This window comes from Pantherophis guttatus, chromosome 1 (assembly GCF_059756535.1).
Source record: "Pantherophis guttatus breed Tessera chromosome 1, ASM5975653v1, whole genome shotgun sequence".
Taxonomy (NCBI): Eukaryota; Metazoa; Chordata; class Lepidosauria; order Squamata; family Colubridae; genus Pantherophis; species Pantherophis guttatus.
In genome coordinates this window covers 83,584,981-83,873,338 of record NC_142063.1, presented here as the reverse complement: position 1 = coordinate 83,873,338, position 288,358 = coordinate 83,584,981, and the positions used below count along the sequence as shown (strand labels likewise).

Here is a 288,358-nt window from a genome sequence, read left to right as displayed (position 1 = left end):
TAGGTAGGACTTTCTCATAGTTGAATAGGAATTGGACAGAAAGCGTGAGTCTTCTCAGTGATTCCTTCCGAACTTTAGAGTTTCTTGATGAAAGAGGGAAGATTAGTTTTTTTTTTTTTTTTCTAAAAGTCAATTTTCAGCAGGGAGACTTTTTTTTTTTTTAACTCAGGCAAGATTATATATGTGCTATATATCCTATTTTGTGGTGAAGTTTGGTGAGTGCTGTTTTATTAAGGCATTCTAATTGATATTTTTAAAGAAATGTTTTAAAGGGAGGCCACTTTTATTTAGCTGTTTTGAGTTCCTTTATTTGGCAGAAGGTGATGCTAATTAAATTTTGGCAAGCATATACCCACATGTGTATTTTATCTTTCATCTTCTTTTGCCTCTTCTTGCTTTCAGAGGCTCTTCAAGGGCAGCCAAAGAGTCCATTTGGGAGGTGACTAAATCATGAGTGATTGTGAGCAAAGATCTGGGTCTAGGAACCAGCACAATTGGTGTACAACAAGAAACTATCCAAATTCCAAAGGCCTTCCTTAGCCATGGTTGCTATCTTTTCCCTGGAACAGGAGCTATGAGTCAAGTATACTCTGTCCCTTAAGGCCAAAGGAATGGCCTTAAGGGACAGAGTCGCTACTAAGACAACAGTCAGATAAAAGAAACCTAACTCCAGGGCAAAGCTGTAATCTGAAAAGAAACACCTCGGATAATAGCTCTTGCTATAAGATATTGATATAAGATGGAGGAAGCATATTCAGAAGCAAGATTCTATTACTGCATCCTTGAAATAGAAGTAATTTGGGTTGCATGATTTTGATTTTGCAGTATGGTCTACCTTGAAGGGTTAATAGTCCAAGATGACTCCAACTTACACATCTGGGATAACGCAACCACACCCAGAACTAAATATGAAAATCCCCAGAACTGGAAATCCTCTTTTGCACATCAATTACCTGTCTATATCTGTGCTTCCTTTATTTTTTTAAAAGTTCTTGAGAAAGTTGCCCTTTGACAATTGGGCTTTCATCTATATCAGTCAGGATCTTGGGCAGGCTACTTAAGTGAGATGGCATTTTTAAAAATTCTGAGTTGGATTCTGGTGGTCATTTGGCCATCTGAAAGGTTGCAATCTTTGCTCATCATGACTGGTTGCTGTTGTTTTTCTTAATTCTCATTCTTTTGTACAGTTTATTTCAATCTGGGATTTTCCCTTTGTGTTGCATGTTCCTCTGTTATTTATCCTTTATTATTCTCTCCTTGGGTGCTATAATTGATGATCAGGGATTTCAGTATTATTGTTATATTAGTTTTTCAGTTTTTTCTGGATCTTGATGACAATGCGCAGTCACCTGTGACAGAAAATCTTATTAGTATTGAATGTTGTCCCACTGCATTAAGACTTTGCACCTAATTATTGATTCTACAGGTAGGAGTGCTAATTTCTACTTAATGAATATTTGTAGGTTCCAGAGGGAATCATTTGTGACAGAGAAGACAGCAGCGTGATTGGTATGTGCTTTGGTTGTCTGATGCCTAAATTATTGTAATAGTCTGCTGGCAGCTGTTAAATTCTGCCCCATGATCTTAGTCCAATGCTCTTTGATCAGTTCCAGAACTTCCATGTTACAGGTAGTCCTCGATTTACAGCAGTTCATTTAGTGACCATTCAAAGTTACAACAGGATTGAATTCCTCTTGACTATGCCTTCTTTTGGTTTCTCTTTCCAAGTTACAGGCCTTTAGGGACATAGCATTAGGATTCTGGGATATCTCTGTGAAAATGTGATAGTTTGAAACAGGGGTTAAAAGACCTTTTAATTTGATCAACGGGTTAGAGTGCGGTCTGGTTGTTTTACCTTTCTATTATTTAGCTGAAAGTTTCAGGTTAGTACTTGCTTAAAATTAAATCTCTCTCTCTCCCCCACTCCCATCCCTCCCTTTCCCTCTCCCTCTCCCTCTCCCCATCCTCTCTCTCCTATCCCTCCCTCTCCCTCTCCCTCTTCCCCCCTCTCTCCCTCTGCCTCTCTCCCTCCCTCCCTCTCTCCCTCCCGCCCCTCTCTCACACACAGTTACACACACATGTATTCTAGGCTATTATTTAAAATGTATACAATAGCTGTATTGGTTGTTTTGGTGTTAATATATATTTGCTAGGTTCTGAGTTAATTTAATTGGCTTGATTTATAATTATTGTGCTGTTGGAATTTTTGTTTTATTTTGTATTATGCCTTCAGAAGGCCATGTTAATTACAACCACTATTGTTGGCTCCCATAATCTAATATTTTCAGTGTACATGTATAACAGCATTAGCCAAATGGATGAATTTATTTTGCTTTTACAATATGTCTTTGTAAAGTTCCATAAAAAATAGGAGTGGAATGTGCAGTGTTGAGACAGACTTGGACTGTGTTTACTCTGAAACATAGTTAATGTTAGCCATGGCTTATTAAAATATGCCAAAATGACAGTACCAAATACATCTCCATTATTGCTTCAGACATGTAGTGGTTCCATTTGATGATTATTTGAGCCTCTTTGCTCAAGTAATACATGTAATCAAACTAGACTACCTTGTTCAAACAACTTTCAGTTAATATTACCCTATAATATTAATTTTCTTTTCATCATTAGTATTTACCATTAAGCAACATTGCAATAATATCTTTACTCTGTTGCAACTTAGAAAAGATTGATATACCTTTAACATTTTATGTAGAATAAGAATAAACATAGTAGCACCCTTCGGCTCCATATTCCCCTTTTCGCCTTTTTCCCCCCAATTAAGTTAAGCAGTCTTGTATCTAAGAGCGATGGTAGATAAGATGAGTGGACCTAAGAGACAGAGGAATGCTTTTGAGAGGAATTTTATCTTTTATATGTTTTAAATTTTTCATTGATAGAATCCCTCTGGTATTAAATTGTGACTCACTCTGAAGCATTCACCGCAGAACCCATGGTGAAATCTGAACCAGTTTGCTACCGGTTCGCTGGCTGCACATGCGTGCTGTGCACCAAATGCACGTTGTGTGTGCATGCATAGTGTGCATCAAACGCACACTGCACGCGCTCACATACATGACACGCACCAAAAGGAGGCTTGGGAAGGTAAGTAGAACAGCTGGAGGGATCAACTGAGCCGCGCGATTTAGCTTCGCTAGAAAGTAGGATTTCCTACTTTCTAACAAACCTAAACCACGCAGCACAGCTTATTGCCCCCCCCCCTCGCATGGTTTAACCGCACGGCACAACTGATCATTGGAAATACCGGTTCAGAGGAACCAGTAGCTTTTTTTTAACTACTGGTTCGACCAAACTGGTTGCTTTTATTTTACTACCAGTTTGCCCAAACAGGTAGTTTTTATCACTACCAGTTTGCCTGAACTGGAGCGAATCGGTAGCATTTCACCCCTGCACAGAACTATATATCTGCAATGTTTAGACAGGTTTTAAAATCATGCAAATTATACCTTTCCTCCTAGTGAGAATAAAAAGACCAAATTCTTGATTTGTGTTTGGAGATGTTAGCAAATGCAGTGCAGTTTATTGTTTATCCCAAGAATTAAAGCTTCTTGTTAGTGTTAGCGACTGGAGAATGCAACCAGTGATATTTCAGGTCAACAACAATATCAGATACTTAATACCAAGTAGAAGGCTTGCAATATTTCAGTGTTAAAATCTTGGCAGTACCAGAGCTGAAAAACTTTCAACTGTTTCCTGAATGGGAAGCATCAATATGGATGAGACCAGAGGTGGTATTCAGCCGGTTTGGAGTAATTCGGGCAAACCAGGAGCTCTGATGATCAGTTGGCCCTGCCGACTCCGCCTATCCTGTCCTTTATTTCCTGCTTTGTAGCTCATCTCAATTGTACAGCACAGCTGATTCCCCCCCCCCCCCACTGTTCTACTTACCATTGCTGACTTGGAAGGTAAGCAGCGGAGCTTCTAAATGCTCCATTTTTAGTGTTGTGCACAAGTGCCTTAGGTGTGCATACAAATTGCGTGCACCCCAAACCGGTTGTTAAACCAGCAGCATTCCACTGGTGAATGAGACATGTGGGAAGATGTTTTGTTTGCAAGTGTCTCTCATATATTATGCACTTTCACTTCAGCCAGTCACCCTTCTTCAAATATTGCACACAATCACAACTCCCCAAATAGAGGAATAATCTTTCTAGGTGTCGAAAGAGAACACAGTTTTGTACCCAAAGACTGCTGGGCTACTTGGAAAAAGTGCAAAGAAGAGCAACTAAGATGATTAAAGACCTGGAGACTAAAACATATGAAGAATGGTTGCAGGATTTGGGTTTAGCTAGTCTAGAGAAAAGAAGGGGACATGATAGCAGTATTCCAGTATTTGAGAGGCTGCCACAAAGAGGAGGGGGGTCAATTTATTTTCCAAAGCACCAGACAGCAGGACAAGAAACAATGGATGGAAACTAATCAAGGAGACAATCAACCCGGAATTAAGGAGAGATTTCCTAACAGTGAGAACAATTAACCAGTGGAACAGGTTTGCCTTCAGAGGTTGAGGGTGCTTCATCATTGGAGGCTTTTAAGAAAAGACTGCACAGTATAGGATCTCCTGCTTGAGCAAGGGGCTGGACTAGAAGACCTCCAAGATCCTTTCAAGCTCTATTCTAATTCTGGTTCTATCACTCTGTCATTTCTCTCATTTGTGAGGCTATCCAGCAGCAATCTGATTTCACATTTCAGCCTCTGGATTTTAAGAGGATAGGCATTAGGGAACCTTTATTCGTGTGATGCCTCATGGAAAGAGTTGGATATCTATTTATTTAAAACTGTTATGTTGTCACCCATCTTGAAACCAAATTCACAACCAAAGGATAATTGCAAACCTGACATCACAGCCAAATTTTCCAATACAGCCTGCAACACTTTGTTCCCATTCCAGCCTCATTTCTTCCCAACACTTAAGGGAAAAGCCAGGTTTTCAGTGTTTTGTAGAAGATTAAAAGGATAGGGTGCTGGCCTATCTCAGGGGGAAGGATGTTCATAGGGCAAGGTCTACCACAGAAAGAGAGTGCCTACCCTATCAGATGTGGTGGGATGGGCAGATAACTACCCCCCCCCCCGGGAGAGGGGTCCTGCAAATAATCTGGTTCCTTTCCATGTAGGTGACGACCAACCAAACTTGCAAGGAAGAATAATAATGATATAATTGAGGTGGGCTGTGAAATGGCCTCCTGTGTTTTAAATTGTTGCAAGCAGCAGAGATTTAAGACATGATCCAGTCAATAAAACATACTTAGGGTAGCAATGCTATGGTAGGACATGCTTCAGCTGTGTAATGTCTGCCTTCTAGGAAGCATAAAAAGTTCAGCAGACATGCCAGGAGAATATTGATGACTTGTTCTTCTTAGTCAAATGAAAAAGCACCTGGAAATAAATATCTTTCTAATTAAAGCTTGTTTGGTATAGCTGGTAATCTAAGAGGGTAGGAGATTTGGACTTTGGAATCCTTTTTCTGCCACGATGCAGAAATTCTTGAACTAATTTCTTTACTACAATTCAGCCTACTTCAGATAAGTTATCAGGAAAATAAAATGGTAGATAGGAACAACGAGAGAGAGAGAACTATCCTGCCTAAAAAGTCAAGATTGTAGTCCAGACTGAAAATTGAGATGATAGTCCCAATTAAAGCCCTGCCCTCTTGATCACAGGATTGTGAACATTTTCTTTACTTTTTTTGGCACATCCCCTTCCCTGTAGACACCCTTGAAGTTCTGAGAAGATGGGATTGTTTGTGAAAATTGTTCACTGCCTAAGTCACTTGTTAAGATGAGTGACCTTACAAATCGAATGAATGAAATAATAAAGTAATCAATTATGTACAGAACAAACAACTCATGACGGTGACATTAAAAGCTGCTTCTGAGTAATTTCATTTTAATATTTATTTGAGGATTAAACTGTCTGAACCGAAAGTGAAGGAATGGGGTTATTATTTCTTTTCTTTTTTCATTCTCCTGACAGGTCCATTTTGAGGAATGGCAAAAAAGGGCAAGTTTTAATTCCCTTTGTTTTATTGTACCAAAATACTCATTCTTACTAAAACAAAAGTTATGACATCTACTTATTTCAACCCCTTATTCCCATAACTGTGATAATCCTTCTACTCCTAAAGATTAAATTGCTTGCACTCAGGTAAAGTATCAAGCTTAATCAGCCCTGTCCTTGGCTGCGCTCCAGGCTGAAGTTACATTTAGCCAACATTTAGCTACCTTAGGTTTGGCTGGATTTGCTGTTGGCTGGCGTTTTAGTATTTTCAGCCACATTTCTCTCACATAATTGCAAGACTCTCCTTCCACAGTTTTGAAGTAGTCTTAAGAATGACTGAATTTCACATAAAGAGGGTAGAGATTAAGAGACATTTGCAGAGCACATCTAAGGGAGAAAGAGGTTGAAGGTTTAGGATGTCAGCTTTAAAATAATAAGATGAACTGCAAAAGTACAAAAAATGGGAATCGTTTTAAAGCAGTAAGTTCTGCTTTTGCCTCTATTAATAGAGAAACATGGAAGAATTAAACAAGCAAAGCATTTCCAAGCACATAAAAGGTGCTCTTAAGAAAAGGTTCCTGATTAATTTCTATATTTTGCTATTAGTGAAAATTCTGGACCAAGGCATAAAGCAAGTAACAAACATTTAAATGCTTCTGCCATTTTATCTAATTGAAATGCTTTGAACTTGGGTTAACTTCTTTAGAAATGCTCCAATTGCCAGGTGAAATTTCTAACTCAGATTCATAAATTTTCTTTATTTCTTCCAATGGCATTTTTTTTTCCAGTGGACCCATTCTTCAGAAGGCAAGACCTCCTTCTTCTAGCTCTCTTCAATCTTGTACTGAAGCAATTTCCATCACAATCATCTGCTCCTTACAGTATATGCAGCTGGGGAATAAGACACGAAGCTACCCTTTCTTTTTAATGTCACAGCAAACATTACGATTCAGCATATGCCACTCTGTTGGTGAATATGTGCTCTTCAGAGGCCAATGATCGTCTAGCCGTCTGTATCATCTTGTCACATCTTGCACTGTGGTTAAAAGGATTGACATCCTGGATTCAGATAGACAACATGCCTAACAGTAGAAAAGTCTCCCTTGTTTGTCTCATTGTACCTGGTCTGATTTTCTACTTTTATTTCTCTTGCTTTAACAAGGTCACCACTCAATACAGTATTGGCTTGATTAACTAACATGGGTCAAATGTTGGCACTGTTGCTTAGTGGATAACTGAGCACTTTGTCCAGGTGAAACACAAATGAAACTCTTCCAGTTAGGGGTTCTTTGGAAATGAGGAAGACCTTTATCAGAAATAGGTTCTGGAAATGCCTCTTGATGGCAGCTGCTGGATAAGATGAGAGGGAAGGTGTTATGGCATTCATCTCTTGCTGTGGACTTCTCATGAAATGGAACCAAAATGCAAGACAATTGAGCACTTTGGCCCAGCAAGATTAAGTAGGAAATTGAACTTATGAAACTGACCAACGTATGGGCCATACAGACCAATCAAGGTATTTAGAGCCAGATTTACTTGCTTCTGAAGTTGATATAACTCTACCTTCAATAGGTTCCTAGGGCGATTTACCCTAGGATAAACCAATGGTACAATATAAAACAAATTTAAAAGTAGAACATTAAAATTCAACATAATAGGTGTCGAATGTAAAAACAGATACCAACCAAGGTAAAACATGGCTTGCACTGAAATCAAATCTCATAAGAATCCTTTTTTTTTAAAAAAAATCAACATTTGGGTTGCCATAACCAAATACTACTTTTTAAAGGTCCACTTGCAGTCAGCCGAGAATTTATCATCACTAAAACCTAACTATATTTTACCTCCTAGGAAGCATTTGCCAACTAGGAGGGGCATGTATCTAATGAACAGGTGGCTGAACTAACAGTCTTAAGGTGTATATCAGGTTCCTCAGGCCCAAACTCCTCCCAGCCCCAACTCCTAACATGGCAGGACTTCACTTCAGGTACTTGGTACAGGTGCATCTTCACCTGTACCAAGCCTGGGAAACTCCACTGCCACTCAGAAAAGGACTCAAGAAGTTCAAGCAGGGAAACACAGCAGCAATAACAAGAGTCTCAACTGATCCTTAGAGCCCAACTTAAGGAACAGGATCTCACATCTAATGACTTGTAGAGCGGCTCCCTGGAGCCATTAGGAACACCTACATGACAATTGCTAGTCCTCTACTCTTGTCCTGGGTCCTGATGCTAAAACATGGCTGAGCCCATTTCCAAAAGAGGAAGAAAACACACACACACACACACACACTCACACACACGCCATTTCTGGGTCCATTCAGATCTCAGTAATACAAGCCAGGTCAGCTTTCTCATCTTTAAGGATAACACTGTCATACCTAAATTTCAAGCAAATTGCCCCAAATGTAGTACATTTCTGGTGTGTATCCTCTTTTTCTTCTGAATCTAATTTCAAATAGGTAAAATGCATTGCTTTAAGTTTATGGACAATAGAACATTGGTAAAATGGATGATCTAGCTGTATGATCCATGACTATGTGGCATATAAGCCTTCAGTCAAAATAATAATCCATTTGCACAAGGACATTCATCAGGTAAATGCAGGTGCAACCAATGCATCTGGCCTTTCTGACACAGCTAAGGATCTAAACTTTAATATAAAGCTTGATGTTTTATCAAGATATTTACAATTTAAGCAATTCTTCGGTAAAATAAAAGCCTTGTAATTCAAACCAAAAGACTTTTTTTTTTAATTTGCAAAAATCACATTCAGAAATTACTGAACTATGCTTGCCTTCTCTGTTTCAGATTAAGAGTCAGGCAAATGCTTCAGTTAATTAATATATTATCTAATGTGGATATTAAAATAACTACCCCTTGCCTTAAAGCCTGAGGGTACCTGCTCCAAGAAAATGGTGCTGTCAGAAGGAGATGCATACACACAGTGGTGTGCTGCAACCAGTTTAACAACCAGTTCTGTGAGTCTGCGCACATGCGCCTAACGCATTTGCACGCAGCATTCAAAATACAGCAATTTGAAGCTCAGCTGCTTACCTTCTCAGGCAGCCCTGGTAAGTAGAACAGCAGAGGCACAGAATTCAGCTGTGTTGCGCAAATCAGCTAAGCCAGAAAGAAGGAAATATAGGACAGGGTGGGGCAGGTGCAGGTGGGCAGAGCTAGCTGATTGTCGGAACTATTGGTTCACTAGAACCGATCCAAACCACCAGCAGCCGACCACTGCATACATACATACATACATACCCTGTTTCCCCCAAAATAAGACATCCCCTGATAAAGCCCAATCAGGCTTTTGAGCGTATGGCAATAAGGCCAAGCACTTATTTCAGGGATCAAAAAAATATAAGACAGGGTCTTATTTTTGGGGAAACACAGTACATACAGGATAATCACAACTTCCAAAGCAAGGAAATAAAATGTTTGGAAACTTGTACCTTGCAGATGACAAGCTGCAGAGCAGAACCATCCTACTTGTGCCTTTGGATTCATGTGGGATGGTATTGGAGCCAAAACAATATTGCTAACCATTATGCCTTTCCACTCTGCAGTTTCTGTGCCTCCCTAGCAAGAACGGGCAGATTCTAATCCTCCAGATGTTGCTGAATGATAATTTCTTCTATTGCCCATCATTGCTGATGCTGGCTGAGCTAGAGAGCCATAGGGTGTTCTTCCTTGATGTGCCTTAAATTTTATTACCCTTTGGATTCTCTGATTCCTACAGATAGAGCAGCACTCCTACACATTGCCTTCAGTTTCTAACTCTGCACTGCCCACTTCACAGGACATTTTTATATCTGCTGTGTTTGAATTCTCTGCAGAGAGACTGCCTGCTTTGCTGCAGGTGGCTAGAATAAAATATACTCCATAGTTTTCTATGCCCCTCAGTCTTCTATTGTAAACGAGTCACTACTATACCCTGCAACAAAGCTCTGGCAAGAGAAACCAAGGGAGACATCTATATGCACTAACCCATGTGTAAATCCCAATGCAATCTGTGAGACTTGCCCAAACATTGATAAAAAAGCTTGCAAGAGGAAAATTGATATCCTAATTCCCCCATTAGGGATATATCTTATAATTGTTGCCTTATCTCAACATTGCAAAGGCAAAAAAAGACTTCTTCATTTTCTTTTTTTTTTTCTTCCTCTCAACGTTTTCCCTTGGCAGACATGACAGAATCTGCAAACCATCTGCCTCTGGAATTACCTAGTTTAAAAAAGGGTAAAGTTATTCTAGAATAAATGATTGGCAGACCATAATTAAATAGAGGGCTGGAATCTGTTTCCTAAAGAAAGCCTTGTTCTGCTGGTGAAAAGCATTCTGGAAGAAGGCATGTTAGGTCATTTGAGGAAAATTAAGAGCCTTGATAGTACAGGGGTTTAGTGCACCCTGTAATTAACAAAGCTGCCTGCAATTTCTGCTGGTTCGAATCTCTCCAAGGCTCAAGGTTGACTTAGCCTTCCATCCTTTCTAAGGTAGGTGAAATGAGGACCCAGTTTGTGGGGGCAATAAGCTGACTTTGTATAAAACATACAAAAGAATGAAGGCTATTGCTTAACGCATTGTAAGCCGCCCTGAGTCTCCGGAGAAGGGCGGCATATAAATCAAATTAAAAAAAAAAAAATAGAGGGCTGGAATCTGTTTCCTAAAGAAAGCCTTGTTCTGCTGGTGAAAAGCATTCTGGAAGAAGGCATGTTAGGTCATTTGAGGAAAATTAAGGGTTGTAGCAGAAAACCAGGGAGCAGGAGAGGCAGGCCAAATCATCCACGAGGTCAAGAGGAGACCATGGCTCTCACAGCCAGATATGAACTGAACAAAATGTCCTCCTTTTCCTTCAGAGTTTTAATCAGTCAGCAACTTCTGGCCTGGAGATAGGATCTCCTTATCCCAATGGAAATTTACTAGATTTTCTGCCATTCTGGAACCCAATTACTTCAATTTTCCCAGGACTGGCAGAGCAAAAGAATAAAAGAGGAAGGACTCAGAGGTCAACCAAAGAGAAGGCTGGATCCTGAGGGAATAAACATTCAATAGTTAATGAAGTGTGAATCCAAACGGAAGGAGGAAGAAGAGGCGGGAGAGAGAGTGAATAGCAAGATGCTCATTAGTTGTGAGAGCTACACTTAAGGCATGATGGCCGCAGTCCATCTTTCTGAATAACTAAAAAGGAGTGTGGCTTGATAAAGTGAGATAATTGATTGTGTGGGACAAAGCTTTTGGGTGGCTTCCAGAATTCAGTAAAAGCTAGAGGGAACTCAGAAATATTGGCTTGCTAATGCCTGTGCTTGTGTATATCTGTCTTGCTTTTAAGCATTTGTGTTTGGAGATTTATGATATGAGAAAAAAATATTCCTTACCTTTCACCCAGAATAGAATAATAATAAACAAAGAATAATCTCTGAAAAGGAAACTTTGAAAATCTTTAAAATCCCCTTAAAAGTGACTGTGAGTTTGTTTATGTCGGTATGCATGTAATGTTCTCAAGTAACATTTTAAATTACAAGTTTTGACAATGCAAAACACTATCATTTTTTAAAAATGCAATACATTAATGATAATCAGCTAGAAATATTATTGCATTCAGAAATGGAAATGATAATAAAATTAGCACTTTGAAATACTAAATTAATTATAATGTTTATTGTGTTTGGTTTAAGCTAAAAAATTTAAAACTTGCATAAGCCAATTTTTAAAAAAATTATCTTTGAAATTTGTAAAAATAAAATCTAGAAAATTATCTCATGTGCAGAATAACTTCTGGATATAAGCAATGTATAGCTGCAAGTCATAACAAAAGTCTTCAGGCCTTTCTCCAGCCATGGAAAATTCTTGGTTTTGGGGTTTGTTTGTTTTTTGCCTATCCTTAACTAACAGGTTAGAAGTTTGAAGTAAAATCATGTTTATGGTTTTCTGGATATTGGCTAAAATATAGCAATGGTTGAATGAGTCCAAGGTACTGTATATGAATTAAAATTTGAATTTTAAATTCGATAATCAAGGGAATTTGAATTGACTGTAGAAAATTAGTACCCACCCCTCTCCTAGAAGAATGAAATATTTTGAGAAATATTTTAAAAAGACAGATGATTATATTTCCCTGGATGAGAAATGGAGAAACATGCTCTTGGAAAGTAGCCCCGACCTTCCTTAATAGCCTACAGTAGATGTCAGCACTTAAGAGATAAAGATTCATAGATAAAGATAAAGATCTACTCATAGGCAAAAATTTCCTGCAGCAAGGTCTGAACAAAGGTAAGATTAGCCCTCAACCACAATAGGAATTGCCCAACAAGCCTCTTCATTGCATCAGCTAAACTCCAACCAAGCTTAGCTCAGACAAACTCCTAGGATTTGTACATGGCACCATGGGAGTCTGACAACAGTCAATAGAATACATGTTCTTGCACAGGAACAGGAAGTTGAAGTGCAAAGCCCAAGAGATGGTATAAAAACCCCTCACTGTCAACTCCATGTGGTCAGCTACCCAGAACCCATGTGGTTCTGCTTCATCAATAAACCAATCAGCCTCCATGTTGCCAGTGTCTTTCTCCCAGCTTGGAACTGAACCAGGTGGATATTTCTTCCAACAGATTTAAAATAGAATTTTGTTATAATTACCTTATTTTATAATGAAAATAAATTAATTTCATCTTCTTTATGGTGATGAAATTACCATAAATTGATTCACAAAGCACCCCCTTTTAACTCATTATTCCAACTATTTCCTTAAAAAATGTAAAATTTTAAGAGACACAACTGATTTTTCTAAAACTCTTTAAACCCTGAAGCCTAAGAAGCAGGATTGATATCAGGACAAAGTACCTTGTTTCCCCGAAAATAAGATCCTGTCTTATATTTTTTTGAATCTGGATATAAGCGTTTGGCCTTATTTTCGGGGAAGTCTTATTATTTTGGGGTGTGTGGAGCAAGATGGGGCTCCTCTTGCCATCTTACCTGATTTCCAGCTCTGCGTTTAAATATTTGGGGGGGGGGAGCTTATTATCAGGGGATGTCTTATTTTCGGGGAAACAGGGTAGCAAGTGCTCAAACTGAATAAACTGCAAGAATCTTTCTTAAATAAGCTAATTTTGCTAAACTGTTACAAAAATTTATCAAAAAATTAAGAGTTACATCAGAACTTGGTCCAAAATAAAAAATAAAATTGTTCGAAGTTCAATTACTACTCAAATTTACCAACTATTTTTCTTTATCTTAGAATATAAGCTTTTCAGGGGTAAAATAATTACAGTCATCTTTTCAACCTAGTATTTTCCACATTGAAGCACAGGTATTAAAACTGATCTCAAAACAAATAAAAACCGAATGCTTCCTAGATTTAGTTGAAAGCTAACATAATAGCTTTCAAACTGAGATGAAGAAAGGGTTGGTTTCTAGAGAAAGCTATTTTGAACAATTCTTAAGAAATTCCTAAGAAACACAATGCTCAGAAATAAACCCAAAAATGTGGAAAATTAAATCTAATTTTCTAAACAACTAGCTAGCTGTAGTTTGTATAATGAAAACCCTGGCTGAATAACACTGTCAAAGATAGATGTTATACCTCTTCTTTCATTTATTTCAAAACTGAAATGCTATTCACATTTGCTAGTCGAGAAAGCTTCCTTGATATGCTTATATTGAGGTAAGTAAAGGAATTAGGAGAAGCCTATAACTCCCATCCCCGTATCTGACAGAATTATTATTAAGACCCAAGTCTGATTTGCTCCAATTTACAGAATAACTAGACAGGTAATTATTAGCAAAATGAAAGCGGCAGTGATGATCTCTAAAGCGTAACAGATAATTTGCATACAGCAGAAACTTAGACTCTGCCTCTGCTGATGTGACCCTTTGGTAGTTTTTGGAAATTTCTTGTAACACAGGAGATCTAAAAGAAAATTAAAAAGAAAAGAAGAAAGAAGATAAACTTGATGTGAGCCGTAGATGAGAGCCATGGACAAATGATTTCAAGGCCAAATAAAAGAGCTCAAAAGACCAAAATCAGTACCCACTTCAAAAACTTCCTAGAAACCTAGAAACCTTATCAAAGGTTTCTTGTCATGATCCAAAGAAACAGCAGCTGCTATAATCTGCTTGGTTCTTAATTAAAGCCATTAGATCAGTTCAAAATTTAATATGAGATGCCGAAGAAATCCTGCCTGAGCTGATTGTGCAGGAATTGGAATGAAGAACTGTAACCTGTGGACTGATGTAGCTTCAAGTTCTTATTGGACATAGAGGTCTAATATTGGAGCATTTAGTTAGAACCTTAAGTTCCCTAGGAAAAATTATAATATATACTCATGAAATTAAAGGATAGAAATTTCTTTGAAAAGACTTGTCTGTGTACCTTCAATAAAACAAGATAAGAATCTAATATACTTTTTGTATGAATTAGCTGAAAAAGTGTCAAGAAAAGAACTTCTCCATATAAGGAAGATGACCTTGATGGAATCATGTAGAAACTGCTTTCTAAGCAAAAGGGTTGAAGCATTTTTTTATGGTCCAGAACCATGAGATAACATTGAGAAGCAGATTTAATTCACTAAAGTATAAGAAGGATGAGAAGGTATAGCATAATTAGGCTTGCATGTTTCTCTTGTATAGCAATCTCAACAAAATTAATTTTAGCTTTCTTATGGACCTGATTTCCTAGTCTGGGTCTACCTAGTGGAACCAACCCTTGTCTCCATACTTATTATAGCTATCACAATTTCTAGAAGAAGAAAAATAATAATCTGTGATAATATAAATATAATATAAAATATGAAAATAATAATTGTGATAGTAATCTCACTTTCTGTGAAAGGGAATCAGTCCTATCACCACAAAGTAGATTCCCCTAAAACTCCCCCATACTACAATATTATGTTATTTAATTTGTTTAGTCTAGAAGCCGATATCTTACTTAGTTTTTCTTCTCTTTTCTTCTCTTTCTTGTATTGAGTATTGTTGACTCATATAATGTAGCAATTCTATTTTGGTAGCATATAACTTCTTAAGAATGTATTTAGCAGAGACCAAAGATCAATATTACTTAGAAGACAGATAGGATGCATAAAGACCTAACGATTCTTCAAAGTCCTCCTTTAGGAATTTAATTTTAACTAACCAGTGTTTCCTTTATTAAGAAACATAATTTAATAATTGCTTTTGTGGTACCCCCAACCAAAACTATGATGATGCCTGGTCCCTAATGAGATTGAAAATATTGCTCCAGCTTAATGAAATTTAATAATAAAAAACAAAGAAACATTTAACAAAATATATATGCAAATTATTGTTGTTTGAAAAAATTATAATCCCTGTGTCAAATGCTATAAACTTTAGATTCCAAAGAACGAAGCACCAGGAAATAATTCAGTTTCAGCTACAAGAGTGCAACCATATTGCCAGAATCCCCATTAAAGAATTATTTATGTGCAAAGCTGACCCACAAAAGGAAAAGATAAGGAAGAAAAACTTCATTTTAGATTTTTTCATTTTAATTTGACTAACTGTCTAAAGATATATACTGTATAAAATTTACTCAAAACATTTTTATCCGATTCGTTGAGAAAATTTTCTCCACGTGATTTACAAGAAAATTTGATTTCCATTTCAAACTCAAGGAAAATTCTACCTAGCAGCTAAGGCAAAGAGCTCATGTGAATACAGAATCTAGGTGGTAAGCATTTCTCCCCACATCATAGAGCATCTGAAACAGAAAGCTTAGGAAACTCTTTGTGCAAGGTTTCCCCTAGAGATCTGTATTCCAAACATGCAGGATATAAAAGGAGTTAAAAGCACACTTCACAATCCCTCTGCAGCCTGGAATGAAACAAACCTACATCAGAAAGTTCTCAGATATATTTTAAGCTGGCATCATTTCATGAGAGCAAAACTCAAAACAATCTAAGTGTTCCATGTTCTGTTGGAACAAAGCTTTAATGTTTTGAGTGTTCTGAAAATAAAACAGGCAAGGCAAACTTGGGGTCAGCTGCTGTTCCTTGTTTTCCAGGATTGGTAGATGGGTTATAGTCTACATTGAGTGGGGGGGGGGAGAAATTATTGAAAATGTTAAACGTTTCCTTGGCTGCCACAACTGAAAAAAATATTTAGAAATTTATATCTATGTAAAAAAAAAAAGAAAACCACAACTGTGTTCAGATCTTTTAATTGAAATGCCCCCTCTGCCCAATGATCACAGGATGGGAAGACCAGCTAAATAAGCACATTGCTTTTTGAGTCCTCCTTAATGCTTTGATTTTTTTTTTTAAAAAAAAAACCCATTTGGCTCATTTGCCTTTTTCTATTGAATGGTCTTTCTTGCAGTCATGTATAATTTTACAAATAAATTATAAATCCAAATAAGAATACAAAAAGAGCTTCTATAAAATGAGCACAGATGACAGTAGATGCAATTAGTAGGTCAATCTTGCTGATTTTTTTTTTATTTATTATTGAATTTATATACCGCCCTACTCCCAAAAGACTCAGGGCGGTGAACAGCCATAGAACAAAACATATAAATACAAAATTTAAAATTAGATAAAATGAATTAAATAATTTGGCTGAACACATTTAAAACCCCAATAATTTAAAACCAAATTTAAAATTTCCATTTAAAAAGGGGAAAGACTTAGGATGTACCAACTTCCCTGCTGTACTGCAACCTTGCTGTCTGAACTCCTTGAGTGGATGTAGATATGTCATCTAGATACTATCAAGCATTTGGACTATCAAATATTTGGGTATCTGTGTAGAGGCAACATTACAAAAGAACATGGACAAAGAACTAGAACAGTCTAATGAGTATCTCTGCATGGACAGAGTTCTTCCTTACAAGAGATCTTCCGATATCCACCCTCAAGGATTGCTGCTGGGAGTATAACAAAAGAGCAAGAGTTAAAATTCAGCCCTACATTGGGAAAATAAGTTGATCAAGATACTGACTGTTATTGTTCCTAACTAACAAGATAGCTACTATACTTGCAGAAATTCTGCTTTAATCTTCCTGGCTGCCCATATTATTTAATCCCTATTTCACAATATCCCATGCTGAAGAGCCAGTGGGGTTCGTTTTCTGCTCTAGGCTAACTTTCTGCTCTAACTTAATATATCGAAGGAATCGGTCAATATCAGTGGGGAAACTAAACCTTCTGGTAGAAAGTCTGACTTTGGTTAGATATATCCTCACCCAAGCCCTGGTATCAATCTTGAGCAGACCTGCCTCTAAAACAGAATTCTGTGTAGGTACACAGCATGCTACACGGAAAAGGCTTTTCTTAAAAAAACGGGCGGGATTAACTGAAACAGAGATTTCTGGTTTCATAGACTCAGTTCTTCTCCATGAAGACTTGGGCTGGAGCTATGGCCGGGAATAGCTCAAGGGCACCGGGAATATTGTGTGCTCCTTTTGTATAGAAAATTGGCAGAATGGGTGCCATGTCCCTTTGTACCTTCTGGGAGGCATGCAGGAAGTAAGCTTTCTGATTCTCATTTAACTGAGAGATCCTTCCAAAAAAGTTCAAACATCCCACCTGGTCACATTTCTGACCGCCCACTTCAGGTTAATGGGTCTTTTTGAGAACACCATAATCTTTGTTTTTGTCACAGTTCAGTTGCATCTGGTGATCCAAAGAGAAAAGAAATAGATAGTAAATGGCTCTTTTATGTCTAGGTGGATGAGTGATAAAAATCACTGTAATCTGCATACAGTAAGATTGCTATTGCTCTGCTCTGCAATGTTTTGGTGGGGACTGTTCTCCTTTTGTCAGATCATCAATAATGGGATACACATAAAAATTGAATGATACAGCCTTGTTTGATTTCATTCCTAGTAGAGACAGACTCATAAAGTTCTTGTGCTACATCACATCTTATCTTCAATTTATATTTTCTTGCATTTTATAGGTAAGTTTAAGCAGTCATTTATCAACTGATGGGTCAATTGATGTACCTCTTAACTTTTCCCATAATTTATTTCTGAAGATGCTATCAAACTCTCTTAAAGTCAATAAATGTGCCACATAGAGCAGATCTTATGCTTCTTATCTACTTGGATAATGACTCAAAAAGCGACTTAATACTGGTTTTTGCTGGATTGTATTCCTGACTTCTCTGAAGCCTGCCTTATCAGGAGCAAGAATATTTTCCACCCTATTCATACGATGAGTTTCCACTACAGAGATTTTGCATATGGCCTGTTTATTGGATAAAAATATTTATTTAAATTGTATTTATCAAATTTGTATTATGTATAATAGAGATAATGTGCAGGCTCCCTCTCTCTAGGGGATCACCGTATTTGCAGGAGAAGACAAGTTTTAAGAGCTTTCCAGAAGGTCACAAGAGTTGGGTCAAGGAAGGATAATATTCCAGAGGGCATGTGGCTCTATTGCAGAAAAGGCTTTTTTCCTAGCCAACGCAACTCACAGAGCAGAGCAGTAATGTCTGCCCTTCTAGGGGCAGACATAACTGTCCAAACCAATGCATTCAGCACCGACTGAAGCATCTGGATACTCTTCAAGGGGAATATCATATGTAGAGCATATTGTAATAGTTCATTTGGGAGATGACCAGGGAATGGGTAATTGTGAGCAGAGCTTCATGATCCAGCAACGGGCACAACATGAAATTGTGTTACGCATCCAGAACGACTCTCAGATTACATAATGTTTGTCATTGTTAGGGACAACCAATCCAGTACCAAAGTCCCAGATTGAGAAGGCCTTAAAACTCAGAGTGATTCAGTCTTGTCAGGATTCAAATGAAGCTTGTTGTTCCTCATACAGGCCCGCAGTTTCCAGTCACTGGGACAGGACATCCACAGCAATTAAACATCAAAGTACTCATAGATGCATGTCCCTAATCAAATCTACTGGCAACATAAGCATTCCTTTTACATTTGACCATAAACATGTTAAAGAACCAATCACACTTCTTGCTCACTAGCGAGCCATTTAATGAGCATTCTATTCATTCTCACACATGTTTTACTCACAGACATTTGTATTATATTCAGCAACTGACCTTCAGCTCCGTAGTGTTGCAAAATAGTTCATAATTCTATTCACCTTATAAAACACTTTTTCTAAATCGTCAAATATACAGTACTGTACATTTTCCTTCTTACACTCATGTGTTCTTAATGACCTGCTGGGAAAAAAACTGATCTGCACACCCACTGCCTACATTAAAGCTGTTTTGCACTTCTCATATCTTGCCTGCTGTTGGCTCTCAAACCTGTTTGATCAGAATTCTGCCAGACACATTTCCAGGAACATTTAGTCAACTTCTCCCAGGAGGTATTGTATTCAGTCTGCCTCCATTTCCCTTCATCAAGGAATTCTTCCCATTGTCAGGCATAGGTGCAGCCTTCGCACATGTGTTAAATCAGTCTCACCCATTCTAAGTAAATTACATCCATATTTTAACATTTCTCAAGTTATGTCATCTGCCTTACAATTTTTCAAAATTCTCACAGCATTTATGGCTTCCTTTTCATCATTTTTATAGCATATGTTTCCATTTCACTTATCAACTTATCATTCCCAGACACATCTCTAAAATACTCCTGCCAGCATTCTCTAACTACAGGTTGTTCCAACACATTTAATTGCTTTTATTTTCAATTCTATACAGTCTGCTGGGAAATTCTTATTTAACCCTCTTTACCTAAATTTTATACAACTTATTTATTTCCATTGCATTTGCCCTGAACTAAATTCCTTCCTTCCCTTCCTCCCTCCTCCCTCCCTCCCTTCCTTATTCACTACTCCTTTCACTTCATTGTTTCATCAAACATATTCTTTACACTTTTACATAGTATAATTACACATTTTTGACTCTATAATACAATTATTTTCATTCTGTCTGAAACTGCCTTCATTCCTTCCTTCCATCTGTGGGATGATTATGCTATCTTTTAATTTTTTTTTCACAATAGAGCCTGCTTTCTTTTCCTGCAGTTTTAGTTGCCTTTTCTGCCCCTCTATTTTCTTCCTAAAATTCACCCCAAATGGTCTGTCCTTCGTTCAGAATCTCTCATCATCCTTGTATTCATAACTAATTATCTTAATCTTTCATGATAAACAATTCAATCAATCATACTTTTAGATTTATATTCATTCTTCTACTGTGTGTATGTATGAATGGACATAAACCATATAAAAGGATCTTTTTATATGTAGATGCTCACTAAATATTTATTCATTCATGAGTCTCTGAATAACTCTGAAAAATAGTATTCTCCCATTTTCCCCCCATCCATTCATTTATATCACCTAACAAAATTCACTATATTGCACAATCTGTCCATAAGCTCAACTGTTGCTTTCATCATCACTATTCAATGGGACCTAGCACACAACTGTCATTAAGCTACCTATTACAATTTTCATATGCACCCACAACCACCTATATGACCCCAATTTATACTTTTTGAAATGGATTTCATTCTTTTTATTCATAACATGCCTCTTCACTTCCCTGCATGTGTTCATCGCGCACTCCACTATATGAGACCACTTTCATCCAGTTCTATTATATCTTCTCCTTTCTCCTTTCACAGATACTCAACAAAGCTTTTATTCTTTCTTTATTTCACTTGTTAATTCATGTGCTTTATCATTTATACTTCTTATGTTCCATGTCACAAGCTTCCATTGCTGTTGGTGACACGAGACTGACTCTAGGTGGACCTCCACTTAGGATCATTTGTTCAATAACTGTTCAAAGTTATGGTGGCACTATATGAAGGTACTTATGACCAATCCTGAAGTGAATAGAATAGAATAGAATAGAATAATTTTATTTCTATACCGCCCTTCTCCCGGAGGACTCAGGGCGGTATACAGCCTATTAAAAGCACAAGACAAACATCAATTAAAATTATTTAAAATTATTAAATAATTCGGCTCAATTTAAAACCCCAGAAATTTAAAACACCCAATTTAAAATTATTATGTTGATAGCCCGGCCTGGCGGAACAACAGGGTCTTGGGTGCACAGCGAAATACCCGGAGGTCGGAGATCTTGATGGCTGTTGCAGCACCCCCACAAATACATTATCAAAATTCAGACACTTGTCAGTCACCCTTACTTACAACCACAGAAGCACCTCAATTCCTCCCCCTCCCACCTATCTTTGCCTCCCATCTATGTTTTTTTTTGGCCCCCCTACTTCACAGCCCTCCCATGCTAGTTGACTTTCATCATTTTCTTTCTCCCAGTGCTGAACAAGCATGCCCAGGCACAAGGTAGTTGCTGGCCACATGAGATTTTCTTCCCTACATTGCACATGGCAGTTTCCTTGAGAAACCAAGGGAAGATGGCTTCCTTGCGAAGGGCCAAACCAGGAATGCCTTGCTTTAGCAGTGAGAGCAAGTAAATGGTGAAAATCAGCTGGGGTGGGGCACAGGGCAGTAGGTGAGTCTGGATAGAAAATGGTGAAGGTGATACAGCTATGACTGTCTGGGGCAACTGTGGCTTTGGCTTTGTGTCTTTCTGCTGACTCATGCAGAGATGGGCTTCATACTATGCGTGCTGGGGTTCATGGACTCCCAGCCATGGTCACCAAGAAGCCCCTTTGTTCCATATTGCTGAGCTGGGCTGCAGCAGAGCTGATGCTTTCAGGGCTGGCTGTGGCTTCATGTTGGGATTGCAGCTTCAAAACTGAGGCACACAAAGAGGCCGCCGTTCTGCAGTGTGGCAAGCAGCCCAGAGCCATGCAGTTCTGGCACTATTTACTACACCACAAGGCAGGGTGCCTGGCAGCCAAAAGGACAGAGATGGGGAGAGATAGATGGATACGAAAAGCTGAAAAGGAAGCAGTCCCTTATTTTATTGAGGTTTGGAACTGGAGCGGCTCGGATTGGAGTGAACACTTGCTTAATGATTCACAATTCTCAGTTAACGAAGTCAGTGGGGAGTGCCAAGATTGCCATTGCTAAATGATATGGTCATGTCATATCATGCTTTATGACCGCTTCAATTATTGATGGAAATTCCAGTCCTAATTATAGTTATAGATCAAGGACTACCTGTAGGTATTAAGCTCTCTTGCCCACCATGTTTTCTTCAATAAGGCCTTTCACACTGTGAGTTCTGCTAAGGTAGAGAACAATAGATTAGGTTGCTGGCATTCCCATCACCATCGTAAGGACAGTGCCAGGAACAGTAAAATATAACAGAGAATAAAAAAATGTAAAAAAGCATTTTTATAAATCATATCGGCATTTGCATGATATTAAAAAGCTGGAGATAATAAATATTTCTCTGGTGCTAAAGGTAGTAAAAGAGTCACTGGCATTTGTTTGCTTGGAGAAAAGCTTTCCGAACTACTACTAATAAGATGTTCTCAGAATAGATGGGTGCACAGAAAGGGTCTCTGAAGCCATAAAATCATAAAACCCCAACTGGAGTTCTCCATGGTGGTTGAAGAGGGGTGGTGCTGCAGTGGTTAAAATGCAGTACTACAGGCTAACTCACTCCAGGAGTTTGATTCTCACCAGGCCCAAGGTTGACTCAGCCTTCCATCCTTCCAAGGTCGGTAAAATGAGGACCCAGATTGTTGGGGACAATATGCTGACTCTGTAAACTTAGAAGGGGCTGTATAGCACTGTGAAGCAGTATGTAAGTCTAGGTGCTATTGCTATTGATCCTTGAGAAGATTTTGGATGAGTCATTGAAGCTCACTGTGTATTTTTGAACCACCTCCTTCAGCTCTGGTTAATTTTATATGTGGACAAAATTAGAAGTTAGAGTACTTTACATATTACCTTGGAGAAATGTAGTATATAAAGCTAACAAATAGATGGATAAATACACTTTTTTTTTAGTCTTTCATGTCAAAGGAAAGAGTAATATTCTCACACTGACAGTCAATATCTGAGGGAATTGTACTTGGCTTCTAAGGGAACGGCTTAACTTCTGTAACGTCATATTTTAAAGTGTTTTTTTTTATAAAAAGGAATTTGGAGAGGGAAGACAGGTTGACCTATTTATTTATTTATTACCATTGATGTTCTTTGAATACAAAATGTTATCACTTTGATTATTTATTTATTTATTTATTTTGTCGCATTTCTATGCCATCCAACTCCCAAGGGACTCTGGGCGGCTTACAACAAATTAATTAAAGAAAGACATGCCTGGATTTTTCTCTTATTTGAAAAATGTGCAAACAAAATAAAAAGATATATAACTATTGCTCCCTTCTTCCAAACAGGTCCTATCAGTTCTCCCCAAAGCTGTACTTTGTTACTAAAACCAGGCGATACCGCTGGCAGTAGGTTTTCAATGCCAATCAGCAAAATGGTGGAAGAGAAAAAAGAGATCGCCAGGCCAACACTATTACTGTGCCAGTCAGTTGATCATCAATGGTTGGGTTTATTAGCAGCAATCTCCTATTCTTTGACTTTTTAAAGGATTTTTTTTAAAGCAATAGAAACCCCTTTTTAAATTTTGTTTAAAATTGAGGGCTGTAATATCATCAATAGTGGTGCATGACCTTCCCTGTGTTATTTTCTTATATTTTGGCAGCTGTGAAACACAAGGCAACCTTAGCTTAGTTCCTTGTTTTCTTAGTTGGGTGTTTTTTAAAAGTTAATTCCTGTTAATTGTACACAAAATTACTGCACACTTTTTCAATTTGTAGCTGTACTTCTTAACCATTTCAAGACAGCGGAGGTGGGGCTAATCACATTATTTGTGGGGGGAAAGAAGCCCAGGAACATATTGTCAATGTTGAAGTGCTCCAGGTTATCCTATCAGGTAAAAGCTATTTGTGAATGGCTGTGGAATAATAGAGTAATGACTCCACAGAGAATGGAGGCAAGAAACATTGATTAGCACACAATGGGTTAGTCATGGTTTACAATCAAATCAATTTCCCCAGGAACACCATCAGCACAACATTAAGTTTGAGAAGGATCGACTAAAAATGACACTCATTTTCATACACCTACAAAGTTCAATCTTCCTCAGCTTGGTGTTTTGTTTTGTTTTTTAAATTTGATTTATATGCCGCCCTTCTCCGGAGACTCAGGGCAGCTTACAGTGCGTTAAGCAATAGCCTTCATACTTTTGTATATTTATACAAAGTCAGCTTATTGCCCCCACATACTGGGTCCTCAATTTACCAACCTTAGAAAGGATGGAAGGCTGAGTCAACCTTGAGCCTGGCGAGATTCAATCTTACTTTAATTGCAGACAGCTGGTGTTAAATTACAGTGCTTCTGTCTGTTGAGCTACCCAGGCTCTTTGTGTTTTGGATCACAACTCCTGTATTTTCAAGTAACCACTTTCCACTAATTATTTACAGGGGAAAATGCATAGTAAAGTCAGATATGAATGCCATGCATATGTTGTCCCTACTTTTTCTATGTGATTGTGCTCCATAAATGAGACAGTTTCTGGCATAATATTTTATTCATATTTATATTCTACCTTTCAAGTGAACCAGGGAAGGTCATTATAGGCATTGCAACTATATACAAAATGGGAAGTAAACATCAAAATGATTCATAATCATTAAGAAAGATAAAACTAATTAAAAATTCATTTTAAAAAAATGTTCCTAAAATATGTATTGCCGCCTTAAAAACCTATATTAATAAAATTGCCTAAGCAGTATCACTTAAAAGTTTTGAAGTCCTAAAAATGCTTCAAGCAAAGTGCTCTCCAATTTGGAGCTATTGCTTGGGGAGAAAAAAAAAATTAAGTTAGGTTTTATCAAACCCAGAGCCATGGCTCTGACTTCAACAGCTTATTTATTGGATAATAATATTTAATATTTAAATGTAATATGAAATATTAATGTTTAATATTAAATTATTAAAATACTTCTGCATTTAGGCCCCGAGATAAGCCAAATTTCTAAAAGCACCCAGTGCTGCATTGTAAATATAAAAATTAAATCTGTAAATAAAAGCATCAGCAAAAGCTAATTAGTATATCCCATTTTCTAAAGTCGGGATGCCTAAATTGAGGAAGCCTCTCTCTCTTTCTCTCTTTCCCCCTCATCACCCCAAGAAATACTTGCAAGGAAGAGAAAACCAAACTACTCAGAAGGAAAAATACAAAAATACAAAAAATACAAAGCCACAAACTGAGAACAGGATAAGTGGATGGGAGAATGACCTTTGGAGATGGCTTGGTGTGACAAATTATTTAGGAGAACTGCAGACCACAAGAAGAAAAGCTTTGTTTTTAATTTGATTTATTGTATAGAAATCAATACTGCTGCACTAACAATATTGAAGATGTATCTGCATATTGCCAAGGGGTGGCTTGTAATGGGTGAGGTACATTTCTGTAACTTTTACTTGTTCTTTCAATCTCTATGACTAGGACTCCAACATATTTCAATGTGGCTGTCTTCTTCCAACACACCCACTTCCAAGTTTCAAAAGCTTCTGTTTTTGTGGCTGGAACTCAGGCGTACTTTAGTTCTCTTACAGGAGGAACCAAGTTGGAAAGATGGAAACTCCTGCTTTATGCTCTCTCTATCCCTCATACCCTTTCTTTCCATTTGTCTAGGCCCTATTCAATAGTGACAGGCAATTTCATAAGCAATTTATTTCCCAGGATACCTCTAGAAGAGGCAATTGCGATGTTGACAGGAGAAAATGCATCTGACTTAGTAGGTACTTTGTTTTATTTTTTCCCCTTTTACTACAGGGGTTGTTCAGGGCAACCTCTAGATTACACAGTCAGAGTTCTGTCCAATAATTTAGATTTAGACAATTTGTTATAGGTCCCACTTTTTCTTTTTCTTTCTTTCTTTCTTTCTTTTTTTTGAATAAATGCTGCTGCTTTTGAGTTGCAGATGGAACTAAATTCATGATACTATTGAATTGAATAACTTGAATAAAGTTATTTCAGAAGCAGAGCAGGGCAGGCTGTACAATGATTAGAAACAAAAGGTTTTCAACAATGTGAGGGTCACATTCAGAGTGCGATCTCTGGAAGCAGCATCAAAATATTGCATGTAAACCACAGTCATGGCATTTTCATCTGTGAAATACTGGAGTGTGTGGCATAGACCTCAAAACACTTGGTTAATTAGAGATTTAATTAGTATTAGAGGGAGAACACACAGCACATTTCATTGTTTTACTTAATCTATATCTGGCTAATATGATTTAACTCAAAGGTCAAGAGCCACTGTGTTCATTATAACTGTAATTTTATCTATTAGGATACTGTGCATAACTTAGACTGTTTCTCAGTGTGTGTATTTTTCTTCTACCTGTTTTTTTTTCTTAATAACCTTGGCAAAATAATAGCAAATTTACCATTTACCATTTGTCTTTAATATAATCAGTTCACATGTAAAGAAGCATTTTCTTTCTCTACATTCACAAACCTGCTTCCATTTCTAACCAAGATTGTCTTTATTGACAATGTGCTCTTTTAGATACATATTGTCATCTCCTTTCCAGTTCCAAACTACCACTTAAAAAGTTTAATGAGTGGATCTATAATAATAGATCATATCGTATGTGGCCTACTCGAATCCAATTGTCGACTAGGTTAGGGGTTAGCATTTTCTGTGCTAACACTAGCACTAGGCGGAGAGGTTAGCATTTTCTGTGTCTCTTTCCTGCCATCTAATGACCATCTGTATGTTTGCACCCCAGAAATGATGTGCCAACAGCTTAGGCCAGTGATGGCTAACCTTTTTTCCATCGCGTGCCAAAAGTGGAGGGAGCGCTGGAGGGTCACGTGTGCATGTGCCCACAGCCATGATTCTATGTGCCCTGCCCCCCGCACATGCACATGTGACCCTTCCGCGCTCCCCCCGCTTTTGGCACAATTGGCCCCGTAGGCCCTTTTTTCGCCCTCCCCAGGCTCTAGAGACTTTCTAGGAGCCTGGGGAGGGCAAAAACGGCCTTCCGCACCCCCCGAGAGGCCCTCTGGAGGCTGGAAATAGGCCATTTGCCAACTTCCGGTGGGACCAGAAGGCCCGAAAATCAGCTGGCCAGCGCACACATGTGTGCCAGAGCTGCGCTCGCATGCCCACCAATATAGCTCTGCGTGCTACCTGTGGCACACATGCCATAGGTTCGCCATCACAGGCTTAGGCTTTTCAATTGTACAAATATTGAGACCTGATGGAAGTAATAAGGGATCAGTATAAATAAAGAATACATAGATTAAAACTGATTTTTGGCTTATAGTATCTTAGCATTCCAGTGTTGGGAGTGCAAGTTTACCCCAAATATAAATGAAAGTGAAGATAGAACTTTCTCCAGTGGTGAAATGTAAAATTTGTTACTACTGGTTTGTGGCCGTGGCTTGGTGATGGGAGGTAATGTGACTGGGTGGGCATGGCCAACTTTTATTTTTTTTAACTTTTAAAAGCATTTTTTCTACAATCTCTTCAGCTGAAGAGGTTGTTAAAAATGCTTTTAAAAGCCTTTGATGATCAGGCAACTCAGCTGGTGTTAGGGTGTGTGTAAAAAGTATTTGTTGCTTGTGCAACGAGCAGAGCAGAAACACATAGGGAAGGGGATAAACGTGCAGCTCGTGTGAGAAGAATACTTTATATACAAGATAATAAGCAGTCTCGGTGTAGGTAAAACAGTCCAAGGTCATAAACAGTAATATCAGTCCAGTAAGTATCTTCCCTTACCAAAGCAAACAGACTTTAGTAACTCTCGGTATACAGTACCATATAACAATCCAGTCTAACACCAATCAGCAGAAAGACGCAGGAAGCAACAGGAACAGGAACAATCAGGAACAAAGAACGCTTCTCTGCGCTGCTTATTTATGCACTGTAGCCTAATTACAGGGTTCAGCAAACCCTGATTACGTGGCTCAGTTGTTTCTTAAAGAAACAGATATATTGCCTGACCAACAGGTTAGGAGTAAGCTACAAGCTGAACCTAACAGCTGGGATTGTCAGAGGCTTTTAAAAGCATTTTTTCCTACAATCTCTTTGGCCGAAGAGGTTGCAGAAAAAAATGCTTTTAAAAGCCTCTGACGATCCCAGCTGAGCTGCGCAATCATCAGAGGCTTTTTTTTTTTTACTTTTAAAAGCATTTTTTCGGCTGAAGAGTTGTAGAAAAAATGCTTTTAAAAGTTTTTAAAAACAGCCTCTGATGATTGCGGAGTTCAGCTGGGCATGGGAGGGGGGAAACACAAGGATTTTTGCTACCGGTTCTCCGAACCACTACTCGCCATCACTACTGGATCAGGCGATCCAGTCTGAACCAGGAGCATTTCACCCCTGACTTTCTCCCTCTATTTCAATCAGAATATTGAACAGTAACAGAGTTGGAAGGGACCTTGGAGGTCATCTAGGAGCAGGAGATCTGTACTAGGGATTCGAACCACCGAACTGCCAACCTTTCTGAGCGACAAGCTCAGTGTCTTAGCCACTGAGCCACCTAGTCAGGCTTGAGCCACCTAGTCAGGCTATAGAATAGAGCTGGAAGGGACCTTGGAGGTCTTCTAGTCCAACCCCTTGCTCAAGCAGGGGACTCTAGTCTATACTATTTCAGGTAGGTGATTGTCCAGTCTTTTCTTAAAAACCTCCAGTGATTAAGCATCTACAGCTTCTGAGGGCAAGCTGTTCCAGTGGTTAATTGTCCTCACTGTTAGAAAGTTTCTCCTTAGTTCTTGCTTCCCTCTGATTAGGTTCCATCCATTGTTTCTTGTCTTGCTTTCTGGTGCTTTGGAAAATAAGTTAAGACCCTTCTTCTTTGTGTCAGCCCCTCAAATACTGGAGTACTGCTATCATGTCACCCCTAGTCCTTCTTTTCTCTAGACTGGCCATGCCCAATTCCTGCAACCGTTCTTCATATGTTTTTGTCTCCAGACCCTTAATCATCTTAGTTGCTCTTCTTTGCAAATGTCTCAACATTTTTTTAGTAATGTGGTGACCAAAACTGGATGCAGTATTCCAGGTGTGGCCTTACTAAGGATTTATAAAGTGGTACTAATACCTCACGTGATTTTGATTCTATGCCTGTTTATTCAACCAAGGATTGTATTAGCTTTTTTGGCTGCTGCCACACAATGCTGGCTCGTTTTTTTTCCTTGTGAAGCATGCTTAAGGAACATCGTTTTCTCTTAATGAGTTTCTCTGCTTGTGGGACGATACAGGAACATCCCACCCCGACAAAAAAAAAATATGATTTTTTTTTTCTAAATTGGACCATATTCTGTTTTTCAAAAGTATTGGATGCTTATTGTTAATTATCACCAAATCAAGGCCTACCGTACTACTATTTTTCAACCAGATATAACTAATATGCCACTTTATTGTTTTCTTTTTCTCAGCTGAAGTAATTAATTGATCTTAAAACAACTTAATTAAGACCAAAATGTTTTGTTTCTGAGATTCAAACAATTACACATCTGCAAACGTAGATTCATCAACTTTACCTGGAGTTGCAGTGTCAATTATTTCAATTATTATTTTTTCTCCCTTATATTCTGAAGTGTTAAGTTCAGGCACTGTTCTTGTAGTTCTTTGTTGATAGCTAGTAATACTCCTGCCAGGATTGCTGTGTGTTTACATTAGTTCCACTTCAATGCCACTGATAAAACAGTCAAGCCAAAAAAACAAGAAGAGACAGCTGGCATAGCATCAACTGATTTTTTCCCCCACCAATAAAATAAAATAAAATAAAATAAAATAAAAAAGGCTATCACGAATAAATTTCTACCATTCCAATGGGAAAACTTAAATGAATTCATTTGCTGAATATCCGTTCCCTGCATTTTCTTTTGAATGAAGGTACAGACCTTTGGTGGTGCTGAAGCACGAAATGAATGAACAGATAAATGAACAGATAAAATATTCAACATATTTGAAGATTAAACACTTGGTCCCCAAAGATCAATTGTCTTTATAGAAGAGGGTTTTTGTGACACATTTTGTCATATCAGAATAATGTACAAGTTATCCTCCCCATCTTCTGTAGCTCCACTGTTTTGAACTTTTGTCCTGTCTGATTTTTCTAATCTCTCCAAATTACCATTATATGCATCAGCATACGACTTTGTACCTTCCACTATATTGATTTGATGGATAGAGTAATCTACATGCTGATGACTGGTAATGAACAATGTTTGCAGCTAAAATATTAAGCACTGCCTTATTAAGTTGTCTCTGTACCTTACTGTCTCAGTTCATTGCACCATCTTATCGTAGTTCATTAGAAATATGAGAAGCTATCGGCTGTGTATGAAGGATATTTTTTTCATAGAAGCTGAAGTGGGTGTGGGTAAAATGAGAGTGATGAAGGAAATTAGACGGAACATTAAAATGAGTGATCTGTACAAAATACGGTAAGTTCACCAAGATCTGCAAAGAGCAGGAATGAAGATTGAATCATAAATATATGAAGGAAGAATGACTGGCTTTGAGGAAAGGTAAGTCCAAAAAAATGATTGTTGGATGGAGTTGATGTGACATGTCTCAGAAAGATAGAGCTGAGAAGATTTAAGAATAAAAGATAGAATAAAGATAGAATAAAAGAAAGAATAAAAGATAGAATTCTTAATGGATGTGTTGAAAGCAATATTTTTTTGAAGTTTGACATTTCTTGAAAAGGTACCTATTATGAATTATGTTTAAATTTAAACAATTTAAATTTAAAACATTATTTTTTAAAAAATCACTTGTGGTCCTCAAAAATAAAAGAAGTTTTCAGGATTTCCCAAAATCAAGTAGCTGCTTTAGTTAGAGCTAAACCTTCTTAAGCTAAGCTGTCAGGTGTGGCAAAATACTGGCATAGGGCTTGAGTCAGAGATTTTGCAGCAAAAGGTCTTATGAAATTTACGTGAATTACAGTTCTGTGAACCCATATTTGCTTCCCCTTTTAGATTTTTGGAAGAGTTGTGTATCATTGTCACCAAGGGTTGTCTAACTTTCATGTTGATTTTGCTGTTAAGAAAGGGAATATGAACAAAGAACTCATGCCAACATTTGGTGCTTTTTTCAGTCCATCTAGTGGAAAAACTGAATCCAGAAGCAGCTTTGAAATAATAGTAGTGAGTACCTAAATTCCGGACTTTGTCTAGAGGTATGCCTATTTCCATAGGGGGAAAAATGGAGACAAGGAGGTAGAATAGATTATGACAGAGAAGTTAGAATTGTTGGTTGACGATCATCTTCCCTTATTTGCATCCAGAATCAAAGTTTTATGAAAGATTATTTTGTTAAAGGTTCCAAATGCGCTTGCCAATACCACAGTGATTGTGTATCCCTCTTATATTTTAACATTATATTCTAATGAATATAATGAATGAATGAAATCAATTCTGATTTGAAGGTGCACTTGCGCACGCGCGCACGCACACACACACACACATTGAATTCTAAGCTTTCCCTCACTATGTTAGCAGGCTTTCAAGCTGTTAAACAATCATTAATTCCTAAAATCATGATGTCATTTTTTTTCATCTTCCCTTAACCAAAGCACATATTGCTTTTCATCTATTAAGATATTATTTTAATTCACTTCACACCCTATACTCCCATGAATTCCACATGTGACTGCAACGTGTTTGTTTTCAACAATTTTTTTTCCAGCTACTAGATTTTTTTCGTGTGTGAAGAAAATTTCAAGGCTGAAATTGGTCCTGACAAATACTCTTTGCTATAAAGACAGATGTTGATTCTATAAATGAACATCGTCACAGTGTCCTTTGTGTATTTAATAATACTTACTATATATAGCTATTTACAGAAAAGAAAAACTAACAGTCATTTGCCACATACAAATGCCAGTAGCTACAGAGAATAATTAGATGGGACACCCATTCCAGTAGTTTAAAGCTATCATGTCTATCATGTTCATCGGAAGAGATCGCTGCTAATTCTAGAGATATGCATCATAATAGCAGTCTTTGTGGGATTGCTTTGTTGTCAGGAAAATACTACTTAAATTAGAAACCAAAGCAATTTGAGATAGAGAAAACACAAAGTGAGGGTTTTTTTTTCCGTGGTATATAATTACAGTGATCATTGGACTCCTCCCCAGAGGAACACAGGAAAGTTCTGAAATCTACAAGATTACAGATTATATATAGGTAGTCCTCAACGTACAACCACAACTGAGCCCAAATTTTCTGTTGCTAAGTGAAACATTTGTTAAGTGGGTTTTGTTCCATTTTATGACTTTGCCATAGTTGTTTTGGACTGCTGCCTTCTGGCAGAAGATACAGAACAATTAAAACTCGGGCCACACGTTTTCTGAATAGTTTTTATCCCAGAGCTATAATTGCACTCAACAATGAACTAAAGGGCCACCATCAGTGAGCTGTTGGACAGCATTATTTGCTCTATTGTGTGGATGTTTAGGTGGTTTAGGGGTGGGGAATTTGTGCTGGGTGGGAGTGTGTTTGGGGATTGTTATGTGTGTTGAACCTGGTCTTTGGCTGTTAAGTGAATTTTGTTGTATGGGTATACTGTGTATACCCGTACAATGACAATAAAGTTGTTGTTGTTGTTGTTATGTGAATCACTGCAGTTGGTAAATTAGTAACACGGTTGTTAGGTGAAATTTTTTTCCCTATTGACTTTGCTTGTCAGAAGGTCGCAAAAGGTGATCACATGACCCGTGGACACTGCAACTGTCATAAATATGAATCAGTTGCCAAGCATCTGAATTTTGATCATGTGACTCTGGGGCTGCTGCAATGGTCATAAGTGTGAAAAATCACTTTTTCCAGTGGTGTAACTTTGAACGGCCACTAAATGAACTGTTGTAGGTCAAGGAATACCTGGGCCCTCTGGAAATGATACTTCTAAAAGCAATGTACATTTATAACACAGTTCTATTGCAAGACTATAGGATCTGATAACAATACAGTATGATGTAACCCTATTATGGGCAGACCTGGCATTTCTACACTCTACTCTTCTAACAAGGCTCCAAACTCATTGATCTTCGTTGATACTAGCACATTTCTGACATATATTTTATCCTTTATTGTACTAATATATTGATTCCCTTCATATCATAGAAAACACAAAAACCAGGTTTTAAAAACAAAACAAACAATATACATGTCTCCTTCATCTCCAGGGTCTTAATAGAAGCAATCGGTGTAGCTGGAAATGGTTGTGTGTTGTTGTTTTTTTGGCAAGAGTGGAAATATATAAGTTTAAGTTTAGAAAGACAAGCAACCATGGTTGAGGAAAGGGAGGAAATTGGCACGCAAAGGTCAGTTGTTGAATATTTGAGAAAATGCTTACTCTACCAGAGCTGGGACTTTTAGGATATACAATCTACAAGCCGATTAACTCACCGAAAGCATCACTGTTATAAAGATGCAATGCAATAAATCAGCAGTCCGGATAATTTTTTTTTTCTACTCCCCCTAAGTTTTCAATGTCAAATCATCATCATACCATCATACTGTCTGTTCACTTGGAAACTGCCATCATCACTTCACTCATTCACTGTCTCCAGTGATACGTGGCTAATTGACATGTGAGCTTGCTTTGTTCTGCTCTTCCTGATTTCTATCAGTGTCCCGTCTCTCTCTTTTAATGCTCTAGGTGAAATTTAGCCTCCAAACATTTTGGATGCCCTATTTTCTGTTTGGCACTATCTGCGTGGTGAACAGGCTTTTCTCTCTGTCACAGTGAAAAACAGCTTTGCTAAGGCTGATCAAGCAGTCAGAGTATAATTCCCATACACCTTCCAAATTTTGTGTCCTATTTGCTCAGGCTGACATATTTATTACTAGTTTCAGTCTTGCATGATCAACTTATCTAATGTACTGTGTAGTGCAAAGCAGGAGGGAGAACTTGGCTAATAAAGCCAAGTCAAGAGTGCCAAGATGGTCCTTTGGGCTTTTGAACAGGGAAACATTGCAAGCGGAAGTGTGTTCCCCTGCAAAGCACTAACAATACGCCTGCCGATATTTCTCGCTAAGCAGGAAATCCAAGATTACTTGGCTGTAGATAGTGAGAGGATTTATTCTTTACAATGGAAGATGGCTCCCTTAATACTTACAGCCAAGTTATAAGCTCCAGTGATGGCTTTCCTGAAATAGTTGCCAATTTAAACAGAGATAAAAAGAGGTAAGATAAGAGATTCCATATCCTGGGGACTTCAAAGAAAAATATACATTTTCATTTATAATCTTGTGGTGGGTTAAAGTGCTGAGTCAGTTAAAAATGGAAAATACAGCATTGTAGTGTAAAGCTGTGATTGTAAACTTACTGCACCTACACATTTTTTTTGTTGAAATTGTAGAGGATCGCTTCCTAGCTAATGAATATATAAATTGATTTATTTATTTTTTTGCTGAAAAAATGCTTCTTCAAGACTGGCATAATATACTTCTATGTGGAGCTCTTTTTTTTAAAAAAAAAAAATCAGAATTGTTGAAAAAGTAGGTTGGATGAAATACATAGCATGGTGGAATTTAATGAAGATCTGAATGGAAGCTTTGAAGTGTTTGCATTCCTAAACTGTACGCCATTTGGTTCGCTTGTTTGAACAGGTAGAGTCTAAAATCTTCAGGCTATAGTCAAGTATGTTTTCTCCTTTTCTATGATGGTAGAGCACTGCAAATTGCACTTTGTATTGATTATTCAGGTTCATTTTTCAAGGGAATAATAAACAGACTCTTGAGGCCAGGAGTGTGGTCTAAAACAATTACATAACCAGAATAATTATTCTGTTTTCTTTCAACACAGTGGAATCGCAAGCCTGTGACCCATTTAGATAATGAAATGTAATACAGGAACAATCCTTTCAGCCCAAGTGTGTAGGTGTTTGGATGAGTTTAAAGTAGACTGTGGCCATTAGTTTATAGAATTGATGAAGCCATGGAGAAACAGTCTACATAATAATAATTTATTAAATTTATATGCTGCCTGATTCCCAGAAACTCTGTGGAATGATATTTCTGTGATTGTAGAACGATTCAATTGGTAACAAATCTGCAGGCATTTTACAATTCTGTGTATCAATTACAAAACCAGAGAATTCCACACACTCCAGTTTATATGTCTTCAAAGCGCTTTTTCTGCTGTGGATCTTATTGCAATCTGTATTATTATCCTCTAATCCAGGCCTGTCAAACTGGCGGCCGTGGGCCAGATAGGTCACGCACAGGCCACACCCATCCTGGCTCCGCAAAAGTAAAAACGTTGTGATATGTCATGATCCGGCCCATGACGCGATCGAGTTTGACACGATCGAGTTTGCTAATCAAACTTGTATGTGTGTGCCTTCAAGTTAATCCAGTTTTCCTGGCAACATTTTCAAAGGTAGTTTTCCATTGCCTTATTTCTAGGGCCAAGAGAACCGACTAGCGGAAAGACATCCAGCTGGCTTCATGTATAAATTGTAGTGACTAAGGTGCTGTCTTGAATCCAGGAGACTGAATTTTAGGCCTGATTTTGGCACAAATCTGGCTAGGTGACTTTGGCTCAATTATACTCTCTCAGTCCAACCCACCTCACAGGCTTATTGTTGTAGGGCAGGAGTGTCAAACTCGATTTCATTGAGGGCTGCATCAGGGTTGTGTTTGACCTCAGGGGTGGGCGTGGCCAGGGTGGGTGTGGTCAGCTCAACATCACTCGTGTTAGGGGCGCCTGTGGTGGCCTGAGCACTCTGCCAGCAGAAACAGCCTCCCAAGTTCCGCTTTTGGCCTCTTGTAACCCTCTGCCAGAGAAAACAAAGCTCAGAAGGGCCACCCGTGGCCCTTCCGAGCTCCGTTTTTGCTGGCAGAGGCACTGCGGGCCGGTCCTTCACTGTTTCCAGGGCAGTTCCGTGGGCCAGATCTAAGCACCCTGCGGGCCAGATCCAGCCCCTGGGCCTTGAGCTTGACACACCTGTTGTAGGGAAATATAGGAGGCAGGAGTACTTTTTTTTTTTAATTTGATTTATATGCTGCCCTTCTCCGGAGACTCAGGGCAGCTTACAATGCGCTAAGCAATAGCCTTCATACTTTTGTATATTTATACAAAGTCAGCTTATTGCCCCCACAAAGTGGGTCCTCAATTTACCTACCTTAGAAAGGATGGAAGGCTGAGTCAACCTTGAGCCTGGGGAGATTCGAACTTGCAGTAATTGCAGGCAGCTGAAAGTTAATAACAGGCTATTAGTCTGCTGCGCCACCAGGCTTTTTATGTTTATGGCCTTAAATTTTACCTATAAAGAAAAAGCAGGATAAATTACAACAACAACTAGAACTCACAATCTCCTAGTTTCTAATCTGGTGTCTTAACCCTATACCAGACCAGCTTTCTTTAATGAACCTAGTATACTGAAAACAAATATACCATGATGCAGTTCAGAATATAATTAAAATATGCATCTTATAATCTGCTATCTCAAGAGAAACAGTAAGGGCGAGGGAGAAGAATGACCCCTACATTCTTTGCCTAAGCATCTGGTGCCCATCCAAATGCTGGATTGAAAGACATGATGCAATCCCATTCTTCAGCTTCTTTCTTGATTGTGTGAGGTGTCTGTGCTCGGCTTTGTGAAGTGGTTTCCAAGGGCCATCAACACTGTTTCTACAGAGAAGCTGTGGATAACCTTAATGGGGTGAGAAAGGCAAGCCACTTAAGGCAAGTACTGCTGGCAAATGAATTTCTTATTAAGTGCTGCTGAGAGGCTCAGAGTGTTAAGATAACTGGGCACTGGATCAGCAGGATTGTGATAAAGTTTATTCTTCGATTATTCCGAGATGCTGACTGACATGATTTTATCCCAGCACCTCATTCTCCCTATGAAAAAGAGGCCGTGTGTAAATGAATAAAAATTCTCAGTGTGTAAAGAGCGTGTTCTGAATATCCCAGGCATTTGGCAGGCATTACGTCAGTAATCTTAAACATAGAAATTGCCATCAGAATTAGTTCCATAGCTCCATATTGAAAAGCGGGTAGAAGGTTCAAAAGTGATATTTATCTAACAAACCCATTGCTGATTTTTTTGGGGTGGGTGGGATGGAGCTGGGGAAAAGAACTGGGGAAGTTTTTTTCAGGAGGCAACTGGTCTTTCTTGTTTTTTCTTTTGAAGATGTTTTGTTTCTCATCCAAGAAGCTTCTTCAGCTCTGACAGGATAGTGGGATAGTGATACTGTCAGAGCTGAAGAAACTTCTTGGATGAGAAGTGAAACGTCTTCAAAAGAAAAAAAAAACAAAGTCCATTTGCCTCCTGAAAAAACACCTTTCAATATTTGCCTCCTGAAAAAGCAACTTTGGAACAACCATGACCTGGATGACTGAAAATCTCTACGGACTTTTAACTGGGGAAGTTCCTAACTAGCTGCTCCAAACAAAGTCTAATATCTTGTGGTCCTGCTACACACTGTGGATACTTTATAAGGAGAAATTTATTTTATTTTTTTATTTATTTTACTTCAAATTTATATACCGCCTTCTCCCTAGGGACTCAGCGCGGTGTACAGCCAAGTAAAAACACATAAATACATAATACATAATACATAAATTAAGAACAGATTAAAAGGAAATATCTCAATTTGGCCCAAAATTTAAAAGGACAAACGAATTTAAAATCATTTAAAAGGATTTGTTAGGCCAGCCCGGCTTGTTGGAAAAGGAAAGTTTTAAGGGCACGGCGGAAGGCACGGAGGTCTTGTAATACAATGGCACCACTGCTTAGCAACATCAACAACAAGCAAACTGTACCACAAGAAACAAAAGCCACCCCTGATCATAACCGTAAACTCTTTTGGCTAAGCCAAATAGATCACAAAAGGTTAAAATTCACTGCCTGGAATCTTTGTTGAAGATTGGCAGGCAAATTTCCCTGGGAAGTGATTTCCAATGCTCCCAAGTTACCTGATCCCACTTGCTCCCTAGGAATCTGGTAGCTATTACCTGATGACTTCTGCTACAGATCTTAATGTCAGCTTCATGTGAGTTTAGGCAAGCAGATCCTAATCTCAGCTTTGTCTGAGTTTGTACAGTTCTCCAGATAACCTGAACACAAGTGGCAGGAAGCAATCTGGAGAAAGAAAACTCTCCTAGTCTATCATTTTGTTCCCACAGTGGCCAATTGGGTGATTATGGAAAGCTCGCAAAAAGAACTATGACAAGCTCATCATGGTACCTTTCAAGTCACATTCTCCAGAACCAGTTTCAGTAGTTTTCCACTGGGAAGGAATATAATGTTATCAACTTTTCTTGCTGCATAGCATCAGCCTTTCTAGCAACACCAGTTTAATCTCTTTGAGCACAGTGAGAGCTTTATCTCGATAGAGACATACTGTCAATGCTACTGGATCGCTCTGATTGTAAGCCTGGTTGGATGACTGAGGACTGAGCCAATAGGTAGCTATGCAGCAATTGGGGCTAAATGTCTACAAATCAAATCAGTCCAGTGATGCAATCAGTTTTCTGCAATGCCTCAGATGTAATCCTCATCTTGGTTTGCACCTGCATGACTCACACTGAAAAATCTACAGGGTTACACCCTTTCCACCCTTTCTAAGACAGAAAGGCAACCTTAGGAAGTATAGAATAACTCTAAAGCCACTATGAAACAGTAGTAGATTCTGAGAACCTGTCAACACAAAACACATCTCTGCAATAGAAGGCTGAAATCTTATCTCTATTTTCCCCATGGATTTTTTGTTGTTATTGTTGTTGTTTTCTTATTATATCACTGGCATTACTATTTTTTTCCTGTTACACATCATGTTTCCCTGTTATACCTTGTCGTAGGATTTAATTGAAGCACGGATAATCCAAAGAAACTTCTGTTTTTACACACACACACACACACACACACACACACACACACACACACACACTTTGGCTAAGTGATCCTAGTTTTACTATATTGCCAGAAGAAATGTGATATTATGTATGATATTGCATGAGAATAGTTTTAAAATGCACAATATAGCACTACACTTCCCCCAAGGATTGACAACTGAGTTGTTGAAAGGCATGAAATATTTAATTAGTAAGACCTGTATGCAATTTCACATGTTTGTGATTTCTTTCTTAAAGAGTAGTGCCTCTTACATTCCTTTAAGGGATTACGATAAAGCAATCTGTGTAGTAACAGTTCTTCTTCTTCTTCTTCTTCTTCTTCTTCTTCTTCTTCTTCTTCTTCTTCTTCTTCTTCTTCTTCTTCTTCTTCTTCTTCTTCTTCTTCTTATTATTATTATTATTATTATTATTATTATTATTATTATTATTATTATTATTATTATTATTATTATTATTATTTATTGGTTAATCTTTAGTGAGATTCACAGCCTTTGAGGCTGGTTAATAGCTCAGCAGCTCGAGTCCTAACCAAGGACCTAGGAACTGTTAAGGTATCGTCGGAGGATGTAAGCTGTTCCGAGTAAGGTGGTTTTTTGTAGAGTCAAAATGTTCAAGTCTGGCAAATTTAGAATTTCTAAATAGCGGGGTAACCCTTTGGGTAGTGCTCCGAGGGCTCCAATTACAATCGGGACAACACACGATTTCTTTTTCCACAGTCGCTCAACTTCAATTTGTAAGTCCCGGTACTTTGTGATTTTTTCTTGCTGCTTATCTTCAATTCGTGCATCACCAGGTATTGCAATGTCAATGAACCATACTTTTTTCTTTTCAACTATTGTTATGTCAGGTGTGTTGTGGACCAAGTGCCTGTCAGTCTGAATCCTCTATAGTCGATAGCCAGCCGGGAATTTTCATGTAGTGTTTTTGTTTAATTTGTAGCCATGTGTTAATTAAAGATCTCCTAATTGTATGGTTATTAAAATGTTTATATATTTTATTTCCTGAACTCCATATAAAGGCGTGCCATCCCTTCATTAAATCATGCCCTTCTAAATTTAGCAATCTTTGATTATCTAAGGTTATCCAATCTTTAATCCATAATAAACTGGCAGCCTTGTAATATTTATCCCATGCCGGGAGTCCAAATCCACCTCTACTTTTATCATCTTGTAGTATATTCAATTTTATTCTTGATTTCTTCCCTTCCCACACGAATTTTTTAGTTATTTTATCCAAATTATCAAAGAATTTCTTATCTAATTTTATTGGAATTGTTTGGAATAAATAAAGGAGTCTTGGCAGAATGTTTGATTTTATTGCTGCTATTTTCCCCAATAAAGACAATTTTAGTTTCCCCCATTTTTCTAAATCTTCCTTTATTTTCTGGACTAAAGTATCATAATTGTCTTCTTTTATTGTTGTCGTTTTGGCCGTCAAATTTATCCCTAGGTATTTAACTTTTTTAACTGCCTGCAGACCGGATTCTTTTACTAATTTCTCTACTTGTTTTGTTACCATGTTTTTTGTTATCATTTTTGTCTTTTCTTTATTAATTTTTAAACCTGCTACCTTTCCAAATTTTTCAATCTCTTTTATTAATTTTGGGGTTGTTTCTAATGGGTTTTCTACGAAAAAGACAAGGTCGTCTGCAAATGCTTGGACCTTGTAATCCTCTCTCTTGATCTTTAATCCTTGAATTTCTTTATTTGCTCTAATTCTGATTAATAAATTTTCCAATGTTAAAATAAATAGTCAAGGGGAAAGTGGACATCCCTGCCTTACTCCCTTATTTATTCCAAAAAATTTTGTTGGGTCACCATTCACCAAGACACATGCTTTCTGATTCTGATATATCGATGTTATCATTTTAGTAAATCTTTCTCCAAAATTCATACTTTTGATTTGTTGCTTCATAAATTGCCAGTTAACTTGGTCAAACGCTTTTTGTGCATCCAGAAAGATCAGTGCTACCTGTCTCTCTGGATGCACCTCATAATATTCTAAAACATCCAATGCTATTCTTAAGTTGTTTTTTATCTGCCTTGTAGGCAGAAAACCATTTTGATCCTGGTGTATTTTATTTTGTAATATTATTTTCATCCTATTGGCAATTATGCTCATGAAAACTTTATAATCGGTATTCAACAAAGAAATCGGCCTATAATTTTTTATTAGTGTGGTATCTGTCCCCTCTTTAGGTATTAAGGAAATATATGCTTCTTTCCATGTGTTGGGTAGTTTTGCCTCCATTAGGGCCTCATTATATATTTCTAACAGTATTCCATTTAATGGATCTCCAAATGTCTTATAGAATTCTATTGGTAAACCGTCTGTCCCCGGGGTTTTGTTATTTTTTTGCCTCTTCAGTGCCTCTTTTAGCTCCCCCATCGTAATCTCCTTATCTAATAATTCTCTTTCTTCCTCTGTTAGTATTTGCAATCCCTCCCCTTTTAAATAATATTCAATTTCCTCCTCTGTTACTATATCCTTTTCGTACAGTTTTTGATAATATTGGACTGTTATGTCCTTTTTTCCCTCTAGGGCCCATTGAATCCTTCCCTCATCATCTCGTAATTTCTGAATTGTTCTTTTTTCTCTTTCCTTCCTCAGCCTATACGCCAGCCATCTCCCTGGTTTGTTTGCGTTTTCAAAATAATTTTGTCTTATATATTTCAATGCTGTTGCATATTTCCCCTGCTCTAATATGTTTAGGTTATGTTTTGCTATTAACCAATTTAACCTTATTTTTTCATCCCCTGGGTTTCTTTGCAATTTACATTCCCAATTTTGAATTTCTTCTAATAATTTATTATATTCTTTCTCTCTCTCTTTTCTCCGTTTTACATTATATGATATCGTGAGGCCTCTTACATATGCTTTGGTTGTATCCCATAGGTTTTGTAGGGAAGTGTGTTGCTTTGTGTTTTCCTTATAAAACCATTCTAGCTCCTTTTCTATGTAATTCTTATACTCTTTTTCTTGAAGTATCTGTGTGTTCATAGTCCATCTATTCTTCTTTCTCTGCTGACCTCTCCACTTCATCATTATCGGGTTGTGGTCAGCCCAATTATTTGGTAAAATATCTACTTCTTCTATCTCCATTATTAACATCTTAGTTACCCAAATCATATCCAACCTTGACCATGATTTATGCGGATTCGAATAATATGTATAATTTCTTGCTTCGGGGTTAAGACATCTCCAGCTATCTACCATATCTAACTCTTCCACCATATCCATAAAGGTTTTAGGTAATACATTTTTTTTATTTTTATTTTTCTGACCACATTCATAATCTTTTCTTACATCTAAGATAGCATTAAAATCCCCAATCAGACAGACATTCTCCATTTTTTGTTCTATAATTTTCTCATGCACTTTTTTGTAGAATTCTAATTGTTGACTATTTGGGGCGTATATTACTACCAATAATATCTTTTTGAGCTCAAGATTTAGCTCTACCATGACTATCCTACCTTCTGTATCCACATACCTCATATTACTGTCTATTCCTTCCTTGATATATACCACCACTCCTTTTTTTTTTTCCTCTGCCAATGAAGCGTATTCTTTACCTAATTTTTTGTATTGTATATATTTAATATCCTGTTTTCTTATATGTACCTCCTGGAGGCACACAATGTCTGATTTTTGTTTCAAAATTTTTTTGTAAATTTGGTGTCGTTTGGATGGTGAGTTGAGTCCATTAACATTTACAGATAGTATTTTTAAAGTCCGTTCCATTATTATTATTATTATTTATTAACTTTCCTGTTGTTTCTTCTTTATTTCTTCCTGTTCCTTTTTTTTACCTCTTGTCTGCACTCCTTCCTCTTCCTGGGTTTCTCCTTCATCTACTTTCCCTCCTTGTTGTGGTGTTCTTTCCCGATCTCTCTTCTGTTTTCCTTTGATATTCCGTCCTTCCTCTTCTTTATTACCATTTGTTGCTTCAGCACCCATCATTTGGTCATATAATTCTTTTGCTTTGCTGTGCGAATCCACCTTGATTTTCTTTCCCTGCCACGTTACTAACATTCCTTCCGGGGTTATCCATTTGAATGGTATATATCTTCTGTTTAGTAACGTGGCCAGGAACCAATAATCTCTTCGCAAATCTCGTATTCTTTTAGGTACTTGCTTTAGGGTGATTATTTCTTTATTTCTATAATACATTGGTTCGTCCTTTGTTATCTTATATACAATATCCCTCACCTTCCTTCTTAGAAATCTTATGTGTACCTCCCGAGGGAGTTTGTTTTGTCGGGCGTAGTTAGTGTGGACTCGGTAAACTTCATCTAGTTCATTAATTATCTCGTCTTTTTCTCTCTGGAGTGCCTCTGCTATCATCTCAGCCATTACCATCGTCAGATCTTCCTCCCGGTCTTCCGCTACGTTCTGGAAACGCAAATAGAATGCTGCCTTCTCCATTTCTAATTGGGCCACAGTGTTCTCAAGTTCCTTATTTAATCCTGTCATTTTTGTATCTAATGCTTCTAATTTTTCTTCCGTCAATTCAGTTTTTTGTTCTATTTCTTTTATCCTTTGGTCATTTTTTTGAATGATTTCTTGTATTAAGTCCATTTTTCCATCAATCTTTTGAATGTCATTCTTGACTTCTCTCTTTACCTCGTCCATGTCTTTTCTGGATTGTTCATGGTTTCTGGTCATGCACTCTTGCATTTTGGCCATAGTTTCCTGAATTGTTATGAGCGTGGCCTGCATTGTTGGCATATTAGGTGTACTGGGTTGCTTGTCTGATGCAAACATTCCCTCCAAGGTTTTCTGTGTCACTGGGGAGGCCGTTGTTCCTGTTAAAAATGGTGTTGGCTTCTTAGCTGTTTTTAACGTGGTTGTGGTAGTGCTAGTCATTTCTTTCAAAATCTTGTATTGTTCTCCCAGTATTTTATCAACTTTCTCCCAAATCACCATCCAAATTTCTATAATTTCTATAATTCCTTTCTTTTCTTTTCTCTTTTTTCCCCCCCTCCTTATAAAAGATCAATCCAATAAGCCTTCTTTAAATAAATAAATTCTTTTAAATAATTAATTCTCTCTATATAAAATTATATATAATTCAGTTAAGAATGTGATGAGAATATAGATATAAATCTAAATATAAATATGAGTATAAATATTGCTACCAGTATAAATATATATATAAATAAATATCTTATCTAATTAAAGACTATACAATTGATCAATTCTTAGTATCTTAATATCGAGTAATTAGTTATTCAATAAGATCCACAAACATAAAATATTCTAATAATATATACTGGTTAATATATAATAATTAATTAATTAATAGTAATATGATGTTCTAATAATAGTACTTCTAAATCTCTATGTATTATAAATATTTTCTAAATTGATTAAATATACTCTATATTTCTTAATTGATTAATTCCAATAAATAACATTAATATTAATTCATCTATACTTAAGTAAAGGAAATAATGATAAGTTGGAGCAGTGCTTTTCAATGTTTTTGTTGGCCTCGGTATGTTTTCAATAAAGAAAAAAGAAATAAGTTCTTTTACAACTGTTGAAGTCTTTTCCGGTTACAGTATGGCGGCCTCTATTCTGCACAGTCACTGTATGTAATCCTTACTTTGCCAAGATTTTCTCACTCCTTCCGCTCAGGCAGCTAGAAGCGGGGGTAAAAAAAGAGAGTCCACTCTTCTTTTAATCTCCTCTGTTTAAGTTATTTCTCCTCACCTTCGTTTGTCTGTTTTAAAGTTTTTTAAACTTTCTTCGCTGCTCCGTATTTTGCCCCTTCCTTTTTGCTCGCCTTTTCAGTTGCCGCCCGGTTACACTTTGAGATCTTCCTTCTTCACGCTGTCCCTCTGGAAAGAAAAGAAACTTTCTGCTCGGTTTTGCGCCAAAATTAGTAATCCAAATTAGTTCCGTTCCTGTTCGACCTCAGCAGTTCTGCACTGTACTCCCTCCTTTGCTCCCAGTGATCTCAATCGGCTCGTTCGGGTCTCCGGGCCGACTGTGCTCACCGCGCCAGCCGACTTCTTCCCGAGCCTGGATTGAGGGCTCTTTACGGTACGGCGGGAGATCGCACCTCTCCTCGCCTCCCCCAAAGCTTCCCCTCTTTATTCCCGGTCTCTTCGGGACCGGTCTCCGCCAAAAACAGGCACCAAAGCTCGGAAAATCGGCAACAGAGAGAGAGCTCTTCTCTTCTGTGCCGCCACGACTCTTACGTCACCGCCGGAAGTCGTCAGTCTGAATCCTAAAGTCCCACAAGATCTTGAGTTTCTCATTCTCTAAAACTTTCTCAATCTGATGTTCCCAGTGGTTTTTGCTGTACTCAAATCCAAACTTCTGGCACAATTTCCAGTGAATGATTTTAGCAACACAGTCATGGCGTTGTAGGTAGTCAGTTTGTGAAATTTTGCTGCACCCACTGATCAGGTGGTCGACTGTCTCATCTTTCTCATTGCAGAGGCGGCATTTGCTGTTGGTGGTAACATGTTGAATTTTTGCCTTCATACAGTTTGTGGCTAGGGCTTGTTCTTGAGCTGCCAAAATAAAGCTTTCTGTTTCTTTTTTTAGTACTCCTGATCTTAACCAGTTCCAAGTTAGTTTCTGGTCAGCTTTGCCTTCAATACTTTTCAAGTATTGGCCATGCAGAGCTTTGTGTTTCCAATTTTCAGCTCGCTGCTCAATTACTTCTTTCTTATATTCTGCTTTTGTTTTAGTTGTCTTTAAAAGGCCTCCTTTATTTACTTCCTTAATCATTGGTTCTTCACTTTTCTGGATGTAACCATTCAAGCTGCATTTTTCTTCTTCCACAGTCTGCTTTACTTGTAGGAGTCCTCGACCACCCTCTGCTCTTGGTAAATATAATCGGTCAACATCACTTTTAGGGTGCAAGGCATGATTCATTGTCATAAGCTTCCTTGTTTTTCTGTCCAAATTGTCTAACTCCATCTGGGTCCAGTCAATTATTCCTGCAGAGTATCTAATCACAGGTATAGCCCAGGTATTTATGGCTTTTATGATGTTTCCTCCACTCAATTTGGACATTAATATCTTACGAATTCGTCGAATGTACTTGGCTGAAGTTAATTCCTTGACTTTATTATGCATTAAGTCAGAGGCTTCTAAAATCCCCAAGTACTTGTAGCCTTCTTCTGATTTTACTGCCTTTATCATTTCTTCATTCTCTAGTTCTATTCCATCCTCTTCTATGATCTTGCCTGCTTTGGTTGCTATTGTTGCACATTTGTCAATTCCAAACTGCATACCAATGTCTTGGCTGAATTCTTTTGTGTTTTCAATTAATAAATTCAGTTCAGCTTTTGTTTTACCAAACAGCTTCAAATCATCCATGTACATCAAGTGCGAGATTTTCAGTCCTTTCTTTGCAAGTTCGTATCCACAGTTCATCTTCTTCAAAATGTTTGTCAGTGGTAGCATTGAGAGTATAAAAAGTAGGGGTGAAAGGGAATCGCCCTGGAAAATGCCTCGTTTAATTTCAACTTCACCCAGTTCTTCTTCATTAGCCATAAGTTTTGTTTTCCAGAGGTTCATTGAAGATTCCATGAATTTTTGTATGTTGCTGCTGATGCCTAATATTTCCAGGCATTTCTTGATCCAGCTATGGGGAACTGAATCAAATGCTTTCTTATAGTCTATCCAAGCCATGAACAGGTTGGTTCGTCTTTTCTTTGAGTTCTTTAGGATTAGCTTGTCGATCAGCAATTGATCTTTTGTTCCTCTTGAGTTTTTGCAGCATCCTTTCTGTTCTACAGGAAGCAAGTTATTTCTTTCCAGGTATCCATAGATTTGGTTTGCAATGATACCAGTAAGAAGCTTGTATGTTGTTGGCAAGCAGGTGATTGGCCTATAGTTTCCAGGGTCCTTTCCTTTTTCTTTATCTTTTTGGATCAAAAATGTCCTTCCAGTTGTCATCCATCCATCATTTTCAGGTGTTTTTAGGATCTGGTTCATCTGGGTTGCCAATCTTTTGTGCAGACTTGTAAGTGCCTTTAACCAGAAGCCATGCAGCTCATCCGGTCCAGGTGCACTCCAGTTCTTCACTTTTCTTGACTGTCTTTGCACCATTGCTTTTGTTATTTTCACGTCTTCCATTTTATGCATATTAATAGAGTCCTCAACCTGTTTGATCCATTTTGCATTTCTGTTGTGCTTCTTGTTGTTTTCCCACAAATTCTTCCAGAATTCCAGAATTTACTACTACTACTATTATTATTATTATTATTATTATTATTATTATTATTATTATTATTATTATTATTATTATTATTATTATATCCACAAAAATGACAGTATACACAGCAAACGAGATAACCATGCTGGATTTCGTATCACAAATCACTAGTTGAACACTTCCCAAGCGTGATGATGATGATGATGATGATGATGATGATGATGATGATGATGATTCAGATCATACAGACAATCTCTTATAGCCGTGATGGCGAACCTATGGCACTCGTGCTACAGATGGCACACGGAGCCATATCTGTGGGCATGCAAGCGCTGCCCTAGCTCAGGTCCAGCACACATGCACAAGCCGGCCAGCTAATTTTGGGGCCTTCCGGGCCCACTGGAAGTTGGGAAATGGGTCATTTCTGGCCTCCAGAGGGCCTCCGGGAGGGATGGGGAAGGGCATTTTTGCCCTCCCCAGGCTCCTAGAAAGCCTCTGGAGCCTGGGGAGATCGAAAAATGGGCCTACTGGGCCCATCATGCCATCATGTGCCAAAAGCAGGGGAGCGAGGGAGGGTCACGCGTGCATGCGCAGGGTGGGGCAGGTCGCATTGAATTATGGGTGTGGGCACGCACATGCATGACCTCCTGCTTTCCCCCCGCTTTTGACATGTGACAGCAAAAAGGTTAGCCATCACTGTCTTATAGCAACTCTTCTTCTGGTGCCAACTGCAGTGTTACCACTGTCTGCAGGCTCTTTTGATGCATTTGAGTAAGATTTTTTTAAAAAGTACTGTATATATATCATTGTATATAGTTATTTCATGAATAAGTGTATTTGGGGTTAGTGGTGATTACTTAAACCCTTTCTCAAACTGGCTTTCAATCCAACCTCTGGACTGAACTAATAGTAATCAAGCAGATCTCTTCTGTTTTTATATTTGAATACTCAGTAACTTTCAAATAATATTGTTGTTAAGTAATATGTCCCATTCAATAAGAACTCCAAGGCAGGCAAATTCCTCAAAGAACATTTTATTGGGACATATCAAATTGGTACATTCTTGGTGAAAAACTGGCTCTAAGCTCCCACTGGTTTTACACCCAATTAAAAGTGAAACTTTTGTCACTTTTCCCCAGTGGTGAAATCCATTTTTTTTTTACCACCGGTTCTGTGGGTGTGGCTTGGTGGGCATGTGGTGGCTTGGTGGGCATGGCAGGGGAAGGATACTGCAAAATCTCCTTTCCCATCCCACTCCAGGGGAAGGATACTACAAAATCTCCATTCCCTGCCCACTCCTGGGGGAAGGATATTGCAAAATCTCCATTCCCACCCCACTCTGGGGCCAGCCAGAGGTGGTATTTGCCTGTTCTCCAAACTACTCAAAATTTCCGCTACCTGAACCTGCTGGATTTCACCCCTGCTTCCCCCCCAATCAGCATATTGTCCAGTTGCTAGGTGACCTCAGTCTCCATCTCTCAAACAACTGCAGCAACGTCCTTGATTCCCAGGGTAAATAATTTTATTTTGGCTACAGCACCCCAGCTATCTCTACACCTCTTTCCCTGGCCCCTTCACTCCAGGCTATGTCCGCCCTGAAGCAATGAAAACTCCCTAGAGAAAAGCTACAAAAAGAAAATGGCCACAGTTCAGCCAACTTCGGGGTTAACAATTGTCTCTTTGACTGAACTTATAAAGCTGGGGTTAGGCTTGAAATACATCATTTAGTGATGAAACTCCAAACCATTTTAGAGATGATATCCCAGGGGCTGGTGCTGGGAAAGACTGCATTAATTTCTGGGATAAGAGAGCATTTGATCTTGTGTACCAGACTCATTCAACATGAAACCACTAAGGGAAGCATCCCAAAATCATTCATATATTGATGATTCCTTGTTTGGTTTCCTGTTTTGATCTTCAGACCCTGGGAGGCAGTGGTTTTGTATTTTTTATCTTCAATGCCAGGCACAACATTTGAGGGAAAATGTAAAAAATTCAAAAGTATTAATTCTGTAAGTTTTAGCGGGCTTGTAGGCCTTACTTCAATGTTACTTTGCCATTATAGATGCTAACCCTAGGCTCACATATTGAAACATCTGTATCTGAATTGTGAAAGTGACCAAGATAATGGGATATTGCCAGAATAAAGGGTTTAACTTATATTTCAAATCTGTTTTGCTCCTCACTAAGACTCGGACCATATTGCTTTTATTCAAAGTGCAGCATGTGGTAGTTATAAATATTCCCTTATGTCTCCTAAGGGAAAGGGCTTAATGGGCACTCTAAATACGGAAGCTAAGAAGAATGATTGGATGGTTCATCAGAAAGATCCCTAGAGATGTATTTGCCATTGTCAGTTCTTGAAAGATAACCAATAGTTAATCTTCCATAAAATATCATTTAGGCCATAGTGATTTAGCTAAATATGTGGTTTGAAAACTCCTAGGTTTCTCTTTTGGTTTTACAACAGAGAAGAATAAAGATGGACAACTGGAATAAATTGGGTTTTATTATACATAGAGTTCTTTGCAGAGATAGAAGATTTTGGTTACTCAATTTTAATGCCATTTGAAAGGTTATAACTGCAAAGAACCCCATTCACTAACTCAACCTTCATTTACAATAAAGACTGATCATAATGGAAATTCATGGGGTTCATGTCAAATCAATTGAGCAGCTTCTGCCAATGTTTTAGGAAATGAAAAGGCTATTCTTACTTTTGTTGCTGCTCTTCAGAATTGTTACCCCTTTTCTAGCATTTTAGTCCTGTACACTCTACATTTTTGCTGATGTTTTCTATCATTGGCATCCTTCTGGACCTGTGTGATGCAGTAGACAGAATGTGGAAGTGAGCGAGGACAGGATCAAATACCTGTCAAAGATAGTGTTCAGTAACATCTCATGAGTTCCTGAGGGAAATCACAGCCGTCATATAAATTTGTAGTGGAAATTATTTTGTATTCTTGCTTAAAAACCTATGAGATATGTCACTAAGGCAGCCCTGGGCAGATTTGAACAAATACCATGCTAGTTGTCTATAGAGATTCTCAGTCATCCATGTCATGGTTATCCCAAAGGTGCTTTTTCAAGAGGTAACCTGACTTTCTTGTTAGATTCTTAATCCTTCCATTCCTCACCATCCAGTCAGAGCTGAAGAGATTTCTTGGATAAGAAGTGAAATGTCTTCAAAGAAAAACAAGAAAGTCCACTTGCCTCTTGAAAAAGCATCTTTGGGATTACCATGCTGGTTCTTTTCTGCAGTTATTTTGCTACAGTTTGACTCATCCTACAAACAAACCAGGATAGCTTTCTCCATGGCTTGCTTTTATGTTACTCCATACACATCAGTAAGCCTGGTTCTTCAATAACAATTCCATCAACAGGCATATCGAACTGCCACCAGTCTACCAGGCTTTGAGAAACCAGGAAAGACCCTCCAGGATGAGCAGAGATGGCTTTCCATCAATGAGCAGAGACCAAAGGCACCCACCCCCCACCTCTGAGCATGCAGACTCAGCCTGTGAAGGCATAGTTAGCCCTGACCAAACACAGAGCAACCCAACAGGGCTGTCTCAAACTGTAATAGATAGGATTAATGAGAAATGAACCTGGCCAATCACGAGGTCATGGAGAAGGCAGCAAATTGCAATGGCTGTCAGGCTAATATCATCTCCCACTGATAGCAGGCTAGGAAGGAGGAAACAGTAGGAATTAAGCCTCCATCATCCAGCATGACGACAGCAAAAACAACACAGTTGATTACAAGTGAAAGACGGCTGGAAGGGCCTATTACACGCGCAAGGGCCAAATTGATTAATGGCATATAAAGGCAGAGATCTCTGTAATGGTAGTTTAATACTCTGACGATGTCAGTATGTGACTGATGAAAGCTTAGTTAAATAAAATTTTGATTATTTTAAAATTTAAAAATTTTAAGTTCCGGAGCTCGCAGGATGTCTACTTCTTTCTTTACTAATATATCTGGAACTCGTATTTTTAGAATAGTTTGTTATGTGTGTGTGTGTATATATATATATAAAAAATATTTCATCTAGTGACCATTTGAAGTTACATTTGCACTGAAAAAAGTGACTTATGAACATTTTTCACACTTACAGCGATTGCAGTATCTCCATGATCACATAATTAAAATTCAGATGCTTGGCAACTGACTCATCTTTATGATGGTTGCAGTGTCCCAGGTCATGTTATCCCCTTTTGTGACCTTCTGACAAGCAAAGTCAATGGGGAAGCCAAATTCACTTAACCACCATGCTATTAACTTAACAACTGCAATGATTCGCTTAACAACTGGGACAAGAAAATTCATAAAATGGGGCAAAGTTCACTTAACAAATGTCTCACTTAACAACACAAATTTTGGCTCAATTGTGGTTGTAAATCAAGGATACCTGTATATATGCTTGTATATATTTATGTTTACTTGATTATTATGATCCCCTAAGCAGTCCGTGAGATGTTGCTGCCCATTATATTGGACAGGGAGTTAATCCTGGCCCTATTCACATCCATATCCTCTCCATTGCATCTCATAGACCTACATTTATCATGCAGAGAGCTGCCAACTGTAGTTTGAAAACATTAATAAGAAATGTATGAAGTACAGCAGTAAAATGCTAAAAAAGGGCAATAATTCTCACAGTAAAAGAAACAGCATTTTTGATAGTGTCAGATTTGATTTTATTACTATCAAGACACAGAATTAAAAGTTGCTTCCACTTGAAAATGTGGCAAAGTTCCAGATTTTGCCCTGAAATTTCAAGATGGAAAACTGTAATTGCCTGAACCAGCACTCAATTTAGTTGGCCTGCTTTGGCTATAATCAAATGGTAGTATTTTGGAGTTTATGCAATAAAATATTTGTTCAAGCTGTCCTCCTTCCATCTGCTTCATAAAGGAGGTTAACCACCAACCTCATTCCCATTCCTTATCTTCATTCTCCAAAATATAGACCTGCTTCAATTATTGCTAATTAAACATTCCTGTTGAAGAAAAAGGGAGTAGAAATGACAAATATTAGAATGTCTGATTTAACTCTTAAATAGAGACAAAACTACAAAAACAGGAGGTTATATAATGTATTGCTTTCAGCAATGCAAAATGCATTTAAGGAAAGATGGTAGCATTTCTCCATTGTTGTGGTAATGGACGTTCATAAAGATTGCTGATTAACATTTAGGAAATAATGAACAGAAGCAACAAAAATATTCCTCAATGGAACTGCATCTACATGAGCGAAGTAAGCAGTGGAGTACCCCAAGGCTCTGTTTTAGGCCCAGTACTCTTCAACATCTTCATCAATGACTTGGACAAGGAGATAGATGGGAAACTCATCAAATTTGCAGATGACACCAAACTGGCAGGAATACCCAACACTCCAGAAGATAGGCTCAAGATACAGAAGGATCTTGACAGACTTGAAACCATTTAGATATGAGCCAGCAGTGTGCAGCAGCTGCCAAAAAAGCCAACACAGTTCTAGGCTGCATAAACAGAGGGATAGAATCAAGATCACGTGAAGTGTTAATACCACTTTATAATGCCTTGGTAAAGCCACACTTGGAATATTGCATTCAGTTTTGGTTGCCATGATGTAAAAAGATGTTGAGATGCTAGAAAGTGGGCAGAGAAGAGCAACAAAGATGATTAGGGGACTGGAGGCTAAAACATATAAAGAACAGTTGCTAGAACCAGGTATGTCTAATTTAATAAAAAGAAGGACTAGGGGAGACATGATAGCAGTGTTCCAATATCTCAGGGGTTGCCACAAAGAAGAGGGAGTCAAGCTATTCTCCCAAGCACCTGAGGGTAGGACAAGAAGCAATGGGTGGAAACTAATCAAGGAGAGAAGCAACTTAGAACTAAGGAGAAATTTCCTGACAGTTAGAACAATTAATCAGTGGAACAACTATTCTATTCTATTCTATTCTATTCTATTCTATTCTATTCTATTCTATTCTATTCTATTCTATTCTATATTCTATTCTATATTCTATTCTATTCTATTCAACTTCATCTGCATTATTACAACATGTAAACATTTTGTTTTTACAAAGTAAAATACATGGTGGTTGATCTTCGTAAAGAGGAAACCTCAGTCAAAGCTAAAGTCATACTGAGAGGAAACAGATCCAACAGAAATGGTGGAGACATTGCATTGTACAATGTCTAATGGCTTGAAATCCTATGCAACAAGATATTCAAGTTAAAATTGCAAACAATTTATATAGGAAAAAAAATATTGAAAACATTTTCACAAGGATTCATAAAGAGCTTTCTAAAATATTGAAGGGAAAATAGATGGATGGTCACATAACTGAAGAATGCAACATAGTATCAAGGAACTGTAGGAACTGTGTTAGAAAGGTTAACGTTCAGAATGAGCTAGGACTTGTGATACCAAAAATAACATAAACGTTTTCTTGCAGGAAAACTAAGGAGGATGTAGATTTCTAGTAAGAAGAAAATGGTGAACTGATATAGTAGCTGGTGAGAAGGTAGAATTTTTTAACTCTTATTTTGCATCTGACTTTCTCAGAAGGGAAATGGAACCTTAAATGAGCATTGTTTTATCACTAGGTCAAGAAGAGAACTGTATCTTAGGATAGACATAAAGACAGTAAGAGAAAGAACTTAACTAATTTAAATTAATTCAAGGCTCTAGGACTTGAATGATTCTGATGGAACAAATACCACAGTACTGAAGGAACTAGCAGAGTGACTACAGAACAGGGGTGGGTGTGGCCATGGTGGGCGTGGCCTACCATGCACCACCACTAGGCAGGGCGGGGCCAGCCAAGAGTGGGATTTGGGGGTTCTTCGAACTATACAGAATCTTAGCTAGAGGTTCTCCTGAACCCCTGCGAACCCACAGCAGCCCACCTCTGCTATAGAGCTACTTGGGACATCTAGAAGTTCTCAGATGGCTGATGAGATCATGGAGGGGAGAGAAGAATAATCCAAACCCCAAGAAAGGGAAAGAGGAAAACTGGGAAACTACAGACCTGTCAGCCTGCATATATTATTAAACACCACATTTATGAGTATTTGGTTAGGCATGCTACAACAGGAGCTAGCATGGTTTATCGCAAACAGATTGTGCCAGACTAAACTTATCTATTTCTTTGATAAATTCCTTAGTAGGAAATTAAGGCCTGTGCGGATTAAAAGATTAAGGCATTTAAATTATCTGGGTGCGTTTAGTTTACAGAAGAGACAACCTAGGGCATGTGTATGATAGTACTCTTTAACTATCTGAAGATTCATCACACAGAAAAGGGAAGGTACTTATTCACTATTGCCCCAAAGGGCAGGACTAGAACAAGTGTATTAAAATTTCAGGAATTCTGACCATAAGAGTTGTCAACCAGATATTTTAAAACAAAATTCTTGCAAAATAGTGAGCTCTCTTGCAAACAGAGACACTGCTGTTGGAGATGCTGTAGTGAATCCTGCACTGGGCAAGGAGTAGGACTAGATAACCTTTTAAGTTCCTGCCAATTCTTTTCTCCCTCAAAAGGTAATAATGTTAAGAAGGAAATTTAACAAATTACTTCGACATATTCTCTTCGTGGCTGATTCCTGGCTCAGAACTCAGCATTCCTAGGCAGAAGAGAGATGATTTAGAACTAACCAACAAAATGTCAAAAGTAATCTTCAGAAAATCCTTAACAAAGCTGAATGCTGAAAAGGTTTGGCCAAATAGGCAGCCACATTACTAATGTATCTAGTTTCTCTAGCCATGTCTTGGACTCTACTGAGTAAATTGTACTGTACATCTATATTGAAGAAGACCTGCTTACTAATTCTGATTGTAGCCCACCTATAGAAAACCCTTTCAAGTGGCCAGCAACAGCAATGTGCCCAGGAGCAGCAAAAAAACAAAGTGGTGTTATGTCAAAACTGTTGTGATTCAAATCCTGCCACTTTAGTGTGTATATCACGGTGTTGCGTGTATGTAGGAATGAGGAGGAGCTTTCACTGCATTGGCACAATCCTGCTTTCATCATTTTGATAAAAGTGGAAGATAAAGAAGACACATTTGCAAACCTCCTATTACTTATGCCACTGAATAATATACTTAATGGGCCAGTATTTAATAATACTGAAAAACAGAGTTTATTATAGGATTAAGCCATTTAATGGCTAATTTATGTTCTATTATTCAGTTTTTTCCCCCCAAGAATATCTTTAAATGCTTTTACTTGTAGAAAAAGGCTCCAGAGACTCTAAATCTAACTTCAGATGCTTCGTGCCAAAAATAACCAACTCATCTGCTATTTTCTCTCCCTTTTTACTAGTATTTGCCAAAGTAGTAATTTTAGAAACTAGCAGCAATTTTGGATGGATTAAGACAATCAGACTGGGCTGTAAAAATGCAGAAGACCACTGCATGTCTCTATACTTCTATTATTTGTTCAGATGTTTGCCAGTCTGGCAGTTCTAGCCAGGATCCACAAATAAAATAACATCTGGGTTCATACACATTAAGTATTGACTTTTAAACCATTTTTAATTGAATAAGCAATAACCGGGTCTAGGAAGATTTTGCCTATATCTGTGCAGGTTCTCTTCCTATAAGGTCTAAGCAATTTAGGATGTCTCTTTCTGCTTTAATTCCTGAAAAAATAGTTTTATTTTCCAGAGATTTCTGTCATCAACACACTTTTTGAAAATCCAGGGTTTGATTGGAAATCCATGATTTGATTGCAGCATTTTACTTTAGTTCAGAGATTTCAAGTACACTTTTTGTGGTCCATAATCAGCTTACCAAATGTGAAGAAGAAGAATTTGCCTGGATGTTAAAGGAACTGCTCTGTGTTCCTTCTAGTCTATAGCCAACTTCCCGGCACAGGTGTCCAGCCTTGGACAATAGGCAAAACATCTAGCCACCTTCTGCCTTTAATTCAGTTTACTTGACACTTGTAACATGAAGACTGAACAGACCTGCTTCCCATTTCTTAGACCATTCATTTCCCTTGCATTGTTTAAAGTGAATTCAAAGACTGGAACTTCAAGGAATCTGTCATGTGCAGAAACAAAGGTACATTTTAAAGAGCAAGCAAAAATCCAACTGAAATGCCTTGAATTGTTTCTTCCAGCCTAGGAAGGAAGACATTTAAGATTGTATCTTTGTATGATAAAGTGTAACAATTTGGTCAGTGCATCTTATTGCCTAGGGCTAAGAAAAGTATACCTAGAATTGCTAAGTTATAGCAATTACAAGCTAATGTAAAAATTCAAAGAATGCAGCAGCTAAAGGAAATCATTATGTAATAGAACATCCACATGTCAGCTATTGCACTGGCTGTTGATATATTTCCAGGCCCAAATCAATGATTGTTCTGCAAGATTCACTGCAGAATTAATTTAAGGAGCATCTCTTTCAAATTAGGTCTCCTTAGTGTACTAATCCAAGGTGATAGTGGGAAGACTGAGGATTCCTCCCTCTAAGAGATGGGAGGAGTTATTGCCTTGAGACTTCTGTGGTGGTTTGGATTTTGAAATAACCTGCCTTGGTGGTACATCAAGCACCGTCCTGGTTAGTCTTTCACAAAACAGTTTTATACAGCTTTTTGGTTCTTCAAAATCTCATTTTTTTAATATTGAGACAGGATTAGCTGCTGTAGCAATAGCAATAGCACTTAGATTTATATATCACCCCATATTATTTTACAGCAATCTCTGGGTGGTTTACAATGTCAGCATATTTCCCCTAACAATCTGGGACAATATGCTGACATTATTTTATCAACCTCAAAAGAATGGAAGGCTGAATCAACCTTGGGCCCTGTCAGGATCAAATTCCAGGCTGTGGGCAGAGTTATCCTGCAGTATTGCATTCTAACCACTATGCCACCAGAGCTCCTTGGTGTAACATATTGTGTTTTATTTTATTGTATTGTAAACCTACATAATCAGAAATCTTTTTAATGGGGATAGTATACAAATTTCTGTAAATAAGAAAAAACAAATCTCTATTTTCCAGGATTCATGTTTTGACATTTGCTTAGTTACAGTTGGCTTGATATATGCTCTAGCTATCTTATGAAGTATGTTATAATGATCTGTATTTCCATCATCTGTCACAGGCAGAAACTCTCTTATGCAAACACATTACCACTATCAAGCACTGTCTCATTATGCTTTCCTTTCTGAAGTGTATAATGGATGCTCCAGTCCATATATACAAGAGCTCCCCATTCAGGCAAATTTCTGAAGTAACTGGAAAACAAATCTTTGCATGTCATAAAATAATTGGATTAGTTTTGATTTGCCAGATGTAGATACTTTATTATGGTATTTATCTTCTGTCTATTTGTTCTCTTGGTAGTTGTTCATTCTCTAGTTTAACAATTTCTTGTTTAATGTTTACTTTAATAAATAATAAGCACCAGAAACTGGTATGTCCACAAACCTCACCATATCACCGTTGAAATATACTGCCACCTCGAGGTCATATATCCCCCCCCCCAAATGCCAAATTGCTTGATTAAAGGGGAGCAGATTGGGGACTAAATGAAATATATAGATCCCTCTGCCCAGATTCTACTTAGTTATAGGCAAGCATGGTAACATCCTAATGTAGAGACTAAAGGTGCAATCCAAAAGGATAACATGGCCACATTCCTTTTATGCCCTTCTATTGAATGGGAATGGATTTTGGAGGCTTCACATCCTGATTTCTGCCGGGGGGGTGGGGGGAGGGACCCAAATCCTCATTAAGCCAACACATTACTGTGTGGCTTTAGGGAAGATATCTTCACTACTGAACATGCTATCTGTTTGGAATCTTTGGATCCAGGAAGTTATTTCACTTTAGTGTAAGAATCAATTGATCCAAGAATTTGAATCCAATGAATTATTTCACCTTAATGCAGTGGTGAAATCTGAACCGGTTTGCTACCGGTTTGCTGGCCACACATGTGTGTTGCATGCCAAGCGTGTGCTGTGCACATGCATGTGCAGTTCACATCAAACGTGCGCTGCACACACATGCACAATACATACCAAAAGGAAGCTTGGGAAAGGAAGTAGAACATCTGGGGGGGGAATCAGCTGTGGCGCGATCTTGAGAACCTTTGTTTTAACTTTTTAAAAGCATTTTTTACTACTGGTTCAGGCGAATAGGTAGTAAAAATGCTTTAAAAAGTTAAAACAAAGGTTCTGACGATTGCATGGCACAGCTGTGATCTTGGGAACTTTTTTTAAACCTTTTTAAACCATTTTTTTTATTACCTGTTCTGGCGAATAGGTAGTAGAAAAATGCTTTAAAAAAGTTTTTTAAAAAAAGGCTCGGATGATCACAGCTGTGCTGAGTGATCATCCGGGCCTTTTTTTACTTTTTTAAAGCATTTTTTTACTATCTATTTGCCTGAACCGGTAGTAAAAAAATGCTTAAAAAGTAAAAAAAAAAAAAAGTTCTGAAAATCGCACGTCACTCAGCTAATTGTCGGAACTTTTTCTTTTTATCTTTTTACTACCGGTTCAGCGAACCAGTAGCATTTTTTACTATCGGTTCGGGTGAACCGGCCCATTGGTAGCATTTCACCCCTGCCTTAGTGTAAGAATTGGAACTCAGATCCAATAAGGATTAGTGTAAGAATTAGTGGATCCTAGAATTTGGATTCAATAAGTTATTTCACGTTAGTGTAAGAATCATAGATCCAAGAATCCACATTAGTAACAGAATTATTATCAATCAAATAACACCATTCTGATTTGAAGATAGCTACACACTTGTTGTACACAGAGACCTGCAAAGCAATCCTGATTGGTTAGAGTGTGAACAAATTTTTGGTGAGGCTGGCAAGCTTTCCAGAAAAGGTATTGGCGTGCTCATATTTATACCAACAACAAAGACTAAACCCCAGCATTGCATTTTCTGGCTCAGAGATCAAAATGAAAAGTAAGTGCTTTTTGATCTCTGCTGAAAAGATTAATATAAATACAGAAGGATTAGTTTGCTGCAGAGCTGGAGATTAAGTTTGCAAACTTTCCCATTACTGGCTTTCACTACCAGATAAACCCTACAGGCTTCCAGAATACTCCTTTGCCAGGAACCGATTTCCTATTTGTCGTAGCTTCCTATTTCATACCCTCTGTATTAAGAAAATAATCATATAATTAGATTGCCCTTCATTCTGTAATTATCTAAGCTCTTTTAATGCATAGGATTTTAGGCTCACTTCTTCAGCTAGTCTTACTCAATGCCCTTCCTTTCTAGCAATTACTATAAGATCTAACTAAAAGGAAGATCTAACTTCCACAGAGGGACATTTTTTGGAGAAGTTTTTGGCATGTTGGCTTGCAATCCTTCAATGAGCTAGTGTACAATTATTCTAATATTTGGGGAAAGCCAAATTTAATGTATGGGACAATATCTTCATCTAAACTTCTTACAGTTCTGCTTAAAGAACCAGAAATAGTGATGGCTGCTCACTAGCAAAATGTACTAAGCATCCAAATAATACACAAGTATTAAGTTCTGAAACATAGATTATATGTGAAATAAATAAATCAGCACAGACATGAACCCTTTTTAGATTGACTTACTGCATTAGAAACCTGTAGGGTTTCTTCACTGAAATAGCAATGGCCACATCACTGGAAGAGTTCAAAAATGGGAACAACCAATCTAATTCTGGCAAAATTCTTATATGATTGATATATGCATGATATTTGTTGCCTCAAGAACTGTCTCAGAACAGCTTGTATTTTAAATGGCAGGGAAGAAGTTTTTAATAGTAGAAATATAAAAAAGTAATTTGCATGGTCCCATAGCAGCAAAGCAAAAGTGATGTGAGTTCCAAAGTCCATGAACACAAAACTATTCTTCCCATGAATTCAAACAATCATGTTCCAGCAACTGGTCTTAAGAAAATGTGATATTTATTTATCTGCTTGTTTGTTTGTTTTAACTGTCCATCATTGTTATGTATTTAACTCTGGGCAGCAAACAATACATATAAAGAATATAAAAAAGCTATAATCCATTAAAATAATCCAGTCCAGCGTAACAACTGAGGAACCACACAACAATTACATAGGTACACACAGAGATATTGGACTCCACCCCCAAAATCTTGACCCTAAGACTTGAGGTCAAAGTTGAGTTTTAATAGCCTTCCAGAAGACCAGGAGGAACTGAACCATCCAAATTTCAGGGGCGAGGCTATTCCAGCATGGTAGTACTGTGACTGACTCCTCAGTCCTATAAGTCATCAAGTCGTCAATGTTTGAAAGAGGGAACCTGGATTATGCCTACTCTATTGGGCCTAGTGGTAGAAACCTTCGAAAGTTAGACAATCTCACAATTATTTATTTGTTTGTTTGTTTGTTTGTTTGTTATTTATGGTATATCATGTATGTATGTATGTATGTATGTATGTATGTATGTATGTATGTTTCATCTAGATTAGTAGAACACAATAAAATATAAATGTTAAAAAGATCTATGTTCAAATATCAGTGTCTAGGCCAGGGATGTCAAACTCATGGCCCGCAGGCAGGATGTGTCATGCACTGGCCATGCCCACCTCCAGTTTAGCAAAGGGGGAAAAAGTTGCAATACATCACATGATGACAATGTGATACTGCAAGTTTGACACCCCTGGTATAAGCCATCTAGCCATTGAAGCACAGAATCATTTATATTTTTTAAAAATCATATACTAGACCAGTATACGCCTTCAGCTTACAGCTGGTCACAATGTGATCTATTGTTTGACATGGGACCCCGTAGTCACACTGAGAGGAGGAAACTATGCTCCATTTAAGTAGAGAGTCCCAGCAGATGTTGTGTGAGGTGCAAATCCTATTCAGGATTCACAGGGGTATGAAGCTAGTTCACCCTCTCGGATAGAGTGACAGCATGAACTAAACGAACTAGAACTGTTGGCAGCCAGCAGTTTGTAGGCTTTTCTGGCTCTCAAAGTACATGGCAATGAAAATGAAAACAAATAATGATATCTAGGAATTCTAGGACTGTCTTACACTACATTATCTGATTTCCTTTTAAATTCTCTAGCACATTTTCTATGCTATGCATGAATTTATATACAGTAGCTCTGTTAAGTCTTAACTCTATATGATTTTATACAACATATGTAACTTTTTACTCTGGTATTCCCTATAACTAAGAGCTCCTGTGTTTCCCCAGCTAATTTTGGCTGCTTTTTTGTATCTTTTCCCAGTTCTGTAATATCATATATAACATATAATAGGAATATTTCATAATATTCTAGTGGTGATCAAACCACACACTCCTATAAAATCTTTACTACAATGGAAGTTTGATCTTCAGTTCTTTTTTTTAAAAAATTATTAACCTCCAGTGTAGAATAATGCTTTGTTGCTTCATATTCTGTAGCAGTTCTGATTTCTTTGGCAGTGCTTGTCATGCTTCTGTTTCCCAGGATTTGAGTTGCCTGTAAACTTAGCTGATTGTCCTGCCAGCACCTCAGCTTTGAGTCCTATATTTTTCTGTATCAGTACATCAAAGGATCAGAAGGTACAAGGAGAAATTTTCACAGAGACGAAAACAATGAGTTCCAGGCCTTGCAAAGTCACTCTCGAAGCAACAATTACATACAAAATAAGCAGGGAAGATACATATCATACGGAGAACAAGAACAACGTTATGTTGAAGAGTGCCAACAGGCTGTGAGTGCATACAATATTCCTTCATACTGTGGTGCATTCAAGTGGCTGTTACTCATTGATACAGAGAAGATGTAGGCCAGCCCATTTCATTTAGAAATCAATATCTGTATGAGCTTTGCTACATCACTCATTCTGCAGATGTCACTGACACTCTGAAATACCTTTAATGTGCAGCTGATATGCACACCTGTACTGGCAGCTGCTTTAAGTCACTTCAGGCAGTGTTTGTTGCTATCCTGTGTCCAATTACTGGGGAGGAAGTTTTACTGAAATTATGGAATGTGTTTCTGAGTAATAATTTACCAGATTCTGTTATCAATGGAATCACTCCCTCAAAGAATAAATCCATGCTATGATGAGCAAGGATTTAAAAAAAAAAACCTGGACAAAAACAAGCACCTTGGAGAGTAATGAATGACTAATTTGTAGTCTGAATCCAGCCTTCCTCGGAAGAAAAAGCCCAATATATTCCTAATCGAAACAGCTATGAAAGGAATAGTTATATACTGCAAACTAAATGAGACATCAAACAAGCAATTAGGTCCATAGACCAAGTTCTGTGCTAAGCCATAGCTTACTTTATCATGTTTATGGAATAAGTCACAATGGTTATATTAACACAAACTAAGCAGAAACCAAACCAATTACAGGATGGTTTAATGTTTTGTATGAATCAAGCCATTTTGTGGTTGTGGCATCTCATGCATTTTGATCAACAATGCATGAGATAGTAAAACTGTTCCAGATTACCCTACATTTCAAAAAATACCTGGTTTTCTCATAACTGAATTTACCTTACATAATAAACAACAAAACTAACAGGTCAGGTTAAAAGTCCCATTCTATATGTCTTTGAGGAAATCCTGACAAGAAGCACATACCATGAGTACTGCCCTTATTGTAAGATTAAAGTAACAAAATCTAGCAAGTATGAAACTCCCTTCCCTTCCCTTCCCCTCCCTAAAACTAGGGAGAGTCCCTTCTGAGACTTTCCCCATGTTTCTTTTTCCTTTTCCTTCAATGGGCTGAGATACTTTTTACACGATGAGTTGTCTAGTTTATGGCTCTTCCTCCTTGTCCTGATGTCATTCCCACATACCATTATATACATATAGAATGAATTCATGATTTGGAAGCAATACTTGGACATGAACACAAGCCAGCAGTATGAAATAGCTACTAGAAAGGTTAGCAAGCTCCTAAACTGTGTTATTCTCTCTATTCTTCTATCTGCTGCACTTATGAGACCTTTCTTGATATACTGTATGATTCTAGGTACACATTTCCAAAGGGTCCTGGCAGGTTAAAACATCATCCTTTGTCAGAGGATGATGACAAAGGTGATACAGGGACTTTAGGATATGTTTTTGATGAAATTTCAGATATTCAGTTTGGAAAACTGGGAAGATGCTGTCACATGACATCAATGTTCAAGTACATAAAAGTGTGCCATAGGAAAATGGTCAGGAACTAATTTCCATTCCCATAGAAACTAGGACCACATAATGGATACAATTTGCTGTTGTGTTTGGGAGTATAAGTAAAACTTCCTGATGTAAAAACTGTATGCTGACTATTAGAACTCCCACCTGCATGAAAAAGTGCTGTTAAGGTCACATTGGCTACCTAAATTTGAGAAATAGGTCACAGTGAAATAGGATAATCCCTACTCCTCATGCATTACTGTAAGTAACCCAACCAATTGAAAAAAAAATGAAATAATTAACTGTTTACTGTTCCTAACTTCTTCGTTTGTTTGTTTTTCTTTCTTTGTTGTACAGAGAATTGTTTCCTTTCCTACCTTAGTAAATCACATTAATACAGTTGACACTATGTAAATAAGAGAGGGCATAGTCACTTAAAGCTATTGCAGTGAAAGCATATTCTTTTAGCCAATTTAAGGAGATGAAAATTTGCTTGCTTTAGACCTCTTAAACATTGTTAACTGGCTTCATTAGCAGGTTTTGGGGTGAATTAATAGCTGGTGTGCTGGAAAATGAAATAACAAGTTTGGAATGATATGAGCACTAAAGAAACAAAAGCAATGAATAATAAGACCTTGAAGCCTGCAGATCTGTCTCTAGGAAAATCATCCTGGTAAAGAAGAGAACAAATTGATCAGTGAAGGAGTGGTTGCAAGAAGTTTGCTTTTCCCATTCCAATTAGATAAAATATTTACCTCCAACTGATGTTTCTTCTAGAAATGGATTTATTCAACAGCCATAGCAGTATGAAGCAATCTTTTCTGTTCAAGCAGGGACATGAGAAAGGAAGATCTGTAAGTAGTGCCTCAACACAAAGAAGTAGAGCATTCAAACTCAACAACCATTAAAAAATTGTATGAGGCTCACAGGGACCTTTTATTTTGATTAAGGACCATAGAAGATTAGCTGCTTCATTGGATTTTGAAATTTTTCTGCAGGTGTACATGCAGAAGATATGCTACCAAAGCAAAGCAGTGGCATCCATGCTTTCAACATGAGGGAGAAATGGTGGAATGCCTCATTATTTTCCATACATCACCTCATTATTTTCGATACATCACCTCAGATTGGACTGCTTCAACATTTGGAGCCCAGATGTATCCACAAAGTAAAGTTGCATCTTATCACATGTCATTAAATATATATATAATTTTCTTGATAAAAGAAAGGATCTTAAAAAAAGTAAATTGAGTTCCTTGAATGTTGATATTCTGATGAAAAAGTTCATATGTTAGATAATAGGTGCAATGTACAGAATATGTTCACATGCTTCCCAAATTTTGTGTAATGAACTTTAAAAAGAATGCTCTTTAAAAGCATTTTATGGTACTAATATGTAATATTGTATTGTACCTGGATTTCCTGTAAACCCCACATTCCACCCAAAATGAATTATTGATGCCTGAATAATTTCTCTACAAAGATCAAATAAATTAAAATCAAATGAGCAATATATTTAAAAGTGTGTTTAATGTGTAGATATTAAAAAAATAACTATAACATAGATTAATGAATAACTTGATGTTCATTCCAATTTCCAGTCTTAAATCAAGTCATTGTTCAGTGTATTTGTTTTAGCAAAATTCTTTGTCCTTTTTAAAGGGCAAACATCATTTGAATGATTCGTTCTTCAATTTTAAATTCTGCGGAAGTAACCTAATCCTGTTTTTATTCATATATGTGAATTTATCTTTATTATTAATGATCTGAATAGAACTTTGAGAAAGTTAATCTGATTTGCAGACTGATTTTTTTTCCAAGTTCTGTACAATTTGGCAACAAGGTTTATGATTAAAAATGAATAATGGGTTGCAGACATAGATTCCGGTTTCCAGAGTTCAACTGAAAAAGAAGCAAAAAAGATGAGAATAAAACCAATGCAGACATTAAAAAGGAGAGTTAAATGGGATAGAAAACACAGATGGAAAAAAAACTAGGGGTTGGTTGGATAATAAATATCACCATCAGCAAATTTATTTTAGGATAAATCATTAGAAATTTAGGAAGCAAAATATAAGATAAGTGTGATCCATGGGCCAAAAATAATCTCTAAATCGTTTTTTTTCCAGTACCACAAAATTATGCTGTTGAAATTCCATGTCAGATCATCAGATCTTGCAAGAGTAATTTTCTGCTTGTTTCTGGGGGAAAAAAAATAAGTTTAAGATAGGTTTTGCTTCTGTAAATCAGCAAAAGACCCTTCTTTAGAATCCTCCAAAATACGAAAACCAGGCATTTTTCTGTTAAAATGATATGCCATATCCTGTGGTCCTTAATCACCAAAAACATTACAAGAAACCAAACAAAGGAGCCCAGATTCAGGTTACAAAAAAATTCTTCACCCAATATAAAGCAAACAGAGTTGTGTAAGTGAGCATTAGAACGTTTTGCATGCATAAAACTATTTGAATCAATAACACACACTGGCAATGAATATATATCACAGTTGCCTTCCAGTAGGGTCTTAACAAAATAGATATTTTAATGCAGGCAGGATCATGCTATGTAATAAAGAACTCGACTTGGCAACTCCCTCAATGATCTTATGAATCTGTGCTCAGGAAAATGTAGCTGCTAATCCGGCTACAAGGAAAACAAGTAAGCTACACTGATTTTCTCCTCTGAGAAGCCAAGTATGACTTTCTGAAGATTTATTTTGATTTTTCATATTCTTAATAGATAACGAACACTATTTCAACACTCAGAAAATACTTTTTCTTGCAAATTTCAGAGTTTATAAACTCTGCAATGAAATGAAATGAAAGGAAGATGACAATGAACAAAAAAAGGAAGAAGCTTGAATTTATTAATTGAGGAGGAGGCACTGAAGCAAAGGTTCTTTTTATTACCATGACTCATAAAATACTGTAAAGGACTCTCTTCATTTTCTTTGAATTTAGCTTAATGGATTAGTTGCACTTTAATGAGACTTTCCTGAGTTTTAAAAAAGCATTTAAAATGACCTTCCTTTAAATTTATCACATTCAGTCACAATTAGGTAACTCTGAGAAAGTGTTCAACATTGGCCTTGCTGCTTTGCTTTCAGAACTTTTTCCAGCTCCCTTCTGGTTATAGTTACAAATTCTGCTTACACACTCTTTCAGCACAGTGTGTGTGACCAAGAATTAATCCAGATATGTGAATGAATTGAAAGACAGAAATCCTGAATTCTCTAGGAATTAACCCTGATCACAGGTAATCCATCGGGTGAGTGTCTTCACGGGGTGAGAGTTTATCATTGTGCTGATGACATTCATTTGTACACTTCCATGCTGTGCTATACAAGTGATGCTCCTGAAATGTTTCCCTAGTGTCTTGAGACTGTGCAGGTCTTGTATGGTGAGGAACTGGCTTTGTCTTAACTTTTACAAGAGTGAGTGGCTATGAGTCTTAGGGTAATCTGTATCTGATGATTTTCCATAGTCTAGTCAACCAGATGGAACTTGGAGGGTCTTGGACTAGAGCCATGAGAAGATCTTTGCACAAATATATTTTGTGTGTCAGTTGTTCCTGTTCCTAGATTAGGAGGTAACGCTGTTGGTCACTCATGCCTTCGTCATTCCAATTCAACTATTGTAATGTACTCTACATGGGAATGTCCTTGAAAAGCATTTGGGAGCTTCAGCTGGCTGGTTTTACTTTCTGTTATTGTTTTAATGTTTATCCTAATGATTTTTATTTTGTATGTTGCTTTTTGCAAAATGTCCTTGTCTGGGCTTTATTAATTGCTTTAATTTATTGCTTAAACAGTAAATATGTTTTTTAATTGAAACTGCTGTGGCAGAACTTTTAATGGGAAATACACTAATATAAATATGTTTCAAATCAAGTTCCTGTAATTTTTTTGCTCGCCTGAATTCTCTAGCACTTTACATGCCTACCATAGAAAGTTTTCACTGCAGTTCTGAGCCTGAGTGGATAATACTGGAAACCAATCTGCCATTCCAGGCAACAAATGTTTAAACATTTGTTTTTAACTTTTTCTAATTACTTTTGCAAATTTGCTGATGTGATGAATAGCCTTAATGCCGGTTTTAAGATAAGAGATGGAGAACTGACACTAAGGGAGATGAATATTCTGTGATTAGATTTTGAGTGCTTTTTGAATGCATATGTCCTCTCTTGCTTCCTGAAACAGCAATTTGGCAGATTGGGATGGTGGATCCAGCAATCAGCCTAAGTTTGTAAATATCAAGTGTCAAGTTGTGTGTTAAATTCATTTCAATTTTCCCCTTTTCATGAACTGCTCAGACAAATTCTTACCAGAGGAAGAAGTGAAAGGAAAAGTACATGAGGGAAGCAGGGGAAGACGTTCTGCCTATATTTTCAGACATGGTACAGGACAGAACCACTTCTTTTTGCTTTTTTGAAACACAACTGAAGCACCTCCTGTTGAAGAGCCCCACGGTTTCCAAGTCTGGAAGAATACTTAAATAATCAGCATTAAAATAGGATAAAATAGTGCAAAATTACAACACTACAAAGCAGTAGTGGGATTCAAATCCCGTCGCTACTGGTTTGCTTGTGGCTGCTCTCTCTCTCACGCACAATGTTTCTGCACATGTGCAGAGACGTCTGGGTGGGTGAGTGGAGCCTGCCGCCTCTGCTACTGGTTTGCCCAATCCAGGGTGAACCGGTAGCAACCCACCACTTCTACAAAGCCTGGCTTAGTTTGTTGAAAGTAAAGGAGTTGCAAATAAACACATAGCTGAGAGTTATGTGATTGTGGTGGTATAAATATATAATAAATAAATACATTTCTTCTAAGAAGGACTCATGAGAAGCAAGGCAATCTCAGCTGAAGTGGAGTCTTCTGCACCTCTGAGCAGAAGGCAGTCAAGAAAGAAGCATGACAATTATGGGTTTGTCCTGTAACTGGGGGTTCTGAACTCTTATTGTGTCATCTGGTGGGGCCCAGATGGAGAGACTTTTCTCTCATGGTTCCTAGTCATTGGAATGTCCTATTCCTGGAGGTCAGATTGGCTCGAGCCTGTCAGGCTTCCATACCAGGTCTTAAAAGTTCTGCCTCTGGGTCTGAAGGTGATCAGGAGGTGAGGTTGAGCCCATGCATTAGCTATATTAATTGTTATAGATGAATCTGTTTTACGTGTTTTGTTTTTGGGTGTTTTTTAATCTTTCTGGTTGTTTTTATAATGTTCAACATTGTTAGCCGCCCAGAGTCATTAATTTGAGATGGATGGCCATATTAAATTAATAAAAAAATATTGAGCTGATGTGATGATGATGATGCTTACTCGTCTGGATTTATAATACTGTTTATGCTTTTGGAACCTGACTGAATAGTGACCATCCTTGTTGACTTTTTTCTATTGCAGTTTTTGGATTCATGAACTTGGCTTGCTAAACTAAATTGCATACTTCTTTGCAGGGCAGCTTTCTCTTTTGGCTGTAATTTATATAATTTCTTGCCAGCTTTGAAGATGGTGACAACTTCTCCCCTAAATATTTTTCTTCTACACTTCACCTGCTTTCCAAATAGACAACATAGGAACAAGAACTTGAAGAACTATGATTGTGATGACAAGTTTTTAACAGCTTTCCAGGTTTGCTGATTTCAACTCCCATTAAGTATTCCTTCAGATGAAATAGCATGAAGGCATCCTTATCATATATTTGTAGAAGTGATTGCATAGTGTCCCTTCATTTCTTATAACCTTGACATCCTATAATGATCTTGCAGTGTCAGTGTGAAGTCCATTTTTGGAAAGCCAGCAGGTCCCTGAAACTGACAATACCAATCATTGTCAGTAGCTTATGTACAAAGAACTAGAGATTGAGTTGTCCCCTGATAAGTTTCACTTCTATAAATTCCTCCTCAATGTGTACTTCTATGTGAACATAAATGAGTTACCTAAGAAGACAAAGGACTGAAAGAAGCACAGTAGATTTAGAGAACTTGAAGTAAGTAAAAACTCTATTATCAAGAACCAGTGGTGGGTTGCTACCAGTTCGCCCCAGTTTGGACAAACCTGTAGCGATGGCAGTGGGAGGCTCTGCTCACCCACCCAGACATCATCAAAAATGCTCTGTGCATGTGCAGAACCTTCTGTGCATGTGCAGAAGTGCCTCACACTTGCAAAACAAGCGAGCGCACCTGCGCACTCCCGATAGCAAACACTAGGATTTGAATCCCACTACTGGCAAGAACCTTCTTTGCTGAATGTCAACCTTGCTCTGAGACATTGTATCTTTGTATTTTGCATTTCTTGCAAAAAGAACATTGTAAATAGTGGCTTGTTGTTTGTCCTTCATGTGTGCCTTCCATAAAGAAGTATGATGGACTGGAAACATGCATTTGCTCAAGGATAAATAAGACAGGTGACAACTTTCACCATGGAAGTGAAAGTTCCAGGGAGTAATGGAATGACTAGTCTGACCACAACTTAAATAAGCAATTTAAATCTCAGCATTATGCAATGAAACTCTCACAGTTCTAGAATAGAACTTTTACACAGATCTTAACATATTACATAACTTATTTGTTAGGGAAACCCCTCCCCCCACCTTCACTCAGCTGTTTTAGTACTGTACTGGGGGATTTGAAATACTTTAAAGATTCTGCTAGGTTACCGTTGCCATCTTTGGTCTGAAACTGATGGAAGGTGGATTGTTAGATGACGTGCATCTGCCTTAACCAAACTTTCAGAGCCAAGGAAACAGGGAGGTAGAAAAACATTAATGGATAAAGTTTTAAATTATATTCTTCATATTGGTAGCAAGCTTCAAGATTGTGTGTTTCTGTGATTAGAGATTTGATGTGAAAGTTATTTCATAGATTAGGACCTAATTACCAAGGCAATATAAGGCACTGAACTGAATCACCTACCTCTGAATTAAATCAAATATTTGACTTTGCCAAGTATATTAAAAAATAATTAAATCATTTTTAAAAAATCCATATGAAATTCATTTTTAAAAATGACTTTTCAAATCACTTCAGAAATACCAACAGATCAGGACTGATTCACATCCTCCTACAAAGCTTATACGTATTCTTGCACAGAAATCTTGTACCAAAACAAGAGCTTATGCTGAACTTTGTGCTTTACTGAAATCTAGAACCAATGGTGGTACCTCCAGAAAGCCATACAATTTTGGCAATTGGTCTGTTTCTCTCCACCCCATCTCCGAAAATTCAGGAGGAAGATGGAATTTTGTTTCTTTATGTTATGCTGCAGTGTGCAAATTCAGAGTGCCTCTGAAACACAAGATGAAAAAGAGATGAAAAGCTGACAAATCACCATGGTGAATATGTGGGCATCTATTTATTTTTAGATTTACAACCTGTTTTTGCTCTTCCAGTTTTTCCCACTATTTATGAAATAGGCTGGCCTAAGAACAGTAACTGAACCAATACCATACTGTGGGCTTTATAGTTGAGAATGGATTTGGGCCTGTTTTCTCTGATTCAAGACCTTGTGCGCTAAACTACCATATTACTATCAACCAGACCATTGCTCTTGAGCTGGATAACCTGGCATCTGGCCCTAAAGGCAATCCATAATGTTTTCAAGTAGATCATCTTACAGTATATGAACCTTATTCTGGTTTAACATAAAGATGACAACATCTCATTAATATTGCTAAGATTGGACATAAATCTCCTAGTACTAGATACTGTGGGATGATGTTTTAAACAACAAAATGCATTGTGCCCTCTAATAAACATATTGGCCTCTTTATGATTTCATAGTCATTTTTCTGCAAGGGGATCAAGCAGCTGTGACTCTAGAAAATTATAATTTAAATATAGCACAAATGCAATATCTTAATTAGCAATGAATTTACAACAGCAGAAACAAATTAAACTTGCTTTCAGATGTGAGGAGTGTCAGTCGTGAATATTCTACTTACAGCATTTTTGTAGACTAGATATTACAGTAAAAAGGGAGAAAAGAGGGAAAAGGATTTATTCCATCATCTTGGGTCTCTGTTAGGAGGAACAAGACAATAAGCAAAGGCAATTTGAATGGATTTGATAGCAAATCAAATCATAGCAAAGACTATAATACTAACTTTCTAATACAAGAGATAGTAGCAAAGGGCCAACCAGCCTTTGGATCTTAAGGATAGTCTAAATCAGGGGTGTCAAACTCAAGGCCCAGGGGCTAGAACCAGACTGTGGGGTGCTTAGATCTGGCCTGCAGGGCAACCCTAGAAACAGCAAAGGACTGGTCCGTGGTGCCTCTGTCAGGGAAAACGGAGCTCAGGTGGGTCGCATGCAGTCCTCTCAGGCTCCATTTTCAGCTGTGACAGCTTCCTCCCACCCTCTGCCAGTGAAAATGGAGCTCGGGGGGGCCAGGTGCCCCCGCATGGCCCCTGAGCTCCATTTTCACTGGCAGAGGGTGGGAGGAGGCTATCATGGCTGAAAAGGAAGCTTGGGAACCTGTTTTCGCTGGCAGAGTGCTGAGGTCACCACAGACACCTTCAACATGAGTGACGTCAAGCTGGCGCCTGACCACGCCCTCCCTGGCCCCTGAAGTCAAACACAACCCTGATATGGCCTCAATGAAATCGAGTTTATACCCCTGGTCTAAATTAATACAAAAATCTGCCAAATAGAAGAACATCCTAATTTCAGTCATATAAACTCTCACCTTTTCAAAAATGTTGCTAATTCCATTTTGCATCAAAAAATAAGGCAGAACCTCCTCAGGGACAAAACTTGTCAGAGAAATGATGTACCATCTGTGAATTGTGTACAAAACAAGCAATGGAAAAGAGAATCCAAAAATATTGTCAAGAAAAACACTCTTGTTTGTATTACTCCTCCAACATGTTTTATCGAATTTGCCTCTACAACACCAAGGTCAGGATGGAATAATTTTCAGGGAAACATATAAATAGTTTGTGGTATCATCTTCAGAAATGCATCTGAAGAAAGCCAGTAGCTTAGCCTGCATTATTATTCTATTCAGCATTGAGTCTAATGGATAATCCTGTCATGTACAAGACATGCAGATTGTCTACACAAATAAGACTCTTTGTTTACACCAACATATTTGTTGATCAGGCAGTATCAGAGATATTATAGAGACACATGTGGGGCACTGATCATCTGCTTTGCTGCTCAGATCCTGAATTCTTTCAGTTCAGCTTGTCATGTTCTAAAATATCACGACTTTATACATGAAAGACTGTAGGTTAAAAGGCAAAGTCTCCCTCAAATCTAACATAATTCCTGGTGACTTGATAAACAAATGTACATAGTTTTGTTTGTTTGTTTGTTTGTTTGTTTGCAATGGTGAAGAATTTATTTTTCTTTCTTTTCCTGGGATTTATTATTTATTTTATTTTATTTCCTAGATTAGCAACCTGCTAATAAGCAACCTACTATTGCTTATTGGTCTCACACTGAATTACTAAGCAGGTCAACTGTGCTTGGCTTTTGTTAAATCAGCTAAAGTTGATTAAGTGGTGTTTGAGTTATACAGGAGTGTTCCACTGACAACCATTCATTTAGTGACTATTCAAAGTTATAATAGCAACTCAAAAAAGTGACTTGCAACTGTTTCTCTTACTTACAACTGTCACAGCATTCCCATGTCATGTAATCAAAATTTGGGCGTTTGCAACCAGCATGTATTTATGAGTTGAAGAAACTTCTTGGATGAGAAGTGAAATGTCTTCAAAGAAAAACCAGAAAGTCCAGTTGCCTCTTGAAAAAACACCTTTGGGACAACCATGACCTGGATGACTGAGAATCTCCATACACATGTATTTATGATGGTTGCAGCATCTAGGGGTCATGTGATCACCCTTTGAGACCTTCTCAGTTGGCCTCCGACAAACAAAGTCAATGGCGGAAGCCAGTTCACTTAATAATCACATGATTCATTTAACTACAGTGATTTACTTAACAACCATGGCAAAAGGATCATAAAATTGAGCATGACAACTGCCTTGCTAAGAAATCAAAATTCTGGTTTCAGTTGTGGTTGTAACTTGAGGACTATCTGTATTCATGTTTTGAAAAAGTGCTAAGATAAAAACTTAAAATAAAAAGGCCATGGAAGGTTTTGTGCAATAAGGAGAGCTCCGATGTACACAAGTTTCTCAGTTCAGTAGAGCTGTGTTGAGAAACAATAGGAAGATTTTATGTGATTGACATAAAAAAAGGCCTAGGCTCTCTGAAAAACCATATACTGTAACATAAAGCTCTCTAGGCCTTAAGATCAGCAGATTTCCTTAATTCAGCTCTTTTTTCAATAGAGGCAGCATCTATTTGGGATATCAGGGAGGAACTTCTGACTTACTCCTCTTGATCTTTGGAATTCTCTGTCAGTGGAGCTCTCGTGAACTTTCTCACAGACATCTTTACCTCAACATGCAAAAGGATTATTTATGGAATGCTCCATAAATTGTGTAAACGGTTTTGACTAAAAGTGTGGAAAATATAGGGAATTTTTTGTTTGCTTTTTGTAGAGTATCATTCATTGGAAGAAAAGTGGGATGTAAGTAATTTAGAAAAGGGAACTTCTGTTCCTTAAATAACATTTGCCTACTATCTTTTTTTTTTTTAAAGCTCCAGTCACAGGAGAGAATTAAATGTTTTCTAGGACATACAAAACATTTAGGAAGCTTTATAGTTATGGTCGATACGCCATACACAGCAATTTTCCATTCACAAATTTCCCCTGTTGACTGCAAATGTTCTTAAACAGACATGTCAATCTGGAAAATGTTCCCTAAAGATATAAACATTGTGAAAATGACTATGCTAAAGTGTGGAGATACTTGGAGGCAGACAATTGCTTTTCCAGATACTTAAGGAAAATAGTGTAGTGGTTTTATAGCCTGGACTCTCTGTCATTGGAAGTTGAATACTCTACACCTGGATAGACTGGATAAGATCTTTCTGATGAAATCTGAGATTTTTCTAAGCAACTCAGAGAAAAGAGAAAGCTTCCAGAGAAATAAGAAGTTTACTCTTCTTATTTTTCAGGCAACTGACAGTTTGGGAAAAAGTAAGGTTGGGTGTGTGAAGAATTAACACTGATGGTCATGGACTGCTATTATCTGTTTCAACTTATCCAGCAGTGGGGATTGAGGGAATTCATTCCAGCTTAGTAAAAAGAGACTCAGCCTAAGCTGGCAGAAGCTGAAGAAAACAGCTGCAGAATTCCAGCTGACACATTTAGCAGAAATAGTCTGTTTCCTGAGTGACATGTTATTACAGGATTCCTGGAGCTCTGAAAACCAGGAGTGGGAGGTCACAGGAGCAATTTTTCTTGGAAGCAATTGTTGAGGGGGTGATGACATTCTGAATGAATTTAGGCTATAAGAAATGGAGCTGATATGGTTAATACAATTCCATTGCAAGTTACAGATTTGGCTGCGTGGTCATTTGGTCATAGATGGAGGGGGTGCATTTTGCATCTGTAGCTGCTATCTTGATTCTAAATCCAAATGAAGGAATAATGGATTTATTTTTTTGTTATGAAGTAGAAACTTCAAAAGAGTGAAGAAAAGAGTGGATTCTGTGGAAACCAGCAATGTTAATCATTTGTTTTTTATGTGATCATTTGTTATTCATTTATATGCCATCCAACTTCCAATAATGACTTTGGTAGTTCACACATAAAAAACATTTATTGCTTTTTACATGAACAGAAGAGCCATGGTGGCGCAATGGTTAGAATGCAGTATTGCAGGCTAACTCTGCCGATTGCTAGCAGTTCAATTCTCACCGGCTCAAGGTTCACTCAGCCTTCCATCCTTCCGTGGTCAATAAAATGAGGACCCAGACTGTTGTGGGAAATATGCTGACTCTGCAAACCACTTAGAGAGAGCTGTAAAACTTGGTGAAGTGTCTAAGTCTAAGTGCTAAACAAGCCAACAAACTGGGATGAAAAGTGAATGAATTCAGAGTAAATGGCGATATTCTGAGAAATTGTGTAGGTTCTTCTCAATCATATATTGGCAGCATTAGGACCATGATGACAGGCAATTATGAAAGCCTGCTTACTATTCCTTAATTCAGGAAGATTTTTGTATAATGATTTGCATTTTTTAAAGGAAAATATCCAGAGTTTAGGATGTAGCATTTTTTTACTTCTTCTAATTCTGTTCCCCTTGAAAGGCCCATTAAATAGCATTCATAGCATATGCCCCATCACATCCCAAGTAAACCTGAACACTAATGCTTATACAGATAATATAACCCATGTTTGTTTTGTTGCTGCTCAATGCTTGACTAGTGCAAGTGTAAAATTAATCTAGGAAGGCAGAGGAAGAAATAATAAAGGCATCCATCAGGATCAGCTTAAAGGCTTAGGAAAAAGAGATGAGTAGCACTACTGTTGAAATAAAATTCCTTATTGTTTTGACTAGTGTGAAATACAACAGCAAAGCTGTCCTGGTAATCCAGATATGCATATAACGAACATCATTCTCAGAGTTGCCTGTTGGCTCAAGGCTAATAGAAACAAATAGGGAATTGACTGGAGGAGTTCAGCCTGCTTATATGGTAAGCTAAGCAGTGGTTTTCTTTTTAACAATAAAAATACTTTAGCATCTGACTAATTTCTGATGGTTTTGTCAATGTTCACATGACTCCTGATCTTTGTTTCTTCGGGATGCACACTGAAGTCAAGGACATGTTTTCTCCTCCTTCTTTGTTATTTTCCAGGTGCCTTTTCTTATAACCTTCTGCTATTTCCCTTAGGGAGATTCTTCAACTCAGGTCCCAGAATCAGATCTGTGTGGAGGTGGTTGCCAAATGCAAATCTCAGCTGTTTGAGAAAGTTTTGCTGATATAGCTACCATTCCCCCCCAAAAAAGGTTTTCAGTTCATATAAATTGTTGAAATGAAATGTATTAATGAACTATGACAGCCTTATTAGAGCATCGCTTCTCCTCTGTAGTTTGGATGTAACGCACCCTGTTATTTTGTTCCTAGATTAGATTGATCTGACCTATTGCCTGTGGCTCTTTTGTGAGTTGTCTGTGAACTCTTAACCTGAACATATCATTATGATCTGCTTTAAGACAGGGAGGAAGCAAGCCAAAAAGAGTGGTATTCAAATGGATCAGCAGCACTAGGCCTGAAACAAAACAAAAGGATATAAATTCCAGAGGACTTTGTTTTATGTTTGTAAAAATTGGATGACATTTGAAAGCTCTTGGGGCCATAGATCTCTTTGAGATTGGTCAAGCACCTGGCATCTCTAAATATACCTCTGGAGAGACAACATAAAATTAGTCTTGTTCCTATTCCATCCATCTCGGTTAGTTGGGAATTTTCCATACCACAAAGCTACAAATCTAGTCAAGCAAACAAGCAATTAATAAATGCTGTGGCTGGCATTCCAAGCGAGTGTTTTTACTCTGAGTGCTCCTATCTGCAGTGTTCGCTTTGTTCAAGGATCAGTTTCACCTTCTTATGAGCCCCAATTATTTCTATCTTGGCTATAATGCAGTTGAAATTGCTACAGAAGCTAGATTTTTTTTAAAAAAAATTCATTTTAAAAGAACAAACATTGTAGCTCTGTAGAGCATGTACCTTTTTTCCATTTAGGGAAGTATTTTCCTCACCCTATCTGCCAGCTCCTAAGTCTAATCTTCTGAGGTAAATGGTTTGATGGCTTTTCAGCTTCCTTTCCTGACATGTGTTAGGAGTTTTTGGGAAATGTCCAGACCAATACATGCAACTTGAAATCAGCATAATGGGTTGCATCAGGGTCGGGTTTCAAAACCCGTTGCTATCGGTTCGCTCGTGGGCACACGCTCGCACGCGCACACAACACTTCTGCACATGCACAGAAGCGTCTGAGCGGGTGGGCAGAGCCTCCTGCCGTCACTACCGGTTCACCTGATCTGGGGCGAACCGGTACCAACCCACCACTGTATGCAAGTAATTCATACCAGTTATTTCTGAATTGAATGACTAAAGGCAGGATATTAAATCAATCAATCAATCATAAATACAATTATCTTGTTTATTGAGGGCACTCAGAGGGAAAGGTAGCTAACAAGCCCCTTCCCCCAATAGTTGATGATAAGTATTTGGCTAGCCTGAAAATCTAAACTAGGAGAAAAAATAAATGAAAGATTTTCTCCAGGTGATGCCTTAAACTCAAATGAAGTTAATTAACAGCACTCTGCAATCATAAATTTTAATGCTTGTGGCATGTTCATGTTCTTGACCTGACCTATATTTGTAAAAATATACGCTTCTGTGTTACTTGAATAAAAAAAAATAGCATCAAAGCTATTATTCATTTTCATTTATAAGACAAAATAAAAATGTATTAAAATAATGATAAGCAGAAGCTGACAAAAGAAGCCAGTTTACTTAAGGAGGTTTATTAAAGGAGTAAGCCCATTGGATGAGAGTGACAATAAGAAGCAAAAGGTGTAGAGATATTCCTACAGCTAGAACTCAGAAATAATTTGAGATCTTTGCACTTGGAAAACCTGAAGCTGAGACGGTCTCATCCATCTTTTTTGGTCCATTAAAGAGGCAAGAAAGGGAAAGAAGAAAACAACTCGTGAATAATTGACTATGCAAAACGTTCTGATTAGGAAAATTTGATTTCTGGCCATCTATACCATGATAGTCTGCAGGTGCAAGAGGAGCTATACCTCCTAAAAATTGTGCTTGGCCAAAAGATGGCAAACTTGGTCAAGAGATATAAAGTGAGTCTGCGCAGGATAGAGATGAAAATTCTACAAGTTATTGAGTGTATTGCTATGATGGGACCTATTAAATCACTCAGTCAGAAATAATATGGCTCATAAAATTCATATTCTTGTGTCTATACACCAGTGCTCAGAATGTGGTAAATAAATAAAATGAGCTTGAACTCATAATACAATAAAGTGTATACAATTTAATAGTTATACAGATATCTGGTGGGATGATTCCCAATTGGGAGGGTAGAACTGAAGGATATAATTTGTTCAAATGAAACAGAAGCAATGGAAAAGGAAGGCGGGGAAGTTATATTGTATGTTAAAAGTATCCACTCCCGCTGAGCAATCCAAGTGAATAAAATTAGCAAGGCTATACAGTAGAGAATTCAAAGTAGTTAAAAAAAAACAATGAAAGCAATACTGTTATTGACATTTACTATTCCTTGCCCAATCAAAGAAGAGATGGGAATGATCTTCAGAAATCAAATTGCAGGTTATTTTAAGCACCATAAATTAGTGATAATGCGGGACCTACCCCAGCATCTGTTAGGAAACAAATTCTTCCAAGCATGGTCCTACTATGTTGACAATCTTCTCCATCAAAGAGGGACAAAAAGCCCGGGATTAACATTTATCCTTAGTTTGATAATAGCTATTGCAGACTTAGTTACAGAAGTGGAAAGAACAAAAGCATGGGGAAAATGACTATATAAGGGTGGACACCTTGATTTCTAGAAAACAAACATTGAATAGAGTCAGACTTGAGATTTGTAGGAGTATGGTCAAGGAATGCCTCTTAAACTTCCAGAGCCAAGTGAATTTCATCTAAGTATACAGAAGAAACTTGCTGATCATCTGGTCATTTAGATACTGTATTTGAGAAAACCTGGAAATGAACTAACAAAGAACAAAACTCATATCTATCTGGCGAAACTACAAAGCACTTAGTCTGATAATGATGCCTACGAGATTCTAGAGCAAGTCATAAAGAGATCAATCTATAAGCATCTTGAAAACAATCCAATAATTTCTAGGAGCCAGCGTGGATTTGTCAAAAACATGTCCTGTCAGACTAAGCTTATCTCATTTTTATCTTTGGGTTGCTTTCTTAATAGATTGTCAAGCACATTGCTGAAATCAAGATAAATGCTTACAATTTTCCCACAGAATATCCCATGACATTCTGGTTAGGGAGCTAGTTAAATATGGGCACAGTGGCATGACATAGCTGCCACTGAAATTCTACTCAAAGAGGCTTGTCAAGTGAAGTAGGAAACCACAAGGTTTGGTCCTGGATTCTATACTCAACATTTTTATTAATGACTTGCAAGAGGACGAAAAGAGGAGAGTTATCAAAACTGTACATGACACAAAATTGGATGGGAAACCTAATACCCTACAACAGGGGTGTTAGACTCGCAGCCTGTGGGCCGGATGTGTCACGTGCTGGCCCCACCCCCGCCCAGTTTAGCAAAGGGGAAAAAAGTCCCAATACATCACATCATGATGCCATGATGCTGCGAGTTTGACAACCCTGTCCTACAAGATAGAATTAAAATTAAAAACAATTTTGATAAGTTAGAGCAAATGGCTAAAATAACCAAAAGAAGTTCAATAGAGAAAGTTAAACACTTAGAAAACAACACAGGTATATAATGAGAAATACTGGGCTTATGGTAAAATCTTGGAATAATATTTCATTATAAACTAAATATCATTAAGTAAATACCATGCAGATGTCAAACAGACAAAAGCAATTTGATGTTGCATCAATATAAATATAATTGATAATCATTGGAAGTAATAATTCCACTTTATTCTGCATTGATCAGGCACCACAGACTAAGTATTATATATTGATCAAGGTCCACCTGAATTAAGATGCTCAGTTCTGAATGTCATTGGATAATAAGAATTCAGAAAAACACTTAACACAGAGAAAGACAATGAAAGTAATCAAAGTCCTCTGAAGAGTCATTGAAAGAAATGGGAAAGCGAATCTGAGTAGGACTCTTCAATTCCTGAATGCTTGCCGTATGAATAGATCAAGGCCTTTTCTCATCTCACAGTATACAAGACTCAGAATAATAGTTTTTAAGTTACAGTAAGAGAGGATTTAACTGAATTTACAGTAAGAGAGGATTTAACTGAATTTTAGAAGACTCCATCAAAACTGTAACAGCAATTCAACAGTGTAATTCAGTAGTTCTCAACCTGTGGTCTACAGACCCCTGGAGGGCCACAATGTCATTACATGGGGTCCTTGAAGGCTTGAAGAAATGTTATGATTTAAATCTTGAGTTATGTCTTGGTGGTCCATGGCCATGGTCTGTGGCCACAAAAGGTATTTAAAATGGGCCCATGGTGAAGAAAAGGTTGAGAACCACTGGTGTAACCTGTTACTGAGTGAGATGATGAGCTCTCGTCTCATTGTTCATATGTTTGCAAAAATCTATAGTGGTGTTACAGAACATATAAGAGCCAGACACCGCTGGGACTTCTTATTTGATCACCTTCCTGCCTTAATGACCTAATGTCTTCTTTCAACTCTATGATTATATTTTTCCCTTATTTAGGAGTGGATAGTTATAATTGTTTCCTGGCATAATTTTATTTTATCTCTGAATGTCATGGTTGTGTGAAGGGGTTGGGCATCCCCTGGGCAACAGTGATGTTACCAGCTAATCCTTTCAACTCACAAGTACCTTAAATGGTGCCTCTGATCTGAGTAGGATGGAATAAAAGGGTTAAAGTAAATGACAAATACAAGTTTTTGTTTGATTTTGCTCTGGTTTCAAATTTTCTTGATTCTCTCTTGAATCTCTTATAAACTTTATCTGTTTTTATCTGTTTGGCAAAATTGTCGTAATTTAATTCTCACAAAACCTGTTTAAATTATGTAGACTGTTGATTAACTGTTCCAAAAATGTATATCTATTTTAAGGTTCTCCAGATGAACTCCCCAGACTGAAAATTAGATCTGCCAGGAAGGACACATATTGGCAGAAAATTATGTTGTCCTTAACATCGGTCATTCTGTTGCCCAAAGAAACAAGTTGGCAGATCTACAAAGCTTCTCTGCTGTAAATCGATAAATTTTATTAGCTGTTAATATCCAGGATAGCCAGTTGTATCCATTTTTTACTTTCATTTCTTAATCCTCATTATTTTAATTTGTCAGAGAATATTGTTTATTCTTAAATAATAATGTAATCACATATAGAACAGATTAAAGATGTTTAGCTACTACCATGTAATGTTGATATCATTTTATATACTAGCCAGTTTTAACTGTCAGCAACTAAAATCCTACATGGAATTTATTTGAATGGGTTCTAGAGACTTGTATCATTTAATATTTAAATATTTATCCATTAGATGCCATGCAGAATCCAAGAGGGATGCCCCAATATGCAAGTTTTTTAAAAAAAGTAAAATAGATTATAATAAGGAGTTTGCCATAAATTCTTAAATAAGAGAAGAAACCACTTGGACAGATGATGGAAAAGTGTTCCAAACATATGAATCTGCCAGACTTAAAAATCTCTAAATAAATAAATGACCTTGGCATGTGACATTTAAAAAAAAAATGGAGGATTTTCAAAACCAATAAATAAAGGGAAGCAAAAACAGATCCATATCATTAGTTAATTTAGATACCAGAATATTAACTGGCTTGGCAACTGCAGAGAGTTGTACTGTGTATTATTCACTCATCTCAGTCTGGATTTATTAAAAATAGACAAGCAGAGGATAACTTATGTTTATTAATAGTTAGATTGAATATAATTCAAGATATATTAATTGTTGCTATATTAGTATCTTCAGATGCTAAAAAAGTCTTTGACGTGGTACAGAATAATTTTCTAAAGCAAATTATCTGTATGTATGGTTTCCTATGTTCTTTTATTAAATGGATTGCAATTTGTTACTTGCAACCAGTAGCAAGATAACAACATCATTTAATTTATGGAACAGATGAATTATAGCATGGTATACATTAGGGTTGTCCACTTTAACCACTGATATTTAATTTAATTCTTGAATCATCAGCAATGATTATTAAGATAGCTCATTATCTGACTGATATAATGAGTTCAGGGTATGAATAATTTTTTATATGCTGATATTGTCCTGACAATTCTGGATAACTCTTCTGTAAAATGTCTTAACTTTATACAAGTGCTTCACAATTTTGAACATAAGTTATAAAATTAATTGAGAAAAATCCAATTTACTTCCCTTGAGATCTGTTATTAATAAATGTAATGTAAGATGTTCAATTTTGTCATATGCACAAAATTTATTAAAATTTAAATTAAATATACTAAAATATTTCAAATATGTGGAAATTAATATTTTGGATGTCATATATGGATAGATTAACGTTTTACAATTTTAATCAGACTGATAGATTTCTAAGGATATTTATTGGCAACACAGGTCATCAAAGATTTCTTGTTAAACTGAGATAATTTCTTGAAGAAGGATGGTTTCATTTACCAAACTTTCAAAAATATCCTTGAGGGTTTATTTTATCTTCAATATTTGTGTGGGATAAGAATTTTACTGAATATCAACATCTATGGACTTTATTGGAAGTTAATTACATATCTTCATTACGATTCTGACAATTACTAGAGTCAACATATAGTCAAAAATGGTTATTTTCTTTCCTGCCAAATAGATATTCAACTAGATATTTTTTACTGGAACATAGAGTGGGTTTTGATGTAGAGTCACATGTATATTTACTTTGTAGAAAAACTTTACTTTAAATGGGGAAACCTCTGAAATAGTCAATTAATTTGTAATTGTTATTTTAAGGATATTTAACAACTACAGATAATTTTTTCTTTGCCTATAATGGGTGGACTCAATGGTTGGATTCAATGGTTTATGACAACCATTGTCCAGTCTCCAATTTTCCTTTCTGGCAAAAGTAGTTGAAAAAGTAGTCAGACTGCAGTTGATGAGAACCTTGGAGGAAGTGTATTTTCTAGACCGGTTTCAATCAGATTTTCTGGCTGAGTGTGGTACTAAGAACCTTGCTTTCATTTGTAGATGACCATTGGCAGAGCCAAGATCCAGATAATGTTACCATCTTTGCTTGACCTTTCAGTGGTCAAGTTTTTTTTATTTTGTTAGCCATGGTATTCTTCTGACCTGGCTTCATGAAGCACCTTTGAAAGAGTAAATCCAAAGCATAGCACAAACAAAAGCACAAAACACCCACCTTTGCACAGGTAAGACTGTTACATCAGGGCCATTAAGTGAAATGAATGAATAGATGCAGCTGTCCTTGGTTGTACTTCATATACCAGTCTGAAAAAAATAAAAATTGATGTTTTTTGGGTGTCACGTCTACCTTAACACCAGTGGTGAAATTCAGCCAGTTTGCACCAATTCAGGAGAACCGGTTATTAACTTTCTAAGCAGTTCGGAGAACCAGTTGTTGGAAGAAATCTTATTTTGTTTTTTTTTCCACTTTACAGGGCTAATCCTGTAGGGAAGGCAGGAAGGAAACATTCTGGTGTTGTTTCTAGCCTAATCTTTATTGCACTGCTTACAGAAGCTGCCTCTCTGGTTAACCCTTATTACATTGTAACAGGTAAGGCGAAGCTCCCATCGATGTAAGTGACATTGAATTGGCCATGCTCACATGGTCACATGACCACCAAGCCACGCCTACCCAGCTGGTCATTAGGGCAGAGAACCGGTTGGTAAATTATTTGAATCCCACCACTGTTTAACACCAACATTCTTGAGGAAATGTGTGTAACTTGGGAAACAAGCCTCAGCATCCTTGTATAGACCCAGTTGTAAACTTTGCATGTAAAATGAGGTCCTTGATCTTGAAAGGACAGAGATAGTAGCAGCGGTAATAGAATCTTATATTTAAATATCCTTTACAGCAAGAAATAGGATATGTAGAAAAGTATTTGATTTATTTAACATATTCCGACAAGGGAATCAAAGCTTTCAGGTACACTTTAGCTCTGATTCTAAAGAGCTCTTGTTCTGCTTCACTGCTTCCAATAGCTTCTGTCTGGTAGGAAATTTTTGTGCCGGTAGTTGGTTAGGTACATGTCCTCATTGCAGGGAGACACTACCTGCCAGATCATCAGTCACCATTTTGTCATAAGTGAAATTGCTGAAGACAGTGACAAGTGGCAAGTGCTATTCTCTGTTGATGGTAATTTTACATGACATACATGAAATGCACAGTGTCAGAAGAAGAGTGACTGAAAACCGAAAGAACAAGAGACTGGTTTCAGAAAAGCACCAAAGAGTGGAAGCAGCCTGAAAGGAATGTGGTGGGTCTGTGTGACCTCATCCAAGCCTTTCCTTCCGGCTGGATATCGGACATGTCATTATACTAGCTTTGAAATCAGATTCCTTCCGCTGGTGACATTCTCTTTTTTCAGCTCAGGGCCACCATGCCCCTGATATGTCCAGCCTTGAGTCTAGCTGATATGAGATGTTGTGTCTCATTTACAGTGACTTAGACATACAACAAAGGTTTTTCAGTACCTGCAAAATGGATAAAGCACTATTTTGGACCGTGTATGGCAAAACATCTTTCACTTCAACTTTGGAATCTCTCAATGTGTTAACAATTCCTTTAAGGGAATAAAGAGCCTAGGCTGCAAAAGTAAAGTTTATTTTCCTACGACCTTTGTGTTTTATCTGTCTTTGAGTGTGTACCTCATCTCAAATGATGACAAGTAATAAAGTGAATTTTTCTTGATTGTAATCTCCCCTTCCATTGATACAGGATGACAAGAAAGGTCTGATTTGTGTACTGATTAATATGGGTGCACTAAGTCACCATGTCAGTAGCAGGAAGGTAGGAAACCTGGTTGGCTGAGCTTGCTAGAGAAATTGCGAAGCCTGTCTCCCCAGATTTCATTAATATTTATTAATGCAAGCTCAACTGTGATGCTTGTGTCTGATGACATCCTGGCTCTTTTCTGCTGGCCTGGCAAAAATTCAAATACTTGGATCTTGGTGAAAACCATTAGTGGGTGTCTATTAAGAAGCACTTCAATACTTGAAAACTTTGTAGTGGAAGCGTAGAGTAAAATGTCTGTGCCGCTTGGGAAAAATCATTTTGGTTATTGAGCATACCCATTTCTTAAATAAATATACAATTCACAGGAGAAATAATAGGAAGATCTATACAGCACACTGTTCCTTCTCTATAAAGACAATCTAAGCTGTTTATGCTGAAGTCCTGTGGTCTAAAAGTCTGAACACTGTTAACATGGTCTTGTCTGCTTTTTTGTTGCAGGAGGAAGCAGGCTTTTGAGTTATATGTGCCTCATTATGCAGAATGGAAAAATAACTAGCTAAATAGATAGCCTGTTTATAATACTTCAGAGCAGCTGTTTAACTAAATGGATGCTGAAGCAATGTAGAAAGGCATGAATAAAAGGCAATGTGAACACACAAATATATAAGGAATATGTGCCAAGCAAAGATTACATTAGAGCCCAAGTCAGTGATTGAGAAAAGATTCAATTCAGACTCAAATTCATTCCCCACCACCCAGTCAGAGCTGAAGAAGCTTCTTAGATGAGAAGCAAAAAAGCCCGGTTGCCTCTTGAAAAAGCACCTTTGGGACAACTACGACCTGGATGATTGAGAATCCTCATAGGCATTCAGACTCAAACCACTTTAGAAGCTCTTTGGACATGTGCTCAAATTATAAAGGAGTCAGGAACCGTGTGAATAGTAATGGAAGACTACTAATGGGAAATTTGCCAACTATTGCAATGTGTTTTTTTTAAAGGAAGAACGGGATGAAATTGCAAAGCAATTTAGATCCTTTGTTTAATTTCGGAGAAATTAGTAGAATGGGTTGAAGCCACATTTTTTTTTCCATTCTTTTTTTATGCTAAAGAAATTGTTAAAGGTTTTAGAGTAAAGAAACTATGAATAGATGCAATAGGTTGTTTTCAGGATACAGTGATAGTGATAATGATGAATGTGGTGGTGGTGATGATCATGAAGACAGAACTTGAGATGATGCATACATAACTCAGAAACACATATAACAATCCTGAATATGTTAGTGTCAGCTTTGAGATTTTGCTACACAAGTGTCCTTTGACCTCTACCAAGTACCAAGTAGAAGACTGGTTATTGAAAACAAATTGCTCTGCTGTCATCAATATAGATTATTTTTTAAAGGGAACAGGAAAATCCATACTATCTAAACTTTCATGTTTGTTTGATTGTGACCTTCAATTGGGTGAAATAATGCATTGTAGGGCAATAATTTTTGAACCAAGACAGCTCAAATGGACTAATTTACAGAATGCGTCCAAAATTCAGGATCCGTGAAATTGAAATTTGGCAAAGTTGTGGGTATTTCAGTGCTGCCACACTGCAGGGCCACACTGCTGCTGTGGTCAGCAATGGTCACGCGATTGTAATATCCAATGTTCTCCACCAGCTTTCCCAAAGAAAAATCAATGGGTGTTGTGGCCTGTCAGCGGTCTGTGCAGATTGTAGCTGATTCCAACAACGAGGACAGTGAGGAGGCTGGAGAAGATGTGGTGCCAGAGACAGGGATTCAGCCAGGGCCTTCAGAACCTCCAGAAGCTCCTTTAAGTGAAGAGGATGAAGAGGAGGAGCCTCTTCTCAATGCACGGGCACGCAGAGCTGCCAAAAAGCAGGAGTGGCTCCTCAGGAGGAGGACTCCTCGAGAGTAAGGCTTGGGGCTAATTGGCCATTCCCTTAGCCTATTTAAGGAGGAATGCCACTTTCAGCAAGCTGTAGGGAACAACTTTAGTTCAATCTCCTTCACGTCTGGATTCTCGGCAAAATTGTTTCAGGGCTTTCTGCCAACTCTAGTAAGACTGTGATTACCTTATCTTAGAATTCTGGTAGGCTGTTAAGACTGTTTATTAACAGCCTGTCAGGTGTGCTTCTTTCAAAATCCAGGAAAGAATGACCCAGACTCCATGATTTATAGAGACAGGTACTTTTACTAGAAATGAAATGAACGCAACCACGGCTAAGCTGAAATTAAAGCAATAGGCGCGAAAAGTGCATATAGAAAGCATCCCCTCCCACTGTCCATCGTAAATCATCCAATCCAAAGGTCTTCCAGGGTCAGGTGGAAGCACGTCTGGCAGCGTCATCAATCAGGAATGCCACGACAGTTACCCTATAGCCACTCCAAGGATTCAGTTTTGTTTCTTCCGAAGCCACGCACCTCCTCCAGCATGCTTCCCCCCCAAGCTCCCCAGTTCTCCCCCCTCCCGGTTCCTATGGCAGCCAAAGCAGCAAAAGCGGAGGCTGACACAGCCCTTGGTTGATAAAGACTAAATTGTTTGAGTAAAATAAGTTTTGTATAGAGTTTGTGTGTGCTGCGTTCTTTGGGGTCCGTAGCTGGGGCAGAACAATGGGGAAGCTAGCAGGATGTCAACAGTCTTAGACTTGCAGACAGGTAAGTGGCTGCTGCTGGGTGGAGGAGGGAATAACAAGGTGCATTGGGGATACAGGGAAGGTGCTGCATAGATTGGAGACAGTGCATGAACATGCACAAGAGGCACACATGGGTTAAAGAGGGCACTAGTACTTTATATAGCAAAGTAATTCACACAGGACTTTTAATGAGCAATATGCTTCAAAATATTTATTTTGTTCATCCTAAATAAAAAGGAAGGGCCTTGAAAACTGATTTGATGCCCACAGAGATAGACAAATGGGAAACGTGTTTATAAATAGAGTCTTTCAATTTGACTTCTCTGTGACACAAGAGCTAGAATCTCTTTAGCAAACAGATGAGATTCTCAAGAGCTCAGGAGTCAGAGATGGTTGTTTAAATTCTTGTTTATTCTTGGTATCTTTTTTTTTTGTATGCAGATCATTATTGGTCTGGGGAAGAAGCAGCTTTTCATTTAAGAAATTAGATATACTATAATTTTTCCCTTGGAAGACATAGCCTAAAACACCTAAATAATATGTAATGTACATATTTACATTAACTCAAGAGGAGGAAAGGAGGAAAATTATTGTTCATCAGTATACATCACCTGTAAGCTTCTGATTCTTGTCACAACTTAAATAGAAGCTTACCTCCTGGAGCCTATTGATCTTTGAAGTTTTTGTATGTCATATGGGTGACTTTTAGCAACATGTCTGGTCTGTTTTTCTCTGTTTTTGTGACCAGTCCTGTCCAGTGGTGGGTTTCAATTTTTTTTACTACTGGTTCTGTGGGTGTGGCTTGGTGGGCGTGGCATGGCTTGGTGGGCGTGGCAGGGGAAGGATACTGTAAAATCTCCATTCCCATCCCACTCCAGGGAAAGGTTACTGCAAAATCCCCATTTCCTCCCAATCAGCTGGGACTTGGGAGGCAGAGAATAGATGGGGGCGGGGCCAGTCAGAATTTTTACTACCGGTTCTCCGAACTACTCAAAATTTCCACTACTGGTTCTCCAGAACTGGTCAGAACCCGCTGAAACCAACCTCTGGTCCTCTCTCTGGGTACACTTTGCTTTTCATTGTCCTTCAAGGTCCTTTAAAGGCTCATGAAGCCACCAAGCACCCTTCCAGCACTTTCTGTTGTTCACCACCAACTTTTATTTTATTTTTATTTATTTATTTGATTTTTATAGTCATCTATCTCACCAAGCAACTCTGAAATTGTTCAAGTACCATATTTCAAGATGTGTGCTTCTTGGCTGGTATTTGGCATTGTATTTGGCTGGTATACCTTGGCCTTGTAATTTTGAGAATAGATCACATTCTCTTTTTCAATTACATGCAGCAATGAAGGGTAATAAATGAACAGGCAAGCACGTCTGTAAATAGGCTGGTATCATTTCCAACATGCCAAGGGTATTGTTATAGAAAAATTGACAAATGAAATATTCAGCTAAAGCTAAAATCCATGGAAAGTTCTTCCTCCCTGGAAATAGCAAAGCAGCCAATTGACACTGTTAGAACTGCTGTGCAATTATAGTTTCCTGTTCTTTCACAAATGCAGACATAAGCACACAGAATATCCCAAGACAATCATCACCGATTCATTAATTTTTTATACTCTTGTGCTAGGAAGAGTATTCTAATATTAGGCTGTGTTAAAAATAGGGATTTGTTGTGAGATTTTAATAGCTCTTCCTCAGCCAGAAACATGTGCTTCAGTAAATTTGCATCTGCTTAAAAATCCAAATGCAGTAAAGTATGACTGTAAATAACTCCAAACCTCCAGTGATTCTAAGCTACTTATCATAAGGGCTTCTTATCGTACAGATGTATCGATCTCTTATATGTAATTTGTAAGGCAAGAGAACTACTAATGGATATTTTTGAAGTAATATTCTATTTTAACTGAAGGGTAATTTATTGATCTGCCCATTCATGATATTGATTTCTTTCACTCTGCTGCTGGATGTTCCTGTGTGATCACTAGCCTTCATTTTATTCTAGGAAAAGTTTTTCTAGTTTACTCACAGCCCATTATATTAATGGAGCATATTGATATGAGAACTATTCAGGAGGTAAGTCTAGGTATTACCAGTGTTATAATGTACTTTGTAGAAAACTGTGTGACTGTTCTGAAATTATTTGCAATAATGTGTGGAGAAGAAGTTAAAAAATGATGTGATTCATTTCAGAACAATTGAAAGTACCTTGAGAAGCAATGCATGTCAAACATTCTACTTTCTGATTAGGTCCTCCTCTAAATAATATGACTTATTAGGTTCATTCATAAAAAAACACACCCATGGAAGGATTGAATGATTTATTTATTTATTTATTTAATCATTTGTGTAATACCCACTTTCACGGACTTGGGCAGTGAAATTTATAAATAATTACTGTGCTATGTAAATAATTTATTCTTTTTTTATTAGAGCTTCCAAGTCCACCTTGGAGATAAATGATAGTCAAGTTTATGCATGTATTTGCTCTGCAATGGAGCTTTTGCATTACGGATCCCCTTTTTCTTCAAACTAGACAAAATGATATGGAGCAAAGGAAATCCAGTGGATGCATAGCAGTGGTGGGTTGCCCCCAGTTCGGACAGTTCTATAGAACCGGTAGTAAAACTGGTGGGAGGCTCTGCCCACCAACCCTGACGTCATCAGGAAGCTTCTGCGCATGTGCAGAAGCGCACGCGAGCAAAGCAAGAGGCCCCATTGCAAACCGGTAGTAAAGGTAAGTAGAACCCAGCCCTGATGCATAGTTACTGTAATTGTTCAATCTCAAAGGAGAAAATGAGATACTAGTCACCAGGAGTCTGCAAAATTGAATATTTACATGAGATACCCTTACCATTTAATGTTACTTGCCATTGTATCAAGGTTTTAATTACCTAGTTAATTCTGATCTAGCAGAACATAGGATTTTGTTCTCTATCACATTTTATGTACTCCCTCCCCCCAAGTATATATGTATCTAGAGATCCACTCACAAGTAGAAAAATGATTGGTGGTCATTACCCTGGAAGAGAAAGATGGGAAGACACAGCAGAAGAATCATCCAATGAGAGGATGTAGTAGCCTGTTGTCTGGATCAAATATCTTCTAAGCTATTGCCAAAACATCTCAGTCCATATAGGAGTTTTTGAAAGGCAGTTTAGAGTCAAGCTGGCTTAAGTACAAAATGGGAGAAGCTTAAATGTTAAGAGCAGCTATGTCCTCGGAACAGAGGTGTGCTGTGATACATTTCTACCCATCCAGTATTTTTTTTATTATGAGCCTTCAAGTCAATGCTGATTTATAGTGACCATATAGACATATAATTCCCTAATATTGTTTTTCAGGTCTAATATCATCTTTCAGGACATATAGATCCCTAATATCATCATTCAGATCTTCCAAAGATTGTACCCATTGCTCCTGTAACTGAGTCTATCCACCTTGTTGCCAGTCCCTCTTCTTCTCTTTCCTTCCACCTTCCAAAGTATTGTGGCCTTTCCCAGAGCATGACAATAACAAGGGTGATACTGCAGATACTCTCACACTTTGCTCTGCACAAACCTGGTTATATGGGATGCCTTATTCCAGCTCGACAACACATTAATTCTTAACCACAAGTCCTGAAACAGTCTCAGGAAGTGCTTATCTAAAACAACTGCAGGAATCATTATTTTCAGCCTGATGATAATTCAGATAAGAGGCAATGAAAAACACTCTAAAATGTGATAAGGCAGCCTTTCCTTCAGAAATTTTGAAGTACACTTTCCATTTTAAGACTGATGGGAGAGCCAAAACATCAGGAAGAACTGGCATTGGGTTGCCGGTATTAACTTTTAAGGAAAAACACAGTCTGAATATGAGTAAAAAGAAGGAATATTCTCACGACATGTAATTTAATGTTGTAAAAATGCAGTGGAAAGGGAATAAGGAGGTGGGAGAGTAACAGTATGATTGATTGATTGATTTTTTTCCAAATACGTATTCTTGGCCATTAGATTCTTGGCCATTCTTGCTGTTTAAACTGCAGATTGCCATTCTGGTTCCTCTTTGGCCACTCTGATCATGCTTGAAAATGCTAAACCACGTAAGTAAAAGACAGATATTTATTAGGAATGTATTGTGTGTTTTATGATGCATTATGGGATAAATTTGCTCAGAGCCTCTGATATAGTGCATGACTTTCATACTACGTTTTGTTTTCTGCATTGTTAGCTGCCCAGAGTCATCATGCCAGGATGAGCAGAGTTATAAATCTTTGAATAAATAAATAAATAATATCAGTTCTATTAATTATAGGAGCTGGGAAATTGTTGAAAAGTTCACATTGTTATTATACTATGTTGCATTCTATAAATAATCAACGTTCTATGGAACACAGACATTGGAATTTCTTTATAAGATTTGTAGATTGATAATCACAATGTAGATTAATCTACCACTTGCCAGAAAGATGATAAGATTACATTGCAGATACTGAGATATTTTTTTGGAAAAGTAAGGGTGGTGGGGGTAAGGATTAGGATGCCATTGCAGTAAAAAATAAAAATAAAATAATACATGTAGAATTAACTTAATTCCCTACCAATAAAAATAGTTGGTGGGGATGTCCATGGAACAAAGAATTCAAGAAAGGCAAAATGACAGCTATAATTGTCATAAAGTTGTAATCCTGAACAACTCTGAACACCCCACCACCACCACACTCGTGCTTATGAATGCTGTTGATTGCTGGGATACAATAATTGCTCGGCTGATGAAGGAGTAATTGCTATAGGCTTCTACAGTATATGCCCACTGAATATAAAGCAATAGAATTATAGCCCACATACCTGATTTGACAGAACTATGCACAGAAATACATGAAATCACTTTTGTAGAAACTCTTCCTTCCTTCAGATCTTCCTAGACATTCTTCCAATAAAGAATACAATCAATTGTAATAGCTATACAGGTAGTCCTTGACTTTTGATCACAATTGAGTCCAAAATTTCCATTGCTAAGTAAGACCATTGTTAAGTGAGCAGTGCCCCAATTTTACGAGCTTTTTTTTTTGCCATAATTGTTAAGCGGATCATTGAACTTGTTAAGTGAATCATGAGATTGGTAAGCAAATCTGGCTTCCCTCATTGACTTTGCTTGTTGGGAGGCTGCAACAGTCATAAGTGTGAAAGCCAGGCACAAGTTACTTTTTTTCAGTGCCACTGTAACTTTGAACAGTCACTAAATGAATGATTGTAAGTCAAGGACTATCTGTAATGACCTGTTGAGCAGACACTTTCCTTCTTATGGAACAGAACTGATAATATGAATGGCAACAGCAAGGAATGTTACACCAATCCATTAGCATTTTGTACTGATTCCTCTTATGAATAATTGTACTAGAAAGTAGACAAATAAAACAAATATAAATTTTTTTTCTTTCCTTACTATTGATTTTTGTATTGATTTTTTTCCTTTTTGTTATTCTTTAACAATAAAAATATAATAAAAAATTAAAAAAACAAAACAAATATATGCAGTAAGTATAACTTTCTTATAACATCAGCTCTTTTTTTTTTCTTAAATCCAGTTTCACTCCCTAATATGTAAGATATTCCTCCAGGAATGAGAATAATCCTGAATTAAAATCTCAGAATGCAACTGGACATATCATTAGCATATCCCTGGTGAAATAATCTGCTATCATGGTGTTGACAAAGTTGAATTGTATCTCTCTGTTGTTGGATTTTTTTCTCTTTCTTCCTCTATCCCCTCATTGCTATTTCTGAAGGTGGGAAGAGAATCAAAATCTTGTCCCAGTTTTCAAAAAATTGGAAAAGGGATGATCTGAAAAAATACAGATCAATCAATTTGATCTTATTCATATGAACTCTGATTAACGGCATCTATCTAAGGGACGTGGTGACTCTAAGATATGTGGTGGCTCAGTGGTTAAGACTAAGCTTGTCGATCAGAAGGTTGGCAGTTCAGCGGTTTGAATCCCTAGTGCTGCATAATGGAGTAAGCTCCCGTTACTTGTCCCAGCTTCTGCCAACCTAGCAGTTTGAAAGCATGTAAAAAATGCAAGTAGAAAAATAGGGACCACTTTGGTGGGAAGGTAACAGCGCTCTGTGTGCCTTTGGCATTTAGTCATGCCACCCATGTGACCACGGAGACGTCTTTGGACAGCGCTGGCTTCTCGACTTTGAAACGGAGATGAGCACCAGCCCTAGAGCCGGAAACGACTAGCATGCATGTGCGGGGGAATCTTTACCTTTACCTCATAGGAACTCTAATCAGAGAAATTATAAGGAAATTATAAGTATGTTGATAACATTGCAATGATTGATTGAAACTGGCATGGATTTGTCAATAACAATACTGATTAGTATTTTACTTAAAAAAAACCTCAAAGCATAATTTAATAGACCATAAAGGTGCTATGGATATATATCTAATCTTACATGTAGTGAAAAGTTTGACAATAACTCTTAATATTTGATTAGCAAATTGATGAAATGTGGACTGGTGGATTCAAAGTAGTTTGGAAAACTGTACTTGAACTTATGTAAATTAATAGCTTCTCATTAAATTCAAAGAAGTTTTAAGAGGAATTTTGTAGAATCCTTTACTGCATTCAGTATCCATCAGCATTGTCCCAACAATTTATCATATTTGTGGGAGACCAAAAAAAAGAAAATAAAGATGGGAACAAATGGAATAAAAATACAAAATGACTTCATGGGATGGAAAATTGGGGTGAAATTAACAAAATAAAATTCAACAAATGCAAAATTCTGTATTAGCCAAAATAAATAAGCAGAGAAATAGTATCAGAGGATATCTGGCCGGGCATGTAAATGTCTATTGTAATTATGGTAAATCATAATCTAAAAATGAATCATTAGTGGTAAGTAGATGCAAAATGCACATGAAATTTTAGTATGCATGAAGAGCATCAATGTCCAGGGCACACAAACAATTCCAGTTTATTCTGTTACTATTCAAGCACTTCTAGAATACTGTCTTCTGAGTGCTGACCTTTAAAGGAATATTGATAAATTAGATGGCTTTAGAAGCGTGGTAAAACTGTTATCAGTCATTTATTATGGCCCATGGCCAGCATAATAAAATATAATCAAAACAGTTATAAAATAGTACGATATAATTATAATGTTCAAATAACTCTTTTAAAAATCCAGCATTTCTCCTGCAATTAATTACATAGATTTAACCATCTGTCCCCGAATTTTACAAGCCATGGCACAAAATCTGGCAACTTTAAATGTGATATCAATATTGCAGTCAGAAAGGAAGAAAGAAACATAACATTTATTTAACCTGTCAAAAGAATTTATTAAAACAGAAGTAACAGAAAGAACAAATATTTCAACTATATTTGTATAGTTGAAAAAGTAATACAACTATAATTTATAAAAGAAAAGGCAATGTAAACATTTCAACTATCTCATTTGACAGAAACAAGGGGAATTTGGCATAGGACAGCTCTGTGTTTTTTCCTCTCTATTAAAGGGGCATCAAATCTGGTCAAAGTAAAAGCTTTTTAATACTCAGAAACTGCAAGATTAGAGATTTCACAGGTGCTGAAATAAGTTATAATGGAACCCTAAACATTGATTTATATGGTAGATTGGGGACTATGGATCAGGCGCTTGGTTGTGTGGTTTTATTGTTGTTGTGAGCTGTCTAGTGCAATGTTCCACAAAATAACCAATCATATAATTTAAATAAACTTTTGAAGAGAGTTTTCTTTTTGCTGTTATCTTTGACCTTTAAAAAAAACCAAAGAAAAGTAAAAATAGGAAGATAATGTCCACAACTCTAAATTTTCTTATCTAACCTTCTCTTCCATCTGGAGCAAAAATTGCCATTCAGTGTCAAAAAGCTCGGCAGACCATCAGCCTGAACCAGAAATCAATTGCGTGTAATTAAGCTTGAGGCCTTTAATGGGATCCTTTCTGTTTCTACCCAGAATGAAATATTATGAACTCATTGTGACAAAAATGGACCTGCAGAATTTTTGACAGTATGACTTCCAATGATATTTTTATGGTTGTGATTCATGGGACAAGAAGACAACCAGCTTGCTTTGAAAAACCTTAATTCCAGATAGAATAGAATTTCATCATCAAACTTTTTTTTTTAATTCCAGACTGAATATATGTCCTAGCAGCCTTTTTTGTAAAATAAAATAAAATTAAAATGAAGAACTGCTGTAACACTTCAGGGGGAAATCTCTATGTCATAAGCTAATTGGGTCCTCCAAGAGTCAGCATTGTAGACAGCCCAGTCCATATTTTATATTGGGATGCTCTTTCCTTTAATCCGTACAATATAAAGGCCACCTAAATTTCCAAAATGCATAATCATATTCTCGCAGAATTTTAAATGATTAATGAACACCTTTCTCTACATAGCTGAACTCTGATATTATGTAGGACTAAATTTTGTTTAAAACTTTGGAACAACCATTGCTGGAAGCGAAGTTGGAAAATAAAACCTTAGGAGGCCATAATGAATATGAATTTTAGGAGGCAAACAGATATACACTCATAAATGACAGTTATTAGCATGATAAATTCTAATAAAGTCCATTTTGTAGATGCTTTTCAGAAGCTTCATTTGTCATTTTGGGTAATATAATTAAAATAAAAGAATTATTGTTACTATTTTGAATCTATCAAAACCCCACAGCTAAGCACAAAGCCAAATTCAAAGATTTACTTATGTGGTAGCCAGCTGTTTATAAAATGCTGGAATATATTGTTATTTTACAGATTTTGTCTTTACATTTTCTGTACTCAGCAATCCTGATCCTGGGTAAGATATCCAAATAAATTTCCAAACTCATTTTTCACCTATGTATTTTCCACACATTTATTTATTTGTGACCTGGTTATTTAAGTAAAATAGTCATTTAAGAACAGAAAACAGCAAAAAGAAATTAAAAGAAATCAGCAGAATTATTTCCAATTAATGTCTACTGAAGCTATAACATGAACTTGGAGAACTTCCAATAAGATTAACTGTAGATTAACTGTAGATATAAAGCAAGTCAAAATATGATTTTTTTTTTTGTTTGTGTTTTGGTTCAGTATACTGTGGCTGAATCCAGTCAATTGTGGATTAGTTGATAATTATTTAACCATTAAATAAACCACGGTTTAACAATCATAGCTAAAAAGGAGAGAGAAGGGCACTGGAACAAACATGTTCAGGAAAGATATAGGGGAAAAAGTAAATATTGGTAAGGTAAATTTAAAAAGTACATTTAGAAAAGAGCTACTTTGGTGTAGTGGTAGAGGCATCAGGCTAGAAACCAGGAGACTGTGAGTTCTAGTCCACATACACAAAGCCAGCTGACTGATCGTGGCCTAGTCACAAAATAAAAATAAGAAAATCCCATGATTTTTGAAGTGTTTTCTGTAATATTGATATATTCAAATTTGCTTTTAAAGGTTCTTGGTTTAATCAAAAATGGTTTTCATTATTATATAATACTAAACTACAAAACATAAAGTTACACACAACGTATTAGATTGGATTAACAATATCACTGTAAAACATATTCATCTAAAAGTTGGATTCCGAATAAAAAAATAAAGTAACTAACACTTAAAGAGTTTTTTTTTTTACTTGGAATACAAAAACCAACTATTACATTAATATATATTATAGTGACATTGTTAATCCAATCTACAGTAATTTCCTCTATGCTGGTGGTGAACAAAGAAGTTGACAATTTCATTCTCAAAGATGGTAGAAATGAAAAGTATTTGAACTGGCCAGTTTTAAAGGATTGCTTTATACAACTCAGGGGAGAAAAGGAGAAATGGAAATCAGCTTGTCCTTCCTCAAGGGTCAATGCTTAAAAAAGACACTTATGCTTGTGGGCGGTGGGGGTAGGGAGACATACAGCAGTTTTCTTTGCACCTGTAGCCATGATCCTATAACCGTGATGGTGAACCTATGGCTTGCATGCCACAGGTGGCACGCGTAGCCATATTGGTGGACACGTAAGCTCAGATCTGGCGCCCGCCAGCTGATTTTCAGGCCTTCTGGGCCCACCGGAAGTAGGGAAACAGGCTGTTTCCTGCCTTTGGAGGGCCTTGGGGGGGTGATGGGGAAGGCCCATTTTTCACTCTCCCTAGGTTCTAGAGGCTTTCTAGGAGTCTGGGGAGGGTGAAAACGGCCTTCCCCACCCCCCCGGAGGCCCTCCGGAGGCCGGAAACGGCCTGTTTGCCAACTTCCGGTGGGACTGGAAGTCGGCAAAAGAGCCGTTTCCGGCCTCCAAAGGGCCTCTGGGGTGTGTGTGGGGGGGGTAAGGCCGTTTTCACTCTCCCCAGGCTCCTAAAAGGCTTCTGGAGCCTGGGGAGGGCAAAAACCGGGCCTACCGGGCCCACCAGGCCATCGTGTGCCAAAAGCGAGAGGAACATGGGGGGGGTCGCACGCACATGCGTGGGGTACATAGAATTATGGGTGTGGGCACCCCCGCGCTGCCCCCGCTTTTGGCACGCGATGGCAAAAAGATTAGCCATCACTGTCCTATAAGAAAATGTGCACTTTCATTTTTGTTTATTATAAGCTGCAGCAGTAAGTGGAAACACCTGCTTGGCCATCCACCTGCTTGCAAAGTTCAAAGCAACTTACAATTATTTCCCTGGAATTGCACAGATATAAAGCAGTAAAATTAGATGCACAGCTCCATCCATCTGTTCCAGAGAACAGAAAAGAATGGAAGAGATCTTTTACAGTATTGATAAAGAAGTCTTAATTTAAAAGCGCACAATCAGCCCAGTGTTCAATACAGAAAATATGTGAAGTTCTGAGACTAGAGTCATATCATAGATATTGAAACTAGATATTGTGACTTAATTGCATGTGCTATTCCAGTGGCAGAAAAATAAAACTGATAGTCAGATGGGCAATGTATATATTGAATAAACACACAAAATATTAATTCTATAAACAAGTGCAATTTTAGAACAATAGAATGAATATACAAGCATGTGTAGGCTTGCTACACTGCAAGATGAAGCATTTGAGCATCTTCCATGCCAGCAACCACCCTTCTCTCAAAACCAGCAAAATGATTCAGGATGATCAGCAAGTATCCAATCAGTTGCTGGGGCCCAGCTCCCTCTAGCTGACTAACAAGTGCAACCATTAGCCCCCAACTGGCAGCATGCTTACCCCACTGAGTCATGGGAGTCTAAAAGCTTTTTTTCTCTCTCTCACATTTTAGCCTGGGTGGCAAAGTGAGGAGGTGTAGTGTAGAATGACGTGGAAATTCCTATCAACCGGGAAGCATCTGTTTCCAAGCAATACCACAGCCAAGCTGTCTCCATATCAGTCCTTTTTGTACTGCTGTATTAATCCTACTAATTCATTCTGCTGACCAACAGCATGAAAGCCTGTGGCAAAAGGATCTTGGAGAAGCACAAATGCTACCAGTGGGAAATTTCATGGGAAAAATAGGCTCAGATGTGTATAAAAATGGCCCCTTTCACTGCATTTTTCTTTTAATCACATCGTACATAGAAATAGTATATCTAAATTACATTATTTGTTAAACTTTGTAGAATTAAGAAAGGCATTTAAAAACAAACAAAACTTGCAAATATCAACTTATCACATTGGACACCCATCTTTTTGTTCACAGAAATTTTTCAACTAAACTTATTTCAAGCAACCCTCTTAATTATCAGAATATATTTTTGGTGCTAAATCCTGCAGTGAACAGCAATTTGCTGCTGTAGACATTAATTGCATACACTTGAAATTTAATGATTGATGGTTAAAGTTTCACTCAAGCTATTTAGAAAAAAACACATGAAAATAATATAAAAAACATTCATCTTTTCGAATTATACTAAATCTCACCAATAAATCTCTAGAACACAAGTTTCATGGTTGACTATATTAAAAATGAATAACAAGAGTTCAACTTGCACCCAGATTTTTTTTTTTTTCAGATTAGTAGATAAGTGTTTTAAAAATCAGTTGGCAGCTTTAGGCTATTACAGAAACAATTGCCTTCTTGGTTGGAATAAAGTTATTTTGTAGTTTCATGCAAGTACTGAATGTATTCTATGATTCCATCAGGAAATAAAACTGTATAGAAGTGCCATTATTGTTTGTGATGTAGACAGCTTTGGTTTGGGACAGAAAAAGTAAATTCTGTTCACTAATGCTAGAAAAACAAACACTTCTATCATGGGCAGTAACACTTCATATTTTAATAATAATACCTCTGACCAAAGACCTACATACAAACACCCGCGAAAACCTGAGAAAACAAATATATATATATATATATATATATATATATATATATATATATATATATGTATGTATGTATGTATGTATGTATGTATGTATGTATGTATGTATGTAGGTCTTTGGTTATTCGGGTTTTCTCCCGCGTAAAATTGGAGGTTTCTTGGCGACGTTTCGACGAAGTCTCATTCGTTATCTTCAGGCTGGTGTTCTCGGCTTCGTGCTTCCAGGAGCAATGTGAGATCGCAGCTGTCTCTTCCTTTTAACTGCTAGTGGGGGTGTGAGCTGATTGGGTGGGAACTTGGCTGTGTTCTGATTGGGTGGAGGTGTGTTCTGATTGGTTAGGGGCTTGGCTGTGCTCTGATTGGCTGGGGGTGTGTTCTGTTTGGGTGGGGGCTTGGTTGTGCTCAGCTTAGTCTGAGTTGCAGGGGGATTTGAGCTGGTGAGCTGCGTTGTTGTTGTTTGGCTTCGTGTTTGTGGCCGTGCGAGCTCTTCATGGTGGGTGTCAGTCTGCTTCATGTATGGATTGGAGGGGTTTAAAGTGGCTAATGATGCAGCTGCGGTCTGGCTTCTGGTCCTTGGTCGTGGCTCATTATCAGTGTGGGTTTGAGTCTGCTTTCTGCGTGGATGTGTGGTGGTGACATCCTGTGTGGCTCTCGTGAGTGTGGGTCTGGTGTCATTGAGTTAGAAAATCAAGGAGTATATGAAATCCCATGCACCGCCTGCCCCACCACATACATCGGACAAACCAACAGACGAATAAGTGCACGCATAGAAGAACACAAGAACTCAGTCAGAAAAGAGGAACCAACTTCTTCCCTGGTCCAACACCTTAAAGCCACAGGACATGATATTGACTTTAAAAAGACCAGAACTATCGCCAAAACTGAACACTTTAACAACAGAATAATCAGAGAAGCCATCGAGATAGAAAAACGCCCACACAGCATGAACAAACGAGACGATACCTCCCGCCTACCAGCCATTTGGAAACCCGCCCTTATTGACAAATGAGTCCCTAACACGACGAATGACACCAGACCCACACTCACGAGAGCCACACAGGATGTCACCACCACACATCCACGCAGAAAGCAGACTCAAACCCACACTGATAATGAGCCACGACCAAGGACCAGAAGCCAGACCGCAGCTGCATCATTAGCCACTTTAAACCCCTCCAATCCATACATGAAGCAGACTGACACCCACCATGAAGAGCTCGCACGGCCACAAACACGAAGCCAAACAACAACAACGCAGCTCACCAGCTCAAATCCCCCTGCAACTCAGACTAAGCTGAGCACAACCAAGCCCCCACCCAAACAGAACACAACCCCATCCAATCAGAGCACAGCCAAGCCCCTAACCAATCAGAACACACCTCCACCCAATCAGAACACAGCCAAGTTCCCACCCAATCAGCTCACACCTCCACTAGCAGTTAAAAGGAAGAGACAGCTGCGATCTCACATTGCTCCTGGAAGCACGAAGCCGAGAACACCAGCCTGAAGATGACGAATGAGACTTCGTCGAAACGTCGCCAAGACACTTCCAATTTTACGTGGGAGAAGACCCGAATAACCAAAGACCTACATACAAACACCCGCGAAAACCTGAGAAAACAAATATATATATATATATATATATATATATATGTATGTATGTATGTATGTCTTTGGTTATTCGGGTTTTCTCCCGCGTAAAATTGGAGGTTTCTTGGCGACGTTTCGACGAAGTCTCATTCGTTATCTTCAGGCTGGTGTTCTCGGCTTCGTGCTTCCAGGAGCAATGTGAGATCGCAGCTGTCTCTTCCTTTTAACTGCTAGTGGGGGTGTGAGCTGATTGGGTGGGAACTTGGCTGTGTTCTGATTGGGTGGAGGTGTGTTCTGATTGGTTAGGGGCTTGGCTGTGCTCTGATTGGCTGGGGGGTTGGTTGTGCTCTGATTGGCTGGGGGTGTGTTCTGTTTGGGTGGGGGCTTGGTTGTGCTCAGCTTAGTCTGAGTTGCAGGGGGATTTGAGCTGGTGAGCTGCGTTGTTGTTGTTTGGCTTCGTGTTTGTGGCCGTGCGAGCTCTTCATGGTGGGTGTCAGTCTGCTTCATGTATGGATTGGAGGGGTTTAAAGTGGCTAATGATGCAGCTGCGGTCTGGCTTCTGGTCCTTGGTCGTGGCTCATTATCAGTGTGGGTTTGAGTCTGCTTTCTGCGTGGATGTGTGGTGGTGACATCCTGTGTGGCTCTCGTGAGTGTGGGTCTGGTGTCATTGAGTTAGAAAATCAAGGAGTATATGAAATCCCATGCACCGCCTGCCCCACCACATACATCGGACAAACCAACAGACGAATAAGTGCACGCATAGAAGAACACAAGAACTCAGTCAGAAAAGAGGAACCAACTTCTTCCCTGGTCCAACACCTTAAAGCCACAGGACATGATATTGACTTTAAAAAGACCAGAACTATCGCCAAAACTGAACACTTTAACAACAGAATAATCAGAGAAGCCATCGAGATAGAAAAACGCCCACACAGCATGAACAAACGAGACGATACCTCCCGCCTACCAGCCATTTGGAAACCCGCCCTTATTGACAAATGAGTCCCTAACACGACGAATGACACCAGACCCACACTCACGAGAGCCACACAGGATGTCACCACCACACATCCACGCAGAAAGCAGACTCAAACCCACACTGATAATGAGCCACGACCAAGGACCAGAAGCCAGACCGCAGCTGCATCATTAGCCACTTTAAACCCCTCCAATCCATACATGAAGCAGACTGACACCCACCATGAAGAGCTCGCACGGCCACAAACACGAAGCCAAACAACAACAACGCAGCTCACCAGCTCAAATCCCCCTGCAACTCAGACTAAGCTGAGCACAACCAAGCCCCCACCCAAACAGAACACAACCCCATCCAATCAGAGCACAGCCAAGCCCCTAACCAATCAGAACACACCTCCACCCAATCAGAACACAGCCAAGTTCCCACCCAATCAGCTCACACCTCCACTAGCAGTTAAAAGGAAGAGACAGCTGCGATCTCACATTGCTCCTGGAAGCACGAAGCCGAGAACACCAGCCTGAAGATGACGAATGAGACTTCGTCGAAACGTCGCCAAGACACTTCCAATTTTACGTGGGAGAAGACCCGAATAACCAAAGACCTACATACAAACACCCGCGAAAACCTGAGAAAACATATATATATATATATATATATATATATATATATATATATATATATATATATATATATGTATGTATGTATGTATGTATGTATGTATGTATGTATGTATGTATGTATGTATGTAGGTCTTTGGTTATTCGGGTTTTCTCCCGCGTAAAATTGGAGGTTTCTTGGCGACGTTTCGACGAAGTCTCATTCGTTATCTTCAGGCTGGTGTTCTCGGCTTCGTGCTTCCAGGAGCAATGTGAGATCGCAGCTGTCTCTTCCTTTTAACTGCTAGTGGGGGTGTGAGCTGATTGGGTGGGAACTTGGCTGTGTTCTGATTGGGTGGAGGTGTGTTCTGATTGGTTAGGGGCTTGGCTGTGCTCTGATTGGCTGGGGGGTTGGTTGTGCTCTGATTGGCTGGGGGTGTGTTCTGTTTGGGTGGGGGCTTGGTTGTGCTCAGCTTAGTCTGAGTTGCAGGGGGATTTGAGCTGGTGAGCTGCGTTGTTGTTGTTTGGCTTCGTGTTTGTGGCCGTGCGAGCTCTTCATGGTGGGTGTCAGTCTGCTTCATGTATGGATTGGAGGGGTTTAAAGTGGCTAATGATGCAGCTGCGGTCTGGCTTCTGGTCCTTGGTCGTGGCTCATTATCAGTGTGGGTTTGAGTCTGCTTTCTGCGTGGATGTGTGGTGGTGACATCCTGTGTGGCTCTCGTGAGTGTGGGTCTGGTGTCATTGAGTTAGAAAATCAAGGAGTATATGAAATCCCATGCACCGCCTGCCCCACCACATACATCGGACAAACCAACAGACGAATAAGTGCACGCATAGAAGAACACAAGAACTCAGTCAGAAAAGAGGAACCAACTTCTTCCCTGGTCCAACACCTTAAAGCCACAGGACATGATATTGACTTTAAAAAGACCAGAACTATCGCCAAAACTGAACACTTTAACAACAGAATAATCAGAGAAGCCATCGAGATAGAAAAACGCCCACACAGCATGAACAAACGAGACGATACCTCCCGCCTACCAGCCATTTGGAAACCCGCCCTTATTGACAAATGAGTCCCTAACACGACGAATGACACCAGACCCACACTCACGAGAGCCACACAGGATGTCACCACCACACATCCACGCAGAAAGCAGACTCAAACCCACACTGATAATGAGCCACGACCAAGGACCAGAAGCCAGACCGCAGCTGCATCATTAGCCACTTTAAACCCCTCCAATCCATACATGAAGCAGACTGACACCCACCATGAAGAGCTCGCACGGCCACAAACACGAAGCCAAACAACAACAACGCAGCTCACCAGCTCAAATCCCCCTGCAACTCAGACTAAGCTGAGCACAACCAAGCCCCCACCCAAACAGAACACAACCCCATCCAATCAGAGCACAGCCAAGCCCCTAACCAATCAGAACACACCTCCACCCAATCAGAACACAGCCAAGTTCCCACCCAATCAGCTCACACCTCCACTAGCAGTTAAAAGGAAGAGACAGCTGCGATCTCACATTGCTCCTGGAAGCACGAAGCCGAGAACACCAGCCTGAAGATGACGAATGAGACTTCGTCGAAACGTCGCCAAGACACTTCCAATTTTACGTGGGAGAAGACCCGAATAACCAAAGACCTACATACAAACACCCGCGAAAACCTGAGAAAACAAATATATATATATATATATATATATATATATATATATATATATATATATATATATATATATATATGTATGTATGTAGGTCTTTGGTTATTCGGGTTTTCTCCCGCGTAAAATTGGAGGTTTCTTGGCGACGTTTCGACGAAGTCTCATTCGTTATCTTCAGGCTGGTGTTCTCGGCTTCGTGCTTCCAGGAGCAATGTGAGATCGCAGCTGTCTCTTCCTTTTAACTGCTAGTGGGGGTGTGAGCTGATTGGGTGGGAACTTGGCTGTGTTCTGATTGGGTGGAGGTGTGTTCTGATTGGTTAGGGGCTTGGCTGTGCTCTGATTGGCTGGGGGGTTGGTTGTGCTCTGATTGGCTGGGGGTGTGTTCTGTTTGGGTGGGGGCTTGGTTGTGCTCAGCTTAGTCTGAGTTGCAGGGGGATTTGAGCTGGTGAGCTGCGTTGTTGTTGTTTGGCTTCGTGTTTGTGGCCGTGCGAGCTCTTCATGGTGGGTGTCAGTCTGCTTCATGTATGGATTGGAGGGGTTTAAAGTGGCTAATGATGCAGCTGCGGTCTGGCTTCTGGTCCTTGGTCGTGGCTCATTATCAGTGTGGGTTTGAGTCTGCTTTCTGCGTGGATGTGTGGTGGTGACATCCTGTGTGGCTCTCGTGAGTGTGGGTCTGGTGTCATTGAGTTAGAAAATCAAGGAGTATATGAAATCCCATGCACCGCCTGCCCCACCACATACATCGGACAAACCAACAGACGAATAAGTGCACGCATAGAAGAACACAAGAACTCAGTCAGAAAAGAGGAACCAACTTCTTCCCTGGTTCAACACCTTAAAGCCACAGGACATGATATTGACTTTAAAAAGACCAGAACTATCGCCAAAACTGAACACTTTAACAACAGAATAATCAGAGAAGCCATCGAGATAGAAAAACGCCCACACAGCATGAACAAACGAGACGATACCTCCCGCCTACCAGCCATTTGGAAACCCGCCCTTATTGACAAACGAGTCCCTAACACGACGAATGACACCAGACCCACACTCACGAGAGCCACACAGGATGTCACCACCACACATCCACGCAGAAAGCAGACTCAGACCCACACTGATAATGAGCCACGACCAAGGACCAGAAGCCAGACCGCAGCTGCATCATTAGCCACTTTAAACCCCTCCAATCCATACATGAAGCAGACTGACACCCACCATGAAGAGCTCGCACGGCCACAAACACGAAGCCAAACAACAACAACGCAGCTCACCAGCTCAAATCCCCCTGCAACTCAGACTAAGCTGAGCACAACCAAGCCCCCACCCAAACAGAACACAACCCCATCCAATCAGAGCACAGCCAAGCCCCTAACCAATCAGAACACACCTCCACCCAATCAGAACACAGCCAAGTTCCCACCCAATCAGCTCACACCTCCACTAGCAGTTAAAAGGAAGAGACAGCTGCGATCTCACATTGCTCCTGGAAGCACGAAGCCGAGAACACCAGCCTGAAGATGACGAATGAGACTTCGTCGAAACGTCGCCAAGACACTTCCAATTTTACGTGGGAGAAGACCCGAATAACCAAAGACCTACATACAAACACCCGCGAAAACCTGAGAAAACAAATATATATATATATATATATATATATATATATATATGTATGTATGTATGTAGGTCTTTGGTTATTCGGGTTTTCTCCCGCGTAAAATTGGAGGTTTCTTGGCGACGTTTCGACGAAGTCTCATTCGTTATCTTCAGGCTGGTGTTCTCGGCTTCGTGCTTCCAGGAGCAATGTGAGATCGCAGCTGTCTCTTCCTTTTAACTGCTAGTGGGGGTGTGAGCTGATTGGGTGGGAACTTGGCTGTGTTCTGATTGGGTGGAGGTGTGTTCTGATTGGTTAGGGGCTTGGCTGTGCTCTGATTGGCTGGGGGGTTGGTTGTGCTCTGATTGGCTGGGGGTGTGTTCTGTTTGGGTGGGGGCTTGGTTGTGCTCAGCTTAGTCTGAGTTGCAGGGGGATTTGAGCTGGTGAGCTGCGTTGTTGTTGTTTGGCTTCGTGTTTGTGGCCGTGCGAGCTCTTCATGGTGGGTGTCAGTCTGCTTCATGTATGGATTGGAGGGGTTTAAAGTGGCTAATGATGCAGCTGCGGTCTGGCTTCTGGTCCTTGGTCGTGGCTCATTATCAGTGTGGGTTTATATATATATATATATATAAATATATGTAAACACCTATCCCATTTATAAAAGAAACGTGCACAAGTACTGCTTCTTTACAAGCATATTCATTGCTCAAATCACTAGACTTTAAATGAATTCTTTTGATTTCTGATATTTTAAAAGAAATACGCTTATAACTGAACATGCAGTATGACCAGTGGAAGTTGTGCCTTGTTTCAAATAGATCAACATGTGTCATATATCTACCCATCTTCTCTGAAACTTCATATATTCTGCTCACCAATGGAGCTAGAGAATTTTGACTGCTTAGAAAGACTGAAAATCCACCAAGAAATTTCAGATTAATTGCACTGAAAAAAATAATCTTGGCTGTCAGCAAGAGATACCAGGAAAATAAATGAGAGATCAACAGATAGCAAATACGCTTTTTGGCAGATTAGATCAGATAAATAGTGGAAAAGGGCAATATTGTATTCATACTCTCCTGCCTGAAATGAATTAATTCTCTGTATTTACTCAAAGTAAGTCCTACTTTGATTTAATAAATATGAACAACTGAGCTTTCCAAACTTTGCTGTGTCAGGGCCTAACATGATACATTCATTTATACAACACTACACCACTAAATTAAATTCTCAGACTGTATTCTAAAAGAGCCACTTTTGTGTGCTGCTTAAGGCACCAGGGTAATTAGTAAGAGATGATGAATTCTAGTCCCACCTTAGGCATAAAGCAGCAATGTGATGTTGGGTCGGTCACTCTCTCTGAACCATAGGAATAGCAAACTACTTCCAAAATTACAGGGACTTTTTCAGGTGGTTCCCTGGAGTAAAAAACTAACTTGAAGACTAAAAACAAAAATCTGAAAGGGCTCCTACTATGCCACCAAGTGAGAATGTGGTTCATATGTATGTAAGCCAGGTTTGTATACCTAACCTGGAACAAGCTTTGTTTGGATCAGTGGTGGGTTGCCCCGTTTGGACCGGTTTGCAAGAACCGTAGTAAAACCGGCGGGAGGCTCCGCCCACTGACCCGGACGTCACCATAGGTGATCTGCGCATGTGCAGAAGAGCGCAGGCACGATGCGAACTGGTAGTAAAGGTAAGTAGAACCCACCCCTGGTCTGGATACCCTTGGCACAAGGAAGAACTCTTAAAAAAACACTTCCAGCTTGCTCTTCTTTGAGTTCAAGGCAACACCAACAACTAAAAAGATTTTCTCTTTCCAGGTCTGTTATCATCATAGTTGTTCTCTGGATATCATGGCCCTTCCTAAAACGCACTGTCCAGGCCTGGACTAAAATATTGGGTTGTAATTACAATTCTTAATACAAATTAAAACAAACTAAACTTAGAGAAAGAGAACAGGATGTGAAGAAAGAATAAAAAGTGCAGGAAAAAGAATAAAGAAAAAAAATATGGAGTGACTTTGAACCTTTAGCACTATACATAAATTTTCACATAAAATCTTCACCCGCTATATGGTTATAAACAGGTATCTCTTCATCATATATCCCATTCCTTAACTATATGCAAATTTGTAAAACATCAAGTTTTTAATCCTAGTGTCAGCAAAAAGTCCATAAAGTATTGCCAGAACATTTTTTTTAAAAAAGAGAAAGTCTTATTTTAATCTTGATCAAATAAACCACTGGACAAAATATTCTAAGTGCAGCCTGACCAATGCAAAATAGAAGGTAGTGTTTACATAACATTGCAGTTGATTTGCTGGTTTGATGTGTGTGCCTGAAAAAAGTTGCCTTAACTTAACCGGGTTGCCCCCGGTTCGCACCGATTCTATAGAACCAGTAGTAAAACCATCTGGAGGCTCCGCCTGCTTACCCTGACATCATCAAAATGCTTCTGTGCATGTGCAGATGCGTCTGTGCTTGTGCAGAAGAGCGTGAGCGTGCGGCCCCGTTGCGAACCGGTAGTAAAGGTAAGTAGGATCCAGCCCTGGCCTTAACTGTCCTTCAAAGTTTAGGTCAGATCTCTTTCTCAGTCTGAGGACTCCTGGCACTGAGTTAGAATAGACTTACTCCTTGCTAGCTTCACCTTTCTCCTTCTTAGGCTTCTTCCAAGGGCCATCACCGAGTGGGATCAAGAATAGAATAGAATAGAATTTTTATCGGCCAAGTGTGATTGGACACACAAGGAATTTGTCTTGGTGCATATGCTCTCAGTGTACATAAAATAAAAGATACGTTCATCAAGAATCATAAAGTACAACAAGTGCCAACTCCTGCAACTTTACTGGTGACTCCTCAGGTTTGCTCGAAAATCCAGGATTTTTATTATTTTATTTTATTTAACAGCATCTCTCAACAATCCAAAGGACACTAAATGGCTCAGAAAACAAACAAACAAAAAAACTATACCAGAACAGCTAGAAATCTCTCAACAAGGAGAAAATAATTAAAATAGCTGGCTAAAACGATTTTAAGGCAGATGCCAATATACTCCATGAAGTCACAGGAAGGCAGAGCGCTTTGAACGTTGGAAAAGTAAGATTAGTTTGACTTTGACGGCGGAGCCAACTGTTCGTCAATCTGTCTGGGATGTTTTAATGAGGATTGAAGCATTTAAGAGGCTGGTGGAGTTTACCGGCTGCGCTTCCACTGGACCTACTTTCCACTCGGAGCGAAAGGGCTCCGAGGGGGAGGCGTGAGCCGTCACGACTCCCACCCTCGGGCAAGGCGGCAGCAGCCTGGGCTCCGGGACGTCGCGAGGGCGGCGCAGTGGCCATTTGGTTTGGCAAGAAGCGCTCGACAGGGTGCACGCTCGGGAGCGAAAGAGAAGGCAGGCTGCAGGCTGGGCGTGAGGGTCCGGCTGGCTGGAAGGGAGCCTCCCCCTGACCCTCCTCCTTCTCCTCCTCCTCCACCACCAAAGCAGCCTGGGCCTGGGCCGGGCTCGGGCCGAGAGGCGGAGGCTCTCGGGAGAGCCCCCCAAAGTTTGCAGAGCGGCTGTTGCGCTGGCGGCAATGTGGCTGCTGTGGCTGTTCCTGGGCTCGGCGGGTGAGTGGGAGCTGGACGAAGGGAGCGGAGGCTAGCGAGGACAGCTGCCTGCTCCAGCAGGGAAGAGGCGTGGGCTTTGAGCGCGAGCCAGGGGGAGATGCGGGGGGAAGGGAAGCCTTAAGAGCAGCGGGATGGAGCCTTTGACGAGGCTTCCCGCCCCCTTCTCGCTCTGTATCGCTCTTAGGCGGAGGGCGGGAAGTAAAAAAAAAAGAAAAAAAAGCGCAAAGTTGGCCACCTTTGTAAAAAACAGGAGCGCGTTTGTTTCTCCTTGCGGCGGAGGGGGCGGGGAAGGCGCGCGCTGGGGTCGCCTAGGTAAACCCGGGCAACGCCGCTTAGTTTGGGGCGGTTTGCGTCGCAAGAGTGTTTACATGGCGCTACGGTCGCTTTGCTGGTTTGGTGTGGGTGGGGGTGTGTGCGCGCGCGGGGAAAAGTTGCTTAGCCGTCCTTCAGAGCAGGTTGGGCAGAATGGAGTGGGCAGCCCTGTCCCTCCCTCTCTCCCTCCCTGTCCCTTTGGTCGGGAGATTCTGTTGAAATGTTATTATTAGATCTTTCTTTAGAGGAGCGGACAATTTCTGGCTTTTCTGATAGGCCAATTTGTTTTGACAAGCCCCCAAGTCCCACCCCAAAAAGAAAGTGTGAACTTCTTGCATAGTAAAAACATCATAATAACGTAAATAAAAAGCTGGCAGAAAACTTTCTCCCCCCCCCCTCTCCGTTTTAAGCATTCGAAAGCACCAGAAGTGCCTCTATTCGATTTTATTTATTTATTTTATTTTATTTTATTTATTTATTAAATATACATGCATCCTCTCTCACCTATACTCTTGTCCTACCCCTCCCCACTCCCCTGCCCAACACTTAAATTAAACCCTACTGGCCTTAAATTGGCAGCCCTGTATTAATTTAGTGAAAAAAACTCAGGCTGCCCTAGGCAGCTCTGAGTTTAAGGACTATTAGCTTTTCATTAGTGTTTGTGAGGCTGTGGATGCCTCTCTTTGCCTGGTTGATAGTTACTCTAATTTCTGTAGCAATGTATACTCTTTGGCTTTGAAAAGACAGCCCACAGTTTATCAATTTGATTTCTGAAAAAGTTTAGATGGTTCTGCATTTTAAGTTGTCTTTACTTGGGTCAAACCATAGCTGAAATAAATCTGTGGTGATGAGTTCATCTGATCCCTAGTCCTTAGTTGCACATTATGAAAGTTTTATTTTCCCCTGCACCTTGGCACCTTTTGCCAGTCTGTTGTACTTCATTGACTATTCAGTTAGTGGTGCAGTCAGGGATCACTCTGACACTTATTGCTACTTTAATCTGGTGTGACCATGCCCCATGCCCTCCACCATCTGCGTTTTTTCTCCCAAACCAAGTTCCCACCAGATCTCTCAGTTGATCCCCATCTGGGAGACCTGGATTAACTTGAACAGTATTTGACCACCAGTGGTGATAGTAATGATAGATGCATGGCATGGGCCCGGGGTACTTGCAGGAGCACCTCCTACCGGCCTCCCACCGCCCAGTGTGCTCACATAGGACTGCCCTCCTCTGGGTGCTGTCTGCCAGACAATGTTGGCTGACGGCGCCCAGGATGAGGGTGTTCTCTGTGGCCGCACCGACCCTCTGGAACAAGTTACCCACTGGGCTCCAGACAGCCCCTGACCTCCGTTCTTTCCACAAAGACCTGAAGACATGGCTTTTTAAACAAATTGTCTGATCTGTTGGTAGTTGTAATTAATTGTGCGATTTTAATTGTTTTTTTAAACTTTATTGTTATTGTTATTGTTTTTACTCTACATGATGGTTGTGAGCTGTCCCGAGTCCTCCGGGAGAAGGGTGGCATATAAATTTTAATAAATAAATAAATAAATAAATAATAAATAATAATTAATTACATAATTAAATAATAAATAAATAAATAAATAAATAAATAAATGGTACCAGTCTTTGTAACACTTTATGCAGGTTGTTTTAGGCTAGTGTTGAACATGGATTTAGTACTCCTCTGGAGTATTGTTGAACCAAAAGAAGGCCTAAACTTGTGCCCAAAGGATTTTTGATTTGGGAGTTTATTTTCAACAATACTGTGCAAAATGCTTGTGCACAAACAGAACAGGGTTGAATGATGGTGAATATTCTTCATCAGCTTCAACCTTAAGTCCCATAAGAAGAATAATTAGTGGCTGGTGACACATAATGAAAGGGGAGAGAAACCAGTGAATCCACCAAATCCTCTCCTTATCCAGCCCTTAATAGGTACAGTATCATTTGCTAGCTTTGTTCCTATGGCAAGATACAGACTGTGTTGTTAAGTTCTCTGAGTTTGACAAAATCCATTGATATAGGATAGCACCTCTGAGCTAGCCATATTTGCTACCAGAGAGGATTTGTCAGTAGAGACAGCAAATTTTATGCTGATGTACTTTACTACCAGCTCAAGGTTAGTGACATTCTTGAGGAGAAAACAGGATATTTGACAATATTACATTTCTTGTATCTCTAGTATTTGTTTCTACGCTGAAAAATCTGAACAGCTGATTCAGTAATGTAAACTAGTAAAATTTTATCCCACTGTTTTTAAGCAATAAAACTCCCCCTCCCAGCCCCACTTAAATTCACCCAGAGAACCCACATTACAGAGAATCAAAAACGATACTGGAGATGATCTAGTAATGTGGGAGAGCATTTGAATTATACCAAACTGAAGGGTTTGACTCAGAGCTAAGAGTTGCTTATTATTAAACATAGAATTATGAGCCACCCTAATTTATAGCAGCAATGATGACTGCTGATGCATGCTTTAATTAATATAGCCAATAAACAAAGAAAAATGTACTGATGCTATTTAATTCATAGTTTTTAGCCAACCACTTGCTAGAGCAAGAGACCTGTATCATTCTGGACAAATGGTTGTCCAGTTTCTTCTTAGAATTCTCCGTTGTTGGTTCACCCACAAACATTAATATCAAATGTTAATATCTTATATTCAACAAACACGCATTCTGATATTAAAACCATAAACATATGTATATTCAAATGATAACAATTCTCATACTTAGTGAGAGGTCATACAAGATTTTAAAATCTTTGTTACATGTTTACATTCTATAGGCACAAAGTATTTTAGTTTCATGATACTTACCTAGGTTTCTTTTAGCATTTTCAGGTGTAATAATGTTATGCTTTGTTGTATTCTTTTAGATAACACTGAATTGTTTTAAGTAACTTTTAAATTCATGGTTATATCCTGTTATTGCTTGAGTAGAAATAAAAAGATGACAAACATTTTAATTCAAAAAATATTTAAGCTTTAAAACTGGCTTAGCAGAAAAGCCACAACTTGTTCACTCCTCTAAGAAGTTTAAAATATTGCCTTTCATAGAATACTGAGTATTTCCCTATTGCATGTGAATATCACCACGTTGTCTGTTATCTTTTCTTGTCTTGGGCTATGAGGATAACCTTGAGAAACAGGAGGAAGAGCTGCAATCAGGGTCGGATAAATGAAATCTGTCCAAGCCAGAAATGTAATCTGAGGATTAACCCTCCCTAGTCCTCTGGGATGTAAAGGCAGAAGGGGAGGGGAGGGATTTTAGAATTGTAAGATCCTTATAATAAAGGTAGCTTTAGTATTCATGATTTTGATTTCCTTGTGTGGACTGCCTTAAAGAATTTACATCTATGCAAATGTCTTTATGTTGTGCTTACAACTTCCGTTGTTGTTGTATCAACTTTCACTGCTGTAAACCTTACATGTTATTGATTATGTTTCTTAATTTCACTTCAAACAAAGATATATTTTCAGAGTAATTAATAATTTATTGTTCGTAAAGTTTATTTTTTTGATAACAATATGATATCAATACTGTGTTCACTGATTTCGACAATAACAATTATAAGTCAAGTTATACATCAAACTATCTTTAATGAATCTCATGTTACTACTGCTGTCAGCCACTTTCAATTGTCTACTCAGTTTTTGCTTAAATGTCTGGTTGCCATTGTCTAAGAAAGAGATGTTCTTTACTTTGCTTAGGTTTTGATAATAGAGTTGCAAAGGCTATGTTTTTCTCCACTTATTTCCTGCAGTTTCCTGGAGCTCTCCAAAATCTGTGTATGGGAAATGATTGCAGTGTATCAACTGCTTCAAACTGTCATCAGTTCCTAATTGGAAGGTAGTCAAGCCCAATGCGGCTGGGGAAATCAATGAAGATTGTGGCCAGTTCATAAGCCAGGAACATTTATTGGTTCAGTTTAAGTGAACCAAAGTTCTTCTATCCCTTGTTTAGGTCTGGAACTAGAGTTGTTTGATGCTGTGAAGTGCCTGGAGGCACAATTGTGTGCATAGAGTGCATGGAGGCACAACTGTAAACAACTTTGCGTTTTCCAAGGAACACAAAGCTTCTTTTGCATTCTGCCTCCTAGAAAAGATGTGTAGGTGCTATATGTGTGTCCCCATGACTTCTGAAGTGTATTTTTTCCTTTGAATCTGAAGCACTGTACATTTCTGCCAGAAACAAGCTGTAATGACTTAATATAGTTATGATCAAAAGCAACGAAGAAAGCAGTAGAATGTGAGATTGCATTAAAGTATGCCTTTTGCCATGATGATGTTTCTTTAAGCATCATTAAGTTTGTTTTTCCATCAGGAAGAATAATTTTTTGATGGTATTGAGCACAACTGTTCAACCTTATTGAAAATATGTTTCATTTGTTTTATCATCTATTAAGCTAACTGCTTATCATTTGCTACTGAACAGTTTCCATGATAGATTTCTGAAATTAAAAAAAAGTTAAAAGCATAAATAGGTAAGTTTTCAAAATTCCTTTCTGCTAGGTGAGCAGGGAGCAATATTAAAAAGTAAAGTAATTTTGTTTTAAAACCTCTCTGGAACAAATGGCAGTACAATTCTTCATAGATCCCTTTTAGTAATTCTAGATTAAAGGTCTATCAGCAAAGCAGTGACCTAATACATTAACATTAAAGCTAATTTAATGCACTACATTAAGGGTCTATTATAGAGATAAATAATTTTGTAGATTTTCTAAATTGGTTACTAATCACATGGTTTGTATTCTGTTTCATCCCAACATTTATTATTAATTGGTAACTGCTACACGCTGAATGAAATTACATAAGAAAATTCAAAACCAGACAAGCAATAAACTCTTTTTTTACTTTATTTTTTTTACACTTGAATATAAAAATTAGGAAGCAGTGATGAAAAAAAAAGTGAACCCATTGTTTGTTATGGGGTGTTTTTGCCAAAAACCAAAAGTAAATGCTGATTTCCAGCAAAGCCATAGTAAATCGTAGTCACATGACTGAAAGATGCTTCAGATGTCTGTAAATGTGAGCTGGCTACTTAGCACCCAAAATGTGATCATATGACCAAAGTAGATGGTGGTAGCCATCAGAACTTTGAAACCAGGTTGTTAGTATCTTTTGGGGGGTGGTGTCCACTGGAACTTTGAACAATTGCTGAGCAACCAGTCGTAAGTCAAGGACTATCTGTAGGTCATTAAAAATAGTCCATGAATTCTTGATTCATGGGAGTTTCTTGATCTTCATCTAAATCTATAGTTTTCTTTTTAAATGCTACTAACTTTTCTTAAGAAACATACTGGACGGTACTAATGACTTTACAAAGAAACATGCCTTAAGATCTCAAATCACAAGATCTCAAATTAAGCCAAACTTATTTCTTTCATTAATGGTTCTAATTATTTTTTTCTTTTGAACTTCTTTCTACTTGAACCTATAAACAGAATTTTGTCTGTATTATATGCACGTTATATTATTAATAGAGCCTTCTGTATTGTTTACTAGCTTCTCTGTTGGGTTGGTTTCCTTCTTGATACTGACTTATTCATAGATTTCAGTCTTAAGACTGGCATATTAGCAATGACGGCAAAGAGTAGTTGGCAACTACAAGTAAAATAATATCAAATTAATTTTACTTTATTTCACAATATTTAAGCTAATATTTTAAATCATATAAATTACAATTTATTGTTTTGATTAAGCAGGAGCCCTGGTGGTACAGTAATTAAAATGCAGTATTGTAGACTAAGTCTGTCCAGAGCCTGAAATTCAATCCTGAAGGGGCTCAAGGTTGACTTAGCGTACTATCTTTCTGAGGTAGAATGAGGACCCAGATTGTTGGGAACAATGTGCAAAAAATGCTGATATTGTGAACTGCCCAGAGAGTGCTGTAAAGCACTATGGAGTGGTATATCAGACTAATTGCTATTGCTATGATAAGCCGAAGCAAATGAAAATACAGCCTTTTATGTTAGAGTCGGCATTTACTTAATTAGCACTGGAGAATTTATTTTCATTTTTAATATGCTGTGAGAGACTTTTTAAACCTAAATGGTGGCAATATTTTATATATTTCCTCAGAATCAGTCTCTGTGCTAATCTCATTCTTGCTTCCTTTCTTGAGAATAGTCTTGCTGGATCAAGCTGAGGGCCACCTAGCCAGCATTTCATCTCATAGGGTGGTCCATCAGATAAGTCGAGAAAATCCATAACAACTGATCAAAGCAACTCTCCTCTCCCATTGTTGCTCCCACACACCTGGTATATATAGACTCCATGTCCATCTCCCATGTCTGGAGGAAGCACACAGTCATTAAAATAGTAGCCGCTAATAGACATACTATCTAATAATTTCTTTACAGTAGTTTCTTTTTGAGGTAATCTAAATTAGCAAGCAACATCTCATCTCATGGGAATGTATTGATTACAGGCTGCATAGAGAAATACTTCATGCTAGTTTTAAATGTCTTATTACTCAGTTTCATGAAATAACTTGAATTGTCAACTTCCTCGATGACTATTCATGCCAGGGGCATGACATCCAGTGGATTTGAAATGTGTTAATTAATTAGCTAATTGGCCTCATTGGAAAACTCCTATTAAGCGTTCTGTAACTTGATACCATAAATACAAATCCCAGGATCCCTACCAGCATTGTCAAAATTAGAGAGTTGCATTATTATTACTAAAAGTTATATAACATCTCTGGCTGTTGTAAATGGTTGTGCTATATGCCTCTCTGCAGTCACATGATCACACGTTGGGCAGGTCCAATTTGCAGCCAGTTATGGTGTTCCACAGTCACTTGACCATGATTGTTTTGGGCCATTTTCTGGCAAAAAAACCCCACCCATTCATTTGATTGGTTTTACTTAGTGACTGGTGTTTGCTTAATAATCGCAATGTTCACTTAACCGTGGCATTCAGTTAATGATCAGTGCAAAAAAAGCCAAAAAATTACTTCTGCTTATGTGGAAGCCTCAAATTAACTACTTACAACTGTATTTCCAGTCCCAATTATGGTTGTAAGTTGAGGACCACCTATAAATAAATAAATAATGTCAAAGAACTAATTGACTTTTTTGGTTGGTAAGAATGAAAAAAATAAAAATGTTTTAGAGCTGTCTAAATAATCAAATGGTAATAATTTCTTGGCAGGATTTTACCTGTCAAAATCAATAGCCTGTTATTGGTATCCTGACAAAATATCTGTGTAAACATCCACTTCCTTTTGTATAATTATTCTGATAATCTTGAGAGCCTATGATGATTAGATTGGTACTGGAAAGATCCATGAATAAATCCTCACTTGATGGTAGGACTTGTTGAGAGACCAGGCCAATGATTTAACCAGCCAAACCTACTTAATGTTCAAAGGATCAGATGAAAGATGGGCCAATGTGTGCTCCCTTGAACTTTTTAGAAGAAAGATATGATATATGTATAGTAACTAAGATTTAGAAAAGTTGGCATAGGTAAAATTTTCCAGATACTTGCCAACAGTAGGAGCTTCACTGAAAAACAGTATAATCTAAATGTTTTTGGAAATATCAGTTACAAGATTCCATGATTGTGTTTATGTTGTAGAAATTGAGGAAAGTAACCATGGAAATCTGTTTGAAATCCAATTATTTATATTGTTTATACACATTTTTGGCAGCATGTAAGTGAACTCTCAAACTGTGTTTTGGAAGATTGTAAATAAATGCTGTGCTAGCATATTCCAATTATTTATAATGTAATTTGTAACAGCCTCCTTAATAAAAGTATGCTTACTTCCATGCCTGAGTCAGGAAATTATGATATGAGCAATCTCTCAAAAAATCTACAAGTTCTCTCCTATTTTGATGAGTTCTGTCAAGTTATAGTTTGTTATCTTATTTGTAGAATGTATATCCCTCAAAATGTATCGCAAATGCATAAAATCCAGTATATTGTGAATTATAATAATCAAGAAAGCAAAATTACACAATTTCCTCCATGCTGGTTTTTTTTTTTTTTGGCATTGTAATGTAGCTTATTGCTTTTTTTAATTGCTTCATCTCTTGTTTCCAAGATATTGGATATTGTCTTCAATAAACAATCATTGCAGTGTATCTTACTGTTGTTGTTTTTTTGTGTAGGGGGGAGGAATGAGTCATTTGTCAGTACATTGCATGTACCTCCTACGACCATCACCTAGAGCTGTGGTGGTGCAGTGGTTAGAATGCAGTACTGTGGGCTAACTCACTGCTCACTCCAGGAGTTCGTTTCTTAGCAGCTCAAGGTTGACTCAGCCTTCCATCCTTCCGAGGTCAATAAAACGAGGACCCAGATTTTGGGGGGCAATATGTTGACTCTAAACCTCTTAGAGAGGGCTGTAAAGCACTATGAAGTGGTATATAAGTCTAAGTGCTATTGCTATTGCTACTTGGTGGAATAAGGACAAAGTACGTTGTCAAGTAGTCTGTAGGTTAGCAGTGCTAGTTTGCATGCTGGCTTTTGTTTTCGCTTAGGGCATTCTATCCTAAATATGCCCATATTTATTGGTGCTGTGCTATTGCTGACGAAGAATGTTGCATAAGGCAAAAGTGCAGTTAAGCATTTGTTCCTTCTGAATCTTACCAAAAATGGTAGATGATAGCCTCTACTGATTAAAACCCTGATGGAAGACAGAGGTCACCCATTTATATGAGACCATGGGTTATGGAAGACTGCAACTTGGAATGTAAGAAGAGTAAATGACATAGAGTCTGAACTAATGTATGAAATTAATTAAAAATGTATCTGACTGTAAGAGAAAGGAACAATGTATAGATTTAAATGAAGGTGACCTGCTCCTATGGAATGAAGAATATACCCGTGGAAGTGAAGGTCTGTGCTTAAGTATTACTGGAAATATGGAATAGTGTCATTTGGGATGTAAGTATTACTGGAAATATGGAATAGTGTCATTTGGGATGTGACTCCATTGATTGGTAGTAGTTGCATGTTATCCTAGTGAATTGTGATAAATGGCGAGATGAGTGGCATATAAGTTAAAGGAAGAACAAGAGAAGAGTTTTGAGGAAAATATACAATATTCTGCATGAATGCAATCCAGAAAAAATGATTCTATTGGGTGACATGAATGAATTGTTAATGAGACAGGAATGTAGAAAATAAATGATTGGGAGATCCAAGAATGAATGTGAATGGTGACTGGCTAGAAATGAGAAAAATACACATGACAATTATTACTGCAAAAAATAAGAGTGAAATATATAATGTGTATAGTGAGAAAACAATCATTGCAAAGAATAAGACAGAAAGAGAAAAGAGCATTAAGTTTGAAAGAGGGAGATAAAAGCTGAACGATGCTGATGGAAATAAAACATGAACATTGTAAAAGGGCTAAACAGAGAATCTAAATGGCATTAAAAATAAAAGCAACAGAATGATTTGAGATAAAAGTAAATCAGAAATGTGTGTAGGAATGATAGTGATATGAAGAGTGGAATTGAAACAGAAGATAAAAATGTTAATGTCCAAGAAAAAAATGAGTAAAAGGAAGTCATAAAAGCTGTGTGTGTTGAAAAATATTGAAGCTGCAGATGTAGATTATGTTACTGAAGAAATATTAAAGTATGTATGTGATTTGCTTATGGATACTCTGTGTGACTTGTTTAATGATTACATGAAGACACCATCTGTGCTTGATAATCAGAAAGACACTGTTATTATCACTAAGAAATATATGAGTGTGACAAAGTTAGTTTCTTGCTCATTTTTTATTTAGATAAATATATGATTTGACATGAACTTGGAAATGTTTTGCATGAATATGAAGTTAGAAGTGGTTGCCAAATGAGATAAAAGAGCTATATGTTGAAAGTAGAGGATGCATGTGCGTGAATTGAATGTTTAACAAAATGCAAATAATATAAATGATGTCAATTGTCCATACTGCTTTGGAAACACCAGACTTTGTTGATTGTTTGGAGTGAAGTCTGAAGTAAAACTTCCTCTCTTATATCCAAATTCCATAGAAAGAAGATACAGAAGTTTTACTATGCAAGTACTGCTTGTTAGAGTTGGAGGTTGGGGATGTGAAAATGCAAATACTTGTTTGGTTCCTGTTTGGGAGCCTGTATAATTTGCAGCAAATACTTGATGAGGTGTATATGATACAATGAAGAGAATATATAGTCTGTTCTGAGAAATGAATGCTTATCAAAAATAGCAAAAATTGCTATCATAGGTATGCTTTTGCCACTTGGTCATATTGTGGTGAGATTATGTATATTGGGGAAACATCAAAGTAAATTGAATGCAGTAGAAGTGGCATTATAAATGTGTGTGTTGGAAAAAGAAGAGATGGTTTCAAGAGATGGATGGTGAGTAAATATGAACTAATACAAAAAAATGAATGACTAGTATATTTAATTAAGTTGGTGGTACAGAAAGAATGGTTGACAATTAAATGAAAAAACATATGAAGAATAAAGAGTGAATAAAGGAGAAAAGGAACACCAATAAAGTTGTTAGTGGGTAGAGGTGATGAGAACTTCAGAAAGAAAGAATATTTTGAAGATCTCAAGGCAGCTTATGAAGCAATTTACATATGAGGTGGAAGTAAGGACAATGTACGGGGATTATACAGTTGGTATGCAGAAATAGCAAACAGTGTTGGTGTCAACTAAATTTAATTATGTATATTTATTTCATGTCTTTAATTTCTTTGCCTTCTATTTCTTACTCCCTTTGTGTACTTTACATAATGTAGCTAGCCTTAAAATAAAATGGTATGATGAATTTTTATGAAAGTATTTATTAAGTCTGTGCAAATCATTTCATGAAGTGCTTTCCTCAAGGAATGTACCTCTCTGAATTGTTCCTCAAAGCCAAGAAGCAGCTACAGCCTGTCAGAAGTTTGGTATGGCTTTCTGAGATCTTCTGAGCATCTCTGTATATGCCCAGAAGATACTTCTGCCTTAGTAACTGATGAAATAAAGCCTTTTTTCCCTGCATGATCGAGTTTCTTTTTCCTTTTGTAGCTATCAGCGATAAACAAATATTTCTGACTTCGATGACAAAAATGGAAATTCATTGATAATTTTGAAATGGTAGATATGAAAAATGTTGGGAAAAGTGCAGAGTGGGTAGACATATGAATCTTTCATATGGATTCACACACCTAAGCAAAAGTAAATGAAGTTAGCATATGTATGTATTACTTGTGTAATATTACAGTGCTTGGGTGTCTATTAAATCTGAAAATCCATTAAGTCTGAATATCGAACAAAAGCCAAGAGTCATATATGAGAAAATTACTTTAAGTAACTTATACAATATATGAGAAAAGGACCTGTGTCTATTCTTCACTTTACATTCAGCATATGTAAAACTGCACAAATTGTTTTGCTTAAAACAGCTTCACTTATCTTTAGCAGTTGGCTTCATCTAAATGCCAACTCTAGGAAGCACACTGCTTTTGTATGATTATCTCCTGTTGAGCAAGTAAATTAGAGGAATAAAACTGGACTTCAAGACCACAGGAGGACTCAAATTATGATACTACATCATTCAGATTGACCTCAACACTGACAACTTTATTTTGGGGATTGGAGTTGTTCTTCATCCTTGTTGCTCTTGTTCTCCTTTACTGCAGTGGCCTGTAAAGCTAACTGTTATCCTGTCATCTCTTGATATCCTTGGTTACCTTTGTCCTCCTCTAGTATTGGAATACATCATCTTCAGATGCTTGTCTTCACAGTTTTTTTATGGTCTGTGGAAGTTGCTGATTTCAAATTTTTCAAATTGCAGATCCATTTCCATGTCACAGAGCATTTTTTCCAGCCATTTGCCAATGTTTTAATTTTAACTACTTTCAAAACTACAGTGAAGTTGAAGACTGCTGACTTCAACTTGTAGTTGACATTGAGGTCATATAGGGCATGTCGCTCTCTTCTGAGTCTATTGCACAAATCCTCCAACACAGTTATTATCTCCTAAAAGAATGTCTTCATATAAAATATTTTAGTTGGCTAGATGAATAATGCTATATTTTGGGTATAAAAACATGCTCTTCAATTTTTCATTTCTCATGAATGACCTGGAGCCCTTGTGTTCTTAGGCTATATTCTCAGTGCCTAAATTTGAAAAGTATAATATTTGGTAAGGTGACAGAATAACTAAATTTAAACAAATGATGACATAAACATTGCCTTCTACAAGTTACAATAAATCAGGGGTGTCAAACTCACGTTGTCATGGCATCACATGATGTATTGGGACTTTCCCCCCTTCACTAAACCGGATGTGGGTGTGGCCAGCATGTGCCGCATCCAGCCCGTGGGCTGGGAGTTTGACAACCCTGCAATAAATGATTGGAAATTGATGCATGATATATTTCACAATTCTTGGATGGTATAATGGGTCTACCATGACTGATCTTAATTCTGCAACTCATTGGTGTTTGCATTAACAATGACATTTTGCCTTGTAGTCCTTTTTCCCTGCAATTGATTCCTCATAGTTAAATGCTCTTGAGTATTCTCAGGGATGGTGTCAGATCAAACCAGTCTTGTTGGCATTGTATAGTTGGAGTAGTGTCAGGGTTTAATTTTTGATGAGTTTATTTAACGTCTTCTCAAATGGTTTTGCAGTTGGCGTAGTTAAAGATTCACCAAATGTTTGCTTGTTCAAAGTGCCATGGGCATACTAAAACTTTTTTAGACCTATTCATTGTTGGCTTTGAGACTTAAATCAGAGCCCTGGTGGTGCAGTGTTAAAGTGCACTATTGCAGGCAAACTCTGCCCACAGCCTGGAGTTTGATCCTGACTGGGCTTAAGGTTGTCTTAGCCTTCCATCCTCCCAAGATTGGTAAAATGAGGACCCAGATTATTGGGGGCAATATACAAATAATGCTTCTACATTGTAAACTGCCTAGACCTAGAGAGTGCTGTTAAACGCTATGGGGGAGTATGTAAGCCTAAATGCTATTTGCTCTTGCTAGTGTGGTTGAACATTGTATTAGCTTCTGCTGATCTTAGTGTGTAGTAACACCACAAAAATATTTCTGCATATGCCCCTCCACCACTGTGTCTTCCAGTATTGATTCTTGCAGTTTTCAGTTTTCTTGTAAAGTTTTCATGTTCCTATGCTCCAGTTTCAATAGACTTCCTGATAGCATCTACATCATATTGCAAGATACACTTCTTCATCTTTTTTTTTTTTTGCCTTATGAATATTGGATACATTTTCTTTCTTACGCCTGTACTCTTCACAAACATGTGTCCAGAACCCTGAGTCTACTGCTGCAATCAAGTCCGACTTCTGAATTACTCTTACATTTATTTGATCTCTTTTTTCACCCACTATATTATTTAACTATAATAGAGGAGTTGCAAGCACAGTCTCTGAGATATCTCTCCCCCCCTCCCCCGGTCTTTGAAGCAGTGGTCGACTGCTGAGATTGCCAAAAGCCTGAGATAGTTTGGGAGCTTCAAAAGCAAGAGTATGTGTGAGAGTATGAACAATAACAATTTGCCGAGATTAATATATGTACAGAAGAAGTAACAGTAAACAGTAAACACATTCTGGACGCCATAGACTTATCTATTAATCTTTAGGGTGAAATGTAAACAGATTTAGTTTGTTACATCCCATGTTTGTTAAAGGGGTCCTTAATTAAGTGTTTCACTCTAATGACTATATACACTAATAAAAGTGGAACAGTACAGGAAATCCTCAAGTGGCAACCAGTTGTTCTAGGAACATTCAAAGTTGCAGTGAATGAATTATACTTACAATGGGTTTCTCATAGTTCTGGCCATTGCAGCATCCCTGTAATCAAGCGATTGTGATCTGGATGCCTGGCTTATGATTGTGAAGTTGTAGCAAGCAGCATTCATGCAATTGCGATTTCCAACATTCCTTGCTAACTTCTCACAAAGTCAGTGGGGAAGCTGGCAGGTAATTAGATGTTGCAATCGTGGGAAGCCCTCACTTAAAGACCCACACAGTTATCACTTAACAATAGCAACTGGGACTGCCAAAGTTGTCATCATTCGGTGGCAATCATGTGACATCACACTTTATGACCATGTTTCTTAGCAAAGACAATTTCAGTCCTGATTGGCATTGTAAACTGAGGACTATCCATACAAGAATTATCTGCCTAATTGTTTACCTGTGTTAAATTACGCAGCATAATAATAATATGCAGGGTGAATAAAAATTCATGATTTTTAAAAAACAAGGATTTTTTAATTTAAATCAGATTTGTTAAATTTAAATCGGATTTATTTAAATTGGATTTTTTTCATTTTTATTAAATTTATTTTAATAAAATGTTTTTGAAGTAAAAATCTATCTAAAGATAGTTTTCTATTTAAGATACATTAATAATTTAGTTTATCATGAAATGGAGCTTAGTTATGTAGCATGAGGCTGTATATTCTTCAATATTGGGACTGTTGGTGAGTCAACAGTGGGTCAGAGGAGGAGCCAGTGCGGGACAGAAATGACAGTTGCTCTTTAAAAATTATGATTTAAATTGAGTTGATTTAAATCAAGCCTTTTTACAAGTGATTTAAATCATGATTTAAATCAAATCCACCTTGATAATATGTATTTTTGGTAAGACTTGATATTTTAGGTAGTAACTTATCCAAAAATTGTGACTAAGAAGACAGCTGAAGGAAAAAAAAAAGATAAAAGATATTTTCTAACCTGGTGATCCTACATATTTAGACATGCTCCCTTCAGCATCTTCAAAGCAGGAACAAGCAATATTTTACTCAGGCAACCTGACTTTGCACTTTTTTGTTGTACCATTATCATTTTATTCACTTAATTCTGTAGCTACAAGAATAGGAACTTCATATCATTATTTCCAAATGTGATCCTTGCTGTTGTAATTGGATTTTAGTTAATAAAACATGCATTTCAGAGCCAGAAATGTATTTCTCAGACCTTCAGAACAGCAAAAATGCCTTGTCCTCATTGCTTGTTTGATCTTCCATTTCCCCCCCATCCCCTGCATTGAAAACCAGGCTTGTGGAATTCATTTCCTGTCATTTAATTTGCCATTTATTGGAGCGTGGTGGCTCATGTGGCTAGGATGCTGTTTGGAGGTTAGCAAGCCCGCATTTGAGACCCAAGTGCCAGCTTAGTTGCCAGCTGCCTGCAATTACTGTGAGTTCAATTCTCACCAGGCTCAAGGTTGACTCAGCCTTCCATCCTTTCAAGGTAGGTAAAATGAGAACCCAGTTTATGGGGGCAATAAGCTGACTTTGTATAAAATAGAACACTGCTTGGGGGGGGGGCAAAAAGCCCTACTAAGCAGGTATATACAAAAATATAAAGGCTATTGCTTAATGCATTGTAAGCCGCCCTGAGTCTCCGGAGAAGGGCGGCATATAAATCGAACTAATCAATCAATCAATCAATCAATCAATCAATAATAAATGAATGCTGAGTGGTGGGGTGAGCCCCCATGACTTGCTCCAGCATCTTGACAGGGACATGAAAGGAGCCCTAATGGACATTCCCCAGGCAACAGTGATGTCACTGGCTTATCTTTTCAACGCCTTAAGATGGAAGGACCTTAAACGATGCCTCTGATATGAACAGGATGGAGGGATTTGCCATTTATTTGCCAAACCTATTAATTTTATCTTTTATCTCCATATTAGCAAATGGAGTATAATAAGATGTAATTATTATTGCATATTTTAGCTATATATGTTTTTAAAAGAAATATTTTAAACTATTTTTCAAATAAAAAATTCTCAACTGAAAACTTTGAAATAAAATTTAAATTAAAAATTAATCCATGTTTTTTATTATTTTTTTCATCCTGCTGATCAGCCAAATATACTTGTTTGGGAGTAAAGTACAGTCTCTTTGGGCTTTTAAAAGAATATTTTTTGTTTAATTTTAAAATGGAAAAGAAGCAAATCTTCTCTATTTTTTTTCATGCAAATAGGGCAGTATAGTAGACATATATTGACTAAGTTTCAAGTTAATATTAATTCTGGATGCATGAATAGCTGACATTTAGGAAAGAACATTTTTCAACTTACATTGAAGCCTAGACTTTTAAATCATCAGATATGACAGTAATAAACAAATTTGCAATGTTAATTTTGGTAACACATTGTAATTCATTGCAAAAAACAACCTTGTGGCATCATAAAGACTAAAACTGATTGTGACATCTGGTTTACTATAAATAAATTCTGGAATTCAAAAACATTATTTTTCTAATATCTCTACAAGTTAAAAATAGTCATGGTCAGTTACTGGAGTTACACATCATAAATTATTTCATACTATTATACAAACTATTGTTCAATCCACACATCTCATTAAGCCATAACCATACAAGCCACGTTTACTGTGATCTATTAATCCATTCACTGTGTAAATAGTGCAATGTTGAATGTTTACATCATCCCAAAAAGATAAAGAAATACTTCATAAAACATATGTATGTTCAATATTTAGGCATTTAATGGTGTGGCAGGTGCTCCGAAAACGTTTGAACACACACTTGTACGTCAAACTCTCCAGGTGTGAGTTACTCACTAAGGGTCCATTTCCACTAAGTATTGGACTGGCAAGCCCCCAAAACACGAAAACAGCTACAAATTTTTGGGGGTTCGCTAATTTCTACTGCCAGTTCATACCATCCTTTGCCCAAGTGGCGCTTCCGCTAACCAATCTATTAAGAACAAAGCACCTAACTAAAAAGCCCTGTCCAGGGTGTCCAGTTCTATGGATGACTGATTGTCAATGGGCCTTCGAACAGTTGAAATCTCGTGTTTCTGAAGGAGCCAGTGCTAAAGCACCCGGACCCGTCAAAACCCTTCGTAGTGCAGGCAGACTCCAGCGAGGTGGCAGTGGATGCGGTGCTCATACAGGTTAACGAGGAGGGGGCCCTCCAACTGTGTGTATACACGTCACGGAAATTAAACAACATTGAACGCAACTGGCCCATATGGGAGAAGGAGGCATTTGCAGTTCGGTGGGCCCTGTTGACGTGGCAGTACTTGTTGGAGGGAGGAAGTATCTCCTTTGAGGTCTGGATGGACCACAAGTACCTGGAGGCTCCAGGCCCCACGTAGGCTATCCCCAAAACAGGTCTAGTGGGCACTATATTTCTGGAGGTTTAACTTCCAATTGAAATACATCCCAGGAAGGAAAAACTTTCTAGCGGACGCCTTGTCCAGAAAGCCACAGTACGACAGTGGGCGAGAAGAGATATTCCAAGCAATAATTCCTGCCAGGTCGGCCCAACAAACCTCAGACATCACCACCGCAGTGAACTCACAGTGCTATCCTGACAAGGATATACCCTGGGCTATCCAGGAAGCCCTCAACAACAATCCGTGGTTCCAAGGGAACCAAACATGGTGTGTGCTACCATGAAGCCCCGACCAGGCAAGCCACAGTGGCAAGTCTAGCACAACCGTGGGAGCAGTTAGCTATGGATTTTGTTGTAGAACAGCCAGCCAGTCGAGAGAATACGGTTATCTGGACCATAATAGATTTATTTTCAAAACAGGCTCATTTCGTAGCCTGTTCTGCTCTCCCCTCTGCACAAAAGTTGGCCAAGTTATTCATAGTCCATATCTCTCATCTCCATGGTGTCTCCCAGAGGGTGATTTCGGATAGGGGAGTGCAGTTTACTGCAGATTCTGGCAGGATTTCTTGACCAGAATCGGGGCATCCCAGAGGCTTAGCTCGACGTTTCACCAATGGGGCTGCAGAAAGGACTAACACCATGGTGGCATGGTATCTACGATGTTATGTCAAACATTGACAGACCAATTGGGCGGATTTACTCCCATTTGCTGAGGTAGCGTACAATAACGCTATCCATAGCAGTACAGGTTATACCCCTGTTCCAGATTGCAACGGGATGAGAATTTGTCCCAATACCAGAATGCCCTAAAACTGCCCCAGTGGGTGGCGGAGTGAAGGAATGGACAGACCGAACGAAGGCCATGTGGCAAGTGGTTAAAGAGGCATTAAATCATGTGGCAAGGTACAAACAGCAGGCGGACAAAAAAACGGAGGCCACAGCCTATGTTCAAAGTGGGTCAAATGGTGTACCTGTCCACCAGGTACCTGAGGCTAAACCTCCCTGGTAAGACACTCGGATCTAAATACATAGGGCCCTTGCCCATCGTCCAGGTGATAAATCCAGTGACAGTACAGCTTCCCCTGCCTCGGCTGCTGGGGAAGACCCAGTGTTCCACAGCAGCCTATCAAGCCAGTCCGCATCTCTGCATTAAGGGGACCTGATGTACCACCTCCATGGCCTATTGTGGGGTGGTGGGGAAATCGGAATTTGAGATGGAAGATATCCTAGATACGAGATGGCACAGAGGGAGACTCCAATATATGGTAGTATGGAATCTCCACTCTCAGAGGCCTCCTGGGTTCCCAGTGAAGACATGTATGTCCCCAGACTAACTGTAGCATTCCATCGACGAAATCCAGAGAAACCAGGGGGGAGGATAGCCCAGGCTTGAGCTCACTCTGCTGTTTGTGTTCCAGGTCTTGACTTCCTGGTAGGGGGGCCGCATGTCCGCCCCAATGTGCAGCTGCGTGTCGGACTCCCATTCTGGTGGGTGCGGAGGTTCTGACAGAGCGGCAGCTCCCATGGCACCCTGGCTCCTCAGCTTACTTCCTGGCCACCAAGCAATGTGAAGATCCCTCCTTGCGTGCCTCTTCGTCATCTCCCGGCCTGGCAGCAAGCTTTCTGAATGGACTGGACAGCGTCCAGTGCAGCTGGGGGCTGCTGGCTGAGCAGCTGTTGGGGGAGGCTGAGAGGCTGAGACACTGAGGGTCATGAAGAGGTTTGGAAATGGCTGTAATGATGGCTAATCTGGAGGAGTAACCAGCAAGCTATCCATGTATTAAAACTGAATCTAATAGCTGTTTCAGTCCGGCTTGAGATGTATAAAAAGTTTAGACTTACAAACTTCCTTGGTGGAAAAAAAAGAGCCATAAATTATGGTTACATGGAAATCCATTCCACTGTATTGAAGCTTTAGAATACTCTTACCATAACTGTACCTCAGATTGCCTACTGACCTTCAACTTAAATAGACCATGGGAAAATTTTCAGAATAGCATCATCTGTCATTAATAGAATTTGGGCTGGTCATCTTTCTTACTGTTGGAAAATGTTCTATATTGCTGCTGAACCTTGTTTCCTCACTCTGAAATAATGATTCTCAGAAGGGAATACAGTCATTAGTTTATTTCGGCCATTAACTTTAATCTGATCAGTATGTCCAGACAATTATGTGGTAAATACTTTTAGCAGTGGGAGTATTCTTTGAAAAGTCATTCATGTATAGTCTGTCAGGAGGAAATTTCTAGCAGATTGATTTTTCTGATAATGTTGTTTTTGGTTGTCAGAATATTAAATGGTATAAATTTCTTTCCACTAAAGAAAATACTAAAGGAGTAAAAGCCCTAACAAATTTTAACCATTATGATTTTGCTGAATTTGTAAATCAAAACAGATTGTCTTCTCTCATGTGGCTTTTAGAAAAATACATTTCTTGTAACCCTGAACCCTTTAGACATTGAAAATAAGGGAACATTACCTGGGTCCCAAGGAATTCAGATTTATAGAATGTATGACTATATGACTTCTACTATCTTTCTACTACGTAAATAGAAATATGGAATATAAATTAAATACTTTAATGGTTACAACCAGGGGTGGGCTTCAAAAATTTTGGCAAGGGGTTATCTGCCCGGTTGCTGGGTGGGCATGACCATTGTGTGCATGGTTTAGTCAGCCTTCTGCACCACGGCGGGGGGGGGTTGCCCTCCCTGAGCTCTGGAGGCTTTTCTCGAGCCTCTGGGAGGGTGAAAATGGCCTCCACAGGTTCCGGAGGCCCCGTTTCTGGCCTTTCCAAATTTCTGGTAGGCCTGTTTTTCACCCTCCCCGAGCCTCCGCTTGTGCCCTGCACTTACCTGCATCCAAAATGGGTCACATGAGGACTCCTGGGAGGGGTGGGGTGGGGTGGGGTGGGAGGGACCAGCCAGGAGTGGGATTTGGGGGTTCTCTGAACTGTTAGCCAGAGGTTCTCCCGAACCTCCAGCAGCCCAAAACTGGTTACAACAACTGTGTGTTAGTTTCTGAATTCAGGATTGGATTAACAGGCTTTAGGTTAGAGTCAAAGGCAACAGTACCACTGGATATATCCTTCAAATCTTATGTTTCAGGTGAAATAAAGCACAGGGAATATGGATGAATAGTGAGGAAACTGAAATAGAACAGTGATAATTTCTTTCTCTTCCAGAGATAAACTGTTTCTAAGCGAGGGAGAGGCCAGTGGTTATGCGAGGGTAATACCACTGCGATCCAATCAGATCGAGTCTGTCAGTTGAAAAGTCCTCCTCCTTTTGCTGACTCCCAGCTTTCAGACTCGATCTGAATCAGGTCTGACGCTCCACTGAGTCTCTCTCTCAAATTGTTATAACTTGATTTTGCTAGCTTTGCCTCCTTCTGCTCGTTAAGATCTTGAGCAGATTACTCAGCCTTTAGGGCTTTGCGCCCTGCGCTTTGGAGGCCGCTCACTTTTATCAGGGGATTGAACCTATTCCTTCAGGCTCTCCCCTTCAGCAGCGTGAAAGGCTCACGTTTAGTAACGCTGCGAAGCCTCCCAGCTTCGCTGGTAGCAGGCTTCACCAAACGGAGCTAGCCGCCCGATTTCTTGCTGGCTGCCTCTCTCCTTCGGCGCAATACACATTCTGCGCCTCCCAGCTGACGGCCTCAGCGATCTCCGGAGGGTTGAGCTTCAGCCGCCCTCTCCTTCCCAGACGGAGCAGCAGCGTTTGCGCTTCAGCGCAGCGCTAATTTGGCATCCCTGGGGCTTTCTTCCCCACACGCTTCTGCCTTCCTGCCTCCTGCTGCTGCATAGAGCTTCGAGGGACACAATTTCAAACGGCATTCAGGCAAGGCAGAGCAATCGTGATCCCCGGTGGGGGGGGGGAGAAGGAGAGAGGAATTTCTTGCCCTTAGAGCCTGGTGGTGAAGCTGACCAAAGCACTGTTAAACAAATCAGCTGCCTGTAATTACTACTAATTCAGATCTTACCAGACTTGGCCAGTTCCTAGCTCTCCAGAAAATTACTGGATCTCTAGGCCTTCTCCTGAGCCTTTCTTGTTGGCGGCCGCCATTTTCTAAAGGCATAAGCCTCCACGAGGCTAGCGGCCGCCATTTTGTTTTGAAAATTACTGAACCTTGTTTAATAATTAATTAGAAATTACTGCATTTTACAGGTTCTGATGGCTTCGCGTTCCACCAAGGCCACCAAGAGAGGGGCAGGAGAGAAGGCCTTGCCAGGGCCTTCCTCAGCTGTGCCTCAAAAGAAGTCCAAAGGGACTCAGGCCTCTAAAGAGGCAAAACGCCAGGCAGACAAGGCCAAAAAGGAGCTTCGTCTTCATGAAGCAATTGAGCGCTCCATTCAAAAGGCTCTCAAGGAAGCATCTCTTAGGGAGGCCCCATCACATCCTGAACCTCATCCTGTGACTCCTGCACCCCTCTTCATCCACCCCCTCTAGGGAGAGGGCCCTTCCAGGATCTCCCATTCCCCAACTGTCCCCTGATGACACTATGGCTGAACCTCCCGTTCAACCTGAGATCCAGGAGGCCCTATTCGGGCCTTCTTCGGACCAGCCTCAAAAGGGAACTTCTCAATCCCCTACTATGGTTCCCTCCCAACCCCCCGTGGCATCTACAGGGGCACAGACTGCTTCCCTCCTAACCCCGGAGGTAGCAGCTTTCATCCATCAGGCCATCCAGAAGGGGGTTCAACTGGAGCTCCAGAGGCGTACTGCCTCATGGGTGGATGCCTCAGCCTCCTCCCTTGTGGATATCGAGGGTTCTCAATATGAGGAGCCAGCTAATCCTACTGGGGTCGCGGCCCCTTCGGCTGCCTCAGAACCCCATTCGCTACTGGATATGGAGACTAGGGAACAGGACCTATCGGAGGATGAGGACCTGGCCCCTGATCAGCCTTCATTTGTGGGCTTATTCAAACCACAGCTATTTAGATCCCTCCTCCACAAAGCAAAGCTCACCACGGGATTGGGCATTGTAAAGCCCACTCCCCCTGCAGGGGAACCATCTGAATCTCCAGTTCCTCTCTTTGAGGAGCCTATTTCGGAGGTAGAAGAGATTCCAGGGCCCAAACTTTTCAAAGACGTTCTTCAACGTCAATGGTCCAACCCAGTCTCGGGGCCTAACCCCAATTCTCTGGACAGGCGCTTGTACAACTTGGCGCCTGACATTGCTTCCTTACTGCAAATTCCAACAGTAGACCCACCCGTGGTAGCCCTCTCGAGCCATTCCAACATGGCCGCCCCCCCTGAGGAGGCCCTTCGTCCCGAGGAAAAACGCCTTGACAATTCTCTTGTCAAGGCACACATGGCCTCTGCCTGGGCGGCAAAAGCTGCCATGGCGTCTTCTTTCTTTAATAGAGCGTGCATCTTGTGGCTCCGCCAATTGAAGGATCGCCTTCCCTTATCGGACGCCCGGTCCCATCAGGACCTGAATAAAGTCCTAGCGGCCCTAGAATTCTCCGCGGACGCGACTTTGAACTCGTCGCGTTTCTCTGCCAAGTCAATAGGGGCCTCAGTGACCTCCCGCCGCCTGCTTTGGCTCCGCCAATGGCAGGCCAACGCCAAGTCTAAATGGCGCCTCGCTTCATCCCCCTTCGCGGGCCCTTCCCTTTTTGGGGCTCCCCTCGAGCCCCTCCTAATCGAAACCAGGGACAAGAGACGTATCTTGCCCAACGTCTCCCGGCGGTCGGAGCCCCGTCCTACTGCCCCCTTTCGTCCCTTTCGTAACACTGAATCAGGTTTCTCGGGTCCGAGATACCAAAGATTCTTTCCAACACGTTCACGTCCACCAGATCGTCAAGGTCCCCAATTCCAGAGGGGCCAATATAGGCGCTCCTTCAGAGGGGGCCGGGGGCGCCCTTCCCGTAGGTCCCGCTGACTGCAGGTCTTCTTCTCCCATTGGAGGCCGCCTGGCGCTCTTTGCCAGCCAATGGGAGGCCACAACATCGGACTCTTGGGTCAGGGAGACGGTCAGGTGGGGCCTCTCCCTGGAATTCCTCTCCACCCCCCCAGACAGATTTCTCCGATGTCCTCTCTCGAGGGATCGGTCGAAGCGGTTTCTGGTGGTATCGGCCATCCATCATTTATTAGAAATTCAGGCCATCGAACCGGTACCCCAGGAGCAGCTCGGACAAGGCTACTATTCACGTCTGTTCATCGTCCAGAAATCGTCCGGGGGCTGGAGGGCAATTCTGGACCTCAAGACTTTGAACCGCTGGGTCCTCTACCGGCGGTTCAAAATGCAGTCCTTACTATCCATCCTGGATGGTATTCGGGTTGGGGACCTCCTCTCGTCTATAGATCTGACAGAGGCTTACTTACACGTTCCCATCCATCCGGCATATTCCAAGTTTCTGAGGTTTTGTTATGCGGGCCAACATTACCAGTATCGCGCACTCCCTTTCGGCCTGTCCTCGGCCCCCCGAGTGTTCACAAAACTGATGGCCGCCCTTGCGGCTCACCTCCGGGCTCTTCCGGTCAGGATCCAATGCTACCTGGACGATCTCCTGATCCAGTCGAGTTCGGAGGCCTCGGCGCAACGGGACCTGAACTCCACCCTTCAGGTCCTGTCGGCTCACGGCTTCTCCATCAACCTAGACAAGAGCCACCTGGTACCCTCGACCCGCATACAACATCTGGGAGCTGTCATCGATACGGTCGAGTGCAGGGTCTTCCTTTCCCAGGAGCGCCTGACCAGTTTGCGGTCTCTGGTCAGGTCAGTCGCCCGGAGTCACTCTGTCTTTCTGGCGACTCTCTCCCAACTTCTGGGAAAGATGGTTTCCTGTATAGGAATCGTTCCTTGGACCCGTCTCCACTGCAGGGACCTGCAGTGGTTTCTCCTCCCGTATCAGAAGTGCCGCCTATCGGCCTCCTGCCGGATGGTCGTCCTTCCCTCCAAAGTCCGATTAGCCTTGAGGTGGTGGCTATCACCTGCTCTTCTCAAGGGGAGGGAGTTTCGGGAACCCAACCCCCTTGTGGTTACTACGGATGCCAGCCTCCGCGGCTGGGGGGCTCATCTCCACTCCACCATGGCCCAGGGTCTCTGGACCCAGGAGGACCTGGGCCACAACATCAATTGGCTGGAGCTCCGAGCCATCCATCTGGCTCTCCGCGTCTTTCAGAACCAGGTCCAGGATCGCCATGTCGTCATCCGGACGGACAACGTGGCCGCCAAGGCCCATGTGAACCGCCTAGGGGGGACCCGCTCTCGCGTCCTCATGGAGGAAGCCGGGAGATTGGGAGCCTGGGCGGAGACTCACCTGAGGTCTCTTCGAGCATCTCACATATCGGGACAATCCAACACACAAGCCGACTGGCTCAGCCGGTCCGTCGTCGATCAGGGCGAGTGGCAGCTCGACCCAGCCCTGTTCCTGTGGATCGCAGATCGCTTCGGTCATCCGACAGTGGATCTGTTTGCGACTCACGCCAATCGGCAGACCATTCGATTTGTCTCCAGGTTTTACGATCCAAGAGCAGAGGCGACGGACGCACTGCACTGCAGGTGGCCCTCGGGTCTCCTCTACGCTTTCCCTCCCCTCCCTCTTCTTCCCAAAGTACTCAGGAAGCTCTTGGAGGAGGAAGCCGAACTGATCCTGATCGCGCCCCACTGGCCTCGCCGCCCGTGGTTCGCCGACCTCCAGATGCTGTCCACCCGTCCACAGTGGCGTCTCCCTCCGGAGCAGGTCATCCTCCGTCAGGGTCCTCTTCTACACCCGGACGTTCACTGGCTTCACTTGACCGCCTGGAGGTTGAGCGGCGCCTCCTGAGGGCATCGCACTTGCCAGACCAACTCATCAGTACCATTCTAGCCGCACGCCGGCCGGCAACGAGGCGCATCTATGGAGCCACTTGGCGGACATTCGCACTCTGGTGCTCGAGGAGGAACCAGGATCCAGGTTTGGCGTCTACAAAACAGGTATTGCTTTTTCTTCAGGAGGGGTTGGATGCTGGGTTGGCCCCTAATACTCTGAGGAGACAGGTGGCCGCCCTTTCTTCCATTTTATGCTTTGGCGCCCGGAACTCATTGGCGGACCGCCCCCTTATCCGCTTATTTCTCCGGGGCGCTACCAACCTCCGCCCGCCTCCCATTCATCGATATCCGTCCTGGGATCTGCCCAAGGTCCTCTCAGCCCTCACACAAGGTCCATTCGAGCCCCTTAGGACAGTGCCCTTACGCTTCCTCTCGTACAAGGTGTCCTTTTTAGTTGCCATCACCTCCGCCAGGCGGATTTCAGAGTTGGCCGCTCTATCAGCCCGGGCTGATCTCTGTATATTCCACTCCGACCGGGTGGTACTCCGCCTGGACCCCACATTTCTCCCTAAAGTAAACACCCTCTTCCATCGGACTCAGGAGCTAATCCTGCCCGATTTTTGCCCTAACCCTTCCCACCATCGGGAACGTTCCTGGCATTCCCTGGATGTCCGTAGGGCCCTTCGTATTTACCTCCGACGAACTTCTTCTTCCCGTCGGTCGGAAGGGCTCTTCGTTTCCTTCCAACCGGCTACCCTGGGGCTTAAGGTTTCTTCACAAACGGTGGGTCGCTGGATAAGGGCTACAATTACGACGGCTTATGGGGCTCAAGCCTTGCCAGTTCCTCGCCGCCTGACGGCCCACTCTACCAGGAGTGCGGCTACCTCGGCGGCCTGGGCTACCCAGGCCCCTCTTCTAGAGGTCTGTCGGGCCGCCACTTGGACGTCTCCGACCCCTTTCATCCGCCACTATAAAATCGACAGCTTCGCTTCGGCGGAGGCGGCATTCGGTCGTCGAGTTCTCCAACAAGTATGTGCGGGGGATGGCTCCACGTCCCGGGCGGGTCCCTCCCTATGAGTGGTGGACTTTGGCATGTCCCTCGCATAACCACTGGCCTCTCCCTCGCTTAGAAGGGGCGTTGTCTTACCTGAACGCCCTTTCTGAGAGTGGAGAGGCCAGTGGTTATCCCCACCCTTTCCGCCGGGCCGTTTCGCTGGGGGTTATCCTTCCTTTCTTTCATTTCAGTTCAGTGAGAGCGTCTTCCGTCTGTCCACATCTCGTCCGAAAGCTGGGAGTCAGCAAAAGGAGGAGGACTTTTCAACTGACAGACTCGATCTGATTGGATCGCAGTGGTATTACCCTCGCATAACCACTGGCCTCTCCACTCTCAGAAAGGGCGTTCAGGTAAGACAACGCCCCTTTTCCCACAACTCTGCAAGATATAATCATCTTAAGAAATATGTGTTCGTTGGGATTTTCTGATTTTTTTAAAAAAAAAGTTGGCATTGAATGTTATCAAAACTTGATGTAGTACCCATCAATGAAGGAACTCTGGGTGAACAAATAATAAGAGTATGCTGTTTGTTTAATTTATTTGATAAACAAGTCATCCAACATGCAGTGTGGCTGAGTGGGAAAAATGCCCCCAAGCTCAAACAATTCAATAAAAGTGATAATTAGAACCATCTGTGCGAATATTTCATTTAAAAAGTCTTGGGCCATCACACTCTATGAATCTGACAAAATCATACTGTCATTTGCACTGAGAGAGTCTACTCATTGTTTTATTTATAAACTGCAAATCAACAAGCAACCTGAGGAAGGTATTGGGAGTCTGTGCTTTAAAAATAAAATAGCAGGTGAAAGTTGTATTTGCTTGATCTTTGTATTTTCACAGCAGGAAATGGTGGTTTCTTCACATTGTTTTCTTTGGAGGCATACACAACACACACACACATTTTCACATAAATTTGCAGAATAGATGTATATGTGTGTGTGTTTTGCAAATTTATGTGAAAATGTTTAATGTTTAGTTTCTTAATAAAGTAAATATCAGTAAAGTCTTAAACCTATGTGTACTTGGTCATATGCAGGAACTTGTTATCATTCTTTAGTTTAACAGTAAATTGAACTTTTATATACGTACGTATATATTTGTGAGATTCCTTTGATTAAGCATTATATGCTTCAGTATTCATCAGTGAGGGTAATGATGGATAGTAAGTCTAAACAGTTGAACTCTGTTTGGGCTATAGTTATTAGAAATTTTATTTTTAAAAAATAAAGAACAAGAGATTTACTTTTCAAACTATTTCCCCTTGACAAGGGAGAAAGATGTTAATTAGTTTTATTTATTTGCATATTTTGCTTAAGCATGTGATTAGTTTGACATATCTAATAAACATGTTAAATGTGTTTGCTGCATTTATACTGCTCCATAGGGCAGTATATGCATGGATCATAAACTGGATGATAATACTATGGTGTTTGGATTTGATGAATTTACAATGAGCTAATTTTATTTTTTTCTATTGATGCTTTATTTTCTGTTTGAATCTGTTTCATTACTGTAAACAGCTGAGATTTTTAGGCTTGCTTCGGTAGGTGATCTAATAAATATTTTTATATGTTATCCAAGATGCCAAGCTTATTATTTTATTAAAAAATTCTGTACAAATTTTACCAGAATACATACTATAATTAGAATTTGTTTCTAGAATATTCCTAATTTCTTTGCTCATAAAGATATTTTTAAGTTTTTTAGTAAATTTCTTGAGTGGGCCCTCTGACCTCTTACTTGGCTAAGGAGCCATGATGTATCTTGGGGCACTATCCTTTGAGTACTAACATTACAATTTTGAAACAACTTTATCAGAGAAATATTTGCTGCATTGGATAATTATTAGCTGAATCAGACTCTATGTGAGAATTTTAAGCACTAGCTTTTATTGCTTTGACAGGATTTTGAAATGCTAACTCAGGTTCTGCACAGAGCTTGTTTGCTTGTATAATTTATTAACTGTTTTCTTGGCTGCAAAATGTAAAGTTTACTTTCGGTGAGCAATGTGTTTACAGTAATAATTAACCTAATTTTACCTGGGAGTTAGGTTGTTATCATGGTTAAAGAGCTTCAGTGCTTCTGACATGGAAGTATATAGTATAGTATGGTTAAAAGCAGTATTTCTCAATCTCAGCAACTTTTAAGATTTGTAGAACAATTTCCAGAATTCCCCACCAAGCATGCTAGCAACCATGAAATTGTCAGTTCTGATCCTGTTTTGTGCACAAACACAGTTGTGTGACTTTGGGTCAGTCTCTTTTTCTCTCTCTCAGCCCTAGAAAGAAGGGCAAGCACAAAACATTTCCAAAATTTGCCATGTGGGGATGTGTCCAAGAAGTTTCCAGGAGTCAGGAATGACCAAAACCAACCTAGAATCACATTTCCTGTTTTCTCCTTATTCCAATTACAGGCAATAACCAGTAAACAAAATGCAAATGTATAAATAAAAAATGTACTGGATGGAGTGATATATGTCAACAAATTATTAATAAGTATAGCTGGAATGTGGTAATACTGTCTACCTTCCACAATGAATGCTAAAGGCTGTTTAAATTTGCAGTCACACCTGTCATGATACATACAGCTTGGTTTATGAAACACTTATTATGGAAATAGATTTCTTATCCTCTTTGCACGCTTGATAAAATTTGCCCTTTTTGGCAAGTCAAGGGTAATTAAATTGTTTCTACTTTTAACAGGATGTATACTTTGGCCTATGTAACGATTGAATTAGTTACTGTCCATAATTCTTACAGTTCTTTAATATTCTGTATGTTGGAGGGTCAAATTATCAGTGATGGTGGCAGATTTTCATTTCTATTCATGACTGCCACAATCAAGAATAAAGTAGTAGACAAGAACTCAGTATCTAGAATATTAAAAATATAATTATTTTAAATATGATTCAGGATTCACAAAATCATTACGAACTCATGTAAAATAAAAGTGATACGTCCTAAAGAAATGTTAATGGTACATTTGTATTATTTGGCAGCCACAGAGATTGCAAGATCTGGTTTAAAGTCTTTGGTTGTGTGAATATATAATGTTGGATATTTCCTCCTAAACACAAAAAAGATATTAAAACTTAAGGGTATGGCAGTAATTTACACAGGAAAAAGAGATAAAAGCTGACATCTTTGAGACATATTGAAATAAAGTTCTGTGTCGTTATTTCTAAAGACAAAAACAACTTCTAAAAATGCCCATATTTTGTGTAGAAAGAGAAACGATTTAGATACTTAGGGAATGCATTGGGTGAAATCCAGCAGGTTCTGACAGGTTTTGGAGAACCGGTAGGAGAAATTTTGAGTAGTTCGGAGAACCAGGAAATACCACCTCTGACTGGCCCCAGAGTGGGGTGGGAATGGAGATTTTGCAATATCCTTCCCCCAGGAGTGGGGAGGGAATGGGGATTTTGCAGTATCCTTCCCCTGCCACGCCCACCAAGCCACACCACGCCCACCAAGCCACACCATGCCCATCAAGCCACGCCCACAGAACTGCTAGTAAAAAAAATTGAATTTCACCACTGGAATCCATCCTTGGTGGTAGAAGAAGACAAAGAAGTTTTCTGTCTGCTCCAGCTTTTGATATGTTTTGTAATGGTGACCCAATTAAAAATGTGTAGCTATCATTCTGTAATATGGAAGTTAAGGCCACTTCATCAGCAGTATGAACATGGTTTTTCAGTAATCTCTTATATGGCTCCGCCAATCCATGAGTTTGTAAGAAAGTCAGAGTTTGAAAGAAGCAGAACTACTCACTGAGAGACTAGATATTTTTGACTCTGGTTTTATTTTGACTAGTAGTTATAACTTAAATAACTTGTAAAATTTGATTGCTTGGTGTACTAAACAAAGTGCAGTCATGCCATATCTAGGCATGGGCATGTTTTAGGTGTGGGTATTTCCTTGGATTAAGGTATGGATACATATATGTGTCTGGTTTATGTTTGTAACTCATAGGTTTTTTTGAATGCTTGAGGGCAGGGAAATGTTTATTTGTAGTGTTACATTAGACTGGAACAAAATGTTTGGTATAGCTGTTGCAAAAATAATTGGCAAACTAGATTATGGTGGCGATTTCTGTTCTGACATACTCCAGATCTCTACATCTCTGGCAATGTGTATTGTGGAATATTTAGAAACGGTATGCAACAGTATCCTACAGTCAGAGAAAAAAGCTGTGGAAATTAATATATTTGATTTTGTTAAGTCTCTTCTTCAAATGAGATCTCTTAATGTGTTCTGGAATACAGATTATTATTGTATTTCATGATCCACTTTCAGTATTCTTTTTTAAAATAAAAATCGTAACAGGATAAAGAAGAAAAATAATATGACCAACTATTAAGAGTTCCCAGACTGTGCAGCATGCATTTGGCTGTTGTTTGCTCTACAATTACAAATATTTGTTGGCTTGTATATGATTTATTATTATTGGTGTAGTTGTCTGATCATAATGAGCTATAGAAAATCTACCCAGTCATTGACAGAAGGTGCTGCATTGAAAATAATCAGTCATTTTGGTTATAACCTCTGGGAACTTCTTACTCAGAAGCTGAGGCTAAAAGCATAATAGGATATGGTAGAAACAGATAAAAGCCAATCAAAACTCCCGAGGTTTTGAAATAAAATTTCATATAGAACTAGCACTTGATGTGCCATCAAGTTGATGTTAACTCTTAGTGATCAGATATAGTAGATAGATTTTCTCCAGGGCAATCTGCCTCCTATCTGGTTCTTTATATCTTCCAACGGTGTACTCACTACGACTGCAATTCAGTCTATCCATCTTGTTGCTGGTTGTTCTCTTGTGTTCTATTTTTTCCCAGCATTATAAACTCTTCCAGAAAGATAGGTTTTAATATCATCTGTCCACAATATAATTTGAGCTCAGTCATTTTTGCTTTGAGTAAGGACTCTTGATCAACGCCTTCTATGATCCTTTTATTTGTTTTCTTGGCTATCCATTCTATTCTTGGAAAGTTCAAAAATATCAACACTCTTTCTATCTTGCTTCTTCAGACTCCCTTTATTTTTCTTCTACAGAGTTTTCAGGAAGACCATTGCTTGCATTTTTAGGCGTAGACCAGAGGTGGTATTCAGCCGGTTCGTACCGGTTCAGGTGAACCGGTACCACCCGCCGACCCACCTGGATGTAATGCCGTCCTATTTAGCCACATTTTCGAGGCCAGGCACATGCACAGAAGGCGTGCGTGGGAACAAAGCATATGTGCGGAAGCCTGGGCCCATGAGCAGATGGCCACATTTTTTGACAGCTGCTTCCTTTCGTATTGATAATTAATTCTATAAGGCAAAATTTTCCTACCATTTTGTTACGTTCATTGTCAATTCTAAGGTTGGTTGTTATGCCTCTTTATATTTAATCTTAGTCCTGTTCTTTACTGTGCTCTTGACTTTAATTAATAGAACTTGCAGATAATTTGCATTTTCAGCTATCAGAATCAAAGTGGATAAAAATAGATGATTTTTTTAAAAATAAAAAAAATCAGTTTTTATATTTAAATCGGATTTTTTATTTAAATCTGATTTTTTTGATTTTTATTAAATTTATTTTAATAAAATGCTTTTGGAGTAAAAATCTATCTAAAGATAGTTTTCTATTTAAGAATTTAGTTAATAATTTAGTTTATTCAGCATGAAATGGAGCTTAGTTATGTAGCATGAGGCTGTATATTCTATAATATTGGGACTGTTGGTGAGTCAACAGTGGGTCAGAGGAGGAGCCCCTGTGGGACAGAGATGACAGTTGCTCTTTAAAAATTATGATCTAAATCGAGTTGATTTAAATCAAATCTTTTTACTAGTGATTTAAATCGTGTTTTGAATCGTAATTTAAATCAACTTGATTTAAATCAAATCCACCCTGATTTAAATCAAGCCTTTTTGCTAGTGATTTAAATCGTGATTTAAATCAAATCCACCCTGATCAGAATAGTGTCTCAACATAGTTGATATTTCTTCCTTTACTTTGAAAACCACTCTCATTTTCCCATTGTCTGTTCCTCAGTATAAGTTGAATAAATAAGGGAAGAGTATACAGCTTTGTCTCATTCCTTCCATGTTTGTTCTGGTATACAGTTTACTTTCCTCTGTTTCTTCATCTGTAACAGTATTTTTTCTTAGCTTCTTCAATTTCATTCCACAGTTCCTCTGATTCCCTCTCAATGAAGTTCAGGATTTCAAAGTGATTCTGGTGTTCTTCTCGAAAATGGTATATATGCTTATCTCTGTATCCTAAAAAGTGATTTGGTTTTGTCTTCTGCTTTAGTTTGACTTGGAATGTACACATGATCAAAATCAGCCTTGGCCATGTTTATTATTAAATAAAGCTAAATTCTATAGGTTTATAAGAATGTAATCATAGTATGTGACATAAACCATACCAGAAGATAATCCCCACCAAGCATTTTGCTGCTTGTTTCTGTTTGAAAATTACTATGAATAATTTCCAGTTTACTTTACACCAAGTAAGACTCCATATTCTCTGTATCCATTTCAAAGCAAGCACACATTCCACTCAATGCAGCTAGCAAAAAGATAGCTTGTTGTTTATTTGTTAAACATCAGCAAACATCAGAAACATTTTACTGGCAAATTGAGACAAAAGGCAGTCAAGAACAGAGAAAGGGAAAGATGTAAACAAACATGCAAGAATTTTACATTATTTACATATATGTATCTATCAATATATCAAAAAGCACAAAACTTTCCAGGGCCGTTGGAAAAATACTGTGGCTAATTTGAATGGACAATCTCAAAAGGGACTGGTCTTTGATTAGTCAAGGTTTTAACTCTACTATGTAAATAATGGCAGCAGAAAAAAGATGGAAGTAGAACACCAAAAGTTTCTTCCTTTATTTTGCATTATGAAGGAAACAATTTGGTAAAGGGGGATGATGTATCCCTCTTTACTCTTTCTCATCAGCTCTATGCACTGAATTGTGCACTTTAATCATGTTTATTGGACCCGTGTCCCTCCTGGTTGGTGCTGGCCTCTCGGGAGATGACACGAGGCTGGCTCCAGGGGATTATAAATGCTTCATTGAGTGAGGGTGATTTTCCCGCCGCCTTGAAAGAGGAGGTGGTGAGGCCTCTCCTCAAGAAGCCTTCCCTGGACCCGGCAGAGTTAGCAAATTATCGTCCAGTCTCCAACCTTCGCTTTGTGGCAAAGGTTGTTGAGAGTGTGGTGGTGTGACAGTTTCCCCAGTACCTGGATGAAACGGTTTATCTGGATCCGTTCCAGTCGGGCTTCAGGCCTGGGTACACACGGAAACGGCATTGGTCCCGTTGGTTGATGATCTCTGGAGGGCTTGGGACAGGGGTTGTTCCTCTGTCTTGGTCCTATTAGACTTCTCAGCAGCTTTTGATACCATCGACCATGGAAGACCATCGACTAGGTTGGAAGAGTTGGGGGTGGGGGGCACGTGCTGCGGTGGTTCTCCTCCTTTCTCTCCGACCGGTCGCAGTCTGTGTTGGCAGGGGGGCAGAGGTTGACTCCGAGGCGCCTTATATGTGGGGTGCCACAAGGGTCGGTCCTCTCGCCCCTTCTGTTCAACATTTATGTGAAGCCACTGGGTGAGATCATCCATAGTTTCGGGGTGAAGTACCATCAGTATGCTGATGATACTCAGCTGTACATCTCCACCCCGGACCACCCCAATGATGCCCTTGAAGTGATGTCCTGGTGCCTGGAGGCCGTGCAGATCTAGATGGGGAGAAACAGACTCAGACTCAACCCATCGAAGACTGAGTGGCTGTGGTTTCCGGCGTCCCAATATAGTCAGTTGGTGCCATCACTGTCTATTGGGGGCAAGTCATTGGCCCCCACCCCACTTGGGTGTCCTCCTGGATTCACGGCTGTCTTTAGAAGAGTATTTGACGGCTGTGGATGGAAGGACTTTTTATCAGGTTCGCCTGATTCGCCAGTTGCGTCCCTTTCTGGATCGGGACTCCTTATGCACGGTCACTCATGCCCTCATCACTTCCCGCCTGGACTACTGTAATGCTCTCTACATGGGGCTCTCCTTGAGGAGCACCCGGAGGCTCCAACTGGTGCAGAGTGCGGCCGCGCGGGTGGTTATGGGAGCGACGTGGCTGTTCTGTCCCCGTCTCACACACGCACACAAACAGTCAGCCAGGAGTTAAAATAAACTTGCAGACAATAATTTCCTTCGATAACAGAATTGGCAGCAACCCAGTAGGTGCTTGCCAAAAACTTTACTCACAGAGGGAGGTGTTCCTCCTCTGTCAGATAAACCAAAATAAATTCACAAAGCCAAAGAATTGTCAAGTCCAGTCCATAATAAATCCAAGGAAGGCAGATAACAAAGTTCCAGAGACACAGTATGACTTGCTAGCTGTTCAGTTTTGTCCGTCACCAAGCCTGAATGGCCACCACATCCCCTTTTATCCCCTGTGGGGTGTGGTCCAGTGACTCAGCTTAATCTCTGGAACGCCTCCTTCTCTGCTGCATGCGCTTGTCTTTCCGACGCTGGTGGGGATCCAGCCAAGACTTATCTCCGTCGCTCTCCAACTGCGGCTGCTTGGAGATGCCTGGCTCTGGGCCTATCTCTTCTCCTTCGGAAGACACCTGAGGCATTGCCAGAGAGGAGGGTCCTGGAGAGGGAGGCCTTGCCAACTCCTTTCCTTCACTTTCGGAGTCTTCTCCCTCCGATAAGATGGGCTTGGGGGTCGGAGTCACAACAGTGGCGTTCCCATGTAACACCTGTCCTGTGCGAGCTGCACTGGCTCCCGGTGGTCGTCTGGGTGCGCTTCAAGGTTTTGGTTACCACCTTTAGAGCGCTCCATGGCTTAGGACCTGGGTACTTACGGGACCACCTTCTGCCACCGGTAGCCTCTCACCGGCCAGTACGCTCACACAGAGAGGGGCTCCTCAGGGTGCCGTCAGCCAAACAGTGTCGACTGGTGGCCCCAGGGGGAGAGCCTTCTCTGTGGGGGCACCTGCCATCTGGAATGAGCTCCCCCCGGAGATATGGAGGATCCCGGATTTACGCACCTTCCGCCGTGCCCTCAAGACCTTTTTATTTCAGCAGGCTGGCCTTGCCTAACTTCCCTTTTAAATTGTAAATTTTAAATTTGTTTTAAACCATTAGGGGTGTTTTAATTTGTTTTGGGCCAAACTATTTAATGGGTTTTTATATTGTCTTTTAAATTTTGTAATTTGTGTGTTTTATTTTTGGCTGTTCACCACCCTGAGTCCTTCGGGAGTAGGGCGGTATATAAATCCAATAAAATGAAAAATGAAAATGAAAAAAAATCAGTTGTAATGTTGTGCATGATTCCACTGAGCCCCAGTGCATTTCTCAGGCTGAGAAAGCCAGTATCTGGGCAATGGCTTGGTAAATGTGTTTGCACCATATAGTAGTACTTCAGTTTATGATGTGTTTATGTGTTTCATATTGGATCTGGATTGTTTTGCATCTGCAGTACTAACACATCTTGTATTTTCCTCAAATTATAATCCAAGCTGCATGCAGCTTTTCCAAAAGCTTCTTGAACATAATTTGAATAAGAGAAGAAGGTGTGGAATGGCCAGCAGGAGGTCAGGTATGCCTTATTAGCAGTGAGAGAAAATAGACAGCTAAGAGGCTGCAGGAGGCCAGGGCAGTAGAAGAATGGAGCACAGGGCAGTAACACCAGGGAAGCCCAAGTTGGGAGGGTCACATGCGGTGGAGTGCAAGATGGCCAAAAGGGTAGAAGGGGGGGAGGGGAATAGGAGAAAGTGACCCTGTGATTGTAAACGTGGGTAGACTGCCAAGTGCCTAAATTTGGATCTTATGTCCTTGAAGTGCCACTATAGATTTGAATAGTTGCTGAAGAAATGGTGGTTAAGCAAAGAGCACTTGTATAACCATGGAAATTGGGTACTGAACATAAGAGGAAAACAAAACAAGTTGGTAAGAAGTGAGCAGTAGTATAAGACAGCTGTAGGAAAGCTATTATATACTGCCACTGTCCGGCAAATTGTGTACAAATAGAGGAAACTCAGCACAATTGTTACCCTCTCATGAATGGTCAGCCAACCAAGATCACACCAAGAGCAAGGCGTGTAATACTCCAGGATGGAACTATATATTCTGAATTGTATCAACAAGTCCTATAGGAAAATGTCAGGGTATCTGTCTGTGAATTGAAGCTCAAGAGAAAATCGATCATGCAGCAAAACAACAATCCAAAACACACCAATTGTAAACTAAAAAATGATTAAAGCAGAAGAAAGTTAATGCTTTGGAATGACCATCATATTCTGATTGTAATCCTATAGAAATGCTGTGGAAGGACCTGAAATGGGCAGTTTATACAAGGAAGACTCCCACATCCTTGAGTTGAAGGTATTCTGTAAGGAGGAATGGGCTAAAATTTCTCCAAGCTGACATGCAGGAATGATAATGATCAGAAATCTTTAGTTGCAATTATTACTGCCCAATGCTAGGTACACCAGTTACTGAAAAAAGATATTTATGTAGAAATATTGAAAATGTAAAAGAGTTCACAAACTTTTAAACACCAATGTATGTAACTTCCATCCATATTCTTTTTCAGATTAGTAGTCTTAAGAACAGTAAAATTGTTCATAATTAAAAGGCCTTTAATTTTTTTTTATTATCCATATCAGGTCTGCATAAAAATCTGGTTTAATATTTTACCTTCATTATCTGATTGCTGCACCTAGATTCTAATGAGAAGTTCATTAGGAAAAATGTCAGGATAAAATATGAATGTGATGAGATAACATGCTATATGTTAACTTCTCAAATCAAAAATACCTATATAGATTATTCAAAGTAAAAAATACAAAATTCCAACTTTACTATGTATAAAATTATTGTATTATTGAGTGTGTGCATTGGGCCAGAAGGAGATTGTTTAAATGAAGCTAGAGAGATGGTGGGCAAATCTATAACCATTTATCATTTTCCACTTCAATTTTACAAATTATGTTTATTCTTTAAACTCTACACATTCATCATATTCCGATTTCCCATTTTAAGGCACTCTCAACAGTTCAAGCCTTGTGGTTTTCAAATCTTACTACTATACTTGCTTTCCTGCTAAATGCTTTTGCTTTAAATGAAAAGTGAAATCAGAAGAAGGGTATGCTGCATACATAGGGTGTGGACTCTGCTGTTGTCCATTAAGAAAAATACTCTAGTTACATGTCCATTAATAGCTGAATTATTAATGCAATGTCTCGTGTGGAAGAAGCTTTTTAACTGCTTGGTATTCTCTTATATTTGACATCTTAATAGCTCAGATGCATGTTGCGTAAGAGGAGACATCTGCTAATATAAACAATTACTGATTCCGAACTGCATACTTGGAACAAAGGAATATTTACTTGCCTAAAATGTGTTTTCTGTTGCCCAACACAAAGATCATGCACTTCAGAACAGATTGGGGTGAATACGCATGGTGAAATAGGTACATCATGTTCTTCTACCGTATGTCAGTCATTGATTGTAAGCAGAATTTAATAAATCTTAGATTAGGGGGAAAAAGCTTCAAACAATTAAGACAGCTTCTGGCTCAAATAATGTACCATAGTACAGTGACTGTCTTCCTTATGAATCCAAAACAAAGCTATATATTTTCACTTGCTGTAATCATTAGTGCAACCATCTTGCCAAGTTCATTTGACAGTGAGTCACAAAATATTAGCATTTACAAAAAGAAGGTCCTTACCTTTTGGAAAGTTAATTTGAAACACAAGAAAATAAAATAAAACAAGCTGCATGTAGAAAAACGATGTTTAAACACAACTACGCCCAAGCTTTAAACTTATGTATTCTTCCCAATTTTCTTGAGTCTGGTGAGAACTTTAAAAGCTTTAGCTTCCTATTTCAATTAGCCATATTTTAACATTGTGTTTGAATCCTAAATGCCTTGTCTCTTCACTATCGTTTACTGAAATAAAACAGCTTTATAAAATACTATTTAAAGTTGCTCCTTTAAAGTATGATTAAAACTGACTAGTATGGCCATAAGACTTAAGGAGGTATCAGAAAAGAGACCATAAACCTGAGGCGCTCATTGACTGAATATATATTATTCTTTAAAAAGTGTATACTATATTTGATAGTATAGACTTAGAATATTTTTTTGGCTTTTAGAGGCAAAATTATTAAATGTAATTCCTGTTCTCTCCTTTAAATACTTTTATCTCCTCAGTTATTTGGGATGTAATAAGCACACTTCCTTCTTAGTAGTGATGAGAATATGCAAAAGACTTATTCCAGTCAAATTGATTGTCCATCAGTTTTGTGTACTGTGCCTCAGAATTTTAAGGTGTTTGGGAAATTCTGGGAGTTGTAGTCCACATGATTAAAGGAAGCTGAAGAAAGCATCTTCTTCTATTAATAATTCATTTTCATTTAGTTTGATTCATTTAGCTTGATTTTATCATTTTATTATAGGACTACCATATCTAGAACACAAAAGTACATGTAATCACAAGACAGTAATGAAGACAGTTTTCTATATGTTGGTATCAGGCAGTGGTGAAATCCAAATTTTTTTTGCTACAGGTTCTGTGGGCATGGCTTTGTGGGCGTGGTGTGGCTTGCTGGGCGTGGTTTGGTGGGCATGGCAGGAGAAGGATACTGCAAAATCTCCATTCCCACCCCACTCTGGGGCCAGCCAGTGGTGTTATTTGCCGGTTCTCCGAACTACTCAAAATTTTTGCTACCGGTTCTCCAGACTGCTCAAAATTTCCGCTACCGGTTCTCCAGAACCTGTTAGAACCTGCTGGATTTCACCCCTGATATCAGGTGATTTTATACATTTTTCAGCCTAAACAGGGTAGCCTGACTTCTTGTAAACCAAGATAAATGACAAACACAATAACCTTTTCTCATTTCTATTGATACCACTCATTAAACAGCTAGATTTTTTTAAAATTTTTGTCAAAATCTGGTTGAACTTTATTTGTTTGAATAGCAACATCAGATAACTAATCAATTAAAATTAAGTCTTTAATCTGTCAGTCACCAGTTTTGCTACTAATGCCTCATTTTAAGAGTTTGCTGTATGGTTGAGATCCATGAAGACCTTTTCAAATATGTAGAAAGAGTATTATATAAACCATAATGCTGTTTTTATATCTGTCGGTCTGCCTGTCTACCTTGTACTTTAAAAATTCTTGAAATGAGTGGTTTAATTTGTTCATTTATTTTATGGCTTTATTTTATATATCTTTTTATATGCACAGAAGACAAAGGATTTAATAGCTTCTGTGGTTTTACACACTCATACATTGAATGGAGAAATATCCTGAATTTGATTTGGCTTACACCTCCTGCCCAAAAATTGTAAAATTATTAACTGAAAAATTACAGTTAGGATTTATAAGTGTGTACAAGTAGTTTACACAGTCTAGAATAATTGCATACTATATATGCTTCATGGAGTGCCATGGTTAATCAACTGCAATTTATTATACTTTTTGAGAGACATTATTTAGCTACATTATTAGTGACTGTTATATACATGACGCCTTTTTTCCCTCTGTACTTCATTTCATGATTTTTTTCTTGTTCATTGGATTGTAAAATGAAGCTTTCAGTTAAAGTGACATAATTTGTGCCTCACTTTGTATATTGCAAGCCAGTGTATTTTATTCTTGTAAATAGCAAGGCAATAGTAATGTTATATATATATATATGTTTTCTCAGGTTTTCGCGGGTGTTTGTATGTAGGTCTTTGGTTATTCGGGTCTTCTCCCACGTAAAATTGGAAGTGTCTTGGCGACGTTTCGACGAAGTCTCATTCGTCATCTTCAGGCTGGTGTTCTCGGCTTCGTGCTTCCAGGAGCAATGTGAGATCGCAGCTGTCTCTTCCTTTTAACTGCTAGTGGAGGTGTGAGCTGATTGGGTGGGAACTTGGCTGTGTTCTGATTGGGTGGAGGTGTGTTCTGATTGGTTAGGGGCTTGGCTGTGCTCTGACCAGGGACCAGAAGCCAGACCGCAGCTGCATCATTAGCCACTTTAAACCCCTCCAATCCATACATGAAGCAGACTGACACCCACCATGAAGAGCTCGCACGGCCACAAACACGAAGCCAAACAACAACAACGCAGCTCACCAGCTCAAATCCCCCTGCAACTCAGACTAAGCTGAGCACAACCAAGCCCCCACCCAAACAGAACACAACCCCAGCCAATCAGAGCACAGCCAAGCCCCTAACCAATCAGAACACACCTCCACCCAATCAGAACACAGCCAAGTTCCCACCCAATCAGCTCACACCTCCACTAGCAGTTAAAAGGAAGAGACAGCTGCGATCTCACATTGCTCCTGGAAGCACGAAGCCGAGAACACCAGCCTGAAGATGACGAATGAGACTTCGTTGAAACGTCGCCAAGACACTTCCAATTTTACGTGGGAGAAGACCCGAATAACCAAAGACCTATATATATATATATATATATATATATATATATATATATATATATATATATATATATATCTTTTTTGTGTCCATTTTGTGGGTTGCATTTGTCACTTGTGCCACACAATAAAATTGTTCTTATTCTTTTCTTACTCTGCCATCGGAAAATGCCTTTGATGACAGTACACATTTATTTTCCATCTGCATTAGTTGAGTATAAGCTCTTTTTTAATGGAGATAAATATTTACTTTCAACTAGGCTTTTTGTTGTGATGAGTAAATGAAGGAGATAAAGTGAAATTAAATTCCTGTGAAACGAAAGTGGTATAATATTATTCAATATAATTTCTGCTGCATATCTGGGCATGTTTTGTTTCCATTGACAAAATGCAAATGTTATTGATTTGCTGCAAAAACAATTGAAATCTAATCCAAGCAGGAAATAACTGAGTTGCTTTTTATTTGGGGGGGGGGAAATGTTGAATGCAGCACATTAAAGAAATGAGGGAATCAGTATTTGCAAAAACTAACTACAAGTTATGCTATTTTCCAGAGACCTGACAATGATTTATTGGAATGCTATTATTTTAGCATGCTACTTGTACCAAGTATGTGTCTTTCTGGCACCAAAAAAGTAAAGAAGAAAATACCTTTTAGTTCTCCTCCTTGATGGAAACGTCAGTCAGCGATGGGTAGACTCCGTCAGCTAGCCAATCAGGACCGAGTCTGCATTTTGCTTAAGCCCCGCCCTTCCTTCCTGTCTCCAGTTTGTTGACTCGGTCTGCTTGGACAGTCGTGTCTTCAGATTTTCTCTGCTTGCCTTCTATTTTTTGGCTGTTTTCACTCTCTTAAAAAAAAAAAAAGATAGATAGAGAGTACCAGCATGAAGGACGCTTGTCCGGAGCTGCTGAAGGCCGCGTGGCGGCGAGAGGCTGCTGGCTGGCAGTCTCACAGGCTGAGCACATGAGTTCGCTCCGCAGCTCTGTCCTGCAACGGCCCCGCTTCCAGACCATCGGACAGATTTGCGGGTGCTACAGCTGCAATTCCAGCCTTTGCTGAGCAGCTTTTGGCGCCAGGGATGACTTTTCTCTTGCCGCGCCAAAGTAATCGCGCTGTTTTTTTGCCATTGGCTAGTGCGCCTGACTTACTGCTGTCTTTGCCTGCCGCCATTGTCGCAGTGAGTACCGTTTGGGGACCTAAACTGATTGATTTCTTGCCCTTCAAAATGGCGGACGCTAGATTGTCTAAAACAAGCCTCTTGGCAGCCGCGCAAGGGAGCAGGGGGCGCCATGATAGCGATCCTGGAGAAGGCGGTTCTGGGGCCCAGAGGCTATCCAAACAGGCCAAGGGGGCTACTTCTGCTGCTCCTTCGCAATCAGCACAGACTCTTAGGGACAAACAACGTCACCATAAGGCATTAGAACGGGCTATCCGTAAGGCTCATCAGGAAGCCTTACACCAGGCCAAGAATCAGACTCCCATTGCCTCTCCTTCTCCACAAGAGCCAGTAAGACCAGCTTTTGACCACCAGAAGGTGCCTCAGGCAGCCACCAGAACTTCTCTTTCGCCTGATCGTTTGCAACGTGGTTCCTTGCCCTCTTCTTCTGAGGCAGCCATTTTGTTTGCCACTTTACCACCCAAAGGCCCTCCCCCTGCTGCTGCTGCTGCTGCTGCTGCTTCCCCACTTGCACCTGCCCACAGTGACACCCAGGCTCCTGCAGCCCAAGCTTCTCAGCAGCCCATTGTTCAGCCTGAGCCATTGCCTTCCCTAATTCCTCCAGCTCTGGCTGCCCTGATTTCTGAACCATTCGACAAGGCATTGCCGAGGGTCTTCACCAAAGGTCTAAATCTGAAATTTCTGATTATGTTAGCCAAGTTAGTCATTCTCATCATGGACAGGACTCTGCGGTACAACAGGAGCGGCCTGTTTCTCCCACCTCTGCAAGTCAGGTTTCTTTGTCTGCTGAGGACTTGGCCTTGGATCAGGAATTGTCTGATAATGAGGGGCTTGAGCCATACCAGCCCGCATTTATTGGCTTATTTAAGGCCCAATTGTTTCGTTCTTTGTTGTTTAAAGCCCTCTCTTCTACTAAAATGTTGCCATCTAATACCGGACAGGGGGTCTGTCTCCTCTGGGGAGGATCCCTCTTCTTCTATTTTTTCTGAACAGGCTGTTCGAGTTGACACCTTGCCTGCTCCTAAGCTGTTTTCGGATGTCGTAAAAAGACAGTGGAATTCTCCTGGTTCCAGTCCCCTGCCCAACATGCAGGGCAAGCATTTTTACACCTTAGCTTCATAGTTTTCTGATCTATTACAGGTCCCTTCGGTGGACGCACCTGTGGTTGCTCTTTCCTCGACTATGCACCTGACAGGTCCCCCTGATGAATTGTTGAAACCTGAAGACAAAAGGGCTGAACGTACCCTGATCAAGGGCCATCAGGCTTCGGCCTGGTCGGTAAGATCTGCGTCTGCAGCTTCATTTTTCAATAGGGCATCCATATTGTGGCTGAAACAGCTGCAGGAAAGGATTCCGGTATCGGATTCTCGTTCTCACCAAGATATTAATAAAATCTTAGCAGCTGTGGAGTTTTCTGTGGACGCCACGCTAAATGCAACTAGATTTGCCGCCAAGGCTATTGGTTCTTCAGTAATTTCTAGGAGACTTTTATGGCTACGTCACTGGCAGGCTGATGCCAGAAACAAATGACGTCTAGCAGCTTCCCCCTATGCTGGGGATAAGCTTTTTGTTGCCTCCCTCGATCCCATTTTAGTTGAGACTAGGGATCATTGGAAGATCTTCCCTTTTGTGTCCCGAAGGTCTGATTTTCAGCATCAACCCTATTTCTCTCTCAGCCATTTTGTTCCTCAGACAGCGGCCTGCCCCAGGCCCGATTGTCTCGACTGTTTCCCTCCAGAGCCTCTCAACCTCAGGATTTCCAGGTCAGACACTCTTCACGTTTCTTTCCCAGAAGAGCTTTCAGAGGGGGAGGGGTTGCCCCTTCCGTAGGTCTCGTTAGTTTGCCACTGGACTCCCATGTTGGGGGACGTCTCTTGTTCTTCTCCGACCGCTGGGATTCCACTACTTCTGATCTCTGGGTGCGCAATACGATTAGGGAGGGCCTAACCTTAGAATTCCGTTCTATTCCCCCCGAGGATTTTTGTTCCCTGTTCCCTGTGTCGCGACCTGGCATACCGCCAGCACATGGCTTCGGCCATTTCTCACTTATTAGACATCAAGGCCATTGAGGCCGTTCCCCTTTCCCAACATAGGTTAGGTTTTTATTCCCGTTTATTCCTGGTTCCTAAATCCTCAGGCGGATGGAGGGCAATTTTAGATTTGAAGTCCTTGAACCGGTACATAACCTACCGCCGGTTCAAGATGCATTTCCTCCAAACTATTTTGGAATGCATCCATGAAGGAGATTTTCTGTCATCTGTTGACTTAATGGAGGCCTATTTGCACGTGCCCGTTTTTCCTGTTCACCGTAAATTTTTACGTTTTTATTATAGGGGCCATCATTACCAATATAGGGCCCTTCCCTTTGGCCTTTCCTCGGCCCCTGGAGTTTTTACTAAACTTATGGCAGCCCTCATTGCCCACATTTGGTCCTTGCCCATCCGTATTCTTTTTTATTTGGATGATATCCTCATCCTTCTCATAGCCAAGCCCAGCTCGATGTCCACACATCCATTCAGCTGCTTCAAGCTCATAGGTTCCTCATAAATTGGTCCAAGAGTTCCTTGTCCCCTTCCACCCGTATTCTGCACCTGGGCTCTGTCATAGATACCAATTTATCCCAGGTCCCCCTCTCTCCTGTGCGCCAGTCCAGCTTATCTGCCCTGGCTTCTAGGTGTATTAAGGATCGTTCCGTCCCCTTACTTATCCTCTCCCGGTTGTTAGGTAAAATAGTGTCCACCTTTGGCATCGTTCCCTGGTCCTGTCTCCATAGTCGCCAGTTACAGTGGTTTCTACTCCCGTTTTAGCGGTCCCTCTCCATTACCTCTCTAGTTTCCCTTCCCTCTGAGATCCTGGATTCTCTGGCATGGTGGGCTTCCCCCTCCATTTCCAAGGGCAGTGCATTTAGGCAGCTGTCCAGGTTAGTGCTCACCACGGACGCTAGTCTATCTGGTTGGGGTGCTCACATAGCCAGCCACATGGTCCAGGGTCGCTGGTTGGAGCAGCTCAATATTAACCACTTGGAGTTAAGAATGATTTATTTCGCATTGCAGCATTTTTGCCGTTTGCTGGAAGGCCAACATGTCTTGTGCGAACTGACAATACTTCCACCAAGGCTTACGCTAACAGACAGGGTGGTACTCACTCTCGGTCGCTTTTCTACGAGGCTCTCTGCTTAGGGCTCTGGGTGGAGGATAACCTGGCATCTTTGCGGGCATCCTACATCTCCGGAAAGTCGAATGTTATGGCAGATTCCCTCAGTTGTCATCGCGTTGATCACGTTGAATCTACTCTTCACCCGCAGCTCTTCCGTGCTCTCGTCCTCCACTTCGGCTCCCCGGCAGTTGATTGGTTCGCCTCTCACGTCAATCATCAGGTACCACGTTTCTTTTTTAGGTATCTGTCTCCCGGTACGGAAGCAGTGGATGCTCTCCTAGTTCCCTGGCCCAAAGGCCTACTTCTCTATGCTTTCCCTCCCCTGCCCCTCATTGCAAAAGTTCTATGCAAATTGCTACAGGAAAGAGCGGAACTGATCCTACTCACCCCGCATTGGCCAGGAGGCCTTGGTTCTAGGACCTGATCACCCTGTCGGTAGCACCTCCTTGGAAGATTCCCGACAACCAGATCTGCCTACTCCAGGGAGACCTGACCCATCCCAAGCCCCAGTGGTTGCAATTAACCTTCTGGAGACTGAGCGGGAGCTGTTGACCAGGGCTAACATTCCTCCTAGAGCCATTCTTACCATTCAGTCTGCCCGGCGGGCGTCTACTACCCGCATCTATGAGGCTACGTGGCACGTTTTCCCCCTGTGGTGCATCAATCGGGGGGTGGTTCCCACATTGCCTTCGCTGGCCCATATCATCGGCTTCCTACAAGAGGGTTTGAATGCTGGTCTCGCTCCATCCACTCTGTGCCGTCAGACAGCGGCTATTTCTTCTGTCCTAGCCTGTGATTCTCTCACCACCGTTGCCAAGAATCCCTTGGTGCGCAAGTTTTTACGAGGAGCCACCAATCTGTGACCGCTGATCATCCACCACTTCCCTACTTGGGACCTCAATAAGGTTTTGGTGGCCCTTACCAAGGCTCCCTTCGAGCCACTCCGGGAGGTCTCTCTGCGTTATCTCTTCCTTAAGGTGACGTTCCTGGTTGTAGTCACCTCGGCTCGTATTTCCAAAATGGCCGCCCTGTCGGTCCGCCGTGAGTTGTGTGTGTTCCATTTTGACAAGGTAGTCCTCCGAATGGATCCAACCTTTCTTCCCAAAGTTAACTCCGTTTTTCATCGCTCTCAAGAGCTCATTTTGCCCTCCTGCCTGAAGCCAGTCCATCGCCTCGAAAAAACTTGGCATACTCTTGACGTGTGCAGAGCCTTGAAGGTTTACATTGCGCATACGGCCTCCTTTCGTTGCATGGAGGCCTTATTCGTTTCATTTCAGCCGGGCACCATGGGGTCCAAGGTGTCTGCTCTGACTCTGGGGCGCTGGATCAGAGCCACTATTTCCTCTGCCTATGACGCGCAGTCTCTGAGGGTTCCTCGCAATGTGACCGCACATTCTACTTGGAGTGCGGCCACTTCGGCCGCCTGGGCGACCCAAGCACCGCTGGATGAGGTCTGCAAGGCTGCTACCTGGTCTACTCTGACGCCTTTTATTCGTCACTACCGTCTGGATGTCTATGCATCATGAGATGCTTCTTTTGGCCGGTGCGTGTTGCAGCAAGTTCTGGTCTCCTGAGGTGGGTTCAGCCGCTATTCTCCCCTCCCGTCTGGACATCAAGCTTTGGTATGTCCCATCGCTGACTGACGTTTCCATCAAGGAGGAGAATGGGCATTGGTCCTACCTGATACGCCCTTTCTCTCATGGATGGAAACGTCAGTCAGCCCCTCCCTGTTCAGGGCCGACCCACATGCCATTGGGGAGGGTGGGTTCACTAATTCTTTCTCGTTTCAGTTGGAGACACGACAGTCTGCATTGAGGTCCTCGCCGACAAACTGGAGACAGGAAGGAAGGGCGGGGCCTAAGCAAAATGCAGACTCGGTCCTGATTGGCTAGCTGACGGAGTCTACCCATTGCTGACTGACGTTTCCATCCATGAGAGAAAGGGCGTATCAGGTAACCAACGCCCATTTTGTATCTTACTTTTCTTTCCTCCCAGCATAGTATAAAATTATTTGAATTTAAGATAAATATATTAAACTAACCTATTGTTGTGGCCCCGCCCTCTGAGCCTGTCCCATCGGAGGAAGAAAGCTCCGAGCATGAGGAAGAGGAGTCAGCCAGGCCTCCCTCTCCAGGCCCCTCCCCTCTGGCATTGTCTCAAGTGCCGGCCGAGGGAGAAGAGACAGCTGATTCGAATCAAAGTGATAATGAAACATCATTCCTGGACGCACGCCTCCGAAGGCGTGATAAACGTTTGCAGCAGCTTGGGAGGCGTGCTAGGGATTAGAACTGAGTCACTGGACCACACCCCAGAGACTATATAATAGAGGGTAGTGGTCAAGGATCTTTTGTGACGAACAAAGTAAACCTTGGACAGTCACTAAAGCCTCGTCCGGAACTGCTGGGAGGAATATTATTTCTGTTTGGACTTTCTTGAACGTTCGTATCTTATCTGTCTGTTTGTGAAAATAAAGTCCCTTGGCAGACGGTGTGTCTATCGCTGCCAAGAGGGAGATAAGAACTGGGTGCGTTCCAAAGTGTTTCCTTAACCCTCGGCTGGCTGTGTTGTGTGTGTGTGGGGACGGGGACAGATCACCTATTAATCTATTGAGAGGGAGGGAGGGAGGCAGAGAGAGGGGAGGGGGAGAGAGATTTTAGTGGCAAACCATGATATTTAATACTGGTTTTTCCCAGTGGAAACTTGGAGAAGTACTCTTTAGTTCCAGTCTGGAACTTGTGGAATTATTCTTCAGTTACTACCTACTTATTCTGTGTTGGGTCAACTATCATAAGTTGCCTGATAATTCTACATGGGCTAGGAATGTGGTGTAGATTTTGTCCCAGTTCCAAAAGGCAACTATACTTTCTTGATTTTTTTTCTTGAAAATGTTTTTCTTCTCATCCAAGAAGCTTCTTCAGTTCTTACTGGATGAGACGTGAAACATTTTCAAGGAAAAAACCAAGAAGTCCAGTTGCCTTTTGGAAAAGCACCATTGGGACAAACATGACCTAGATGATTGAGAACTTCCATAGATGTGGTGTAGATTTGTTTTCTCTGTTTTCCCCAGGGGAACAAGCTAAAGGAGAAGGTGAAAATATTTTCAGATCTCCAAGTCATAGACTTGTAGTTGTAAAATGAATTGATCTAGATTAGTGTTTCTTAAACTTTGACTTAAACATGTGAAGATCACATGTTTACAAATTATGGAGGACCTCAAAAGTGCTTTTGTTTGTATGGTTGTATTTATCTGTGTTTGCTGTATTTAAAATTAAAATGGACATTTGCTGCTGTTACTGCTTTTCAAGATTGTTTGATGGGATTGTAATATTTTATTATTTTTCAACATGAACTAGCAAATAATTTTGATTTTGCAGATCCCTGTGAGAGTCATGGTGACCCTCTCCTAGGTTCCTAGGATCATAGTTTTAAAAAACACTGACCTAGAGAAAAGCATGATATGTTAATATAATTTTTAAAATGTGCTAATTTATTCTTATAAAAATTTGCAATTGAAAGATAGTGATTATGTGGCATCTCAAAAACCTTTTAGTTGAGGCATTTAGTAGTAGGCAAAATTTACAATCGTATCAGAAATCAGTATTATTTGAGTAACAAGCTGATTTGTGCAATCTACTGTACAATTATATATCCACTGAAATTGATGACTACTCTGGGGCTTGAAGATACGTAATAAGTTTGTAACGTAATGTAATCTAAACCGTAATGTATGGTTTAGATTTTGTTGAAATACGATGTAATAAATAAGATGTATTGTTTTAAACAGCTCATCTTGCATTTTCAACTAGTTACTACTGATGAAACACATTTACCTAGTTCATTGTAGATGCTTTTAAAACAAGAAAATACAGTTATGAATAGAATATTAATGATCTTATACTGAAAAATCCTTTTTGAGCACCTGTGGGAATAGTTGAGTGCCTTTTGGAATTCAGTTTGTAATTGTAGAATCTTAATAGCTCATTCTCTAGTTAGGAACTTTGCAATGTATCCTTCATTTATCATGAGAACAACTCTTAAAAATGTCACATGTCTATGTTTTTATTTGAACCATTTGTTAGTTATGGAACAAGTGTTCTTATTCATTGTGCTATCTTTGCAATCTTTCTACATTTGCTTTCCGTGCTCTTATGCCTTGAAGTTTGAGGCTTGCAAAATATTGCAAGTACATAGTTTAACCAGCTCTGCCATTTCATTTGCAAACACAAATCAGAGGATTACAACATGTTTATTTTATTTCTCAAACCACTGAGCAAGCTACATTTGCACAATATGTGTGTATAGATTTCTCACATTCAGGTATATAAGTGGGAGCAAACTATCTCTTTCCCAGCACGAGCAAGCTTGTCTGCAAAGAGTCCTATTGAAAGGCCAAGTCAGCATCAAAAAACATATTCAAATCATGTTCTGAGGATTTAAACATTCACAAGTAGGGCATCATGATACAGATTCAGAGAATAAAGTTTCAGAAGATAAGAATTGTAATGTTTTGACCATGTAAAGTCCAGGTAGAATCAGTTGTTCCCAGAGGAGATGAGCTGGTGAGTAGTTGGCCTTATCGAAGACAGTTGACAGGCAGGAACTCATTAGAGATGAAGATCTTCTTGAGAGGCAAGGGGGTACAACAAGTGTCATTCATCTGCCCTCTGAAGTGCATAGTGCATCTTGAGATGGGATGGCTGCCTTGGACTAAGATCCTTGTCACTTGACTGCCTCCTCATCTGCTCATTGCTTGATTACACACCAATTCCTGAAGATTCCATCTGTTACATATATCTGAAACAGGCTTTCCAACATCAGATTTCTTGGAATCTAAGTTGGATGTGGCAATAGTGACTGACTGGAGAACTGGTAGCGGAAATTTTGAGCAGTTCGGAGAACTGGTAGTGAAAATTTTGAGTAGTTCGGAGAACCGGCAAATAACATCTCTGGTGGCCTCAGAGTGGGGTGGGAATGGAGATTTTGCAGTATCCTTCTCCTGCTATGCCCACCAAACCACGCCCACCAAGTCACGCCCACAGAACCGAGAGTAAAAAAAATTGGATTTCACCACTGTATTGGGGCTATGCAGTGCTTCTGATTAGAAAGTGAAAAAGTGTTTTGTAACATGGATGAGTTTTGGCAACTCACAGGAATTATGTCAGTTTATTATTGAAACATCTGCAAGAAAACAAGAAAACATCAAAATGTAAGAGTCTTGGTGATTCCTTAAACCAATGGCTCTTTTCTCAGGACTAAATTTCAGCTGCCTAGCAGGGATGTGTATGATCTTGAGAAAAAATGCAGCTGCTTTAAGGAACCGTTGAGATATAGTACATTACATGAGTGTCCCATCTGTTTTGAAGCAACTTTTTCCCTTTTGAACCTGAAATATTCCAATAAACTCTGACATTTATTACTTAACTTCTTTAGAGCTGTATACATTACTGCTGCATTTCCAGGCCAATTCAAAGACTAAGAGTTAACTTTTAAAACATTAAATTTCTATTTTCTTTAGCTTTCACCTGAAAGTATATTTTAAATTATATATGTCATTTTGGGTAAGCATTGGATTTAACTTGTTTAAACTTGCTCAAAATATATGTAAATCTGATTTATTGTTTTAGGAATGTTATATTGGTATGGGAATATATATTTCATATTGCAAGTTTCCTTAGGAAGTCTGTATTCTTAAAACATATAAACACTGTATTAAATGCTTTAATAAAACCCTGAAAGTTGAACAGACTCACCATATTATGAGACTAAATAATTAAAGCCAGCAGAAAACGTTCTAGACAGTTCACTAATGGAGATGCCTCCTATGTAAAATTAATATGTAACATGTGAACAACATTGCTGAATGTTTTTTAAATGTGTAGTTAATTTACTACAAAGGGGGTCTATCATATCTCTTTGGAACAGAGTATAGTGTGGTCAACAGTCCCTAGGAAAAGGATCATGAGTGTTGCAACAATGTGCAAAATAAGTATTGTCATCCTCATGTCTACTGAATAAGTTTGATTTCCCCAATCTGTCTGTGTTCAGATTTAATTTCAGTAGCATCTTCCATCTTCAAAGAGCTGTCCATGCTCTCCTTTCATAAATATTCAATTGTCTTTTTATACATGATGAAAACTAATTTTAATATTCTAGAATTATTTGTAAAAGTGTAGGTTTTTTTATTGGACTTGTTTAGTTTTAGTGGCCCAGAATATATTTTAAGGAAAGGAAACAGTTTTCTGATTTCTTCTGTATGTCAGAAATCAGTTTCCTTCTTTAAAAAAAAAATAGTTTGGAAGTTCTTTTCAGTCATGTCATTTTCCAATGCCCCTAATTACTTGCATTTAGTTATATGTTCCAATCAACAATTATTTCATTTCCTATGAAGAGTCACTAAAATAGAACAGAAAGATAAGAAATTCTCATGGTAATTGACATATGGTAAAATTCTACATGCTGGACCAAACTAGCTATGCTTTTTAAGGTGATTATTTAATACTTAATATGCAAAAAGAATCAAGAGCACTAACATGCAAATAAAACACCCCTGTATTTATCAATAAATTAGTAATGCAATTTGCATAATAAATTTTTAAAAAATACTTCCGAATTTCCACTAAGCTGTTAAAGGATTCTTTTGTGATGGCAATTTGTGATAATAAGGTAGAATTTGGGGATTTACAGTTGGCTATTCCTTATCTCTGAAATGTTTCCAAATTTAGAGTATGACAGTACTCTGGTTTAAATAGCAACTATGCACAAATATGAGAGCAATAAATAATAATAAATCATTTTCTGAGCAAGGTGCATTTAGGACAACAAAAGTCTTGAGGATGAAACTGATTTAGGTCTTGTCAGTTTCAGGCAGCAGTTGCAGCCAGCAGGAGACTTCTAATGGAGTAATTAAATCACAGAACTGAGCTTGTTAACTTAAGTCAGCATATTTTAGGGAAATGCTGTACTATAGAGAAAAGCAGCTTAGAAAGAGATACCTTGTTAAAGCAAACTCTGTCCTTTGAGTGGGTGGGTGGGGAAGAAAACACAGGGTCAGGCACAAGACATTGCATGAAAAAACTATCTGAATGAGACAGCGATTACCAGCAACCTTTGCACCATCTTGCTTTCTGTATTTGCTTAGTGACCATTTTGTTGAAATCAATTGCAGTCTCTAAATGAGGACTTTCCATAAGGTATGTTTTTGTACTGTTAAAAAAAGCTATGAATGTTTGCCTGGTTTAATTCCATTTTGTTTAAAAACAAAAGGTGTAATTATATATTCTATGCAGCTCAGTTGATACTCTCCTAAAAGGTACTAACTGTTCTCCTATAAAATGTCTCTTGGTTTCAAGATAAAAGTTACTCCAACCATAAGCACTGAGGCTGTCCTAACAAAATTAATATTTTAGCCATGATATGTAAACTCTCCTCTCCTTATGGCAGTATTTCTCATGAGTAAGGTACTCTACCTACCTGCCCAGCCTTGGACTGACCCTGTTGCTGGTCAATTTAATAATGTCTGTGAGCTTTTGTGCTTTTCTTATGTTTGTAATCATTGTAATCATTATTTTTGTTGTGGAGGTTAATAAATCAATAAACCGTGGAGCGGAGGGTAGCATTGCTGGGAAGCAACTATTTGAGTTGCGAACCAGTTTCATAATAGATTTAGGAGAATGGAAGAAGATAATTTGGTATGCAGTTAAAATTATAAGTAAGGTTAGGAGTGGAGGAAAGCATAGCTGGAAAGCAACTGATTAAGTTGTGAACCAGCCAAAAAATAAACTCAGGAGGAAGTGGAGGAGACAATACTGGAGAATAGTTAAGCCAAACTGTGAACCAGTTAAATAAATAGAGATAGAAGTGGCGGAAAACACTGTTGGGAAATAGCTATTATGAATCAGTTAAATATTAGACTTTAAAATAAAGTATTTTGGAGTGACAATTTTTAGATGGAAATGTTGATTGATTTAGAAACAATTAAGAGAGGAGGAAAATATTCTTTGTCAAGGTTATGGATACTAGTTGCCTTTTAAAAGAGGTACAATATAGACTCGATGTAATGGGTCTTAGAAATGAGGAATATATATGAAATATTGATTGCTAAAATGACAAAGATTTGGAATGATGTCTATTTGGAAATAATTGTTTAGAATTTAGGGTGACATAGTAGAATGTTCAAAATTTAAATGTTTAGAACAAGATTTCTTTTTCTTTCTTTTTTAAAGAGGTAAATGGATAATTTTGGAACAAAATTGGTTGCGTAATTGAGTAATTACTCAATTGAGTAATGTGAGTAATTGTATTTACTTTATACCGGATCAAATCCTTGCTCTAAAAAGATGTATTTTATGTTTCATGTTTTTTTTTAAAAAAAAAAAAACTTTTCAAAAAAATAAATAAAATATATCAATAAACCGTGAACCTCTATCTCTATGAAACTCTACTTAAACAAATGAGCCTCTGAAGCAGCCTACAGCAAATGTTTTTATTTACACAATAAAAACATAATAATATATATACAATTAATAAACATCACTAAGTTACTATTATAAATTATACTGTCAGCTATCTATCTAAATACATATCTATTCTCTAATGTATGCTATCTATGAATATTCTTCCTCAGAAGAAATACCACTTTATACCACAGAACTGCTCTTCTAACGGACTTCCAGACTGCTCACAGTTCTCTAAAGGAAGATCCTAGAATACAATACAATACTAGACAGAAGAGCAAACTGAACAGCAAGGTGGAGAGCAAACTGAATACCAAACTGAAGAGCCAGGGTTTCTGTTAAGAATCTCCTTTTTTACTGTTAACTGTGACAGTTAGGGGAGGGCCCTGGAGATTCAAACATATTAGCTGCTCTCTGATTGGCCCACGCATCTGTACATTCCAAAAGCCATCAATAGGCACAGCTATAGAGAAATAATTTTTCTCTAACAATTTTCCTATTTCTAGTTTAATCTTCTGCCATTTCTCTTAGTTTCTGTTGCATTTTCCTGCATTACTCCTCTTAGGTTGTAATACCTCTTTACTCCGTTTCAAATATTTCAATCTAGGGAATCTGTAAAACTTTTGTTCTCCTGTGCCCTTTGTGGTTGGTAGCCAAACACCCAGCAGTTGAATTACGTAGGGGTTGTGATTAGTGGCCATATGTTTCTGAATAAAGCTTCACATCCCAGGCATATCCTGTTTCTGCTTGGTGCTACCATAATTCTGTCCAATTTCCTTCCAGGTTCCATTTGCCATTTACTTTTACAGATCTTACAAAAATATGCAGCCTAGGCTATATTTTATCCGGATAAAAGCAATTTAAAAAAATCATGTATTCAATATCTCTTTTCATTCTTCAGTAATCCTTTCTCTTCCTTTGCATGGTTTTGGTTCTCCTTTTCCTTCTAAAATGCTGGCAGCTGCCTAGCTGCACTAGTGGAACTTCTCATCCAGTATGATTTTATTTATAGACTACAATGCCATTGAAATACAACCATGTAACCATTACAGAAATCAATGGAGCCAGTAAATAGAATAAAATGCACTGAAGATATATATATATTTAAAATCTACCAAGATTCTTAAGAATGTAGGAAAGTTACTTTGCCAATACCATCTGTAATTTTTATTTGTGTTTTTATTTTATTCATTTTATTTTCTAACATTAGGATATTTTTAACTTGAACGTGCTTCTAATCAAGGTTCAGAAATTACATTTTTAGTTTTTGATGACCTCTCTTATTTGATACTAAAAGTTTTTATAGATCATCTTGCTCATTATCATAAATGTCCAAGACTTGCTAAGATATAAGATAAACGTCATTTTTGTCTAATCCATGTGACAGATATTTTCCATGTTTTTCTTTTAGTATTATTTTATTTTTCCATATATGATATATTTTATAGTAGTTACTAATAAAGAATGGTTGAACTTCCCCAGTATCCTCTTTGTTTCATATATTCTGTTCAATATATAAAAGGAATGGTTTTCTTGTGTATGATCAATGCTAATCATAACCACTACAATTATGCATTTGATCACAAGCATTTCCAAGACACGTTCCTGTGTGACAAATGGGAGGGGGCTATAATTTGGATATGTATTATCAGTACAGGTTTAATAAAATGTGCTGCTTATGAGTTTTGAATTATTTACAATGTAAGTTTCCCTTTGGGATTCAATCAGGATTCAGTTTCCCTCGTCTGGAGGTCATAATTGGAGGAGTTATTCCAGTTCAGTTCGTATGGTTTTTTTGTCTGTGACTATAGCAGGTGAATATCAGTATTCTCCTGCATGGAGCAAAAAAGTTGAGTGTTATTTTCCTGACAACCAGCATAGTTTTTAATAAAAATTGTATGTATTGTTCATTAGTGTGTGCATGTCTTGATATGTACAGTACATCAACATTTAGCAAATATACATAGTACAGCTTTGTCTCCTAAGCTGAATTTTCTGGTCCAGATCACAGCTGATGTATAATAAGTAGGATAAATTGCTACTTATAAATAGGATATAAATTCCTATATCGCTTCTCCCTTCTTCAGATATTTTCTCTGAAAATAATAATTCCAAATGACCAAGTTTTCCACCTCCCAATCCTTCTGAGCACAAGTTAAAATGTGCGCAGGATAATTTATTTGGATATCAGGATGCAATAAACTATATAAGGTGACCAGACGTCCCGCTTTTGGCGGGACAGTCCCGATTTTTAGCAATTTGTCCCGCGTCCCGCGGCATTTTAAAAAAGTCCCAATTTTTCATTCTGCCTCCTGAGTCCCCGCTGCCTCCTGAGTCCCTGCTGCCTCCTGAGTCCCAGCTGATGGCTAGAGGAAAAAAAACTGTTTAAACTCTTGCCGCGGGGCTTCAAAGGGCCGCCCTACAGCTGTTCTGTGTTAAAAGAAAACAAATGAGTAGACCAATGCCTGCAAAAATAGAAAAAACAGCCCCTTACAGCTTCCGTGTAGGTTAATTAGCACGTTGATTAGCTCGGCTTCCCCACTCTCAGCTGATTTGCTCTCAGCTGTTTTGCGCAGGGCTCTTGCTGCTTGCTAAATTGCTCAAGCAGATTTTTTTTTCTCCTTGTGCAAACCAAGCTCAAAACGAAACTGAAAGTGAAACAGGCTGTTGGCTTGTTTGGTGCAACGTTGGAAAATTAGGCAGCAGATTTCTTTTCTTTTTCCTCACCAAAAAAGGTAGGTGCAAACAATGGGAAATTTAGGGCAAAAGAGGAGAGTTCAAGATTTTAAAACACAAAAGAAAAAAAGCTCTATTTAACTAGGGAATTGTAATAATTGAGATACTATTAATAATTGTATATTCTGTTGAAAGCAGAAATGGTTAAGTTGTGGTTGGAGGAATATATGGGGGAAAGTATTTGGTTTATTATTATTGGTAAATATAATTAATTGATTTGTAAGAAATTGGATTGCATGGAAATAATTGGAATATTCATGTTCATATTGATTAATATACAAAAAAGATAGTTATATAACTAATTGATTTATATTAAAATGTTGAATTTGTATTAAACAACTGAATTACATAATTAACCAATGTGAGGATGGATATAAAAATAGATGACAATGGGAAGGGGTATAATATAGAATAGAAGGGAAAAATTGAATTTGATTAGAGATGAGGATGAAGGCTAATATTGTTTTTTTAAAAAAATAGATGAGGAATAAATATGGCAAAAAGGAAATATAGAAATTGTAAATTTAATTGAAATGACTAAACACTGTTTAAATTTGTGAACCAGCCAAATATTCTGTTCAAAGAAAATACATTGTATGTTTGTATGTATGTTTCTAATTATTGCTATTTATTCATATTTGTTCTCTTTTATTCTTTAAAGTTTAACAATTCATTCTTTATCTTAATATCTTTATATTTGCTTGGGGTTGGCTTTCTTCCCTTTCATCTTTTTTATTGTACAGCAATCTTTCTCCTCAAACCTACCACCACTCTCTTTCCTTTCCTTCTTACTTTCTCTTCCCCCCACCCTCTTTTTCTCCTCCCTACTTCCTCTTCCTTTCTCCTTCTCCTCCTCTCTTCCTCCCTCTCTTACCCTCACTCCTACTCTAATTTCCATTCCTTCATCCCTCTCTATTGCTGTATCCTTTAATGCATATGGATTACTCAGAGAGCTGAAAAAGTTATTTTTGACTGGTCCTCGCACTTTTGACCAGTCCTCGAACTTACGACTGTCTTCACATTTTACGTTTTTTGCCCTATCTTGTCACCATGGTGAAGAGAAGCAGTTGTAAAATGAGTGACATGGTTGTTAAGAATGCTGCACGGGCATAAATGTGAGGATGGTCATAAGTGTGAGGACCAGTCAAAAGTGCAAGGACCTGTCAGAAATGACTTTTTTCAGCCCTCTGGTTAGTCCTTTTGTGCATATGGACTACTCAGAGGGCTGAAAAAGTTATTTTTGATTGGTCCTCACACTTTTGACCAGTCCTCGAACTTACGACTGTCCTCACATTTTACATTTTTGCCCTATCTTGTCACCATGGTGAAGAGAAGCAGTTGTGAAATGAGTGACATGGTTGTTAAGAATGCTGCACAGGCATAAATGTGAGGATGGTCATAAGTGTGAGGACCAGTCAAAACTGCGAGGACCTGTCAGAAATGACTTTTTTCAGCCCTCTGAGTAGTCCCTATACACATAGCCATGGCCACCTGGCCACATGACCAGCTAGCCACGCCCACCCAGTCACATGACCTCCAAGCCATGCCCACAAAATAAGCCACGCCCACAATGGTGTCCCTCTTTACCAATGTTTATATAGAGTGCATAGGCAATTGCCAACCAATCAGTATTTGTTTTTTCCAGCCAGAACCCAGTACAAAGAACCATCAATCAGACAGTACTCATTTGTTGGCCAGTAACAGAATGCCTTATTCTGTCTCCCAAGATTCTTCCCTTCTGTTCTTAATTAACATAGAAGAGAATAAATTATGAGGATTTCTCCATGTTTCTGTGCTTGCCATGGTGACAAACCTCTATAATCTTCAGACTTTCTCATAGTGAAATGCTGACAGTTCTCCAGAAATTAAGAAGAAACCAAGAATCCCTTCCAATGAGAACACAGATTGCCCTTTCTGAGAATAACAAGTCTTTTTTGAAGTGTCTTTCTAAAGTGTCTTAGTATTTCTAAATATCCCAGAATAGGGATAAAATAACTCTATTTGGAACTGTAAACCCAGTTATAATCTTGTGTGATCAGTAGGAGGCTGTTATTCCTTCAAAGTAAGCCTCATCAAGAAACAGGCATGGCATGAACATAATTTACTGTGTAGATAGAATAATAGACAATTAAAAGCTCATCCAAAGCTTGTCCAAATTTCTCACTGCCTCATCATATACTAAACAAACACTGAGTCCTGATTTTCTTCTGGGTGTAATTCAAGGTGCTGTATATTACCTTTAAAACTTTACTACCTTTATTATATGGCAAAAGGTCAGATTTTCTGTAGGATTATATCTCCCTAAGGACATCTACCTATTTTACCAGATCTGATAGACTGGGCATGCTCCTACTCCCTCCCTTAAATAATGCCATTTTATGGGATCTAGGAGGCATGCCTTTTCTGTGAGAGTCCTGCCCTATGGGATACCCTTCCCCTTGAAGTCTAGTTGGTCTCTACCCTCCTAGCATTCCAGAAAAGCAGTTTGTCAGCTTTGGAAGCCATATTAGGCCGGAAGCTTCACACTGCCACCTTCTCATTCTTCCTGCATCTGCGTCCGGTCAGGACGATCCTGCATCTAGAGAAGGAGTGGTTGGAGTGCTGTCTCGAGATGGGACAGATGATGATTGGAGCATGTGATGGACTGATGAGTGAGGGGATGGTTTTGGGGTTTTGATTTACTGAGGGAAAACCTGGAACTTTCAGATTCGGGTTTTCCCAGATGTGCCAATATACCTACTCTAATAAATGGAAGTTTGAGAAAATCCTTGCTTCGGAGTTTTTAATTGGAGTTGGGTTTTTTCTGGAACACTGACACAGTTCAGACTTGGCTTTCTCCCCACCCCCGCCCCCCAGCAATGGTATAGGGTCAAGGGGGTAAAAAGATGTTATGTGAGACTGTATCTCAGACATTTAATTTTATGTCAGATTTTTAATGTTTATGGTTTTAATAGATACCCTGTTTCCCCGAAAATAAGACCTCCCCGGATAATAAGCCCAATTGGGCTTTTGACCGTATGTACTTCCATAAGCCCTCCCCGAAAATAAGCCCTCCTTGAAAATATTTAAACGCATGCACAGCCGATCCCCACCATTTCCTCTGGTTAGGGTTAGGGAGACAGAGCTGGAAATCAGGTAAAATGGCAAGAGAAGCCCCATCTTGCTCCACATGCCCCCAAATAATAAGACCTTGAAAATAAGGCCAATAAGGCTTATTTCGGGGTTAAAAAAATAAAATAAGACAGGGTCTTATTTTTGGGGAAACACGGTACATGTGTTACATTGTTTTATTATCAGTATTGTTTTAATTATTGTTTGGGAATTTGACATAAGATGGATGGCTATATAAATGTTTAGATAAATTAAATGAATAGAACCAAGATTGGGTTATTTTGAGTTCCTTTCTCACATGCTGTTTCTCAATACTATCATGCTTTCTGCAAGCTGCCCATTAATTCTCCTTTTCCATCCCCATTCTTTTAGAGGGGCTCATATAGTACAAATACTGGAACTGCACTATTATCAGGAAGTCCCTCTTCCCTGAATACTTAGAACCTTTATACAGTTTCATGCTCTTAATGTCAATTTTATGTACTATTGGAACAGAGCTATTATTTTCAAGAAACCACATGGAGCCAGTTTTTGATTTAGTAAAGAAATCAACTTTCTCTGCTTCTCCAAACATGTTGGCTTTTATTTGTTTGGTACCATGCACATGTTCCACCCAAACTTTGTTTTTCAGATGACACATGTTCTCTATTTTCTCTTAGCTATTAAAGAAGCCCCGTGAGCTTTTTCTGCATATTTATTTTTATATCTTCCAAGCAGAACTAACAGCTGTTGTGAAGGCAGCATAAAATTTAAGGCTAGGGATTTTACCAAGACTATCCAGTTGTAAAGCCTAATCATGCCATGTTTGGGTGGGATTAATCACAGTACATTTTGTGGTAAGCAATTCCTGTATCTGTCTTGCTGATTTTATAAATACAGACTGTGATAGCACAGGGGAGGACATGCTTGCTTCCATTCATAATCTTGATTTGCTATTCAGCATTTTTACCGGTTCCTGGAACAAGCTTTGTAATATTTTATACGTTTCCTAGGAATAATGAAACAGTCATTTACCAATGAATAAAACAACTGGAAGGTATATGGCACAATCCAGAGGAAGTTAGGAAGTTAAATTTTATTGAGTTTTCTAAATACCTAGCTGGTATGTTACTGAAAAACCTGTTTTTAATCCTAGGATGAGAGAGAACAGCAATAAATCAGAGTCACTAAGAGTTGGGCAGCATACAAATATAGTAAATTATTATTACTTATATAACAAGGTGAAATCACAGTTCTTTAGTTGGTGTTGGCCTTCATTGAATTGAGTTCTTCCCAAGAATCTAGGCTGTCATAATGTATTGGGGTAACATGTATGCAGATCCAATCAGTGTGGCTTTTTGTAATTGACACATGGAAATTTTATCAGATTTTCTAACTGTTGTCCAAAGCTTTTTGATACTGTTACGTATTGTTATACAATTATGGTTGATTGTGCAGTCAATTAGATGTTTAGACTGGATTTGGCATTTTTATCCACCTATCAAGTCCTTCAGGGGTGGGTTCTACTTACTTTTACTACTGGATCGCATCGGGAAGCTTCTGCACATGTGCAGATCACCTATGATGACATCCGGGTCGGTGGGCGGAGCCTCCCGCCAGTTTTACTACCAGTTCTTGTGAACCGATCTGAACCGGGGGCAACCCATCACTGAAGTCCTTCCCAATGACTTGGAATAAACAGATGTTAAGGGTATTGTTGCAGGATGGAAACTGTTCCAAGTAAAGCTGCCTTTTACAATTGATGATGATTTCGTCAATGTCAATGGTGTTCAGTAGGCCTTAAGATGTTTTAGAATTGCACCCAAAGCACCTCTTAGTACTATTTTTGCTTTCTTTTGCCACAGTCATTCTACTTTTATTTGCAAGTCTTTGTATTTTATGATTTTCTTCAGTTATTTTTCTTCTATTTTGCTGTTTGCAGGTAGTGCCACATCCATAATCCAGACTTTTTTGGGTTTTTTTTTTTATCAACAGTTGTTAAATCTGATGTTCGTCAGTGTTAGTTTTTGCATATATGTCTGCTTACTTTTTATACTGACTTTATCAACCAATTCTCAGAGTTGTTTTTTCATTTATTGTTGTTATACAGTGGCATACACTGAAAATGCAGTAGTTTATGTAAAATGGCTATTGTTTTGTTAGTGTAACTATGTTTTCTTAATGTTAATAAATTAAAAACTAGAAAGATTATATTGAAATAAAACAGAGTCTCTAGCTTATGCCTTCTTTACAGGTAGTCCTTGACTTACAATCATAATTGAGCCCAAAATTTCTGTTGCTAAGTGAGACATTTGTTAAGTGAGTTTGCTCCATTTTATGACTTTTCTTGCCACAGTTGTTAAGTGAATCACTGCAGGTGTTAAATTACTAACATGGTTGTTAAGTGAATCTGGCTTCCCCATTGACTTTGCTTGTTACAAAGGTGGTTACATGACCCCAGGAAACTGCAACTGTCATAAATATAAGTCAGTTGCTACGTGTCTGAATTTTGATCACCTGCCCATGGGGATGTTAAAATGGTTGTAAGTGTGAAAAACAGTCATAAGTCACTTTTTTCAGTGCTGGTGTAACTTTGAACTAAATGAACTATTGTACGTTGAAAACTGCCTGTATTTCTATGAATAATTACAACTTGAGTCATGTTGCAAAAGTAAATTGGAAGCAAAGTATCAGTAACATTGGACTCACACATAATGTAACCAATAATGTCGTTTTTTGGGGGGGGGCGGATATTATAAGTTACAGTTTTTATGTCATTGTTAAGCCCAAACAGCCAAAATATTGTATGACTTAGTGGTTAGGGTGCAGTACTGCAGCTACTTCAGCTGATTGCTAGTTCAGCAGATCAGCGGATCAAGTCTTACCGGCTCAAGGTTGACTCAGCCTTCCATCCTTCTGAGGTGGGTAAAATGAGGACCCAGATTGTTGGGGCAATATGCTATTTAGTATACTATCTTTGGTGTAAGCCGCCCAGAGACCTTGGAGAGTGGGAGGCATAGAAATATGAATAATAAAATAAAATAAAAATAAATAAATAGACTTAGTGTTATAGAACAACTATACAGAATGAAATTAATTTACATAAAGAGAATATTTGTAACTCAAGATTGAACTATGGGGTCCTTGGTGCTCTTTGAGCTTGTCTTCTTGCAGACATTTCATGAGGTAACCTCATAAGTTCACAGACTATAAGTGTTACAATTGTTACTTATCTTGGAAGAAAACAGAGTGGAGAAAACATTTTTCTTTTTTAAAAAGTTTTTTATTAAACAAACATTAAAAACATTGGACATAGCGTGACCATCCTGGTCTTGTCATATCCATGTATATTTTTTACATAACAACAAATATAATTACTATTTAACATACATTACTATTTTGTTCTTATATACATATCCCTTGTCCTAATATTTGTCTAAATATTATCCAATATCCATTTTACAAACCCTAATTCTTTTTTGTTCTAACTCCTTTTCTCCTTTCCAACCATTGGTACACTTTGTTCCTAATTTTATAGTATTCTGTCTCGTCCTTATTTTTGAGTTCTAGTGTCAGCTTATCCATTTCTGCACACATCAAGATTTCCTTTATTATTTCTTCCGGGGGAGTTTCTTCCTTTTTCCAGTATGGTGCATAAACCATCCTTGCTGCTGTTATAATGTGCAGCATTAAATATATCAATTCTTTGCTATGTTTCTCTTTTGCGATTCCTAATAGGAATAATTCAGGCTTCAGATCTATGTTTTGGTCTAATATCTCCTCCAACCGTATCTTAATCTGGCGCCAAAACTTCCTGGCTTTCTTACATAACCACCACATGTAATAGAAAGATCCTGACACTAAATTACCGTATCTTTCGGAGCATAAGACACACCTTCCCCCCCCCAAAAAGGGGTGAAAATTTAGGTGCACCTTATACACTGAATGTAGCCCCGCCCACCCACTGGCCCCCACCCTTTGGCTTCTGCCTCCCAGCAGTTTACCTCCTTGCAGCAAACAGCAAGAATAAGCAGCTTGTTTCAGCTTCATCACAGCCTAATTAGCACAGGTTAATTGGATCGGCCTCCTGACTCTCAGATGTTTTGCTCTCAGCTGTTTTGCGCGGGCGTCTGCTGCTTGCTGCAAGGAGGTAAACTGCTGGGAGCAGGTTTTTTTTTTCTTGTGCTAATCAAGCTATGCTGAAAACGAAAATGAAAGTAAAACAGGCTATTTGCTGTTTGCTACAACGAGGCAAAATTGCTGGGAGGCAAAGGCAGATTTCTTTTTCTTGTTTTCCTCACCAAAAAAGTAGGTGCGTCTTATAGTCCGGAGTGTATTATATGCCGAAAAATACGGTACATTTCCAACATTGTGGTGATAAGTTCCCGTTTATCTTTGCTAATCTTGTGAGCGGGAGATGCCACCTGTAAAACATTTTGTATAAATTTTCTTTGTAAGCAGTGGCTAATGGCTAATGGCTAAAACATTTTTCAATATCAGGGAATCACTTAGATATGACCCACAGTTTCTGAGAAGACAGAACAATTTTAGGGAACAATTATTACTTTTCTGGAAAAATACATTGATCTCTGGAATGATTCTAGTTTGTTGCTAAAAAGAATGAAATCATTTTTAATCAGAAGGACTAATGGTGTAAACTGTTGCAGACAGTTGTACTCAATGATTTAGCTCTTCAGCTATGTATCTTCTACTAAAAATGAACTCTGTAGTATGAATATAGTCCTTCCCTGCGAATGGAATATTTTAATTTAAGCAAATATACTTCTCTTCAAAGCTGATACTATCAAATGTACTTAAATTGATAGAACTGCAGGGTGAAGTGGGTTGTTACATAACATAGTTATGTAGAAAATACCATAAACAAACAAAAGCTTATAGTTAAAGTAATAGTTAAAGCACTAAGTGGATCAAAAGAAAATGGTTTTAAAATTGAATAAATACCAATAAGTACTAGTCTGTTAGCTAAAAATTCCAAGGACCTGCAAGCTCTAGTAATGAAAGTCAATTTTCTGTATTGACAAGAAAATTACATGAACATGTCAAGCTCTATTCAAAGGAGATTTTATTTTTACCAATTATATTTCTTTATGCAGAAGGGTAGCCATGTTAATCTTTTGCAGCATAAACAAGATGTTTTTGGCATCTTAACAATTGATACATTTGCATAAAGTTTCTATAATTCAAAAAATGTATTCATTGATAAATTAATTAGTCTTTTGGATGATACAGGATTGTTCTTCCTGTTCTGAGGGACGGTAACATGCAGTTAATTTTATCTCATTCTTCATCTGAATGATTTAATCTTGAAACAATCATTTTGGTGACCTTTGCTGTGGTTATTAAAGCAAAGAATTGTAGAAATTAATGTGGTGTTTTTATTAGTTTTGGATTACAGATTTTAATGCATGCTAGGATAAAAGTTGAAGCATCCCTCTGTTCTCCAAACAAATTGAATTATATTGATTTTTGTTGACTAGTTTTTGTAATTATCTCTTCTTAGATTTGGGTATAATAAAAAATCAGTGTAAATGGTGGCAGGCAGAAGGATTAGAATTAGTCAAAGGGATTAGCGAGTCCTCTGGGAATCTTCAATAGCTATTCTTTTATTTGCAACAGATGCCTTTAGATTATGTTTATAAGGGCTGAAGCTGGCAGGTGGACTAAATACTGTTTCGGATACTTTTAATATTGAGCAATTGCCTGTTATTTTCCAGATTGAGAAAAGAATGGCCAAAAGTCTATTTACTTATTTATTAGATTTGTATCCCTCCTTTATTATTTTATAAACATCTCAAGGCAGCAAACATACGTGATACTCCTTCCTCTTCCTATTTTCTTCCCACAACAATTACCCAGTTAAGTGAGTTGGGGGTGAGAGAAAATGACTGGTCCAAAGACATCCAATTGGCTTTCAGGTCTAAGGTGACACTAGGACCTATAGCCTCCTGGTTTCTATAGCCAACTGATTTGAAAGAGCAAGGGGAAAAAAGTGATGGCATTTAAATTAGGGAGTTGACAAATATGTAGGATTTGAATCTTGTGTTTGATAGTAGGCAGATTTTCTGCTTCTAATAGATCTTCCTTCTTTCAGGATGAAGGCAGTAAACTTTCACAGGCTCACCATGACGGCACCAAAATACTGAAACTTTGCATTCTGATATCATGATTCAAAGCCTACCCTTGGTACATGTATTATGATTGTCAGAGGATGGGAAAGGGAAAGAACTTTTCCAGACCCCTGGGCAGTCTTCTTTTGCAAAATAAAGTAACTTTTATAGTTTACAGCAGGGGTCTCCAACCTTGGCAACTTTAAGACTTGTGGACTTCAACTCCCAGCTGGCTTCAGCTTCAACTTCAGCTGGCTGAGGAATTCTGAGAGTTGAAGTCCACAAGTCTTAATGTTGCCAAGGTTGGAGATCCCTGGTTTACAGTGCAAATAAAATAAATAACCTATGCTTATATAAAGTGGTCCTAGCTTAAGTAATGTAATATACTATCATGTACAGAGTTCCTTGCAGGTCTTCAACTGTTTCAGTCTTTCCTTTCTTTCTATGCTGTTGTTAAATTTAATCACTGTTTGGTTAGGTTAACCTCTTCCAAATGCTGCTTTGCTTTATTTTCACTTTCGTGTTTCTAGCCTAGAGAGAGAAAAATAATCTGTTTGGTTTTTTTTTTTCTGAATGTCCTGAAAAGTAAACATCTTGGTCACACTTTGTTGTGCTATTTTGCTGTTTTTTGCCCCCAATGTAGCTTCATTTCACCAGTCAGTCTGCTGCACAGATTTTCCTGTCCAATTTTGCTTGCTCTGCAAGCAAAAAGTAACCATATTCCTTTCCTCTGGGGATCCTCTCTCTGACTCTGTTGCCCTACTTTCATCCTGTGACTTCAATCACCCTGATCCTTGGTACTGTATAGCACCTCCAGCGCACAAGGACACACAAAGCACAAACAACCAAAATTCCTTTGCCTGATAAAGCCACCCGATATACACATCTTTACTATAGAAGGCAGATATGCTTGCTCACAGGTGTCTCAATTAACCCAAGAACCCAAGGCAGCCTTTTAGCTGTCTATTTAATGCTTTTCACGCAGTTGACAAATAGACAACACTCTGTCCTTGAGGCAAACTACAAACCAGTCTTCATCAGCGAGAACTGCACAGTGACTCTCCACAGAAGCACATAAGAGGTGGAGTTTGTGTCATGACATTGCAGTATGTGTTGTATCACCTCTCCACCTTTCTCAAGGATGCCTATGGCTTGTTAGTTTGGGGAGGATAAGGATTTACTGCTGGGTCTGAGTGAAGACTGACAGTGATCTAAATTAACAAAGTGTGAACATTTTATATATACCGTATTTTTCGGAGTATAAGACATACCTTTCCCCCCCTCTAAAAGAGGCTGAAAATTTGGGGGCATCGTATGCTCCAAATGTAGCTTTTTCGAAGCTTTTTTTCAGCCTTAACGAGCCAGCGATCTTCAGCTTTGCCTGTCTGACTCTCCACTGTGCTTTAACGAGGCGCTAGCGAGTGAAGCGATCTCCATGCTTTGCCCCGACTCTCAGCTGTTCTTTAGAAGCTTTTTTTCAGCCCTAACTAGGCGTTAGCTGAGTGAAGCGATCTCCCCCGTGCTTTGCCTGCTTTTCTCATTGCTGCTTCCTCTCAGCTGTGCCTTAGAAGCTATTTTTTATCCCCAAGCAGGGGATAAAAAACGAGCAAACTAATGTGCTGAAGCTGACCAAACTAAAGACGCTAGCCAGATGACTACCTGGTAGGCAGATTTTTTCCCCCTATTTTCCTTCCCAAAAACTAAGCTGCGTCTTATACTCCGGTACATTTTATACTCCGAAAAATATGGTACATAGCATTGTACTGTATGTATAATGAATGTGTGTGTCATATATCCTGTGATATATTCTATCAAATATATCAATTGTGCATAAGATATGTGAATGCAAATAGGATGTATAATACGCCTTTGTTATATTTTTGATTCCCGGAATCAAAAATATAACAGTTTGAGCTGTTTGATTAAGTCATATGTTTATTATATTAGTATATCAACTTCCTTTAAAGGATTCTGTGCAATGTACTTAAGGTTATCCCAGTACGCTCTGAGAAGAGTCTTGGAAGTAGGTCAGGCTGAGTGATTATGTCTGGCACAGAGTCAATCAGTGGACCGATAAGAGATCTGTACTCTGCCAGTATCATAGTGACTTCTGCACAATGTTTACAAGCTTCAGTAAATTCACTGAAATTTAATTCATCATATTGATGTAACTTGAGACAAAGTTAACACTTGAGGTAGTCAATGTTCAGTAGTCTCTCTGATAGACAATTGATAGGTAATGTTTTGGGTTAATCATATATTTGAAATTTAGAAAGCAAATTATACCACAATTGGGTTTCAGGCATTAGTCATTTATTTTCTAAGAATCCTATGAGGATAAAATAGGACTCAGATGCATTTGTAAAGTAGATGTCTGTAGCTTTTTGCAACCTGCCAGCTCTATTTATTTATGTTCAGTTAAATAAGCTTACTGTATTTGGCAATCTGCGAATTATATTGATTTAATAAAAGTCTTTTAGAAATGCAATCCAATGGGCAAGGTGCCCATGGGAATTATTTTCTTTGCCCTGGGAATGAACTTCTTTCTACAGCAATCAAGATGAAAATAAACTTTAGGAAGTGTCAGAGCTTAAAGAGAAGGGATTTTTTAAAAACCATTCTGGTTCAGAAAGTACCTAGATTTGTACCTTGATATAAGAAATCTCTCAGAATTTCACCTTGAATTAATTTGGAAACTACATATTATTTTGATTGAATTGCTTCATTAAACTGAGTTTCAATTTCATTTGTTAAGTGTTGAAATCTAAGGAAAAAGTGAATTAAAGGTCTATAGCTATGGCTATAATGTGTGCCAAATGTGTTGAATTACAAACTGAACAAATAAAATAGTTTGCATGTTATTCAATTTCAAACACTTAGTTGCAACGAAATAAGTGTTCAGTTTTCCCAACTCATGTTATTATTCAGAGATATACAATTTTTGAATGATAGAATGTAAGAGCTTCCTGTAAAGCATAGAAAAAAATGGGAACTTCAAAATATTGATTTAAGAAACGACAGATCAATTTGCTAATATTGATGCTAATTTTCTGCTCTTTCCACCTTCCTTTCATATATATGTATGTTTTTGTCTCCCAGCAACATTGGTTCAAATGCAAAAATAATTTCTGCTTAGGTAAACTTGACCTCTTCTTTTTATTTTATCTTTCCTGATTTACAGAAAGCCAACTCTTGCCTTGGAATAATTTCACAAATGAATGTAATATTCCTGGAAACTTCATGTGCAGTAATGGACGCTGTATCCCAGGAGCCTGGCAATGTGATGGACTGCCGGACTGCTTTGATGAAAGTGATGAGAAGGAATGCCGTGAGTATATTAAACTTTGAATAGTGAAACTTAAACTTATTAAATATAATTCAGTGCATCTCAGGGATGATTGATAGGAAGAGAGACAGACAAGTTATCCTATAGCATTGAGAAGTAACAAGATAAGGAGAATCCAAATGTTGTAGTATGGGCAGATTCAATTTGGAGCTGGCCTTAGAGTTGACCAGGATGGACTTTAAAGGTGATTTGCAACATTTGTATTAAATCAGAAGCTGACTGGCACCAGTGCAGCTTCAGGGCTAATAGTGTTACATGGACAAATCTAGATGCTCCAGAAAAGTTTCAATTGAGGCATAAGATGCAGGGATGGGATTCAGCGAGTTCGAACTGGTTCGGGCAAACCGGTAGTTGTGACCTGTGGGTTGGCCTGCCCGCCCTCCCCAGCACTATGCCGTCCTATTTAGCCGCCTTTATAAAGCCGCACGCATGTGTGCAAGCCATGCACATGAGCAAAGTGCATGCGCAGAAGGCCACACACACTCACATATTCTATTCTGGGCGAACTGGTTGTTAAATTATGTGAAGCCCACCTCTGATAAGTTGTAATTGTGCATAGGCTACCTAGGCATGGTCTTACCGGTTGCTCAAGCAAGTCCAGGAGAATCCCTAGACTGTTAACTAGTTCTACATAAGTTTGAGTTTGAGTTTGAGTTTATTTGATTTGTATACCGCCCTACTCCTGAAGGACTCAGGGCGGTGAACAGCCAACAATAAAATACATAAATACACAAAATTTAAAAACCCGATAAAATCAAATTAAATTATTTGGCCCAGACAAATTAAAATACCCCAATAATTTAAAAACAGATTAAAATTTACGTATTTAAAAAAGGGAAGAGATCAGGCCAAGCCCGCTTGATGGAATAAAAAGGTCTTCACAGCACGGCGGAAGGAGCGCAGATCCGGGATCCTCCGTATCTCCGGGGGGAGCTCATTCCAGATGGTAGGTGCCCCCACAGAGAAGGCTCTCCCCCTAGGGGCCGCCAGTCGACACTGTTTGGCTGACGGCACCCGGAGGAGTCCCTCTCTATGAGAGCGTACTGGCCGGTGGGAGGCTATTGGTGGTAGTAGGCGGTCCCGTAAATAACCAGGCCCTAAGCCATGGAGCGCTTTAAAGGTGGTAACCAAAACCTTGAAGCGCACCCGGAAGACCACCGGGAGCCAGTGCAGCTCGCGCAGGAGAGGTGTTACATGGGAGCGCCATGTCGCTCCCATTACCACCCGCGCGGCCGCACTCTGCGCCAGTTGGAGCCTCCGGGTGCTCCTCAAGGGGAGCCCCATGTAGAGAGCATTACAATAGTCCAGGCGGGAGGTGACGAGGGCATGAGTGACCGTGCGTAACGAGTCCCGATCCAGAAAGGGACGCAACTGGCGAATCAGGCGGACCTGATAAAAAATCCTCCCGGTCACGGCCGTCAAGTGCTCTTCTAAAGACAGCCGTGAATCCAGGAGGACGCCCAAGTTGCGAGCCCTCTCCGTGGGGGCCAATGATTCGCCTCCAATAGTCAGTGATGGCATCAACTGGCTATATCGGGACGTCGGAAACCACAGCCACTCGGTCTTGGATGGGTTGAGCCTGAGCCTGTTCCTCCCCATCCAGATCCGTACGGCCTCCAGGCACCGGGACATCACTTCAAGGGCATCGTTGGGGTGATCCGGGGTGGAGATGTACAGCTGGGTGTCATCAGCGTACTGATGGTACTCCACCCCGAAACCACGGATGATCTTGCCCAGCGGCTTCACATAAATGTTGAACAGGAGAGGTGAGAGGACCGACCCTTGCGGCACCCCACATATGAGGGGCCTCGGGGTCGACCTCTGTCCCCCTGTCAACACAGACTGCGACCGGTCAGAGAGAAAGGAGGAGAACCACCGCAACACAGTGCCTCCCACCCCTAACTCTTCCAACCGGTGCAGCATGATACCATGGTCGATGGTATCAAAAGCCGCTGAGAGATCTAACAGGACCAGGACAGAGGAGCACCCCCTGTCCCGAGCCCTCCAGAGATCATCAACCAACGCGACCAATGCCGTTTCCGTGCTGTACCCGGGCCTGAAGCCCGACTGGAACGGATCCAGATACGTCGTTTCATCCAGGTGCTGGGGGAGCTGTTGCGCAACCACACTCTCAACAACCTTCGCCACAAAATGAAGGTTGGAGACCGGACGATAATTTACCAACATTGCCGGGTCCAGGGAAGGCTTCTTGAGGAGAGGCCTCACCACCGCCTCTTTCAAGGCGGCAGGAAAGACACCCTCACCCAGCGAAGCATTTATAATCCCCTGGAACCAGCCTCGTGTCACCTCCCGAGAAGCCAGCACTAACCAGGAGGGACATGGGTCCAATAAACAAGTGGTCGCGTTCAGTCTACCCAGAATCCTGTCCACGTCCTCAGGGGTCACAGGATCAAACTCATCCCAGATAACATTCTCAAGACCTGCCCCGGTCCCTCCCCCTGAGACTATCCAGTCGGAGTCCAGATCTTCCCGAATCTGAGCGATTTTGTCATACAGATATTGAACAAAATCCTCGGCTCTACCCTCCAAGGGGTCCTCCCGCGCTTCCTGGTGGAGCAGGGAGCGGGTCACCCTAAACAGGGCGGCCGGGCGATTATCTGATGACGCAATAAGAGCAGCAAAATAGCTACATTTCGCTGCTTTTATCGCCACTAGGTAATTCCTAATATGAGCTCTTACCAGTGTCCGGTCAGATTCAGAAAGACTGGCCCTCCAACTACTCTCTAGGCGTCTTTTCCGGCGCTTCAACTCCCTCAGCTCCTCAGTGAACCAAGGAGCTAAATGAGATCGGCGCCGGGTCAGAGGCCGCAAAGGGGTCGATCCCTTCCATAACTATAGATGAACCAACTCTGGAATTAGAAAGCTGTTATTCCAAAAGCTAGAGTTCAGCCTAAATCTGTTCCTTTGTACCCAGCCTCCTGTTTATATACAACTATCATTTAATCCTCAATTTACAACCATTCGTTTAGTGACCATTTGACGTTTCACTTATGACCATTTTTCACACTTATAATTGTTGCAGCATCTCCACGATCATATGATAAAAATTTGCCACTCTATGCATGTATGTATGTATGTATATATGTATCTATGTATGTATGTACCCACACACACACACATACTTAGAAAGGCAAATTTTATATATACACATACCACACAAGAGGTTTTTTATTTCTGTTTTTATATAACTTTGTTATTTCCTCTATTGCATGATATCGTCCTCATGCAAATAGAGAATTAATGAAGTGTTTCAAACAGAATTTATGGTTTGTTTATGAACGACTTAGCAGTGGCTTGGCAATGGTCACAAACTACATTCAGGATATTATTTTGTCACTGAGAATAAAATGGAATCCAGTAAAATTCTGGTGGGAGAGAAAACACTGTAACTGCTGATAAAATCTTAAACAGTTGTAAAACCCCAGTTCATAAAACTGATTTCTTCAGTTGAATCAGCTTAAATCTTGGGATTCTTAACTGATGTTCATATGTTCTTTCTTTCTTTTCCAAGATGGATTAGATTATTGAAATATTTTAGCTAGGTCATTTTTATTTCACCCATGCAGAGATAATCATCCTGTTCTTTTTTCATCTTTCCTTATCTTTGCATAGTAGCAATAGCAAAATTCATGAATAAATTTGAACAAGAGTAAAGGGAAAAAAACCTTTGAGCAGGTGATTCATTTCCTGTGCTATCCTACATTGACAGGGGAGGTAAAAGAAACAAAGAAGTCTGCCGTTATAGTTTTTGGTTCAAGTTACTGTGACGGCCTGCAGACTGTATTTTTTCTTTTTATATGAAATCTCTCTCCATGTATAAGGGTGACTTAATTTACCTTGGAAAATGGAATGAATGATAAGAACTGTAAAAATTTATAAGTGAAGGAAAAAATAAGTCCATGTTAGCATGGCACAAAAGAATGAATATACTAAATAAAAGATTCCATATGCCCATAAAACTTGTAAAATGTGAATACTCCATAGTCTCCAATTGAAAAAAATCAGTACACATCTGTGTACCACAAATAAGAAAGCCCAGTTTTATATATGGTTATTCATATTCTTATTCTTATTCTAATTCTCTCTCACACTATCTCTCTCTCTCTCTCTCTCTCTCTCTCTCTCTCTCTCTCTCTCTCTCTCTCTCTCTCACACACACACACACACACACACACACACACACACACACACACACAGAGTGAGCAGGGCGGTCCATAACTACTATTTCAGAAATATCACATCAATGTTCTCTATATTGACACCAATTACTCTTAACATTGCACTGTAAAAACAGATTCGTTATATTCAGTATAATCATTTCCATTCAGTCAATTTCACCATCTTACTTACAGTTTAGACTCTAGAGCTCTGCACCTTATTCTGGAAGAAAAAATGGAACAGGGACTTATTCATTAAGAAACTTTAGAAAAAAACATGAATCCTGGGCAAAAAAATGTTCTTTATCTCTAATTTAACTAGGCCAGGATATATCTAGAACACATATGCTAACTCAAAACCTTTAGGCACCCAATTTTCTCTTGATGAATACAGTGGAGTGGTCATAAAAAGAGCTTTGTTTGAAGTGTGACTGATGATGTTACCTAGTTGGGTAGTGAAAGATCTGTAAGCAAACAACCAAGCAAGCTCAGAGAGAACCAAGGACTCCAGAGTTCAACCTGAACTACATATATTCTCTTCCTTTGGATATTTTTCTATGCATCTGTATTACAAAAGAATGTTGGCACACAGCAATACTTAATTGTCAGTTCTCCCAGGCAAACCAGACCGAGAACACAACTTTGCTTTGAAACTTACATTAGCATAATCTTGTAAATCGGAAGGTATAAATCTGCTGTTGCCACTTGCCTGATCAATTTGGGATGGTTCTTAAGTTTCTTCCTCTGACTGTTAAGGCACTAGGGGCTTCTCCCCCTCCTATCTAATTGTTTCCTAGGCAGCATCTCTTTCTCTTGTTCCTCAAGGTCATTCTCACATAACATTTCCTTAATTGTATAAAATATCAAGCATACAGTGTACAAGCTCCTTTTTGTTTCTTACTTTCTTAAGAAAATCTAATTTTATAAGTAGCTTATATGACTGTATAAATATTTAAATCTGCACCTGCTGTGAGTCACTTTTATGATTCAGGTGGCATACAAGTTAAATAAATAAACAAACAAACAATTTCTGGGCCCTGTTCTTGAACTAGATATTTTAGCATGACTTTAAACAATGCAGAACTCTGCAGAATTATTTTCAATTCACTCATGAGAAATGAAATCCTTCTGAGTAAATTTAAACTTTTGTTGGTACTCTAACCTATCTGTGGAAAAAGAATTCCTAATTAAATCAAGTTTAAGTCTTGTTAGTAGTTATTCTTTTCTAATGTATGGTATTCTGTACATGATGTTTTGAGAAATATCCAAATGGTAACCATAAAATAATTTACATGTCCTTCAATTATTTACAGTAAATATTCATAATTATATTATTTTATTCAGGAAATGTCAGTCTATAAGGGTTTCCATGGAGTCCTTGGTGCTCTTTGAGCTTGGTGGTTTTCTTGCAGATGTTTCATTATCAAACTAGGTATCATCATTGATGATGATGATGATGATGATGATGATGATGATGATAGGAATAACACTTATATACAGCTTCACAGTGCTTTATAGTCTTCTCTAAGTGGTTTACAAAATCAGCATAGTGCCCCCAACAATCTGGGTCCTCATTTTACCAACCTTGGAAGGCTCTTGATGATGATGATGATACCTAGTTTGGTAATAAAGCATCTGCAAGGAAACCACGACGTTCAGAAAGCACCAAGGACCTCACTGTTCAATTCTGAGCTACAGACATTCTCTTCTATCAGTATAAAGGACTCCCTTTGACCAGCGTGCGGTTTCCACACCAGGGAGAGACAGGATATTCCTATTCAAATAAAAAGATGATATAACAGATAGTATCTCTGTATGGCTGTTCGTATTGGTTGTCAGTGATTGGATGCATAGTTCCATGTATTTCCCATATTACTATTTAAGCTGTCTTATTATCTCCTGGTACTCATTAAAATAGAGATTTTCCTATCTTTTCTGTGTACATGTTGAGGTGGCTGCTTGTAGCAGAGAAGTCATGAAAGCATGTAATCCTAATTATTGCTTTATATGTTATGAAAACTATTTTTAGAAAGATGAAAATGCCTGGCCTGGAACACTTCCTCTTCTTTTAGGATAAGAGTGGAAATAATTTTAACATTTACAATCTTTCAAAGAAATGACAAATAGATTGGTGGAACTGTTTTTGCTTTAAGATCCATTCTGGATATGCCAATTAGGCATTTGTCCATTCATGCTGAATTTATTAGTTGGTAGTAAATGAGGGGAAGGAAGAGATCCAGTCTTCAGAACTGCTAGAAACTCTATGAGTCTGTGTGTACCATGCAAACAAAAATCAGAAAGTATGAAAGGAAAAAGAGATTTAAAATGTTGAATATCTTCAGAAATACTGATACATCATTTAGTTTTTCATGTTTGCTAATAAATAGCTGTGAAACACTAGGTGGTTTCTTTCTCCAGACTCCCTGCTGTAAATCACACAGTGTTTAGTAGGTGAGTCTTGTCATCAGCTTCATCGGGAACTAGATTCTGACCATGCTGCCATATTTAATTTCCCTTTGAGCTCTTGGGGTTTTCTTTATTCCCTGCACTGATCAGCTGTAATCGTCAGCTGCCTAAATTAATCGAATACTATGTGAGCATTGAAAGTAGCTTTTGTCAGCTAATGAGCAACAGCTACTTAGAGAATTGATAGGTTGATGTTTTTGTCAGCTAACAAGCAGCAGATGGTGTATATTTCAAAGTATGGCATATAAACCTTGCTTACTGCCTGACATGTTAACAGCCAAATTTAAAGTTTTACCAAATATCCAGACACATCTGATTATCTCCCCTTCCACAGTCACACACACACACACACACACACACACACACACACTTTGTGTGTGGGGGGTGTTAGGTGGGAAGAGCTTTTTCTGTTAGTTCCATGTGCTTTCAGAAATTTGTCTGTACATCAACAGTGACACCCAGTGTCCAGTTTCACTTATCTTTGTGTTTATGACCATTATATTTACACCTTAGGACAGCCAGCGAAAATTAGCTAATTGTTTTATGTTCATTCTTCATGGCAAAATATAAGCATGGAAATATTTGTACATTTTTTTATTACAAATCTAAAATTGGAACCTGAAAAAATATTTATTTATTTATTACAGTTATATGATTATCCATCTCACAAAAAAGTGATTCTGGGTAGTGTTCAAAAATTAACCAAAACAATAAACACTGAATATAAACACAACCATTATTAAAAAATATAAATCAGTTTGCAATAGGGACAAATATCTGCAGCTCGGGTGTAGGATGTGGGTGAGTAGCTCGGGTGTAGATGAGGTTCATTCTCCAAGCTTGTGGGTTGGTTTCCAAATTTCATTACCAGGCTAAGTAACATCTTCAGTGGAGTTTAAGGGATGTCAATGTCAGTGTTCTTCTGTTTATTAGGGCTTCAGGTGTGGGTGTGACAAGTGAAGCTCTTGTGATGGGTCTTGTGAAGAGGCAGGTGTGAGTCATCAGTGACAGCCTTGTGATGGGTTTTGTGATAGGAAGGTTACATCAGGTCAGGATCATTGGGAGATGAACTAGTTGGCGGGGAATTGCATGGGTTGGTTTAAGATCAATGCTGTCTCTGATTGGCTGTGCAATTGATTTGGATTCTGAGGGGTTCATAGGCTGATTGTAGGTCAATGTGTCTGTTGATGGAATAAATCTGTCCCCATGCCATGAAAGGTTATAAATGTTTCAGCCAGCACCTTGGATTGGATCCAGAAGCAAACTGGCAATCAATGCAATTCAGGGAGCAAAAATTTATTGTGCTCTCTTGTAGAAGCACATATAATTGCCTACCCCATTGCATTCTGGATGAAGCTTTCAGATACTTTCCAAGAACAAGCCCATGGAGAGTGCATTACAGTCTTCCAGTCGGGAGTTGACTAGGGTATGAGTGACTGTAAGCAGAGCTTCCCAATCTAGGAATGGGCACAACTGGTATGCAACATGAAGCTGTGCAAAGGCCCTCCTTTCAAAACCCCTCTTTTCAAGCAGGAGTTCTGAAGCCCAGAAGGGCTCCCAGATTCCTCAGGTTTAATAGGTTCACACCATTCCCATGACTCCTTCCCAGGATTTTTTCTGGATCTGCAATAAGGCCAGCATTCAACTTCAAGTAAATCTGAGCAATTTGTGAGAAAATTCTTCTTCATATCCCTGCAAGAGGTTCTCCAAGTCCTGTTCTACCCAACAGGGCTTGTATCACTAAAACAGGGCTGCAGAATACCTGTGGACCCAGTAATGACAAAGTACTGATGCTTCGCCATCTTACTGCCATAAGGGTAGAGCTTAATAGTAGGACTATTCCATTTTCAATCAAGCTTGTCCTTTGTTGAATAGGCCTTCAAGCAGATCTTATATCCAGTAATAGAATCCTATGAATATTCAAATGAAACGAAAAATAATATTTGATGCATGACAGAATGGATTGGTTGCTTTTAAGTTGGAGTTCATGTGCTCAGTTGAGATTCTAGGAGCTTTGACTTGTGCACAGGGTTACTGCTGATGCCACCTGTCATCAGTCAGCTGTGGGTTCATTATTTTGAAAGTAAGGAAGAAAGCTTTGCAAATCAGATGCCAACTACTAATATATACTTGCTGATAAGCCAAAACCTATTTTGGGGATGTATTTTGCCACCTAAAATTTTCATCTTATCCATGAATATACTGTCTACAGTATTTACACTAGACTAGAGCATACACTGCAGAAAATAGAAAACTGGTTCTTTTTTGGTTGATGACAGTTATTGTGAATATATAAGTCTCCCCCAAATCTGGAACAAGCAGATATCACTGAGGAACATATGATTCTACCTTTTACTTAAATGCTATGTAAATCCAATAGTCCATGTAGCCATGTTCAGAGTCAACATAAAGTCTAAGAATACATACACTGTTCTTCTCACTGCAGTAAACTTAACCATTAGTCCACTCACCTTCACAACAGGAAGTCTAATTGTATCTGTGTTAACAGCAAAATCAGGATAATAGAAAAGCACTAACTATATAAGAGTTTGAGTATCATAGATGTTATCATAATAAATCAAATATGTGACTATTGTATCAACATCATGATTTTCTCACAATAATTTTTTCCAATTCCCAAATTTATATGAGAAATGAAAAAGTACATATTAATTGCACAACGGTAGATATGTGTAGCTGTTTCTAGCCATATTCCCCAGTGTATGTATTTTGACCATATTGAAAACTGAGGAATAAAAAACAAATTAAGTTTGTGAGTAGCTATTCATGTATTAAGACTCAATGTAGAGAGGTAGGGAAACATGAGATTTTTGACAAGAGTATGTCCTGCCTTTCTTAGAGCAATTTGTCAACCCTATTCTTATTTATCATACCCCAGTTACCAAAACATTGCTTGCTCTTGCTCAATGTCAGGCCTGCCTCTGTTCAAAACCCAATAAAGAAAGCGCCCAACTCCATTGAGGTAGAGAAGAGGTACTTTTACTGAGTTTGAAATGATAGCAGCGAAAGCAAGACAAGGTCTGATTCAAAACGTGTGAAAGTTACAGATTGAAAGTTTCCCGAAATCCCTCCCCTGAGGGTGCTGAGTGCTGAGTGTCCAATCAATGTCCAGTATGATGTTGTGTGAAGCTCATCTTCAAGTATTTCACCATCTGGAGTCCTAGGATGGTTGGCCTTGACAGAATGTAAACAACTCCATTCAGCAGCGCAATAATTCTTGGGAGCAAAACCTCTCTTCCGGTTCACATGGGACTTCACCTCACCAGCTCACTTTCCCAACCCAAATATCATACCTCCCCTCCCCGTTAGTATGGCAGCCGATAGCAAGCATACAGCAAACTCAAACCCCATGCTGGAGATCCGGCTGACACTTCCCCCTCATCGCTTCATTTTGAAAAAAGGTATGATAAAATGGCATCTGATTACAATTATAGCTGAGTGGAATAGAAATATGAAAAGGAGGGTACAGATTCAAATGGTTAGAAGAAATAAGTTCATAATTTACTGCCTACCATTCCCATTCAGTTACTTAATAAATTGAACTGATAACAGAAACCCGTCTTGATTTTCTAGAGAATTATTGGAATGAAACTCTTGATTCTGATACATAAAGAGAACAGTGTAGGCAGTCAAGATGGAAATTGTAATAATAATTTAGCACAATGCTACATAATTCTCAGACGAGAATAGTCTGCTGTTTGGGGAAGCAATGCAAAGGGCAATAAGCCAAAGCACAATATTTGGGTTGAATATGGGACCCTCTATTGACTGTATATTCTACCACAAAGCTACAGTCTTTGCCATTCATCAAAGAATACCATTATAACTCATCTTTGTTCATTTTTGTAACTCAGCAAAGTTCTGTGTTTCTTATTGCTTTATATTTAGAACTTTAAAACTACTTTATTTTTGAAATCTTGCACACATTTTCCAGATCTTCGGTATAGGGAGAAAAAGAATTGCTTTAAAGTAAAGTACATGTTGTCTTTAGTCATCCTGCTGTGATAATAAAGTAATGTGGTGTAGCAGCTCTTTGTTGAAGGTACTCTTTTTTGCTAACAACTTTCATGGTTTTCTCTTGATTTGTGGCACAATGCCTTCACCTTTTTGATTTAAAGACCACGTACCGGGCAATAGCATTCACATCTTCCATTGGTATTGCAACCATCTAGAACAGGTTTTGTTTTCTCAAAAATTTGGTGGAATAAAATTTATTATATTGTGCAACTTAAAGTACATGCACAAGATTATGTTTTTTATGATGCTAATTAGATGCACAACATTGTCAGGATAAGATCAATAGTAAATGCAAAAAAAAATAGTAAATGCAAAAAATATATAAAGCTAGATGAAAATGTGGTCATAGTATTAAAATTCTACTTCTACACTCTCAAGTATGTTTTAAGCATATAAAAATTGGCCACACAAAAGTAATTGTTTGGTTTGATTTAATAAATATCTTGGATGCTCTTCTAATCTTTTGTTTTCCCATAGCTGCTTATGTTGTTAAACAGTAATAATTAGTCCTAAATTATGTTTAAACACCTTGAACAATATCCATTTGGAATACTATGAAATAGATGGATTGTTGTATTTAACCTCATGTCTAAGTATCCATTTAACATGCATTTTTATGAATGTTAATATTCCAGCTTGTGTCAAAGCCAGTTTTTCCAGAGTTCCTCCTGGAAAGTGAGGAAAGGTAGAGAAGATTTTATATGGAGTCAAAGCATTAACAGGTTTCTCCTCTTTACTTACCCATCTTTGTCTACAACCCTCCATCCCCCTCTCTCGTTTTATGATTGAAAAGGTGCTAAATAGAGCTTTGTTGTCCTGCAGTAAATTTCATTATGACCTTTATGTGCAGTTTATTTTGTATATGGTACAAAATTTTAAGATGTTTCTGGAGGCCAAGATGTGATAGCAATAAAGTTTGAAAGAATTTATTTTACCTTTATAGAAACTGCTCTTTATCTAGCCCAAGGGTTTTGTCATGTGAACCACATGAGGATTCATTCATTAGCCTGAGAGCTGCAGCACTGAATTTGTTTTATATATTGATACAAAAGTCTCTAGTGAGTTCAAAAATATTTATCAAATTTGTAACCTAACTCAATAACAACTCTGGGTAACATACAGCATTAAAAACAGAGTAGAACAAGAAACAGCAAAAAGGGAAAAATAAAACAAAGGATCTACCAGGGACAAAACACACTTGCCTACACACAGACAGACATTGAAAATGTATCATGGGTTGTTCTTAATTTTTTTTTTTCTTCAAACTAACTTTGCTACTAAGATGGCAAAGAATCTTGAAACCAAGCCCTAATAGGAATGGTTTAATGGGAGATTAAAGAGGACAAATTTCAAGCATCAGAACAGTTTCTTGTGAGTAGCGAAATATGGAGAATATGTTTCCTCTCTGTTTGGGATATTAATTCCTGGTGGGCACTTTCACATGGATGAGGGAATGGTCTTAATTCTCTTCTGTCCCAGCACCTGTTATGGACTGTAAGAGGAGGCGGACATGTAGTCCTGAAAGACGATGCTGCTTATGTAAGAAAAACTGAGATGCTAACTATAAAGACCAATTCTTAATGTTGTCAGGAGATGTGTGTTAAGACCAAGATGTACTGTGTAATTGCCATTGTTGGTCAGTTTCTCTTCCTGCAATATTTTCTACAGCCCAGACTGCAGGTCTGTGTAGCAATCAGCAACTTGGCTTTCCCAAACATTGGCCTTGGGACCTACAAGGTATTGTTGCAAACCTCAAAAAATGTCTTGGAGAGCCCGGGGTGATCCATGGGTCAGTCTTGAAGGCTGGTTAATACAGGCAGTCCTTGACTTACCACCATTCATTTAGTGACTGTTCAAAGTTATAACAGTGGTGGTTATAACTGATCCTCACTATTCTGCTTGTATTGCAACCCTCATGGCCATGTGAACATGTTCTGTATACTTAGCAATTGGTTCACACAACTGGTTGTAGTGCCTCTGATCACATGATTGCCCTTTGTGACTTTCCTGTCTGCTTCCTAGAAATTTAATGAGGGAAGCTAGCAGGGAAGGTTTAAGTTGTTGGGATAAGTCTCTCTCACCCTCGTACCCGCTTCCATCTCTATAGGTTCACCTCATCAGGTGTCAAGCAGGCATTGATAAAAGCAGCTAAGAACCCAAAATGGCAGAAGCTCATCCCAGTCATTCATAAACCCCTGCTTTCCCTGCCCAAGCCTCATTGTGCCAAGGTCTCAGCCACCCCTTTATTCCAAGCAGTGACCATGACTTTGGATGAACTGTGCATCAAATCAACAGAGACAATCCATACCTCCCTCTGAAATTTGTTGCTAAGTGAGGCCACACAAAAGTAATCGTTTGGTTTGATTTAATAAATATCTTGGTTAAATGAGTTGTGTCCAATTTTTCAAACTTTTTTTGTAGCTTTCATTCTGCAATGATACCTTTAACATGATCAAGCAACACCTACCTATCCTTGAGAAGTACTTGATAGGTGGATAAAAATGTCAAATCCAATCTAAACATCTGGCTGATTGAGCAATGAAACCTAATAATAAACTGGAATCAAGAAAAGTAGTATGTTACTGGGGCTTTTGAAATAAAATCATATTTTTCAAATGTTATGAAAACAACTAGTTTTGCTTATCTCTGTAGAATAGTTCTTTAAAAAACAAATATCTAAAAAATAGTGTGGATTTTTTTCACATGGAAATTAAATGTATCTTAGAGACAATATTTATTTTGAAGACAAGAATAGCTGTTTTTAACAAACATTTCTTTTGCATTTTTGCTGACATTTGTTTCCTGTTTGTGTTTGTAATTTTGTTTCTGAAAGAATATGGGTGATAAATTCAAAGTTATCAATAAAAATTGTTAGTAAATGATTAGAGAACTTGTTACAGAATTTTTCAGCATTGGTTCTATTAATTGCCTTAGACTGAATATCTTGAATTATGCTATTTATGTGTAATTGACAGGATTAGAATTCACAAAAGTATATGTGATAGAGACACCACAAGGATTGTTATTTCATGTGCCATCCTGTTGTGTGAATGTTGGGTTTATATATTTAGACTTAACACTTCATAAAAAATCTTTATAAAAATAGTGGTGCTAAATAACAAATAACTGATGGAAATATATTGAAGATTCCTAAAGAGCATGTCCCAGTCAGATATCTTAACCAGGTTCATAAAGTACAAAACATTGATCTTTTCAGAATGATATATAAAATTGATTTTGAAGTTAATTATAAACTATGTATTCCATAGATACTTTTTAAGATACAAGGTGAGTCTTAGCTATGGCCCATGAGCTTTCTCCAGATTTTATGGATTATTGTAAATAATATTAATACTAATAGCAAAAACAGTTAGCATTCACCATCCTTAATGAACAAAATTATTTTTTTCACAAAACTTTCTCATTTTGATGTTGTAGGGTCATAAAATTTCAGGAATTAAAAAAAAACACTTGTCCTCTTTATTTTGCTTTTCTCAGGATTCTATATGATTTGCTAGCAAGAAAGTTATTATTTGAGAACTAATTGCTTAATTACACTTACATTAGTCTATGATATAAACTTCTAGAATCTAGAAAATTTTATAAATAATTTAAAATGAAGATATCCCTTTGACATGGATTAGTACATTTATTTTTAGATAAGTGACAATAAGATAAATTTGATTGACTCCTCAGCAAGAACAGAAGCTATGAAAACTGTTTCCAACTATTACTTGACAAGCACTGGACTCTGCAATTTAAACCTTAGATCCTGCACTCTTTGGAAGCAGATTGTGTTTTCTGCTACATATAGATGAATTCATGATAAGTCATAAAAGAACTGGTATTTTTTTCAAAAAACTCTCTTTGCACCAAATATTGATCTCTAGGCAAACTTTAAAACACACATAAGCATGAAAATTAAAAATGCTAACACTTATAGATAGTATTTTTTCTTTCCTATTCCCTGTTTAATAACACTAATGTGATGTTTTGACACTCTCAACAGGGAAATCATTATCAGACTGAAGTAATTTCAGGCTTTACTCTATCAACCTATAAATTTAGCTCATTTTTTAATTTTGTTTTTTGCTTCCCAGATAAAATTATTATGCCTGTAGTGCTCACTAGCAAACATACTAACATACTAAGAGAGTGTATGTGTGTGTACATAATTAGAATTGCTTTCATTAGTAGAACTAGGAGAGATACTATTTTCTCTTCCTCTATTTATTAAAAATATCTTTTCCAAAAAGTTTGTTTTGTCAAGAAATTAGTGTGGTCACAGAAGCTGCAAAGAAAAAGAACAAAAAAATCTTGTGAGAAAAGAAAAACCACAACTATAAACAATGGGCTATACCATTGTTTAGAGAAAGTTATTGTAAAATCAAACATCCTTAACCCGATTCTCATCCAGATGTGTTGGGAACTGTAACTTTTGGAATTCCAGTCAGCTTGGGCATCTGTGAGAAAAAAGCAACATAAATTCACTTCAATTGGAATCTCATTTTAAAAGCCACATAAACCTGATAGCACAAATATATGACTGGTAGTGTGTGTGTGTGTTTGTGTATACACATACACACATATACATACAATAGATAGATAGATAGATAGATAGATAGATAGATAGATAGATAGATAGATAGATAGATAGATAGATAGATAGATAATATAGGTATAGGTATAAAGAATCAGAAGATAGGCAAGCAGCTAGGATTGTTAGTAGTAGTGTGAACAGGAGTGTTGTGATAGGATAGTGGATATACCTATATACCCTGTTTGAGTCATGAGACAGTTCTGAAATTGTCTTGAATTTCGGCTCCCATGAAATTTTTATCAATTCAATTATAATTCTGTTCTCAATGAACAGAATATCAAAGAATAAAAAGGTTTAAAAGTTTCTGATTTGGGAACAAATTCTCTGGGTTCCAAGCCAAAATTACCATATCTAGTTTATCCATATTATCCTTGAAAATCAAATTAATAGGTGAAAATTTTCAAATTCCTGGCAGCCCTTAATGTGTCTCTGCAGAGACAGAGCTGCTGTTTGGATCATTTGACCATAACACCCCTTACGATATGATTTCTTTACAGACAAGAGGCCAAATTCTGTAATGCGATATGCTAACATTATGGCAAAGAATGGATGAGTTTTCAGTTGGCACAAAAAAATTTCCCAGCTCTTGTTTAAACTACTTGTGCTATTAGGATGGAATGTTTGAAGTTAACAGACGTCTGTTTTTAGCAGAGTTAAGGAGATAGAAGCAGATGTGAAGCTTAGGGCTAAACCAGACATGACATGCAATCGTTTATATTTTTTCCTTTGCTCATTTTTTAACCCCTAGAAGCCTCAGAAAGCACTGAATATATGGGGTGGAAATGACAGAGTCAAAAGGCTGTTTAAATCTTTCCATCATTTTTACTCTATTCGAAAGAGAAGATTCGAGACTAGCTTCTTCACTATTGCAGAAAAATAATCTGTATTCAGCTCCACACAACCCTGATGAAATATTTCTTAGAGTCACATATTACCAATTACAGGTCCCTTTACTAGATGTCATAGAAACATATTAAAATTTAATCCTTCCAAAAGTGCTTTTTTGTGCATCTGATTTTAATTTACCATATATACTCACAGATAACCCAAGAAGTTTTTTAATGCCAAAAGACATTTCCTAAATGGGGCAGGCTTATCTACAAGCATATATGTTAGATTTTTCTCTCATCTTTTTAAATGTACTCATATATTCAGTGGATATTCACCTATAAGACCATCTGCATATACTCTATGTAGCCCTTCATATTTGAAACCAAAATAGCATGGAAAATGTGCCATCTTCAGATAAGCCAATTGTGAAAATTAAAACTTTTGAGGGTTAGATTATTTGCAGATGGCACGTTATTCATGGTATTTTGGTTAAAAATCTGAGGGTCGGTTTATTTATGGATAAACTTATATGTATATATGGTATAGGCGGAAATTATGAGACCCACAGAGAAGATCTCTGCTCAGACTCACAGGCCTTTTTAGGCTGCTTTTGTTTGTGAAAACTGTTATGATTTCTGTTTTGAATTTTAATTCTCCTATTGCCAGTTCATTTATGTGGCTCATTTTAGAATGTTGCTTTTGTGTCTTCTTGCTAGACACAGATTCATAATATTGTAGTTGTAGAAGAGAAAAGTTAAACTGGAATAAGATGCTATATGCCTAAATTGCAAAAATCTAGGCAACCATTATTGTTTTGCTGCCAATTAATGCACATCCAATGTTTGCAGAGGCTTACTTGTTTTCTTATTTATTTGATGACCTCTGAATAAATGTACAAACAATAATGGATGTCTTTTTCATAGGAATTGTGCTGATGTTTAATATTATGAAATATATTTAAATTAGTAGATCTTACAGAATTTTGGTAAATAGCAGTACTTGGGTTGGGGAAAAAACTACCAAAGTACTAGGATTATATGCTAGACTGGGAGTATTTAAAAAAAAAACCACCATCATAGAAGAAGGCATTAACAAATCATTCTCATCCTGTTGCCAACAAAACTGTATGCCTGGCTCCATATAGTCTAAAAGACAAGCTTATTGTAAGATGCTTTACAGTACCTAGGTCATAAGTATCTGAAGGACCAAAATATATCAAGACCCTTATGCTGATTTCGCAGGAATTATTTATCAACAGCAAATTTTTGGACAGCCATGTAGAGAAAACATTAAGAAATATTCTGCTACCCTGATGCAACTTGGATAACAAAAGTATTCCACAAATGGCTGTTGCTAAATATATAAAATTTAATTAAAATGTGACCCGTCAAGGCATCAGTTATCTTTCCAGCTAAAAGTGATGCTTATAATGGATCCTACCCTTGTTTTGTTTGGTACTTAAGGAGGTATATCCTCAGGCCATATTTTGATGTAATTCCAATATATTTAATGCAGGCTTTTCTAGTTTGGTGCTCTTTATATTTTTTGAATTCAGCTTCCATTATTTCAGCAATATTACCTTTGAGATTATGGGAGTTGATATCCAATGATATGGAGGGCATCTGGCTGAGGAAACAGTTAATAGTATAAAGTAATTGTCTTCCACTGATGATTTCTCACTCAGTGTTTGCTTTTAACACATGTCTTGGGAAACTGCTAGATTTGCTAAGATATTTTGGAGAATAAAATACCCGGAACATCTGTACTATTTAGCAAGAATGATGGATCCTTTTATCTTAGGAGTCTTGATTTTTAGATGAACACATTTTTTTTATTCGAATAAATTTATAATAATACTTGTATTAGGAGATGCACTTGAAAGAATCCTTACATTTTAATAGCCTGTTGCTGGAAAACTATGTGTAATAGTATAATCTTAAAAATAAAGATTTCTTTTATTTGAACTGAAATTTAATAATAGATTCCACTGTACACCAAGTCAGCAATGTAATGTCTATATATTAGAAGAAAAACAACTTATTATGAGGAAATGTTGCCGAACAGGAGATAACTGGGTTAAAAATCTTTTAATTGGTGAATTTTATGGGTAAGGGGTTTTAAATTGCGGGAAGCCAAAGATAAATTTAATTTTGTTTTTATAGTATTTTAATGTTTATATTTTATGTTTTTTAATTTTGGCTGTTCACCACCCCGAGTCCTTCGGGAGAGGGGGTGGTATAAAAATTTAATAAATAAATAAATAAACAAACAAACAAATAAATAAATAAATAAACTTGCATAAATGCACATAAAATAAATCACAGATAGAAAAGGTTGTTTCAGCATTATATTTAAGAATTTGTTCATGATTTTAAAAATGGTTTTATTGTCTACTGGCTGAAGGAAAGCAAGATTTCAAATGCTGTTCTCTGTATTTCCTAACATTCATCTGTGGCGAAACGAAGTTTGCCTTTCCCTTTTTTCCTTCATATTTTCTCTTAATTTGTGTGAATTCATACAAAATAAAATAAAATGTAACAAACATCAAACAACAAAAAAGAAAACAAACATGGTGAAATATATATATATATTTAAAGCAAATTGAATATTAAAGTTTGCCCACACAAAATAATATTGATAGGTCTTTCCTCTGTTTAATTAAATAAGTTCAAAGATGGAGATTCTTGAAAATCCAATTTTAAATGCCATATCTAATCCAATTAATAAATATAAAGTTAATAAAACATTACCAAGGGATCTAGTAATTTAATCTGCAGCCTATCAAAAGCCATTTCTGTATCCAAAGAAACCAACTGCGATTTAAAATATTTTTCTAAATCACTAATTTCTGCATACCAGGACAAGAAGCTTAGAAGATTTATTAACCATGATTACTATATCACTGGTAGATTTTGAAATGCAACTAACCATGTTTATTCTGCTCATTATTCTAAATAAAAAATGCTTAAGTGAGGGAATATGAGTTTATGATTGGTTAGTTGTTTTAAAAAAAACTTTAGTATTTAAGTTACTCACTTTGCAAAAATGCACCTCCATTTGAAAGGCTACAACTATGTTTTAAAATTCCAAAAGCTCCAAAGATGAGATGAGCTTGCATGCAAAAATGATTCCATGTATAAAAAATAAATCATACTTTCTTTCTATTCAGGTGATCCTGCTGATTGGGATAACTATAAAAAAACCCTGTATATCAGAAATTTGACTTCAACAGGCTTTTGTATTGATTAGTACCATAATTACCAGTAAATATTCCTTGACATAGACCTATATTCATATATATAAGGCACAGTAAGGAATTATGTGCACCTCTATAAATCTAATAAGTAAAGTATTTTTTATAGTTGCCCTGCACCTGATTAATCCCTTTTCATTTCCTTTCTCCAGCATGCTCCTATATAAGGAACCTTAGAACAGAGTTCTCCAACCTTTTCGGGTTGGCGGCCTGGAGAAGGGGGAAAGAGGATGGTTTTGTGGGGGGGCAGATGCGGGCACACACCTTTCCCATTCCTCATGCAAGTGGGGCCGTAAGTGCCCAGGCGAGTGGGCCGTGAGCACCCACAATGCTCGCGTGAGTGGGGCCATTTGCACCTGTGATGCTTGCAGCAACACTTGCACGAGTGGGCCTGTGTTTACGTGCATACACTAAGGTGACCAGACGTCCCACTTTTGGCGGGACAGTCCCGCTTTTTAGCAATTTGTCCTGCGTCCCGCGGCGTTTCAAAAAAGTCCCGATTTTTCATTCTGCCTCCTCAGTCCCGCTGCCTCTTGAGCCCCAGCTGATGGCTAGAAGAAAAAAAAACTGTTTAAACTCTTGCCCGGGGCTTCAAAGGGCCACCCTACAGGCAATCAGTGTAAAGAGTTCCTGAAGCAGTTTTTTTTTTCCCCTAGCTAAGCTGCAGAAACGAAACCGAAACCAGGATCTTTGGTGGAACGTGACAAAATGAGGCAGAGAGAGATTTATTTTTATTTTTATTTTTCCTCCCCAAAAAAGGTAGGTGAAAAACTGCAAACAATGGGAAATTTAGGAGGCGAGTTCAAGATTTTAAAACACAAAAGAAAAAAAAGCTGTATTTAACTAGGGAATTGTAATAATTGAATTGAGATACTATTAATTGTATATTGTGTTGAAAGCAGAAATGTTTAAGTTGTGGTTCAGAGGAATATATGGGGGAAATTATTTGGTTTATTATTATTGGTAAATATAATTAATTGATTTGTAAGAAATTGGATTGCATGGAAATAATTGGAATATTCATGTTCATATTGATTAATATACAAAAAAGATAGTTTTATAACTAATTGATTTATATTAAAATGTTGAATTTGTATTAAACAACTGTATTACATAATTACATAATTAAACAATGTGAGGATGGATATAAAAATAGATGACAATGGAAAGGGGTATAATATAGAATAGAAGGGAAAAATTGAATTTGATTAAGATTAGAGATGAGGATGAAGGGTAATATTGGTTTTTTAAAAAAAATAGATGAGGAATAAATATGGCAAAAAGGAAATATAGAAATTGTAAATTTAATTGAAGTGACTAAACACTGTTTAAATTTGTGAACCGGCCAAATACTCTGTTCAAAGAAAATAAATTGTATGTTTGTATGTGTGTTTCTAATTACTGCTATTTATTCATATTTGTTCTCTTTTATTCTTTAAAGTTTAACCATTCATTCTTTATCTTAATATCTTTATATTTGTTTGGGGTTGGCTTTCTTCCCTTTCATCTTTTTTATTGTACAGCAATCTTTCTCCTCAAACCTACCACCTCTCTCTTTTCTTTCCTTCTTACTTTCTCTTCCCCCCCTCTTCTTCTCCTCCCTACTTCCTCTTCCTTTCTCCTTCTCCTCTCTTCCTCCCCCTCTTACCCTCACTCCTATTCTAATTTCCCTTCCCTTCCTTCATCCCTCTCTATTGCTGTATCCTTTAATGCATATGGACTACTCAGAGGGCTGAAAAAGTTATTTTTGACTGGTCCTCGCACTTTTGACCAGTCATCGAACTTACGACTGTCTTCACATTTTATGTTTTTTGCCCTATCTTATCACCATGGTGAAGAGAAGCAGTTGTGAAATGAGTGACATGGTTGTTAAGAATACTGCACGGGCATAAATGTGAGGATGGTCATAAGTGTGAGGACCAGTCAAAAGTGTGAGGACCTGTCAGAAATGACTTTTCAGCCCTCTGAGTAGTCCCTATACACATAGCCATGGCCACCCGGTCACATGACCAGCTAGCCACACCCACCCAGTCACATGGCCTCCAAGCCACGCCCACACAATAAGTCACGCCCACAATGGTGTCCTTCTTACCAATGTTAAAATCTGTTCACCTTACCCTATACACATAGCCATGGCCACCCGGTCACATGACCAGCTAGCCACGCCCACCCAGTCACATGACCAGCTAGCCACGCCCACAAAATAAGCCACGCCCACAATGTCCCTCTTTACCAATGTTAAAATCTGGTCACCTTAGCATACACGCACACACCGGCCAGCTACTCATGCTGTCCAGTGGCCAATAGGCTGTGGCCCAGTAGTGGGCTGTGGCCTGCCTTAGAATAACTGTATCAATTGTAGCTTTTAATGATTGAAATTCAGAAGTGGTATAATATCCTAAGTACTGCAAGACAGTTTCAAGCAATTCCAATCTCCATCTCTCCTAGATCTAATGGATCTGGAGTTAAAATAGCATTTGCAATTCTTTAGAAGTTTCAGCTGCCACATTAGTGTCTTTTAATTATTGTTGAAATATGTGGAGTGTATATATTATTATTCTGATATTTCACTTAAAAATCATAATCACTCAGAAACAGCTGATAGTAAAAAAGAAGAGACAATTGAAGCTTTCTACTTATGAATTACCTTAAGAAGCAGCCCAAACCACGGAGAAGCTATGGTTGCAGAGCAAGATATCTGACTTAATAAATAGAAAGTCTTTTTATGGCTCTCCCATTAATCTATCCTTTCTTTACAGGCTTTCTCTGTTTTTATATTGAATGCATTTTTATTTTTATTTGGTTTTTTTTTTTTTAATTTGATTTATATGCCGCCCTTCTCCGAAGACTCAGGGCGGCCTACAATGTGCTCAGCAATAGCCTTCATCCTTTTGTATATTTATACAAAGTCAGCTTATTGCCCCCACAAACTGGGTCCTCATTTCACCTACCTTAGAAAGGATGGAAGGCTGAGTCAACCTTGAGCCTTGGTGAGATTCGAACCCTGCAGTAATTGCAGGCAGCTGGTCTTAATAAGCTTAATAACAGGGTGCCTTAAACCCCTGTACTACCAAGGCTCTTGTCCTCTCTTTTTTCCTTGTGTGTTGTGTTGTATGTGTGTTGTTTTAAATATACTATTAAATTATTTATAGTTTGCTTATAATCAATATGCTTTTGATTAGAAAGTAGAATTAAAATGCATTAAATAATAATAGTATTTGAACAAGTCTTCCTCTTTATTCCCTTAGTGTATGATATGCTAAGACAGTAAATGATAATACAGTATCACTTTATTGCTCATTTCTCCTAATGGTCTCTGCCCTTGTGTTATAAATCTGCCAGTGCATAGTCATAACTGTACTAGTCATATACTGTATTTTTCGGAGTATAAGACGCACCTTTCCCCCCTAAAAGTAGATGAAAATTTAGGTGTGTCTTATACACCGAATGTAGCCCCACCCACCCACTGGCCCCCACCCTTTGGCCTCTGCCTCGCAGCAGTTACCTCCTTGCAAGCAAACAGCAAGAAAAAAACAGCTCCTTTCAGCTTCAGCACAGCCTAATTAGCACAAGTTGATTGGATCAGCCTCCTGACTCTCAGCTGATTTGCTCTCAGCTGTTTTGTGCAGGCTCTGCTGCTTGCTGCAAAGAGGTAAATTGCTGGAGCAGATTTTTTTTTCCTCGTGCTAATCAAGCTATGCTGAAAACGAAAATGAAAGTAAAGCAGGCTGTTTGCTGTTTGCTGCAATGAGGCAAAATTGCTCAGAGGCAGATTTCTTTTTCTTCTTTTCCTCACCAAAAAAGGTAGATGCGTTTTATACTCCGAAAAATACGGTAAGTATAGCTGCCATGTATCTGAATCCTTAGGCAAATACAGACAGCCTTATGCCTTCAAGATTTTTACAATTATAAACCCACACGGACTTCCTGGGTTGGCTGTGACTGATGATGATTCCAATCCAAAATATCTATCAAAGCAACTTTTCTCCAACCTCCAGATATTTGATGTACAGATTTTGAAGTTTAAGGCTGGAGGGTTCAGATAGTGGAGTGCTGCCTTAGAACATTATTGGATTTGATGGTCTACCAAGAAGTCTAAAAAAATAATTTTAAACCATCAGATGATGTCATGTTAATAAGTTGAATTGAGTTGAATGAGAACACTATAACTGATACGAGAATACTGATACATTGCTTTAGTCAACCACTGTATTAATTTATTATTTGCTACTTTATTAGACTATCCATTGTAAATTAGGAACAGTCTAACAATTTCCTTGTCAGTCTCCTACAGATATTGGCTGAACATTTTGACATTGAAAATACTGATGCCTTATTCAGGAATTGGCTGGCTCAACAGAATACTCACAAGGAAATTTTAAATTAGTTTCCCTATTACAGATAAGAATATAGAATATCCATCTACAGAAATAAATAAGGGCTAAAGGGCTATGTACAGGTCCTGTGCTCCAGATTTTAAGCCATTTTCAACTCAGCCATTTTTAACATAAAGATTTCTCCTAGTGTAAAAACTTTCGGTTCCTGTCTCAACACCTTTATCCCTTACTTTCCTCTTACAAGCTTACTCATGTATAAATAATTTATCCCACGAAGTATGAAATCCTGCTTCCTTTTCTGAAGCAAGCAGCAAATATATTTATTGCTCCTGAGATTTATAATAATCTAATAATAATAAACTTTCTCTTCCCAATATTGCTTTGCATATGTACTTTGGTTGTTTCTGAAAAGTAGGATGGATAGCTCCTAGGAGAGATTTATGTTTGAATTCCACATTTGAGAAATGAACCTATTAAGAAAAGGGATAATGTATGAATAGAGCCTTGGGTGGTTTGTCGGCTCTTGGAACAATGATTTGTTTAAAACCCTGATGACACTAAGAGTCAGTGACTAGAAACACCTACACACACACACACACACACACACACACACACACACACACACAAATGCACACACAGTAAGACTGCAGCAAAGCTCAATGTAACAGACATGTTCTTATTCATAATTCTATTTTCTTATCATTTGGAAGAGGCTTTTAAATGTGTTTTCTTTTAAGCATTTTTCACTACTAGTACCATGTTGATAGCTTATTTTCTGTCTCTTTAAAGCTGTCCGTGGACCCTCCTCCCTAAATTTTGATACATTACTTGGTATTTAGTGGCACTTACTTGATATTTTTTTGATGTTCTAAGCCTCAGCTAATGCATTTATAATAAGTGTTTTCTATAAAAGAATCGTACTACTTGTTTTGGTTTTTGATTTTTGTTTCTTCATTTTGTTAAGTCATGATCGAAAGGTTGGCAGTTCAGCAGTTCAAATCCCTAGTGCCGCGTAGGACAGTGAGCTCCAGTTACTTGTCCCAGCTTCTGCCAACCTAGCAGTTCAAAAGCATGTAAAAAATGCAAGTAGAAAAGTAGGGACCCCCTTTGGTGGAAAGGTAACAGTGTTCCGTGCACCTTTGGCGTTTAGTCATGCTGGCCACATGACCACGGAGACGTCTTCAGACAGCGCTGGCTCTTCGGCTTTGAAACGGAGATGAGCACCACCCCCTAGAGTCGGGAACAACTAGCACATATGTGCGAGGGGAACCTTTACCTTTACCCTTTAATCTAAGAGTTGCTCTGGCTTCTACTTCATAACATCCTTTATATAATGAACTACTTGTTCATATACAATTCTGTACTATTTTACAGAACGGAATTTTCTTTTTATAATTACTAAGTTCTCCCTGGCTCTGCCATAATATTTCAGTGGCAAAACTGCTAAAACTATGGCGAATGCCAAACCAGGGGGGAAAAAAACCAATGTGCACCCTAAACTTGGTTTAGTAAAAAATATACTTCCCTTCCCCCAAAAAACCTATAGAAATATCTCAGCTTCACCTGTGTACATAATGTTGTCATCTTCAGCACAATCCTATCCTAAAACCTCTTATCTGAGGACTGAATCATGTCTAAAATACAATACCATGAGTGAGTTCAGCATTGCAATGATGGTTTGATACTGGATGTTAAATCCTGAGGGCTCATAAAATTACTGTCATTAACTTTATAGAATCCCACAGGGATAGGTTGAATGGAGGTGTTGGTGTATGAAATGGAATCACTCCCAAATATTCATTATCTTGGGCATCATTGGCATGAGAAAACCATTTGCCAATGTAATACGCTCTGGATCTTTTGCAGTATTCAATGCCATGACTGCAAACTGGCTCTCTGATTATGGCTTTGGAGAGTTTAAGTATGTGCATACACAATTTCTAACCTTTCTTTACTTGCAATGATAATCTCAATTATTCAATTACATCCAATTTATCTAAGTGGATTAATATCTAATAGTGAGTTTATGCTAAAAAGATCCAGTCAAAGAAACTAAAAGCTCTGCAAAATAAATCTTGGTTCAGAAGCTTAGAGAAATATATGAGTTTGAAACACTATGGAATGATAACAAGCAATAAAATGTTAGCATATTGTTTTTTAGAGAATTCATCTTCCAGGAAAGATAAAATGTTTATAGTGATTCATTAATGTGCCTTGTTCAAGGAACAGGAGATTTGTGAATTGGTCTGTGCAAATTTTATCTTTGAATTACTACTGTTAATCAGAAGTCTAAAAATATCATAGAAAATAAATGTTGCAATGAAGAATTGTAAATATTGTTGCTTTGCATGCAAAAGCAAAATGAACAAAATTTAAGTGTGTTTATAGCGAGATAGAAATGGGATTTATTAAACACTGTCTCTCTCCTTCTCCTTCTCTCTCTCCCTCCCTCCCCCTCCTGTCTCTCTCTTTCACACACACACACACACACACACACACACTAAATATCCCATATGATAGAAAGGCAGGCATTGGAAATTTGAATGGCCAGAGGGTATTTTTCTTTTGCTGACTTGAACTACACATTCTGCTGGAATTGTAGTTACAAAGATCCAGTTTTTTCTTGGAGGTATAGAGCTGGCAAAGATTCCTATGCAGTTGCCAGAGTATTTTCTCTTAGCTGTGTAATTCACAAAAAGGTTGGCTTCTCCTCATACTTACTAGAAAGCAGTACCAAGTGTGGAGATCAGAATACTTATGGTCTGCTAATAACTAATTCATATATTAATGCTAGTAATGCATGAATGCTTAGTTTATATGAACTGAAAATTTTGTAAGATCTTAAATAATAAGATACAAACATTCTTACAGTTGTTTGCTTGCAGGTATTTCATTACCCAATTAGATAAGATCATCAATGCTACTGAATGTGGAGTAACTAGACACTGTGAGCATTCTAAATCAAACTAAATCCAAAACTCTAGGGACTTCCTATAAACTTGGCATTCTGTTGATACAAATCATCTGATCAATCAGCTGATAATTGGCTAATAAAGCAGCCATCAATAAGTACATAAAGATAAACCATATGTACACCCCATTCAAGAGACAACAGAAATGTTAACAAGAAAACAAAAAGACCAGGACACATGTCTAACAAGCAGGAATAAACCACCAGACAAAAAAAGTGCAGAAATCAATACCCTAATCAAGGAACTACTAAGGGAAAAACCACACCCCTACCAACACCATCACAGCAAGCTACTGAATATCAATGGGGAGCAAGTCCCACACTCACTAGCAATGATGATGTTACTTAATTGGGTAATGAAATGTCTGCAAGCAAACAACCAAGTTCAGAGAGCACCAAAGACTCTACAGTGACAACTGTTTTCAGAACTGTACATCACCGATCAACCAAGCAGAAATAAAGATTATATCAAGCTCTTGGCCAGGTTGTAAAACATTTCTATTGAGCTTTGTCAGGTTTGTGACTATTTTTACAGATTTGTTTTATAATCATAAAGATTTCATTTCTTCTTCCCCAGCAAAAGCAAAATCTAAATGTGGGTCCACCTTCTTCCCATGTTCCAGTGGAATTCATTGTATCATTGGCCGTTTCCGATGCAATGGTTTTGAGGATTGTCCTGATGGCAGTGATGAAGAAAATTGTAGTAAGTATCTACTACTTAAAGGAGCAAGTTACATCATCTGTACCATTACCTGAAGGCTATATCTAAAAGAAATGTTGCACAAAACTTGATAAATATTGAAAACTCTCTATTGGAAGACTTGATTAATTTCACCTATATTCTGTGATCTCAGTATGGTTTTGGGGAGGGGAGTTCTCCTATTTTTATCTCACAGAAATAATCATGTTAGGTAAATTGGGCTGGGAACCCTGTGAGCTTGTGGAAAAGATTTGAATCTTATCTCCCTGTCCCTTATCCCCTGTCCAAGTCCAGCTTGTCATCTACTATAGTACTCCAGGAGGAATCCAGCAAAATGAAAGCCATTTAACACAACATTTGTATCTAAATTCCAATAAAAGTATGAAGTCTCTTTTATGAAAGCTCTTTATGTAATAAACATGGTAACCAGAATTAGAAAAACTGATGGAAACATGAAACACCTGTTATTTAATGGGGAACTGATACAGAAAGCAAGGCTTCAGCTGTTAGCTCTCCAGTTCCAATGAATTCTTAAACTGAGGTTAGCATGCTATCATGAATTTTTTAGCTATAGCCTTCTCTCATTTTCTGATAAGGTGGAAGTTACAAAAGAAAAACTTTCATCGCTATGTTCTTTCCTGCAGCTAGTTATTTTTTGCAGGTAGTTCTCATTTTGCAGGTAGATCTCATAATGCTGTGACCTAAATAATTGTGCATTGCAGCTGCAAGGGGGGAAAGGCAGAAGGTTTGATTGTGATTTAGTCACATTTAATATTTTGGGGATACAATCTCTTGTAGAGGAGAGTGCAGAGTAGTTTCTTTAAAAGAACATTTGATAGATGACAATACTTTTTTTTATAAGTTAACAAGAGGAACCAAGACCTGCAGTAATCTTTATTGGATATGTGAAACATTTCATAAGTCAATTCAACTTCAAGACGGTTGTTCTAAATCATATATGGTAAGGATGTTCTGACCATTATGGTAGTATTCTGAGGTCAAAGTGTCACCATTTTGAACTATACAGTACAATATAATATGTTCATTGTTCTGTCTTGTATCAGAAATATTACTATGGCAGCCCCCATATTATAGAAGGGTCAGAAAATACTTTTGAAGGGTCAGAAAACATCTTCCCTTCATTGGTATTCATAAAACCTTTTTCCGATGACTTTTAGCTTAGTTACTTTGGTTCATGAAAGTTCTTCCATACATCTATATTTTTTGGTGCAACTTTATTATTACTTGTATATCTGGTTTATTTTTATGCTGTCAAGCACTGGCAAATGCCACATGATTGGCTTGGTTAACAAATACAATTAATTAAAAAGATACTGTGGAACCAGTAATTACAACATTGAAGTTCATTTGCTTACAATCTATGAGGACAGTGACTATTGAATTAAAGTGGTAAGGTAAAAGTTATAAAGCTGTCATAAGATTGATAACTAAGAAAAACCATAGGTAAACTATTATTAGTTAAAATTCAGGAGATGAATAAAATGTAGTGAGGTAATATACTATCTAAGGAAAAATAAAATTAAAATTAAGTTGAGCAATATAAGGTACAAAACTAACTAGAGACAGCAATATAATAGTTGGGCATGAGTCACACCTGCTTAACTGACAATCAGTATCTGGTGAACTTTGTATGCTGCTGAGTAAAGCTTGACAACTATATAAGTTAGGTTTGTAAGAGAGACAGAGAAAAATAGGATGATGTATGATCTGATGTAAATTTGATCTGTGTAACCTGGTAACTATAGAATAATAACAATATTGTGCATGTTTCTGTAAAATGAACAGAAAAAGAAGCAGGGCAAGCTATTTCAAGCTTAAAACATTTCCAGTAAGATTGAAACAAATCCTGTTGAATGCAAAGCAAATGTCCTGACAGCATAATTGGCAATCTGAGTTTAAATCCTCTGGAATTTGAAACACTTTGCTATCCTCAATAATAGTTCCTTACATATCTCATTCTACCATTTTATTTTATTTCATTTCATTTCATTATTTTATTTGTAATCCATCTGCCCAGCAGTGGCAATCACTTGGAAGCTTACCTGCAAGCAGTTTCCACAGCCAAAGTCAGAATCAAGGGTGGGATCATAGTTAGGCCATGGTCCACAAAATACAGTCATCAGTTGGCCCAGATTCAAAGTGACAGAGTTTCAGGAACACAAATATCAAGATTTCAGTGTGGGTGAGCAATTCCCTCCAATGAGGGAAACCGGACTATCAGTGTATTTTAAATACATCCCATGTTGGTGAAACTAAGCAAAATTGGAAATGCCCTTGACATTCAAAGAGACATGCCAAATACCATTGGTATGTTCTCATTACATGTGGCATGCTTTAAAACTAGGTGTTCTCTGACAATAGGCACAGCTGCTTCTGATAACTTCCAGGTGAATCAACCTCAGGTGCTTGAATTCTCTGAGCTCCTCCAGGCCAATCCAGAATGGACTACTCAATGTCCTCTCAGTTGGACCTGATCATGACAGAAGCTCCCAGAAGAGAAAGGAAAAAAATGGGGATGGGGACAGAAACCTGGGGTTTGATAAACCTTCAGGCCTCTTCCTACTACATTGAAGTTTTATTGTACTTGCAATACTAGAATATAGGTAACAATAAAAATTACTGTAAGTGGATGTTTTGCCTCCCAAAAAACAAATTGAGTAGTAAAACAGTTTTTATCTGATGGTGTTTGCATGAACTGTCAGTTTTCTAAGTACAATAATTGTATGATGGAAAATTCAGTTCTCCTGAAACTTGAAATAATTTGATGCATTTGACATATAAGACAAATAATGATAGAGAGGATAACAACAGAAAACAACTTTCCATCTCATTTCTTTCTATAGTAAAAGATGTGATATACTTTTCTATGAGGCAAAGTCAATCTCTGAATGCTTCTATAAGACCAAGATGTCTTGCTTTAGAATTGGGCTGCATCTCTTAACAATCCTAAAACTGCAGAAAATTTGGCTGTTAAAGGAGGCAGGCCCTAGGTTAGTCACAAAAAGAGTCATTGCAGATCAACATTTAAAATATTGCTTATATTCAATATGGAAGCAATCACATGTACAATTAGGATCCCCATTACAGATAACTGTACTTGATAACTACTATACAGATAACTGTACTGTAAGCTTGGAGAGTGGCTCTTTATTAGGATCAAGTGAGTAGAAGAGAACAGTGGCTGTTAACCACTGCTGTACATATCTTTCTGAAAGGCCAGTTTGGTGTAGTTGTTAAGATATCTGCCTAGAAACAGAGACCTGAGATTGGCTGACTTTGGACCAATCATACCTTCTCAACCTAGGAAGGAGATAATGGTAAAATATTTCCAAAATCTTGCCAAGAAAATGAGGGACTTATCAAGGCTGTCACCAGGAGTCAAGACTGACTTGAAGGTGTGCACATACACACATCTTTGTAGCCCTTTGAATAGCTGAAATGCTCTCATCCTAGGAGAAAGTCGTATGAATGGATATGTGCCTATATACAAAAGAAAACGCTAGTAGAAATTCAGCCTTTGGACTGTTTTAAAGCAGAATTAAACTAGTATAGAAGAATATAATATATGGTTCTCCACATATAGTTGGAATGGGTGCATAATTTCCCATTTTTCAGTAGGAGATTGTTCTATATTTAAAATTCCTTTTATATATGCCTGTTTTAGCTAAGACTTTGGTTTAATAGTTATCAAACATGCCTTGGATTTTTGAAATACATCACCATACAATTCTTTCTTGGAGGCATTCATCTTTCTGAAGTCTTATAACCATAGCATTTATTTTTAAATCATTTTTAGAGACAAAAAGTACCTTTCCTTTTACTAAATCACAATCTAATACAATTTAAGACATCCATTTCTAGAGGTTACAGATTTAGCATCACACATCATTTACACATTCAACTCATTGACACATTTCTACATCAAAGTTTGTAAAATAATTTCTGTCTGAATCATGTGCAAGTAAAAAGGAGGTGTGCTATTAATGTCAAATAGCACCTGCACCTTCAGCATCTTCCTCCTTTTATACTCTTATACATTTGTATACATGTATGCACTTACACAGTATCCTTTGTTCAGTATTTTCTTAACTTCTGTGTCACTTTCCAGAGGTCAAAACAAGGAATTTATGCTAATGCTCTTAAATTTATTAGTCTTTCTGGCTTGGAGTTCCACTGATAAAATAGCACTAGAAACTGTGGTTAAAGTTAGGGTTAAGTAGGAGGTTGCTTTCTGTCAAATTACCTTTCTGTCTTTTCAGAGAAATACTTCATTGGCCAAATCCTTTATAAATCCTTTTCTATCTACATTTTCTATCTTTGATTCACTAATACATGAGCCAAATTAAACTGTCCCTCTCACAATTCATCTGCTTCTAAACTGTGATACTGGGCTCACTACAGTGTTCAGAGGAAAGAAAAGACTCAGCTAAAAATTTAAAGCACAGATGGCACAGAAGTACTCTTGGGAATAATGTCTATCAAAGCGATATTGCAAGTTTGAATAAAATATGCTTTTGTTTCCACAGCAGCAAATCCTTTGCTGTGTTCTACTGACCGATTTCACTGTAGGAACGGCCTGTGCATTGATAAAAGCTTTATGTGCGACAATCAAAATAACTGCCAGGACAACAGCGATGAAGAAAGCTGTGGAAACTCTCATGGTAAGTATGAAATTGAAAACATGGTTTTCACACTGGGTTGCCTGTTCTTAATTAACATTGTGCCATTGGTGGGGGAGGGGGGAGGGGTTTGGCCTTTACTGGAACTGTGAAGTCTTTTTTATTATACAAGTAGCATCAAGAAGTTTCTGAACAGGGGAGTCTTGTATATCTTTGCATTATTTTGAATTTAATTTCTAAAGTGGGTGTATCCAGCTCACAGCCACATGCAGCCCCACAAGATAATAAACTTTTAACTTTATTTATTTATTTATTTATTTATTTATTTATTTATTTAATTAACTAATTAATTTATTTATTTTATTTCTATACTGCCCTTCTCCTACGGGACTCAGGGCGGTGTACAGCTGAGATCAAACATTGCATATAAAATTTAAAAACAGTTTAAAAAACAATTAAATAATTTCTGCCCAAGATTTAAAACAACCCAATTAAAACCGAATTCAATTAAAACTGAGAGGATGGGGTCAAGCCAGCCCGGCTAGATGGAATAAGTGTGTTTTCAGGGCCCGATGAAAAGTCCGGAGGTCTGATATCGTGCGACTCTCATGGGGTAGGTCATTCCAGAGGGCAGGTGCTGCCACAGAGAAGGCTCTCCCCCTGGGGGTCGCCAGCCGGCACTGTCTGGCCGACGGCACACTGAGGAGGCCCTCTCTGTGCAAGCGAACTGGTCAGTGGGAGGCTATTGGCGGCAGAAGGAGGTCTCGCAGATACCCCAGCCCTAAGCCATGGAGCATTTTAAAGGTGGTCACCAACACCTTGAAGCGCACCTGGAAGACCACAGGAAGCCAGTGCAGCTCGCGCAGGAGAGTTGTCATATGTGAGCACCCCGTCGCTCCCATAATCCCCCGTGCGGCAGCATTCTGGACTAACTGCAGCCTCCGGGTGCACCCCAAGGGGAGCCCCATGTAGAGAGCATTGCAGTAGTCCAGGCGGGAAGTGACGAGTGCTTGAGTGACCGTGCGTAGGGAGTCCCAATCCAGAAAGGGACGCAACTGGCGTATCAGGCGAACCTGATAAAAAGCCCCCCTGGCCACGGCCATCATGTGCTCTTCTAAAGACAGCCGGGCATCCAGGAGGACGCCTAAGTTGCGAGCCCTCTCCGTGGGGGCCAGTGATTCGCCCCCAGTAGCCAGCGATGGCACCAGCTGGCTATATTGGGACGCCGGAAGCCACAGCCACTCGGTCTTGGAAGGGTTGAGTCGGAGCCTGTTTCTCCCCATCCAGGCCCGCACGGCCTCCAGGCACTGGGACATCACTTCCAGGGCATCGTTGGGGTGCCCATTATATGATTTATATACATTAACTATACTATATATATATTTATATGTGGCCCAAGAAAATTCCTCTTGTACCCTAGGCAAGTCAAAAGGTTGGAAACCCATGTTATAAGTATGGGGTGATTGCTTTGGAGAGAAAAGACAAGTTTATATAATTTTTGGTTATGATTGTTACATTTTGGGGTCAGTGGGTTTTATACATCCCTTTTTAAAAGTAAAATATTTACACTTTTTGAAAACGGTAACAACTGTAGCTGTTAAGGACTACAAGAGTTGAGGTTAAAATGATCGGCCTATAAATTTTATAAATAAATAAAAGGACATTCTTCTTATCCTAGTAATACTTAAAGGAATAATAGAATATCTTGTTTTGTAGAAGTAATATAGTGTTAGTGCTGGATATGTTTTTTGTAGCATTTTAACAGTTTCCTAAGTGTTACACATAGGGAGTTTACAAAATGTTCCAGTTTCAAACAACAATTTCAAGTATGCCAGAGTTGGTGAGCATTCATGGTTATAGAAATTGTTAGCTCAGAAATGTTATGTGATTGGAAAATGTCTGAAAAGAACTGGGAATTTTATATATACTGTATAGTTGTATCAGCAATAGGCCAATCATATTGAGAAAGAAATGAGAAAAAGGAAAGTGATGGATTTGGAAGGAGAGGACAAGATGCAGTCTTATTAATTTTTCACACACGCATACAGAAATGCCCAGATTTATATGGATTCTTCTCTATCATTCTGAAAAATAACTGCTGCCTATCTTTTATTGCAGACAGAAATTTCTGGGTATTTTAGAACAATCTTGTAACAAGAGGATTTTTAATTTAATAAAGATCTAGTTTAAGATCTTGAACTTGATGGCCTAGAATTTTGCTTTTATGCATCACAGGATTTTAAAAAGTCTTTAAGTTCTAGCTAGTCTAGCTTTTTTCCAGTTGGAATATACAGTGATTTATATAACATCCATTTATATAAATCATATGATTATAGGTTGATACACAAAGGTTAATACAGTAAGGGCAATAATAAGAAGGGAATTTATTCCAGAACTCACTAAATAACTAAATAAATATATCATTCTTAATAGCAATAGCAATTAGACTTATATACTGCTTGATAGTGCTTCACATCTCTCTCTAAGCAGTTTACCAAGTCACCATATTGCCCACAACAATCTGGGTCCTCATTTTACCAACCTCAGAAGAAAGGAAGGCTGAGTCAACCTTGAGTCAGTCAGGATTGAACATTAGCTTGCAACACTGCATTCTAACCACTGTGCCACCACGGCTCCTTTATTAAGAATAAAGGATATAAGGATAAAGGAATAAAAGATAAATTAAATAATAACCACTTCTATCCCAAGCCCTTTATTTATTTAGGCTGCCCGATATCTGATGCTAGATGGTATACACCCGTGAGGCGAACCTATGGCATGCGTGCCACAGGTGGCATGCATAGCCATAGCCAGTGGGCATGCGAGCTCAGCTCAGCCAGCTGATTTTCGGGCCTTCTGGGCCCACCAGAAGTAGGGAAATAGGCTGTTTCCTGCCTCCGGAGGGCCTCAGGGGGTGGTGGGGGTGGCCCATTTTTTGCTGTCCCCAGCCTCCAGAGCCTCTCTAGGAGTCTGGGGAGGCAAAAATGGTCCTCCGGGGACTGCTAGAAAGGCTCTGGAGCCAGGTAAGAGAGAAAAACGGGCCTACTGGACCATCGCGTGCCAGGAGCAGGGTGAGCGGGGGTGGTGGGTGCATCCGCATGGGCGGGGTGGGACGTGTAGAATTATAGGTGTGGGCACATATGTGCACAACCCCCCCATGCCCCGTCCTCTTGGCACGCGATGGCAAAAAGGTTAGCCATCACTGGTATACACTATTAAAACAATTAAATATTTATTTAGGCTGCCCGATATCTGATACTAGATGGTATACACCCGTGAGGCGAACCTATGGCACGCATGCCACAGGTGGCACGCATAGCCATAGCCAGTGGGCATGCGAGCTCAGCTCAGCCAGCTGATTTCCGGGCCTTCTGGGCCCACCAGAAGTAGGGAAATAGGCTGTTTCCTGCCTCCAGAGGGCCTCAGGGGGTGGTGAGGGTGGCCCAGACAAAAGAGCAACAGGCACTGAGATAAAATCTTCCAACAATATCTAACAAGAACCATTTTAATCATAAGGGGTCCAATTGCCAACACCAAGCCTGGGCAATGAGGCATGTTTTAAGGAGTTCTTAAATAAGGTCATGGTGGGGACAAATCAATCATCAATTTCTGGGATGATGTTGTTCCAGAAACCGGATGCTGCAACAAAAAAGGCATATTTCTTAGGTCCCATCAGATAACACTGTTTAATGGATGGGACCTGGAGCATGTTGACTGCTGGATGACAGAATGGAGAGAAACTATAGAAGACAGATGACTGACAGTGCAATTGCTTTGCTTACATTTTTAAGTAGTTTTCAATATAGTAATCAGTACTAAATGTAGAAAAACTATTATAGCCTTGCAAAGATAATTTTATGACTATTTTGAAAATCCCCCCCCCCCCTATTCATCGCAGCATAGATAATGGAGCGAATACAAGAATTTGTTGTAAAAATGAAACATTCAATTAGTGTAGGTATTTAGGTTTCTATTTATGGCTTGTACCATTGTATTTTGAATAAATTACGATTAGATTTTCTAGGAATTATTAGCAATAAATGGCTTAAAAATCAGTGAGATGCTATGGAAAGACCAGTTTCTGTCTCCATGGAGTCTTTCAGTTATTGCTACTTTGCTGCAAGAATATACTAATGACAGTTACTTGAATTGATACAATGTCACTTTTCTCATTTTTACTTTTCTCTAATATATTAACAGTGTCCTTTCTAATCTCTTCTATCATTCTGCCTAAAACAAAATATTCTTTTCAGAAGAATATATCACAGCTCAGAACTCTACCAGAAGTAGATGTTATATTGCCTTTTATTAATAATGCATATTTTTATTATTTTTGGACATACAATATTTAGATAATAACATTCCAAAAAGCCCCTCTATTATATCCTACAGATGATTCTGTTTAGAAAGAGTCCTTATAGTTGGTGTCATATTTGGGAGATAAGTTAAACTATTATACATTTCTATTTTTCACTTCCCTTTTTACAAATCCGGTTTTAGCTTTAAAATATTTTTGCATTCCACATCTCTCTTGGGATTCTCTTTGTCTTCCCAAGAATCCCACACTATGCTTTCAAACTGTTTCCTTAATCTTATCATGAATTCTATAGGTACATCCTGATTTCTTGGGTATTTGCCAAATATAGATTATTTTAAAATCTGCTTTCAAATAAACACTATTACAAGATGCTATTTTAACTTTTTATGGTGGGATTCTATATGTATATGTTTCTTAAAAGCTCTTCATTCTTTTGGCTACTGTAAACTTAATTTAATTTTATTGTTGGCTTGTATGTTCCTTTACTGACTGATGCTTGCAGTCTGCTGAAGCATGATAATATCTCAATAAAGCTGTTATTGGTATAAGGGTAGCATTGTTGATCTTCAAGCCTCATTAATTATTGGTTTACATGTTCTGTTTCTATGCATTTTCCTCTTGATTAGCTTCTTATTCTTCTACTCAATTTTTTTTTCTCAAATTTGGTTGGGCTATTAACCCCATTCTACTAAGACTGCTACCTAATCTCCATCGTCAATCTTTTGTTTATAACAAAGTTTCAATTCCGTAAGGTAGAAAGATATAAATGATCCATTAAAAGATATATAGTACGATGGCATTTGAACCAGTAGTTGTCTGGGCTCCTGCTAATAGAAAAAAAAATCAGATAAGGCTTTGTAAAGAGCCACCAAATGATGTGCATGTTATTTGCTTAGGTAAATTGTTCTGCTTTCATTTCCAATCCGGTTTACAAATGCACTGGAAGTTTCATATCTCTGACATCATCATTGTGCTTTGCATCTTAAATATTCTTCCCTCCTATGACTTATGGGTTCATTGTTTGTGACCATGCTCTTGTACTTAATGCTTGATCATAACAGAGATGAAATAAAAAATCATACTGATTGTTTAAAGCCTTTTTTTATCCTAAACTTTGGCCATCAAATACCAATTCCTTCCCTCCTTCCCTTGCTACTGCCCATCTTATTCTTTATCAAAATATAATAACATAATGGATAAAGGCCCTCTAATGGATTAATAATTACTAAGTAGTTGAAAGCAAAAAATAGAAAAAATCAGCAGAAACAATTCAAAAGATAAGACTGGCTTATAGTCTATTTTCATCCTCACTGAGGAATACCAATCAGAGTATTTTCTTTGGAATATCTTTTCTACTTGGACAAATGTAAAGGTAGTCCTCACTTAATGACTAGTTGAAGTTATAGTGGACTCTCCAAAAAATAAATTATGACCCTATTCCATTGTTCTGATGGTGGCTTGGCTTTAGCTTTACGGCTAGTTGCAGTGTTCCCCAGTCACATGACTGCAATTTACAATGTTTTTTGTTGATTTCTGGCAACAAAACACCCATAGGAGAGAATGAATTTGCTTAATGACCACTGTGTTCATTTAACAACCACCATTTTTGCTTTATGATTGCTGCAAAAAAAGTCATAAAATTGGGTCAGTCATGATTTACAATGGAAATTCTGGATTCCATTAAGGTTGTAATTTGAAGGCTACCATAGGTTGCATAGAGATTTTCTTTCATATTGCCACTTATCTGAAATATTGAAGTGCACAGATCTAAGTTATATGCAAAAGTCACTCAAAGCAGGATAATTCAAATATTTTATTGTTCCTTCACATTAAAAGAGAGGCATAGTGGCTCAGTGGCTTAATAGATGCCAGAGAAGGTCTATGGTCCAGCAGTTTGAGTCCTACCATCACATGACAGAGTGAGCTCCTGTCACTTGCCTCAGTTCATGCCAAGCTAGCAGTTCGACAGCATGTAAAAATGCAAATAGATAAATAGGCATCACTTCAGTGGGAAGGTTCCGTGTTGTGCCGTACACTCTGTGCTGCGATGTGATGTTGTGCTGGCCACATGACCGTAGAATCATTTTCAGACAGTGCTGGCATTGCAGAGGCACCTTTATCTTTTTACATATTAAAAAACAGAATTTTAGGTCTTTGATATGCTATATTTTAAATTAGGATTCAGTTTGGATCTGATCCCAAAGCTTAAATCCAGGACAGACCTACGCACATTCAATATGACACAGTGACTTTTACAGTTGTAGTACTTTCTGAATTTGAATTCAGAATAAGACTGTGATACTCTATTAGCAGATGGCAATAACAGGAATCCTTTGTCCTTGGCATTGCACACTAATTTAATAAGAACAGAAAAGCAACCACTTGTACTGGTTTGACAATTGGTTCCCATAAATATTTCACCCTCACAAATAATAAACCAAAACAGTGTGAACTTGATGTGAAAATTAGCAGGACCTGGTTGAGACTGTCATTTGGGGAAATATTAAAATATCAGTGCTCCTTTTTTAGTTCAAATAATACCAGTCTATTAACTTAGCAAAGTTGCTCAAATGAATTTTGTTAGGCAGAATATAAAAAACCAGAATCAGAATCTATCTGATATAAATATTTATCTGAATAAAGTAGACTATATGAATGGATGCTAAACTTTGAAGATCATCCCTTTTAAATTTTGTGTGTGTTTGTGTGTATAAATTTAATATAATCATCAATAAAACAGAATTGTTTGTTTAATCTTTAAAACCACAGTGTTTATTATGTTTTAAAATCATAAAAGTTTCCAAAGCAGCCATCCTCTGATCCAGAGAAAGTTAAAAACTTGTATCTCAATGTACAACAAGCTGCTTTTGGTAAAGTATATTCTTTTTATTCATTTTCAAAAGCATTGAGCTGAGCCACAGTAGCGCAATGGTTAGAGAGCAGTACTGCAGGCTATTTCTGCTGATCACTGGCTGACAGCAGTTTGGCAGTTCAGGTCTCATCAGGCTCAAGCTTGACTCAGACTTCCAACCTTCCGAAGTCGGTAAAATGAAGACCCAGATTGTTGGGGGCAATATGCTGGCTCTGTAAACCGTTTAAAGAGGGCTGTAAAGTACTGAGAATTGGTATATAAATCTAAGTGCTATTGATATTGATATTGATATTGATATTGATATTGAGCAGGAGTACTTCCCCCTTGCCTATTTCAAAATAAGGATTATTGCAAATAATCAGTTTCTCAATGCAAGAAGAATCAAATTTTAGATACTCGTCCACTATTATCCAAGTACATCTTGAGTGCCTTCAGTGCTGGAAATACAATAGAGTTCTAATTGCATTTAGAGCCAAGCACTTGCTAACGTTTAGAAGTGCCAGATTATAGTTCTTCAGTTTTATCTAAAAGCATAAATTTGCAATATAATTTTCATTTCAGTATAAAACTGAGTTTAATAAATATTTCCAATGTATAATTGAAAATTAGGAAAATAAGAGCCCACATGCTTAGTTTCGTTTTTCTAAACTCGACATAGGTTGTAGCACATTTTGCCTTCCACTAAGCCTATGTACACTAAGTACTTTACAATAGGCCAATTTAAGTCTTTTTACATTCAGAAGGTTGCTTGGACTGATTCCTCTTAACCCAATTCTGCTATTTCTCTTTATTATGTCTGGTCTTGGCTTATTATTTACATAGGATGTACACTAAAACTTGACTTGTAGTTGTTGTGTTTATCTTAATTCAAATCAATTTACATCTTTAACTTAATAGTTAAAAACAGACAAAATAAAAAAAAATAAGAAAATGCTTAAGACAGACACAAATTAAATGACACCAAATGCTTAATTAAAGCAAGTATGTGATTGTGCATATTTTACTAGCAATAAATAGCATAGTTATAGCATCTGGTGCCCAGAAGCAGTTTCTAAAAAATTTTGTCAGCTGGAAGTAATTTCTCCTATAACTTATTATCTTGCCTGTTCTTCTTCACTATACCACAATAAAACGTTTGTATTTTAAGTGAATTCATTGTTTTTAGGGACATTGCCTCAAAATGTGAAGCAGATAAATTCTGGGAGGCACTTAAATAGCACATTTGATGACTTAGTAATTAAAAAACATTCAATAGACCATTATACAACTATTTTACAGTTTGAGCATTTATAGAGATACATGCTATTGTGTATCAGCTTTCAGAAATTGTCTACTCCTGCTCAATTTTAAAGCTTTGTTACAGAATTCAGATGCAACTGTTTTCAATCACAAGATGGGTGACCATTGATTATATAAATCAATATAATTAATAAATAAGCAAACTTTTGAATTAAGAAATGAACATATTGTTCATTTATGGTGTCCTTTGTTATATCTCAGCTTAGTCTCCCAAGAGACGGATTCTTTTCTTAGGTTTTATAATTATCTGCTTGGTCAAGAAGTTAAAAGAAAGTGCCGATTTGTTTCCAGAGATGACCTGAATACCCAAATGGGGTTATCACTTCTGTTGGATTATGTTCTGTTCATTCTTAGGAAGCTGCTCATCTTTGTGCCCAAATAGCATTTCTTATATAAGATAGGAAAATTGGGCATTCTACCATGCCATATAATTTTACTTCACATGACCACCAAAATATATAAAATGCTTTAGATGTCCAAAATCCCTTCAACTATATATATAGTTGACTGTATATATTGTGTGATATATATATTTCCCAAGTATATCATTGTGAGATTTTTCAAATTTATGAAAATTATTTTGGGGCTCTTGATAAATATATGTCATTATGTATTATTATGTATTATTACATAATGGTGCCCCCACATGTCCTGAACTATTTATTACTGTTGTCAAATCTGCATTATATCTATTGTGACCCTGTCTTTGATTTCTTTTTTGGATCCTTAGAATTGCTATATGCAATTTAATGCATTTTAAACAAAATTATATAAAGTAGAATTGAATGCCTTAAGTGATATTATTAATAGAAAATAAAAATAATTTGCTCCTACATATATTATTCCTTTCACTGAAGTACATAGTATATATTTTTTTATTATGCCTAATTCATCCTCAGGTGCTTTCATTCTTTTTAAAAGAAAGCTATATTTACACATATACTTATTTGGAAAGAATTAAGACAGATTTCCTTTGAAGAAAGTAAGTTTTGTGGCCTGAATCAAGATGCAATTGGCAAAGACCCATACCACAAAACTAGCTACTATAGCTACCAGATTGTTATTCCATAGAGAACAAAATTGAATGAGCTATTTGTTCTTTATATAAGAGAACCTTTTAAAATAGCATGCTGAGAGGTAAAGTCATCCACGTAGGGTTGTAAGTTCAGACTTTTCATTGCACCAGATTCAACACCAAATAAAACCCAAGAGGATTTTAATCCATGTTAATGTATTACACTAATTTGTGCTAATGCAGTTCTGGTCATCATGTGCTGATAGTGATGAATAGCTGTTGGCTTCCTATGGTTGTTTCACTGAGTCTAGCAACTTATTTATTAGGACAAATCTTGTTTCATAACATTTTTTTCAATTTACTTTGTTAAAAGAAAGGAGAAAATAAATTATCTTGGAAACACAATTAAAATCCAATTAAATTCTATTATGTTTGGGGAAGTGGAGAGCAATGACTTTGCAAGGAAAATTCTGCAAAGTAGAATACTAGGCTGCCCATCTTGTTGAGAAGAAAAGAGAGTTACAGGCCTGGTAGATCTGGTTGGGGAACTAGGACTGCAAACCCATAACTACAAGACAGCAGCCTATAGCTCTTACTAGGAAATAAAATTTAAACATAAGATCTTCATACAGCTTCATTTCATTAACATTGCGGAAGCATGATAAGAAACATTGAGAAGAAAAAAAGAAATTTTAAATTTTTGAAGCAAATTATAGAAACTGGTATGGGAATATTTATCTGATTCCAGAAACCTACTGGATTCTAGGCAACATACAGAATTTACATATTAAAACATGGTACAAAATCGGAATTATAATAGTTACTAAGAATAAGAAACTAACAAACTGTGACTTTGTTTACAATTAATCCCCAAAGTCTCTACAGAAGAGGGGCATTTTCATCTGTTTCCGGAAGGCTGTGAGGGTGGGGCCATCCATAGTTCAGAAATTAAGCAATTCCAGAAAAGGAGAGCTACTACAGAGGCCATCCCACCTTCTCAGTGAACCACCTGGTAGTAGGGGGGCTTTGCCAGGGGTGGGTTCTACTTACTTTTACTACCGGTTTGCATCGTGCCTGCACTTCTGCACATGCACAGATCAACTATGATGACCTCCGGGTCAGTGGGCGGAGCCTCCCGCCAGTTTTACTCCCGGTTCTTGCGAACTGGTCCAAACCAGGGGCAACCCACCACTGGCCTTTACCATCTGTTCCCTAGTTCTAGAATTTTCAGAAGTGGTTTGCCATTGCCTCCTTCCTAGGACTGAAGGAAAGTAATTTACCCAAGGTACTGGAACTAACAGACTCCTGCTTTCTAGCCTAATGCCTTAATCATTATACCAAACTGGCTTCTAATCAGATTAGAATTCTAATCATAATGGAATTAGGATTTATAAATTAGTGAGTACCTGATACCATTATTGATAAAGAAAAAAGGGTTTTTTTTAAAATCAGTGCATAGATTTCCTTAAATGACATGAAGGGCTTACTCAAGATAAGATAGAATAACAGAGTTGGAAGTGACCTTAGAGGTCTTCTAATCCAACAGTTGTCCTTTACTTGGATTGATATTGGGGGCACTGTAAGCAGCACATTCTTGATTTGCTCCAAAGAGGGACTGAAATGATTACCAAGCTAATCCATGGCTTAGGTTCTTAATAAACCTGGACATTTTTTATAACTTCATAGGCATCAATCCATAACATGTATACTCCTTCTACACAAAATCAATTAAAGGTCCTTAGAAAAATATGTAGATTTGAACTTGGGAAGAGAAATGTCTGGAGAAAAATAGTTAAATCTTCCCTTCTCAGGAGGAGTAGTCCTGGACCTAGTTAGAACGGTTATGCTTTTACTCTAATGTAAATATTGTGGGAGAAAAAAAATGAATCATTGTCTAGAAAAATCAGAATAGCTTTACTCTGTACTCCAATTTGTGCTGAGAAAATTATGTCCTCCTTTGTTATTCAGATAATTCATTAGGATAAGTGGGCTTTATAGCTGCTGCTGTACTAGTTTCCCTGCTCTTCTTTAATGGTAGTTTCTCTGTTCCTGCCAGGGAATATCAATATCCATGCTAAGTGTATTGATGATACCTTCATTAGTGCAGTTAAAGTTAATATAACCTCTTGCATATTGCAGGAGTATTCCAACTCTTTTGAAACAATTTGATGTAATTAAATAGTTTGAATCCAGTATACATTCTATTGAAAGTACAACCTCTCATCTTTTATTTATTTATTTTAAATATATTTTAGATTTTTTTTATTATTATGATGAGAATCCTAACTGGGATTAGCATGGTCTTTGAATTGTAATATGAACCACCCATAGGAATTGAGTCCATTAGCAGAACAATCTATTAGTTAACAATACTGATTTCTCTCTGGAAGGGAGCTTGTTTTCTTCAAAAGAGAGTCTTGTAACCAAAGCTATAAAGCTATTACATTTCCCTTTTACTCCCAGTTATTTATTATATTAGCGGTGGCAATGAAACTATTAACATGAAGGTATAAAAGTGAGACCCTCTGTTTTTATTGCGAGATCTTTTCCTTTTTCTTCTACATACAGAAGATGAAAGCACAGTGATTAATGTTCATTTCTTTGCTAATCAGCCCCAATTATCTGCAGGTAACCTATTTGGAATCTTCCAAATTCTCTGCTGAATTTGGAAGATTCAGCTGAAAAAATAAAATGTTACTTGATTATTTTATTTATAAACAAAGGAAAATTGAATTGACTTATACTACTTCTAGTATATTTTTTATTTTCAGAAGTGCCTCTGAGCCCTTCACAAGATATATAATGTATACACATTTTCAGAAAACAAACTTGGCATGCAGCTACTGCTTTGTTTCAGAGTATAATCCACCAGGACATAAAAGAACATTTGTAGCTAAAGTGGTTAAAAAAACAGCCAGTCTCGGATAGCGGATTAGAGCGGATACAGAAGAACTTCACCAATTTCCATCTAGTAAATGGATTATTTATGATTAACTGTATCTAACCCATTCTGTGAACAGGCAATTTTTTCCACATAGCAGACACTTTATAAAACTAGTTGCAACATTCGCTTAAATGTTCAAGTGGCCCAGTCCCTGATTTCAATATATCTCAATTTTTTAAGACATGCTTGTGTAGATTAACAAGCTTTACCCCTTTATGAGAATGGTTAAAACTGACTGAAGGTTCTAGTATAAATATCCCAAAAAGGAGATTTAACATAATGGTCAAACGATCTTTAATGTCTTCAAATTCACATGCTAGTAAAATAATGCTTAGTATTATCCAACGCAGATTAGAGTCCTATATGTAGAAAGAGATGCCAGATGTTCAAGCTGGCTTTAAAAAAGGCCAAGCAACTTATTGCTGATGCATCCTGGATAATTGGGGGAAAAAAATCCCAAAGAATACCAAAAGAAGTCAGTATGTGCAGTATGAATCAGCACTTGGGTTCTCTTATTATTGAGTACCCTTTGGAGACGTTTGCCTTGGGCCCAGGCAGTGGTGGGTTGCTCCTGGTTCACACCTGTTCACAAGAACCGGTAGTAAAAATTTGTAGTAGTTCGGAGAACCGGTATTCAAGAACTGTCTCAAACATAGATTTTAAGTTCTTCTATCTTGATTAAATTTAAAATACTACATCCTGGGACAAAGGTTTTGCACATTGCATTAAGCCTTTAATTGGTTTCTTCATAGGAGCCACCCTGAAATTAATTCACAAATAACATGAAATCATAAATTATCCTCTAAAAAACCCTCTATTGGCAAGGGTTGTACATTATGCTATAAATAAATTGCATGTATGAATTCAGCAAAAGTCTTGAAATAAAAAAATAGCTTACCTTTTGCAGAAAATGCAAACTCATTTTCTCACACTGTGGAAGCTTCAGGAAGAGTGCAGTTCTGAACAAATTTGGTTACTGTAAGACTAGAGAGTATACAATTCAAGAGTTCCTAAATTATCTTGCCACAGCTTAATAGCTGGTGCCAGGAAAATTTCTATAGGGATTTGCCGCACTTAGCGTTTCTTTTCACTTCACAACTCACTCAGAAAATCGCTGGGAAAAAGCCAGCAAAATTATTTTTGCTGGGATTTTAAGGCTCCCCAGAGTAATTAGGTCTGTGGAAAAGTGATCTTTGCCTTGTAATAAAAAAGTGTAAAATGCATTTTAGGCAGTTCTCACTGTCTACTGATGCCTCTCTCCTTTTCATCACTTATTTCCCTTTTCCTTTTGTGTCTTATACATATCTTAACACTACCCTTTACTGATTGCCTTTTCTTTTGAACAAGACTTAAAACGATTTCTCTGACTGGTAGTAGGCAAAACAACCAATTGTAAATTATTTTACATACTTGTTGCAATGAAAGATCGATGAATAAATTTCAAAAACATGAAGGAATGAGCTTCATAGATATCATTAAGATGAATATGCAGTGAGATTGAAAGGGGAATTTTGCTGATTGAAAATCTCACAAATGCATTTGAAGTTTTGTCATCTTTTTCTTAGTATATATAGCAAAATCTTAGCAATGTCTTCTTTGTGTAATATGTTTGCTAATTATTATTTCAAATATACATCAGGTAATGATTGGAAAACCATGTATATTACAGCTCTGCAAAATTCTAATGTCCCTGATTATGCTGATCAATGCTGTCTAGACAAGAGGGAAATTTTATTTTGTGTTGTTGAGACTTTTTTTTAAAAAAAGCATTTTTTCAAAGTTTGGTTATCTCTCTTCATGCATGCGGTTTCCTTAGAACACACATCTAAAACATTCTTAAAAGCATATTCTTCTACTCGGTCTTCATTCATTTCTTGATTTTCCATTCATCCACAAGTAGGCTTAGTCTTGTCTAAACAAATTCTCTTTCTCCTATCTTAGTTACACTTTTCATCTATCCTCTTAAGTGTAAAGTGCTTGAAAGAACTATGTCTCATTAGATGCCCTTTATCTATTAAATGAATAGAAAAATATTTTAATGACTAAAGAGATAAATTAAGGAATTAGTTGACTTATTCAACTGTTCTCTTTCTGTAATCTTCAGTTAGGAAAGTTTCTTCGTAATTTGCAGTGATTCCAAAGTGCGAGAGTAAGATCCGATTATTAAAGGTCTAAAAAATCTTAAAAGCATAAACACAATCAGTTGCATGAGAAGTTTGTTGCTGTGGACGGTGTAGTCTCAGAGAAGAAAATCAGTTTGAAATCTTGGCTGATTAAATTCAGAGGGAAAGTACAGTATGTTTGTGTTTTGCATAAGGGAGTTATCACTATTATTTCTATGTCTGCTTTCAGCAAGGAAATATTTCCAAGTATCCAGCAAAAAATATTGGAAGTCCATCATTTACCCTATTATGGTGGTGATTTGTCATCTGTGACACTGGATATGTCTTCCTCACTCAGACTGTAGAACCCTCAGTAAAGATGGAACCACTGATGGTAGGCTATTGTATTTTGAACTAGTTTATAAGTACATAATAGATTTTCTGATACCCACCACTAGTGACTATCAAAAATCTCTGCAACTTTATTTGGCTTCTCCTTTGCATTCCCCTTAAGTGTTGAATAATGGGTTAGTTTCAGATTCATAACCTACATATTCACTGGGCCAAGAATGTCTAGCATCTAACTTCCAGTCATTATGATTTGGAAGGTCTGTAGATTTTCCACGGCTCTTTAAAGATGAATAGATGCTTTACTGGTCTGCCATAGTTTATTTATGCTGATATTTTTAAGGACAGAAGAAGCACAAATCTTACCACCCATCTGATTTTGTAACCTCACTATACTTCCCTACTAAATGACACTTATCTGAAACTCAAATGAGCTCTTTAAATTTTTTATGACAATTTTCAGAAGGAATTCCTTGTCAACAGACGATTTCCCATATTTTTTTTTATAAAGATGATAGAGTTACAGCTATCCACATTGAAAAGATTCAGACAATTCTAGAGTAGCTTTGTCAACACAAACTGTGCCAAACTGGAAAAAATGTTTCTTTGATCTTCCTGTTTCGGATTATCTGGACTACTTGAAGACACCCAGATGGAGCCTGTCAAGGTGAATCTATCATCTTGGAATCCTTCCAAACTCTCAAGATGTGCAATGTTTTCTGTGATTTGCCCATTTCTATTCCACATTATTTCTCATGTGCTAAGCACATTAAACCTTTATTCATATTTCTAAAAAAAGGGTCTCTTTCAAAAAGCATTAGGATGCTCAACAGATTTTTATATTAAAATTTTTTGCTTCAGTCTTTTTACTTCTATTAAGATCCCAAATGTCCTTTTTTTGTTGTTCAAGAATATGAACAAAAAATGCATGATCATTTAATTTCTGAGAATTGAGTGCAATTTATTGACTATTTTGGAGAGAGTTTTTTCCTTGCATCATCACCCATAATCTGATAGAAAAGCAATGGAGACAAATGCCATCCTGGAATAATACCTTTGTCATTATCTACATATTGTCAACCTGACAACCGTCTGAACTTTTGCTAGTAGCTGAGTTAGTTGATAATAACTTGCTTTGCTTGTTAGTGGTATTTCTATCATCTTAATTTGTCTTCTATTCATATTTCATTGCTCATACTGCTATCACTCCAGGAATTCTCCCCTTTCCTCATTACTGTTGGTGGCAACCTGGATTTCTGGATAGGCTATTTAAAAAAAGGAGGTTGCAAAGCTTATTAGACCATTCCTACGCTTGCCCAAATCATATAATTCTTTCTTACAATTCCGAGCTACAATGAAGATATATACCCATATTTTTTTACAACTCTCTCCCAGTCCTAGGGCCTGCCTCTTGCCCTCCATCTTCTTTCATATCACTACCACCATCTGATGAGGGAGAGGTTTGAGATGGAACATATTTTTAGCAGATTGATTGAACTAACTGAAGCTCCAAAAGGGCTATTCAGATTTTTTTAAAAATGTCCCGGGTAGGAGCAATGTATGTTTATGTGCCTCTTATATTCCAGTTTTGAAACCTACAGCTTATCAAGTTGTGAAGGACCTTCTGCCTGGTTTGGAAAACAAAAGGCAGATATACAGTATAACCAACAGAGGAACAGAACTCATTGTCATCCTAAATTTGTGTGGGGAGACCCTTGGATAAGAGAGAGTCATTGAATAAGATAATGATCAAATGTATTTTGTTGCTTTACTATCCTGTACCCTATTGATGAAGAATTACTGATAAATGTGGAAACATGTGCAGGCTTGTTTCAGTTAGCAGGAGGGGAAAGAGACATTTTGTCTTCTTCCATTCCCTGCCTCTCCAGACAGATTTAACAACTGGTTGGCAAATTGTATGCTGAACCCCTGATTGCAGTTTTCATTATCACTCAACAGATGATAAAGTTTAGTATTACCATATTTGATGAATACCACCTAAGAACTGAGAGCATAAAATGAGGTTCTATTTCAGTTACTTTCTGCGTGTATCAGCAAACACTTTGGCTTTGGAATTCTTTTTAGGATGAGTTACCTGTGATTTTAATGTCATATATCAATAGATCACTGTTTGGTTAGCATTGCTAACCAAATTGATATGGATAATTGCTGAAGTGATATTGCATGCTTTTGAAGCTTTGATTGTTTTTCAGCATCTCTTTTTTTTAGAAAGGGTAACAACTTTTTTAAAATTTAAATTTAAAAGTATTTTTCACAGTTTATATAGTTGAATTGTTTGTGATTTTTTTTCTGTGTAGAGAAACCAGCATATGTATAGCCACCATTCCATGCTCCAGGTCTACATTGTAATTCACTTGTGTTGTGCTGTTTTGCTGATTTTTTTTTTTTTACTTTTAAATACTCATTTATCAACCCCAGTGATATTTTGATTATATACTTTCATATCAGTGCTATGCTTAAAATCCATAACTCCTAATCTGTTGAGCAGTAGCCAAGGACATTCCATCAACCTTCACAAACTCCCCTCCTTCTAGGTAATTGTCCTTGAGATGCATCTAAGCAACATGCTTTAAATAAAGATGATCTCTATCTTATATCATACTAGGTTGTATAAAAATAAAACATCCAAAACTTGTAGGGGCTTACCAGGTCTTTAATGAAATTTAGAAAGTCTATAGTGAATTTTGTGTGTACAGAGCATCAACAAATAGCCTAAACTCATTGAGGGAAAAGAATAATAATAGCAATAGTGCTTAGACTTATATACTGCCCCATATTGCTTTAAAACACTCTCTGGTTGGTTTACAACTTCAGCATATTTCTCCAAACAATCTGGGCCCTCATTTTACTGATCTCCAAACAATGGAAGGCTGAGTCAACCTTGGACCCCATCTGGATTGAACTCTGAGCTGTAGGCAGAGTTAGCCTGCAATACTGCATTCTAACCACTGCACCACCAGGGCTCCTAAGAAGCCCTAAAAAGAAGTACATTCCACTAAAATATATTTAACATTCTTCTACAGCATCACTATACCTACTCAATATATTGCCAAATATGGATTTTTGTTTTAGTTTCTCTTATGGCCAGCATAGCAAAGCCATATGTTTTATATTAGCAACAAATAAAAATCAGGATTAAATCAGGTTGTTATTTATTCTCTTTGGGGGGTAATAATAGAAGTCCCTCATTCCTCATAGAAAAGTAAAATGTTTTGTATTCAAGTTTACAACAATAATAACAAGAAGTAGAAAACTTCATATTTGTGCTTGGAAGCAGCTATTATGTGCTGTATATCTGGCAACAAATGGCAAAAATTAAAATCCCAATTACCTAATCATATTAAGAGGCATTTAAACATATGCTATTTGAGATATTAAAACAATATAAATCATTTTTTCTGTACAAAGAAAGAAAAGTTCTTTTTTCTTGGCATTACATCACTAAGATTTGACTTCCAGTTGTCCTTGTAATGCTTCTTAATCTAATACACTTGTGGATTTTGTTGTTGACAATGTTTATTCAGATACCTTTGATGACACTGAGGCATAGTAAATTGTAAGAAATGAAAATATAATTCCAGTAATTTCAGGCTTAAAAGAAAAGCTGTAATTATACAAAGCTTGAGAAGAAGAAAGGTGAAAAAGGACTGTTGGGACTAGAAGTAATCTTTTGCTGAAAGAAATATGAACAGTGGCAGTAGAAAGCATTATTTGTTGCTGCACTATTGATATTGTTATGGATTTGTAGAAGTTATTAAAACTTGGGAAATCAGTAAATAAATGTGAAAAACAAGAAAAAGTAAAACATGCAGTAAATATTGTTCTTTTATCAACAGTACATAGATATTATGAAATAGCTTCAGTAGATCTTCGCTCTGTGCAAAAAAGGGATGAGTTTATTCAAGTATAAACCACATTTTTAAATTTTCCCAAAGGATTTAGGACAATTATTCTCAGTCTGTGGCCCAGGGATCACTGTTGTTGACTAGAGCACCATTGGAAGAACCTGGTACAAATCCCTGTGTTAAGGAATGAAATTGGAATCACCTTCAACCCTCACAAGAGATTTTGGCATTCTTGCTTTAAACTCATAAGTTTCTGGTTGGTTAATGTAGAAAAGCTGAAATATTACTGATTACTGTTCAGACGAGCAACTATTAACACCTGATGACAGTATTAATCTTTCTTTTCCTTCCTTTCTTTGTTTTTTTAGTTTAGTTTAGTTTATAGGCAGTCCTCCTTTAGTGATCACAGTTGGTACTGGCAACTCCATTGCTAAGCCAAGTGCTTTCTAGTTAAATGAGACATATTACTGCCAGTTGCGATTTTACTTCTGCTGTCTCCATAATTAACTGTTGGAAGTTGGTTGTGAACAGGGTAAAATGCACTTATCTTCGCTACCAGATCGGAAATGTGAGTGTGCACACCTCTTCTGCGCATGTGCAGAGATAAAAAACAGGATGTGATGACATCCCAATAGGTGGGCAGGGCCTCCCGCCACCGGTCCTATCAGTTTGCACAAGCCAGATAGATCCGGCCAGATTTCATCGCTGGTGTGAAGCACATAAATGGCTGTCATGTGATAGCAGGAGACTGCAACAGTCATAAATGCAAGGATTAGTTTCAAATCTGGGGGGACTGTTTACATGTCATAACTTTGAACACCCGTTAAACGAACCACTTGGTAAGCAAGGACTGCTGTACTTTTCAGAGTAAAAGACGCACTCCCCCCCAAAAGTGGGTGAAAATTGCAGTGCGTCTTATACACCGAATGTTGCCGAAGCCCCACCCATCTACCGGCTCCCACCCTTTGCCATTTTTGGCCTCTGCGCATCACATTTTCAGCCTCCGTATGCTCCAATTTAGACCTGTTCCAGGCTGCGGGGATCACCACAGCATCACCACGCATCGCGGCGATGTGCTATGGTGATCCTGGCAGCCTGGAACAGGTCTAAAACAGAGGTGCAAAGGCCAAAAACAATGCGCAGAGTCCAAAAGCATGGCATGTGGAGACCAAAAGTGCGACGCACGGAGGCAGCGATGGGCTGTGCTGATCCCCGCAGCCTGGAACAGCTGATTGGCGGCATTCCAGGAGGCCAATCCAACTGCCAATCAGCTGCTCATGCTGAATCAGGCTGCGATAACATGCTGAAGCTGACCTAGCTGTTTGCTGTTTGCTGCAAGGACGCTAGCCATATGAATACCGATGGATGCTGGTAGGCAGAGATGGATTTTTTTTTTCTTGTTTTCTTCCTCAAAAACTAATGTGCGTCATATACTCTGGAGCATCTTATACTCCGAAAAATATGGTACCTGTTTACATTTCACAAGCACTGTAAACTGGTCTGTTTAGGCAGCCTTTCCATGTTTTAAGGAAATCCTGGGTTTTCATATTAGTGTATCCTTTCAGTGATCAATTACAAACTCAAATGTTTAAAAGGATTGAACAATATCTTCAAAAACCCTGCCTGATTGTCTTATTGGGAGCAACTACAAACTGTGTTTTCTTTCTTTTTCCTTTTTATCTTTAGATCTATCTATCATCTATATATCTATCTATCATCTCTATCCCTCCCAGCTAGTGCTGGATACGAATGGTTGCTGTAGGAGCTGGCTCTGCTGTTTGTATACGTTGCATTTTTTTCTCCTCATAGTGATAATTTTCCTGAGTCACCAACCTCCTTTCAGATTCTATTCCCTGGCACAAAAAGAAAAGCAACTCAAACTGTAGCACAGTTTTGTAGGTTTTCTACCCTTTCAATAAAATGGGATCAGGAACAAGGAGTCTGAGAAGTTGAAGAAGTACCAGGATCTGAATGAGGAACTATAGAAGATGTGAAAAGTAGAGAGCAAAGTGGATCCAGTAGAGGTAGGAGCACTAAGGGCTGTTAATCCTAAACTGTGAGCGGGTCTCCAATATCCCAGGAAGAATATCAGAACTTTCTGTCCAGAAGGTTACAATAGTAAGAATAGCTAAGGTACCGAGCAGAACCTTCAGACACCCAGGCCTCTGGTAGAAGACCTGAGATTGATGAAGACACAAGACCATCTATAGGGATGAGAAGGGATTTTTTTATATATTATCAGAATTTTATTACCAGGTGCAGTAATTTCTTATGTGAAAACTAGCTTGTTATTGCAGGACTATTTTAAATCCAAAATTTATTGGGATGGACAATTTACTAGGGAAATCCATACTTAGATTATCTGCAGATAATCATCAGATTATACATATTTTGATTATATTATGAACCCTGGTGGTGCAGTGCTTAGAATGTAGCATTGCAGGTTAACTTTGCCAACAGCCAGATGTTCAATCCTGACACGCTCAAGTTTGGCTCAGCTTTCCATCCTTCCAAGGTCAATAAAATGACCCAGATTGTTGGGGGCAATATGCCAATGGTGTAAACCGCCCAGGGAGTGCTGTAAAGTTCTGTAGGGGCAGTATATAAGCCTAAGTGCTATTGCTATTATTATTTGGATGTGAATTATCATGTAGCATGCTGTCTGTGGTGTTAGCACAATACTGTTGGAATTACAACTTTCGGATACTTTTTTGTTTAAATCCTTTGATCCTACTTTGAAATTAATGTACCAAATGGGAAAGCAGCAGAGGTGCTGAAAATTCCATAGATGAACCAGTCAAACTGATGTTCATGTAATCATCCTTTGATAAAGATAAATGTCGATGCCTCTGGTTATGAAAGTTGTAACATTTCTGCTATGTATCGCAAATAGTTATCTTAATAACTGAATAACTATTTAATGTGATTCCCATACTAGGTTTATGTATAGAAAAGATGGGATGTCCTTTATATTCCAGTTGTGTCTTTCAGCCCTCTGATATAGCATAGATTGATGAGTACCACTTGCAGAAAATACCAAAGAATGAAGCATTTTTAAAGTCATCTCTGATTTTTCACTTTATGTGAGATGTTTGGGAAGGCAGAATACTTGTAATGGTGTTTATTGTAGTCATTTTTTACAATTTTTGAAGCTTGTTACACACTTTGAATGTAGCTTTAACCTTCAAATATAATTTTACTGATGTATTTTTAGTATGGCTCTTGTACAATATCAGAATATTCTTCCTGTGAAACTTAAGTTTAAAAAAGCACTTTCATGGTATTTTGTGGGAGATGCCTATTTATAAATAGCCAAGTGAAAATAAATTTCCATAATGCTTTTAAATCTGGATGTTTAACCTATAAGTTCATCACATTATGGAGCTAAGGCTCCAGCTTGTGATTTTGCCATGATGTCCTATAAATTTTAATTTAAAACCAAACTTTTAATCTATGTTTTGCAGACGTAATGGTATTATTAGTATTGTCTGTAATATGATTAGTATGTAGTATAGATTTTAATTATTAAGACATAGTATTCTCCATTATCATTCAGTTTAAATAGGATTTTCATTAAAATTGTTTACAGAGGCTTACAGTGTTTTTCACCTATTATGGATTATCAATCTTGGCCTATTAGGCTAAGATAAAAATGAATTTCAGACACAGTCACATTGTTAGCATCCTTTTCTTTTCTTTTCTTTTTTATATATATTTTTTTATTTTTAAAACAAAAACATAAAACACATCTTTTCAAAACGAAACTTTTGCTCCGGTCGCATATTAAAGCAAATCATTAACAAATCTTATTTTTCAATTAACACAACTAAATATTTTAAAACAAGTATTTCCCTCAAATCTATCTATATAATTATGCCATTATCCCCCAAAACCCGTTTCTTAAATCTTAAATCCTAACCAATTATCAATCCATTTTCTCTTTCATTTGCTTAGATGGATATATTTTAACAATATAAATCATACAATTATTTTACACATTCCAAAAAATTTTAATTTCAACATACCCATTTTTTTCTAACTATTAAATTCAAAATTTATACTCTTTATTTCTATTATTAAACCTATCATTATTCATTTTATCTTAACTATCACTCTCAACATACCTCCCCTCACTTTAATTATCCCACCTCATTTTATATTTTCCTAAAAAAAAACCCCAACATTATTGTCTTTATCTTTGTTGTTAAACCAATCATTTTATTTCTTAGCTGTTAAACATAGCATAACCATTTATTTTGGCTGTTGAACACAGCACATCCTTTTTTATTTTATTGTTTGGGCTGTTACACAGCATGCCCTTTGTTTGGCTGTTAAATACAGCATATTAATTTTTGGGTTTTGTTTTTTTTTTGGCTGTTACATGGCATATTCAGTTTGGTTTGGCTGTTACACAGCATTATCATTTTGTTTGGCTGTTCAACACAGCATATTATAACTTTTTGGCTGTTGAACACAGCATATTCATAGTTGATTTAACTATCAATCTCTACTGAAACCTTTCTTTGTTGTTTCCATCCATCTATGCATTGCTTTTTCACATAATCTTATTTTTCTGTATCCTTTTTCATGACATTCATGACATTTTAACATTGAGACATGGTTCTTGCTTAATACATATCTTTAACTGTATTTATAAATTCCTTTTAACATTTTCAATTAATCATATTTATCCTTGTTCTTTTCCTTAACATTTTGACATTAAAACATAGTTCTTGCATCAAGCATATCTTTACATGTATTAATTAATTTCTTTTAACATTCTTAATTTCTATAAAAACCTCCCTTTTATTATTACAATCCATCTTTACTTTATTTTATTTTTAATCACATTATCTTCATTACTCGCATGCAAACGTATATTTCCTTCCATTTTCCAAATTTTTAATTTTTTTTCTCCATAAATCACATTAAATCTCTTTTCTTATTTTTATTCCGGATATGATGTATCAAATCTTTTTCTTTTAAGGCTGCGCTTAATCCTTCTTCTATTCCTGCCCCAACATTTAAATTGTTATTATTTCAACTGTAGGAATTCCATTGTAAATTTCTTTTCTTTTCACCATAATCAACTGCCTGCATACAGGAAAGAAAAATCCTCCTCCACAGAATTCAGAAAGTTTTATCTATAAAACTCAGAGTTTCCCATAGCAAAAGAAAATTAAAAAGTTCCTCTTTACGCCAGATGGTGTCTCTCTATAATCCACATTTCCATTAGTCATGCAAGAGTCCATTTTATTTATTATTATATAACCATCCAATTTATTTCTTCTTATTTCTTCTTATTTTAATTAAAAAAAAGGATCAAATCTTTTTTAAAATCCAGTTCAAATTTTAAAGTGTTTAGTCTTTTAACCATCTCTCCAGATTAATTCTCTTAGTTCTGTTCCAAAATTAGTTGTTTCTCGGGTCTTTGAAATGATTTGTCTCTTTAAAATTGTAGTTTTAAAAAGTTTTTCCAAAGCCCCCTTGTTGCATAGCCGCTGTTTTAGGCTAGGGGTCTTCTAATTATTAGTAATGTTACAAACGTTGTTACAAGCCTGGGCTGTTGTCACTCACCCGGCTTCAAAGAGCTCCATTTTTCTCCGCTTTCCTCCAGCACTTTTCTTGCCTGGTTGTCACAGCTTCATGGCAGCTGCCATGGCTGCCGCCCCCCGCCGCCGTCTCACAGAGGATTCCCTCTGACCTCCGAGGAACTTGCCTGTTCCTCTCGGTCATCCAAGGCGCCCCTCTTCTTCCCCCATCCCTGCAAGACAGGTTCGGTCGGAAGACCCATTGGCGGCGGTTCGGCAGCCGGGGTTTTCGCGGGGCTCATCAGAGCCTGCTATTTCCCTGACTGTCTCCCTGCGATGCCAAACCGGAAGTCCCCATTGTTAGCATCCTTTAAATTGATGCAGATGGAAAACCTAGTTAGAAAATGGGTTTATTATAGAGAAACTGTGGTTAATGGCTTACAAATAACCCAGGATATGCAAGCCAACTTTACATATTGATTTAATGTACTGGATTGAGTATTCATTCTGGTAAGAACTCCAAAGTTGGTTTGTTTTATCCATTTCTTTACTTTTTTGGCTGTCCATTTTTTCTCTCCTGCTTTTTCAAAATCCAATTTTTGCTCCAATAAAGTCTCCCAGGGAATACCAGGACTTGCATTATTCTGATCTTTGTAGGTATAGACATATCCAAAGCCTTTGTGGCTATTTTACCAAGTGTGCAGGTACTTGACTGCTTATTCCTAATCTGTTGATGATTGATCCTAAAAAGCAGACTGTATCTAGTACATCACTACGGGTAGTCCTCAATTTACAACCACAATTGAATCCAAAATTTATGTTGCTAAGTGAGAAATTTGTTAAGTGAGTTTTGCCCCATTTTATGACTTTTCTCGCCACATTTGTTAAATGAATAACTGCAGTTGTCAAATTAGTATTACGGTTGTTAAGTGAATCTCGTTTTTCCATTGACTTTGTTTGTCAGAAGGTTGAGAAAAGATGATCACATGACCCCAAGACACTGCAACGGTCATAAATGTGAAAACGGTCATAAATCACTTTTTTCCAGTGCCGTTGTAACCTTGAACGGTGACTAAGCGAATTGTTGTAAGTCAAGGGCTACCTGTATCATCATTGTCAGTTCTATGGCTGGTTGTTGTAACAGAGGTCATCAGTTTTAAACTACTTTATATATAATGTTCAACTCATTTTTTTTCCACTGGATTATTTGACTCTTTTATTAAAAGATTTTTCAGATTTTTTTGTACTTTCAGCTATCATAGAAAAGTCATCAGCATAGCAAAGTAGTTATTGACGTTTCTCTCTCCCGTTTTAAAACCGTGTTCTGCGGCTTTCTGACATGTAGGTAGGTATTTCATGAGGACAATGAAATCTCATTTTCTTAAGCATATTCTGCAGCTTGACACAATCAACCAAAGGGCTTTCTGTAATCAGTGGAGCACATAGTGACTTCTTTTTGGTATTCTTTGGCTTTCTCAGTTATCCAGGGTGCATAAGAAATAATTCGGCATTTCCATTTCCTTACTGTGAAATACATTCAGACTTACTTCCCGTTTGCCTTTTCAAGATGGTGTATATTCAATTGACAGCTGTACAGATAGTGAAAATGATTGAATCAAAATGGAAAATCACTTGCTCTATTTTATACTGCAAGTAAATAAAGATAATAAGTTGCATCTCCATACTTGCTTTTTGAAGGAAAATCTTGAACAATCATATTCTAGGAAAAAAAATCTGTTATATAATCTCTTTAAGACAGATTGAGAGAGCATGAAAAAAAAATCTAATTTACAAGTGTCCTTTAAGTTCAGAATGACAAATGGAAAACTACAATTCTAGTCTTTGAAACAAAAAAAGCTAAGAAAACAGCCAGTTGTTCATTTAAAACAGAATATTCCAACCAGATGAGACAACAAAGCAATATAAATTTGATATGGAAGAAGACTGTTTGAAAGAAAATGCATCATTTTCTAGTTATCAGATTAAAAATGAAGTGTCCGTGCTCATGACCTTCCTAGTGATGGATGGATGGGTGGATGAGATAGAGAGGGAGAGAGAGAGAGGGAGAGATGATGGATGGATAGAACAGGCAGGCAGGCAGGCAGGCAGGCAGGCAGGCAGGTAGGTAGGTAGGTAGGTAGGTAGGTAGGTAGATGGATGTCATATAGCAGCTATTTTAAACCTGGTATTTTCCAGAATGAGAACTGAAATTCTTCATGGTTTGAGGGCACCAGATTAGAGAAGATGGCTCTACAGCATAAAATAAAAGCTCATTAACATGGTGTTATACTTTCGCAAGAAAGAAAGCCTTAACGGCAAATAAGTGCTAATAATAAGCAAAGAGGAGGGGATCAGAATTTTTAAAAAGGAAAACAGACATTAAAATGAGGAAATGACTCTTTGAATATATTTTGTCTGTGCCAGTACAATCTTCAGCACTCTTTTAATAACAAGCTAAAGTAGAGTTATAATTGCATAGGAAAGTTACAGGAAGTATTAAGATTTTATATTTGATATTTTTCTTCGCCATTTAGAGGTTTTCTGCAAATCATAGCTTCATTTTCAACTGGCAGAATTAATTACTCAAGTGCATAAAATTGAACAGCATCAGCTGGCAGTGACAGAAGATCATATTTGAAAAAGAACAGATGGGCTTCTTTTATACCTTAAGGCTTTATTGACTTAGTGCTTTCATATAATTTCTACAATTCATTATTTTTTTAAAAAAAAAGTTTAGGGTCTTTTGCTTATATAATATTCTGTATATCTTTTGTAATAATCAAGACTGTTCAATTAAAAAAAATTCTGGAACAAAGTTTTGGAAATGAAAAAGTGATAAGCAGCCTCACCCTAAAATTGTATTTGTGCAATTTAATACCCTTCTTTCAAGCAAGTTATTAGTCAAGCTGAAAAATCAAAACTAATGGAGTCAGAAATGTTACCTTGAAGTACATAATTTTCTTATCTGAAAAGGCCAAGTGGAAACAACAGGACTGTACAATTATTGAGTTTTATAGTAGCCTGCAAACAATAAATCATTAACTCATTTCCATACTTCTTCGCAGTAAATTTACATGTAGGATAATTATAATTTGCTGCCTTCCATATTCTAGTGTTAAAGCAACACATTCCACTGAGGAATTTCTAAGCAGTATATGGATGATGATTATGATGAAGGATATTGTGAATCCATGCCATGAATATTTACACACACACACACACACACACACACACACACACACACACTGTACTTACTTCAGTTTTAAAATCTTTCAGAAAAAGTCCAAACTAATTGTTTCTAAGAATGAAATAGAGATTGTTCAGAATGACTACTAAAAGCAGTACTAAATTGTGATTAATTTACAGACATAATATAAAATGCTGCATTGCACTTTCATACTTATACAGACATTAATTTTAACAAGGCTCCACAAGGAACTAGAGCTCTATTACTGTGTTCCCCATATCATCAATAAAAAATATTATATGTTATAGGTAGTTCTTGAGTTATGATTGTAATAGAGCCTGCCCATTATGGTCAAAAGTTGGGATGGCTGTTAAGTGAACTGCCTCGCTTAATGATTCTCCATTCCTGCTCTCCCCAATGCAGTTGTTAAATGAATGCACGGGTCATTAAGTTGAGCACGCACAGAGTGCCTTGGGTGGGTCAAAGGAGTTTGTGGCTGCATTCACAAAAACACAGCCACTTTTATAATTGTTGCCATGTAGCTCAGCAGTGGAATGGTCTACCCTGCCTTGACCTTCAGAGCTCTAGAGATCTTTGAAAGGTAAGTGAATGAGTGGTGACCAAGGTGGGGAGAAGCATGTGGAAATTGTGGGGGGGGGCAAAGTAGGGCCAGTGCCTCTGGGGACCTGACAAGGCAGGATGGTGGGAAGGGCAGGAGAATGCGCTGCAGCATTTCTATTGTCAGTCACAAGGGTGAATGATTCCAGGGGCAATGTAGCACCTCTAATTCTGAAACCATTCCTAAGTAACTTTTGAAAGGTCTATCAATGAATGGTCGCCAGGTGACTATAAATCAAGAATCTCCTAGGCTGGCTAATTCTCTCACTTCTTCTGTCCATCTGTAAAGCAAACTAATCAAAGAGGTGTTACTAACATCTCTGTAAATGATTGCAGGCGTATGTGAAATGTATGATAAGTATTTATGTGACCTGCCACCCCAACATACCTGGGGTGTCTCCAATTTAAGAAGAAGCCAATAGTATTGTCCTCCCACAGAAATGGTTGGAGTGATTTTTTCCCCCCAAAGATTCTAAAATCAAAAACTTTTAAAAAGACCAGACACAACATAAATGCATCTAATATTCCATTTCATAATATTCTAAGCTTAGGTCTTCTAATACACCATTATCAACATTTATAAAAGAAAGATGGAAATGAAAAACAAATGTGGTTAAAAGACCATCACTGTTTAAACAATTTAACTATGTCATTAAACTTGGCTCACCGAGAAAATTAAATGAGATTGATTCCCATTGCCAAGAATAAATAATAGTCACCCTATTTTTAGGAGATGAGAATAAACTGAGCATAATAAATAAAATAAAAAATTATCTGTTTTGACACATACGCACAAGTACATACCCTGTGCAAATTTCACTGTTAATTATCTAAAGCTTGTCAGGATACAAGTGATGTTACGTAGATCATTTAAAATGGACCAAAAATACCATTTCTTCAGGTCTCCTGCTGTTATTGGTGACAGTTCAGTGAGAAGATTAAAAAAACAAAAAGCAGTAGTATGAAGTATGAAAGGCATTTGTGGACATAATGGGAACAGAAAAAATTTGCAAGGATAGTAAGGGTATGGAGATAAACAATGGTGTTGGTCTAAACTAGTTTTTATTACCTTCTATCTTTTTATATCATTCCTTTAATTTATTTGCCGTACTTTTTCTCACAACTTTTCTGCACTCTAAATAGCCTTGCTTATCCCAACAGTGAAGAGCATGACAATTTTGTATGAAAATATACATATAATCTGTAAAACCTAAAGAAAAAGACTTTCTCCCAAAAAATAGAACCCTACTCGAAGGACTCCTTTGGTGTATGAATGAATAACTAAAATTAATATTAACACATATTAATATTACATATAATAATGCTAGAATAACTTTTTTTAGTTCAGACTGAAGCACAAGAATAAAATTTACTCTTATAATGAAGAATTGAATGAAGCACTAGTTTCATTCTGATCTATAGATTTTGAAAAAAATGCTACATTCTCACATATACCTTTCTCCACTGAAACCAGTCTAGAGTTGCTTGACAGATCAGAGGAAATTCCAATTCTTTTTATTTGAACAAATTTATTAATGAAAATGCCTCCCACTGAGCTAAGCTAGCAGTTTACTATATTTATTTTAGTTATTTGAAAGATTTGTATGGCCACTCACCTTAAAGAACTCTGGGAAACTCATAACAACAGTATAACCACTGATTATAAAGCATATCTATAAAACAATGCAATGATCAAACAAAAACAGAAACCTTGCACTTTAATTAATCCCTCAAGATGCCCTGCAACAAGCTTCAATTAGCCACATCCCATTCTTTCTATTGTGTTATATCCAACAGAAGTATAATGTGAGTGAATGTAGGCACATCCAATATTGTGTACACTGCTGTATTCTGGACCAATGGTAACTTTGAAGTGATCTTTAAGTGATGTAAAGCACATTGCAGCAGGGGTGAAATCTGACCGGTTTGGACCATTTTGGGCGAACTGCTAGGGATTATGGGCATCAGTTTGCCAAACCGGTAGTAATTACCCCTCCTTGGCCCAACCCACGCCCAGCCCGTCACCGCTCACCTCTTCCAGCCACTCAAAATTCCACAGAATTCAATGTTAAATGCAGCAGAGTGAATGCTAACTTTTCTTCCTCTATTCAGAACGGAGCTGCTGCAGCCTGTCCCTTTAAGGTAGTCCCTGGGAAGGGGACGGGGGGGGGGAGAGGAAGCTGGAATGGAGCCATTTTCATGAAAGGCAGGAAAATGGAGAAGGGGATTTTCCTGCCTGTCATCCATTCCTCAATCTCAGCACAGACTGAGGAAAGGATGGTAGGCAGGAATATTCCCCTCCCCATTTTCCTGCCATTTGCGACAAGGAATGGCTGAGAGGGGAAGGGCCAGTGAGGAGCCCATCGATGTGAGTGATGTCAAGTTGGCCACGCCCACCCAGTCACATGACCTCCCCCCAACAAGCCACGCCCACAGAACTGGTAGGGGAAATTTTTTAATTTCACCACTGCCTTAACTGACTTTGTTCATGTCAGTGACCTGTGATTTAATTGTTTATGCACATGACTGTTTTGCATTGTTTACCTACTCTTTACTCCAGAATTATTTATAATACAGTTGTTCATTCTCTCAAGTTATATAATTCATAAAAGGAGTTTATATTAATTCTGTCATGTGGAGAGAGAAAAAACAACCATTGTGAAGAAAGACAGGAAGCTATCAAATTACAGGCAAGATGTTAATTTCTGAATGGAATCTTTGAAGCTTATGTTTCATGTTAAGGCTTGTCTAATGGAAAATTTATTCAAATGCTGACATCTCCCAGATGTAAATCCTCCTTATTCAAGATAATGGGGTAAACACAGATGAATATATGGGTTTCTAAAAGTTATTTTCGCTACTAGATGACAATAGCTGATCAACACTGGAAATATTTGTAATGAGGGCACCATGGGACAGAATAAGAGAATAAGAAGGAAAACAGGAAACACTAGTTTTCAATTTAGTTCACAATGAGAATGTCTAACACTAATATAATAAAATACTCATTTAACAGACGGTTTGAAGGGTAGGGAATGCCCATTAAAACTAAACATGTAATCCACATCAATGTATGTAATTTGCCATGGGTAAAAAAAAATGGCACAATTACTAATAAAACCTTGATTTAAGAGATAAATCCTTGATTTAATAGGGATGAAATCCAAATGGATAATATGTCCATTGTGTCCAAAATCCACTAAACCTGAGGTTCATTAAACAAAGAATGTGCTATACTAACATTCTAGCATCAATTCTCTATTGGCTTAGATTTGTAATAAAATTTAGTGGCTTCCACAGATGATGTGTTTTCACTTTTAACATCTGCATATTCTGTTGGTTTAATAGGCTGTAAATAAAATCAGTCATTACTTCCTAAGGAATAGTACTTTATCCAGTTGGTGGCAATGTCACTGTATGATGACATGGATAGGGCTATGTAAATGCTTTAAGAAGTAATAATCCAAATGATATTATTATAAAAATACAACCCAAAATATGGATAAGATATGTAGATGATAACTTCACCATATAAAAAAAGGACAACTAGAAATTGGGTGAAAAAAGAGCAAACTGTTCAATTCAACCCCACTAATGATGTCTTCCCTTATTAGGGACTACCCAAGAATATCTTTCTCTGACAACTATTTTTTCAACTTTCCTATTATTAAAATAAAATTTAACACAGTCTGTGGGAGCAGTTGGGAAGATCAGTCTTCTAGTGCAGGGACTAGCTGAACCATCTGCTCCATTCTAGATATTGTTCAACTATAGTTCCCAATAGCACAAAGCAGTGATGAGTAATGGTCCTTTAGCACCCCCAGATCAATTATTATTTGCATTTGCTAGTTAACAGCCACTCTGATGAGGAAGACATTTTTTTCTAAGTATCCAAAGTCATTATTTTATGTTTTTGGAAAAATTGTATTCAATTGTATTTTACTGTATTAAAAAAAACTTGTAGATTCTTTTGAGTTTGGCAATTAGTTTTTTTCTTTTTGAATTAATTGTCAGTACTGTACAGATCACATTTTAATACCCAATATTTAATGGAATCATACGTCATTCCAAATTAACATTTGCCAAACAAATATTATAATGTTTGCTTGTTGGAAGAATAAGACATTCTTGTTATTTTTATGAGCATTCTAATTAAATTAATATAGTCCCTGGATAATGGGTTGGTTCATACTTTTAATTTGCATTTCTGTAGGCTACTGTTCTTGGATTTATGGTGGGAACTTCTGTGAGAATCAGTCTTGCAATTTCTCTCATTGTATAATGTGTCTAATGATAAGTTTCAAATGGAAGTTATAGGGTTTGTGGACAGTGATTGTGAAAATAACCGCTCACTATGTGCAACAAAGTTTTTAAATGATAAGGAATACATTCAGATCATCAGCTTTTTGGTGCTTTTTCCTTCTGGATCAAGTCGGAAGGCTCTGATGATAAAAACAAATGAAGGATTCTGTTTTCTCAACTACTGAATATAAAGGAGAAAGCCCATCTACTATTCTTGCTCTGTAGACATGATTTTCAAACTGATTTAATGGTGAATTCCCCTAAGACCAACTAGTTAAAAGTTGTTGACAATGTGAAGTATTATTATATATATTGTTCTTTGTTTACTGTCTAGAGTCTAGACAGTTTAACAATTCAGGATGTTTCTAAAATATAACAGCAGGAAGGAGCAAGAGATGATTATACAACCAGATGATTCTACTATATCTATGTGTATTTTGGGGGCATGTCTGTATGTGTGTATGTGCGTGTGTGTATACCTATACATTCTAATATTGTTTACCACTGGCTGAGTAACAGCTATATGCCAGCAAGCTGATACAGGTAGTCCTTGACTTTCAACCACAATTGATTCCAAAATCTATGTTGCTAAGTGAAACATTTATTTAGTGAGTTTTGCCTCATTTTACGACCCTTCTTGCCACAGTTGTTAAGTGAATCCCTGTAGTTGTTAAGTTAGTAACATGGTTGTTAAGTGAATCTGGCTTTCTCGTTGACTTTGCTTGACAGAAGGTCACATTCTGACTGGCCCCGCCCCCATCTATTCTCTGCCTCCCAAGTTTGTTTGTTTGTTCATTCATTCATTCATTCATTCATTCATTCATTCATTCATTCAATTTATATGCCGCCCTTCTCCGGAGACTCAGGGCGGCTTACAATGTGTTAAACAATAGCCTTCATACTTTCGTATATACCTGCTTAGTAGGGCTTTCGGGGGGCCCTAAGCGGTATTCTTTTTATACAAAGTCAGCTTATTGCCCCCACAATCGAGGTCCTCATTTTACCTACCTCGGAAGGATGGAAGGCTGAGTCAACCTTGAGCCTGGTGAGATTTGAACTTGCAGTAATTGCTGGCAGCTAAGTGCTACTTAACAGCACTTTAGTCCGCTGCGCCACCAGTCCCACCTGATCAGAAGGAAATAGGGGTTTTGCAGTAACCTTCCCCTGGATTGGGGAGGGAATGGAAATTTTGCAGTATCCTTCTCCCGGAGTAGGATAGTAATGGAGATTTTACAGTAACCTTCCCCTGCCACGCCCTCCAAGCCATGCCACACCCCCAAGCCACACCCACAGAATCAGTAGTAAAAAATTTTGAAACCCACCACTGGTGTGCTCCATGCTTCACTTAGATGATGAAAGCTTCTAAATGTGGAGATAAGTAGAGGAGAGTCTTTATTTCAGATTTCATCTCCAACATAAACAGTGGTCTGTAGAAGCTGACAGAGTGTGAAGGCAGCAGATAGAATTGTTGGTTGGAAGAACAACTAAAATGCTTTCTGAACTGAATCTATCAATCAATAGCCAGAGATGAGATCTTTTACAAAATGTATCTCCTGTTATATTATGTGTAGTCGTTAACAAGCCATTTCTCTAATGCATCTATTTACATTGAATATGTAAATCTATCTACACTGCATCTTTATTAAAGATGAAGAATTGGTTTTTGTTTTGCATCACATTTTTCCATGTCATCACAGTCAGTTTGTGCAACTGCTACTTTAATAATGGGCCATAAATGTAATTGTAATTTAAATGACTCAGGGAGTCTACTGATATTGGGGTTATTTTTTTTTTCTAACTACAGTAATAATATATGTTACTGCACATTTGCTGATGTAGCTTGCGTGCTCAGGTCATTACCGGTATCAAGTCTTGTGACTGAAAGATACAAAATAGGTAAAAAATTACATTTCATTGCTAGTGATGGAATATGCTTGTATCTTAAAAATGGATTAACTTCTGTGATGATTCATTTGAAAATCTAGAATTATTTTTTAACAAGTGTATAGCAAGGTCCAAATGAGTCAGTCTTTTCGGTCTAATGACTTTCAGATACTTCAGAATTCCCAGCTAATATCAGAAAGGAATAAGTCCAAGGATCCCAATTTGAGCAATCAGGACTATTCTGTCATTTAAAAAAAGGGGGGAAGGGAGGGAGGAAGGTCTCACTAGAAGAGGAATATTAAACATCTTGGGTTATGTATACTATATTAGTGTGGCAAACACTCGTCCAAGAGCTGAAGTTTAGAACATAGTATGTATTGCATCATTATAATTAGAACATATTTTAGTGTTCATTGTTTTCCTAGGATAAACCCTTGTGTATCACTTGGGGAAACCCCGAAACTTTAAATAAACGTGGAAGGACAAAGTGCAAAAATCAGCCAACTTGCAATTAATTTCAATATTAATTATGTAAAGAAAATTCCAAGCATGTATATAAAATAAAGAGTTTGGCATAATTAGTTGTGGTGTTTTATTTATTTATTTTACTGCTGTAATTATAGTGATGAATATGCATGAGTTAGCTTGGAAAGGCAAGCACAGCAAGCAATTGTGTTTAATTAAACTTTTAGCTGGCTTAGTTTTGAAGGCTGGTTTTTGTTTTGTTGTTCTAATATCGTTAAAATTATTGTGAAATTTTCAGGAAAATAAATTCTGTGCCAAGATTTGAAAATAACTTTTCATGTTCCATTTTCTACAAAAGAGCTCCCTAGGGCTATATATCATTTCCTGAGCCCTTCTCTGTTCCTATACTGCACTACCTGGTTTCTTTGTAGGAGCTCTTTCAAAATCAAATAGCTTACTTAACATTCCTAGTATATACAATATGCATTGGCTGTTTGTATATACCGGTAAGTATAATGAATGGCAAACATATTTATTTGATAATACAGAAAGAAATATGCATTGCTGTGATTGTGCATTTGTAGAGTTGGAGTGTATATGTGTATATGTAAATTCTTTTGGAAATTTTATCTGAAGTCTTAGTGAATAATGTCATCAATACAGTACTAGTGAGTTAAATTGAACTGATATAAGTAATTAAGTTTCTCAAATCCAAATAGCTTGGAGATACTTTTGGACTAGATCTGAATTTATTATAATTCTTATCTTGGCATAAATATACTAAAACATATATACCCGAAAAGAATAAACCCCTAAATTTAATATAATTTTCTTTCAAAAAAGAAGCATAGATTGAAATATAAAATTATGAACTCCAAGCCAATTGTTTCTACTGGGTATAACGACGGATTGTACAGTATTAGAGACTAAATTGATCTTGAACTTAATATCAGCAGCTAGGCTGTTGATAGCGCAATACTGGAAGAAGGACTCTTTGCCTACTATTGAAGAGTGGATACTGAAAGTAACGAATTTAGCAGAAATGGCGAAAATCTCAGCATATTTGAAGGACTATAAACAAGAAAGATACGTATCGGAATGGAGAAGATGGATTGATTATATTAAAATTAATTATATTAATTAAAATAAGTATCAGACAAGAAAATATCAAATAGCTTATGAATGAATGTTAAGTATTAGAAGTATTATGTTATCTATAGTGGAGTTAAGGTTTCAGGGGGGGATTTAGTAGTCTAAGGATAGATAGGTTAATTTAGCTTATGATTGTTAACTGGAATACCTTGTATTTTGCTCTGGGAAGTCTGGGGGGGAGGGGGGGATGAGGGGAGGGAAAGGGTGTGGGGACTGGGGGGAAAATCTTTTTTTTCTGTAAAACTTTTCAATAATAAAAAAAAAAACTCCAAGCCAATGCTTGGCATCCACATATTGTTAACCTAAAGGTGCCAACTCTTATCTGAACCCAGTCCTAAAGAGTTCTCCACCCCATACATGCACATACATACACAGGAAGAGAAAGCATATGTGTGTGTGTGTGTGTGTAATGATAATTATATATATATATATATATATATATATATATATATATATATATATATATATATATATATATATATATATATATATATATATTTATCAATACACACATACATATATACACACACACGCACACACATACACAGAGATATGCTTTTTCTCTGTGTGTGTGTGTGTGTGCATGTATGGGATGGAGAACTCTTCAGGACTGGGTTCAGATAAGAGTTGGCACCTCTAGGTTAACAATATATGGATGCCAAGCATTGGCTCGGAGTTTTCAACAGTTCATATTACACACACACACACACACACACACACACACACACTCCAACTAAACCCCTCCAAGACCGAGTGGCTGTGGCTTCCAGCGTCCCGATATAGCCAGCTGACGCCATCGCTGGCTATTGGGGGCGAATCACTTGCCCCCACGGAGAGGGCTCGCAACTTGGGCGTCCTCCTGGACGCACGGCTGTCTCTAGAAGACCATTTGACGGCCATGGCCAGGGGGGCTTTTTATCAGGTTCGCCTGATACGCCAGTTGCGCCCCTTTCTAGATCGGGACTCTCTACGCACAGTCACTCAGGCACTAGTCACTTCCCGCCTGGACTACTGCAACGCTCTCTACATGGGGCTCCCCCTGGGGTGCACCCGGAGGCTCCAGCTGGTCCAGAACGCGGCCGCGCGGGGGATTATGGGGGCGACGAGGCGCTCCCATGTGATACCTCTCCTGCGCGAGCTACACTGGCTCCCGGTGGTCTTCCGGGTGCGCTTCAAGGTGTTGGTGACCACCTTTAAAGCGCTCCATGGCTTAGGGCCGGGGTACTTACGAGACCGCCTACTGCCACCAATAGCCTCCCACCGGCCAGTACGCTCGCACAGAGTGGGCCTCCTCAGGGTGCCGTCCGCCAGACAATGTCGGCTGGCGACCCCCAGGGGGAGAGCCTTCTCTGTGACGGCGCCCACCCTCTGGAATAACCTTCCCCCAGAGTTACGTATAATAACAGACCTCCGGATTTTTCGTCGGGCCCTGAAAACCTATTTATTTCAACTAGCTGGGCTGGCTTGAGCTAAATTTTAAATTGATTTTAAATTGGGTTGTTTTAATTTACGGCCAGAATATTTAATTATTTTAATACTGTTTTTTAAATTTTGTATGCTTTGTTTTTACTTAGGCTGTGCACCGCCCTGAGTCCTATTTGGAGAAGGGCGGTATAGAAATTTAAACAAACAAATAAATAAATAAATAAAATAAATAATGATCCTTCAAGAATTCCAAATGATTCCTGTTGCTGAGTTTACTTGCCTTGACAGCATATAGCCTGTGTACCTGATAAAAAGTACCCTCCCCCCACCCCCCCAAAAAGCAAGGTCAGGACAAAAACCTATTAACTGAATTACTAAGTATGATTTCAAATGAATTGCCTATAAAATAAGGTATTCCATTTAGAAAATAACCTAATCTTTCTATAATGTGTCAAAATGGCAAGCGTTTCTCTGTATAGTAATTAGAATTTGCACTTAACTTTGTGACATTTTATTTTCATATACCAACTATCCCCTCTATTCAAATAGACAGCACAAACATTGCCTTCCCTCCTTTGAGCAGAATCAGCAAATGAAGAACTAGGAAAAAACAAAACAAAACCTCAGGATGGAGATGAAGTAAAGAAATGGATCATTGCATTGGGAAGAACAGAAAGGCTGTTTCTGTCCATGATTGTTTGAAACCATGGAAAAAGATGCCTGGCTTTGGGGCATTTTCCTTTTCAAACTAACTGGATCTCCTACCTAACAACCTCTCCTCACACACCCATTTTTCACATAAATAGGTGTTTTCCTTTTTACAAGTAGTCTTCGACTTACAACAGTTCATTTAGTGACCATTTGAAGTTAAAACAGCATTGAAAAAATGGTTACATGTTCAAAAGAGCCTTGGTAGTACAGTGGTCTAAGGCACCCTGTTATTAAGCTGGTTATTAAGACCAGCTGCCTGCAATTACTGCAGGTTCGAATCTCGCCAAGGCTCAAGGTTGACTCAGCCTTCCATCCTTTCTAAGATAGGTAAATTGAGGACCCAGTTTGTGGGGGCAATAAGCTGACTTTGTATAAATATACAAAAGGATGAAGGCTATTGCTGAGCATATTGTAAGCCGCCCTGAGTCTCCGGAGAAGGGCGGTATATAAATCAAATTAAAAAAAAAAAATTCAGATGCTTGGCAACTATTCTATTTTTTTGACAGTTGCAATGTCCCGGGATCATGTGATCCCCTTTTGCGACCTTGTGACACGCAAAGTCAATGGAGAAGCCAGATTCACTTAACAACCGTGTTACTAACTTACTAACAACTGCAGTGATTTGCTTAACAACTGTGGCAAGGAAGATTGCAAAATGCAGCAAAATTCACTTAACAATTGTCTCCCTTAGCAACAGAGCTTATGGGCTCAATTGTCAAAAATTGAGGACTACCTGTATTAGGTCTGTTTCACATTTTTTTCTCCTTTAGTGTTTTGATGGTTGGGTGTTAGGTGGAGGGCACCCATGTTGGGTTAAGATCTTCAGTAATGCTTAATAATAAACTTTATTTATCTTCTGGAATAATATCCCCTCCCCTGAGAAAACTGTGTCATTCCAATCCTGTGAGGTCCAGAAATATTTTAAAATGTACCTCATTTCCCAGAATTCGGGATGGGATGTTTGCAGAGTCCTGGCAGTGCAGAGGTTTGTTTTGGTTTTATTTGTTTGTTTTTTTATGTTTGTTACATGGGATATACCTGTTCAGATTTTTTCTCTTTCGTTTTTCTGTTTTTAAACTGAAAGCCATCCAAAATCATTCTGGAGTCAGGCAACCTTCATATCTAATAAATAAATAACAAGTAGTTCCATTTTTTCCTCATTCCATCTCAGATAGTAGATCAGATTCTGCAATCATTCAACATTTAAAAAGATTCACCTTATTTAAAAATATGGTCTCTTGTTGTTGTTGTTGTTGTTCTCCTCCTCCTCCTCCTCCTCCTCCTCCTCTTCCTTCCCCCTCCCCCTCCCCCTCCCCCTCCTAATTTTATAATACAAGCATACAACTTTCCTTTGATAAGTTTTCATTGTCATTGTCATTGCAAATCAAATCATTATTTTGATTGCCCAGAGCTGTCTTTTTTAAAGCATCAGTGAGCTTTCAGGTAATAGCTATAGGATTTATGCTTCTGGAAACATTCTCTATTAAATCAGTGACATTTACTTTGCATAAATGAGGAGGAAAAAACACTTCTGAATATTGAAAAAGTTGGCTACAGTTTATTTTTTTATGGTTCAAGCTATTACCTAGGCTCAACTGAACATGAGTGAACAATTGTAAAACGTGAAATATTATTTATTTTCCACCTAATATGGCATCTTGCAAGTCTATTAGTCTATAATCTCTAGGAGACAAAGTGTGTAATTGTTCTTAGTGAGACAAGAGGGAAAGGATATATTAGTTCAGAATCAGTATGTCAGAGGGGTAGAGTATAAAGAACACTGTATAGAGTCTTTAATTTTTCAGAATTGATAGGAAAGCATCCTGTAAATTACCAGAAATATTCATTATCACAATTTTCCTTCCTTCATTTCTGGAATCTGATTGTGATGGCATTCCAGACTTCTCATAAATCATCACTGTATATTTTTGTAAGATACTTCATTTATTAATAAATTTGAATTGTTGCTTTTATCTTTGGAAAAAAAACAAGAACTAAAATATGCACAGAAACTTAGGAATTTCTGAGGCTGCCAATGCATTAGATCCAAACTGGGAACATAACAATTGCTTTGATTTAATATGTTGCCATTCAGCAGTTTTAGGTAGGTTATATTGCTTCAAAAGACTTATATTCTAATTAGCAATAAATGATTTGTTAACTAATCATGTAGCGTGATAACCTACTTTCAGCTCAGGTTAACACCTCCCTCCCAAAAAAAACTTTTATCCATAATGTTTAAGTGAGGATTATTCCAGACAATCAATTACTCAAAAGGGCAGGAATTCAACTTTAACTTTTTTTCCCCCAGTAACATTCAAATAGGTCTATCTGTCTTTAATGCCAATGTTACAGTTAAATGTTGACTATAATTATAGCCATTTGCCAGGATTTCAAAGATTCCAAGTAATAACACTGGTTGTTCCCAGAATGGTACATATTCAATCTCATTTTCATTCCAAAAAAATATACAAAAGTTAATATATATGCCTAATGGCACAATTTGAAGTCTGGTAAATCAAAGCCTCTGTTTTCATATGAGAACCTGGATTTGACTACAGTGTAAACATGTTGATTTCTCTAAAGCATCCAGTGGAATTAACATAGATATTCTACATAAAACACTAACTGTACCAGAAGTCACGCCCAATATGTGAACATCACATTAGAATTTCGAAGAGAATGTTACGTTGTATTTAGGAATGTTTGAAGGCCTTGCATCCAAAAAGTAAGGAAGTTTAAAAGAAAATGGCAATCATTTAAAACATTGAGTGTAATCTATGTAATAAATGGTCCATGGGGTACTACACACAATATATGCGAAATATTTAGTAACAGAGATATTTACATGAATAATTATTCCTGAATACATAAAAAGATCTGTGTAAGGCACAGACCCACCTATTTTTCTTATTTCCAACGAAAAATAGTTTTATTGGAGTCTGGTTTGTTCAAGAAGTGAATATGTAATTTTTTTGCCTGCTCAAATCTGTTTTGTTTTTTTTTTAAAAAAAGATGTGACACCCCACAAGTTGCTTGTGAACCATCTCCCAGGGATCTTAACCTAGGGTCTGAGAAATGGTAGCTTAGATTGTTGTATGAATCAGTCACTGTGGTTAAACATGGGCAATGGCTCAGTGTGTTGCTTAAATCCAACCTATTTATTTCTACAAGTAAAGACCTATTAAATGTGGGAACCCGACCTCTGAATTCAGCTTGCAAGAGCCATAGATTTTGCTGGTCTGTTCCATGTGTGTGAATTATTTCCTTTAAGACGTCCCACACAAAATGGGCTGTTTGTCTGAATCAAAGATCCACCTGACTCAACACATTGCCTTCATGATGTCAAGTAAATTTTATGGCAAAAAGGAAAAAAAAAAAGAAATCATTTCCCTGCAAGGGGACAATGTTGAATATATTTGCTTCAATCAAGTTTTCAGTGTCAGCAATGAAGAATAAAAATAAACTTCCTGCCAAGTGAAGCCATTTTTCCCATTCTGTAATTAAAATAATCTTTTGCTTAATTTATTCCTCTAAAAGCTCACTGAAGTGAGACTGCATTTTCATGCAGCGTGTATGTCAAATGGGGAATACAGAACTTGGATAGAGTCCCAGGTATTGTAATATCTTGATTTACTGCCAGAGATGCTTCACCGAAGCCATCTATAAAAGAATTCCAAGTTATCTTTACATATTATTTCCAAAGGCAAGTATTTTTATGCACCTATGATTTGCTTGCAAAGTTTGAAAATTTATGGAATTGCAAATGGAGTGTAAGAAATCTAATGAATTTGGCATTGAGTTAAGCTTGTAAAAATACTTTCTTTACTGTTTAAAACAGAAGCCATTTTGAGCCTGATTTGTAACAGAATCCTGTTCTTTTGACGGCTAATGATGCTGTACATTAAACTGTTGGCAATTTTTCTAATATTTTATTTGTATATTTAAATAGTGAAATGATGATATATTAGAGAAAGGGGGCTTTGCTCTCAGTGCATAATTAATCATACTTCAGTACATACAGAGTGAAAAATTAATGGCATTTTTACTACAGACTTTCATAAAAATTCATACTGATACAGTAATATTAGCAGCATCGACAGTTTGCATTATTTATTTGGGTGTGCCAACACAGAGGAGCTTGAATGACTCTGCTGCTAATCAGTCCAACAGCAACCATTGTCAGATATGTGCCAAGAAATAACAAATAAACGAAACCATTCTAGACCAGAGTGACAAGTCAAAGAAAACTTGTTAGGTAGTACTACTATTGGCAGGTTTTAAGTACTGTATTTTTCGGACTATAAGACGCACTGGAGTATAAAATGCACCTTAGTTTTTGGGGAGGAAAATAAGGGGAAAAAATTCTGCCTACCAGGTATTCATCTGGCTAACGTCCTTAGTCTGGTCAGCTTCAGCACATTAATTCACTGCGAACTAATTTTTATCTCCTGGTTGGGGATAAAAAACAGCTTCTAAAGCACAGCTGATCATCGGAGGGAGCAGCAATGATAAAAGTATGCGAAGCATGGAAGATCGCTTCACTCGCTAGTACCTCGTTAGGGCTGAAAAACAGCTTCTAAAGCACAGCTGATCGTCGGAAGGAGCAGCAATAAGAAAAGCAGGCGAAGCGTGGAAGATTGCTTCACTCGCTAGCGCTAATTAGGGCTGAAAAAAAGCTTTGAAATCATAGCTGATAGTTGGAGGGAGCAGTAATAAGAAAAGCAGTTCTTTCTTAATTATTATGTGTCTGCTTTGGCTTCAATAACAGATTGATAGCAATGCATTGTACTATGTACATAAGAAATTTTCTCTAACATGCTAATTGCCAGAAAAAGATATTATTAACTCAGTAAACAATAGTGGCAGTTCTCTAAGCCCCATCTCTTTCATATGACATGGGGGCACTCTGGGGAAGTGAGAGTCCTTAAGCAGTGTCATCTGCCCTTCTGTTGATAAGAGAGATGAGGAGAATATTCAAACTGTGAATATGGTCTTTCAAAGCAGTGAAGTTTAATTCAGACCTAGCCGCACACTCCGTTCTCATCTGCAGATTTATCTCACAGTTGCTGTTCCATTGTTCAGTCACATCCAGTTCTGGTACCTTTTCATTAGGTTTGCCTCTCAGCAACTAGTTCTTTGAATTCATGTAAGTTCCTGCTGATGTAATCAGGGATAGTCTCTAGTCACTTACGTCTTCTGTCAACCTCTCTTTTGTTATCCTCCCACTTTTACAATCAAGACATTTCTTATATATTACAAACTTATAAAGTCATATCATGTCATGACTTACGAAGTCATACATCATAGTCAGTGGTGAAATTCATTTTTTTTTTACTATCGGTTCTGTGGGCCTGGTGTGGCTTGGTGGGCGTGGCTTGGGCATGGCAGGGGAAGGATATTGCAAAATCTCCATTCCCACCCCACTCTGGGGCCAGCCAGAGGTGGTAGTTGCCGGTTCTCTGAACTACTCAAAATTTCTGCTACCAGTTCTCCAGGACCTGTCAGAACCTGCTGGATTTCACCCCTGAACATAGTACATTTAAGGTTGTTGATGCTACTTCCAGCAGTTTAAATCCCAGTTTGCATTCCTTCTCATTTCTCATGATACAGTTTTCATATAAATTAAATAAACTGGGTGATAGTATGCAACTTTGGGATATAATTTGCTGTTTTGAACTATGTAGTTGTTCTGTGTTCCATTCTAATCGTTATTAATGAGGTGGATTAGTACTTCCAGGTTTTGTTTTTTTGTTTTTTTTTCTAATTTGATTTATATGCCGCCCTTCTCCGAAGACTCAGGGCGGCTTACAATGTGCTCAGCAATAACAGGCTATCCACAATTTGTTGTGGTCAAAAAAATCTTTAGTATAATCAATAAAGTGTTTAGATTTTGAAGGTGCCTCTTGTGTTTTAATCCATCAGCTACTACAAGTAGTAATGTGACTTTGGACCCTTTGCCTCTCTTGAATCCATCTTGTAAATCTGGCGATTGTCATTGCAAGGATTTTAAAGTTGATGGCAATCTCTTGAACTTTTTCTTCCTAGATTGTGCAATTGCTCAGTACTTCAAATGCTCTTTAGAACTGCCCTTTTTGACATCAGAATAACAACTGCTCTTTTGGCCATTTACTGTTTTTTCCATACTTTCTTAAAGACAGCAAATAACACTTTAAATGCATACTTTCTCAAGATTTTAAAAAGTCTGGTATTTTATTAACTTCTGCAGCTTTATTGTTAGCAATATTTTAGGGGCCATTTAACTTCCAGAATGTCTGGCCGTAGTTCAGTGATCATATCTTCATATTCATACTTGATTCAGTTTCTATATGCTCTCACCAGTTCTTATTAACTCTTTTGTCCAGTAGATTTTGCTTACTTTGTTTTTTAGGGTGCCCAAAATAAAGTTTCTTTGATTTAATATAAGTTTTCATGAATAAATGTCTTGCTCTTTTTGATAATACTCAGTTATAAATATAAATCTGTGTCGCTTCTTGCTCTTCTCTGTAAGAAAACTGAAAACTGTCTTTTTAGTTTGGTAAACAATCTTCATTCGGTCCTGACCTTTGTTTTTTATTTTTACTTTCAGCTACATTCAGCATATCTGCAGACAGCTCTATTTTGTCTCCTGTTTTTTACACCCTTAATGATATCTGTACTGTTTCAACAAGGTGTTACAAATTGCTTTAGAACTTCAGCTTTCACTTCCTCTGCATCTATGGTTAAATTGCTCTAATACTTTTCATGTATGTATGTATGTATGTATTTTTCTCTCAGCCAGGTATTTTTCCTACGTAAATCAAGATCTTTATACAGCCATAGTTTAGTGAAATCCCATTCACTAGTTTCTAGGCTTTATCAGACATCAAACCAAATTTTGCTGTCTATTGGGAGAGACTCTCTCTCTCCCCCCCTCTCTCTCTTTATTTATTTATTTTACTTATTAAATTTATATGTCACCCATCTTGTGGTTGAAGGTGACTTTGAGCAGCTATTGGCCTGCCTTGGATACAAATGAAATTCATTCTATATTTGTGATATCTATATCTATATATTTCTATATTAATGTGTTTATTATCACTGATTACACAAACTCATGATAGCTATTTCAATTCTCCTATGATTTTCTTCTCCACAGAATCTGATTCTCCACAATTGTCCAAAGCAAATCTGATGTTCCTCTGAAATGAAACAATCCATTCCAGTCGATTTCAGTCCACTGATTTCTGGAATATTAGTGTTCTTTTTTGATATTTCTGGCTATCGTTAGATCAGATTTGCCTTGGTTGATGGTTTTGACATTTCACAGACTAATATCTTTGCAACAACAAACTTCTGTGTTTTCTGTTGCATCAGTAGCTGGATAGTTTGGCTTTGATCTGTCCAGATCAGAAGCATCAGGGCTACTCATAGTTATCCTCTGCTTTTTCCCAGTATTTTATTGGATACCGTCTGTCTTTAGGGACTCGTTTATTGGTATTGTGGATATCAGCCTGGTTGTAAATGTCATTTTGATTTTCCTTACATTTCATTCTTCAGTGCAATTTATCTAGATAGATCCCTTTCTTTAATCTGCCCATCATGGGTGACTCTTCTGGGAGTGTACACTCCTAGTAGTGTAGCTTATAGTATTATTGGGATGCTCACACCCCTTAATCACAATGAGGGAACATTCCATGAAAGGTTTTTTTTTTAATAGTATCTCTATCTTATCTGGATTATATTACATAATATTATACTATGATGAGTCCTAAAATGCCTCCAGATATACCTTTTCAGATTTTGCAATTTTTTGGGCATACTACACTGAAGAGGTACACCAGAGGTGGGTTTCAGCAGGTTCTGACCAGTTATGGAGAATCGGTAGCGGAAATTTTGAGTAGTTCAGAGAACCACTCCCCCATCTATTGTCTGCGTCCTGAGTCCCAGCTGATCGGGAGGAAATGGGGATTTTGCAGTATCCTTCCCCTGGAGTAGAGTGGGAATGGAGATTTTACAGTATCCTTCCCCTGCCATGCCCATCAAGCCACGCCCACCAAGCCATGCCATGCCCACCAAGTCACACCCACAGAACCGGTAAAAATTTTTGAAACCCACTACTGAGGTACACTATAAACTGCACGGTATGACAGTTTTGTCCAAACTTCTACATGACTTCTCCCAGTAAATCTGCCCGGGGGGGGGGCGGGGGGCGGGGGGGAGTTCATTTTTGTTACCAATTCTTATTTTGTTTTGCTTTCTAGTCTGAGTTTTTAACCTTGGTCACAGAAACCTATAATATTTCAGACCCTATCTTTTAAGAAAAGGAAACTGTATCAGGAAAAGGAAACACATATTTCCCATTTCAAAGGAAAAGACATTTTTTACAAGAATGATCATCATTAAAGCAATTCATATGAGGTGCTAGATGTTGTACTAGCATATTTTTTTCAGACTAGTGCTTAAAAGATAGGCAATTTTCTGTGATTATGCTACATTTTAGAGTGGATTAAAATACACTTTACACTGTACATCTAATTTGCACTTAAACTAGCATATTTTTTCCAAGTGCATCTTGACTCACACACTTATTAAACCGGTGGACGGTAACTGAATCTTATTAGCCTTCTGCCTTTTCTCCACTGTAAGCCAATAGCGCCTGTACTAATATAGTATCTTTCTATTGTTTAAACTGCTTTTTCTAGACAATACAAAGCACTCAAAATATCCATGGGACATGAAGTGTTATTTTTTCAGGACAGAGTTTTAGGGCAATCATAGGCCTATTAGCATTTTGGCAAATACATATCTACATGCTGCATTTGCTGAAGGGATAAGGGGTGGGGAATGGGGACACATTCAGTAGACAGAAAATAATTAAACCTTCTGGTGCCTGCTGATTCTTCCAGTATTCTCATGATCTCTGACAAACTTCCTTGCTGTGGGATATATGGATTAAATAATTGAGGGAGTAAATATTTACTGTGAAGACTAATAAATGGGCAAGATTAACTCTTCCCCACCCTCCACCCATTTAATTACTTGCACAGAAGTTTTTTCACTCTTGTTATTTCTTGCACAGCATTAGTTTTGCATGTTAGACAAATGTTGCTAGTCCCTGTGTACATTTTTAAGGCCTACCTCTTTCCAGAGTGACAGAAAGAAAGCCCTTGCACACTGGTGAATTTGCATATTGGTATTCTCCAGATAATAACTATGTCATTTGTAAAGCTATTACAGCCATCTGTGCATCTCAGTAGAGAATTATATGGACCTGAGAAAACTAATTATAATTCCTCAATTAATCATGGCATTTTCTGGATTATCTATACTAAAGAAGTATTTTTGCAGGTTGTAGACTAATATCTGCATCTAGCCACCGATGTACAAATCATGGCTGTCAGGGAAGCAAATGGCAAGTGTGTCATTATGTTATTGCCCAAATAGCTGGCTTACTTACTTGTGTCAGCCATTACAATACAATTAGATAATTGTGTCATTTTCATGATGACCTCATGATTCTATGTTGTCATTTTGATCTTATCATGACCCACTATGGATGCTGTAGGGTAAAAGCCAGGATGGACTTCTTTTGAGTTAAGATGACTGCATCCCATGTGCTGATGATGATGATCAACTGATATTGATCAATCAGTTAAGTCGGAGACAGCAAGCTGCAATCTTTGGAACACGACAGAATTTTGACCTAATTTCAAAGATCTTCTATGATTGATCATATCAGACCTCTGATCCAATTTTTCCATCGATTTCTTGGCATTTGTTGCTTGGAAAATAGGGAACTGTGTTTCAAAGAAAGAAAGAAAAGGAATTTCAGACAGTTTTGGGTCTGATTTTACCCTCTACAGATAGTCCTCAATTTACAACCATTTGCTTAGTGGCCGTTCAAAGTTACAGAGGCACTGAAAAAAATGAGTTATGACTGTTTTTCACACTTACAACCATTTCAGCTTCCCCCAAGGTCATGTGGTGAAAAATTTGGACTCTTGGCAACTGACTCATATTTATGACAGTCCCGGGATCATGTAATCAATTTTGTGACCTTCGGACAAGCAAAGGCAGTGGGGAAACCAGATTCACCTAACAGCCATGTTAGTAATTTAACAACTACAGTGATTCACTTAATAACTGTGGCAAGAGAGTTCTAAAATGGGACAAAACTCACTTAATAACTTAGCACTTGACCCTTAACACTTAGGAACAGAAATTGTGGGCTCAGTTGTGGTCATAAGTCAAGGACTATTTGTAAATTACTTTATCACAATCCATTATTGGTATATAGCCCTCAATGATTGTCCTGAAGGGTATGCAGTTCCTGACAAGAAACAAAATGTTATCTGATTTGAACACATCAAACTATTTTATGCAATGTGGCCAACGGATCAGAAGCTTGTACAGCTCATAGAATTAATTTTAAAACAGCAGCTTAATGTTAATGTGATCTTGGCTTATTGTCTCAAGTTGCTGATTCTCTTCACCCAGTCACCCACCCCCCTTTTTTTGGCACTGAAACTGGGACAGAAGAAGTGCTCAAGATAATTATACAGTGTTGTGAGAAATAAAAAGGAGAGAAGGTGAGAGGTGAAGTTCTGGGCCTTTATTTGATGAGTTAGTGTGCAATCATCCTGCAGTGCTAAGCAATTGCCAGAATGAGCTGTACAACAATTCACTTCGCTCTTGTGAATTAGAGTCTGTAACTAGGAAACATTGTACATGTTAAGAAGTAAGGCTGCTTCTAAACATTTTAATTGTGTAATCCTCTGCCTCAAATATAAAACAAAGGCCCAGATGATGTTTCAATGTGTAAACCCTTGGTTGCTTTTCCACAGATTTTTTTTTTTCATCAGTGACCACTGATAATCGAGGAGATCTCATGTTAAGAATCTTATATTAAGAAATTAATATATTAAGTTAAGAAACTTAATTTTTTGGCTTTGTCTGTAAAAGCATATGCTAAAAATTGCCTGAATAGAACTAAAAGTTATATTTCCTTTTTTTAAAATTACCTTTGGTTTCAAAGCAAAATAGTGTAAGCCCTTAAATGAAACCTACCTGAACTACAAAAATCTATATGACAATTAAATGGTGGAAAAAGGTATCTAGATTTTTGTAACCCATACTTTAAATCCATCTGTTATAGTGTTAGAACTGCCACTATCCAGTACAAGCAGCTAGTAAGGAATAACTGACAGGTGGTTCTTCTCTTTCTTTTCTTGAAAAGGGTTATGCCAAAAAGGAAAGTTGCATTAATTTTCTACGTGCACACCTTATTCCTAGGAAAGGAAGCATAATTTGCCAATAAACACAGAATGTTTTGGCTTAGAAAGTCTTTGGCTTTCTAAGTTGTGAGCAATAGCAATAAGACTTATATACTTCTTCACAATGCTTTATAGCCTTCTCTAAGCAGTTTACAGAGTCAGCATATTACTCCAAATAATCTGGGTTCTCATTTTACCGATCTCAGAAGGCTGGAAGGCTGAGTCAACTTTGAGCTGGTGAGAATTGAACTGTTGGCAGTTGGCAGAATTAGCCTGCTATTCTGCATTCTAACCACTGCGCCATCACGGCTCTAATTTTGTTTGTGAGAATCTAATTTTGTACAGATTGAGGGTATTTGCACAGTATATATATATTTTTTGCAACTCTGATGTTCTTAAATCACTTCGATTATGTCTATCAAAAAAGTAATCCGCTACATTGTGTATCGTGTTATCCTACACTTTAAGGTATAAACTGCATTTATAACTATTTCCCCACACACAAACACACCCTTTATTTTCACAGTGACCCAGTGTGGCTGTCAGGACTGTCTCAGGGTCATCCAGTGTTCTTGCATGGCCAAGCAAGAATTTGAATATAGTAGTATATAGTAGTATATATAATTACTGCATTCAGTCTATTATTCAACTTGGCTTACACTTGTCTATCATGTATACCGCTTATCAAATCTTCACTGCTGTTGATTCTGACATTCTTGGTCATCATATGAGCCTTCAAGAAAAATTAATTTTGTTAGTAGTATTGGTGATGGTCTAAGAAAGTAATTATAGACTCTATTCCTAGTCATATGCATTCAGCCATCGTAGATACTGTTCCTATTTGTTAATTAAACTTTGTTCATTAAGCTGGTTCTTATTGTAAACATGGTTACAAGTCTCCTGTCCTGTCCTGATTTTCAGATGTAATGTGCTACTGAGATTATAAACAGTAAACCAAAAGGAGTTGCTGAGATGAATTGCACACAAAAGTGTTCTTTACTTAAAATCATTTCATATCAAAGGAGAATATTGAGATCAAGAGATGTTGGTTTCCTTCAGTGACCTCAACCTGGTCTGTGGAAGGAAGCATATTTTTCAGAAATAATATTTTAGACCTATGGTTTAGCACAGGCCTGTCAAACTGGCAACCCGTGGCACAGACCACGCTCATCCTGGCTCCACAAAGGCAAAAAAGTCACAATCTGGCCCATGACACGATTTAGTTTGACACCTGTGGTTTAGCATGTCCTCAAGTATGGTAAAACATTCTATGACTATAATTGTGCTCTTCCTTCATTCTTTCTTAGTTGGCAAGTCTTAGCAGGCAATCAAAATAGAGGTCTTTGGATGTAATTAACATAGAGATAGAAATATTAAGTATAAATAAATAAATTAGTTTAAAATCTATAGTCTTCTCTGACTTGAATCTCTTTTATAAGTATCATAGAATAGGCAGCTTGCATTTTAATATGTAAAGTGTTGTAATGCTGTAATGTCCAAACTGAGAAGAAGATAGATTTTGATTTTAGGATATATGTTTGCTGAGTCTCAGAATACTACTTTCAATTGTTACGTTATCATGAGTGTCTAGATTTCTCATTATTATGTGTTGTCAACTTCCAAGATCTATACTATGCAAACTGTTGCTTATCAGCATATTAAAAGGGGTTTAATAAAAGAAATTGGTAGCCTGGTATAATTCTTGCCTCAATATACGCTATAGTGAAAAAAAAATTGTAAATTTAATCTTTTATAATTATTTTCTTCTACAGGCTCTTGGCTTTGCTAAAAATAACAACCTGCCAATTTTTTAATAACTTGATGCAGTTTTCAGATCTTGCTTTGTTTTTACGATGCAGCATATTATTTCTTTTGGGGAAAGTAATAATAGCTTGGTGCTGCATAATCAGAACTAATATATAATGCAGAAATATGAATAGTTGTGTATTTGATTGCCTATACTTCATTGTGAAGAATCACTTCATGCAACTGCATTCAGAAATTATACAATAGGCAGGTGATAGGTAAATGGGCTTGAGATTTCTGTAGATCAACAATGGAATGAGATGCCTGAGATTTGAATTCTTGCCTAAATTTTAGACTACGGCTGTCAAACTCATGGCCTACAGGCCAGATGCGTCACGCACCAGCCATGCTCACCCCCGGTTTAGTGAAGGGAAAGTTGTGATATGTCATGTGACAACAACGTATTGTCGCGAGTTTGACACCCCTGTTTTAGACCATGGAAACAGATGTGACTCTCTAAATTCAACTGTACTGAAAACTAAATCACAAAGGTTGATAAAGAAAGAGAGCTTATCTTTGTATTGAGTTTTCTTTTCCTCCATAGTCAGTAAGAGTATCTGTTCCAAAGAGAAACTTCCAAAGCAGGCGGGGGGAAATATGCAATTGAAGTTAGTCGATGCTTATTTTGTTTTTGAGAAGCCAATTTTCCACACTTTCTAAACCTAGAAAAAAACCTTGATGAAAAGCCTAGGAAGTGGTGTTAAATTAGCAGAGAAGACATATATCGAAAAGTGTGGCATCTCATTCACAGAGATTAATTGTATCACTCTCTTTTTCTTCTCACTTGCAGAAACTGACAGCAATCAGAATTACGTAACAACAGAGCCTCAGCTGATCTTCTATCCCAGCGTTACCTATGCAATCATTGGCAGCTCTGCTATTTTTGTGTTGGTGGTGGCCCTCCTGGCCCTAATTTTGCACCATCAGCGAAAACGCAACAACCTCATGACACTTCCCGTACATCGACTGCAGCATCCTGTCCTCCTGTCTCGTCTCGTCGTCCTTGATCATCCACATCAGTGCAATGTCACCTATAATGTTAACAATGGGGTCCAGTATATGTCTACCCAGGGCTATCATAGACCTCCAGATTTAGATTCACCACCATCTTATTCAGAAGCTGTACTAGATCAAAGGTACATTGCAGTAGTGTAACCAGTGGAGTTTCTTTAAAGCTGTGTTTTAAACCCTTTCTTCTGTTTTTTTGCTTCTCTTTCATGATAGCTTCCTTTAATAGCCGCACCACCCTTGCTTCATTAGCATTGATTTTACTGGGTTGTTGCCTCATAAACTCCTTCAATATTTATACCCAAATGTCCTGCCTGACTATTTACTGACATTAAGGCAAGTCACAAATGCTGCAGTTTGAACTTCACCAAGCAGAATTTCTTCCTCAATACAGGAATCCACTTTAAAGTTCTGCGGAGAGAAATCTGTCTATCCTCCGATTTCAAAAATGATTCTTTCAGAATTGAAGTATGTCATGGAAATATATGTGGAATTCATATTTTGGTCATGCTTACCAATTTAGCTCATCAGAATGAATTGGAGTTTATTCAGTGTAGAGGCCATTTTCAGTTAATGCCCCCTTTCGTATCCTACTCAAGCTGCTTTTTAGCCAATATGATGCCATTTTCATTCCATGAAAAGATCACTTTTCACTTGTGTTTGCTGTTTTCTTTTTTAAAAACTGAGGCAGATATGTACAAGAGTTCCAGGCTAGTGAGTAACAGAGCTCTTAAAAAAAACATGCAGAATGTCAGGCTAGTATTGCCATTGTTGTCTGAAACTGGAGGGAGAAAAAAACACACACAGAGATCTATTTCCAAACTTTACCTTCCAATGTGACATATAGTGGGCATTAATGCATTTCATTGGTATTGCCTGGGAGCTGCTTAATCACTATAAATAATTTAAAGCAAATTTAATTTTTAAAAAGCTTGTCTTTGAGTAAATGGACAAATTGTATTTCAGTATTAATAGCATCACTTGATGTGCACAAAATTCTTACAAACTGATCACAATTTCCACTAAAGAGATAATTATTTGTATTTCTTAGTAACAATATATTGGGGCTAATATATTGAGGAATCTGGATACTGGATCCATTGAGGAAAATTAAAAATCCATTTATAGTGTCTCTTCCCCCCCACCCCGAAAGAGTGGGGGAGGTTAATGTGAAACCATGGCAACTAATAATTTATCACTAAGTGATGCATATATACATTATACAGAATTTAATTTTAACTCCCCAAGCTTTTAAAATGTAGCACTTGAAAATCAATGAGAAATCCCTTACAACAACATACCAATTCAATATATTTGTCTGCAGTCAGTTATGGGAACTAAATTGTAGGGTTTTTTTTTTTTTAACATATGAAGCCAGTCCATTAATTTCTGGTTTTGCTGCTAAGATTCTTATTGATTTCAGTGGTGATAATGAGAATGGGTGGCTGTGACTCGTGTGATGCTGATCGACTTCTAATATGTCTTCAATTTGGTCCCACCATCTATTGCAAAAAACACAAATCACTTTATGTTTTCACATGGAGAGAAGCCATTCTAAGTATATTTTGTGAGACATAAGACTTTTAAACAGAATTGCTCCACCCCTCCTTATTGTTTCCAATGCAAAGTAAGGTCAACTTACCCTACAATAACACATAGTTACAGACAATTGTAGTATGTTTGTGAGATGCCAGAATATATCTTGAGAAGCCTGAATCTTGTGGACTCCTGAGACTTAGCTTTGTCCACCATCACCTATGTGTAATTTCCCTGAGCTGACAGCTGTAATTGGCCTTGCAGTCCCTGGAGTATACCAGGGACTGCTTATCATAGAGCAAAATTCCTAAAATTTAACCAACTCATTATTTTTGTCTTCCAGTAACATCAAAAAATGCAGTTTAATAATACTGGGTACAGTATTATTAATAATACTGAATACAGTATTATTAATAATACTGAATACAGGCTGAATGGATGTTTCTGGCTTATGAACAAAAGTTACTTGTCAAAAGTCAACCCATCAAGTCAGTTCTATTGTGACTTGGCTATTCAAGTAGTGAACATTTTGTATGCATCTGTATTGTAATATGGTAACTTGAACTGGGACATTTTCCCAGGATCAAGGAACAGAACGCCCTCCCCTGATCAGTTGGAAGCTGCAAGTAATGTCACTGGAAGACAGTTGCTTACAGGACAAGCTGGGAGTTTGTCCTCTGAGTTTCCAAAGGTTCAAATCATCTGAGGGGTAAAGTAATCCCATTTTCATTCTTAAATTCATCCAGCATGGTCTTCTGGATGTCACAAATGGTACGGTAGGGAACATAAGTGGATTGAGTGGTCCATTTGTGTCTTTATAACTTGCTGAAGCAAAATTCAGATGCTGTTTATTTCATACATCTGGTAACTTGACATCTAATTTATACTTTGCAGCAGACCCCCGTGGTTTGATCTTCCTCCGCCTCCATATTCCTCAGAAACAGGATCCCGGAATCATTTAGATCTTCCTCCATATCGTTCTCGAACTGGAAGTGTGGTAAGCACAGATGCTTCAGAGGCAAGAGGTCCAGAGACTTTGGACAGCAGTCCATCAAGAAACCTTTTTACCAGCATGGAGCATCACAGTACGCTGCGTGAAATTACAGCCGAGCAAAGTGACTCTCTGATCAATTCAGTTCCTGTCTGAAAACTGTAAACAATTATTTATGCACATTTTTATGGATGTCTGCTTGAACTTGTACTGAAATTAAGAAGTCCCAAATCATTTGGCCTTTTTCTACTTGATGATCGCAAGTGTTTCTGTGGAAGGAACAAGAGCTATGTGCATTGCCATAAAACAACTTCCCTCAATCATTTCAAGGGAGAATGAGCAAGAAAAGGTGCCAGTGGCCTCAGTCGTGCTAGATTTAACTACTGAATTATGAAGGTTGAAGCAATTGAGAACAGTTCATTTTCATTTCCTCTCTGTTTTAACATGCTGTTAAAGCGTATCAGGAATTTACTAGAATTCATGTACTGAAATCAAACATATATACATACACATGTGTCTCAAGTCATGCCTGTGTTTCAAATGATCTTTATTGCTTTTTTAAAATTTCTTATTTATGATTGTAAGAATGTATATAAAAATAATAGTAAATGAATCTTGCATTAATGCAAGTATTGAACTGTATTGCTGATGGCATCTGGAAGTCCATTTCTTTCAATAGAAAAATAAAATTCTGAAGGGTCATCGGAAATATCATCTGTACGGTTTAAACTATGTTGTGTTTAAATCACAAGCTCTGCTATGGAGTAAACTATTATTACTTCAGTAAGAAAAATTAATATAATTTTTGATGGATAGGGTAAAAAGGATTTTAAGCCACCTAAGCAGTAATGGGATTTGATTTGACAACTATTGACTAAGAGACAGATCTTAGAGTCATGGTGGGTAGTTCAGTGAAGATACCAACTCGGTATGCAGCTGCTGTTACAAAAGAAAATTAAATGAAAAGGAATTCCGTCTTTGGAATCATTAAAAAGGGAATTGAAATAGAATTGCGGATATCCTAATGTCCTTATATACTGTATATCCATGTTGTGATTACACCTGGAATATTGTTTGTGGTTCTTCTCATTCAACGTATTAAAATGATACAAAGCTATAAAAGGCACAAAAAGGACAATTGAAATGATTTGGGGACTGGAATTGCTTCCCAGCAAGAAGAAACTATAGCTTGAAATGAAGGAGGGTAAAGGAAACAGCATAGAAATCTACAAAATCACATTCACAATATAGGTAAGTGATTGGAGAGAGGTTTTCTCCCTTTCTTCATGTTAGAACTTGAGATCATTCATTGACACAAAATGTAGGCCAATTTAGGATCATCAGAATGAATTACTCTTTTATACAGCAGGTATTTGATCTATGGAATTTGCTGCCAACAGTGAGTAACAGCAGCAATTTTGATGGCTTTAAAGAGGACAGGACAGGTTCATGGAAGATCAGGCCACCAAGGTCTACCCTTATTTATGGCCATTTGCTTTCTCCCTGAATCATAGTCAGTGTGCCTTATATACTGGAAGCTATCTCCTTCCAGTCCAGATTTGAGATTCCCAAATCGTTCTGTTCTGTTGTCTCATATCCATAATATGAGATAACATAACCCTACAGCCGGCTTGAACAAGGCTCTTGTAGTCATCTGTCTATCACACTGTGTCTGGTTTCAGCTTTCTTCCTCATAGTGAAGAATCAAAAAAGTCTACCTTGTATTCTTTTGTAATTGGTATGTGTATCTTAGGGGTTGTGTGAACCAGATTTTAGCATTTTATCTTGCATAAGTATAATATAACAATTTGGTGGATTATTTGGATACCTATTTTGACAGATATCTCTCTCTCTCTCATTCTCTCTCTCTCTCTCTCTCTCACACACACACACACACACACACGAAGGAGCTTTAGACAGTTTACGTGTCAAAATGCAGTTTTCTGGTTGTCTGGAAAATATATTTAGTCTGGGCATGCTTTGAGTTTCTCATTGTAAAACAGAAGATTACAAATGTTCCATTTCCTCTCTCTGTGTGTATGTACCTTTGAGAGAGATTCTGAGTGCCTTGGAATTCATATATCAGTTTGCAGAACTTATTAGACTTATTGGGGAATATCTTTCATACTATGAGGCTGAAACTTTTTATAAAAAATAGTGCCAGTAGTAGTAGTATTTCCTTGTTCATAGGACTGATTCATAGGACTGATTCATTCCTTACATAGCATGCTTCTTTGCTATATATACGCCATTATTTATGTTGTATGTATGAGGTGGAGGTAGATACGACACTTCTTCCTATATATTTACAAACCTGTACCTCCCCTACATACAATATGCTTTATCTTTAATGTTGGTGCATTTTGAAATGGTATGAATCAGCTTTTAGAATTATTAGTGTTTAAGCACTATTTGTATAACTCTAAAATTGTGAAATAAGAATCCAATGGTTTGAAAAGCATGACAGCAAGATGATTTCTGTTTCTTTGTTTGTTTTTACCCAAACATAAGTGTAGGACTCGTACAGCCATTATTGGGAAGATTGAATGGGCATTTTAACTCATTGTCCACTTCTTTGTGTCCAATCCAGCTCAGGAGCCTGATTTGTTAATTCATCAATGCACATTTCAAGCCCAAGCCTTCCTATCTAAACTGACATTGAATTAGCAACAAACATTACAGGTCTTTCTTTCTTTCTTTCTTTCTTTCTTTTGAGGGAGTTTTATTTGGACTGAGGTACATAGTGGGGATTTTTTTTAGTAAAAGGCATAGCAGTTACTTATATATTTAAAGTAATGTTTTGGGTGACCCTGAGGTACTGTTTTATTACATTGTGTTCATTCAAATCATTGTCCTTTCTACAATACAATACTATGCCTTTAAGCTGTATACAGTATATGTATATTTCTATTGAAATACTTGGACTTGGGCTCTTAAAATAAATCCCTTTTTCTATCTGTATCTTTTCATTTCCTGTTAGAAGTTTGAATTAATCAAGAGACCTTCTTAGAGAATATGATCCTGAACATAAGCAGAGCACTGAAAGAATACTGTGTAATTATATTGCAGATCATCCCATTTGAAAAGAAAATAAATGTTGCTTCTAATATAGTTGTCTTGGATGTAAGGTAGAGGTTTGACCTACTGTCAGTGAATCCTAATAGGCCTCTATAATATGTGAAGTAAAATAGATTAAGAAATACCGAAGCAGACAAAATCTAAAATTAACCAAAATGTGGGAACCGAGGAATAGGAAGGAATCAGGAGGAAGGGAATGCAGGCAATACCATGGAGAACGTGATGGGCATAGAACATAGAATAATAGCATTGGAAGGGACCTCAGAGGTCTTCTAGTCCAACCCCCTGCTTGAGCAGGAGAACCTTTACCATTTCAGCCAAATGGTTCAGTCTCTTTTTGAAAGCCAGGAGGTAGTTATGAAGGGAGTCAGGGCCAGCTACACTAGGAGATGACAAGTTAAAGATTCTCATAAATGGCTCTTGGTATGCATTCCTGGAAGCAGATTGTGGCAGCTTCGGCTGTTGCTTGTGGATGTCAGATCAGTTTGTAATAAATCCATTCTCATTCATGATCTTATTGCAAATGAGAGTACCGTATATACCGTATTTTTTGCTCTATAAGACATACTCCCCCCCACAAAAAAAGTGGGCTGAAATGTCTGCATCTTATGGAGTGAATATTGCGGGGGAGAGGGGGTTGGTGCGGCACGGGTTTTCGCTGTCGACGCCTGTCACCGCCGACGCTGTCAGGGAACACTGGAGCCTTCACTGCAGAGCAGCTGATTGGTGGTTGGATCAGCTACCCGGAATACCACCGATCAGCTGTTCCAGGCGGGAGGGATCGCCGATTGCCACCACCGCCATTCGACAGCGGCAGCGAATGACAGCAGCAATCCCTGCTGCCTGGGACAGCTGATTGGCAGTATTCTGGGAAGCCGATCCAACCGCCAATCAGCTGCTCTTGTAGAATCAGGCTGCAATAACGTGCTGAAGCTGACCAGCTGTTTGCTGCAAGGACGGTAGCCAGATGAATACCAATGCATGCTGGGAGGCAAAGGCAGATTTTTTTTTCTTGTTTTCCTTCTCTAAAGCTAATGTGCACCTTATGGTTCAGAGCATTTTATGGAGCAAAAAATACAGTAACTGAAAAGTGGGTAGGCTTGGATAGGTTCCCCCTTCATAAATATTCTACTCAGGTTTTAGATTTTGTATCAGTTGGAACTCCAGGGGATGGGCGATGGGCAACCACTATTCTTTATTAGTCATTGCAGGGTCTCAGAGGGAGCATTCTATAGATAACCAAAAGGGAAACTGTTCAATTGAAGGTGGACCTTAGGAAACATGGAATTCTTGCTGCTATACCACCCTGTTTCCCCCAAAATATCATCCCTGCTTGAGCTGTTGAATTCTGTTCTTGGGATAGTTTAGCAGGTCCCAAACTGTTAGTCTTGGGGACTTCAATTTGCCATTTGGTGTAGATTAAGAAATTAACCGTGATGGAGATATGTAAAGCAACAAAAGGTGAAACATATCTTAAGTTCAGAATATCTTAAATCTGGAACAGAGAAAATGTTCAGAAGCAGCAAAAACTCCTCCCTAATTCACAGAAATATAAGAACGAGAGGAGGTACAGCACAATTAAACTAACAAGAGGCTATATTATTATAGCCTCTTTTGAAAATTAGATAGGATGTTAACTATGCAAAAGAGTTGCCTTAACAATGGCCTATTGAGGAAAGCCAGAGTGGGGAATCTTCCTTCCATTCAGCTGAGGCCTTGGGTGAGTCTAGAATTGATGTGATTTGGAGGTCTTAGACCACATTACTCCTGTGTGGCCCTGTCCTGTGGACCTTGCTTTTGTAAGGGATTCCAGGAAATGAAGGTCAAAAGAAATTTCTAAAGCACTATGGAAGAAAGATGAAAAGCTATTTCATTCAGGGTTTCTGATCAGGGTATGGACAGTTGGGACAGCATTGGTCCTCCTTATTGATAACTTTTGGTGGAGCTGAGATGAGGTAGTATATTCTCTTAGTGGCTTTCCATGCCATCTACCATAGTACTGTTTTCTGTGTATGTCTGTGTATTTGTGTGTATGTATCTTTATATCAGCTGTCTCCAACCGTTCCATCTTGGTGGCCTGGCAGATGGGGCAGAGGAGAGGGGATGGTTCTATGTAAGAGGCAACCATGCACATAATCGCACAAATGGAGCTGCACTGAGAGAGCCCGACGTTTGTGCGGCCTGGTTCTGAACAGGCCACAGCCAGTTTTGGGCCATGGCCTGGGGGTTGGGGAACCCTGCTGTATATTGCCAACTGAAAACAGTAAACATACATAATACTCTTGAGGTTGGTTGAATATTGAGTTGACAATGGAAATAATATTGATCATATTATTCCCATTGTTCCTCAATTGTGGGATGCCTCAGGCCTCAACCCTGTCACGTCTCCTGTTTAATACCTAACTGAAAACACTTAAGTCATCCATTAATTTGGGGCGCAGTATCATCAATATGCAGCTGATACCAGATTGTACATCTCAGATCCAAGCCATTCAAGTGATGTTGTCAATGTCCTGAAGCTGTTTAGGACATGGATGGGGAGAAACATACTAAGGCACTCTTGAGTTCCCTCATTTAAACAATATCATCTAGTTAGGACCATAGAAGTATGACTTCTAGGTTGCAATGCCAGCCCTCTGAAACACCATCTTCTCAGAAATGTGTATGACGCCCAACCTGAAAACTTGGCTTTACTCCCAGGTCTGAGGTTGATGTTTGTTTTGCCCCTGGCAGATTTTCTGTATATATCTTTTTCTCTTTTTCTTGTTTTTTTTTTTTAATTATATAATCCACCCAGAGATATTTTAGAGTCAGGTGACCTGCTAAATCTAAGAGAACAAACACATCGTTGTTTGCTATCTGAGAGTATCTTTTCCTCCCAGACTTTCCCGCCATTTAAAAGGAAATCCAGCTTTATGTTTTTTTTTCATGCAAAATGCTAGGACGCAGTTCATCACTGACATTCTTAGGATTTCTGCCCTGGGAAACTCTTCTTCCCAATATATCTTCTATCTATGGCACAAAATATGCTGCATCTGAGAAGGATTGATAAAAAATGTGTTAGCCAAAGATGGCAAGTCTGATTAAGGGGCTTAAACTGACTCCTGTGGTTAGTGGAGACAAATGCTCTGAAGATAAAGCATTAAGTACCTAGAAGGAAATCAGACTGTTTCTATAATGAAGCCTTATTAAAACAGTGAAAAATGAGAGAATAATGTCTCATAAAGTTCATGGTTTTTGTTTTCTGTGCCTTCTTTCTCAGAATATGGGAAATAAACAATATGATCTTAAAGTATGAAACCAAATGATATAATAGTAAAACAGAAACACATCTAGTGGGGTGAATCCTATGATTGGAATTATAGCAGATGAAGGATACAATTTATTTTAAAAACCCAGTAAAAATAGAAAGGGAAAAAGAGTAGCACCATAGGTTAAAACTATGCACTCCTGCTCCCAAATCCAACTGAATGGATTTGACTGCTATAAAGTTCATCTTGGTTAAAATAAAGAGACATGAATAAAGACAATAATGTTGCTAGTATCTGCTATAACTTGCCCAACAAAGGATAAAATGTAGGTAGTGCTTTTAAAGCCAAATTGCAGATTTTCCAATCTAGTCAGTCATGGGAGACTTTATCCCAACATTTCTTGGAAAATCAACTCTTCTGTCTCAGAAATGCATGACTTGTGTTGCCGGAAACAAGGCATTTTAGAGTTTGGTATGTTTAGCCTTTGGAAATTACAATTTAGGATCTTACAATAGCAATCTTCAAATGCCTACAAAGGTTTCACGTTCAAGATCTCCCCTGTTTTATAACAGAGTGCAGTTATAGGAAAAGATGTTCAGGGGGAAAATCCTAACAATAAGAGTTGTTGAACAATCACACTAATCAGCCAAAAACTTCTTCAGAATGTGTTCAAGCATAGTCTAGTCAGCAATCTGTCTATGATACTTTAATTTGGATTTTATACAATGATTATCTAAAGGTCTATTATAAACTTGTTTCTTTAGTTCCAAAAAAGTTTAGTAAGAAAAAACATGGGGGGAGGGGAGGAAGAGATGTATAGAAGATGGAAATGGTAAGAGAACCAAGTCACCAAGGGACAGCAGATACATGTACCCTGAAACTAGGAAGAGGGCTTCAGGAAAACTAAAACTCAAGTATGGAAAGAACAGAAAGAGCTTCTTAAGGCAAGTTCAAAATAACAGGAAAAAAGCAGTATTCCAATTGCTCAGTGAAGCTGTAAATCCTAACAGATAACAAAAGCAAAGCTGTTCAGTTCCCATTTAGGTTTAGCGTTTCCCAAAAAAGAAAATAGTTATTTTGTTAAGAAACTGTGAAGAATGAAGTGACTGAATTAGATACTGAGATCAATAGAAACATATTTATGATATGTTTTATAATATTTTGAATGAGGTTAAATATTTATGGCCAGATTCATTTTATTTTATTTCATGTGGCATAACAGAATACAGCGCTAATGCATAAAATTCACAAAAACAGCATGTAAAATGTGTATCCAACTATAAAACACCAGAACAGTGAATTATTTTTAAAACGTACATTGCAAATCATTGAATAAAATTATGAATAAAATTAAATTATGTATGAACAATTACTAGGATGGCAAAGCCTACACAGAACGGGCAGGTTCCAAATCTCCGGTTTGCTCGTGTGCGCATGGCGCTTCTGTGCATGTGCAGAAGCATCCAGGCGGGTGGGCAGAGCCTCCCACCACCGCCGCTACCAGTTCACCTGATCCGGTGCGAACCGGTAGCAACCCACAACCAGATATCATTTAGCCATTGGACAACAGTGCTGTTGAGATGATGTAGTTCTTGCAGGGATCTAGGGTACCTAGGTACAATGCAGACTAGCCTCCTCATGATGCACCCTTTGTCATAGCTAAATTCTGGCTGCTGGACCTCACAAGGATCTCTCAGCCCAAATACTGAAATAAAAACAAGGGTCTATGGCCAGATGATTTATAAGAGCCTTGGTAGTACAGGGGTTTAAGGCACCCTGTTATTAAGCTGGTTATTAAGACCAGCTGCCTGCAATTACTGCAGGGTTCGAATCTCGCCAAGGCTCAAGGTTGACTCAGCCTTCCATCCTTTCTAAGGTAGGTAAATTGAGGACCCAGTTGTGGGGGCAATAAGCTGACTTTGTATAAATATACAAAAGGATGAAGGCTATTGCTGAGGACATTGTAAGCCGCCCTGAGTCTTCGGAGAAGGGCGGCATATAAATCAAATTAAAAAAAAAAGATACAAAAATAACTATCAGATTTCTTAGCCAATGTTTTTATTATGATATTTGAAGAATCTTGTGAATTATCTGATGACTGGAAAATAGAAATATAATTTAATGTAAATGAACACACTTTAATAATCTCTCCTGATTTCAGCAAAGGATTTGGCAAGATGGAATTTTGTCAAGCTTCATGGCAATTCAGTTATCTCCTTAATTTAATTTTATTAGTATATTTATACACCCTGATGCAGTCCTACAAAATTCTTATCACATTACAGGAGTACTGGAACAATTAAAACATCTATGTTCAGAATGAAAAATTAAAACATATAAACATATAACATATAAACTCAAATCCTGACATTCTCCCAATCACTCTCCAGAAGACCTGTTTTTAGCTTCTTTTGGAAGGCAGGTCTAGTCAAGGATTCAGCCCACAGGTTGCAATTAACAATTAAATGGGATACCTAATTGTCTTGAAAATCATTCATTATAAAAGTCAGGTACAGAGTGGTATGTCACAAGATTAAATTCTAAACTCTCCTCGCCATTTTAGTTCACTGAATGAAGACATTAAAAATGATTATCAAATATTGTACAATAAACTGGATGAGATAGCTAATACTCCAAAAATTTTGAAATAAAGTTGAAACTCTCTTGATAGCAGTAAGGGCTGAATCTATTAAGACAGAAACCTTATTATCTGGTCATCAAACTAACCAGAACCTATTCTGGTTAGCTTGGCTCCCAGTTTCAAGGCCAGATAGAGAAAGGACAAATTTCTGTTGCGTTCTTTGATTTAAATCTTGGAGTATGCATAGAAAAACTAATTTTGTGTTCTTCAAGAGGCAAAAACTGCTTATGTATAATTTATCTGAAACCAAAGTATTTATTTAGCCATATAGTATCTATAATCTTGTGCTATAAGTAAGGCTCTGAATATGGAGTTAAGTATCTGGAGAATCAAGATTAATTGCCAAGTCTGGCAGGAAGTCTGACAATAGAAAAGGGCTGAAAATAATATGATACTTAATGAAGATACATTCAAATTTCTCTACTTATGAAATAGAAACCAAACCCACAGGTATAAAATAAGGAATAACTGAGTCATTGTATTCGAATCTTGAAATAGTAATTGAATGCAAGCTAAATGAATCAGCACTGTGAAGAGGCTGCAGAAAGAAAAAGGGGGAAATGCTATCTTAAGCTGCACTTTCAGAAATAGTTTCCAAATAATGAGAAGGAAAACTTTATTCTATTCTGGTTAGGTCCTACTTTATATCCAATTTTGGGCTTCAGACTTGAGGAAGTATTCAGAGAAAGTGGAGCAGCTTCAAAAAAAGTTAAACAAGGACTAGAAACTAAATCCTACAGTTTGAAGGAGCTAGGCATATTTAAGTCTAGAAAAGAGGAGACTGACAGGAGATATGATAGCATTCTTCAAATACCTGCAAGATCAAGATGTGCTCTCTATCCTTCATGCAGAGAGATACAGAATGATGAAGACATGTTAGAAGAAGGCAGATTCCAATTGTTAGGGGGGAAAAAACCCTTCTTAACAGAGCAGATTGGCAGTAGAACCAATTCCGAGAGAGGTGGTGAGGTCCTTTCAATTGTTTGTATTCAAACAAAGTCTAGACAGCTTCTGTCAGGGATGCTTAGTTTCTGGCAATGAGCCAATGGCCTAAATAATCCTATCCACTCTGTAGTTCTCCTTTAAGGCTCGCTTCTGTCTGTGTCACTTAAAACTTCCTTTTTACGACCCTGTAATCTCTTAATTCAGGGTAGAGTTGGATGACTGGACAATTGTTCATGCCCTAAAAGATGTGTGTGCGTGGGTTTTTTTTCTCTTTCTCTCCCTCTCCCCCTCTCAGTCTTTCTCCAGATTCTACTTAGAAATGGCCCTCCAGCTTCTATTTATTCATCTGTCTCTTTCCAGAACAATCTGTCCTGTCCAACAACAGGAGAAAATTATTTCTATATATTGCTTAACCATGTTTTCTTCATTGAGATAATTATAGGAATTATCCCATGCAATTTAAAGACACTTTATGGAACTGCTTGGTACACCAATTGGGAAAGCAGTTATTTCAGAACCCTGAGATGTTGTAAATAAAACTAAGCTGCTACAATAGACATGTCCTCAAGGGAAGTGACTCATCATTATTCACCAGTGCATCTGTCGGATGCCTCCAACGTTTTTTGAGAGTGCACCTTCTCCATTATGTACACTCCATTGCTAATTACAACACTTTGTAATTGTCATTCAAGGTAGATATTGGCTGGATTCCAACTGGTTTGTTTACACCAGTAAATAGTTACCAGCAACAATGCATTTAGAGTTCTCTATGCTTTCCTCTTCCCTCTCATCTCTTTTGTTGACATATTTTGTTAGGTTCATGTTGAAAATTGCAGCTCATTCTTAAAAGAATCTCTTGAGATATTTTTTTAAATAGGGAAAAGCAGCCAGTGGAATAAAAAATATTTTATTGTTTCCCAAAAAAATCATTTACATACACCTGGATGCACTGACTCTCATGTAAGCTTCCCTTAAATCTTATTCTAACCATTGTTTAGATTAGTGGTCCCTTGGCAGATCAAAACATCCTTTATTTAGTAATGACAATTTGTAGGCTTAATCCTTGTGCAACTGTCATTTGCCATTAAAGAATGTAACCTAACAGCATCAATCCCAGGTCCAATGCAAATTGTTCATGAGAACATAGCAGCAGTTATGGTAATATATGACCTTCTAATGAGGACAGGAAGATAGGTTGCTTTTTCCTAGTGTAACCCCTTGCAGCCTTTCCACCATCATGATAAAATGATCCATGTTTAGATGATGCAAGTCCAATAATAAGAATTGACTCCCATCTGGTTTTTATATAAATTAGCTTTCAATATATTGGATCAATTCTAACTAGGTCACCAGGCTGTTGTTAAAATAGTTTCAGACATTCAATGAATTCAGGTGCCCAATTACACAATCATGATTTAAGAATGGGCAACTGTCAGTAACCCATCCAATTCTAATCTTTTTTTTCCCTTCCTGCTGAAATAGTCAGATTATGGTTAGTGATAATGAGATTTGCTTGCAGACTGGTTTTAGATCCTGTGAGTACTTACTACTCCTATATGTTATAGAATTAAAAACAGTGGACATCTAGGGAGGAAGTGATCACCTCATCCTTGTTTTCAAGCAACTGCAGAAATAAAAAAATGGAGCAGAGATTTACACTCAACCTAGTTAGGGAAATAGATTTCAACAAGCTTAGCAAAACCCCAGCAGAATCGTATAATAGAAAACCTCAGGACAAAGGAACATAAGGGAGTTGGGAATTTATCAGACCTAAGATACCACAATTACTATAAAACTGCACTGTTCTAACGAGAATTAAAATGGAGGTCAGTTTAGGAACTATTGTGAATGCATTAGAAGTTTATGAAGAAGCTAAGAGTTATAGTTATAGTTAGGCATATAATGAAAAAGAAAGAGGAGTATAATCAGCAAAGAAGCATACCAGCAACTAGCTAGCATCTGCAGCAAGGAAGTCAGAAGGAGTAAGGCACAAAATAATGCAGCTCATAGAGAAGCTAGAAGCATCAAAAGGCTCTCTTTTGGTTATGTCATTATTATAAGGGAGGAAATAAAAGATAGGGTGGGTCTATTGCTTTAAGGCAATTGAAAGATGGTAACGGATTATGGATAAAGGGCAGAATTCCTTAACTCCTACTTTGCTTCAGAGGAGAACTACATTTAAAGGGACCCAAACATAACAATTAAAACAAGGAGGAAGAGATAACCTAAGGTAAGGGATCACCTTCATAAACTGAAGTATTCAGGATGAAAGCAATGGCATCCAAGAATCTTGAAGAATCTCGTGATCTCAGATAGGATCTCAGATCCCCTTTTGGTATTCTTTAAGAAATAACAGAAGATATACTGTTAGAAGTTTGAAAAAAAAACCATACAATACAATACAATACAATACAATACAATACAATACAATACAATACAATACAATACAATACAATACAATACAATACAATACAATACAATACAATACAATACAATACAATCCTTTATTGGCCAAGTGTGATTGGACACACAAGGAATTTGTCTTTGGTGCATATGCTCTCAATGTACATAAAAAAAAAAGATGCATTCATTAACTATCGGTTCACCCGAACCAGCCCAAATCAGCTGAATCTCACCACTGCTCCTAGGCCCAAAATGGGGGGCACCTCCCCCACGGCCTGTTTTTTCTCCCAGGAGACTGCAAGGAAGCCTCCTAGGCCCTAGGCACATTGTGTGGTGTTTCCCCCCCCCGGGCACATTTTTGCTCCCAGGGGGGTGCAGGAGGCCGAGTGCTGCCTATCACACCCCCTGGCCATGCCCACCATGGCCACCCCCACCCAGCCGGTCATTAGGGCAGAGAACCAGTTGTTAGATTATTTGAATCCCACCACTGGCAGGAGAAATAATTGATCCTCTATGTTCTTACTGGACTGACTACATATAGAATACTACATTAGATCATTAACATTAATCATTAATTTTTTAAAGCTGAACTAATATGCTGTTTGTAGTTTTCCATTTGCAGAAACAGAAATGGAGAAGAATGTTTCAGTGACTTAGTTTACTTCATACATGAGTATCCTGCCTTTTCTTCAGAATGTCTAGGATACTTGCCTCTTCTGTTCCACACAATATTATCCTCCTATAGTTTGGTTAGACTAAGAGACTAACCAAATATTGCTCCAGTGAACCTAATAATAGGTTTGAACTTGTGTTTTCAGAGTTTTAAACTTGACATGTTATGAGTATAAGATACTCACCGTTTCTACAGGATAGAAAGATACTATGTTTATTATTTATTTATTAAATGTATATGCCACCCATCTGGTTTCAAACAACTATTCAAATGATGCTGTCCTTGCTACCCCACAACCCATCATTAATGCAATCTCTGCCTGTGTTTTTTAGCTCTACACAAAAATAGTAGTCCAACTAATGTGGATTCAAATGTTAATGCGTGGTTTGCCTGTGGCACTTAAACCCCTGCTCCTTCATCAGCTATTGCACAGAGACAGGAACATTCCCTCATCTGAGTCACTGATCACATCCTGTGGCCCTGTAATTTTTGCTATGGTTACTGTTGCCACTAGCACAGTGGTTATAATACTTAACTGTCCTGCAGAAGATTACTCTCATAGTACTTTGTAGCAGTACTGTTCCTTTTTTATCTCTGGCTACCTACTTTTCCACTGAGCTTTTATAAAAATTGTAAATCCATTGATAAAGCAGCTTGACTAAAAAACTAAAGTAGCTCAGGGGGAAAAAAGCATTTCTTCTAGTTCTTTCTTCTGGTTAGATGGCCTCCTGCAGCAACCTGGCAGCCGAAACGGGGGGGGGGGCACATGATGCCCCCTGTGCTCTGTTTTGGGCCTGGATGACCTTCACCATCCTGGCAGCCAAAACAGGGCCTGGGAGGGGGGTGCGTGATGCCTCTCTGTGCCCCGTTTTGGGCCTGGATGGCCTCCGGTACCCTGGCAGCCAAAACGGGGTATGAGGGGGCGCAATACCTCCCTGTGCCACATTTTGGGCCTGGATGGCCACCTGCAGCAACCTGGCAGCCAAAATGGAGTGCAGGCAGGCCACACATGCCCCCCCCCCCCCCGGGCCCCATTTCGGCTAGTAGAGGCATTACGGGCTGGTCCTTTGCAATTTCCAGGCCAGCCCCGCAGGTCAAATCTAAGCATTCCACAGACTGAATCGGGCCCACAGGCCCTGAGTTTGACACCCCTGAGGTAGAGGCTTTGTGGCCTCTTGGGCCTATGGAAAACTTGTACTGCAACTTGTGGGGACTTTGGAGAGGTCATAGATTCATAGAATAACAGAGTTGGAAGGGCCTGCTTTCAAATTATTATAGCAGCCACATCTTCAACCCCTATAATAGCCATCTACAACTGGGACGCATTGATAATGGTTATAAAAATCAAAGCCTTTCCCCTTTGAACATTGCATTCACAATGCCCTCTCCCCTTGGTGGATGGCTCTGACTGTTTGTAAGAGGCTTCTGCAGCTGCTTCAGAAGCTGCTCCCAGCTGTCTCTCCATTCAAATGCAAGTGGCTGTTGCTGATTTGCAGCCTCATCACACAGCTAGAGATAAAATAAATACATGCAGGCTATTATTAAGACCTGGGTATGGGAAAATAAGTATTCTAGCATGAGGACCATTTTAGTCTCATTATTTCCTCTCAGCCTTGGTTGTCCCCCTGAGAACTCTAAGCCTCCTCTGCAAGGCAACTGTTCCTGAAGACTAATTATATGGTTAGAAATGGGTTAGGTTGATTTTCCCCATCCTCTCTAAATAGCAGATTTTGCTTGCTTGATGGAATACAACTGCAATATAAACTTGATTAGAGGAACCTACTAGTGTTACATAGATGAGCAACTCCATCAAGGCAGTATGTTGAGTTAAAGGTAAAGGTAAAGGTTCTCCTTGCACATATGTGCTAGTCGTTCCCGACTCTAGGGGGTGGTGCTCATCTCCATTTCAAAGCTGAAGAACCAGCGCTGTCCGAAGACGTCTCAGTGGTCATGTGGCCAGCATGACTCAATGCCAAAGGCGCACGGAACTGTTACTTCCCACCAAAAGTGGTCCCTATTTTTCTACTTGCATTTTTTATGTGCTTTCGAACTGCTAGGTTGGCAGAAGCTGGGACAAGTAATGGGAGCTCACCCCATTACACGGCACTAGGGATTTGAACCGCTGAACTGCCGACCTTTCAATCGACAAGCTCAGTGTCTTAGCCACTGAGCCACCGCTCAGTAATATATGAGAATTTTCAAAACACCAAACTCACCAATGATTCCATGCTTATATTCCCATTTTTGTGTTACAATACATTGAAATGAAGTTCCCAAATACATCAGAAACCTGTCCTTCAGCTGGTCCTGAGCAATTTTCCTCCCTTAAATTCCCATTCTACACCAAACAGGAGGAAAGTATCCCTAGCACAACAGCATTGAAAAGGGTATTTCTGCATGGCACCCCTTCTCTTTCTCTAATTCTCCCCTGCATAGATATAGCTTTCTGCTCAGTGCTGTTGATCAGCGAAAATCGCCATTTAGGCAGATGCAGCAAGCATGCAGGGATTTCATTGGAAGGTTGACTGGTTTACAAGAATGATCATCTTGAAAAGAAAAAAATATATTACAAGGAGTCCCAAGTACAACTGCAAGACTGGGAAATCTTGGATACTTGGGTTGAGAGAAAGATCTCAGCTGTATAAATTAGGGTGACAAACTGGCAGGCAAGATGTGTCACACAGAGGCCACCCCAGCTCCGCGAGGGGAAAAAATGTTGTGAAATGTCACATGATGGCAATATGATGCCACATGCCGTGCTCTAAACAATAATAGTTATTGCACCAAAACAATATCTGAACCCTGACTTTTCCGCCAGCCAATCAGAAAGTACCCAACCAAGTACAACCACTTCATTTTAAGATCTTCTTTCCATCTTTAGTTCAAGGCACTCAAAAGGTTCAGCAGCAGCTGAATACAAATATGTATAAGAATATTATTACAATTACATAAGTATGATTTAAATAATAATATTAATACTATCATTACTACTTGTATTCAAATGAATGATACCCAGATGCCTCACTGTTCATGTATTGATATTGATGTACATTAAAAAAGGGTTCAGCAACAGCTCTGAGCTTTATCTTTCCTAAACAGATTGGAATTTAGCTCTCTGAGACCACAAAACAAGCACAGGATTCTCTCCTTTCTCCTGTCTCTATTATACAGTATATAGACTGACTTCTTACTTCCTCTTTCCTTTTTCTCAGAATTTGACCCCAAATGCTGTCGCCTGCAACGTTTTCCAAAACTCACACTTCTTCTGTCTTACATGACAAAAATGTTTATTAAAATCTTGTACTGAACCTGCTTTCTTCCCTAAAACTGTGCTGGGCAGGCTGCTGTTAAGATACCCCTCTCCCCACAGGGAGCATCCGTGGCTCTTCCTTCAGAACTGTTTAAACTCTTATTTCCTCATTAAAGGCTATTTCCCCAAAGATTGTCCCTTTCCCCATCTTTGCCATTTGCCATTGATGTGCTTTCATTCTGCAATTTTCCTCAATAAAATACAAAGACTTTCTTTGATGAGTGTCTGTGACCATCATCTTCAAGATCCATATTCACTCTGAGGCATGTCGTTTTTCAATACTGTTTCATTTAAAAAAAAAAAATCTCACTTGCATAGTAGACCTGCTGAATGCTCCCTCTGTAACAATTCACATCCGTAACAAGAAGCTGGTCATTGCATATCAATGACCAGTGCAAGCTCTGTCTGGAGAGCTGCTAACAATCGATACAATCTTTCAGGCTAGATTACCTATCAGTCAAGGGGGCCAACGGGTCCACAGGCTTTGATGTGTTGGATGTTCTGGAAAGATGGGCTTATTGATTGTTAGTAAATCAAATGAGAGCTTTCATAAGGAACATTTACAGCCCCTTCAATTAAGTATCTCTTCAAAGGCTAGGGTTCTTTAAAATTGCACAAAGTGATGTTTCAATACTGGGAGAAAGTAATAATCTATTTTTTTTATTGGAAAGTTTTATAGGAAATTTTCTCCCCCCCCCACCCTTTTCCCCTCCCCCCATCCCTCCCCCCTTGCCCTCTCACCCATCCCCCCTCCCCCTTCCCCCCACCCCCCTCCCTAGACTTCCCAGAACAAGCACAGGGTATAGCACTCACAAACATAAAACTAAAATATGCTAACAAATTATTGACTTCAAATTCTTTCTAGGTCTTTAACTCCTTATAGCTCAAAACACTATAAACATAAGCTAAAGATTGAAAATGTTTCACTCATAAGCTATATGAATCTTCTTAGTCTGATACTTGTTTTGAATAAAGTCGATCCATCTTCTCCATTCCGATATGTATCTTTCGTTTGAATGATCTTTAAGATGTGATGAAATTTTTGCCATCTCTGCCAAATGCACGACTTTTAGTGTCCATTCCTCAATAGTAGATGGATCTTCCTTCTTCCAATACTGTGCCACCAGTAACCTGGCAGCTGTTATTAAATTCAAAACCAACTTAGTTTCTATTACAGTACAGTCCATAACTATTCCCAACAAAAAAACTGGTGTAAATTTAATCTTTTTTTAAAAAATATTTTGAATAATCCACCATATTTTTATCCAAAAAGCCTTAATTTTTTTACATGTCCACCATATATGAAAATACATAGCATCTTCACATTCGCATCGCCAGCACTTAGGTTGTAAGTTTGGATACATACAGGCTAGTTTTTTTGGATCTAAATGCCGTCTATAAAACATTTTATAAAAGTTCTTTCTTAGGTTTTGGGCTTGTGTAAATCTTACATTTCTAACCCATATCTTTTCCCATGTTTCCATCATTATTGGTTCTCCTATATTTTGTGCCCATTTTATCATACAGTCCTTGACTAGCTCTGTTTCTGAATCTATTTCCACTAACACATTATACAACCTTTTTATAAGCATTTGACTTTCGTCTCTTATTTGTTTTATCAAATTCTCATCCTGTTGCAAAATACCAATTTTTTGATCTTCTCTCCATCTGGCCTGCAGCTGCCCATACTGAAACCAAGTTCTAATTATTCCTTCTTCTCTTAATTGCTCCATAGGTTTTAATTGTAATCTAACTCCTTCTTTATAAAGGAGTTCCTTGTATGTAGTTTTATCTTGCTTTTGCTCCAAATTTATATTCTCTATCGCGTGTCTGGGTACTGTCCATATTGGTAATTTATCATTTAATTTGTATTGATACTTTTTCCAGACACACAATAGAGCATTTCTTAATATATGACTTTTAAAAGTCTTATCTACTTTCTTATCATACACTAAATAAGCATGCCAGCCGTAGACCAGACCATATCCTTCAATATTTAATATCTTTCCTCCGTTAAATTTATCCAATCAGTAACTGCTGAGAGGGCAGCGGCTTCGTAGTACAATCTTAAATTGGGCATTTTAAGACCTCCTCTTTCTCGTGTATCCTGCATTATCTTTTGATTTACTCACGATTTTTTCCCTGCCCAAACAAATTTATTTATGCCCTTCTGCCATTCCTTCAAATTTTCATCTTTTTTAAGTATAGGTATCATTTGAAAAAGAAATAAAAACCTTGGTAAAACATTCATTTTACTGCGGCTATCCTTCTCAGCAAAGACAATTGTAGTTTTTTCCAATTTTCCATCTCTTTCTGTATTTTTTGCCATAACAGTTCATAGTTGTGCTGATATAATTTCATATTTGTAGTCATTCATAATATAAACCCCTAAATATTTAACCTTCTTAACTATCTCAAATCCTGTTACCCTTTCTATCTCTTTTTTTGGGGCTTCTAGTCATATTTTTAGCTATTATCTTTGTTTTAGCTGTATTTATTTTAAAACCAGATACTTGTCCATATAAGTTAATTATATCCATCAAGGCTGTAATCGATTGTACTGGTTGGGCTAAGGTAACAACCAGGTCATCCGCAAATGCCCCTAGCTTATACTCATGCTGTCTAATTTTAATTCCCTTTATTGTATTCGTCCCACGTATTTTACTCAGTAGGATTTCCAGCGTCAAAATAAACAATAATGGAGACAGGGGACCACTGAAGGAATTATTTAATAATATACAACAGGGAGGAGAGGTACCTCCAACTTGGAAGACAGCTTTTATTTCTTTGATCCCAAAAGAAGGTCAAGATTATACAGATCCAAAAAACTCTAGGCCGATTTCACTTCTAAATACAGATTATAAGATTTTTGCTAAAATCTTAGCAAATAGATTAATGACAGTTATGCAGCAAATGATTCATCATGATCAAACTGGTTTTATAAATGGTAGACAAATGAAAAGTAATGTAAGGCAAATTGTTAACTTATTAGAGTATCTGGGAAGGAACAGGTCCCCGCAGTGCTAGTATTTCTGGATGCTGAGAAAGCCTTTGATAGATTGAATTGGCATTTTTTATTAAAATTAATAGAAAGGATGCAACTTGGAGAACATTTTATACAATCTATTAAGGCAATATATCAAAAACAAACAGCGCAAATAATAATCAATGGTGGTTTAACAGATATTTTTAATATAGAAAAAGGAATAATCTATTTAATCACAGTGTAAAGTCTGAAGATCCAATTATAGAGTTTTATCAAAATCCCCCAAGCAAGGTTGACTGGACCACTTTTGAAAAGGGAAAGAAAGAAAATAGAATGCTTGGGTCTGTTGTGTGACGTCATCATGTTTTAGGTCATTCCTTAACTACCTGCCTGGGGCGGGTGGGGATGTCTAACAAAATGTTTGGGGTTTCAGTTGTACTTTTTAATTTTGGTGGCAGCAGTCTGAATGTTCAGTTCTGTCCAGTGATGAAATCCAAATTTTTCTACTACCGGTTCTGTGGGCGTGGCTTGGTGGGCGTGGTGTGGCTTGGTGGGTGTGACTTGGTGGGCATTACTCCATTTCCACCCCACTCCAGGGGAAGGATATTGCAAGATCTCCATTCCCACCCCACTCTGGGACCAGCCAGAGGTGGTATTTGCCATTATTATTATTATTATTATTATTATTATTATTATTATTATTATTATTATTATTATTATTATTATTATTATTATTTCTTCAATCTTTCTCCGGAGACTCAGGGCAGCTACCGAACTACTCAAAATTTCCGCTACCAGTTCTCCAGAACCTGTTAGAACCTGCTGGATTTCACCCCTGGTTCTGTCCTGTTTATAGCAATAGCACTTAGACTTATATATCGCTTTACAGTGCTTTACAGTCCTCTCTAAGCAATTTTACAGAGAAAAGCATATTGCCCCCAACAATTTGGGTCCTCATTTTACCCACCTCGGAAGGATGGAAAGCTGAGTCAACTTTGAGCCTGGTGGGATTTGAACTGCCAAATTGCAGGAAATCGGCAGTCAGCAGAAGTAGAGCGGTTAGAGTATTGCACTCTAACCACTGTGCCCCAGAGGCTCTTTATATTTTCTGTGGCTGTTTAGGCCATTGGTGAGACAGAACAGTTCACTTTTAAAATGTCATTTAACTCAGCCTTCTATTATTCTTTCTCTTTCTCTCCAGAAAATACTGAAACACGCCATCTTTCTATTAGCAGAAGCTATGAACAGATTTCCTGTTTGTTATGGTCTCTAAATATTATTGTTTTTGGGGGGTGAGGGCTGAATTAGAATATTTTTAAGCTAAAGCTTGGGCTCGCCTATAAAAATATTGGCATGGAAGAGGAGGAGCAGCAAAATAACAGCTTATGATACATAGCAACTGAGAGAAACTGAGAGAAATGGGCATGGAATTAGGGTTTCAGAACCAATAAATCAAACTGTGAAGTCAGGTAGGACTATTGGCAGTGCTATTGTAGATGATGATGGGGAAGATTCTGGTTTAACTACCCTTATTAATGAAGCTCATAGGATGGTAGGGAAAAATTGCAGGATAGATGCTATATACATTATAGGAAGGAAGGGAGGGAGGGAGGGAGGGAGGGAGGGAAGGAAGGAAGGAAGGAAGGAAGGAAGGAAGGAAGGAAGGAAGGAAGGAAGGAAGGAAGGAAGGAAGGAAGGAAGGACAGACAATTGGCTTTGATATAGATAAACTACCATATCCAATTTTATGGCTATTATAAACATTCTAGCAGTGATCACATATCCTCTCAGCCTAAGTATGACTGATCCTTCAGGAACAATGGAATGGCTGTCGTTTGTTCAATGTGATAGTGGGATGTCTTTATACATTTCAGCTTGGCACATTCACTTCCAAAATAAATTAAGTCTCTTTCGTCTTTCTCTCTCTGTGTTCCCTCAAATATGTATATTGTATGTATTTTTACCAATTCTTTTATAAATTGTTTTACAAAAATAATACAGGTTCACAATTCACCAGCACCCTTTTTTCTCAGCTACTTAAATGAAATAAAATTGCTTTTGTATACCCTTTGTGGGGTAACATGGATTTATTTGTTTGTTTATTTATTTTTAATGACACTAGGTCAGTGCAGATAAAAAACCTTGTTACTCCTTCTGGACTCTTTACATCAATGGGAGCGGCTAACAAATTAGGAAGCCTGAGCTCTTACTTAGAAACTAGGATCTCCTAGCAAAACAAAGAATGGTGGTCAAGAGCAACCCTGGCATTTGATTCTCGCTTGCTAGGAGAGGAATTAGCTGGGAGTTTAGATGTAACCAACAAGCAATCTAGTCTGTATAATCTGGTTTCTTTAGCCATTGCATCAGGGGTGGGCTCTACTCACCTTTACTACCAGTTCGCAACAGGGCCACACGCATGCACAGAAGCTTCTGTGCATGCGCAGAAGTGTTCTGATGACGTCAGGGTCAGTGGGTGGAGCCTCCCTCCGGTTTTACTACCGGTACTATAGAACCGGTCCAAACCAAGGTCAATCCACCACTGCACTGCATGTAAGAATAGTCAAGTATCAAAAAGTCAAGGAAGTTACAAAGCAATGTTAACATAATTATTCCAGTTAGTGGGAATCATTAGATCAGTCCAACTGATTCTCTGTTTCACCCAATCCACTTCAGTAAAAGTATAATTAGTGATAAACTGAGCGCTACATGCTGAGGTTGGACTGGATTTTATTACTATTTTTATAATTGTCTAACCTAGCATCCGGCATACTGTGAACTATTAACTTCACACAGATCTGGGACTACATTAGCTATCCTTCAGATTCTTAGTATAAGCTTACCAATGCAAAAAATATTACATACAAAACCAAGAGATGAAGCAAAATTGCAGAAAATTGCATACTATTTGATAGCACTCTGTGTTATCCTATGGAGTAGCAGCAAAGAACTGGCTGAAGCAATCAAAGGAATGGAACCTTAAGGAAAGCCACGGCACCATATTGAGTTCCAAAATACTGCAGCAGAAGCAAACTGGAGCATAGTATGATTTATATATGCGTACTAAGATTTCAAGAGAGCTTATTTCAACAAGCTTCAGAAGAGTACTAGGCTGAAAAGCATGGCTCAAAATCCACAGGACAAAATAGCTCAGGAGGGGTTAAGAACTTCGCAAACATAAGACACTAGAAATACAATCTTCTACCATTCCAAAAGAGGAAAAATGGGGGTCAGCTAGGGAGATGATTGTAGATGCATATGGACTTTGCAACATATGTAGGAAATGGAAGATGAGTGTAATTACCAAAGAGGGATAGCAGCAAGTTGCTCTAATATCTGAAAAAAAGAAAGCAAAGGCTGAAGCACAAAAGAAATCTCGGCTCTTAGGGAAAGCTAAAAGCAACAAAACGGCTTATAACTTTCCTTGTAGCTAATGTTAGTATTTTTTTTTAAAGAAAGAAAGAGGGAGGGAGCAGGACTATCGTCTTAGAGGTTATTCCTGTGATCTTTCAGAAAACATAGAGGGCTTAGTATTAGTGGTTTGCAAAAATATTCTTCCTATCTTCAAATATAGGGATAAGGAGGACATGGGTGACTACAAGATTGGTCAACCTAAGGTCAATATTTGGCTAAACTTTAGAATGGATCAGATATTTGGCTAAACTTTAGAATGGACCAGATATCCTGTGACACATTGGATATCATTTCAAAGCTATTTACTTACCTAAACAGAAAAAGATAATGAGATAATAACAATAACAATAACAATAATAATAATGATCAATAAAAATATCAGGGGCAGCAGGAATGACTTCTTTTGGCTTGCCAATTGCAATTGTTTGTGGAAAGGTGGCAAGGAGTTTGGAAATAACAACTCTTCCTCCATCATGGGTGACCCATGGAATTGCTTGTCACTTTGCTGAAAGGACGGGGAACAAAGGGATTTGTGGACCATGAGGAAAACTACATCCACTCCATTTCTAAAGTATTCCTAAGGGCCCCCTTCCTCCAAAGAGTAAGAGGGCTCATCCATCAATAACCAGCACCCCAGCCAACTCTACCTCACCAGCAGGCCTTGGAGTTCCTCACCATTCACTCACCACCCACCACTGTTAAGAGGTTTCAGAA

At 38.3% G+C, this 288,358-nt stretch overlaps 2 protein-coding genes across 4 annotated transcripts; both read left to right on the top strand.

Annotated features, from left to right (window-relative positions):
• The first annotated feature begins 109,192 nt into the window (after nt 1–109,192).
• On the top strand, nt 109,193–267,907 carry LDLRAD3 (low density lipoprotein receptor class A domain containing 3). 3 transcript variants are annotated; one of them, XM_034417376.3, is made up of 6 exons: nt 109,193–109,523; nt 178,133–178,279; nt 205,549–205,674; nt 210,219–210,353; nt 262,202–262,547; nt 264,850–267,907. In XM_034417376.3, the coding sequence occupies exons 1-6, from the start codon at nt 109,490–109,492 to the stop codon at nt 265,100–265,102; spliced, it is 1,041 nt and encodes a 346-aa protein (XP_034273267.1). In that variant the 5' UTR covers nt 109,193–109,489; the 3' UTR covers nt 265,103–267,907. The 3 variants fall into 3 exon arrangements, with proteins under 3 accessions (XP_034273267.1, XP_087733246.1, XP_060543586.1); XM_060687603.2 differs by lacking the exon at nt 109,193–109,523 and adding an exon at nt 135,961–136,119; XM_087877120.1 differs by lacking the exon at nt 178,133–178,279 and having other exon boundaries at nt 109,394–109,523.
• LOC148116470 (uncharacterized) lies at nt 131,401–132,951 on the top strand. Its single transcript, XM_087877115.1, has one exon. The coding sequence runs from the start codon at nt 131,458–131,460 to the stop codon at nt 132,841–132,843; it is 1,386 nt and encodes a 461-aa protein (XP_087733241.1). The 5' UTR covers nt 131,401–131,457; the 3' UTR covers nt 132,844–132,951.
• Nucleotides 267,908–288,358: the final 20,451 nt, after the last annotated feature.

Bases quoted from the DNA above. Each gene is read 5' to 3' on its own strand.
- LDLRAD3 (XM_034417376.3), top strand. From the start codon at position 109,490: ATGTGGCTGCTGTGGCTGTTCCTGGGCTCGGCGG. The intron at 109,524-178,132 runs GTGAGTGGGAGC...CCTGATTTACAG, and splicing joins GCTGTTCCTGGGCTCGGCGG to AAAGCCAACTCTTGCCTTGG. The intron at 178,280-205,548 runs GTGAGTATATTA...CTTCTTCCCCAG, and splicing joins AAGTGATGAGAAGGAATGCC to CAAAAGCAAAATCTAAATGT.
- LOC148116470 (XM_087877115.1), top strand. From the start codon at position 131,458: ATGGCTGAACCTCCCGTTCAACCTGAGATCCAGGAGGCCCTATTCGGG.